The sequence below is a fragment of the Mirounga angustirostris genome, unplaced genomic scaffold, assembly GCF_029215605.1.
Source record: "Mirounga angustirostris isolate CCGP_5_RB_7025 unplaced genomic scaffold, mMirAng1.0.hap1 SCAF_1, whole genome shotgun sequence".
NCBI lineage: Eukaryota > Metazoa > Chordata > Mammalia > Carnivora > Phocidae > Mirounga > Mirounga angustirostris.
This window is the reverse complement of record NW_026991709.1, coordinates 118,826,127-119,114,484: the sequence shown is the minus strand read 5'-3', so window position 1 is coordinate 119,114,484 and position 288,358 is coordinate 118,826,127. Positions and strand designations below refer to the sequence as shown.

The 288,358-nt window shown below is 41.0% G+C and overlaps 2 protein-coding genes and 1 long non-coding RNA gene across 10 annotated transcripts; 2 read left to right on the top strand and 1 right to left on the bottom strand.

Annotated features, from left to right (window-relative positions):
* The first annotated feature begins 40,497 nt into the window (after positions 1-40,497).
* Positions 40,498-120,855, top strand: ZBTB38 (zinc finger and BTB domain containing 38). Of its 6 annotated transcripts, XM_045903655.3 has the most exons (6): positions 40,516-40,955; positions 42,112-42,186; positions 47,592-47,711; positions 59,192-59,257; positions 74,295-74,393; positions 113,591-120,855. In XM_045903655.3, the coding sequence occupies exon 6, from the start codon at positions 113,591-113,593 to the stop codon at positions 117,173-117,175; it is 3,585 nt and encodes a 1,194-aa protein (XP_045759611.1). In that variant the 5' UTR covers positions 40,516-40,955; positions 42,112-42,186; positions 47,592-47,711; positions 59,192-59,257; positions 74,295-74,393; the 3' UTR covers positions 117,176-120,855. The 6 variants fall into 6 exon arrangements, 4 of the variants coding, with proteins under 4 accessions (XP_045759612.1, XP_045759611.1, XP_045759609.1 ...); XR_010410291.1 differs by lacking the exons at positions 47,592-47,711; positions 113,591-120,855 and adding an exon at positions 91,220-105,172 and having other exon boundaries at positions 40,498-40,955; XM_045903653.3 differs by lacking the exon at positions 47,592-47,711.
* LOC123863768 (uncharacterized) lies at positions 107,220-131,841 on the bottom strand. Of its 2 annotated transcripts, none has more exons than XR_006795640.3 (4): positions 131,498-131,841; positions 130,744-130,894; positions 125,845-126,038; positions 107,220-107,431 (listed from the first exon to the last, which is right to left on the bottom strand). It is a non-coding gene; the product is annotated as an uncharacterized LOC123863768 (long non-coding RNA). The 2 variants fall into 2 exon arrangements; XR_010410294.1 differs by lacking the exon at positions 107,220-107,431 and adding an exon at positions 124,383-124,666.
* Positions 131,842-161,012: 29,171 nt separating this feature from the next.
* On the top strand, positions 161,013-286,511 carry RASA2 (RAS p21 protein activator 2). 2 transcript variants are annotated; one of them, XM_045903651.3, is made up of 24 exons: positions 161,013-161,193; positions 184,676-184,793; positions 190,894-190,997; positions 200,595-200,689; positions 210,885-210,961; positions 232,659-232,742; positions 235,061-235,133; positions 238,378-238,454; positions 239,445-239,546; positions 247,968-248,124; positions 248,448-248,596; positions 250,338-250,452; positions 250,887-250,961; positions 251,647-251,770; positions 254,107-254,213; positions 258,559-258,642; positions 259,246-259,323; positions 264,147-264,220; positions 264,762-264,871; positions 280,288-280,370; positions 281,097-281,305; positions 282,005-282,108; positions 282,456-282,645; positions 285,714-286,511. In XM_045903651.3, exons 1-24 carry the CDS (start codon positions 161,061-161,063, stop codon positions 285,742-285,744), a joined length of 2,553 nt encoding a protein of 850 aa, XP_045759607.1. In that variant the 5' UTR covers positions 161,013-161,060; the 3' UTR covers positions 285,745-286,511. The 2 variants fall into 2 exon arrangements, with proteins under 2 accessions (XP_045759607.1, XP_045759608.1); XM_045903652.3 differs by having other exon boundaries at positions 161,014-161,193; positions 264,762-264,868.
* Positions 286,512-288,358: the final 1,847 nt, after the last annotated feature.

The following is a 288,358-nucleotide window of genomic DNA, read 5'->3' as shown; positions in this document are numbered from 1 at the left end:
AGAGTAATAACTTTAATACCTCACTCCTTCCCTTCTCCAAGTCCTCCTCCCAACTTAGTTCATTTCATTTCACTTTGAGCAGCACGAGTTTAGGGACATGTCCGCGTGTTCTTCTCTTTGGGTCTCCACTTGCCTCCGGAGAGGACAGTAATCACACAACTAGAACATGATAAATGCTGGTTGTTTGATTTTAATTTTAAGAACCAAGCCCTAGATGAAGCACAAACAATTCTGTTTCTGGAACAAAACATAAACGTTATGAACCTTGGTGCCATGTAACAGTGACAGGAAGGGGGCCAGGCACTAGGGATGGGACAGAGGGGAGTGGAAGTGGAAGGACACACAAAGTGGGCTAATTTCCTTGCCTACAGAAATAGAAGCCACATGAAGCTGCTTTACACTGATGGGTCAAGTACTAGAAAATTATACTTAAACCTCTGCTGCTTTTCTTTTTACTGGGCAGCCTTTCCTACTGTTTGAATTTTTAAAAAATCAGGTACACGTTATTCTATTTATAAATTTTAGAAAACTAGTTGGATTAGACAATCAATAAAGGGGAGATGGCCTGTTTAGTATGGAAAAGGGACAGTCACTGGGAAGTTAGTTTAAGTCCCCTCCACATGTGTGGGGATGCGCCGGGAGGTGGACGTGTCCAGCGTTGGTGGCAGTGGGTGACCTCAGGGAGGCCTGGCCTTGCCATCAGTGGCGAGTCACTGGCTAAACTGTGGCTGACACGCTCTCCTGACTCTAAGGCCACCACACGTGCCCCCTCGGCTCAGCCCCCAGAGCCTCAGGAACATACCCCCTGGGGATTCAGCACAACCTCCCGGAAAGCCTTCCTCCCCTCACAGGGAATGTGGCTGTCCTCCTTTCTCTCTGTCCCCTTTTCTGATGATGTCATTCTCATCCACCCCATGGAATTGTTGGACAGAACACAGCCTCTGGAACTGGAGGACCAGGATGAGAGGGTGGCCACACACTGCCTTGTCCAGGGTCTGTGTGCAGTACACTCAGATTCTTTATGCCCTATGTCCCTCCCATAACATGCCCTTCCCGTGTCTCTGGATTCTTTATTATGTAGCAGACAGAGACACCTGGATAGCCCAGATGTGTCACCATCAGTCAATGTCTGGTGAGGGACTGTCTTTATACCGCCTTCCCCATGGAAGTCTGTAGCATTGGGCCTTCCTTCAGGGCAGACCAAGTGCAGCCCTCACCTTTACCCACCTTCCCCAAGAGTGACTGTGTTCACACCTTCTTTGATGTTCACATCTTCTCCAAGAGTGACCGTGTGTGCATGTGCGTGTGTGTGTGTGTGTGTGTGTGTGTTGCCCTGTAATGATTTTGGAGAGGTTTCACTCTCAGGCCATGCTTCTCCGCATTCCTTTGGTAAATGTGTTGTGGTAAGCTGAGGCTGGGAGTGACTTGGGGTTTTTCCCTTCCCTGGATTCAGGCAGGAGAAAGGCCTGAGAAGCCCTGAGCTAATTGCAGATCGCTCTCACCAGCCACTGAGCAAGTGTCTCACGATCATGTGTTCTTGCTGGAGAGGATTGTTCTGGGAAGGCCTGTGAGTCAGGACCCCCAGAGTTCTCAGCTGGATGACTTCAAATGAGTCAAGTGCTTCTTGATGCCTGATGAATAAGTGGAAGATAATGCTTGCCTTCCCCAGTCTCAAAGACTTCTGACCCTTTTGGGGGGTGGTCAGCGGTAGGGAAATGTGTCATCTCCGTTTCCCTTTGCTGACTCTTTGTCTTTCCTGCAAACCCATGTCAGACACTGCCTCTGAGCAGCTTGACGTCTGATTTCTGCTCTTATCTTGTTTTTCTTTTTCCTAATGTTTTTTTTTAAATTCTAAATTGAATCACTCAGAGCTCTTGATGGTCTCCAAAATGAGTTGAATTTTCCTAGCCTGTTATTCAAATTCTGGCCCCTTCCCATCTTCCCATTCTGAATGCCCTGTCATCCAACTGAATTCATCAGCTAACCATTTCCTATCACAGACACTTCCACCCTTGTTTGTGCTTCTCCTCTAGTCTGGATGTACCCTGCCACCACCCCCTCCCCTCAGATATTACTTTTTCTTCTTATGTAATCTGTTAAAATCCTGCTGAAGCCCCTCCTGCTGCTCTGTGGTGCCCCCCGCCCCCCCCCCCCCCCCCCCCCCCCGCTGTTCTAGCCCTGGCCACTTCTCCAATCTCTGAGCCCATAGTCCTAACTGTATTGGTGACACCCTTGTACCTGGCACATGCTCTGTTTGATGGCTGTTAGCATCTTATCTGCCCGGTTTCTCCTTTATGTTGGGGATGTGTCTTTCACACCACTGTATTTCTGGAGCATTTCCAGAGCTTGGGACGGGCCCTAGTATGTCTACACTATGTAATGGGTGCTCCTCGATGTTTGCCCAAGATAAGGATGAAACAATCTGCCGCCCTGAGCAGTGCACCGAATGTTTGTTCCCAGAGCCCTTGGGTTCTACAGGAGCCTGCAGCTAAGAGTCGGAGGAAGGGTGCAGAGAGAAGAAACCCAGAGGCGGCTGGGGATATAACTCTTCTCTATGGCTTCGAGTAACATTAATTTGAAAAAGAAAAAAATTCAGTGCTAAAAAGTTGGAAAGCCATTGGGCTCACTGTTATGTCCATGCCTGCCGTGGTAAACAGTAGGGCAAATTCATGCTCACCATTGAAAGGAGCGCCAGTAGCACTGAGGAAACCATCAGAAAAGGGGGAATTTGGCCCAAAGAATGGGCATTTTACATAGTACCAAGAAAAAAATGTCTGTCCTACAGAGAGGGATTTAATTAGACAAATGAACTTGCCAAGACCATCTAAATTCTGGAAGTTTTCATTTTGGGGTTACAAAACGTCACAAGTGATTGAAGCTCTCCAGTGACGTGTCTGAGCGGTTAGAAGACCTGTCTGCTCTGGGCAGGCCTTCAGAGCCCCAAGAGGACAGTATAAAGCACAGGCCAGTAAAGCTTTGTTTGTACGCAAAAGACAGAACCGAGGCCGACCAGCTCAAGAAAAGGGGGGGGCATAAAGGCATAGGCAGAGGACCCCTAGGACAGTGTGTCAGGTGTGGCCAGGCACGGAAAACCTGAAGGGGAAGATTGCTCACCTGGTTGGTTGTTCACTTCAGGCTACCTCGTCCCTTTTTCTCTTGCCTGTCCCTGTGTGCTCGAGATGGCAACGAGCCCCAAATCTACAGGTCCTTCTGGTGCCAGCGACTGCTACCATCTAGCCACAGACTGGCCACCCCTCGGATCATGTTTAGAAGAGGGAGACCCTGGAGTTGACTGGGTCCAGCCCATGCTGAGGGGTCCACTCCCTGCCTAATCGATGGAGAGGTCACAACGGGGCCAAGCAGCACCAACAGTTAGAGGCTGGCTGCAGGAGGCCAAGTATGGGAGCCTCAGCTTTCTAGGACAAGAAAAGTGTGGGTGGGGAAAGAGTAACTCGGGTCTCGGTGACACCTTGCCTAGCACCCTCTCATGGACACAGAAACACCCGGCACTGTACTTTGCCCGGGTGTGAGCGCACATGTCTACTGTTCAAGCCTGGTGATGATGCAGGCAGGTATTCTCACTGACAGATGCCATCAGCGATCGTAATGCTCTTGCTTCCTCTGGAGGCGGCAACCTCATCTCCTCCCCTTAGTGTGGACTTTGCAGCCTAGGATGGGGTCTGGTTAGCCAGTTTCTTTCTCAGTTTTGGCAACAGAGAAAGTCAGAAAATATGAGGCCTTCACACACAGTCCAGTTACATCTTAAGTAAAGGGTAGTGTTTGAAGTCAGCATGAAAATGAAAACATATTTAATCAAAATATCTCTTGAAAATCCTTTAAATCACCCAATAAAGTATGGGACACATACGTCTCTCAGTAAGCCTTACACAGCCAGTTTTTCCTCTAGTGCCAGAGCGGACCATGTGTTTTGGCTAACAAGCGGGCGATGTGGTTGGCTGGCATTCAGGAGCTATGCTTTATGAAAAATCTTTAAATATTAGATCCATTCTCAGCTAGAGAAGCCCATGGTAGCTGAGGACCCCCAGGGAAATGCAGGCTCCCTCTGAGACATCTCATCAGAGGAATATGGGGGGGAATACCCCATAACATTAAATCTTCTCCCTGTCCTGCTCCTTTCTTCCCCTCCCCTTCTTTCCTCCCTCCTTTCATGCCTACCTTCCTTCCTTCCTTCCTTCTTTCCTTCTCTTTCTCTCTCTCTTCCTCTCCCTTCCTCCCTTTCCTTCCCTCCCTCTCTCTTGCTTTCTTTACTTTCTCTCAGAGATGTATAGTTGAATTGATGACTCTTTAGTTGTTTGTGGGATAAGATGTCACTGTAAAAATACATCACCTCTGTCTGTCTGCCCATTTGACATTTATGTATCTTTTCTCCTCATGGAGATAAGGCACTCTTCCAGGCAGGGACAATGTCTTGTAGTTTACAGCTTCTCCACTATACCTTCCCCAATTCCCAGCACCACCAAACCCAGCCCTTTGCACATACTGTGTCCTGCTTTCATGTTGTTTACTGGTTGATTCTAACCCTCCTATGCTTGGTTCCCCTACCTGAGAAGGTTTCCCTCCTTAACTAAGGAGGGAAAAGGGTGCATAAAAACAAAACACTTACCTGATTTTGAAGGATCAGCTAATAGGGAAGGCTCATCCTTCAGATCATCTCCCTAAAAATGAAAAACTGGACTGGATCAGGGGTTTTGAACTTGGCCCTCCATAAGAATCATCTGGAGAGAACAGATTCTGATTCAGTAGCTGGTGGGCAGGTCAAGAATCTGCATTTCTGACCCCGTGGCTGCTGCTGGCTCATCCCCACCCAATGCTGATGTTTCTAGCGGGTAAGACACTGCACATCATGGGGAAGGGCTGTGATTAGAGGAACAGTCCCGCATCTTTGTGAATGAACAGAGGATAGTAATACTCCTCAGCACTTGGTGTGTAGGTTTCTTGTAAGGACAAAATGACTTAACATTTGCAAAGTATTTAGAGCAGTGCCTGACACAAAGTGAGTGCCATGCAAGTGTTTTTAAGTAACAATATCTTTGAAAGCACATGCCAGTTATCCGCCCGTATACTCCTACACCTCTGAAACACATGAAATCAAATTCCTCAGATGCGGATGAAATCTTGGGTGAAGACAGCTGGAAAACAAAATCAGAAGCAGCATGAATGTTACTCGTGATAATTCTACGACAACCCACGGACATGGACCACATCTGCTGTCCCCAAGGGCACGTTGCCCTGGCTGGGCTGGAAGAGACAGGAACAGCTGCACAGGCGTAAGCCTTCCATGGTGGCCCCCAGGACCATCACCATCCTCCTTCCCCAGGCCCAGCCTGCCACCTGAGACAGGCCTCTGCTGAGCTCCGTCGTATGTTGACCCCACTCCTAGTCACTTTTGGCCACATTACTTATGTTCCATCCCAACAGTTACCACTATTTAAAATGATCTGATGGATGTGGATCTGTTTCTTTATTATGTCCTCCCCCACTAGAATGTAAATGCACCGGTCTCATTCTCTGTACACCCCAGCACCAAGCACAGTGCTTGACACATAACGATCGCTCCATAAACATTTGCTGAATGCGTGCACCACGATAGTGTTCAAGAGTGTGGAACTGATGGGGCAAACGATAATACTTTCTTTCTGTTTTGCCTATCATCACTGTCCATTACTGTTCTGTAGGCTGGAAGCTGCTTCCCAAAGGCAGACTGTCCTGTGTGGGAATCATGGGGCCTTCCCAACTTGCCCTTAAGGGCTCTCCGCCCTTGCCTGACTGCTGGCCAATGGGACATTTGTCTTAAAGCCTTAGTACAAAGTACAAGGTGGCTGGTGCCTGGACAAGCATTATTCTCAGAAATATTCTAGATGAGAGGCATAAAATCCAAGACACTTGTGCTTCCCAGACCCAGCAACTGGCATGCTTTTCAACTTACTTCTCTTGACCATTGATTATAAAATTTACTGTCTTATATATCAGATGGAACATGGGCTGGGCATTTCAGTAGCTCAAATCAAAAGACAAAATTCTTTTTTTTTTTTTAAGATTTTATTTATTTGAGAGAGAGAGAATGAGTGAGCATGAGCAGAGGGAGAGGGAGAGGGAGAAGCAGGCTCCCCACTAAGCAGGGAGCTCGATGAAGGGCTCAAACCCAGGATCCTGGAATCATGACCTGAGCCGAAGGCAGCCGCTTAATTGACTGAGCCACCCAGGTGCCCCCAAAGACAGAAAATTCTTTTTTTTTTTTTTTAAGATTTTATTTATTTATTTGACAGAGAGAGACACAGCGAGAGAGGGAACACAAGTAGGGGGAGTGGGAGAGGGAGAAGCAGGCCTCCCACTGAGCGGGAAGCCCGATGCGGGGCTCGATCCCAGGACCCTGGGATCATGACCTGAGCCAAAGGCAGACGCTTAACCGGCTGAGCCACCCAGGCGCCCCAAAGACAGAAAATTCTTAATGGGGGGTCACAGATGAATTCATAAGTACAGTGAACCCCAGCTTTTGGGTAGTGTTTCTCACTAGGACCCCTGTTGGTATCTGGGTTGGAATACTACGTTGTGCCCTGGAGCTCTCTCACACACGCGGGCAGTTAAATCCCTCGTTCCTGGGGAACTAAATGCCAATAGCGCTGAAGTCTTTTGACAACCAAAAAAAATGCCACCAAGCACCCGCTGGGAGTGACTGCCCCCTTGGAGAACTGCTAGTTAGGGCAAAGTAAACTGCTTCATTTTACTTAAATGGGTGTTTTAGCATCATCTTGCCTGGGCAGCTTTAAAAAACAATTTTCAATAACAGAAGTAATACATTCTCTTTGTAAAAATAGATTCTAGATAAAGCTGGTCTCCTTTGATGCCACTTCCAGTTTCAGTCAGCACCTCACCTCCCGGAAGAAATGAACACAACCGATAGGGTTTCCATCCTTCCAGACCCCTTTCTATATGTTTACGTCCTTCTGTAGAAACCTGTATACACGTATAGTGGAGTGTTGCTGGGCACGTGTTGGTGCGGGATATTTCATCTGCAACTGGAGATTTGCACTCGGCAATATGTGTTAAAGACCTTTGCATGTCAGAACAAGGAGCAGTGCCTCGTCCTTTGCAGCGGCTACACGGCATTTTACAATGTGGAAGGGCCTCTTAGCAGAGAGCCACAAGGGAAATAGCTACCCTGAATGAGGCGTTGCCTGCGGTCTGGTCACAGGACCAGATTAGACAAAAGCTGAGGTCATTTTGAATCATCGCCTGCAGCCCTGCTGCTGTCCAGAGAACAAAGCAGTGCCTTGACTTAAGTTTGGAAGCCATATCCCTAAGCCCAGCTATTCTGGCTGGTGTATAAATCCAGCTTTCTGAGTCTTCTGCACTGAAATGGGTTCATTTCCTTTCCTCAGCCTCTAAGTGTGCCATTTTCCATCGATAAGCTCAGGTTCTAGGAGAGCAGGTTTGATGATCTCCTTTGTCCCTCCATGTCCCCCCAAGTCATGCATGAAGAAGGATGTTTGTTTTTATGGGTAATTACAGGTCTATGAAGGGAGCACCTGATATCAGGCACTTTCATCCCTTATCTCTAAGCCTCCTTCACAGTGAGTATTAATAGCTCGTTTTTATAAATGAGGAAACCGAGATCTAAAGAGATTCGATGATTGGCCCAAGGCTCTTCGGTTAGTAAGTGGCAAAGCCAAAGCACAAAGCCAGGGCTTACTCTCTGATGACAAATTATGATATCATCAGCTTATTTATTCATTCCACAGTATCTATTGAATGTTTATAATGCACTGGAAATGGTACCCAGCACTAGGGATGCAGCAGTGAACAAAGCAATAAAGATGAGCTGTCTGCCCTCATAAAGCTTGCATTCTAGTGGGGGAAAGAAGAAGTAAACTAATACAGACTATAATTTAGGAAATGTTAAACACCATGAATGAACATAAAGCAGAATAAAGGGACAGTACGTTCAAAGGGGGCTTCTTTAGAAAGACGGTTGGGTAAGGCCTCTCTGAGGTGGTGACATTCAAGCAGAGACCTGAATGAAGCAATAGAGTAAGCCATGCTGAAACCTCAGGTGAATCAGTGCTACAGGCAAAGAGTAGTACGTGCGAAGGCCCTGAGGTAGAGCATGCTAGCCATGTTCAAGGAACATAAGGTCAGACTGGAGTTAGCAAGACAGAGAGAGAAAGAGAAGGTAAGATCAGAGAGGAAGCCAAGCCCTGATCACCTGAGCTTTCTAGGCCATTGGTGGGACTTCGGATTGATTCTGAGTATGGTTGGAGATTCTTTGGAGAGTTTTGAACAGGAGAGTGGTATGATCTGGCTTCAGTTTTTAGAGAATCATCCTGGCCCCCTTGTGTGAAGAAAACAGTGTAGGCTGGGTAGAGTAGATTCAGGGACATCAATTAGGAGGCTGCTGTAGGAATCCAGGGGAGAGAAGATAGTGGTTCAGTTCAGAGTGGTAAGCTGTGGAGAGGGTAAGAAGCTATTGGATTTGGAATATGTTTTGAAGGTAGAACTGATAAGGCTTTTTAACAAATTGAATAACTTTTATTTAAAAAAAATTTTTATTTATTTATTTGACAGAGCGAGAGAGCACAAACAGGGGGAGCAGCAGAGGGAGAGGAAAAAGCAGGCTCCCTGCTGAGCAGGGAGCCAATTTGGGGCTAAATGCCGGGCTCAATCCCAGATCTCAGGACCCTGGGATCATGACCTGAGCCGAACGCAGACGCTTAACCATCTGAGCCACCCAGGTGCCCCTTGAATAACTTTTAAGGAAGAAGATGAGCAGTTAAGAATGACTACTAATAGTTTTGCCTGAGCATCTCTTTGTTGCCATTTACTGAAATTAGAAAGCCCAGTGGGGCGCCTGGGTGGGTCAGTCTGTTAAGCATCCAACTCTTAATCTCAACTCAGGTCTTGATCTCAGGGTCTTGAGTTCAAGCCCCGCACTTCATGCTGGGCGTGTAGCCTACTTAAAAGGCAAAAAAAAAAAGCCTGTTGTTGGGTGAGAGTCAGAGAGCAAGTTAAGGAGGTGTGGAGAATCACAAGTTCTATTTCTGACACATTACAATTGTGATACCTGTTAGCCCTGCAGATGGATATTGAATCAGCAAAGGGATCCATCAGGAAAAGAGTCCAGGCTAGAGTCACCAATGTATTTGGAGAGGTATGGGCTTACTGGGGATTATTCACTCAATTTATTACCTGCTATGTGTAGATCACAGTGCTCTGTGCTTGTAATAAAGCAGAGAGCAAGATAGACACGGTGATTATTCCAAGTGACTTGCTCTGAGCCCAGCATGCCACCAGGAATGGTCTTGGCTTATTATTATTAAACATATTCAATGTTAGAGTAGAAGCAAGCATCACGATGATCATGTAATCATCCAATTTGCAGCTGAGGAAACAGAGAGATTAAGTGATTTGTTAAAATCTGTTGTTTAAAAACCACTTACATTTTAGATTTTTTAAAAATACATATATCCAGTCCAAATTGTGCATATTCTTCATTTTTATTTGCGTTTTCTTACACTCTAAGAAAGAAAGTTGAAGTTGAGTGGAGAGTAAAACAGATGGTCAAAGACTTTGCCAGAAAAACCTATGAAGAATTCAACTGAATTGAATAAGTATTTATTGAATACGTACTGTGCTGGAGACTAAGTACTGTCCTAAACCTCAAGAAACACACACACACATACATACATACATGCATACTCCACTCCTGTGAGATTTTTATAAAAAGCATCCTAGGACAACCTGTAGAATGTTTGCAAATCATATCTCTGCTAAGGGACTTGTTTCTAGAATATATAAAAACTCCTACAACTCAATAATAAAAACACAAATAACCCAATTTAAAAATTGGCAAAAAATCTCAATAGACATTTCTCAAAAAAAAAAAAAATGTACAAGTGGTTGATAAGCCCATTAAAAGATGCTCAAATTGCTAATCATTAGGGAAATGCAAATTGAAGCCACAATGAGCTATCACTTCACACCTTCTAGGATGACTATAATCAAAAAGACAGACAATAGGGGTGTCTGGGTTGCTCAGTGGGTTGAGCGTCTCCTTCAGCTCGTGATCTCAGGGTCCTGGGATCAAGCCATAGGATGGAGCCCCGCTTCGGGCTCTCTGCTCAGCAGGGAGTCTGCTTCTCCCTCTCCCTTTACCCCTCCCCACCACTCGTGCTCTCTCTCTCTCGCTCGCTTGCTCTCAAATAAATAAATAAATAAATAAATAAAATCTTTAAAAAAAGACAGACAATAACAAGTGTTGACAAGGATGTAGAGAAACTGGAACCCTTGTATGTTGCTAGCGGGATTGTAAAACAGTAAAGGCACTTTGGAAAACATTTGGCAGCTTCTCAAACTGTTAAACATAAGATTACCATATGACCCAGTAATCTCACACCCAGGTATATTCCCAAGAGAAATTAAAACATCTGTCCACACAAAAACTTGTGTACAAATACAAATGATCATATACAAATGCTATTCACAGCAGCATTATTCATAATAGCCAAAAAATAGAAACAACCCAAATGTCCATAAATTGGTAAATGAGTAAACAAAATGTGGTGTAGCCATACAGTGGAATATGGTTCAGAAGAATTGCCTGGGAAGTAAATTTAAGGTGAGAATGGACAGCCAAGGACAGAGTTCTGTGAAGCACCAATACTGAAAAGAAAAGTGGCAAAGGAAGGGTCTGTGATAAAAACAGATGGTCAAGAGTAGGCAATGAAGAGAGAGTTGACGTTATTAAAACCCAAGGAGGACCTCCAAGAAGGAACTGCTTAGTGGAAGCAAATGCTACAGTGAGGTACGTCACTGGTGAAAACTAAGACACAACTGCCATACACAGTGGACATTCATGATTGCAACTTGGTCTGAATGCACTAGCTGTTAAGACATTTCTAGAACAGGTGAGGAAATTGGAATGTGGAAAATGCATGTTACAGAACTATTCTTTATTTTATTAGGTGTGATAGGATCCTATGGGCATGTGGGAAAATGTTCTTATGTTTTAGAAATGCATACTGAATTATTTTAGGGTGAAATGTCAGAATATCTGTAATTTATTATATAATAATTAAACAAAAGGAAACAGTTATGGCAAAATGTTGATAATGGCTAAATCAAAGAAATGGCTGTATGTATTCATTATATAATCCTACTTCTCTGTCTGCTTGAAAACTTCAGAAAATCTAAAATTTATTCACCAAACAAACAAAAACCTGAAAAGAGGCCGCCAGAATAGGCAGTTAGGAGAGCCCTGGTGACCCCTGGAAAAATAGCTGTGAGAAGTGGGCACAATATCCAGATTGTAGGAGGTGAGGCTGGGGGGTGGGCAAAAGAAGGAAGCTGGGTTAGACTGTGTTCAGGTGGGTTGAAAAGATGAGGCACCCATTCTGGATAGAGGTCTGGCCTGGGAAGAAGTTCTGGTGGTTTCAGTGGGAAAAAAAGATGCAGTGTTCCTGGGATGATACAACATTTAAGAAAAAAAAAAGGCTTTGGAAGGGATGGTCAGGGTTGACCAGGGTCAGTCCTCGGGACGTGTGGAATGGCCACAGCACTTGCAGATGAACTCATGGGCCTGGACAGCTGGTATTGGGCTCGTTGTGCTGGGAAAGGTGAACTCTGCCCCACACGGGGCACAGGGATATGAGCATTAAATGGTGGGGTTCTGCTCAGGCTGTCGCACTTTCTGTCCTAAAATATCTAAAGGCAAGCAGACCTCGCTCTGTGAGGATAGGTTTTTCTTTTCCCAACCCCATCTGTCCGCATTCAAGATTCATAGTGCTTCTGTTAACTCAACTTTGACCCTATTTTGTGTGAGCTCATTATCCAGGCTTTATTAGGCAAGGAGAGTATTCTCCCATGTCATCCCTGGGTTCCATCTCTTAGCTTCCTTGCATTGGCACATTTCTTCTCCCTAAACTCAGAAAAGCTGCATAAGGCTATAGTGCGTGGGTGAGTGTGTGCACATGCATGTGTTGGGGGTGGAGAAGTAGGAAGGCAGTGGGGGGAGGAGGCTCGCATCTCTCACAAGGGCCCATCAGAGTGCCTATCACACAGGAGGCTTTCAATGTTAGTTTCCTTCCCCATGCGTCCCTCACCCATTCTAACAGCTCCCTTTCCGCCCAGGCCCTAACCTATTCATCAGTGTGGCATCTGAAAACACCCCCATGGAGTTCCCAAAGGCCACCCAGGAGGCAAGATCACCCCCACTGGGAACTTCTGCTCAGAGCATGTGAGTAGAAGGCAATGTCAGTCCTCAGGAGGGGCTGGGAGCGGCAGTTTCTGGATTACTGAGCTGCTCAGTGAGAAGATTCCCTGGAACAGCCCCCAACTGGGAGCCACTGCTCTAAATGGTGACTGTGATTCCTCTCCAGTCACCTCCAAAACTCCCGCTGTTCACCTTCAGCCATGTTATGCCTGAGGTGGGGCACACCTCTGAGGTTCTCCATCCTGGCTGCACATTGGAATCACAGAGATCTTAAAAATCCTTAAACCTGGGTCTCACCCCAGAGAATCTGATTTAGCTGGCCTGGGGATCCAACTCATTTAATGCCCCCAATAATTAGCCAGGGCTGATAACCAGTTACCAGGAGACTTTGTGAATAACCTTGAGGCTACCGTGGGGGTGAGGGGATCAGCATTGAATAAATGCTTCCATTGACTGGGGAAGGGCCTTCATTCGCTCCTCCCCCTTTATTCTGCTCTTTCTCCGCTTCTCCCTTCTACCCATTTTTATTATAATTATTTAGAACTCATTGTGCAGTTCCCTTTTGTTCGTCCAAGCCATTCTTCTGTGGCCACAAAAGGTAAGAATGGAAAAGGCAGCACAGTCTGTAGCTTCTTAATGTTTTCATTTCCTCTTGGCTTACATTCTGGTGGAGGGAGCAGAGGAGGGTTAGGGAGAGACACTGACACTAAGGGTAAATGGCAAGTGAGTCAGTGCCCAGCCGGGCTCAGCCCAGCCCAGTCCACGGAGCCAGGCATCGGTACAGGCCCAAGGCATCTCTCAAAGCCTCCGAGTTTTCTTTATAGCTTAATGCTCACATCGGAAGGAGACCAAGACCCAAACCGCCTTCTCCACATACCCTGTGGATTTGAGTCTCTCAAAGAAGGCACTGTCTCCTGTGAATGTTTTATTCTGCCATCTGCCAGGAGGAAATTGGTGTGGGAAAACAGCCAGTGCAGCCCTTCCATGACTAGCTTTTATGAAGGAAGAATCAAAGAACTGCTCTTCACTATTTGTGAAGCCTACGTTTCAGAGTATTATTCTTTGATAGTCTCGTGAAATTTACCAAAGAATCTTAAATGTAGGTGTGTCCTTGGTTTAAAAAAAACCCCACACATCCTGTGAGTTCTGCATGGGCAGGTCGCACATCATTCGTGCCATCGTGGGAACTGCAGTGCATCTCAGACTATATGCTCCTAGCGTTAGTATTAGATGTAAAATGAAAGGAGGGAAATGGTTTGCATGTCCAAAGGTGGGTGGTTGATATGTTTCCTAATTTAAAAAATAAAAAGCATCATTTACTCTTTTTTTTTTTTTTAAGTAATCTCTCCACCCAAGATGGGGCTCGAACTCACAACCCCAAGATCAAGAATCACATGCTCTACTAACTGAGCAAGCCAGGTGCCCCAAGAAGGCTCATTTAATTGATAGCTATGTCTGTAATTGTTTGTGGCTCATTGGAACCTGATTTTAATCCCATTAAGATATTCCTAGCTCAACTGGCCAAGACTATGGTTCCAATTTAATCTGAGCACAGATGTAACTACAGAGTTATACATACATATAGTGTACACTAGTACTTGTCATATATTTAAACTAAGGAATGTCTATATGGTCTATAATACTATGTAGATATTGTATAGGTCATGCATCCATTTGCTTTCAGACCCTGCCTCACCTTCATCTGCTCTGCTCCACGCCTCAGAGGACTGACCCCATTGTAGACAGGTTTCCCAGACTGCCTGGTCACTTGGGTTCCAGCTGGGCCCAGCCAATGAGAAGCACTGGGGTGGAAAGAAGGGAAAGACCAGGGTGTTTTTCCCTAAGCCTCCTGCCCTTGGATGGTATCTCTGACAGTAGCTGTAGCAAGGCTCCAGCCCCTGCCAGAAGGGCCTGCTGTGGTTCCAGCTGCTGTTGGTGATCCCAACCCCTGGGCTCTGGTAATACCATCCCTCTGATTATCCCTCCAGCTCAGGGTTGTGAGTGACTTCCCACCGTCACTAACTTAAACTTCCCAGGGTCATCCATTAACTTGTATAATGAGTTCTCTGCATTAAGCTTCCTCTGTTATAAATCTGTATAGTGGTTTCTGTTGTTCTGGTTAGACCCTAACTAATAACATATGTCATGGTTAAAACACATTTTCCTTTAACATGGATTAGCTATTAGTAAATTCCTTAATTAGGGTTGTGGTTACCAATCTATTATTTCTTTAATTATTTGTTTGAAGGGTAGTTCATAACCTATTGAAGTTATTATTACTTAAAGGTAAAATTTTAAGGGCGCCTGGGTGGCTCAGTTGGTTAAGCGACTGCCTTCGGCTCAGGTCATGATCCCGGAGTCCTGGGATCGAGTCCCACATCGGGCTCCCGGCTCAGCGGGGAGCCTGCTTCTCCCTCTGACCCTATCCCCTCTCATGCTGTTTCTCTCTCTCTCTCTCTCTCAAATAAATAAATAAAATCTTTTAAAAAATAAATAAATAAAAGTAAAATTTTAAGATGCTTAGATTTCACACATGATTGTGAATTCCACCAACTTGAGCTTCAAAGCGGTGGCCTAAGTTTACTCAGTATCTACATAAATGTAATGAAAATAGTGAATCATATGCCATTATTATGTTATTCATAATAGAATTACTACTGCATTTTGCAGAAATAGCCCCAAATCTTCTTAAGCTAATATACATACTGATTTCCAGCAATAGCATCATGAAGGAATGATCTGGTAGTAGTTACAGTAAAAGAAATGCTCATAATAACTTTGGAACTTAGAAGCAATTTATATCTCACTCTTTAAGTGATTTATTTTTATTATTACTCATATATCTTTCCTGAAACTTTGCCTAAAACCCTCTCTCCTGCTGACTGCAAATTCAGATCAACCGGATCATTCCAGGAGAGGAATGCATTAGAAGACTATCTTCTAAGGGACTCAACTAAATCAAGTCACTTTGGCTACACTACCACTTCCTTTTTTTCCTTCCTTCCTCATCTCACCCAAGCTTAAATGACCCTACAAGTGCAAGAAAAGTGCATAAAAGAGCCAGGATTTAAACATGGAACCTGGCACTGTATCTGTCAAGAGAATTTATGAATGTCTGATTTAAAGATGGCAGATTAGGCACGCTTGATTTTATGGCCACCAAGATCCCACCAAAATGAAAATAAAGGTATTTAAAAAGTGATAAATACCCAGTAATGGCAGAGGGACTCTCAGCAGATAACAGATTTCAAAGATTTTTCTGGAGTGTAAACAGTGGATGGAAGAGTGGTGGCAGAAGAAAGAGAACAGAGTGGGGTGCCTGGGTGGCTCAGTCAGTTAAGTGTCTGCCTTAGGCTCGGGTCATGATCCCAGGGTCCTGGGATAGAGTCCAACATGGGCTCCCTGCTCAGCGGAGAGCATGCTTCTCCCTCTCCCTCTGCCCCTCTCCCCCGCTCATGTGTGCTCTCTCTCGCTCGCTCACTATCTCAAATAAATAAATAAGAAAAAAAGAAAGAGAACAGAGGAAGCTAAACTCATACTGCATGGGTGGGAGGTTGGAGAAGGATAGAACCAAGAAGGAAATCTTTTGCAGAGAAGAACTTGGGGCACTAAGCAACTCAAATGAGTGAGTGATGGGCTGAAATTGTGGTGATGGATAAAATAATATGAAGGAGCAGTTGGCCTCTCACCCCCCTAGCCAGATAGTTTCTCCCCCCACTGCATTGCCCCCCGCTCCTAATAAAAAACAACAACGATATTCTCTTCTCTACAAAATGTAATGGCCCCACAGATAAGTTCCCTGACATATTGGTATTTAGGAGTTCCCTAGCCAAATAGCTGTGTTTCTGCCAAGTAATCATAGTAAAAGTTATACAAGTAGCAAATAATTATATAACACTATAATGACTATATCATATGTTAATTTATTTAATGCTCACAACAACTCTAGGAAGAAACTGAAGCACAGAGTGGTGAGATAACTTGCCTAAGATCACACAGCAAGTAGCTGGCAAAGCTAGATCACCACAAGTGAAGACTCAATTAATAGGCCCCATCTGGGTGAAAAAAACAAAAAGTATCGAGAAATATCTTATTGCCTCATTCTGAAGTAAAGACGACTGAGGATGATCAGATATTTGAAGAAAGGTCACAACATGAAAGATAGATACATATAAACACAAGAATGACCAGAGGAGCGCCTGGATGTTCAGTCGGTTGAGCGGCAGCCTTGGCTCAGGTCGTGATCCCAGGGTCCTGGGGTCAAGCCCCACATTAGGCTCTCTGCTCGGTGGGGAGCCTGCTTCTCCCTCTCCCTCTGCTGCTCCCCCTGCTTGTGCTCTCTCTCTGTCAAATAGATAAGTAAAATCTTAAAAAAAAAAAAAGATCAGAGGGAAGAGTAAAAATAGGAAACAGAAGGGAAGAAAGAAACCCCCAATTAGTATTCTCAGAGGTATTTGAGAAGATACTGCATCATAAGAGAACAGGATGCAATGAAAGAGGAATGATCAGAGAAGTATGAATAGCCTCTGGAAATTAAAAATACATTTGTAAGGGGCACCTGGGTGGCTCAGTCAATTAAGCATCTGCCTTTGGCTCAGGTCATGATCCCGGGTCCTGGGATTGGCCTGCGTCGTAGTCGTCCTCGAGCTCCCTGCTCAGCAGGGAGTCTGCTTCTCCTGTCCCACTACCCCTCCCCTCTCCCCCTCATGCTTGTGCTCTCTCCCTCTCTCTCTCTCAAATAAATTTTTAAAATCTTTAAAAAATAAACAATCTGTAAAAAATAAAAAATTCAATAGAGGCATTGCAGTATAAATTCAAAGATATATCCCAGAGAAAGGACAAAGAGAGAGAAACCATAAGAGAAAAAGAAATAATCACAGAGGCCTAATCTAGATATCTCACATCTGATTAATTTAAGTTACCAAAAGAAAAAATAGATAATGGGAACTATAAGACATTTCCCAGAGATGAAGGACATGAGTCTCCTAGACATATAATCATTAAATTTATACATTGAGGACACAGAAAAGGTTCTCTATGACATTTTTAATCTGTTCTGTGACCAAACTAAGTCTTTCATGCTCTCTCAATAGTCTTAGGCTAAGACGTTGAAAATGAGCAACAGGGTTTACATTATTGTGTCCATGAAAATATTGTTTGCTGTAGGGCTGTTAATCACTCTGATTGCATTTCTTTTCTTGTATAACTTTTTGGTTTTTTCCCCCTCAAGTTTGTATTTGCCTTTCTGAGAATCTTTGCCATTATTTTATCCTCAAGTCTGTCTAATCTCCTTATCTAATCAGGGATTCTATCATATCCCCTTCTTTGTCCCTGAGATCCCTGAGACCTCCACAGCTCTTGTACAGGAATCACTCAGTCTCTTCACTGGCTTAGATTGCTGCCTGGACCCCACATTTCCTTCTTTTATGGCCTTACTCCCTTAGTTTACTGAGGTACATCCTCAGGTAACTTTTTTAAAAAGGATGTGTGGGTGATAAATTTTCTTCGTCCTTGTCTTTAATTTTCACATTTAATTGATACCTTGACTAGCAGTAGATTTTTACATTAAACATCATTTTTTTCTTGGAATGTTGAAAAATTACTGCAATGCTTTTTCGCCTCCAGTGTTGCTAATGACAAGTCAGATATAATTCAAATTTTTGTTCTGTTGGTAAACTCATTTCTCTCCTGTTCCCCACCCTCTTAAAATGGATACATCATGGGGTGCCTGGGTGGCTCAGTTGGTTGAGCATCTGACTCTTGACTTCAGCTCAGGTCATGATCCCAGGGTCCTGAGGTCAAGCCCGGTGTTGGACTCCCCGCTCAGCAGGAAGTCTGCTTAAGATTCCTTCCCTCTGCCCCTCCCCTCACTCACATGCTCTCTCTCTTTCTCTCTCTCTCTATATATATACACACACAAATAAATCTTTTTTAAAAGATGAATACATCATGCAATCACAATATGAGCATATTGTTCAAAGATACGAAGATACCTACCAGAAGAAATGTCATGGGGGCACCTGGGTGGCTCAGTCAGTTAAGCGGCTGCCTTCAGCTCAGGTCATGATCCCAGGGTCCTGGGATCAAGTCCCCCATCGGGCTCCCTGCTCTGCGGGGAGCCTGCTTCTCCCTCTCCCTCTGCCTGTTTCTCTGCCTACTTGTGTTCTCTCTCTATCTCTGTCAAATAAATAAATAAAATCTTTAAAAAAAAAAATTATCATGGAAGATGAGAAATGGTTGCTTCTGCAGAGTGGTACTGGGGAAGACAGGAAACCATCACTTTTATTTATTTTTTCTTAAAAATGTGCATGATTATTTTGACAAAGCTTTAAAAATTATAAACATGGGTTGCAAAATTATTTTTAAAAGCAGGTGAAAGATGATCATACAAGTCAGGGTTGTGTTACCTCCAAGTGGGGGAGGCTGTGCTTAGGACTCAGAGAGGGGATACTGAGGGCTCCTGGAGAGGTAGCCTTACCATTATTTGACTTGGGAGTCAATTAACCAGTTGCTTGCTTTATACTTTATAAGTGGAAAGCCTTTGTTTACATGTTTCATGAATTCTTCTAATATACAATTCACAATATTTTTAAAAAGGCATATGACATACATTCCTTTCAAATGCCAATTTAAATATGTAGCCCAAGTCCAGCATCACATAACAAAAATTGCCTTACAAAAAAATTATATTACTTCTCCTTAGTATATCAAAATGTATATTATCAATTTTTTCCTTTTTGCTTCTCTTAGATTCAATATTATAAATTGAAAATATTAAATATAATCTTCTCCATCTAATGATTATATGAGTTAACTTATATGAATTAAGCTTATGTTTTTTGAGGTTTTTTTTTTTTAATTCCCATGGAAGAGAAAATAAAGATACTTTTTGAACCTCCGGTTGCTCAAAATTTCAATCCAAACAAAGTTAAACCCTTGTTTTATGAGGTTATATTTAGATACGCACTTCTGATTCTATAATTCAGCTCCACATTGCCTGAGTACCTGATATCTATCTGGAATCCATTTACCAAACGAGTATTTATGCAAGGCACAGTTTCAGGCCTGGAAATGCAGGCAAGGTCCTTGCTTTCATAGAGCTTACATTCTAGGAGAGCAGACAGATATTCAGCAATTTAATAAATAAATATATAATACATCAGGTGATAAAGAAAAATAAAGCAGGAAAGGGAGCTAGGAGTGAGCAGGAGTGTTGCTATTCTATGCAAGACCTGAATGAAATGAGGGAGAGGGCTGTGTGGTTATCTTGAGGAAATATAATCCCAGCACCGTGCCTCTTTTGGGGGGATACAAATATATATATATTTCTATCCTTAAGGTGTGTATAGACTATGAATGAACCAGGTGATAATTTGAACTCTCAGAATCAAAATTTCATAGAATCCTACAATTCAGAATATATTTAAAGTGAAGATATATAGATGAGGAGATGGTCAATGGAAGAGTTTAAGTTTAAAGAGAGATGTGGAAGAAGGCAAGAATGGAAGAAGCATTCCATCAAGGGAGGGCTAGCTAGACAGGGCCAAAGGAGCAGCCAAGAAAATGGTGGAATCGATAGTATACGTGCGTGAGGGAGATTAGAGAAGATTGTAAGGCCATGCAGCAGCCATAAAAATCCTATCTATAGCCATTATAGGCTCACAGGCCAACGAGCTTAGCTATCAAATATGCAAAGACAGAGAAGTCTGAGGAAACCTGACTGCAAAATTGAAGGTAGCAGGAACACCCCCAAATAAGAGTAAGCTGCCTTCAGTCTTACCTCCAGTTTGCACTACTAATATCTCCACCCCACCCAAAAGCCTTGAAAAGTAGCCTAGTACAGGCCATGGTCAAGGCGTTTCACTGCATAACACACAGCAAAACTTCCTCCAGATGGGCAACAGTCCCTTTCTCCCATATCCCTCTGTGCACATGGAGGCTCAGACAGACCCTCTCTCTCTTTTGTCCCTACCAATCTCTGTCTTCACTATCTCTGTTCCTCCAGCCTCCCTCCCCTTCTCATTTTCTCTAAAGCAATCTCTCACCCCTCAACCCAACTCTAATCCTCCCTCCTTTCAGGAAGCCTGGTTCCTTTCCCCTAAGGGTGACTCCTTTTCTCCAGCCTGTTCCATTTGTATCCATTACCTCAGCTCAGACAAATCAAAGAGACTTCCTCCAATTCACACCCCTTAGCAAGAAGGGGAAATTAAAGAATTCTAGAAACTTCTTGATGAATGTCTTCACTCTTGCTATTAAACAAAAAGCAAAAGTTAACATTGAAACTCATGGAGGAAAATTGAGAGCCAGTCAGCTACCAATACAACAGATAGTTTAGTTTTCCAGAGGGAGGGGATGTTGGAGAGGAAAAAAGGTGGGGGGAGGGAGAGAACAACAGCTCTGAACTGCCATCATTCATGTGCATGTTTTTCTCTCCCAATGGATTATAGAGATCATGTCATGCATTGTTGAAGTCTGCACCATCCACAGTGCCGTAGCAGATATAAATACCTGAATGAATGAAAGAATTTGAGTGAATAAGTGAAGGAATGAATGAATATGACAAAATCAGGCAGTGAGTGCAGTGAGGTTGCTCCCAGGTGTCATGTGACTCACCCATCATCTGGGACAGTTTCCTGCCAGCTATCCTGCACTCCAGTATTTGTCTCTAGGGATACTCCAGTCATTCCTCCTGCAAGTGTGCTCTTGCAGAACATGGTCCTCAGCCAACTTCTGCAGTTTCTCATAACCACCTTATGAAGTCAACACCTGAGCATCTAGTCTTATGCTAGATCCCAAATTTCTTCAACCGAGACCCTCCTGATTGTTGATTTCATAAGTCAATAATCCCTTCACTCCCTTACTAATAGTGCAGATTAAGTTGTATCAAAGTGTAAACCCTTCGGAAGCATTATGCACAACACACAATGCTTGCATCTCAAAGTCAACTTTTTTTTAATACTATAAGCATTATTACAAAGAAATCATTACTAACCCAAAGAGTCTCTAATTCTTGGTATCTCCCATGGGCGCTGCCTGCTCATCCTGTGTAAGCCCTGTTCTCATCGTGAAATTTCTGGGCTGGAAACCCAGCTGCCTCATGTCTGAACTCCTCCCCAGCACTGAAAACCATCCACAAGCTGGTCCCACTCCCCAGCTATAGCTCCATGTATTCCCCAATACCCCCAGCATACTTCACTGACTTCACAACCAGGCATTGACCATTCCTACCTCTGTCCCTTTGTCAAGGCTCTGGAGCCTTCTTCTCCTTCCCTTCCACCTTCCTCTTCCAGACAGCTAAAATCAGGGAACTGGATGGGCAAGGTTTCCTCCCAGTGTCCCTCCTCCAGGGAGACTTCCCTGACTCATCAGTCCTTCTGTCTCTCTGGGCTCCGCATGTCCTATCTACCCAGCTCATTGTATATTTCATGGCCCATAGTCTTATCTCTCCAGTGAGCTGGTGCCATCCTCTTGGAAGGACCTACATCTCTTACTTCTCTGTATTTCCAGAGTGCCAAACACACATTGCCTTTTTGCACAGTGGGTGTTACTTTAAAACTCTGAGTCAGAGGAACTAAATTCATTTGTCTCCTTGCTGTTCACCCAGTTGTTCCATGGATTCCTCTTGGGCACCAGAATTTTAGAGTAATCAAGATCCAGGTCTAGGCTGGCGGGCCCCAATTCCAGGCCTCATTTTCATGATTCTCCTTGAAGATCCTGTTTCTATCTTTTTTTAAGTGGGGAGTAGAGCACTTGAGAAGATCCTAAGAACTCATGTTTCCACTAAATTAATAAATGAATGTTATGAATTAAACTATACATTTTGTTTAGACAAGAGAGAATTTCTAATAGGTAAAGATTATGGTGAAAGGAAAGAGTTAAGGAAACTCTGCTCAAAATGCAGGAGCCCTTCTCCTACTAAGGGGGAATTCCATAGATTACAGTATAGAAGAAAATGTTGGCAATAGTAAGAATTGCTGCATAATACTCAGCTGCAAGGAATGCCACATTTCTATATTTCTCTAAAATCAAATTAAACTTGGCTTCAAGTTCCTCGCTCTCTACAGTTGGGGAAGAGTCCAATATCATAATCACTGGATTTCTGTTTCTGTCCCCCAGGCTTTCATAGGCCCAGGGAAGTGGGGGTATCCTGATTTGTAGACCATGGTGGGTGCCCTGGTTTCCACTGTTCCTTCTGCTACCCTGTGTGCTAGTCTGGGAGGATGCCTGGAAGACCATGGAGAGGCTTCTTGGTGCTGTGTCTTTCTCCAATGGCTACAAGTTACCCATGGAGGCCCCCACCCAGGCTCTCAAAGCAGGAGTGGGTAGTGTCCAACCTCCATAGGCTTTCAAGTAGCCTCCCATCTGAGTTCCTGCAGGGGTGGTGGGACACAGACCCCTGCCACCCTGGAAACCTGTACTCACCACCTCTACACAGGCACACCCACACATGCGTGCACACACTTCCCCTTCCTGGGGAGCCACCCTGAGTGGAGCTGGGCCACACTTCCCTCCTTTGATCCTGAATAATTCTTAAGTCTGGCTTCCAAACAAAGATCTGAGTGAAAAGGCTTTATCCTGGGACCTAGAAACATCTCTGTTTTCGACTGTGAAACACAAAGGGCTGTTTCTTTTCCTCTGAGGAAGGGAAGCTCAGAACTTAAAACTCAAGGCCAAGAAGAAAATCACCTTATCATTCTTTTTTGCTGATAAGGCCACAGCAGTAAAAAGGATAAGACAGCAATTAACTTCTCCGTCATTCTCTGTTTCCTGGGTGAACAGGGAGCCTGTAGGGTGTGTGTGGTAGTGGGGAGGGGGGTGGCTAAAAGCATTAACAAAGGAGATTTGGACACCTGATGAAATCTCAAAGGGCAGCTTAGGAGGAGAAGCCAGGGAAAGAAACCTGAGCCGTGTGTCTGCAGCATTAACTGTAGCAGGTGCCTCGTGTCCTCTGACCATTTGAAATGAGGAAATGGCAGTTTGTAAAGATTTCCTGTGCAGCAGTTGGACGAGGACTGGTGTGAGGAGCAGGATGGCTAGTACAGTGGCCCAGGAGACTGGCGGGCCCGAAGGACACCTGCGTGCACTCCCCTCGTAGAGCCATGCAGCCTGGCGTGGAGCTGCACCTGAGGGGACACATTTTCCTAACTCATACAAAAGCATCATAGGACTGTTATGGCCCTGTTTAGGAATGACAGTGAGATGAGGGAATATGCCAGGCTCCGGAGAAGTCTGGGTATTTGGATGACTATAAAGATTGATAAAACTTTATACCAAGACCCAACCATTTATCAAAGCTTAATCAAACAGCAGGAAAGCAAAAAGCATGTATACAACTGAGTGTTGATCAAGGGAAGCCAGGGAGGGGAAATCAGGGCAAAGTAGGCCCCCACCACTCCACCCAGAGTCAGCCAGTCGGTCATGCACCATGTTAAGAAGTAGCCAGGTAACAGGGCTAATATCAGTGCAGGCAAATATGGAGAATTTTAAAAATAAATTCTCACTTAAAGAAAGTAGGGTTTTTAAAGATGATCAGCACTGCCAGGCTTCCTTATTTAGTATTGAAGTCAACCCAAAAATTATCTTTAAAAGTGTGTTCTGTATAAGCCTCCTAGAATGGGGAAACTGGGAAAGCAAGAATTTGAGATTTCCGTCATTACTCATCAAGAATGGATTTTTACAAGTTCTCTTGAGAATTATGAATGTAATACCTGTTTGTTGCAGAAAATAATTAGAGCCTACCAAATTGCTCTTTCAAAATCATGTACATTGTGGTATGTGTGCAACACTGTTATTCATGTTTGATCTTTTCAATTGACAATTATGGATTGTCTCAATCTTTTCCATGTTTGCCCATCTGAGAGGCAAATGACCCTCGTTGTATATTTTTCTACATTTCCCTGATGCTAATGATGTTGAACATCTTTCATATACTGTCGTTTCAGCCTTTTCTCTACATATTACTTCTTCATATGCTTTGGCCTTTTTCTAATGTATTGTTTGTTCAGTTAGTGCTGATACTCATTCTTTAATTATTACATTTCTTAAAAATATTTTCTCAAAGTCTGTTAATTGTCCTTTAACTTTGTTTATGGTATCTTTTGCCATACGAAAGGCTTGGATTTTTATGTAGGGAATTTCATTATTGATTTTCTCGATGGCATTTTGGTATTGAGGAAAGTCTGCTCTATCACAAGATTATAAAAATATTCTCTTGTAGGGGCGCCTGGGTGGCTCAGTCGTTAAGCGTCTGCCTTCGGCTCAGGTCATGATCCCAGAGTCCTGGGATCGAGCCCCGCATCGGGCTCCCTGCTCAGCGGGAAGCCTGCTTCTCCCTTCCCACTCCCCCTGCTTGTGTCCCCTCTCTCACTGTGTCTCTCTCTCTGTCAAATGAATAAATAAAATCTTTAAAAAAAAAATATTCTCTTGTATTTTCTTCTGGTACTTTTATAGCCTTTAAAAATGTTTATATATCATCAGTCTAGCTTTTACTTATTTTGCATACAATGCAGGGATAAGACCATTCATTAAAACCACCTAACTGCATTTTCTGTGCATCCGGGAGAGAGAGGGAGGCTCAGTTCTTTCATCCACCTGAGAGACAGTGATAAAAACTCTGTGAAGGAGGAAAAGACCATCCATTTTAGTGGGAAAACTCTTATGGCAACCATATAATCCGTAATTTCTAAAGGGGTCCATATTTGCAAAATTCTTGCTTACTGACACATAGTTACCATCCAACCTTTGATTTGGAAACTGCAGCTAATATAGCCAATGAGGTGGTGTGAACACAAGCCTGTAAAAGAGGACAAGGCAAATACCACAGGAGATATATTGAATTCTATGAATTCAGAGGAGCAAGATATGTTTCTGCTTGGGAAGACTGGGGAGAACATTTGAATTGGGCCTTGAAGGCAGGTTAAATTTTAAGAGACCAAGATGGTAGAAGAAGTCATTCTAGGCCAAGGGAACACAGGAGCAAGGGCAGAGAAACAGGGAAGCACAGGTTGTGTTTCTGGAACCAATCATGAGCTGTCTGATTGGCTCCTATATAGAGAAGTAGCCAGGGGTTAAATTAGGTGGTAGTTTGAGGCTGGAGGATAGAAAGTCTTGAATGCCAAGGTAATGAATTTGTGCTTTCTTTTCTTCTTTTTTAGATTTTATTTATTTATTTGCGAGAGAGAGCTTGACAGGGGGAGGGGGCAGAGGGCAGAGAGAGAGAGACAAGCAGAATCCCCACCAAGCAGGGAGCCTATGTAGGGCTTGATTCCAGGACCCTGAGTTCAAGACCTGGGCCAAGGTCAGATGCTTAACTGACTGAGCCACCCAGGTGCTCTCTGCTTTATTTTCTAGGTAATGGAATCACCACTGAAGGCTGTATTTTTTTTAAAGATTTATTTATTTATTTGGGAAGGGGCGGGGGGACTTGTGCACAAATGCCTGGGGGAGGGGCAGAGGGAGAGAATCTTTCAAGCAGACTCCCTCCTGGGCTGGGAGCCCTATGCAGGGCTCCATCTCATGACCCATGAGATCATGATCTGAGCCAAAACCAAGAGGTGGGAGCTTAACCAACTGAACCACCCAGGCGCCCCTGAAGGCTGTATTCTTTTAGCAACTTTATTGAGGTATAATTCATATACCACACAATTCACCTATTTAAAGTGCACAATTCAGTGGTTTTTAGTAATTTCACAGATAGGTGCAACCATCACTACAGTCAATTTTAGAACATGATCATCATCTCGAAAAGAAACCTTTTTTTAAAATTTTATTTAAATTCAGTTAATTAACATATAGTGTATTATTAGTTTCAGAGGTAGAGTTTAGTGATTCATCAGTTGCATATAACACCCAGTGCTCATTACATCACATGCCCTCCTTAATGCCCATCCCCAGTTACCCCATACCCCCCCACCTCCCCTCTAGCAATCCTCAGTTTGCTTCCTATAGTTAAGAGTCTCTTATGGTTTGTCTTCGCCTCCGCTTTTGTCTTATTTTATTTTTTCCCTCCCTTCCCCTATGTTCATCTGTTTTGTTTCTTAAACTCCACATATGAATGAAATCATATGGTATTTGTCTTTCTCTGACTGACTTATTTCGCTTAGTATAATCCCCTCTAGTTCCATCCATGTCGTTGCAAATGGTCAGATTTCTTTTTTCTTTTTTCTTTTTTTTTTTTGATGGCTGGGTAATATTCCATCTATATATATACCACATCTTTACCTATTCATCTGTCAGTGGACATCTGGGCTCTTCAAGAAGAAACCTTTATCTGTCACCCCCTCACCCATCTTTGTCCCAAGCCTAAAGCCACTAATCTCTTTTCTTGTCCTTATATATTTCCCTGTTCTGGACATTTCATATAAATGGAGTCATGTAATATGTGGTCTTTTGTGACTAGCTTCTTTAGTTTGGTGTAATGTTACCACTAATGGCTTGAGTGACAGAATTCTCTAATCAAAGTGGCTCTTTAGGAAGAATGTTCTGGATACAGGATGGTGGAAGGAGGCTGGGAGAGCTATTAGGAGACCATAACTGTAAGTAGCTGTTACGGGGTCATATGAATGCTCAATAAGCAAGATTTTGGCTGCAAGTAAGAAAACACTGAACCATAAAGCCTAAATAATAGGGACATAGTATCTTTGTGTGTGTGTCTGTGTTATTTAAAAAAAAAAAAACATTAAAGTTTTTATTTTAATTCCAGTTAAAGTAATATTAGTTTCAGGTGTACAATATAGTGATTCAACAATTCCATACATCACCCAGCGCTCATCACAACAAGGGTACTCCTTAATCCCATCACCTATTTCACCCACCCCCTACCTCCCTATCTTCTGGTAACCATCAGTTTGTTTTCTATAAGTAAGAGTGCTTTTTTGGTTTGTGTCTCTCTCTCTCTCTCTTTTCCCCTTTGCTTATTTATTTTGTTTCTTAAATTCCACATTTGAGTGAAATCATATGGTGTTTGTCTTTCTCTGGCAGACTTATTTCTCTTGGCATTATAATCTCTAGCTCCATCCATGTTGTTGCAAATGGCAAGATTTCATTCTTTTTTATGCTGAATAATATTCCATTGTATATATCTACCACATCATCTTTATCCAGTCATCAATTGATGGACACTTGGAATGCTTCCATGTCTTCGCTATTGTAAATAATGCTGCTATAAACATAGGGGTGCATATATCCCATTGAATTAGTGTTTTTGTATACTTTCAGTAAATACCCAGTAGTGCAATTGCTGGTTCATAGGTAGTTCTATCTTTAACTTTTGGAGGAGACTCCATACTGAATGCACCAGTTTGCATTCCCACCAACAGTGCTCGAGGTTCCTTTTCCTCCATATCCCTGCCAACACTTGTTTTTTGTGTTGTTGACTTTAGCCATTCTGACAGGTGTGAAGTGATATCTCATTGTAGTTTTGATTTGCATTTCCTTGATGGTTAAGTGATGATGAATATCTTTTCATGTGTCTGTTGGCCATCTGTATGTCTTTAGAGAAATGTCTGTTCAGGTCTTCTACCCATTTTTAAATTGAATTATTTGTTTTTGGGGTGTTGAGTTGTATAAGTACTTTATATATTTTGGATATTTGCCCTTTGCCTTTTATTTTGTTGATTTTTTGGATTTAGCAAGATTTTGTTTATTAAATTTATAACTGTTTTATGAGGTAACTGAAATGCCTGAGAGGATTTGACATTAAATTTTGTAAATGTTATTTTAAATGTTTAAGGGTATTTACTTAGTTCTATTTATATAGATAGTTATTTGTTAGAGGAATATAATCTTTTAAATTTATAAGTTAATGGAACATTAGTTCAAGGATGAGAGAAAATAATTCTTATTTTTATACTTTTGAACATATGTATTTTTGAATAGAAAAACTGTGTTTATAGGTGACTTTAAGCTTACATTTTTCTTTCTTTTTTTTTTTTTAATTTTTATTTATTTATTTGAGAGAGAGAATGAGAGACAGAGAGCATGAGAGGGAGGAGGGTCAGAGGGAGAAGCAGACTCCCCGCCGAGCAGGGAGCCCGATGCAGGACTCGATCCTGGGACTCCAGGATCATGACCTGAGCCGAAGGCAGTCGCTTAACCAACTGAGCCACCCAGGCACCCAAGCTTACATTTTTCTAACTTAAACTTAAATGAACTGAATATTGATTCAGATACATGTTAACATGTGTATTTCTTTCCATGCTCCAAAATCTAGTTTGGACGTTAATATTCAATTGGTAGTGAGATACCCAACTCATCTAGGTTTTCTGGGGACTACGTTGGTTTCAAAACTGGGAAACTTGGCAGACTGGGGCAGTAAGTCACCGTTATTGGCAGACAATCCTCTGACCTTTGCAACAGCCCTATGGTAACCTGGTGTGAAATCCGTGTGTAGGGTGATCATTCCCATTAACAGAGGCAGCAGCTGGGCTCAGAGAAGTTAACATGGCTTGGCCAAGGCCATAGTGTGGTTTCTCATTTCTTCACCTTTCTCACGTCCTTTTTCTACTTAATGTGAATTGGTTGATTTATTTCTGAGGTCTTTCCTCCCTCCGAAATAGAGAACTTGGTTTCTTCTTTCTAGAATAAATGAGTTTTATTTTCACCTGAAGGAGCCACAGTCTAGGATTAACTTCAGCAGTAATCCCTACAAATTCCTTTGTAGAGACATTCAGGGAGGTTGCCTTAGCCTTTGCAAGATGGGTAGAAATAAAGTTTATGAAGATGTTCAGAGCATGGGTTTACTGTGCATTTTTAAAATCATTTTGCTGATTATTTAAAATATGTTACTACTTATAATTAAATACTTAATAACAGTTTTATTGGGATATAATTCACACACCGTACAATTCATTCATTTATGCTCTTAACCACTATTCTTAAAGTCAGGGAAATGCAAATTAAAGCAAAAGTGATGTGTTGAGCACTGGGTGTTGTATATGTGTTGAATCACTAAATTGTACACCTGAAACCAATATTACACTGTATGTTAACTTACTGGAATTTAAATAAAAACTAAGCAAAAAATAAATAATATGACATATAATATACTGCTCTTCCAAAAAAAAAAAAAAAGCAAAAGTGAAATAATAATTTTACCCATCAGATTAGTAAAATGTAAAAAATTTAAAAAAAGGGAAAATATCCACTGATGACAAAGATGTGGGAGAATGTTTAGTCTCAGATATCAATGGTTGGAATATCACTTGCTTCAGTTTTTTTGAAAAAGATTTGAAAATATCTATTAAAATTTAAAATAAAAATTGAAATGATAATTTCACCTTGGACAATTTATTTCATAGAAATAAAAGTATGAAAGGATAAGAATAAGGGTATTTATTAGAACATGCTCTAATGACAGAACAAACACACATCTGGAAAAAACTTTGTCCATCAGAAGGGAATGAAAGGGAATGATTGAACAACATATGATTGGCCATACCAAGAAGGAGTTAGATCACTCTTACCCAAACTTCTACCAATCTTATACCATTAAACATTTTTATTTGAGTTGGCTCCAGGGTTCTACAAGAAAACAGAATTACTAGGATACATATTTACATTATATATACATTAATAGGATACATACATATACATAAATTAATAGGATATATACAGAGAGAGAGAATATTTATTATGAGGAATTGGCGTACATGACTGTGGAGGCTGTGCAGTCACCTGCTCTGTCATCTGCAAGCTGTAGACCCAGGAGAGCCTGTGGTGTAGTCCTGAGAACCAGAAGAGACCATGGTGTAAGTCTCAGTCTCAGGGCAGGAGAATGCTAGTGACCCAGCTCATCAGTCAGGCAGAGTGAAGCCAAATGACCCCTGCCTCCACCTTTTTGTTCTATCTAAGCCCTCAACAGATTGTATGAGGCTCACCCACACTGGGGAGGGCCATCTGCTTTACTCAGTCTACAGATTCAAATGCTAGTCTCATCCAGAAACATTCTCACAGATACACCCAGAAATAATGCTTAGCCAAAAATCCAGGTACCCCATGATCTAGTCAAGTTGACACATAAAATCAATTGTACATGTATATTTGTTCTAAAATGAAGTTTCGTAGCACCACAGTCAACAGAAAACCAGTATTATTTGCTATGCCTAGAAAGTATCTGTAAGAATAAATACAAGGACAACAAAAGGATGTTATTCATTCCTAGTTGGATAGCATGGCCTACCAAAGATTCTAATCTTGAGCCCAGCTCTCTACAAAAGAGTGAAATATCAAGTGTCAGATAGATATTAAAGACACATACTACATGATTCAGTGTCATTTAATGTCCTTCAAGGGCCATATTAGCTCCTTGGAGCCCACAGTATTGATCGTTCCAATCTTTTATAAACATATAGGAGATTCTTTATTGGATCTGAAGAGATATTCACAATTTATTAAATAAAAAAGCGAGTTATAAAGTAATATGTGTTAGTCCAACTTTTGTATAATAAGCAAAGTCAAAAGAAACCTCTGTTGATTGTTGCTTGTCTTAGTGTGTGCGTGGAGAAGTGGATGAACATCTTAAGTATAACTAACCATAGGAAATGATAAGTCAAAAATGATCCAAATTTGGATTTTAATATAGTCCTACCTAATAAACTACCAAGGCTGTTAACATTGATTATGGGAAGGAGTGATGGAAAGTCTTTTAAGTCTTTTATTATATTGCTTTTAATTATGAGTATGTATTACTTTTGACTTTTTCACAATTCTAATAAAAGCATTCCAAAAGAAATGAAAAGAAAGAGATCACATAGCCCGAGCCATCAAAAGCTATGAATAAGCTGCAAGTCCTTGGTTGTATGTCAGTTACATCTCAATAAAGCTGGGGGGGAGGAGGAAAGCTGCAAGTTCTTGGGTAGATCACACACCATTTCTCCAATCCACCTTAGCACTATTGACATTTGGGGCCGGATAATTAAGGTGTTTAAATAATTCATAAGAGCATAACAGTAACAGCCCTCCAGCTGGTCTGTCCATTTGAGGCCTTGTCCTCAGTTGTGAGGGGTTGTCCTGTGTATTGTAGGATGTTTAGCAGCATCCATGGTTTTTACCTACTGATGATAGTAGCATCCCCCAACCCCAGTCAAATGATAGCCAGAAATGTCCACAGTTGTCAAAGGTTGCCTGGGGGCAGAATCACCCCTGGTTGAGAACCACTGCCCTAGCTCCCAATTTCTCATTAGCGATGGGACACGCCTTGAACCAAATGTTCCCTAAGCTCCGTTGAAGCTCTAACATTGTCTGATTTCATCAACTTTGAATCTACCAATGTTTTCCAGAAGCTGTTTTCCTCCAGAGCCACTAGAGGGGACACTCTCCAACACTAAGGCGAAAACAGAGCACTTGGGGAACTTTGTTTTCCTCTCCTTGTGGACTTTGTTGTCTCTGATTCAGAGGGCCCAGCCTTTAATAGTCTTTGATGTTGAGAGTGATAGCCCTTATCTACGAGGCATGTAGAGCTGTTTATCTTGTGCTTTGTGCCATAAAAATCAGTGTTTTTAGATATGGTGGAAGAGAGCAGTGTGTTCTTTGCTTTTCAAACATTCTTCATAAGGCAGTCAGGTGAATAATATTACTAAAAAGAAGTTATGTATCTCCACGAGGAGAGCCCATGGGACAACCAGGCTAGGAGGGGAAAGATTTAATTCTCTTCCTGGTCCTGCCACTTCCAGGCTGTGTGATGTTGGCCAAGTCTCTTAACCTTTCTGGGTACATATAGCAGCTGAGGAGATAAGCTGAGATGTTAAGGTCACACGTGGAGTTAAATGGTCAAGCAAGGGTTTGGATCTGACCTGTCAACTTCATGGGATAGCTGTGAGAATCAAAGGAGACGGCATATGCGAAAGAGTTTTGAAAAAGAGAAAACCCTGTACAAGTTAAGAATTTGCAGGTATTAGAAGAGCCAGAGGAGGTGATGACTAAGAGGTAGCATGGGGGGCAGTGTGTGGGGGAATGGGGCAGAGGTAGCTCCATGGAGGTAACAGAAATAATCCTCCACCAAGTGTTATCAATTATAGAAAAAAGCCTCAATGCCCCCAAATCCTTCATTATAGGTGGAACTTTGTCTTAAGGTTTTGATCCCCATCAAAATGGAGAGACCACTTGGAGGAGTGTTACTTTATGCTCTTATGAGTTGCTTAAACACCTTAATGAAAGTGAAAGATCTACTCCAACACTATTTTTTAAACTTTTTTTTTAAACTCTGAACCACAGTATGTTTCACAGAGAGACCCAGCTCACACACATAAAACTGAAACAAAAGTCTTGTACTTGAATTTTTCTGTTCTGTTTTATTTTGTCACTTGAAACTAATGCTACTTCTGACCCAATAACTGTGGGTACTGACCTGCAGTTTTAAAAACACTGTTCTAGAGGTTTGTATGGGAGGATAGAGTCCTAGTGCTGGGCTGAGGAAACAGGAGATATGACCTCCAAACATTATGCAGGGAGCCTCAATGATAAATTTTTTATAGTTTTCTTAGGGCTGATTCTTTGAGGAATGATTCAGGAAGAAGAAAGAAAAGCAGTAATCCCAAATTCATCTAAATGAGTGAGGATGGACCACTGAGCAGTAGCCTCCCAGCTGGATTCTCAGAGGTCATGATCTAAACCTCACTCCATTAACATAAAGTATACATGGGCATAATGTAGCCACCACCATAACAAAAATAAAAACCCAGGGGCTCCTGGGTGGCTCAGTTGGTAAGCGTCTGCCTTTGGCTCTGGTCCTGATCCTGGGGTCCTAGGATTGAGGCCCGTGTCAGGCTCCCTGTTCAATGAGGAGTCTGTTTCTCCCTCTCCCTCTGCTCCTCCCCCCAACTTGTGTTCTCTCTCGCTCGTTCACTCTCTCTCTCAAATAAATAAATAAAATCCTTAAAAACAATTAAAAATAAAATCTTAGTGTTTATTGAGCCTTTATTATATATCAGACATTGTACTAAGCATTTTATGTGAGTGGTGGTATAAATGAAGTTTGACAACTCCCTGGTTTTCTTTTCTTCCTGTACACTGAAAAGAATTCTGGCTTTGCCTGTCCAGTTTCTTCCTCTCACCTATCAGAAGAACGGGACAGAAGTAGAAGAATCAGATTGGTTAGGATGGGAGAAAAAGCTTTCTAGGGAGCTTGGGAGAAAGAAGGGGAGGAGAAATCTATGGGGGATAAGGGGTTTGGATAGGTCAGGAAAAAGGATGTTAAGAAGGATTGCCAGGAAGACATGAACAGACATTTTTCCAAAGAAGACATCCAAATGGCCAACAGACACATGAAAAAGTGCTTAACATCGCTTGGCATCAGGGAAATCCAAATCAAAACCTCAATGAGATAGCACCTCACACCAGTCACAATGGCTAAAATTAAGAGTCAGGAAACAACAGATGTTGGCGAGGATGCAGAGAAAGGGGAACCCTCCTACACTGTTGGTGGGAATGCAAGCTGGTGCAGCCACTCTGGAAAACAGTATGGAGGTTCCTCAAAAAGTTGAAAATAGAGCTACCCTACTGGGTATTTACCCCAAAGATATAAATGTAGTGATCCGAAGGGGTACGTGAACCCCAGTGTTTATAGCAGCAATGTCCACAATAACCAAACTATGGAAAGAGCCAAGATGTCCTTCAACAGATGAATGGATAAAGAAGATGTGGTATATATATATATACAATGGAATATTATGCAGCCATTAAAAAAAAACACAACGAAATCTTGCCATTTGCAACGACATGGACGGAACTGGAGGGTATTATGCTAAGCAAAATAAGTCAATCAGAGAAAGACATGTATCATATGATCTCACTGCTATGAGGAATTCTTAATCTCAGGAAACAAACTGAGGGTTGCTGGAGTGGTGGGGGGTGGGAGGGATGGGGTGGCTGGGTGATAGACATTGGGGAGGGTATGTGCTATGGTGAACGCTGTGAATTGTGTAAGACTGATGAATCACAGACCTGTACCTCTGAAACAAATAATACATTATATGTAAAAAAAAAAAAAAAAAAAAAAAGAAGATAGTAGGAAGGGAAAAATGAAGGGGGGGAATTGGAGGGGGAGACGAACCATGAGAGACTATGGACTCTGAGAAACAAACTGAGGGTTCTAGAGGGGAGGGGAGGTGGGGGGATGGGTTAGCCTGGTGATGGGTATTAAAGAGGGCACGTATTGAATGGAGCACTGGGTGTTATACGCAAACAATGAATCATGGAACACTACATCAAAAGTAAATAAATAAAGAAAAGAAAAGAAAGATTGCCAGGAGCTCTGTATGGTGCTTGAGAAATGCAAGTATTGAATATGAGTTAATTTGAAATTACTTTTTGGTGACTGGACGGGGTTTCTTAGATTGTAACATCACCCTGAGACTGGCCCATACAGGTCATGGTCTCAATAGGGTTACATAAGCATTATCTTATTTAATTTGCATAACAAACCCAGCCAGTGGTATTATTAACTTTTTTTTCAAATTAAAAAAAAAAAATGAGGTTGATATAGGCTAAGTAATCTTAAAGTCATAGAGCTAATAAATAACGGAGCCAGGACTGAAACTTAGGTCTTTCAGCCTCCAAAGTATAAGCTCCTAACAAGTCCATGAGTAAAGATTATTTCCAATATAAGTAATATCAATTAAGAATAAAATATTTAGGATAAGATTTAACAAAAGGAATGTAAGACTTATATACCAAAAGTGATAAAACATTGTTGAAAGAAATTAAAGATGTAAATATATGGAAAGGCTTCCCAGGTTCATGGATCAGAAAATTTAATATTGTTAAAATGGGGATACTCCCCAAACTGGTCTAGAGGTAGAATACAATCTCTGTCAAAATCCAAGCTGGAGGGCGCCTGGGTGGCTCAGATGGTTAAGCATCTGCCTTCAGCTCAGGTCATGATCCCAGGGTCCTGGGATCGAGTCCCACATTGGGGTCCCGGCTCAGCGGGGAGCCTGCTTCTCCCTCTGACCCTCTCCCCTCTCATGCTGTTTCTCTGGCTCGCTCTCTAAAAAATAAATAAAATCTTTAAAAAAAAAAAATCCAAGCTGGAATTTTTTGCATAATTGAGAAGATAACCTAGAAATCAAATAGAAATGCAAGGGATCCAGGGGTGCTTAGGTGGCTCAGGTCATGATCCCAGGGTCCTGGGATCAAACCCCAAGTCGGACTCCCTGCTCGGTGGGGAACCTGCTTCTCCCTCTCCCTCTGCCCCCTGGCTCGTGCCCTCTCTCTCTCACTCTCTCTCTCTCTCAAATAAATAAAATCTTTATTTTTTTAAAGAGTTTATTTATTTATTTGAGGGAGAGAGAGAGAGAGCATGAGTGGGGTGAAGGGGGCAGTGGGGAAGGGGCAGAGGGAGAGGGAGAAGCAGACTCCCCGCTGAGCAGGGAGCCCAATGCAGGGCTCGATCCCAGGACCCTGAGATCATGACCTGAGCCGAAGGCAGATGCCCAACCAACTGAGCCAACCAGGCGCCCCTCAAATAAATAAAATCTTTAAAAAAAAAAAAAAGAATGCAAGGGATCCAGAATGGCCAAAACAAATTTGAAAAAGCATAAGGTTAAAGCTGTAGTAATCACAACAGTGTGGTGCTGGCATAAGAACAGCCATCTAGATCCATGGAATAGAACTAAAAGTCCAGAAATAAACTAATATTTATAGTCAGTTGATTTTTGACAAAGGGGCCAAGACAATTCAATGGGGGAAATAATGGACTATTTTTAAAAATAAGCTTTTTATTTTAGAATAGTTTTAGGTATTCAGAGTTCTTGTGAGAATAGTCTTTTCAACAAATGGTCCTGGGTATCCACATGAAAAGAGTGACTGTGGATCCCTACCTTACACCATAAAAATTAAAGTGGGGGCGCCTGGGTGGCTCAGTCTGTTGAGAGACTGCCTTCGGCTCCGGTCGTGATCGCAGGGCCCTGGGATTGAGCCCCGCATCGGGCTTCCTGCTCAGCAGGAGTCTGCTTCTCCCTCCTACTCTCCCTCTGTTCTCTCTCTCTCTCTCAAATAAATAAATAAAAATCTTATAAAAAAAATTAAAGTGGATCATAGACCTAAATGTCAGAACTGGAACTATAAATCTATTAGAAGAAAACTCAGGTATAAATCTTTATGTCCTTGGGTTAGACAATAGTTTCTCAGATATGATACCAAAAGCACAGTGAGGTAAGAGAAGATTGATAAATTGGACTTCATCAACATTAAAAACCTTTCTCCTTCAAAGAATATCATAAAATGAAATGACAACCCACAGACAAGGCAATAATATTTGTAAAACATATATCTGATAAGGGATTTGTATGTAGATCTATACTCAACAATAAAAAGACAAATAATCCAATCTAAAAATGGACAAAGGATTTGAACAAAGAGTTCTCCAAAGAAGATATACAAATGACCAGTAACTCATGAAAAGATGCTCAACATCATTAGTCACTAGGGGGATGAAAATCAAAAGCAAAACGAGATACTACATCGCACCCACTTGGATGGCTAGAATCAAAAAGATAGACAAGAAGAGTGTTGTAAGGATGTGGAGAAATCAGAACTCTCACACATCGCTGGTGGGAATGTAAAATGGTGCACTTTGGAAAATAGTTTGACAGCTCCTCAAAATGGTAAACATAGAGTGCTTGCTTCGGCAGCACATACATTAAAATGTTAAACATAGAGTCACCTTATGACCCAACCCAGCAGTTCCACTCTTTGGTAGCTACCCAAGAGACATGAAAACATATGTCCACACAAAAACATGTACTTGAATGTTCATGGCAACATAAACAGTCAAAAATGGAGACAGCTCAAATGTTCATCAACTGATGTATGGATAAACAAAATGTGGTACAACCACACAATGGAATATTATTTGGGCATAAAAAGGAATGAAGTACAGGGGCATCTGGCTGGCTCAGTTGGTAGAGCATGTGACTCTTGATCTCAGGATTGTGGGCTCAAGCCTCATGCTGGGCATAGAGCTTACTAAAAAAAATTAAAAATAATAAAATAAATAAACTTAAAAAGAATGAAGTACGGATTGATTCTACAACATGGATAAACTTTGAAAATATTGTGCTAAGTGAAAGAAGTCAGACACAAAGGCCATGTATCATGTGATCCCATTTATATGAAATGGCCAGAAGATTAATGTTTGCCTAGCATTGGGGGAGGGGCGATGCACAAGTGAGGAGTGACTACTAATGGGCACGTAGTTTCTTTTTGGGGTAATAGAAAGCTTCTAAAATTGGATTACAGGGGCGCCTGGGTGGCTCAGTCGTTAAGCGTCTGCCTTCAGCTCAGGTCATGATCCCAGGGTCCTGGGATTGAGCCCCGCATTGGGCTCCCTGCTCCGCAGGAAGCCTGCTTCTCCTCTCCCACTCTCCCTGCTTGTGTTCCCTCTCTCGCTGTGTCTCTCTCTGTCAAATAAATAAATTAAATCTTAAATAAATAAATAAATAAATAAATAAATAATCTTTAAAAAAATAAAATAAAATTGGGTTACAGGTCACACAATTCTGTAAATATACTAAAATCCATTGACTTGTACACTTTAAGTGGGTTAACCTTATGGTATGTAAATTATATCTTAATAAATTGTGTTTCTTTCTTTTTTTTAAGATTTTATTTATTCATTTGACAGAGAGAGAGAGAGAGAGAGAGCACAAGCAGGGAGAGGAGCAGAGGGAGAGGGAGAAGCAGGCTTCCTGCGGAGCAGGGAGCCCGATGCAGGGCTCGATCCCAGGACCCTGGGATCACGACCTGAGCCAAAGGCAGACGCTTAACTGACTGAGCCACCTAGGTGCCCCGTTAATAAATTGTTTCTAAAAAGTGAATGAGATGAGAGAAATTAGAGACAGCAAGTATAGACCAGTCTTCCAAGGAATTCCTTGAACCCATAAAGGTTTAATTAATTTATTTTTTAATTACGAGTATATAACTGCATTTGTTGTAACAAAGGATTCTCCAGATGGGGTAGAGTTTAGGGGGTGTCACTGTATTTACTTTTCTGTGTCCCCCCGTAGATTGTTTAGCCCAATTCTGATTTTATCCTATTAGAAGCAACCTCAGAACACACAGTACAAGGCTCTGCATCTCTCTTAAGCTTACTCATCATTTCTCCTTCTTTCCTTTCCTCTTTACATTATCCTGGCCCCACAATGTAGACTGAAAAAATAATCAGCCTGTCTTCATCTTATTAGAGAAATAACTACCTGTGTACGTGAAGCAAGCAAGGCCACCAAGCCTTTGGGACGCAGAGTGGGGAGGTGCCCAGAGGCATTTTCTGCAGAGAGACAAGGAAAGAATAAACAAGCCTTCTGCCAAAAATGCCTGGAACTTAGAGCACTTTCCTCAGCTCAAGGTCAGGCTGTGTGTGGACGTTGACAGTGACCCTGATCAGTTGTTGCTGCTCCCTTAATTAAAAGCATGTGGCTCTCTCTCTTCTGAAATTCACCTTTGCTAATTCCACCTGCCTGGGGAGTCAGACCCCCACCGCACAAGTGTAATTCCTCAGAGTGGCAACTGGCAGAGCTCCCAGGAACAAGGTAACTACACCATGTCCCTAGCTATCAGAGGCATTGATCTCCTGAGCCCAGGAGAGGGGTCTCATGACCACAGTGGAAGGAAAGCTGTGGAGTGGCATTATTGAGGAGGCCAGCGACGACTCCCTCCCTACTTCCGCAAAGGGACTGGAAATTCCTGGCGTTTGTCTTCCTCTCAGAATGAGACATTTATTCTAGGAGAATCATGGAAAAGTACAAACCACGAAATCATAAACCCCAGAAGGAGAAGATACCTCCAAGGTCATCTCTATCCCGGGCCCAGATATCCCCAGAAGCAGATGTTCTGCTCTTGCCAGCCCTCCTCATCTTAGCTTGAACACAGCCACTGACAAGACTCTCTGTCCCGGAAAGGCTGCTGATGCCTGATAGGGCAGTGCTCAGGGCAGTGACTGCAGCGGGCAGGTCCAGGCACTGTTCCTGTCACCTCCAGGTCCTCCTCGTACTTGAAATACACCATTGTTCTAACTCCTTCTTGGAGTTAGCTCTTGGAGTCTTTGAGAGCTATCTAGTCTTTCTTCTCTGTAGTCTTCTTGCCTGTCCCAGACTTGGGCCTTTAGCTGCACTGACCACCCCCACCCCATGTATGCCCATGAGTCCAGGGGGCAACAAAGACAAGTCTGGGCCTCGCCCCCTCTGAGGTACTCTGTCCACTGTTCACTCACACCCTGCATCCACCACACACCACCAGACCCCCCTGGCTTTGTCTTCCCATCCCAGCTTCTCATCCCCACTTGGACCTGACAATGAACATGCCCTCCTGACCACTCTGTGTGACCCACCAAGACTCAGACCTTGTGTTGACCCATGAGGAGGACATGAGGCCCCCCACTCTGGCAGATCATTCCTAATTGCTCCATTCCTTCCTTGCGCAATTGGTTTCAAGCCCCATCATTACCCGTATCTCTGCTCACCTGAACCAGGCTGCCCTTGGTCATTATTCACACATTCACCTCAGCCACTCACCATGGTGGTTCAGAACACAGGATTTGAGATCAAATGACCCAGGCTCTGCCATTAACCAGGGGTGAGACTTTAGAGAAGTGTCTTCATCTCTCTGAGCATACATTTTCTCATCTACAGAATTGGGAATAATAGTAGTACCTAACCTCATAGCTTTGTCATGATAATAACGATAAATGAAATAATCTTTACAAAGCACTTAGCACAGAGGCTCAAACATTCACTGCAAGTATTCAGTATATGTTTTCTACTATTTTATTTTAGAATTATCATCTAAACATATCAAAATACATTCATTCATCACGCATTTACTGAGTCCCATGCCAGCATGGGGATATAAATACCCCTCTTAAAGTATAGTGCCCTCTTAAATCCAGGTGGTGCAGGCTCACACGGGCACCCAGAGAGCAAGGAGCTGAGGCCCAGGGCCATCGCACAAAGGCACTGACCGCTGGGCACTGACCCGGGAATGTGACAAGAGCACCTTCCGCCTTTCCACATGACTTTTAATACCACCTCTACTCCCTGGTTAAGGCAGCACCACAAGGAAAAAGGGGGATGCCAGAGGGAGAGGTGAGAAATCCCCAGAGAAACACCCTCTTCTGCTTCTCCCTTTGACAGAGAGTGGCCAGGCCTCTGCCATGCAGGAGGGTGACGTCCCTTGGGGAGGCCTAGCTGAATCTGCCTGGGACTGTTCCGGAAGTAGGAAGGGCGGCTGGGGGTGGGGAGACAGCAGGAATGTTCTCCTGGCTTGCTGCTCCGTACAGGCGAGTGTGCTGAGAGGAGGGCCTCTGGACATCAAAGGTTCCTTTTGTCCCCTTCCGAGTGGCAGGGCAGCCAGGCCGCTGGCGATGACTCAGGCCTGGCCCTGACGTCACCCACGCCCGGCCACTGGCCTCCCCCTGCAGCCAGGAAACTGGCTGGGGAGTGGCACTCGCAGCTGCAGCAAATCTCAAAATAAGGAGGCAACTGCCTCTCTCCTCCTCCTCTCCATCTCCTCACAGCACACCTTTCTTTTCTTCTTCATTTTTTTTTTAAGCCTCATGGAAGGTTTTGCTTGTAGATCAACTTTGAAAATGTAGGAAGTCAGAATGGATGACATCATCAGAAAAATATGTGGAGCTGATCTCAACAAGAAGTGAAGAACCCAGAGCAAGAAAGCGGTTATAACTCCTGAGCCCAGGGAGTTGGCAGCGTCTGGGTTTCAGAGGAGCCAGCGTCTCCGAGTAAGTGAAGGCCCACCCCTGGCCCCCCTCACTCAGCGCCCTACACTGTGGGGCGCCATCTTGTTTCCTGACACCTGTGGCTTGGCAGGCCCCAGCCCAGCGGGCGGGAGTGGGGATGCATTTGGGGGACCTTCCAAAGACAGCACCAAAGGGATTTTATCTGATCTCTCTCTTCTCGCAGGACCAGAAAAGAGTGCATTTCCTCTCAAAAAAAAAAAATCTATATGTGTGTGTGTGTGTGTGTGTGTATACACATATGTATAGGCTGAAACCCTGGGGAAAATGGCCCAAGTCATGCCTTCCCCGGTCAACCCTCTTGTTTTGTCTCCTCTTCCTCCTCCTGCCCTAGTGCTCTGTTTGGACTGCCAGAATGTTTGTTCAGAGTTCTGAACTGTTTGCTTCCTGGATCTTAAACCGAGTAATCAGACACAAAAAGAAACCCTGTTCTAGGCAAATATGTGTCCTATGCCGTCAAATAGTATTTTTGCACTTAACCTGGTAAAAGATGGCAGCTCTGGTAAGAAAACATTCACAACCTGCCGCCCTTTACAGAGCGTGTTTCTGGTTGCCTCTGATTGTTCTGGTGCGCGCACCTCCATTGTTTCATCACCGTGTTTATAGAGAGCTTATTTTAATTCCTACTCGTGCCATTGCATCTGGAATGATATTAAACACAAAGACGGATATAATGTATCTCTGATGTCTGTTTTAACATCACCTAAAAAACTTAAGTCTTTGCATAGCCTCGAATTTTACAAGCTCTGAAAGTTCCTAACCAGGAAAGTTAAGTTCCTGAGAGAAAAGTTTAAATGTGTACATAAGAACTTCAGAGTCCATCGGCAGAGAACTCATACCCAGTGTTCCTAGCCTCCAATGTCATCCCCTGAGTCAGCACCTAGTCTTTGTATAGCTTACTTAGCAGAGTAGAATTGTTCTTTATAAATTCTATTTTATAATGATTGGAGGGGGATGTATTAAAAAAATAAATCTTATTTTAAAGGCAATAGGGAAGATTGTCATTTGCTGGGAAACAGTGGCACATTCCGTCGTGATCTGACAATACCCTTTAGAAAGTAACCATATATTTGTTTTGTAATTCTAATGTATTTGCTTTGTACATCTTACATTTATTTTTTGTTCTATTTTAATATACCAGGTTGTCTTGAAGTGAGACTCTGCTAAGTTTCTGCTCTTCTGGATTTAAGATCTGAATGCTGTGACCACTAATTTGGTGAGTGTCATTTGCCCCTAATGGCTGCTTAAATTTGAGTTTACTAATTCTATTCTCTTGGTTTATAGTAAAATTTAAGGAGGGGAGAGGGCATGGGAACTTCCGCACACAAGAAAAACAGCTGTATCCAAAAGGAAGTGTAAGAGTTAGGATAAGCTAATTGCTGTAATGGACTGAAAAATGTATAATGGCTCAAACACAATAAAAGTGTATTTCTTGCTCATGTAACAGGGTGTAGTGGGGCAACTCTCCCACATTCATTCAGAGCTACAGATTGACAGAGTCTCCACCTGTAGCATGTGGTTTTCAAGGTCACCTGGACTGTCTCCACTCCCCAGTGGAAGAGAAAAAGAGTGTGAAAAAGTGCACATGGAAGATTTTTGCAGGCCATGCCTGGAAGGGATGTACAACACTTCTTTTCACAGTTGCTTGACTAAAACTCAGTCACATTACCATGTCTAACTGCAAAGGGGTCTGGGAAATGTAGTCCCTGGGGAGGCAGCCACTTCCCAGTGATGGCTCTGGAGAGTTTCTGGGTATGAGGTAGTCCTCTCTGGCACAGCATAATAAAGAACTTAGAGATGCTCAAGGATAAGAGGGCAGAATGAATCCGTGGGAGAAGCAAAAAGTTAGTATTCCCTGGGGTATTTAGTATTCTCTGACTGACTGTCTTAAGTAACATCTGGCCATATCGGCAAGGAGCAGAGGGTGAGATTTTTCAAGATGCTTCTGTTCTTTCTAACCCTGAGCCTTTATATGAGCACTACCATGCTGCCAGTGACCAGTACACGAGGAAGAACATTCTTCCCCTTATTTTCCCCTCTAGTGTCCTCTTGGTCTAGGACCATTTTGGCTTTGTTTCCTGGTGTTAGGTCTAGTTAAGCTAATGGGAATTGTCCAACAGAATTCTGTCCCCCCTGCCAACTTTGAGCCCTGAGCCTATTGGGAAGCTCATGGTTTCTTTAGCTCATGGTTTTGTCTGCTCCTGGGAGCTTTCAGAAGCTGCCCTGCCTGATCTACTCCAGATCTTGCCCACTTTTTAATCTTGTGTGTGTTGGAGCGGGGGTGGAATCCCTGACTAAGATGGGATCTTCAAACCAAGTTATTAGAGAAACATTTAAAAGTAGATTAAAAAGGCTCAGGCTGGAGAGATTAGTGCAACCCTAAGGATTTGATACATAATTCTAGGTTTTTCTTTTCAGGAAAAGTTTCAAAACATACACTGAAATAATGAGTGGTAAGGCCATAACCCCTGTTTGGAGAACTCTGAACTAATTTTATATTTTATATAGCCTTTTCGCCATTGTTGGTCTTAGCGCAGAATTCCCCTGCTGGTAAATATCAGAAACCATATGGTGGGTGCCTTATGATACCCCTAAAGCATCATAAAGACCTCCAAGAAAAATGGACTACATGTGCTTGCTTCAGCAGCACGTATATTAAAAATGGACTACAGTCTTTGAGCTAGTTCTCTAGTCTTGTTGTCGATATCTGGCTAGACGCTCTGGTTTCTAACTGAATTTTGCCCCTGGACTTGACATTTCTGGCACCCACACCCTGGAGAACACACATTGTCCATTGTGTGGAAAGACCAGCTACTGGCCAATTTGACACAGCCTCTCGGGCTCTCATGGAGCCTGGTGCCTGGCCTAGTCTCCTATTACTGCTGCCTTGCCTCTGCCCAGGGCCTTCACATCAGGAGTGGTCTAAGGAGCAGTGGAATAGAATAAGTTGATTGATTGCAAAAATGCTTTAATCTCGAACAGTTCATTGGCTGTGCCTTGGTTGGTCCTGAAAGTGTCTAGAGAACCGAGAGCTCATAGAGGAAGCTAAAGAGAGGACCAAGTTGAACGGGGGGAATGCAGAGCCTGCTTAGGATGGTGCAGCCAAAGGAGTAAGTTGACAACAAGTGCTAGTTTTCAAAAGCTAGAGCCAAGTGGGGACGATCTGTTGCCCAAAGTCCCAGTCTAACAGCGTCTGCCAGGAAGGGCAAAGCCAAAGGCCACAGTCGAGGAGGAAAGGTGTCGGGGTCCATTCACTTGGGAGACTTGGTAGTCACAGTTTGTTAATTTAAACTGCCATGTGATAATGACTCCTCGAAGCACTAAGTATGTAGGAATTGACATACGAGTATGTGTGTGGAGGCAGTAGGCTGGGGTCAACCTCCTGATTTCTGATGTCTAGCTACATTGTGGAATCGCCAAATCAGAATTTCAATACTGTCAGCAAGATTCCTCCACAGCCTTGGTACAGCATGCTGGGTGATCTCCCAGACGCACCAATAAGGCAGGGGTAACAAGTATACACTTTGTAAATATTTTCATCTTCAACATTTTCAATCAAGTGTCAAAGTAGACATCATGGGAACAATTTGACTTTTCTTGAGCTTCCTTAACTTTAGTCTTATATTTTATTATTTAAAAAATTTTTAATTCCATGTGAGGGGTATAGTTAAAATGTGGGGCACCATAGTTTTTTTGGAGCTTAGGTCACCTAAAGAGTTTAGCCTGGGCCTGTGGATCTGTGATGCGCAGACGTGAACTGAGCACAGCAGGCTGACATAGGCAATGCCTAGACCCATTGCTTATTTTTAATCCCAGGGGTTTTATTGTTTTCACAGCACAGAAGTACAAGCCCCCTTCTTACTCTGGGTCAGCATTTATGAATGTTCTCTCACTCCCTTTAGAGGGTTTTGCAATAAGGCCACGTCATATTCACCAAAGCGAAGAATTCATGGTAATAGGGCTTTGTAATTTCTCGTGCTGAAATCCCCTGATTTCTTGTCAAGAACGAAGTTGGAAAACACCACACTTGAAGACTTCACAGTTTTGTTTTAACTCAAGAAGCCTCTGCTTTTCATCAGAACTTGAAAGCTTCCTCCTGCCTCCAAAATGGTATTTTTAAAGGTTGTAAAACTAAGATTCTGTCAGGATAAATAAAGTAATAAATGTGAAATGGTTTAGGCAACTTAGGACAATGTTTGGCAAGTCAAGGTGTTGATGAAAATAATTATAATTAGGGTCAGCATCGGTGTTTTAGCTTTTGATAGTGGTATTAATATTGTAAGTCTCATCATTTTAGATTTTTTGTCTCTCTCTTTTTTTTTAAAGATTTTATTTATTTGAGAGAGAGAGAGAACACAAGTGGGGGAGAGCACAGCAGGAGAGAGGGAGAAGCAGGTGCCTGCCAAGCAGGGAGCCTGACTCCGGGGAACCTAACTTGGGGCTCGATCCCAAGACCCTGGGATCATGACCGGAGCTGAAGGCAGCCGCTTAACCTACTGAGCCACCCCGGGTGCCCCAATTATTTTTTGTCTTTCTAAATTGACTTTCATCTGAGATCCTTAGTCCCACTCCCTAACTAGCCACAGCATGTGGTGTAAAATTTTCAAGGTCATTTGGAAAGGTTTGACTGTAGGCCAGAGGCCTAACTGGGAGGCTTCTAATCTTATTCTGAGAGAGGTTTGACCTGGGGGTGGGGGGGTGTCACTGAAATCTGTGAGAGAGGATGAATTTGAGCCATCTCTCTGCCAGAACAGAACAAAACAAAACAAAACAAAAGCAAAAACAGTGTTTCCTGGCATTCTAGGGGGCTCCCAGTGCACTGGCCAAAGGAGGCTTTGAAACCACTCCACAGAAGCACTGTGCTTGGGCAGTGTCTCCCAAATGAGAGTGGAGTCCATCGCCTGCCCAAAAAACTCTGATACTGAGTGCAGCTGTCTGCTTGGTGTTATGGGGAGGGGGGTTATACACAGAGTCAACGACCCAAGAGCAGTAAAGAAGGCATCATTTATTTTTTTTTTTTTAAAGATATATTTATTTATTTGAGAGAGCAAGAGTACATGAGAGGTGGGAGGGTTAGAGGGAGAAGCAGGCTCCCCGCCGAGCAGGGAGCCCGATGCGGGACTCGATCCAGGGACTCCAGGATCATGACCTGAGCCGAAGGCAGTCGCTTAACCGACTGAGCCACCCAGGCGCCCCAAGAAGGCATCATTTAAACTGTGAGCTCCCCTCCGTGTCCCAGATCCTGTAGTCTGTTATCTTTGAATGTAATGGGAAAGTAGTATCTAGTGAAAGGACTTTCTCACTGACCCAAATTCCTTGGCATCAACTATACCAAGGTATTTCACAAAAGAGAATATAGCTTGAAATTCACCCCAGACACCAGGGTGAGTCTGAATCATACTAGAGCAGCCAGGTCACAGCTGGCCTGGCCTCCTAAGACACCTCTCTTCCCTCCATTTTCACTCTACATGAGGCAAATTCCTTTTTGTTTCTTTTAAAATATTTATCATTGTTTTTCAAATGTAAAGAGTCATAACTCGCTACTGTACAAAATCTGGAAAATACAGAAAAATATCAAGGAGAAAACAACAGTCTCCAGTAATCCAACAACCAAGTGACAATTCTGTATTAACATTTTGATGCATTTCTTTCCAGTTTTTCATATATATATATACACACAAATTATTTGACATGGTATTTTATATGCTTTTTCTCATCCCACTTACAATGATGTTGTAAACATTTTTCCAAGTCACTAAATGGCCTATGAAAATTTGATTTTGTTTTTGTTTTTTTAAAGATTTTATTTATTTATTTATTTATTTATTTGACAGAGACACAGCGAGAGAGGGAACACAAGCAGGGGAAGTGGGAGAGGGAGAAGCCGGCTTCCCGCTGAGCAGGGAGCCTGATGCGGGGCTCGATCCCAGGACCCTGGGATCATGACCTGAGCCGAAGGCAGACGCTTAACCCACTGAGCCACCCAGGCACCCCTGAAAATTAGATTGTGTTGTGTTTCCATTGCACTGATATGTCTTAATTTATCCAATCTTTTTTTTTTCTTTTTTTGATGGGCATTTTGATTGCAGTGCTCTGCTGTTACCAATCTGTAAACATTCTTATAGATAAATCTTTGTGGACATCTTAGGGAAGATTCCTAGACTTGAATCAGTAGGTCAAATGACCTGTTTTTAAAGTTCCTAATGCACATTGGTAAATTAGCCTCCAGAAAGACACCAGTGTCTATTTCAAAACCTAAATCCCCTTCAGTTTCTCATGTTAAAACGCATGCTCCTAGGCCCCAGTGGCATCAGAAGCTCTGAGGAGGGAACCTAAGAATATGCTTTTTAATATACCCTCCTAATCCTTATGCACATTAAAGCCTGAGAACTGTTGATATGCTGCATTCAATTCAATAAACATTCATTTCAGCAAACAGGGAACCCTGAGATAGTATATCTAAACTAGAATTTAAACTGAAAGGCTCTTTCTTGGTCTCTGAATTTTAGATTTTTCCTTAATCGTGGTATGGTATAGTTGAAAGATTGTCAGCTAAGGAATCAGGAAACCTTACTGTAAATATGAGATAACTGAGACCCAGAATGGTTCATTTACTTCCAGGTGGTTACCCAGAGATTTAGTGGCAGAAGTAAAACTAGAACTTCAGTAGACAGAGGACCCAGATCCACCCAACATTTCAGTAGCAGAGACAAGGCACCAACGAGAAGACAGACTCCCCAGGTGAGACTCTGCCTCAGCCAGGAAACTTTTATCTGCCTTCTCATAAGCAGGGCCATATCGCAGGACACGTGTGGGCAGCCCAGACCCCAGGAGGGGCCCACGTGTCCACCTTGGTCACCTAATGAAGCCAGATCACTGTGTGCCCTAAGCCCTGAGGTGGTAACACTGAAGCTGGACTGAGGAGGACATGGGGCAGCCAGGCAGGTCCATGCACAAGAGCAGAGTAGGAGGTGAGGTCCTGAGTCAGAAGGCAAGAGAGCAGAGACTCATATTGTGATCAGATTTAGGCATGAGCTGAAAAAAAGACAAAGTCAGAGCTAGCGGGGAGCTGAATGATTCAGCCTCTAGGATGGATTCTACATAACTTCATAGTCTGGGGAGGTACCTGCCCCTAGCTGCACCTGCCTCTTTAAATCTGAGAGGCGCTGTGCACTGGGCTGCCTTCTGACAGCAGGTAAGTAGGAGCACCTGGCCGAAGGAGAGGCAATGGATCAGAGAAGAGGCCCCTGAAATTGGGAAATTGGGAAAATTCTGTTACAACAGAGAACATAGTGAACAAACAACAACCAAATATAATTTTCTTTTAAGTATAACCTAAGAGGAAGTATAACCTTCCATCTTGTCTGCATTACTCTGCTCAAGCCAATCAGACTATACCTATTGGTCACTGGATGGCATATGGCTGCCCTTCCTCATTCTATCCCAGCTTCTAGAGGGCCTCTCTCATATCATTTGCTTTCAAGTTCAACCTTCACAAACTTCTCAGCTCCTGATGATCCCTGGTTCATGTTCAGGTTCTATAAGTCACCATTTAGGTTCCTCTCTGCCCAAGCCCACATCTTTCTCCTGTGACTGCACCAGGTGAAGGGCAAGAGTCAGAACCTGAAGGAACACGTCTGCTGCACCCATTATACATGCTTAGGTGCCAGGAAATTTGCCTGTGATCCTCAAGCTTCACTGCTTCTGTGCAGAGTCTTCATTATCTCTTGGCTGTCCCCACATAGGGTCACTGCTCTCCTGATTTTTGGCCTTCTGGTCCAAACTCATAGAGCCAGGGCCAGGATGAGTATGGATTCTGGGAAGGTCCACAACATCCCTTCAATCAGGGGTATAACAGATGGAGGGTGGCTTCCCAGACATGGCTGGGGCAGTTCAAGTCATTGCTATGATGTTGACTCTATGCAAAGCCCATCTCCCTGGGATCCTTTACAATTTCCTTGGCTGAGGCACCTCCTGATACTTAGATAGAGTTCTAATTACTGACAAGACCTGGATCCCTAGGCCAAGAGGGTCCATGTGGTGGTGACAGCAGTGCCTCCCGATCTAACCCCCAGGAGGTAAATGTTGGAGTTCTGTGACACCCAGACAAGGTGTCCACATGCTGCTGGTGAATCCTAGATGATAAACAGAGTAGGGAGTCCAGGGGCAGAAAGTGGTCAGTGGGGCCTGTGATCTGACAAGTGCCACTGGTGATCCCATTCTTCCCCCTCTATGCTGACTCCATGTGCACTCCCCACACACCTTGCTAATGAGTAGCTAACTTTAGGAATAAAAAGCATTCACACAGTCTCTGTCCAAAGCTGCTGAACAACCCTGGCCCAGGCAAATTCTGTCTCTGCTCCATTGCAGTCTTATCATGGCTTTCATATCACCTCCTGAGAGAGTGACACTGGTACCAAGTCTGCCTGTCGGGCCAAGAGGTACTGCCTCAAAGAAGCCCAGCGTCCCCAGATAGTGATGTCCCACTATTGCAGTCAGGAGCAACTGGACAAACCTAAAGACTCACCGAGTATGAAGAGCCCCATTTTCCACCATTGAAATGCCAGACAGCTCAAACTGCTGTGTAGACAAGTATTAAGAAAGCTGGAACAGTGAGAGATATCTGAAGCCACCCCACCCCCTCCTTGACTGCCATCTTGACTGGACCAGCAAAAGGAATCCCTACACATCTATCAGAATGGCTCAAATGACAAATACTGATGTTCCCATATGCTGGCAAAGATATGGAACAATTGGATTGCTTATGCACTGCTGGTGGGAACATAAATGGTGTAGCCACTCTGGAAAAGAGTTTGACACTTTCTTATGAAGTTAAACATACATTTACCATACAGACCTACTCCTGGGTGTTTACACGAGAAATGAAAACTTATGCTCACACAAAAGGCCGTATATCAATATTCATAGCAGTTTTATTTCTTTTTTTTTTTTAAGATTTTATTTATTTATTCATGAGAGACAGAGAGAGAGAAGCAGGCTCCCAAGGAGCAGGGAGCCCGATGCGGGACTCGATCCCAGGACCCTGGGATCATGACCTGAGCCGAAGGCAGACGCTTAACCATCTGAGCCACCCAGGTGCCCAGCAGTTTTATTTCTAGTAGCTTAAACCAGGAAACCAGCGAGACATCCCTCAAGGGGAGAATGGATAACAAAACTGTGGTACATCCATACCATGAAATTCTATTCAGCAATAGAAAGCCGCACACTCTTTACATATACCTTGAATGGATCTAAAGGTATTATGCTGGGTGAAAGAATGCCAATCTCAAAGGCTTACATACTGTATGATTCCATTTATAATATTCTCAAAGAGACAAAATTATAGTGATTGAGACTAGATCAGTACCAGAGGTTAGTGCTGGAGGGAGGTATGACTCTAAGAGGGTTAGCATTGGATTTCTTTGTGGTGATGGAATAGTTCTCTATCTTGGTTGTGATGATGGCTACTCCAGTCTATACATGTGATAAGATTTCATAGAACTGCACACACACACACACACAGCAGGTAAAAACTGGTGAAACCCAAATAAGGGCCACACCTGAGTTAATAATATTGCACCAATGTCAGTTTCTTGCTTTAGACAATGTGCTGCACTGGTGTAAGATACTCTCATTGGGGGAAGCTGGATGAAGTTATATAGTTACTGTCCTATTTTTGCAACTTTTTGTGACTCCTAAACTATTTCCAAAAATGTCATTAAAAGCAACTTCTAAAAACTTCAAGTTTAAAAAAAGAGGGGGGTGTTCTCTACCTCAAGAAAGGGGTATTCAGTGGCTGGCCTCTCTTTTATGAGGAACTCCTATTGTTTATTTTGCCACTTTCTAATTTATGAGTAGGCTTCTACGACCTCGACCTCTGCTTTTCAGAGACAGCCCATCTCAGATGGAATCAAAGCTCAAGTATTCCAGCACTGAGTGTGAATATGCCCCCTTTCCCCTCCCTGAGACTTGTAACTTCAAAGCGAGGTAAAGACTCAGAGATCTAAGAAATGGTCTCACGGTGAAAATCTAGGACAAATCATCCTTCTCACCCCTGCACAGTGATTCCTTTTCTGGAATGGCTCTTTGTCTTCTCTGCTCTTCATACAGATTATTCTCTTCACCTTCGCCAAATGGCCCCTCCTCTAATGGAAGGAGATTAACCCTTCCTTGCCCCCTTTCAATCTCATTCAGCTGAGGGCTTGCTTACAGCCGCACTGCTCTCCCGAGCCTTGTACCACAGCTGAATACTACAGCGGGAGACTGCTGCCTTCCCTCTGAAGCATTTACGCTTCTGTCGAACACCTTTTTGCCAATTTGGGCATTGGAAAGGACAGTTTTGAAATTAAACTTATGGTGAGCCGCCTGGGTTTGCAGTATGGAATTGCACAAGGCCATGTGCTACGTCAAGGGGTCCTCGCTGTGCTCACTACCTTGAGGGCCCCGTCTTCATGAAATTCTAGCATTATTTACTCCCTTGCTTTACGGAGGGGTCCCCAGCATCACCGAAGATGGAAGCTGAGCGTATGGGGCCGATTACGTGGCATCCTGTCCGGATATGACGAGACACTCACACATAAGACACTGTCCCTCAGGACTGGCTTCAGCCCCCAATTTCCTGCCATGTGTTATTGCAGGGATTCATCTCAAGGGCCCGCAGTGAGAAAGGACATAGGTGCACCGTTCTTGGGCCTGGTGGGGGGACTATAGATCAGGACAGTGTGCTAGAAAGGTGACAGTTTGAATTGTTGATTTTCAGTAGGCGTTGATGAATCTCCTAGCTTTGCACCTTTTGGTTTCAAAACCACACTGAACAATGGAAAATGAAACCTGCAACTTATTTTTAGCTGTTCATGCTAACTCATGAGATTTCTTTTTGCAAACCAAATAGGATAAAGCTAGCGACTTCAGCTAGCTAAACTTAATCTGATTGACTTAAATAGCAATCAAGCCTCCTTCTCTGATACTTCTCAAGTGACACTTGGTCTTGGGTGATATTTTGGCCAATATTTACTGTTTTGCTTAAAATTACACTTACTTGAGCTTAAAAAATTTAAACAAGTATACTATAACATTTTCTTCTGAGAGGAATTGAGAAGCAAGTTATGAGCCCTGTTACTGGAATCTATTCATTAATTCGCTTATTCTATAACCATTTATTAAATACCTACTTACATGAAAGCTTGGAATTTTTTTTATTAATTGAGCCAGTCTATTGCATTACGAAGAGCAGAACCCTAGAAATTAATAGGGCTTTTATCCTGGTTGCTCGAGGTCTTCAGATATAATACTGTCTTTGAACCTGATTTTCTTCACCTTCAAGAAAGGGTTGATGGCATCCTGCAAAGTGCCTCCCCATCCTATAGTTCTATGAAACGTACGCTGACACCAAGGGCCAAGGAAATGTTGAGGCCCATTCTGGAGGCAGTGGTGTTGCTGTCAGACCACTCATATTTCTGTCTCCCCTTTCCCTGTTGTAGGAGGGACAGATTTAAATAAAGCCTGTGATCCACTTGCCAGAGAACTTGTGGCCGCCCTTGGTAAACAAATGATTAAGTACTTGAAAGACTTCCATAGGTATTTTCAGTCCCCAGTTCCACTCCTTAGTTCATGGAGCAAGTTCTCCTATTTTAGGAAGTGGCTTCATGAGACAAAGCTAAAGATTCCACTGGTAGTGGGGAGAGCAGAGAACGGACTCCCAGTTTGGTGTTGGTCAGTGAAAAGCAGACCCACATGAGCCCTCTCCATGGCACCAGATGGTGCTCTAGGTGCCGGGGGAGATACACAGATCTTGCAGGAAGCAAGCCAGAGACATGAATAAAGGTAGATAATTCAATACAACAAAAACTTATTCTGCTTTTATCTTCAGTCCAAAGGAAGTGAAGATTCACTGAGGTTTGTTAAGCTGCTCTGGTGAGATGAGGTGCACTGTTATGGCCTCTCTAGAGCTGTGTCATTTATCTGAGAGAAGAGAAAGCCAGTGACTTTGTTCCCAGGTTGAGTCTTGGAGTATTTGTTGCCCAGGATGAAAGACTATCAGGAGAGAATTATGTTCTCTCACATAGGGTAGCTTTTACCAATCTGTAAGAGTTCTTTCTCCTCCACTTTGATTTACATCCCCACCCCACCCCTTCACCCTACTTGCCAATCTCTCTAGAAAGAAGAAACTCCACCATGTTGCTGAATATGTGTTTTGCAAATGCAGGATCTAGTAAAACCTTGTTCTACTTGCTCTCCACTTGGGAAGCGGCAAGCAGTTGTGGCCACAGATGAATGTGTGACTAGGGATGCAGGAATGCTCTTGATCTCCATGTGCTCACGAGGGCTTTATTAGTGCCATATTACAAATGCACTGAGAAATAAAAGCAGGAACGATTCTGTTGCTAAAGTTGAAGTAGTGATACCGAAATGGTGGTGAGACCTGTTGAGGATATTCTCACAGGAGAGTCTGAGTTGGGTTACAGTGGAGCAGACGTGGTCCACCAGAGTCTCCTTGGCAGCCCTAAGTCACTTACCATCTTTTCTCTGTTGAAAAGCACATGGTGCACATTTCCCTTCTTCCTCCAGCTCTTTCCTGGAGGGTAACCTGAGTGTGGTCCCCAAGGTTTGCTGCCTCGTCCTTGCCATCAAATATATAGTCCTTTCCCATTCTTACACAGATGCTAATGGATAGGAGTGAGACAGCTCGTGTCTAATAATTAGAGGCTTCCCAGAGTTCAGATTCCTCAGTCCTGTCCATCCATCAACCATTCACTCTACTGCCTCCTGAGTACCGAGGAACATAATCCTCCTCTCGTATTCCCAGGCAGAGTAGAGCTGATTAGAAAGCCCCGTTTGAGAGCCATCTGGTTGGCATATAAAATTACTGCCAATGAGCAAGATAGTCAGCTGGCCACATAACCAGGAGGCAGGAGACTTGGAGTCCAGCTCTTGGCCTAACCGACCTAAAAAGCAAGCTAGGCTGGATTTTTTAGAATCACAAACTGTTCAGAGCTGGAAGGGATCTTGGGGGCAAAATGTAAGATGCTAACAGAGAGAGTTAATCAGTAAAATGGTACATTTGAAAAATTAACCACGGGTGAGGAAAAATGTCTTACTCAGAAGTTAGGCTTTTAAAAAGTCGGTTTTTTTTTTTTTAAAGATTTTATCTATTTATTTGAGAGAGAGAGAATGAGAGAGAGCACATGAGAGGGGGAGGGCCAGATGGAGAAGCAGACTCCCCGCCGAGCAGGGAGCCCGATGCGGGACTCGATCCAGGGACTCCAGGATCATGACCTGAGCCGAAGGCAGTCGCTTAACCAACTGAGCCACCCAGGCGCCCAAAAAGTCGGTTTTTAATATATGTTGGGGAAGGAACTCATAATACCAACTTAGTTTATCTGTTCAGGACAAAAATGTTATTTGTGAATGGAAACCAGGTCAGTCTTGATTGTTACACTGATTTTTCTTTAACTGATAATTTAGATTAGAATAGTCGGGCTCCTGGGTGGCTCAGTCGTTAAGCGTCTGCCTTTGGCTCAGGTCATGATCCCAGGGTCCTGGGATCGAGCCCCGCATCAGGCTCCCTGCTCAGCTGGGAGTCTGCTTCTCCCTCTCCCTCTCCCCCTGCTTGTGTTTCCTCTTTCGCTGTGTCTCTCTCTGTCAAATAAATAAATTTTAAAAAAAAATTTAGATTAGAATAGTCTAACAACCTGATAAAATTTACTCACAAATTCTGAGTATGTTAGGTATAAAAGGGAACAAGATATACATTTTAATACAGGAAATGGGCAAACTCACTTATTAAATGTGTGATCTTGGGCAAATGACCAGATCCCTCTCAGCCTCAGCTTCCTCACCTGTAACAGGAAAAGACACCTGGTGGAATGTAAGCTTTTCCATTTTGCTCAGATGGAAATGTAAGTTTTCCACTTCTTTCACCTCATAAAACATTTCCAAATTACAACAAATCTCTGATCCAAGTTATTAATCTGCTTTCTACTCTTAACTTTTCAACATAGTCTAATGGATTCCTCCTCTATTATCTTTTCCACCTGCTGGCCCAGCCTGTCTCCAGTTGGTGGCATCCTAGGTACCCACAATGCCCAGGGCCTGCGAGTTTAAGGCTGGTTCATGTGAACCAAGTTAGTCCTAGCTAACTTGGGGAGTGGGGATCCCTTCTACCAGGGCTTCTGCACAAGAAGAAGATTCCTACATCAGGGCAGAATGTGGATGGAGGAGGTTTTATCCTCTGAGGATCGGTGGAAAGATCTAGACTTTGGCATTGGTCAGACTTAGGTTTGAATCCTAACTCTGCTATATACTATGTGATGAGAAATACCAATTAGTTCCTCACCCAAAGTTGACGATAACTAATGCTCACCTTGAAGGATTATTGGGTTAGAATTAAATAATATAACAGCCAAAATATTGAGTATGTAGTAGGGTCTCAATAAATGGTTACTATTATAGCCTTAGCTCTGACCAAGGTAGAAAGCAGAAGTTCCCGCCTAGCTCTCTAGGCAAGATGTAGATGTTCAAAATAGCATTGGACTTTCCAAAAAATTTAAGTTAAAATATCATCCAAAGTCATTTTTAGTCATTGATAAATTAAGTCACCACGTCATTTCCAGGGCTAACTACATTCATTATAGACAGATGTAATAACCACGTAAAATTTTCCAAACATCTCAATTCTAAGAATTTAAACAAAAACGTTATATTTGCCGAAATTTCATTTGTAAAAATTTAGATTAGAATGGCCTAACCTGATAACAAATTTACCCACAACTGTTGAATGTCCATATTAGGTGTAAATGGAAACCAGCTGTAATTTTTAATGCAGTGAATGGAGTAAAGAAATGTGCAAACCAGTCAAAATGTTTATAAACCAACGATTCCTCTGGGACTCAGTGCCCTGACTTTACTCTTTTTTTAAACATACAGAGTCAAGCTTTGTTCATACTTGAATTATGTACCTTGCATAAGCCATGCAATTTAACTTTAACCCACAGGACTGAAAATAAAATGAGCTCAGACTGCAGAGCAACAAGACTGTGAGCAAGGAAGAGTGTTAATCAAAGTGAAAGACACACCCCTCATTGCTGCCTCTGTACTTCTCTAGCCTGCTCCTGTCAGATTATTTAGGTTTCCTTATACTTGACTCCTCAAAGTGGCAGAAACAGGTTACAATTTTTATCATGAAAAAGGGATTTGTCTTTTAAATTAATGTTTGTGTATATGCCCTGAGGAGGTTGATGAGTAGCATGCAATTTTTAAAAATCATAAGCAAATGCATACCCTTGCCACTTGTAATCATGACAAAGCCTAAGTAATTCAGGCATGAGCATGGTTTTTTGTTTTTGTTTTGTTTTTTTTAAGGGCAAAACAGGATTTACTAGTCGAGAATGTCTGCCTAAACAAGCTCATCTATCTGAATGCTTTCAACTGCCGTTTAAATTTAACACAAGCAGGTTTGGTAAACGGGCCAAGTTTGCTCATTGAGCACTTTTAGAACATCACAAAATAAACCGATACATGGCTTTTAGGCTCATTTTGACAGAGGGTGGACAGAGAACCCACTGCGAGGTTTGGAAACCGCTTGCCTTGGCACCAGGTTTAAGAATATCAGTAGGGGACATGACCACATTCACCACTCTGTCCCTCTGAGGACATAACACTGTTCACTCATCTCATGAGTATCTGATATGGATTACTGTCCTTGTCACTGTCATTTATTATCCCAGGCAGAGGAGGCAGCGACTTAGTTCTACGTGGTCAGTGTTGATTCCGCATCGTGTCTATTTAGCCTACATGATAGTAATTTGTGAGTATCTTCACATGATTGTCAGATGTTGTTAGTGGGGAATATCTGAACAGACACTAATAGCCTCAAATGCCTGGGTGTTCACTTCAACCTCCTCTGACCCCACCCTAAGGACCCTTCCCTATAGATGACCGTGTATTAAATTGGAACCTTGTAACTCAGCCTGATAGTCTCTCTAATTTTTGACCCCCATGGTAAAAAGGAGGAATTAGCCTAAGGACACTGCATTCTAATTTTCTGTCGCTGTCAGTGCTAACCAGAGCTCGTAGAGCAATATTGTGGGGGTGGGGGAGATGGTTCCACCATTGGTGTTAGACCAGGAGCTACTGTTTCCGTTAGAGCCACGTTTATTTCTGAAGTAGTTGTGGGGGAGAGATGTGTTCCAAAGAGAGAAGAGGATTCGGCGTGGTTCAGGTATGACTGCCCATCTGGACAACGCAAGCCAGAGACTAAGTACATGGGATAGAGGTGGGCTGGTGCTTCCCACACACTGAGCTGAAAATCACTTGGATTTGGGGGAAGGAGATAGCATGAAAGCTAGAAACAAAAGATCTGGTTGTGAAACCTAGTACCTAAGTTAAGATGTTCGAATACATTTTCTCCCTTAAAAAAATTCTGGGGAAATTGAATGTTTCTGCTAACCTGACTATTTTTAGCCAGTCCTCATGGAAGATGGAGGCGCTGGGAAACTAGCAACCCCAGAAAATATTAATTCATTTTTGCACGTGTTAAAATTAATTAACATTCGTGTATTCAGTGATACAACAAGGCAATTAAAGACTTTGGAGAGGTAAGAAGAAAAATGTAAATATATATTCAAAATCAGGCTCATAGCATTTTATAAAAATGTTGGCTTACATCCAGGATCTAAGGGTCGGGGTGGGTATGGTTTCTTTGTAGCTGAAGAAAGTGGAAAAGAATCTGCTCTATTTCCTTAAAAATAAAAGACTTCTTGTTTTATACAGCATGGTAAATGAAATGCTTTTCTGTTTTTTACCTGCCGGCAGTTTCTGGAGGAAATTTTTCTAGCAAGCTATGCTGTTTTCCTCTCTTCGGGGACATGGTGACACTGGTTCTGTAGCAAAACAGTATTTGCTTATTAGGCATTTCTTCAAAATCCTGAATAAGCAGCTCTTTCCACATTTTTTGTTCCACATGTTAAACATTTCATTGCAATTTGAGCTTCAATTGTGTGTGTGTGTGTGTATTGATAGGAAGGATTGAAAGGGGATGCATAAGAATTCTTGAAGGTTTTTTTGTTTAAAAAAATTAATTCCTACAATTATGTATTGGACTCTCTACAGAAGGCAATTCCAATTTATTACACAGAGCCAAACTAGATCTCATCAATCTTAAGCAGCGGGGGTAGGGAAGTGGTATTGAAGAAGACATGAAATTTGGTGTTTGAGTAGATGAGATTTAATTTTCGGAAAACATTTCACTCATAAAACGGATGGCACCCCAGTGTCAGCCCTGACCTCCATGATGTCAATGTCATCGTGCAAGCATAGCTAAGATAAGCCTCAAAGTAAAACAAAGAAACATTGCATTTCAGCACACACCAGTTCTTCTCTTAAAGCATGTACTATGTATATACATACAGCCTTTTGATATTCCTGTTAATGCCTTGTTACTTTACAATATAGCTTTTGGAGAGGGAGGGAGGAGAAAAATCATTTTGCATGTTCTATGTTCTGAGCAAGTGCGGTAAGTACGCTGCTGCAAGTCGTAACATTATTTAGGTCAGTATCCTAAGGATAGCTTTTGTCGTTCACGATGGTCAGCTATACATCCAAAGGAATTCAGCATAAATTTATTTTTCTGTACTGATTTTATTTGCTTCTAAGTTTAAGCAAATTCATTCACATTTTAATACAATTGCAACTGAGAAGGTATCTGCCATTCTGTACTGCAGATACATTTAGCAGGATACATTTACACGGCTTGTGGTTAGAGGTGATAGCACGGATACAGACAGCCCGATCATGCATTCTTCTACAAGCCTGCCGGCATCATTTAGGATCTGAAAAATAATCTAGAAAAGCTATACCCTATATAATATTATTTTTTACTTTACAATAGCTAACTGTTTTTTGTTTTGTTGTTGTTGTTGTTAGCAATTCTATGAAATTAATCGTCTACAAAATGCATCCCAAACCAGATACATACTGTATTGAAAGCTTTCTTCAAGAAGATATGACAGTATTCATTCCAGCTTATTTTCTTCATTAGCAAAAGGATTGTTTGATTCTCAGAAGCAAAAGGACACATTCATTGTGCAGCAGCTCTGCTTAAGTGTATGAAATGCCTTCTACTGTCTGGTTGCAGAATTTGGAGTTTGCTAAACAGTGTTTAGTGATTGGGCTCATCTTGCATCACCAGTTGATGACATTTTTCTTTGTTCCCTCCTACCCAGTTGAACCAAGACTCTGAGGCTGATATGCAATGTCACTTACAACATTAATCAGATACTGCATTTAAGGTGAGCTGTCCCTTGCCTCCTCCTTCCCCAGTGCTCGTGTGCTGCATGCAGTGCGTATCTTGCTTCTGCGAGCCTAAGATGGCAGGCAGGATTAGCCGTGCTTTTGCTGTGTGTGCATGCTGTGTATAGAATTCATTACACGTTGCCTAGTATTTCAGATGTGAGTATGTAAATGCTCGGTATGCCATATCATCTGGTAGCGAAGACTTGTTTTTGCCTCATTACAGCCTTAGATATTTCAACATCACCTTTCAGTTCCGATTCATTTGCCTCTGGATGTTTGCTTTTCATCACGTTCAAAATAGGATTTTACCTTTTTTTTTTTTTAACAAAGCCAAAAAAAAAAAAACCCTAAAAACAAAAACAACAACAAAACTCTGCTACCAGATGGTGTCTCTCCTTTCTTCTTGCATTTGCTGTCTTTTAAATAATGTATGTTGTATTGTTAATTAATGTGAATATCAAATTAAACACTTGAAACTTACATATTTATTATGCAGGTAGGAGGCAAGGTGGAATCTATTTTTAACTCTTATGCACTCCATGGTGTGCAAACAACTTGGTTCTCAAATTTGTATTTTCAGTGCTGGTATCAGTGGTTTGATTTTCAGCAAATGTGACAGTGGCCTTTGCAGTGGTCAGCTCCGGGCTTTGAACTCTCAGAGGAGGAAGGGAAAAAAAATTCAACACACCACCTCCTTGGTTGCAGCCTCAGAGAAATCTTGGATGAGAAACTTCTTTTTTTCAATCCTGTTTTCCTGTTGATAAATTCAGTTCTCGTGATCACAGTACATTCAAGCTGTTCTGCGTATGATTTTGTGTGTGTGTGACAATTGCATCTAAAACTTGTGAGCAAGAAGACGGAGAAATCAGTTGGTCTCCATCGCTTTACATAAAAATGGCTGAGTGTCTTGTCATGCTAGCACTGCATTAAGTGATACATACAGGTAGGTCGAAATTTGCATGTTTTATAGATTTTTTTGAGCCATGCAGCAAGAATTGTAGATGGATTAAAATATGACTTTTGGAACAAACATTAAATAAGACAGCTGTAATTTTTTGGAGGGAGGGCATTAAATTGGATAGGCTTTCCTATTCAGATACTATATAAATATATAGCTTTGATAAACTCACAAAATGATTCTGCTATAATAGTGAGATGATTCCTTTTTAAAAAATCATATATATGATAGGTGTGGCGCCATTAGACAACAAAAGAATTTTTTGAAAAGTCTGTTGATTCAGCTCCATTTTAGCTTGAAACTAAAAATAAATGGGTTTCTTGAGATAATTTCAAAGAGCGCAAACAAGCTTAATAAGAAACATTTAAAATATTTAAATTTTAAGAAGCGGTCTTTAAACGTGTTGTATGAAAGATGGAAATAAAAACTTACATGCTTCCAAAATCAATTTTAGATAATATAGAAGAATAAATATGCTATTTGTATATCTATTATCCGGAGAGATGAGGAGTTACAATTTTTGAAGGGGGGAGTATTAAATGTAGATGGCCCTATTAGAAGAAAAAGAGCTTCACTGAATGAAAAAGAGTCCCTAGAATGGTTCATTGCAGATCATACAGCTGTGGTTCTGTAAGTACCAAATTCTGGCACTTTTCAAAATAATTTCATGGGCTCTTTCCTTTGAGCTTAACTTCCGAAATATATTTTAGTTTCAAATTAACACTGGGCCAGAACCTGTTTCCTTGGTAACCAAATCTTGCTTAAAAATGCAATAGCAGATATGCAAAGGATTGTCTTAAAAAAAGAAACAAATGGTTAATGAAAATTGTACAGTTCTTTTTCCTCTCATATAGAGTCTGGACTGGTTTTAGACGTTTTTAAATGCGGTCTTCAAGCCTTAAAAATTAAGCCATATTTCTACACTTATAGAGAAAGCTTGCACAGGGAGAGCTTTTTTCTTCCTCATTTGTGCTCAGTACTTTCAAAATTAAGGTTTTCTTTGTAACATGCCCCAGAATGCTGGTCAAGGTTTGTGTACAGAGGTGTAGTTTCATTATCACTGGTTCACCAGCGCCCCTGAAACAAAAGGCATCTCAGAAATTCTGAGAATCAGAAAATGCTTGTGCTCTTGTTTTCCCTGATCCCTCCATCGGTAACCTCAGAGCTCTCGGTAGAGAAGGACCCAAACCCAAGCCCGCCCCCCCAATGAGAAGTGCACATGGAGCCTTTGTGGGAACGTCTTTGTAGATGTGCTCAGAGGAAGATACTGGCAAACCTGAAACCTCTATGAGGTTTGCTCCGATGTGAAGAACATCGAGACTCAGAACCATCTGTGTAAATAGCTGCTTTATTCTAGCAGTTGGTCTAATGTTCCAAAGTACCGTGTGTAAAGTCAAACCTCTTATGGGCTAAAGGTTTGTTGCTGCTGTTGTTGTTGTGTTGTTTTGAGGCCAACTTGAATATTTTGCTTGGAGTCTTTCTCTGGCTCAATGATATCAGAACATGATTCATCCCATAGTGATTTCGTTCTCTGGGCTTGCCATGAAATATCCCTCCTGCAACACCTTTTCTTTTCTTCTTCTTTTTTTTTTTTTTTTTTTTTTTTTTTTTTTTTGGGCTGTTCGGGGGGCCATTTTCCTTCTTGTTTGTGACTAAAAATGACTAAGTACATTTTGAACGTAACATCAATCAGAAGATCGTAAACTGAAGGGGAATGTCGGAAACCTGATTCAGTCTTGCCTGTTTATTTCAGTAACAGTAGCATTAACAGTTGCAGGAGGATCAAGCTAATTGTCATTCACTCTTGAGCAAATAATGAGCCAGGCATTTGTGATTAAGACACTATTGCTATTCAGAAAGATTACAACTACAATGTCTTCTGTTTTGATAGGCCGGTACAAATCAATCATTTTGAACCTATTTGAATCTTAATCACAAGATTAGATGGATACAATGCGATTGTTTTACCACAAAAATGAACGCCCGATAGATTCAACAGTGTATTTCTTCTTTATAAAATGTTGATCCTTTTATTGTTAACTCAAGCATGGTTGCGTCATCTCGTAGATTTTCATACCTAATGATTTTTTTTTTTTTGTGGCATTATTCATTTATGGTGCTCTTGGTCTTGCCTAAAAGAATTTTAAACACAATTCAAGGAGGTTGAAAGCCAAATTAGACCGTTGGGAAGTATATTGTACCGTTGTCATTCTAATAAATAGACCACAGAATGGAAGAATGATTATTATTTATTACTTTGTTGTGTTTCGCCTTAATGCTTTGCCTTCATATTTCACAGAAATATTTACAAGGCACAAGGCTTTTCTAAACGTACCCATTTGCAATTATTATTGGATGTCCTAGTCTAGCTAAAAACACTTCCCGATGATCGCAGAGATGGCACCTACCCCTTCTCATTGTTTAAAAGGCTGTGCTTAACCCATTTACACTTTTTGGCTAAGGTGCTTATACTGGGCAGGCCAGAGCAGGTGCGACAGAAAGAATGTGCAAACAACTGCTTTGTTCTCACCAAAACAAAATGAGCAAATCTCTGGTTTCCTACCTGAATGATTTATAGTCTACAATTCTCAACTCTTTTTCTTTGGAGAATAGGAAATGTTTTTCTGAGCCTTAACTCAGTAAGAATACCAATATAGCATCTCTTGCCACTAGAGTTGCATTGATCTACTTCATTCATTTCCGTGGATCCCCCATAGAGAGACTGGCAGCCAGACCCTGTTTTGGAGCTGGTTGGTAGGGGAAGAAGGATCAGTAAAAAGATCTAGCTCCTCACTGGGTGTTATATGCAAACAATGAATCATGGAACACTACATCAGAAACTAATGATGTAATGTATGGTGATTAACATAACATAATAAAATAAAATTTAAAAAAAAAGAAGATCTAGCTCCTTTATCTTTAATACCAAATCCTGCTAAGCCTTTGAGTTCCTGGAACCATGTGGTTCATTCTAACAGCTCCCTTCCAGGGGAAATGCTGTTCTTAACAGCTTTGTTGGTAATTAAATATTTGACACATTTATTGAGCACCTACTATATGCCAGGCATATTCCAAAGGCTGAAATAGAGTAATGGGCAAGAGAGATCAGGGCCTGCTTCTTAGAGACCTGTCTCTAGTGTAGCGGAGTGGCGGGGATAGGGGAACTCAAAAATAAGTGTGTACACAATTAAGGGAGACAAGTGCAAAGAAGAAAATTAAAATAAAAATTTAAAAGGCAAGAACGATATGTTGGGAGGAGGAAAGCCACCGTAGGATGATTGGCCTTCCTGAGGAGGTGGCATTTAAAAGCGGAGACCTGCATGGTAAGATGGACCCAGCCAGGTGGAGTTCTGAGGGGATCATCACGAGGCAGAGGAGTGCGCGTGCTCAGACTGCAAACACCTTTCTTTGTGTAACTGCCACTATAACAGAGCCAGGTCTGACGACTTGGCAGGTTAAGCCTTTCCTAGGTCAGCTTCCCCTGCAGTGAGAAGGGTGGGCCAGGCCCATGGCTGGTTTTGGTCAAATTGCCAGGACGCAGTGCCAGTGAGGTTACTGCCTTTGACCCAGTCCCACCCTGAAACCAGCTAAGAAGGTGCAGTGGTGCTGATGAAATGCTGGCATAGATTTAGCGCGAACCCCAGAAATCCGCAGAAGACAGGATTCTCAGAGAGTTCTTTTTCGTAAGAACTCCAGAAAGTCAATTCATGACAACACATTGACATGACCGTTTCCTTTATTTTTTTCCAAAAGCAAATGGTGGAAGGCTCTGTCCCACCTTGCCAATGAATTGTCTGTGTCCTCTAACACCTAAAACTCTTCAGTTTTACAGATCTCTTTGCCTGACAGTGGCTTTCTAAAGACCTTACTACTTGGAGTGGTATTTCTCTATTTGAGCAAATAATACCAAAGAAATTCTTTTTAAGAACCAGATCGCTTTTAGGCTTTTTAGGTTAGTCTGCTGATAAAGCTCTGAGAACAAAGGGATATGATAGGTTTGCTATATAAGTTAGAGACTATAAGACCCTTGGGCCGCCTGGGTGGTGTAGTTGGTTAAATGTCCAACTTAGATTCCGCTCAGGTCGTGATCTCAGGGTCCTGAGACTGGCCCCTGCGTTGGGGCCCTCAGTGCGTAGTCTGCTTAAGACTCTCTGTCCCTCTACCTTTGCCCCTTTCCCCCTTCACTCACTCACTCACTCTCAGATAAATAAATAAATCTTTTTTTAAAAAAAGAAAGAAACGATAAAACCCTATGAAGGCTTCAGAATGTGTCAGAAGCATCTTCTAAAACCAATTCATAATTTAGGGGCACCTGGGTGGCTCAGTCGGTTAAGCGTCTGCCTTCGGCTCAGGTCATGATTCCAGGGTCCTGGGATCGAGTCCCACATCGGGCTCCCTGCTCAGTGGGGAGTCTGCTTCTCCCTCTCCCCCATCTTGTGCTCTCTCATAAATAAATAAATAAATAAATAAATAAATAAATAAATAAATAAATAAATAAATAAATCGTAATTTAGTGGGTTTTGCTTATCACAAGTTAGAGGTGGCCTGGCTGACTCCTCACACTTTGGTTTTGACTGACTTATGAACCATTCCCCTGCATGAAACATGTTCTCGCCCTTTGTAGCAGTCTTGCCCACCAGTGGAGGAGTGGGCGTCAATAATTCAGTTCACTTCTTTGACCATCGCTTGTTGAGTAGATAGCAAGTAGCACTCCAACCCAGGCGAAATGGAATATGACATGAAACACCCTATGAAACTTCCATCCAGGTTCCTACACAAGGCAAGACATTGTATGGACAGGCACAGTTGTGTGTCCTCTCTGTTCCAGACAGAAATGAATGGCATGCTGTTCTCTTAGGGGCCTTTTACACTGTTCCCTTGGAGGCCGGCCTTCAGTTTGGGGCCATTTCACTTGATGGCAAGGGTGGTTCTTCCTGGGACTCCATGTCTCATCCTCATCACCTTCCCAAGATGTCTTGGCTCCTAATAAGCCACCGTATGTCTGGCTGTCCTACTCCAAGCTGGTCTGCCTACATTTGCCAGGTGACTTCACTAACAGCTGACACCCTTTTGCATTCATGAGCAGATGTTAAGTTGAGAAGCCCTTGAATATAAAAATTTGAATTTGTGATGCAGGCAAGATGCTTCTGCCTTTTTACCTTCCCTGGCTGACAGTGGGGGTCTCCGTGCTGGCTGTCCTGCAGAAGGCTTGGTGGGTAGCGGGTATATCAAAGACTAGTTGCCAAAGCTCATGTCTCTGTTAGGTGATCCCAGTGTGGCTCTGCTGTGGCCTCAAAGTCTCGTTGACCAGAAAATTGTTCTTTTGATCTGGTAACTCATTTTGCATCTTTTCCCTTAATTCTTTCCTTGCTTCTGCAGCTATCCCTGCTCAGGGTTCAAGACTAGCACTTGGGTCTACACTCACTACATTTGGCCTGCAGAGGGAGTTTGTTTTCCGGTTCTGTTTTGTTTTTAAAAAGCCAGTGTAAATATTATTTCTGTGTTCGTGAAAAGCTGTGAGAGCTTTCGTGATTTTCTTTACATAATACAATAAACCTCTTCCTTCCCCTGTGGTCATTGCTGCCAAATGGACATTTTGAAATTCCTTTTTCATTTTGCCTGCTAAAATCTTCTACCCTGTCTGAGGCCTTGCTCTAATTAAGGCCCAACAGTCCTGCCCATCTTCCCCAGCGCTGAGCATGACGCGCGGAGTGCCTGCCCTGAGGGCCTTACAAGCCAGTGAGCCGAGAAAACAAAAGCCACCAGCTGAGAATGTGGTTAAATCCCAGGAGGGCAGTGCCCTTGTAATTCTCCCCCCTCCCTCGTTTCTTGAGCTGTGGAAGGGAAGAGGGGAACCTTTAGTAGGGAAAGAGAGGGGCTACATCACTGAAGGATTTTCTAGAAACTGCAGGCTATTGAGGAAATGATGTGGAAGAGAAGGGGGTGGTCATCTAGGAGGCGAAATGGGGAGACGGAGGTGACCACAGACTGAGAGGGCTGTGGAGGAGGGGGTGGGGGGGCTCAGAAAATAAGAGGAAACAAAGGGAGCAGTCAGGAGGCCACTGGTGAACAAAAGGAGATGCTGCTGTGCATACCCTGAAGGGAAGGGGGTGCAGGGTACAAGGGAGAAAGGGTGGGGAGGGGGTGCAACTAGGAAAAGAAGTCTTGGGAAAGCCCCTAGAATGCAGACCGCAGGCCTGCTGCATAGGGACTGGTGCCATGATGTTCTGTCTGGCTTCGGTGGTGATGTTGGTCTTGCTGCTTAATTATCCCATGTTGGCTGTTACAAAGAGCCTACAGACTGACATCTTTGAGGGTAATTTATCCCAGAATCTTATGAAGTCCCCATCCCAAGGCTCCTATTCTATATCTGAGGATGCCAGAGAGCCTCTCATCCCCCCACCCATCGCTCTGCTAGATCTGCATTAAACTTTCAATTAAATGAGCAGACTTTTTACATGTGCTGTGGTCTTCTACACAGCAAAGACTAGAAATAAGCCCCAAAATACCTGACTGAAGCTGCAGATTTAAGGAATTCTCTCCCAAAGTCATGTTGCCCACAGCAGGCATGCTGCTCTGCTTTTGGAGCTCCCGAGGCCTCTTCCTTGCTCTTCACCAGCCTATCCAGGCTCTGCTCAGAGTGCCAAAGGTTATTCTCCTTGAATTCCTTGATTGGGCACCTGGGGGACTCAGTTGGTTAAGCGTCTGCCTTCGACTCAGGTCATGATCCCAGGGTCCTGGGATCGAGTCCTGCATCGGGCTCCCTGCTCAGCGGGGAGCCTGCTTCTCCCTCTGCCTCTGCCTGCCGCTCCCCCGCTTGTGTTCTCTCTCTCTCACAAATAAATAAATAAATAAAATCTTTTAAAAAAAAAAGAATTCCTTGATCTTCAGGAGGACCACGCCAGCCCTTGGTGGTGTCATCACCCCTGTACTGCTTGTTGAGCTCTCGCAGAAATGTGAATCACAGACTTCATTTGCCATGTGGACCTTAGACACACTTTATTTTGTCATTAAGGGAACTGTGGCACAAAGAAGTTATGACTTCTCCAGGTCACTAGGAGCATTAAGAGGCCATCCTAGTCCAGTGTAGTTTCTACAATAAGCTGCTTTTAGGTCACAGGGGACGCCCGGTCCTCCACCAGGAGTTTGCATACTTTTTCTGTAAAGAGTCAGATAGTAAATATTTTAGGTTTTGTGGATTGAGGCACAATTGGGGATACTATATAGATATTTATATAATAACTGAGAAAACAAATTTCCGTAAGCTTTTTATTGACAAAATTTAAAATTTAATATGTAATATTCAATATAACAATAATAATGTATGCACTGCACTATCATAGATACAGAAATGAATGATGGTGGCTATGTCCTAATACAAACTTATTTGTGGACACTGAAAGTTGAGTTTCATGTAATTTTCACATCATGAAATATTACTCTCCTTTCAATTTTTTTTTTTTTTTCTGATCATTTAAAATTGTAAGAACCATTCTCAGCTTGCAGGCTATACAAAAATAGGTGGTGGGCCAAATTTGATCCATAGGCCATAGTCTGTGGACCCATTTTCTAAGCCAAAATCAGTAAACCGGGGCCCATTGGTCAGTCCAGACCATATATGTGTTTTATTTGTTAACGATAATTTTAATTGAATCTGTTACAATGTGTTTTTTTCTAATTTTCTAAGTGCTTCTAATTATTCTAATTCTTCTCATTATACTTATAACTAATTATAAAAGTAAGATATAGCTACTGTGAAATAATTTGGAATGTTACTATTTGGGCATGTATTCTTTCAATCTTTTATCTATCATGGTGATTTTTTAAATACTTGAGATAATGTATTTTTTTTAAAAGATTGTATTTATTTACTTGACAGAAAGAGAGAGAGAAAGAGTGAACACAAGCAGGGGGGAGGGGCAGAGAGAGAAGGAGAAGCAGGTTCCCCACTGAGCATGGAGCCCAATGTGGGGCTGGATCCCAGGACCCTGGGATCATGAGCTGAGCTGAGCTGAAGGCAGACGCTTAACGACTGAGCCACCCAGGCGCCCCTTGAGGTATTTTGTAGACAATTTTGTATCTTCCTCTTATTCACTTAATAGCATATCATTTTAAAGCCTTTCATTACATAATCTTTTAAAACTTTATTATGAAAATCTTGAACCTGTACAAAATATGGAAAGGCTAGTTTAATGAACCCCCATGTAGCCATCACCCAACTTCTCTAATTCTCAATGGCTGGCCAACCTTGTTTTATGTAAATCCTCTCCTGTATTATTTTGAAGTAAATCCCAGATATCATATCATTTTATCTCTAAGTATTTTAGTGTGATTCTCTAAAAGACAAGGATATGAAGAGAAAGCCCTTTTACTTAGCAAATAAATGCTGAAGTATTTAGGGGTAAAAGAGAATGATGTCTGCAACTTGCAAATAGTTCAGGAAAAAATAAGTAGGTAGGTAGGTAGATATGAGTAGAATATATGTAGGCGTTTTTTGGTACTATTCTTGAAATTCTTCTATAAGTTTGAAATATTTCTAAAGAAAACATTCTTAAAATGTGAGTTACTAAAAAAATACATTTAAAAAATGTGATTTTCGGGAACCTGGGTAGCTCAGTCGTTAAGCGTCTGCCTTCGGCTCAGGTCATGACCCCAGGGTCCTGGGATCGAGCCCCACATCGGGCTCTCTGCTCAGCGGGAAGCCTGCTTCTCCCTCTCCCGCTCCCCCTGCTTGTGTTTCCTCTCTCGCTGTATCTCTCTCTGTCAAATAAATAAATAAAATCTTTAAAAAATGTGATTTTCTAAGAAAAATAACCACAGTATCATTATCATTACCAACAAATAATAGTTCTTTAATAACATCAAATATCATAGTCAGCATTTCTCCTAATTTGGCCTAATCTGTCCAATTATGTCATTTAAATAAAAACCAATTTACTTGTTCAAAGCACGATTCCGAATAAGGTCCTTATAGTACAATTGATATTCCCTTAAATGTCATTTAATTTATTGGCTTCCTTCCCTCTTTCTTTCATCCTTGCTGTTACTATAAAAAATTTGTTGAAGAAACTGTTTGACCTGTAGAGTTTCCTACAATCTGAAGTCTGATTGATTATACTCCTTGGTGCTGTTTTACATGTTCTTCTGTCTCAGAAATTTCCTGTAAATCGGTAGTTACAGCTAGAGACTTGATCAGATTCAGATGCCTTTGTTTGTTTCGTTTGTGTAAGTAGTCAACATTTCATAGACTTTACATAAAAATGCCGATTTTGGCTTCATTTGAAAATTCTGTAGATCTGCCCCCACCCCCCCACCCCCCACCCTGACCCGGCAGGGGTTGCTCTGGGGCTGGGTAGTGACCACGCCTGTTCCTCACTTATGTGGGACACGAATTATCCTGCAGACCCCAGTTCACACTACTTCCTGCCTGGCTCCCAGGAGCCTTAGAGCCCCTGTTGGAAACACTGCCTCTTCAGGGGCTTTGGTAGACCTCTCAATGCACCGTCACAAGAGGACTTTTCAGGAATGTGGTGGAGAATAGAGACGACTACAGTTCAGACAGACTTTCTTAAATGCTAGAAGGGAAAGAGATAAGCAGCCACATAAAGGGAGGCCAAGGGATACAAATTTGGTGAGTCCCCAGGATAAGGGACAGAGAGAAGTAAAGCAACAAATTAACAAGAGTGCTGCAAACATGGGAGACGGAGCCAGTTCTGGACTCCTAACGCATGGTGGGAAACTAAGGAAGGAAATGGGTTTTAAAAAGAGACAGACTTTAGTCTTTTTATACATTATGATAATATTGAAACCTTAAAAAGGGGGGCTGACAGGAAATGTTACATTGACCAACAGCCCTAAATCAGAAAGTGCAAACATGTAGCTGTAGCCTAGCAGAAATCAAGTGGGGATTAAAGGAAATGAGGGTAGAAAACCTCCTGGGAAAGGCCACTAGGAAAGGACCAGGAGCCACACTGTGGAGATGTGGAAGAACTGGAAGATATTTCAGAAGAAAGGATCTCGAAAGTTGTAGCATTTTTTTTTTTTCCGATTTGCAAATGTATTGAACTGAAAGGTATAAAAATATAGAAAAACAATGTTTTGGAAAGAATAAATCTTTACATAAAAGCATAAAATTATGACACGTTGGGATGTTCCTGGAAATTTCCAGATAGTTTCCCGTACTCAGAAGCATGATTAAGAGAGAATCTGAGACTGGTTATGAGGAAGGGTGGAAAATTTTGAAGGACAGGCTGATTATGTAAGTTTTCGTCTGTGGTGTTTAAAACTGTTGCCATGATATTTCAGTTATTAATAACAATTTGGGGAAATCTACACGCTTCTGGAGAAACATTTGGCTCTAATGGGAAAGAAATGCCACTGTTTGTGAATTCCCAAGTGGATGTAAGGAACCATTCACTTGCTAAGCCTCTTAGGGAAGCCAGAGCCGATTTCACCCTTAACAAGCTGTTGACAGCGTCTGATCAAGGTACCACCTGGAACATGTTAGCAGCACAGAAAGTGGACTGTGGAGACAGACCTGTGTTTAAATCCCTTTATGTCACTCACCATGTGACCCTGGCAGCTTATGCATGGAAAATTTCTAGGGTATAAAGGTTGCTTTACGTTCATAGCTATGATTCTTACTGCTTGGATGGTAGGACCTTAGAGCTCTGAATAATTGCCTTCCACTAGCAGCCACAACAGTTTACACTTATAGAACGCTTACTATGGGCCAGGCACTTTTGTAGATACTTCGCATGTATTATCCCATTAAGTTATTAAGAAGCCCTACAAAGTAAGTGTAATATTAAAATAAGCCTCATTTTATGGATGAGGAAGCTGAGGCTCAGGGAGGTTAAGTAACTTGCCTAAAATTACACAGCGAGTGACTCTGTAAGTGACAAAGCTGGGCTTTAAACCCAGCCAGGCAGAATCCAAACGCCAAACTCCCTTGCTTGACCACTTCCCGCCTTCCAATCTTAGGGAAGCAGAGAGAGTCATGCCTCATACTGGCACTTTCCAACCCGTGGTTCCTAATTTGTGTACCTCAGTTTTCTTGGAGGTCTCCAAATGGTTTTCACAGTTTCCAAAAGCCTCAACGAAAACACATAAACTTGCAATCAGACCACAAGTTCCTTTAGGTTGGAATCTACGATTGACAATGAATTGGCTCAGGTTTTGTAGAAGCTCTGATTGGCGGTTATTTACACAAAAACATTGCAGGTTGTTTTTTAATTGGGAAGATGAATCATTAGTTAATAAACACAATTTAGTGGAATAGAGCTTTCTAAACATGTGGCCTACTGAGAAAGACTAGAGAGTGCTTGGCTTCGAGAAGGTTGGGACTGCTGGCGTACATGTGTGTGCATGCTGCCCAAACCGCCAGCCTTTAAAACCCTGCCTTTATTTTTAAATTACATAATTCTTTAATTTGACTTTAAGTCAATATATTTTTCCTTGATTATTTAAAATGTTTTGCTAGCTGTGTATTTAATATTGTAATCTACTTTAGTTTCAAGATGATAGGGTTCTTAAAATATGGTCGGGAATGGAGATGCAGAATTGGAAACATTGTATTCCAAACTAAAAGCAGGATAACAGGCTTTTTATCCTTTTAAGTTGTAATCTGGGAGTAAATCTTTGCTCAAGAAAATTTTACATCAGACTCATACTACCAAAATGCAGGGAATATGGGTGGTTTTGTTTAAAAACAAACAAACAAACAAAAAAACAACCTGCAAACAAACAAAACCTGCACGTTAGTGCAGGAGGCTGATAGCTCCACAAGGCAACCTTGTGGTGTAAGTAAATACTTTTTCAATGAGCAGTCCCTGAATCTTGGAAGAAAGATCCTAGCGGGCAGTCAGCGCCCTTTATTTGAGGAAGAGGACTGGGTCTTTTGCGTGAAATGTTTTTTTTATACCCGTTGGGAAAATCGATCTAGGCCTCCCCTGACAGCCATGGGAAAGCACAGGTGACACACTATTCCTGAGAATTTGATTACATTAAAACTGCACTTGACTTTCTCCGAATCCTGCCTCTCTGAAGTGTGCAGGGCTTGGATGCCCTCTTGAGATCGGGGTCTGGAACCCAGGGGCCCTTCTGCCGCCCCAGGCCTTGTTCTGATGGTGACAGTGGCCGCTGGCCCCCCAAACTGGGTTGTCCTTGGGCCAGGTTCCTAGCCGTGTTCTCGCTCGGGAACGAGGCGCAGGCCACTGCCCCCCTGGCGCAGTCTGGGGCCCCCGCGGGGCCGTCGGGGGTTCCTACCCCCACCCGCACCCGCCGTCGCACCAGGTTCGGCCTGGGCCTCGCGCGGCCGTCGTGCGTCCCCCGCCCCGGTCCCGCCGCCGCCCTCCCGAGGCCTCGTCCTCCGCGCGGCGGCTCCCCGGGCGCCGGGGCCCGCGGGCTGAGGGTCGGGCCGACCTCTTCCCAGACCCGCCGCGTCCTCTACCCGGCGCCGGGGGCGGGCCGGGCCGGCAGAGCCGAGCCGCCGGCGTCCATTTTCTGGGCGGTGCTGTGTGGCGCAGCGGCCGGACTCGCGGGTCCGGAAGAGACATGGAGCCCCGGGGGAACGCGCTGGCGCTGGAGCGGTCGAGCCCTGTAAGTGCCATTCGCGGGGTCTGTGTGCGGGGCTGGGTGGGCGAGGTGCGGCCTGCGGGCGCGGGGCCCCGGGCGCGACCAGCCTGACCCCCTCCTCTCCCCAGGAAGGAGCCCCGAAACCTGGCTGGCAAAGGCTGGCGCAGGGCTGTGAGCTCCGCGAGCGCTGGAAAGCCGAGCTGCTGCAGGGACCCAGCGGCCGCAGGTGCCAGGAGCCGGGGGCCTGCGCCTCAGGGGGAGAAGGGGGCCAACTGCTGACCCGGGCAGGTGGCGCCGCATCTCGTGGCCCAACCGCGCGACTGGGCGAGAGGGCGGGGGGCGGGGGGAGAAACGCGCACCCAAGGGCTGGGGACCTTAGGGCTCAGGTCCAGCAGGCTCAGGAACTGCGCTGACAGTCACAACTCCCCTGGCTCCGGCCTGCGACTGGGACCCCAGGCCCGACCCAGTGGGAACCTGATGATTTTCTTGGTTCAACACCAAGCCCCTGGAATTGAATGGGACGTGCAAAGGCAGGGCCCTGCCCCCAGGGGTTTGCAATCTCAGCCTCTTACTTCTGCAAGTAGTTAGGTCTGTTCTGTTGGTACAACACAACCGCCCGCTGTAAGCTGCTGCTTTGCAGGGTGTATAATAAATCACCCGAGATTTTAGTGTGTCCGCGATTCCACTTATTAAGTCCTGCTCTGCTGTAGGTAAGTGACTAATTCCATTCTGGACTGTGGCCCTAATTGAATATTCCTTTTAAGGATCCATTACAGATGATATATGTTATGGTGCCTTATACATATTTTAAAGGTTAAAAGACTTTTCTCCCAATTACGAAGCTCAGCTACTCCCGTTAGGTTCGCATGGCTAAAAAGCATAGGAGAATTTAGTCCGTGGTTTCAGAGAAACTTCTGGTGAGGTACCGTATGTAAGTATAGTGTTTTTCCAACAAGAGTAGGGACCCATTAGAAGATTGTGGAATCAGTTTAGTGGGTTACTACAGGAATTTTAAAAAAAGATATAAAATACGTAATCCAATATAGAAAAGAAGAGAATAGAAAATATCAGAGTGCATTGTTGTTGTTTTGAGACTTTGGGGTTTATATAATGTAATTTTTTTAAAACGGTAGGTCACTGCCACAAAGTTTTTAAAACACTTGTTTACAGGTTAATAACCCAAGCTTTGGAGTCAACTGAACCTGAGTTTAAGTCTCAGATCTTACATAAACTACCTGTGTGACCTTGAATAGATTCCGTGACCTTTCAGAGCCTCTTTTTCTGTAGCTCTAAAGTGGGGAATGTCTCCTACATCGGAGGGAGGGGTATTATGAAGACTATATGAGGTCACATATGTCAGTATTTTGCTCAGTGCTTGACTTAGAGTAGGTGTTCAAGACACATGGTAATTGTAATTACTGTTGTTGCTGAAACATCAAATCCTGGCAGCCAGTCATGGGACACTGTGCTATTTCTTCCCTTCTTTCTTTCTTTTTTAGGTCTTGATGTGGAGGAGATGGAGGACTCAGAACCAAGAATTTCCGAGTGATTCCTTCCAAAGCACAAGAAACTGTTAGTGCTGGTGTGTTCTAACTGAGGTAACTGAATTTGTGTTTCTCCTTAGTCTGTATGAAATAAAAAAGGGTTTTTCTGAGGGACTGAAGGACTCCCAAGGGTCATATGATTTGTGCCAGCGATCCACCAGATTGGGGGATTACAGAGTGACAATGACATTTAAGTGAACTGTTATTAAGGAGACAGGAGGCTCCTGTGATGAAGGGGGGACTAAGTGAAACAGGGCTTCAGGACAACTGGCCTCTCATTCCAGTTCTGCCAGTGACTGTCGTGGGACCTTCTTTAAATCTCTTCATAGATCTCTAGCTTGTCCAGACTGGAAGGGACCACAGACATCATTGAGGCCCAGAGAGTTTAAATGGCTCTACGGGGTAACCCAGTGGGCTGGGGCCAAGGCAGGATGACACTTGGATCTCCATTGCTCAGTCATGTAGCCAGCTCAGGGGCTGCCGGAGGGAGAGCACCATGCTAGGCCCTGAGAGTATACATGTGAAGAGCTCACCCCTAGGATGCTTGCAGTTTATGTAGACAAGAACTGACAGCCCAGCAAAATGCTGGGGGTTTTTTTGTTTTTGTTTTTTTTTAACTCCTCACAATACCCCTACAAGGTAAAGAAGAACAGATGTGAAGGAATAAAGTGTGAAAATGCAGGCCATGGAGGGCTTTATATCTCATACCATATGTGTGGTGCACATTCCGTATGCGAAGCACAATGCTAGGACCACAAAGTTCAAGGCAAAGTGCTGGCCCTTGAGGAGTCTGCAGCCTAAACTCCAAAGAGGCAGTCAGTTGGGCAGTGCCTGACGTTCACCCCTCCTTCACCTGCCTCTCCAGCAGTCAGCGTGGGATCTGTTAACAGGAAGAGACCTGAGTAGCTGACATTGTCACAGTTCTTGCCTTTTGATGCAGTTTTTTCAAATTTAACCTATACTTCCATCTGATTACTAAAACTGATACTTTCAACTTATAAACAATAGTAAGGTCTTCTCTGAATTAATTCATTGATTTGTTCACTCAACAAATGTATATTAAACTCCTACAAGGCACTTGGGTATTCAAGACCAAGCATACCGTATTTTTACAATCATGGTATTAATCATGTTCAATCTCTTAGCAAGGAATTATTTGTCCAACTGTTAGAGATTTGCTGTTGTTAACATACTAGAATGTCAGCTCCAAGGAAGTTCGAGATTGACCCATAAAGGATATATAGATCTTTAAAAATCTTGAAATCTTAAGAAAGGAATTTCTTCTCGGGGCGCCTGGGTGGCTCAGTCGGTTAAGCATCCAACTCTTAATTTTCACTTAGGTCCTGATCTCAGGGTTGTGAGATCAAGCCCCGCATTGGGCTCCATACTGGGTGTGGAGCCTGCTTGATTCTCTCTCTCCCTCGGCCCTCCTTCCCCCCAAAAAAGAAAGGAATTTCTTCTCTTTTAAATTTTGATTTTGCCATTACTGTCACCTGCTTATAGAGGTCTTTTGTTTGTACACTTAACCAATAGACACAGAGGAAAGCAGTTTGGCAAGGGGGCTTTCTTTAACTTGAAATGCTCTCCTCTTCTAGCTTCGTAGGCTACCCAGGACTAGAAGTGTTCAAAGGTAAAGCAATTTAAGAGATACTTTAATTTACAGAGTACAAAGTTAGAGAGCTCCAATAATTGCATTAAGCAACAAAATCAGTTTGTAAGTCTTGAATGCTGCTTGTAATAAACTTAACTCCAAATAGAACAAATGAGATGTTGAATGTGAATGTGCTTTGTAAACTTCTAGTTCTATAAATGTTATACAACAAATATTTATTGAGTGCCTACATGAGTACGTCACTGTGCTAGAGAAAACAGAGGATTCAGTAGCAAAAAGATCTGGGTCCTTCCCTCTCAGACCCTGTTATGTATAGATGAGGAAATAGCATATGCAGAACACCGTGTGGTAAATGCCTAAAAAGATAGTTTGGTAAATCAAAAAGGAAGAGGTCTCTTTTACCTCTAGGAGTCAAGGGACTCTTTCTTGAGAAAAGGCATTTAAGCAAGTCCTTGAAGGATGTAGAGTTTCCATAAAAGAGATGTGGAGAAGGGGCACTTGGCTCAATCAGTTAAGCATCCAACTCTTGATTTTGGCTCAGGTCATGATCTCAGGGTCATGAGATCAAGCCCCATATAGGGCTCTGTGCTCAGCAGGGAGTGTGCTTGAGATTCTCTCTCTCCCTCTCCCTCTGCCCCCTGCCTTTAAAGGAAATAAATAGGGGCTCCTGGGTGGCTCAGTTGATTAAGCATCTGCCTTCTGCTCAGGTCATGATCTCAGGGTCCTGGGATCGAGCCCTGCATTTGGCTCTCTGGTGAGCGGGGAGTCTGCTTCTCCCTCTTCCTCTGCCCCTCCTCTCCAACCCCCCATCCCTGCTCATGCACGCACTCGCGCTCTGTCTCAAATAAATAAAATATCTTTTAAAAAGATAAATCTTTTAAAAGAGAGAGATGAGGAGACTGCATTTGAGATAGGAAGAATAGCAGGAGAACAAGAGAGCATGGACCGTATTCAGGGAAAGGTAGTGAGTCCAGCTGAGTTAGAACTGGCCTATACAGGCATCAAGTGGGAAATAAAACTGAGAACGTTCAGTGGCAAACAATAATGGTCTTGTATGTCCAGCTGGGAAATATGAATGTATTAAACCAATAGGAGTCTATTGAGTATATTTGAACAGGGGAGTGTCACAGCTATGCATCAGGGGCAAGCTGTTGTGAGTAGCTCATGGGGAGAGCGATAGGGAGGAAAGGCAGGGCAGAAACCAGAGACAGGGAGACCAGTTAGAAGGCTCCCACAGTCCATCAGGGTAAGGGGGGAGTGTGGGAGGGGAAGACGTGAAATGGGAAAGGAACAGATGCAAAGGAAAGAACACCATCTGACATCTCAATGAAGAAGGAGTAACTAAAGCTGCCGCTGAGGTTTCGCCCAGAGTGCTGCCCGTGAGGGAAACTTCAAAGGTGGGTAAGGAGCTGCATTTGAGAGGTGCTGAGTTGGAGGTGGTGACAGCTCCCTGGGGGCTTTGTGCCACAGAGGAAAGCTAGAGCTAGCTTGGAAGTCGTTAGATATAAGAAAAAGTCAAGAGGTGGGAGAAAAGATTTTCTAGAGAGAGAATATAGGGAGGCAAAGGTTGAGGATGGAGCCTTATGAGAAAAGAAGGAAGGACCTAGGGAGGACCCAGAGAGAAGTCTGGCAAGGGAGAAAGGAAGAACTGCAAGAGAACAGGACTCCAGCAACCAGCCAGCAGAAGGGGTTTCCCAGTGGAGGGAGCCGGAAGTGCCAGACGATGGCAGGGGTGTGGGGGGGTGCTGAGCTCAGGATGCCATTGGATCAACAAGGGCTAGATCATGTTTGTTGGCACTTTTGTTTTTGAGGTAATATGACTTGAAGAATGAATATTAAATGGGTTCATTTCCAAGAATTTGTAGTTTGCACAAATCAAGAACCACTGTTAAATTTGATCCTAGCTAGCCCCCCAAAACACTTTTTTTTTTTAAGATTTTATTTATTTATTTGACAGCGAACACAAGCAGGGGGAGTGGGAGAGGGAGAAGCAGGCTCCCTGCAGAGCAGGAAACCCGATGCGGGGCTCGATCCCAGGACCCTGGGATCATGACCTGAGCCGAAGGCAGACACTTTAATGACTGAGCCACCCAGACACCCCCCCAAAACACTTCTGATTACTAAAAATACAGCTCTTAAATGTGGTTTCGATAGTAGTCATTTGTACACTTTATTCTGTTGTGAGCAGACAGACCAGAGAATATCTGTTGATAGGATAAGTTCTTTAAGAACTACATTTCTGTTGATGCAAGAGGTTTGCTAAAAGTAATTTAATTCCTTTGCCTTTTACTAAATGGCTAATGTATGATGTATGTATGTGTGAGAGAGAAAGAGAAAGAGTGTGTGTATATGTGTGTGTGTTTTCATGGGCATATGAGCTTAATACAATGGAATGAGAAGACTGGGGTCAGATAAATCTAGTTTCACAACCTCACCGGGCCATTTTCCAGGCTTGTGACTTCAGAAACGTTACTCTCTCTGTAAGTGTAACTTTTTCCATCTATAACTCAAATAAGATTATTTTGAAGATTGAGAAATGTGTAATTTGGTCAGGATCTGTACCACAGTAGGAAGTTAATAAATGTTGATTCCCTTCCCCTTACAACCTTGTATAGGTATGTAAATTTCTGTGTAATATGTCTCTATACACAAAGCCTTATCTTTATGACTTATTTTAATGTGTTGATTTTATCATGGAAAGAGCATTCCTCCTGCTGTAGCTAATCTATCCCGTGATAATTCAACTGATTGGCAACTAATACGGATAAGAATCCACCTGGGGAATATATTAAAACGTGGGTTCCCGGGCGCCTGGGTGGCTCAGATGGTTGAGCGTCTGCCTTTGGCTCAGGTCATGATCCCAGGGTCCTGGGATCGAGTCCCGCATCGGGCTCTCTGCTCCTTGGGAGCCTGCTTCTCCCTCTGCCTCTCTCTTTCTGTCTCTCATGAATAAATAAATAAAATCTTTAAAAAAAAAAAACAAAAAACGTGGGTTCCCAGGCCCACAATCCAGAGATTCTGAGGATGTGGATTTGGGGGAGGGCCTGGGAATCTTCATTTTAAACAGGCAGTGCAAGATGAGGATTAACAAGTACCAGTTTCTGGGAAGCAGACGATGGGGAAGACCTGAGCCTTGATATGCTGATTGCAAATCCAGTTTCTTTTTTTTTTTTTTTTTAAAGATTTTATTTACTTGTGAGAGAGCGAGCGAGAAAGCACACACAAGTGGGGGAGCTATAGGCAGAGGGAGAAGCAGGCTCCCCGCTGAGCAAGGAGCCGGATGCGGGACTCGATCTCAGAACCCTGGGATCATGACCTGAGCTGAAGGCAGACACTTAAGCGATTGAGCCACCCAGGTGTCCCTGCAAATCCAGTTTCTATCAGACATAGGTCTATGCCCCGGTGTTTTATATTTGTATCATTAACGTTTGTGGGTTATATCTGTAATAAGATAAAAACAGCCCAGCCCCAGATAGTCAAGGCATGCCAGGATTCTCACCCCTCACCGTCTCCGGCTGCAGCACATCCACAGCAGTACTGGGTGACGTGCAGCCCCCCAGATCAGCTTCTCTTCCTGTAGGATAAATGGTGACACCCTGTCCCTGTGCCCAGAGTTTGCAAAAGCGATGTAACTTTAATTGTTGTGACAAATAATATATTTAATGGCGGCAGCATTGCCCAGTGATGCCATTAAAGTATATTTTGACACATTTTTCTATATGACTCAGTGTCCTCTGGTTGGTAAACATCTCTGCTACGTGATTACATTTCTGTGCCTGTCTGCATCTTGGAGTCGTAGAATTTTTAGGCCAGTTCACATTGCTCATCTGTCCCAACCTCATTTTATAGATGAAAAAAAAATTGATCCTGTTTTTCCTCCTAGCGCTAGCTCTCTTCCTTGCTTATTCACAAGAAAGGATTGAGACATACGTATATTCTTGATATTTAAGCTATGTAAGGAAAATATAAAACATACTTGACTTGTTCTTATTGAATTGTGCTTTATACTCCCTGCACATAATTTAAAAATTAGATAACAGGAATAAATTTTTAAAAATTAGACCAAGTCCTTTTATAATGTTGTTGGCATTCTGTTGATGGTTTGCTTCTTTTGGAGGATGCCAGTAGCCTGGAGCCTTCCTAGAAATACGAATTTCTGTCTGTTCCCATAGAACCCAAGGGGAGAAGACGGAGCAATTTTCATGAAGTGAGTTCTATACCTTATGTGCATTATTTCAGCCATCTTATGAGAATGTCAGAATAACCTGGTGTGGTGGAAATTGAGGCGAAGAGGCTCAGTAATGCAGCTGATGAGATTTTCACACCCTGGGGTCTGACTCCAAAGTCCAGCCTCTTCTCTCCATACCCCATGTTGTTTGCCCAGCTACAGAGAGAGAATATGAAATAGATCACTGTTCCTGATTTTAGCTTAGAGACTCAGAGACCCTTGTCCCTGATATTACTGTAACCTCAGAATTCTTGACAAGAAGCAGGTGAAGCTAACTTGAAATTATTCAACAAATATTAGCTATGTGCCAGGTACCAGATCAGGACCCCCAACTTGTGGGGCCTCCTCATCTCCCCCAGCTGTCCTTATCTATTGTCCATGTGCTACTTCAGGCTTTCCTTTTAAAGTGAAGACACCAGTGGATTTCTACACTGATGAGACCCATCGATTTGTGTCTTGTTATGGCTCTTACTGTCCCTATGCAGGGCTCAGTGTTCCCAGAATCACTGTGCCAGTTGAAAGTTTAGAATAGTTCCTTGGGGGATTGCCCAGAGGTGCTCAGCAAGTGTTTGTTGATGACCCTCTAAGGCCCTCAGGAAGGCTACAGTGGGGGAGAGGGAAAGAGCCCAAAGCCCTGCAGAGGGAGGTTGGGGGAGATACAAAACACCATGGTGTGAGAGACCAGACCAGCCAGGAGGCCTGGGACTTGTCCCAGTGACCCACCGTGCGACCTTGGGAAGGAGAGTCCTGTAACTTTGCTGGCTCGGTTTCCTCATCTGTAACCAAAGAAGGTTTGGCTCAATGATGACCAAGGTTTCTTCTAGCTCTGAGATGCAGTAATTCTGTTCCCTCTCTAGCAGAGAAGCAGAGGTGCTGAGACAAGCAGGTGGAAAGGTGGGGTGAGAGTTAACTCTACATTTGAGGTCTGCCAGGGGTCCTGATTTCAGAGTTCCCTCCGACTCTTCTCATAGATAGACTAGTACCAGCCAGGCTTTGGGTTCTGCTTTTACCTTATATACTTTTGAGGAAAGTGTGTGAATTTAAGGGTGGGAGATGGTTTGTTTTGAAGAAAATTAGGATTCTTACCAAAAGACGGAGACTGGCTGGGAATCAATCAAAAAATGATAAAATGGGAGGGAGGGAATCATGGTTTTCAACTTTTGTGGCTAGAAAGAACCTTAGGAATAAACTAGTCCAACCTCCTTACATTCTAGATAAGGAGACATCAGAAGGATTTACTCAAGATCGCACAGGTAGTAGCAAATTGGGAAGAGAACCCGGTATCCAGTGCCCAGTCCAGTACACTGTCTGCAGAAGCAGGTGGGCCCTGTCTTAAGGCAGGTGATCAGGGGAACAAAAGATGGCAGTCAGCAGGCAGAGCTTAAAGAGGGGCTGAAGCTGTTCTGTTGGAGAGAGGGGACCATAATGCCATTTGGGCTTCTTGTACGCAGTTGGGCACCATGATGCAAAACTTCCATCCTGTTCACCACTTGGATTCTTGTCAATTTTAGTAGTCAAGAGGGGCACCTGGGTGGCTCAGACTGTTAAGCGTCTACCTTCGGCTCAGGTCATGACCCCAGGGTTCTAGGATGGAGCCCCACATCAGGCTCTCTGCCCAGCAGGGAGCCTGCTTCTCCTTCACCCTCTGCCACTCCCCCTGCTTGTGCGCTCTCTCTCTGTCAAATAAATAAATAAAATCTTAAAAAATATATAAAAATAATTAAGCAGTCAAGAAAATGTCTTTTTAAACTGGGCGAGGCAGAAGGCGGTTTCCTATTTTTTAAAGCACTTTTTTCTCTCTTATTTCAATGCAAATTGCTGAGCTATAAAATAATTTAGTTTTGAGAGGAATCAAATATTTTCTGAAGAAGAGGAAGACCCAACTCGCACTGGTCTGCGTGTGTTCTGCTGGCCACTTTTATGCCATGTGTTCATCCCATGCTGCATTTTCATGAGAAATCCAGTGGCCGTTTAAATCCTTGGAGGAACATCCTGGGGTTATTTCAGCAATCCATGAAGGCAGGCTTTGTGCAAGGTGAGGTAGATATGAGCTGTCACTTCCTTCCTGCTTTGTGAGTTGGATATTGTTTCTAGGCCCCATTTTGTTTGTGTTATTCCTGTTCATGTGTTAGAACAACTTCTGATTATTTGTAGAGTTGATTACAATTAATAAGACCACCAATTCAGTACAAACAAAGCTGAATTTATTATCTCGCCAGGCAAGAGAGACCCACCACATTTGGAATCGCAGTCTCCCCAAACTTGTATGCATGTTCATGTAGGCACAGAGATTTCTGATTAGCTCTGTTAGAAGATTGATTCGCTTCTAGACCAAAGAGAGGATTTCCTTTTTAAAAAATCTGCTCAGCGGGGTGCCTGGGTGGCTCAGTCGGTTGGGGCATCCGACTCTTGATTTCGGCTCAGGTCATGGTCTCGGGGTCGTGGGATCGAGCCCTGGGTGGGGAATGTGCTTGGGACGCTCTCTCTCCCTCTGCTCCTCCCCCTGCTCGTGCTCTAAATAAATAAATAAATAAATAAAAATCTTTTAAAAAACCAAAACCAAAACAGAACCCATCTACTCAGCATTCTGGTCCCTCCCTGCTTATACCGGCTTATTCTGGTCTTGAAGGCCCTGACACGAGCTCAGAGAGAAAGGCTCCTCAAGGGCGCGGCGCTGTCTCTGTGCTGGTGGGTGGAAGCAGCTGACAGTCTCCCAGGAGCCAAAGTCACGCCTGCCTCCTGGTGCCTGCTGCAGAACCATACCTTTTGCAGTGTGTTCCGCCCTCCCCTTGGACTAACGGGAGTTCTGCCTTTGCTTTCACGGGAGGACCCCCTTGAGGAAGCAGAAGACACCAGGATAGATGGAAAAAGCCGTGAGTGTCAGAGACATGAAGCCCCGAAGAGGTTTTACTCAGACGTTAGGGAACTGGCCTACACTGAGTGCTGTGCTCAATAGGGTTAAAAAAAGAACCCGACCTTTAAAATTTGTCCTGTCGAGGTCTAGCAAATCTGAAGTTTCTTTAGCCACTGCACACTCTAAGTTGACTTTGTGCACGGAAGCACTGTCGATTACCTGGGAAACATGTTTTCCTAAATGAATGTGCACTGCAGAGTGAGTCTCGTACCCTGTTTTGTTGTATATTTAACATTCTTCATATTTGGTTTTGGTTTTGACATTTTCAGGAAATCACTCAAGAGCTTTTTGCCACTTTTGAATCATCTATTTTAAGACTTTCTTTTCTATTTATTGTTACAAGTTTCTGATAAGGTGATTTGTGCGTCTCTATTTTAGGAAATACTTTTTGAGGACTTTTTTTTTTTAATGAAGTTTAGATGGGAGTCTTCCCTCTGATCCTCGACGCTACCTTACATTAAAAATGACCTATTTCTTCACCCCATGAGGTTCCCTTGCTTAGGATAAAAAAAGTTGGGTGATTAGTCATTGTGGCGCTCAGCAAACAAATCCTTTGGAGGCCCTGATTCATGTTACTGGTCAGACTAAAAGGTTGTATCTGCCTCTAGACAGTTACTGTCATGAAAGGTAAGTGCTGTGTATTCCCAGAAGGTCCCTGGAGTGTCCTGTTTGTTGTGTTCAGGCTTCTAAACCCGGTGGCCATTTTCTGTGAGTTTGAATCCCTGTGAGAAGCTCCTCCCCCTGTGGAGTCTCTGAGCATTTGTTTTCTAAAATGAAAGCACAAGCAGAGACTCGAGCTGTTCTGCAGAACAGCCTGTTCTTCAGATTTTTTTTAGATCAGTATATTTAAAAGCATAAGTTTTAAACAGCCTGTTGTGGGTTTCTATCTGCAGTGGCTTTGGGTTTGTTTGGGGGATTTCACTATTTTTTTTGGTGGAGACGGCTTATCTATTGCTGTGATTGCTCCCTGTCCCTCCCCCACCCCCCAAGATACTTTCGGTCCACCAGGTGAGCAGGGGAACTATTCGGATACCTGACTCCTGCCAGAAACCTTCCTTCAGTTTCAACGCAGTGTCTTTTGGAGTGAAATTGGCAGAAGCTCCCCGGGACTCCGTTCCTTTCATAGTCTTCCCTCCTCCTGCCTTTTCCACCCATCAGTTTTCCCCAGGCAATTTCTTTTGTCTAAACCGCCGCGTGTCCATTTGTGTGACCAGCCAGAGTTTTTGCAGCATTTCCACAGCGCAGAAGCTCCTGTGCCTCTCGCTGTGTGTCCAGCCTACCGATGGGCTTGCCTGACAGCTCTGCCAGTCACCTGTGGCTCCTGGACCCCGGGAGGAGGTGACTGTTTCACAATGCCGTGCTGCCATGCCTGGCCTCGCTCCAGAGAGTGCAGTGTTGCCAGCGGGGCCTTCAAACTGGAAAAATGGGAGGGGGAAGAGAAATGATGGAAAACACGGGAGGAGGAGACGTGTGTGCCAGGAAAGTACGTCCGTGGACTCGAATACATGAGAGCTCAGGTCCGTGAACGTGCTCTCTGTGCATGGGCACCTTACCGGGTGCGGGGAAAGCACTGCGAACCCTGGGCTGTTTACGGACAGTGGGGAGGAAGTGGGGGCAGAACGGGGCAAGAGCATCAGCAGCTTTTCTCCGGAGGCCCCAGACCAGCGCCGCAGGCCAAAACGATCAGCTCTGCATCCCCACCCGCACACCGGGGTCTCTAGAGCAGAATCTGCTTCCTCGGGTTGACCACCATTGTTCTACTGAGTAGTTTGCAAAGATTCCCTGGAGACAGTTGTGCTCTTGGGGGATATGCTTTATTGTGTTGATCCCTTTGTCTGAAGCCCAGACTGCTAGGTTGTCCTGGCTGCATTGCTGTGGTCTGGTTTTTCGAATTGTCATTTGTGTGACGCAGTAGTGAAGCGTGGTATGGTCCAGAATACTCCAACCCAGTAAGGAGCCACTGGTAAAGTCCTGTGCATTCTCAACAATTATTGCTGCCCGCACTACATCATCTGCTAACGATGAGTACGGAGCCTCTTTTGAAAAGGAAAGCCGGGTGCCTCCAAGAGTATGAATCTGATTTTGTGGAGCTCAAGCTGACCTTAGGGTTAAAGTGACTTTTGGAGCAAAGTGAAGAGTTTGTTCTCTGCCACTCTGCCCCCTAGGATTCATATATTAAGAAATTTTCCGCATGGGCGTGAACAAACTGGAGGAATCCTGAAGAAATATTCTGTGACCCAAATATATTCCGTGTCATGGCTTCTCACCACCTGTCTTTAAGATGGAGTACTTCAGTAGTTTCGGAAGCTTGAATACTGATACCTCACCACATAAATTTTAGGAGGACGGTGAATCCCTGTACAGAGACTGGAACCTTGTAGGCAGAAAAAAACTTAGAAGTGGTTTATACTTACGTTATTGTAGATTAGGGTCTAAAGATACATACAGGGGCAGGAAGAGAATATGAACATTCAATGTGGGCTGGGTATAAGAAGATGGAATGGCAAAATGGTGACAAAATGGTGGCATGACATTTTTTTTGAAATACTGTAGCCAGGTGAAACCTCTCTGCAGGCTGAATCCAGCCTCTGGGCTAGCCGCATGCCAGTTAGAGAGCCACACCATCTGGCGCAGCCCACCAGTCTGCATTTCCTCGGTGGCAGCCTGCCCAGTCTTTTCCTGCAGAGCACTGGGCTTGAAGTTCTCCAAGACCCATCCCAAGGAAAAGTCATGGCCATTGAACCTTCTCCATGTCACAGCAAATAAGGGAACCACTTTGGAGATAAACTGTGTCCGTGTCATACAGGCCAAGCGATTTGTCAGTAGAATCAGCAGCAAAACACAGCATGTATGTCCAAGGACATCTGGAGGACATCTGGGGAGGCATCAGACACAGCAGCCTTGATTAAGCTGCTCAGTGCGCCATGTGCCCATCTCAGGATAGAACAGGAAGAACCCACCAAAGGAAGCCGCTCCCTGTTCAGGCATGTTACTCCCAAGGCGGTGGAACAGAGCCAAGACTGCAGAGGCTAACCTGGCTGGCACCGGGCCATGGGGTGACAGTGAAGGACAGCAGGTGTTTTGCCATATACCTAGTCTCTGGTGTTGACTGGCTCGGCCCAAAGATGCTTTCTGAAATACCAAGCAGTTAGCCACTTCCTAACTATTCCCAGACGGGGACAGTGTGAGAATTGGCCTCTGTCTCTGTTGACACTTGATTGACCTTTTGCACGTCCTGGAATTTATAATGCCTTGCCTTTTTTCTCAGTCTCTTTTTACCACTCCTGTTTTCCTTAGCTCTCTTGGAGCTGAGTTATAATGTCTATAAAGCGCTTTAGCACAGGGCCTCGCATGTAGAAAGTGCCCAGTAAATATTAGCTCTTATTGTCATTGGCATCATCATCCTCACCATCATAACAATTATCATTTCACCAGCTGGTAAGGGGACTTGGTTTTCTTTTTTTTTTTAAAGATTTTATTTATTTATTTGAGAGAGAGAGAATGAGAGAGAGCAAGCACATGAGAGGGGGGAGGGTCAAAGGGAGAAGCAGGCTCCCCGCCGAGCAGGGAGCCCGATGCGGGACTCGATCCCAGGACTCCAGGATCATGACCTGAGCCGAAGGCAGTCGCTTAACCAACCGAGCCACCAGGCGCCCCGGGGACTTGGTTTTCTTAAACCTTCAACTCAGCTGTGTACCTCAGCTGTCTCCACCTGATGTAAACGAAGATGGACCACATGTAAGTGGCCCACTGCGTCCGAAAGTGTGCTTCACGAGATGCCCAGCTGACTCGTGCGCATTAATGCGTGGGGAACACTGCTCTAGGTGGCATGGTGAAGCACAGGGAGAGACTTGCAGAGAGACCGGTCCCTATGGGTTTGCTAGCTAGGAGATACTTGGGGACAGTCTTAGCGGGTAAGGGCTGGGAGATGTGCCTTTTACATTCTACCGTTGGAATATATGATGAGGTGGTTTTGACCACACTAGGAATCTGATTCTGAAGGCTAGTGTTCCCTGGCTGTGACTTTAACCTGAACATAGCACCTGGTTCCTTTCCACCCTCCCCACCCCCCACGGCCCTTATGGCCATGCAAACCATGCTGCCAAGAAGGAAGATTCCTGTGGTAAGAGGCCAGAAAACCTTCGTGTGTCAGAGAGGCAACACACATCTTTATAACGTAGGACTGCCGTGCTGGAACGCGTAGCAGTGTGACAATGGGGAGTGATGGGCTCTCAGCAAGGACTGGGGGACTCTGGTAGGCGTGAGAAGGGAGGCATAACTGAACCTTCTTTAATGGTGGTGACTGAGAGTTTTGCCTGCTCCTAAGGAAACATTCTGAAAGATAGAAATAACCAGTCCCAACAACCAGTGCCGCTTCAGTGACGTGTCTGGACTGGAAGCTACTAGGGTGCTGAGAACAAAATGGCCACAGTATCTTAGAGATGAAATCCTAACTGCCTATCGAATTAATTTAGTTTAGAAAGTGAATTAATGGAAAGCCTTTTCAGCCTTTCAAAGCTTTCACCTGTGTTTTGAGGGTGTAACGTGGTCTAGCGTTTTGTTAATTTATGATTGGGGTGATTTTTTCCAGTCTGCATGGTGCTTTCAGATGGCCCTGTGTCCTGCACACTGAGTGGCCTGGGGTCCCTTGGGCAGCATAAGACTTGGAGGTGCAGCTATAGATCTTAGTCCCACAACAGCTCTCTCTCTTCCTCTTTTCTTCCTCCTCTTCCTGCCACTGTCAGGGAACTTAGCTGTGAACTCTGGATCTCAGTTCCCTCTCCTGTTTATCCAGAGGAGTTGTTGCCATGGTGTCTGTGGTAGGTTGAATGGTGGCCCCAAAAGATACGTTCATATCCCTATGGCTGTGAATATGACCTTATTTGGAATCTTTGCAGATGTAAGTTAGTTAAGGATCTTGAGATGAGCTCATCCTAGATTGTGGGGTGGGCCCTAAATCCAAAGACAAGTGGCCTTATAAGAAACACACAGAGGAGCAGCACAGAAGGAGGAGAAGGCCATGTGAAGACGTAGGCAGAGATTAGAGTGACAAAACCACAAACCAAAGACTGCCTGGAACCACCAGAAGCTGGAAAAAGCAAGGAAAGATTGTCCTCCAGAGTCTTCAGTGACACCTTAATCGCAAACTTCCAGCCTCCAGAAATGTAAGAGAATAAATTTCTGTTGTTGTTAAGTCACCACGTTTGTGCTAACTTGTTACAGCATTATTAGGAAGCTGGTAACAGTGCCCAGTCCTAGTCTTGATTCAGAAATGCCTGGGAACTTGTTAAATATCGATTTCTGGGGTTTGACCCCTGACCATTCTGATTCTGTCGGTGTGGGGTGGCATCCAGAAATTAAAGTTGTTTTCTGTTGTTGTTTTATTTTAAGATTTTATTTATTTATTTGACAGAGAGAGTGAGAGAGCACAAGCAGGTGGGGAAGGGGGAGAGGGAGAAGCAGGCTCCCCGTGGAGCAGGGAGCCCGATTCAGGGCTCGATCCCAGGACCCTGGGATCATGACCTGAGCCGAAGGCAGACGCTTAACCATCTGAGCTACCCAGGTGCCCCAAAACTAAAGTTTTTAATAAGGGCCGCCAGGGGATTCTGATCATCTGTTACCCTTCGGTAGTGGTATTCCCCCAGCTCCTTCTGTTCGTCCACTCTGCCTTCCTCGGACCATTTCCCTGCTCGTGTTCTCGACCACCTCTGGTGTGTCAGTGCAGTGCACATCTGAATCTTCAGCCCAGTTTCCTTTCTATTTTGGATGCCTGTTGATTGAGGGCACCACCTGCATTTCCCACAGGCTCCTCAGGGAGCACAGACTTCATTATCCTTCTCATAAACCAGCTCTTTGATCCAGTTCCCTACCTGCCAGTGGCACATCAAGGTACTGGAACTGGGGTGTCAGCCTTCATTCTTCCCTCTCTCTCTCTCCTCTGATTTCCAGTGAGTTGATTCTTCCACCCAAATAGCTTTCAAATCTTTCTCCCGTGTTCATTCCCTACCTTCTCCTTGCCTTCTTTCTAGACTCCCTCCAGACATCCTTCTCACCAAATGGTTCCCAGAATGATCTGTCTGCAAACTTGCCAAATGATTCCCGCTTAAAATCTTTTAAATGACTCACCGGTGTCCAGGCTGCTCAGAATCATCCGGAAATCTTTTTTTTTTTTTTTGAGTCGCCATACCCAGTATTCACCCAAGACCAAACAAATCAGAATCTCCGGTTGGAGCCTAATGTTGGTTCTTTATCCAATTCCCATAGATGATTCCAGTATGCAGTTTAAGGTTGAGAACTTCTGGACTAGAGGATAAAGTCCAAAGTCTTGGTAACATTCAAAACTCTTGACAACTAGATCCCCGCTAATCTCTCTCTCTCCATGAGGCCCTCCCCACAGCCTGTGCACCACCCATCCCCCCCCCCCCTTTGCCATTCCCTCAAGGTGTCATTCAATCTCACACGGCCTTGCCTTTGCTTAGACCTCTGCCTGGAATAGAGGGTTTTCTCTCTCGGATTCCAAAGAAATGCTTCCTGTCTTTCAAGACCTGGTTCCACTTCTCTCTCCCTGACTCTCCTTTCCCAAACTCAGTTTAAGGCTGCATCCTCCAGAGTCCTGGGCACACTTGCTAGAGCACTTTGATCATCACAGAGGAGCTGTTTGTCTGCATGTCTGTCTCTTCATTAGACTGTCGGCTCCAGGAGATTGCTCAGTGAGGGAAGAAATAAAGGATTAAACAAGGCCAAGGGGATGAAATAGTGTTTCTGCTTCTCTGAATTATTGGGCCCATGCTACCTTATACTCTCATTAGACACTTGTTAAGAAAACAGAACTCTACTTGGTTGTAATGAATGTAATTAAGTTGTAATAGTCGTGGTGGTTGTATGTAGGGCCACTAGTTGATACTTAACTAGCCACAGTCTCCATAGTCATTGCTTCATTTAACTGACCCAATAATCATCTCAGACTTCATTCCCATTTTACAGAATGAATCAAACAAAATGCTTTGTAATCGGGTAATGCAAGATGGCAGAGAACACAGTGGAACGCATGGGTGATCACCTGGCCAGCAGTGTTAATGATGTACAGGCTGGTCAGGAGAAACTGGTTCTGTTGGTCAAAATCGCTCTTGATAAATAGTCTTTTGAGTGGCATATTCACATTTGGCACTGAATTTGGCATAAAACAAACACAGCCGGGGCGCCTGGGTGGCTCAGTCGTTAAGCGGCTGCCTTCAGCTCAGGTCATGATCTCAGGGTCCTGGGATCGAGCCTTGCATCGGGCTCCTTGCTCAGCGGGAAGCCTGCTTCTCCCTCTCCCACTCCCCCTGCTTGTGTTCCCTCTCTCGCTGTCTCTCTCTCTCTGTGTCAAATAAATAAATAAAATCTTTAAAAAAACAAACAAACACAGCCACTAAACATGTCACTCAAAAGATGAGGTGGTGGTTTTTATTTGCTAACGTTTGGAATCACATAAATACAGTCTTCCTTTTAAGTATGCTAGAAGGAGTTTGTGACCCAGAGTCACAAGACCAGGGTTGAAAACCCAACCTTGCCAATTACATGATTACAGGTTATGTGGTGGTATGATTTTGGCATAATTTTTCTGAGCCTCAATGTCTTCATCTTTGAAATGGAAATAGTATCTTACAGCCGACAGGGGTGTTCTGAGAAAGAAAATGAAATGGTATGTTTGAAAGTGATTTGTAAGTGGTCTGGACTAAACAGGAGTAAGGCTGTATGTCCTTGTCCTTGTTCTGTGTTTGGGTTCAGAAGGTTGGCCTTTGGGAAGTGTCAGGATGCGGAAGGGTGGTGTTCTGCTGGGTCAGTGAATATGGGCCCTGAAACACTTGCAGGTTGTCTGATTTCCCAGTGGAGCAGAGTACGAGGATGCTCAGCCTCAAAAAAACAAATGGCACGAGCTAGTTAGGGGGGGATGTGGGAATGGAGAGAAGTGGTTAGAAAATTAGAGTCTTATTGTGCTTACTGAAAGAAGAGAGCCGAGAGAATGTAACTGGTCAGGGTTTTGCATTGGTTCACCTGTAACCAAAGGCCAGCCCGGGGACCACAGTTCAATTCCACAGAGCTTGACATCTTGTTCTTTCAAGTAAAAGTTTTATTTTCTGCAGCTCAGAAGTTTTCTGGATCTCCGCGCAAGAGCTCGCTTACCCTGAGGTCTCAGTGTCACGATTCTGAACATACTACTGCATTAACACAGCCAGAGCTGTTCTTCACAGGGTCACTTCCTCATCGTGTAGGTTCAGCCTCCTTCCTCCTCAAAAATGAAACCAAGGCTTTATCTTTTTTATTCTGATAGATTGAAAAATACTTTCCAAGTCCTGATCTTGAAATATGATCTGTGCGGGTGGTGGTGTGTGTGTGAGAAGAATAACCACATTCTGCCACTCTCTGGAGGTGGGCACAGAAAACAGTCGGGCCTTTTTGTCACAGACGTCGCCATCTTGAACTTAACCTATAAGTTTCCGGAGCGCAGATCTGTGTAACATGTAAAAAAAATCGGTAGATCTATTATAAGACAGAATTGACGTTCTAAAAATATCCCAACACACTGGGGATGATGAACAAAATGAACGTGATTAAATTTAGTCAGAATAAATGAGTGAATTTTTGAGCTTCAGTTAAAAAAATTCAGGCTTGGAAGTTTGGAAGCCAAGGAGGAAGAAGAAAACAAGGGAAGAAAGGAGAACTCCGTGCCAAAAACAGAAACACCTGTATATCCTAAATAAAATCAATTATCGAGCACTTATTATTTGCTTACTATTTGCACTTGCCGAGTGCTCAGTTACTCTCATTTAATCCTCCCACACCCTGTGAGGTATGTAGTACTCACTCCATTTTATAGATGAGGAGACTGAGGCTCAGGGAGGTCAAGTCCTTTCTGTGGTCATGCTGTTAGTAAGCAGGTCCCAGCCTCTGCCTTTTGAGCATGGTATAGTGAAGCATGTGGAACCAGAAGTTTAGAAACCAGTTTTGGTCAAACCATGAGCTCTTAGGCAAGTCATTGGACTTCTCCATGCCTCAGTTTTCTCACATCCAAAACGAGAGCCTTGGACCAAAACTAAAGCTCCTTTTGTCTATAAAACCCTCTTTGCAGTGAAATAGCAGAAGCGGCTTGAGATGTTTAGCCCAGGGAGGGGGCCATGCGGAGTAAACCTTCAAAGGGCTGTTGTGAGGCAGAGGTCACAGCTGAGGGCCCCTTCTTTGCTACCGGTGAGGCCTGCTCCTCTGAGGAGGAAATGCCTGCACTGGGTGGAGCCCTCCCCACCCCTGATCTGAGGACTCTCCGCAAGCCATTTGTGGCAAATTCAGAATGAGTTAGAGTGCAGCGTCCTCTAAGAAGCAGACTCTCTTTGCTTTTTGTTACCTAGAACACTCGATGTCTATTTATTTTGGAGCAAGGCCTACTCATCTGCCCGTTTTGAGAAAGATTTGGGGGACTGGATTACCAACCACCCAGGACACAAGAGTATTTCTCGGTGTGGACTCAGCACCATCTTGTGGACACAGCTCTCTGGACTGGGGATGGGCTGTGGTCATCAAATGTATAAAAGAACCTCAAGGGGCGCCTGGGTGGCTCAGTCCTTAAGCGTCTGCCTTCGGCTCAGGTCATGGTCCCAGGGTCCTGGGATCGAGCCCCACGTCGGGCTCCCTGCTCTGTGGGAGGCCTGCTTCTCCCTCTCCCACTCCCTCTGCTTGTGTTCCCTCTCTCCCTGTCTCTCTCTGTCAAATAAATAAATAAAATCTTTTAAAAAAATCTTTAGAAAATAAATAAATAAATAAAAGAACCTCAAAACAACCCTGAAAAAGCTGCAGCCAAGGCAAAGCTCTTTTTAAGAGGGACTGCCTAATCTCGGAGCTAGGAACTGCCTTAAGGAATTTGCTTCTATGACCGTAACCCTGTTGTTAAGCCCATGACACCTGGAAGAGCAGCATGGGCAGGCTCAGTGACACAGTAGCCAGACCTTCCCAGGAGCTGTGTTCACTAGGAAGGGCATCCGTGCAGAGGCCTGCTTGGGAGGGAGCCCCAAGCTCCTTCCTCCACGGCCTCCCTTCCCCTGTATCCTGCATCCAGCCCCAGCTCTTCTGGTGTGGAATACCCTCTGCCTGCGTCCTCTCCTCCCTGCTGCTACTGATTGCCACTCAGGCCATGACTTCTTTATTATGCTTCAAGGCCCCCTTCCCAGTGAGGTGAGGATGGACCAGAATGAAGCTGTGAAGAGAACAGAGCACTCAGGTTGTAAAATGCTTTGCCTTCCCTAACTCTGTCTACAAACACTGATGAGCCTGGCCACTTGGACGTTTTTGCCATTTCCGTGTGTGAAGAAACTGAGTAATAATCTAATCTGGGCTCAGATGACGGTCCAAGGGCAGTCTTGCTCAGTGCCTTTACCCAGAGTGGAAGGAGCAACGTGTGAACCCAAAGAAGCCACTGACCTCTTCTCTGCTTATTCTTCGCAGTAGGGTTGTGTGCGGGCGGCAGGGTATCTTTAATGGGCTTGTAGGACCCCCCTCCCCCCAAAACAACAGTCACTAACTTTGTATTTGGCTTTATGTATCATAATATTAACATCATGATGCATGTACTTATTCTTTTAAAGTAAATGTTCTTTCAATTGCATTACTGTCCTTAGGTCAACATATTCTCCCAAGACCTTAATGTAGGAGCTCTTACTATATTACCCACAGTCCCTTATTTTGCTAAATATTTGTTTTTGCACTTACCTTCCATGAGTATTTTTTAGTTAACTTCTTTTCTTTTGGGGTCAGCCTGACTCCCAGCTGCCCAGCCTGTCAGAACTAGTCTTGCTCACGCTCCCTGGAAGCCCGTGAAGCCTGAGACTCTCCAGGCCACCCGTCTTTCCATTCAGCTTCTGAGAAACCCCTACGTACAAAATGGCCCCTGATTCCAACAACCTCTCAACCGACAAGCAGTAACTTGGTTGCTATTATCAAAATGAGATGGGCTAAAGAAAAGAGTTGTAGGTATTGTTTTCTGGAATTTTCATGGAAAATTAGGGTGAAAAGAGCAATAGAATGAGATACTACATTTTATCTATTTGTCTCATCTAATCCTATTAAGAACTAAGTTGCACTATTATATCCAGGTTTGGGGGCGCCTGGGTGGCACAGTCAGTTAAGCGTCCAACTCTTGATTTTGGCTCAGGTCATGATCTTGGGGTCCATCGAGCTCTGTGTCGGGCTCCATGCTCAGTTGGGGGGGTCTGCTTGAGGAGTCTCTCTGCCAGCTAGATAAATAAATCTTTAAAAAAAAAAAAAACAGGTCTGGAGGTGTTAATTAACTCGTCCAAATTCATACAGCTAATAAGTGGCAGAACTGGAATTTAAACCCAGGAGTGTGTAAGCAGAGGCCCTGCTTTACCCTCTGCGTCTAAAGATAAAACTGTACAGACAGAAAAAGGACAGCCCAATGGTACAAGAGAAGGAGGGCTTAGAACTATTGACCACATCGGACAGTTGTCAAAAATTTTCCTCAAGGACTTCAGTGGAAGCTTGAACTGGAATCCCAAAAAAGTACATAAACATCTTAAACCCCAAATTAACCCAGATTTTTACTTTTTTTTTTTCTGAACAAACCGCAATCTAATGAATCCATTAAACTGAGACATAAACTAAAAAAATTCTAAAATAAAAAAAAACAAAGTGTTCTTTAAAATAAACCATAACCAAACTGACATGGTACTAGATTCCTAGTCTAAAGTAAGAAGGAGGAGGTCCCAAGATGTTGCCCTCTAAAAGTCCCGTGATATGCAGGGAAAGGAGCAAACGTGGTCTGCCTGGAGTCTGTCTACAGGAGAGGTGAAGAAGCAGAGCACAGCGGAGGCTTTATTTTGTTTACTGTTCACTTATTTATTTATTTTAGAGAAGGGGGAGTGGGACAGAGGGAGAAGGAGAGAGACAATCTTAAGCAGGCTGCACGCCCAGCTGATGCGAGGCTCTATCTCATGACCCTGAGATCATGACGTGAGCCTAAATCAAGAGTCGGACCCTTAACCGACTGAGCCACCCAGGCACCCTAGTAGAGGCTTTTTTATGAAGGTAAAATAATTTGCTATCTAAAACATGTAACCCAATAAACTGACAGTACCTTAGCTTTGCCTTATATAGCATAATTTGAGTGATCTGACTTAAGAGAACAAGTACACATCATGGAAATTTATGGATGATTTAGTGTATGTCTTAAACATTATTTTGGTCTCCTTCCTACCAAGCCTTTTACCAGAATTGCTAACAAACACCTAAGTTGAATGATTTTTTTTTTTAAAGATTTTATTTATTTGAGAGAGAGCACGAGCGTGGAGGTGGGGGGGTGGGGAGCAGGGAGCCCGATGCGGGACTTGATCCCAGGACCCCAGGACCATGACCTGAGCCGAAGGCAGACACTCGACCGACTGAGCCACCCAGGCGCCCCAAGTTGAATGATTTTTATTTGAATTTTTTCCTTTTTTTCCACCTGCTAAGAAGACTACTAACAAACAATGCAACTAAAAAAAAAAGAATTTAGGCGATACTTGGAACTAAATGCCCGCATAGGAGCTAAGGCTCAGATGTAACTGCCATCTGCATTAGGGAAGAATGATAACTGCTGAGCCCCTCTGGGGTAGTAAGCACTGGGAGGAGTGGGGGGACCTCTGGGCACACAGTGAACTAGAACATTTGTCCCTGCCATTGAGGAATTTCACATTTCCTATATTTGGGGCCTGGGGCCAAGGCAATATTTGTTCCTACCGACATTTACAACTAATTATTAATTGGTGATAGTAATATTAATAATAATTTTAGTAAGCTTTGTGCCAGATACTACACCAAGCACCTTATAGGTATTATCATTTAATCCTCATGGTAAGCCTGGTAGATTCTATTTTTAGCTCCATTTTGCAGATGAAGAGGCTGAGGTGCAAAGAGCTTAAACATGCCCAAGGTCACAGCCAGAACGTGACAAAGCCAGGTCCACCTGACACCAAAGTTCAGGCTCTCAGCCACTATCCCAGACTGGACGTGGCCTGCCTTATCCTGAATGATCCTTTAGTAGAGCTCTGTTTCATGAATGGACTAATACAGTGCTTTGGGGGTCTCTCAGTTCTCCTGCTTCAGGAGCTTTATTTAATCTCTCCACTCGCTTGCCCTTTCAGTCCCCACGTCTTATGGTAGCCCCTGTGTTGCACTCAGTAACCGGAGAGTGGTAGGCATTTGATAAGTGTTACCTTGAAATAGAAATGGATCAAAAACTAGTAATATTGGGGCACCTAGCTGGCTCATTCAGTAGATTATGCAACTCTTGATCTCGGGGTTGTAAGTTTGAGCCCCATGTTGGATGTAGTAGACATTACTTAAAAATAAAATCTTTAAAATAATAATATTAGTATTTGTGAGCACCATATATTATTTTGAAGTTTACATTTTTCTTGGGAAAACAAAAGTAGAGTGTTATGGAGAATTCTGGATTTCCCTAAAGTATTCACCACAGGGCCACCTGGTGGCCCATATGGCATCTTTGTGCATTTTAAAGAAACGGCCCCCTCCATCTGGCGGGAGGATGCAGCCCTCATCAGTGCACCCGCCTGGCCAAGCAGAGCATGAACTGGCTCTCAGTCTCCCCTTCCTGTGATCACAGCACATCACAGGGCATAACCTGTCCCCCTGCTAATGGCCGCTCTGCTCAGGTCCAGCTGACAATTTGCCAAGCCCTTCCACACTGGTAAGTAGGCTGGGGTCGGGAGCATATGAGCCTTTGATACCAAGAAAGAGGTGGAAAAGCTGAGTTCTTCTTGGCGCTCCTGAACCTGAAATGGAGAGTCTGGTGTTTGAGTCATACTGCCTGGGTCTGAATCCCAACTGTGCCACCCACTAGTTAAATGACCCCAGTCAAATTACATAGCCTCTCCACGTCTCGGTTTTCTCATTTGCAAAATCAGGTTGCTGTGAGCTTAATCGGAATGGTGTATACAGAGTGTGTAGAACAGTACTGGGCACATGGATGTGGCTGGCATATGACGTGAGTTTCCTCCTGTCTGATGAGCAAGTCTTGTTGGGGACATTGATGCGTTTGTGGTGGGATGTTGGTGTCACACTAAAGTAGCCCTCAGAAAGGCTGCCCATGGGGCGCGGGGGGGTGGGGGTGGGGCTCCGACACCGGCAGGAGACAACAGTGATTTGTTTCTTCGTAGCATAGTTAGAAGTCATGGGCCAGTGCGTGCGCACAATTTTTTTTCTACTACACCCACATGTTTATTACTTTGAAGTTTTAGTATTTTTTTAAAAAGTTATTTTAAAAGTTTGTTTCCAATTTAGTCCAAGCACTCAAGGGACAAAGTCCAAATCCCTGGAGTTTAAAATATTTAAGAACAAAATTCATCTGAGTACATTTTAAAGATTTTATTGACTTTATTCAGTGATTTGTGAATTGGACAGCATCCAATGTAGCAGATAAAAAGGAGCACCAAAGGGCTATGCAAGGCAAGAGATTTTATAGGCAGACCGGAGCAGAATAAGGAAGTTTTACTGGGCAAAAAGGCAGATTGGTTATTGCAAGGTTACTTTCCTTATATGGGACAGCAGGGCGTCATCGGGCAGATTACTTACTTAATGCTGATCAGTTGATTCCTGATTGACTGGTTTAAGATTCAATTTCTGGAAGAGTCAAACTAAATTAAGTTTCAGTTTGGTGACATGGGGCTTAGCAGAAGTGACTCCATTTTGGGCCTGTTGTCTTTTTTTAAGATTTTATTTATTTATTTGGCAGAAAGACAGCGAGAGAGGGAACACAAGTAGGGGGAGTGGGAGAGGGAGAAGCAGGCTCCCTGATGCGGGGCTCGATCCCTGGGATCATGACCTGAGCCGAAGGCAGCCGCTTAACCGACTGAGCCACCCAGGCGCCCCTGGGCCTATTGTCTTAAACAGAGCAAAGCATATCAGTAGAGCTTAAATTTTGCTCTTTTCTTTCCTCTGAGCCAAAGCAGTAATAGTAAGCCATTTTTCAGTGTTTTGAAGCTGTGTTTCAATGTTTTAACTTGTTTGAGCAGTGACAACTTTGTGGGCAGTAGATGGCCCTCACTTGTCCTAGTTAGCTCAGCTTTAGGCTGGCAGTGTTGATTTGGTTGTGTGTGTGTGTGTGTGTGTGCGTGTTTCCTTATACCATGGCAGAACAGCCTCTTGACTTCTTTATGTTCAACAAAAGCATTCCCCTCTTTTACCATAGGTGACAAATAGGACAGTTTGCATTGACCTAATGCTGGATCCAGAAAGCTTGGTAACAGTGCCTGGTGGGCTTTAGAAGGCTTCGGGTTTGGGTGCTTTTTGTTTTTGCATTCATTTGATAAAGGTTTATTAGCACCTGTTGTATGCCAAGTAGAGTGCTGGGAGCTAGGGATCCTGGTGAACAGTCTTAGCCCTTATAGAATTTATACTCTTGTGGTAAAGGCTCCCATTTGTCAATATGTAATTACAATTGTATTGAGTACTATGAAAGAAAAGTATGCTGAGAATATATGACAGATGAACCTAATTGAGGGCAGGAGGATTGTTGGATGGAGGTGGCTGCCTCCTGGGCTAGAAGGGCATTCTAGGATGCAGGAGCAACATGTACAGAGGCCCAGAGATAGGAAGATCCTAGGCATATTCAAGGAACAGAAAGAAGGCTGATGCAGGTTAGAGTGCCAGGAAATGGGGTTAAGTCACAGAGGACTTTATAAGCCTTGGTGAAGATACTGGAACTTGGATTTAGGGTTTTAACGAGCGTCACTGGCCATGTCTCCATTCTGTGTTTGTGGGGAGACTCTGCCATCTGTCATGGAGAGAGCTCACACCCAAAGTTGGCCCTCCCCTGGAGATTCTCTTTCTGTAGTGTTCCCCCGAGGCTTCGTACTCATTGCTGTCATGCTGTACCCTGATGGACAGGGCTCCAGCGAGTTTCCTGACCCCTGAAGACTGCATCATCCCCAGTCCAATGATGAGAGGGTAAATCTAAATACTGGTGGGGAGGGGAGGGGAATGAAAACTCTTTTTCCTGATACATGCACTTGAGATTAACAGATCCTCGCTGTGCAAATCCTTGGTCTTTGTCTTCTGAGTGCTTGGACTGAATCGAATTGGTAATAGACTTTTAAAAATCAACTTTTTTTTAATACTAAAATTTTAAGTTGGCAACGTGGCTGTAAAGGCTTGGTGTCGGGTGTTTAGCCAGTTCTGGGCCAGGGGGCAGACACTGTGGCTGACTGTGGTATTTGTTCAGGTGGCACCTAGAGAGTGCCCGAGCTCAGTCTCTAGCAATGCTCGCGTTGCCCTGGGGACAGCTGCCCGGGGCAAGGGGTCTGCTTGCCTTAACTCCCATCCTCAGTGGCCCTTCCTGGGGACCATTCTGACACATTCTGCTTCATGCCAGGCAGCATCTCTCAGTTCCTTCTTGGCATGTGACCCAGGCTGACTGCCCCCAGTGGCTCTAGCTCTTGAATCTCAGCCTGGGTCTGTTCCTGCTGTTTGCACTCCGTGCAGGGCAGTTTTGTGTGGCTAGATCAGGTCACCTGCTCTGTCTTCACTCCTGCTGTGTGTGTACATGCCCGTGAGGCAGCAGAGTGTGGGGGACTGAGCCCTGCACCGCCTTCAGCAATTACAGCTCTCCTGCAAGCAAGCACTTACTTGTCTGGGCGCAGTTTCCACTCGATATTGTGGACCCAATAATATCAGCTTCTGTATACCCAGCACAGACTCTGTTCATTCCCTTAACCCTGTGAGTATATAGTAATATCCCCATTTTACGTGCCTGCCGCACAGGATGGTGAAGGGGATTAAAAGAGTTAATATGTGAAGTCCTTCACAACCGGAAATCCGGAAATACATCAGATAAAAGCAATTTTATTCTAAATTGATTGGGGAAATTCAAACAGATAGATGCAGATTGTAATGGCAATATGTATGGTGCCTACCCATATCTAATACTGCTTTAGAAACATGTATCTATTTACAGGATGGATTGTGTATTTAGTAAATGAATATTGAGGACCTACTATGTGTCAGGCACTGTTCTGGGTGCCTTAGATACGTCAGGGAAGAATATCAAAGATGACTGCCCTTGTGAGACTTCAGTTCTAGTAGGCAGATGGACCGTAAGCAGAAAGGAGTAAATTGTGTAGTATATTGGAATGCTGTGGGTACCGTGGAAAAGAAAAAAGCAGAGCAGGGTACAGGGCACAGGGAACGCGGGGGAGAGGGGCAGGTTGCTCTTTTTTAATCAGGGTGAGCCTCATTTGTGTATTTTGTGCACAGCCACTTCACTAGTCATTCAGCAGATATTTCCCGAGTGCCCACCGTGTGCTGCGTCCTCTAGACGTAGCAGTGAACAAGGTGGACGAGGTCCTTTCCCTCCTGGAGCTTACCTCCTATTGGGCAGAGTGGACAGTGAACAGGTAGGCCGACACATGATAATGGCAGGTTGCGGATAGGTGTACGAAGGAAAACCAGGCATGGTGAGGGCGAGCGAAAGCAGGATCAAAGACAGACAGGGTGGTCCCTCCAGGACGATGTCTGAGCGGGCCCGAAGCATGAGAGTGAGCCAGCCACGGGCAGTTCTGGGTTCAATGTGTTTAAAGACCCCAGGGCTGGAAGAGACTTGGCAGGTGGAGTAAGCAAAAGGAGGCCTATGTGGTGAGCACAGAGAGTGGGATGGAAGGCAGCAGGCAAGTCGAGAGAGAGTGGACAGGACCCGTGGACCACACCGGGCCTCACAGGCCACAGTGAAGGGTCTGGATTTTGTGCCGACTTCAGGGGAAAACCACTGAAGGGTTTTAAGCAGGGCTTGGCTTGATCTCATTTGTGTTTTTTAAAAGATCGTCCCATGTACCGCATGAAGCATGGACTACAATTCAGTTCTCTCCAAAGCCCCCAGCTGAGCAGGACACGGTCAGTCCTCCAGCTGGTTCCAGCCCGCACTCACTGAACCCCACCGTGTGCCAAGCGCTGAGCTTTGCATTGTGTGTGTTGTGGCACTCACTCCTCCCTGCCCAGTTTCTGGCTCATCCAGAAAGAACCAGTGTAAACTCTGATTCCTTGTCGTGCGGCAGTCCCCAGAAAGCTGGGGTGCACAGGGAGCAGGGGCTAGAGAGGGAAGGTGCCATGGGGAGGTGGGTTTAGATAGTATAATGCCCAAGCAGCAGTTGGTGTTCGGTCTGTTTCAGGATGACCCATCCTTATGACTAGCTGGAGGGTCATTCTTGTTCAGTAGCCAGAATATCCGACAGTTCTTCCCTCTGCCCTTTCCAGGAGGAAGCAGTCCACTGAGAGGAACAGGGCCATTAAATCAGTCGGCCCTTTAGGTTCGCAAGAAAACGGTATTTGGTTTTTGAAAGCAGCTCTTGATGATAAGCTCACCCCAAACTGAGACGTTTCCGAGGACAGGAACCCTGTCCCTGATCATTTTGGTAACTCGGTCCCCCCAGCATTCAGATTAAAAAATGCCTTCCACATCAGGGACTCTGAGTGTCAGTGGAGCTTGGCTGAGATGAGAAACGAACACAGCCCTGGAGGGCTTATGAGAGAAACACTTGAAGCCTGTTGGCCGGGTTTCTTAAGTAGGTATGTGGGCAAGCTCCATCCTGAGATGAACCCAAGGGACATGGGCTACCCTGAAATACTGTTGTGTTTGAAAAAGAAAAAGAGAAGCCAAGGACCTTTTCCCCCTTTCATCTTTCCAAACAAGCAGCCTGAAATATTTAACCGAGCCCATTGCATCACTCATGAATCTGATAATACTTGTTCTTACAATCAATATGCACGCAACTACAAGTCTAGAGACCAAATGTTTACCTTTTCAAAGTAATACATTCAGGTAAGGTTGTTCAAGCCAACCTCCCTCTGTCAAATACACCCTAGCAGCTTTCTGATGTCGGCCTTTTGAACGGCTTTAATTCCAGTTGAAAAAGCAAACTTTCCGGGCGCCTGGGTGGCTCAGTTGGTTAAGCAACTGCCTTCAGCTCAGGTCGTGATCCTGGAGTCCCGGGATCGAGTCCCACATCAGGCTCCCCGTTCAGTGGGGAGCCTGCTTCTCCCTCTGACCCTCTCCCCTCTCATGCTCTCTCTCACTCTCTCTCTCTCAAATAAATAAATAAAATCTTAAAAGAAAAAGCAAACTTTCCTTGCCTTACAATGCCTTCTTGAATCTGAGAGTTTAATTGCATTAGAGTCTGATAAATGCAGCTCTTCTCTACCCCTTTTGGACTGCATTTAGAAGAGAATCGAGCATTTTCCTTTTCCTAGACACAGCCATATTCTCTAAAGGGCTTCGGTTTTGTAATCGGTTTTTGAGATCCGATGCGTGTATTTCTGACACCTTGTCATGTGAGGAGGTCTGACGTAGTCCCCCGACGTGACTGAGAAAGCGTGCTGCAAAGATGGGTGCGGGCTGGGGGAGCGGGATCCTGGAAGCGGGTCCTTTGTCAGCACACTTTCTGCGGGGACTCGCAGCTTCCACTCGACATGGGCCCCACACTGCCCCAAAATGGACTGTGCGTTTGACTTTTGCAGGATTCCAGGTCAGTGTCCTAATATAGTGTGTTCTTTTTTTAGTTGGGTTTTATTTCTAAGTTTCTTTTGAGAGAGGAAGACATGCAGTAGAGAGAAGCGAGAGCTGCTCTGTTGATTCAGTTTTGTTGTTATGTACGTTAGGAATTGAGTAGCCAGTGCGCTGCAAGAGGGCGCTTGGCCTCTGCCTCTGATCAGAAGGTTTAGAAAAACGGGCCTCAGCCTGGCCCACGAGAGCGGCCTTACTCAAGGTAGCGTTACTTCGCTCTCCATCGACTCTTAAAGATTTACTAATAAAAGTACACCAAGTTTTATTAGCAAGCCCTATAAAGTTCTACATGATAGGTATGTTGTTGATTAATAAAGAGGTTTTCCAAGATTTTTTTTTTTTGCACTGTGAGAGTTAAAGTTTATATGGAAACTCTCACTTTAAGTTTTTTGACTTCTGTGTATTTCAGTAAAGTTGTCTTGACTGATTGGGAGGGAAGATTTAATTAAGCTGGAAATACAGGGAGTTAGTTGCTCAGATCATTGGTAAGAATTGTTCCCCTTTTTCCAAGTTTAGTTGGAGAACGAGTAGACCAGTGCCTAAAAGCAGTCTCCAGGATCTAATGGGGAGGGAGCTAATTTGATAGATGAAAGGATAGAATCATATGAGCACACAGAATACTGTGACCAAGCTAACCTTTGAGATTTGGAAGGCGGGAATGCAAGCAGTGCTAGATTGTTCAAACAGAAGAGAGGCGGAGGTCCTGCAAATCAAGGAACAATTTTCACCAGAGTACGGAGAGTGTGGAGGGACTGTTGGTCCCCCTGGCTTTTCAGCCATGCTCAGACTGCAGGGACGGTTAGTAACCATTTCAAGCTTGGGCAGTTAAAGACAGCTAGAGAACGTGTATCTGTGTGACGGTGGGCGTGTCTGTGTTTCTCCATCCCTTGGCCTCTCCTCCCGGGGATTTCTGCTTTGTATTTTACCACATTTTTATCCACTGTTTCCCTAGTTCTTTTAAGCCAATATCTGATTTATTTTGAGTAAAATAATTTTTAAATTATATCTTTAACAATCACATTTTCTTATAGGTTAGAATAGCATTTCTCAAACTTGTTGTTCCCAGGACCCCCTTACACTCTTATAAATCGTTGAGGACCCAAAGAGCTTTTGCTGATTATCAGAGTTACAGATCTATCAATATTTGCCATATTCAGAATTTAAAAGGAGAACTTAAAAAACAATTAACTCATGAAAAATGACTACAATAAACCCAATTGCATGATAAAATAACATATTTTTAAAAATAACTGTTTTCTAAGGCAAAAAATATAATGGGAAAAGTGGCAACTATATAACATTTAGCTTGATAGAAAGACAGCTGGATTTTCATTTCAGCTTCTGAATTCAGTGGCAAGTATACTGTTATAGTTGAAGTATGTAAAGAAAACCTCACCTCATACAAATAGGTAGTTGGAAAGGGGAGAAGTTTTCTAATAGCTTTTTCAGTTAATTGTGGATATTCTTTGATAATACACCAAAACTTGACAGGTAGGTGGTTTTTTAAAGATTACTTGCAATATGGAATTTGAAACCATTACAATGAACTTTCCATACTTTGTCACATTTAAATCTACTGATGTTTCTTTCACCTTTTAGCCCGTGCATGGTTTTTTGGTAACAGTATGCATTGGTTATTTGGAAAATATTAGTTCACTGAACTGTGGCTGTCTTCCAGACTCATTGCATGGTATCCAAAAATCACATTCGTTAACATTACCACTAACCTCATTAGAAAAATCATTATGTATTGAGAAACATAGAGCTCATGGTGGTGGGTACCAAAGTTTATGTTAAATACCAAGTTTTCCAATATTGTAATTTTCCTGAAAGACAGATATTATTACTGGCAATAAAATGGCTACTTCCTTGAGGGGCACCTGGGTGGCTCAGTTGGTTAAGCATCCAGACTCTTGATTTCAGCTCAGGTCATGATCTCAGGGTCATGGGATCGCGCTCATTAGGGTGTCTGCTTGAGATTCTCTCTCTCCCTCTCCCTCTGTCCTTCCCTCCACTCTCTCTCTTTCTCTCTCTCTAAAATAAATCTTTAAAAAAAAAAAAAAAGAAATGACAGGCACACTTAGTTCATTTTAAAGTAAATGTTTGCCCAGATATCCATCCACATCTGAATAACCATAATTTATCAGTCGTTTTTTCATGTAAAAACGGTGTTCCATGAAAAAAAAGTTGGCTAATTCAGCTCACAGCACAAAGAACCGCCCAAGCACTTTTCCTTAAGGCAGTCATGGTTTTTTCAGTATGCACTGCAAGTGTTTTGTGTCTGCCTCCCATTTTATCACACAGAATGGTAAAAAGGTGTATATTCAATAGTCAAAAGATTTAATAAAATTAATAGTTTTCACTTTTTCATCTGGGTATTACTGGCTTGATGTTTGCTACAGCATCAGCTCTTTTCCCCATCGTTGCTTCTGTACTGTTCATGCACATGTTAACATGGTGGGGGAAGAAAGGCAAATGACATCTTTGTGTTACTCTGAAAACAGTTTTGCCCTCACGAGCCTGACGAAAGGGTCTTGGGAGACTCCAGGTCCATGAAACACTTTGAGAACGGCCAGATTAGAAGGAAACTAGGGAAAAAATGGACAGGAATTAATTTTTATTTTTCTAATAAGAGAGTTAATTTTGCTCTCTGTAAAGTAGAATTTGGGTTCATCTGGTTCTCATTTTTAAAACTTTAAATCAGGAACTTTTCTAAGCACAATGTGTAATTTAAGCCATTTGCTGCTCAGGGTCTGAAGAGGCAGTTCCTCTCGCTCACTGTCAACATCATCAACAGTGTGCTATATACCCTATATGTATCAGGAGAACAAAGATGAGTTAGATTGACCCTGCACTCAAGGAGCAAGTAGGGAAGGATATAAACATGAACAAATGCATAACACTGCATAATATTATAACACATATTATAATAAAGGTAGGAGCCCAAATCTAGAAATTCTAGAGGACGGACACTGCCCAGATGGGCAGTCACCTGAGATGAGTAAGTTTAAGGAATTGCCAAGCAGAGGAGATAGAATCTAGGGTAGGAGAAACTCAAGAGGAAATAATTTTTCTCCTAGAGCTTTTATACAGATGTCATTTATAAATCTTCCGAAGTTAGGAAAAAGGTATCCGTGGCTAGGGAGTATGCGAGCTGTGCGTGTTAATGGGCGCATTGGTGTGGGGGAAGGGAGGCTAGGATGGAGAAGGGGGTTTCTGCTTTGCACCTTTATACAGTTCTGTACTGTTGGAATATTTTACCATGAGCATAGACTTACTTTTTAAAGATTTATTTATTTTAGAGAGAGAGAGAGAGCGCAGGGTGGAGGGACAGACGAAGAGGGAGAGAAACCCAAACAGACCCCTCACTGAGCACAGAGCCCGACTCAGGGCTCATCTCACAACCCTGAGATCAGGACCTGAGCCAGAACCAAGAGTTGGACGCTTAACCGACTGTGCCACCCAAGCACCCCTATTTTATTTTTTTTAAAGCTAGTTCATTCTAAAAGCTGAAGAAGAGGTAATTTAATCATCAGAAGTATTTTATTTAAGTGCCCACCTTTGCATTAAATATATGTGTATTTATTAGGGAAGGTTGGGGTATGGCAGGAGACAAAAGCAGCAGAAGATCCTAAGTCTATGAATTAACTAGAATTTCCCAATGGCATTTATATAAAGTGTAATTATAAAGTATGTTTATCATATAATTATAAAATTCTTAAAAGCATTTTATATACTTTTAAGTACATTTTACATAAATATACACATATGTACTTATAACTATAATATGGAATTTTATATTTATATAGAGATTTATATTTTGTATATGTATATGTATATATACAGATTTATATATATAGGGGCACCTGGGTGGCTCAGTCATTAAGCGTCTGCCTTCGGCTCACATCGTGATCCTAGGGTCCTGGGATCGAGCCCCATGTTGGGCTCCCTGCTCAGCGGGAAGCCTGCTTCTCCCTCTCCCACTCCCCCTGCTTGTGTTCCCTCTCTCGCTGTCTCTCTGTCTGTCAAATAAATAAATAAAAATTTTAAAAAAATTTATATATGTGTGTATATATATTTATGTATATGTGTATATATATAAATAAATAGAGGATGACCATTCATCCTATTTCCCCAGATACTGGACCAATATATACCTGTTTCTCTGGCATAGTTATTAGTTGCATCTGTTTTCTCTCTCAAGTGTCCTGTTTTAGATGCTGAATTATGTGTTCACCATATATTTTTATATATATATGTATATATATTTATAAATAAGTGTATGACTATGTAAACATTTTTATATAGCATACGCTCATATATTTATAATAAAGTCACACATTTATTTGTACATACATATGAATATATGCATATGTATATTTATGTATTTAGAAGGTATATGTTAAAGGCTATTTATAGCTTAAATACAAACTCAGGAAAATAGTAACATAAGTCAGATGACCACAGTTATCTATTTACAAATTATTTTAAAAGAAATGTAGGCCCACCAAAATTTTTGCATCTGTGACATTTTTATTAGCCTTTTTCATGTTTATCTATTCCATCTTGGTAATATTACTGAGAATAGTGAATTTATTGCATGAAACTTGCTTTTTAGAAAACATTTAGAAAGTTACACATAAATTAAATCTCATCTTCCCGTCTTATATTTATTTTTCTGAGGTCTTCCGTGGGCTTTCCATTGGCAGGAACTCCTAAAGCTTCAGTATTAAGTTATTCTCTGTAAAGAAATCAAGTAGAGGAGGTCACTTTAACTTTTTTAAGTCCAGACTACTATTTTTGCTGAGGATGACTGCCAACACACAAAAGCTCATTTATTAAGTCTTAATTTTAATTTTGGAGATATCTTTAAAGTTAAGTATGTCTGATAAGATCTGTGGGTCTAATGTTATTTCACGGAATGTTCTTATCAGTCGCAACAAAGGAGGCCAGCTGAAGGGGCCAGGCTGGTCATGTGACAGAGAGAAGCCACTTGGTGGTAAGTGCCTGGGCCAGCAGCGTGTGACTATAGGTGACCGTGATGAGGGGGCACAGCTACTAGGCGCCCAGTCCTTCTTGCCAGGCAGGCAGCAACCACTGTTGCCCACTCTTCTTATTGTTCAAGAAAAGATATATTGATTTTTATGTTAAATCTTACTCTTTTCGACATCAGCCCAGTTTTTCAGAAACATGGTTCCAAAGACCAGGTTGGCCAGACAAAACCTGCGGGAACCAGATTTGCCTGTGGTCCTCTGGTCTACAGACTTCAGACTCATTTCTGTGTTGCCCTTTGGACATGTAGGATGTGGCTTATAGTTATAGCAGCTTCTGAACTGATCAGGTGACTACAGCCGGGGGGGGGGGGCAGTCCACGTGGCAGGCACTGGTAAGCTCGAAAGGTGGGTGCTGGAGTCTGAGAGACGTTAAGGTGCACCTTCAGCAACTTTCACTGCTTTTCTAGCCTGCTTGTGCAGATTGGGGCTTGTTGTTTTACACTCTTACACTGACTCTTGGATTCTAAACTTCTTGAGGGCATGAAACTCTGTGCCTCTTTGTGAGTGAAATTCTCTTTCCTCCCTTTGTTTATATCTGCAGAGCTAAATTCTGCCCTCAAGATCCAGTAGACGGCGTTTCCTCCTAAAGAGCTTTGCTGAGCTACTCCCTGTGCCTTCCCTCGCTCCCACTCCCCAGCTGCTCCCCAGAACTCCCACTGTGTTCTCCTGACCAGCCTGCCTGCCTGCCTGCATGATCCTGCACATGTCTTTGTTATGCAGCGTTTCATAAACACGTCTTACTTCCCTTGCTACACCACAAAACTTTGAAGGCAGAATTTTTATTTCTTTTATGGCAATGGGGTTTTATTGTCAGCCGCCCCGGGCCTGGTTCTAGCTGGTTAATAAAAACTACTTGGGGTGCCTGAGTGGCTCAGTTGCTTAAGTGTCTGACTCCTGATCTCAGCTCGGGTCTTGATCTCAGGGTCATGAGTTTAAGCCCTGTGTTGGGCTCCACACTGGGTGTGGGGCCTGCTTAAAAAAAACATTTTGTGTTTGCTTTGCCTACGGTGTTCCTTCTGCTTAGAATGCCTTTCCCAGGGGCGCCTGGGTGGCTCAGTTGGTTAAGCGACTGCCTTCGGCTCAGGTCATGATCCTGGAGTCCTGGGATCAAGTCCCGCATCGGGCTCCCTGCTAGGCGGGGATCCTGCTTCTCCCTCTGACCCTTCCCCCTCTCATGTGCTCTCTGTCTCTCTCATTCTCTCTTTCTCAAATAAATAAAATCTTTAAAAAAATAAATAAATAAAAATTTTAAAAAATTTAAAAAAAAAAGAATGCCTTTCCCACATCCTAGTTTTACTTTTTTTTTTTTTTTTTAAAGATTTTATTTATTTATTTGACAGAGAGATAGCGAGAGAGGGAACATGAGCAGGGGGAGGGGGAGAGGGAGAGGGAAAAGCAGGCTTCCCACGGAGCGGGGAGCCCGATGTGGGACTCGATCCCAGGACCCTGGGATCATGACCTGAGAGGAAGGCAGACGCTTAACGACTGAGCCACCCAGGTGTCCCCCCAGTTGATTGATGTCAAGCTTTCCAGGGCCCCTATAAATAATAAGTTGGCATTTCATCCTTTAACACTTTGTACATACCTTTAGTATAAGGCCTACCATCGTGGATTCCAATTATTAGTTGACAGTTCTCTTTCTTCTCCTAGACTCTGAGCTCCTTGAGGACAAAGACTTGCCTCACATGCTTCAGTATCTCCAGCCCTGAGCCCTGTGTCTGACCATGTTAGGTATTAACGTATGTGCTGGGTAAAATTGACACAAGAACAAAGTTTTTATGTATGTGCCAAGAAGGCAAATCGAAGTGCTGCACAGTCACTATGATTTTAAAAGGATTCCTGCCACACGATGGTAGATAGTCCCCCTTTTGAACAGTGTCATACTTGGATATTCCAAAGTTAGGAGGATGTGTTAATGACATATATAATGATACTTCCTATTATATGTGTTATTCTAACTCCTGTATGATTAAGATATTCTTAGATTTTAACAGTTAGCCTTTTACTAACCATCCTACCTGAGCAATCTAAGTGAAGAATCATGCCATCCTACAGAAGTGGGTGGGGCCTATCATCAAACACCTCGGAGTATCAGCTTGATGGGAAATACCGCATGCCCCATGTGGAGGTGGGGCCTGTGGGAGTTTCAGAGTGCTGTGAACTGGGATGTTTCAGAAGAAGCAGTAGTTTTGAGGTGGAAGGACAAAATAGGTGTCAGCATGGAACTAAGCCAAGATGGAAACCACCGTTTAAAACCATAGTACATGTTTTGCCAGATCTGAGACTACCCAGTCAGGCTGGGTAAAGAATTGGAATAATGTATGGGCTTCAGAAAAGCCAAACAGGATGAGAATAAATGAGTCAGGAGAGAAAGTAGATTCTACAGGGGCTCAGGGCAGAGACCCCAAGGGAGGCAAAAGAAGCATCAGCCAAATATGTCATTGATCTATAACCAGTGAAGGATAGAGTCCCGCTGTCTGCTCAGGGTGGCCCCCTCTCCTTCAGGGGCATAGAGGAAGCCGTAGATTCCAGTTCATTTAATTCCATTTTTATTCATAGACTTAATCCCTCACACTTCTAGGAAAGATTCAAGAACAATTACAATTTAAAGGAAGGGTAAACAAGAGTAGAAGAACTAAGGTTAAATAAAGAAAATGAAACCATAGTCACACCAGAAACCCAGGCTAACTATGGCTACAACAGGCGATGATGACAGTTCTAAGCTTCCTTGTCTTGGGAATAGAAGAATTTGTTAGTAGTAATGTAGTTTTCCTATGGCTAGAAGAGATCAAAGAATTAATCAAATGGATCCTAAAGTATAAAGGACACTAAATAACATAATGGGCACAACTTATAATAGCTTTAGAAAAGGGTAAAAAGAAATTCATAAGTGGCCATCTGGTCTCTCCACAACTGAATGAATGCCATGGGTTAAAGGTGGGACTCCAGGGCTAGGAAGACCTTGCCCCTGGGAGCTAAAGAAGTATCTTCAAGCTCTGCTGCTTTCTGGACATCTAAAGAGAGAGAGAGGCTGGATGAATAGCTAGTCAGTATGGCCTTTAGACCAGAGGGAGGTTTTTGGTTTTAACTGCAGGACTGATCTGTTAGTGTACAGTGACATTAGTTTAGTGAGTTGCTGTTAACATTTTTTAAATGAGAGACAATGGAAGAGGACAAAATACATCGCACGCAGTGCACGCAGTAAGGTTAAGTTTTAATTTTTGTGTCTTAGATCCCTACAGACCATGTATTTTTTATATAATATTCTATCCCTCATTAAAATATTAATTGGTAGGTTCTGGCCATCCCAGGCTTATGGTATAAAATATATAAAAAGAATAACAAGAATTAGGCTCTGGGAAGAACAGAGATAAGATCCTTGAATCAGAACAAGAGCCACTGTGCCTTTAAATTGTGCTAATTTAGGAACCTGTGACTAGACTCAGTATTTTTTTATTGAAATACAACTAACATAGTGTTATATTAGTTTCAGGTATATAATGATTCAACAGTTCTTTTTTTTTTTTTTTTTAAGATTTTATTTATTTGACAGAGAGAGAGACACAGCGAGAGAGGGAACACAAGCAGGGGGAGTGGGAGAAGGGGAAGCAGGCTTCCCGCCCAGCAGGGAGCCCAATGCGGGGCTTGATCCCAGGACCCTGGGACCATGACCTGAGCCGAAGGCAGACGCTTAACGACTGAGCCACCCAGGCGCCCTGATTCAGCAGTTCTGTACATTGCTCAGTGCTCATCACGATAAATGTATGCTTGATCCCCTTTATCTAGTTCACCCCTCCTCCCACCCACCTCCCCCTGGTAACCATCAGTTTCCTCTCTGTACTTAAGAGTCTGGTTTTTTTTGTCTCTTTTTTTTTTTCCTTTGTTCACTTGTTTTATTTCTTAAATTCCACATGTGAGTAAAAATCATATGGCATTTGTTTCCTCTGACTTATTTCACTTGGCATCATACCCTTTAGGTCAATGGCAACATTCTTTTTTATGGCTGAGTAATATTCCTGTGTGTGTGTTTCAGTGTGTATGTGTATCACATCTACTTTATCCATTCATCTATCAGTGGACATGTGGACTGCTTCCATATCTTGGCTATTGTAAATAATGCTGCCATAAACATAGGGGTGCGTATATCTTTCCAAATTAGTGTTTTCATTTTCTTTGGGTAAATACCCAGTAGTGGAATTACTCATGCTGGGAAAACTGGTTGGCTACATGTGAAAGAATGAAGCTGGACCACTTTTTTACACCACACACAAAAATAAACTCAAAATGGATTAAAGACCTAAATGTGAGACCTGACACCATAAAAATCCTAGAAGAGAGCACAAGCAGTAATTTCTTTGCCATCAGCCATAGAAACATTTTTCTAGATATGTCTCAGGCAAGGGAAACAAAAGCAAAACTCAACTGTTGGGACTCACCAAAATAAAAGGCTTTCACACAGCAAAGGAAACCATCAGCAAAACAAAAAGGTAACCTACCAAACGGGAGAAGATATTTGCAAAAGATATATCTAATAAGGGGTTAATATCCAAAATATATAAGAATTTATACAATTCAACACCCAAAAACCACAAATAATCCAATTAACAAATGGGCAGAGGACCTGAATAGACATTTTTCCAAAGAAGACATACAGGTGGTCGACAGACACATGAAAAGATGCTCAACATCACTCATCATCAGGGAAATGCAAATCAAAACCACAATGAGATACCACCTCACACCTGTTAGAATGGCTAAAATCCAAAAAGGTAAGAGATAACGAAGGGTTGGAGAAAAGGGAGCCCTTGTGCACTGTTGGTGGGAATGTAAATTCCCACTATGGAAAACAGTATGGAGATTCCTCCACAGAACTACTGTATGAGCCAGCAACCCCACTTCTGGGTATGTATTCGAAGGAATTGAAATCAAGATCTTGTAGAGATGTCTGCAAATCAAAACCACAGTGAGATAGCACTAGACTCAGAGGCATACTTTCCTGGTTTTGTGTGTTGTTTCTTTTTTGTGTGCCTTCAGTACCTCACAGAGTTGTTTTTGAAAACCCTTAATCTACCTTGGCTATCCTGAAAGGGAAATCAGAGAAAGAACGAGTAAGGGCCAGTAGCGCAGAGAGGCAGGGCACCCCTGGTGGTCAGACTTGGTCATGCAGACTGAGGCTTCCCATCCAGGGACCTTTCAGAGCCACCAATTAGGAACGGCTTCTCCAGTTCTTCTTCTCTGAGCAGGCAATACCTTTATATACAGGTACTGCTTACTTAGGGAAAACTTAAAAAAAAATCTTCTTCCTGCTTCATAAATGATGTTTGGATCAGATCATCAGGATTATCTGTGAAAATAGGAGGTTGTAGCAGGACCATAGCATTACTCAGCTCTAGGAATTCAGTGCAGCAGTCTTGAGTGACGAAGAGACCCTAAACATTTGTGGGGAGAAACCCTCCTCCTCCCAAATTTGGACGTGTATATATAGCTACAGCTTTGGAGAAAGAGTTCTGGGAGGATTTCCAACTATAACAACTATTAGCGATGGTATGAGAAACAGGCTGGGGCGAGATCAAGATTTAGCTTCTAATGTTGACTCCAAGTCTTGCAAGTAACAGCAGAATGAGATAAAAACCTGTATTTTCGTACCAAAAAAAAAGTGTTTCAAAAGTGTTGAAAATTGTCTAGAAATAAAGAAACTACTTGTTGGGGTGCCTGGCTGGCTCAGTCGGTAGGGCACGCAGCTCTTGAGGGGTCGTGAGTTTGAGCCTCACTTTGGGCATAGAGCTTACTTAAGAAAGAAACTACTTGTGGCAGGGTCTCTGATCATCTGTCTCCTCTCGTTTCAGATGACAGTCATGTCCCTTTCCAGGGACCTCAAGGACGACTTGCACAGTGACACAGTGCTCTCCATCTTAAATGAGCAGCGCATTCGGGGCATTTTGTGTGATGTCACAATTATTGTGGAAGACACCAAATTTAAAGCACACAGCAATGTCCTAGCTGCTTCAAGCCTTTATTTCAAAAATATCTTTTGGAGCCATGCGATCTGTATTTCCAGCCATGTCCTGGAACTGGATGATCTCAAAGCTGAAGTGTTTACAGAAATCCTTAATTACATCTACAGCTCCACAGTTGTCGTCAAGAGACAGGAAACAGTCACCGATCTTGCAGCTGCAGGAAAAAAGCTGGGGATATCCTTCTTGGAAGATCTTACTGATCGCAACTTCTCAAATTCCCCTGGTCCCTATGTATTCTGCATTACCGAAAAGGGAGTGGTTAAAGAAGAAAAAAATGAAAAAAGGCACGAAGAGCCTGCTATCACCAACGGGCCAAGGATCACCAATGCATTTTCCATCATTGAGACAGAAAATAGTAATAACATGTTTTCTCCACTGGACTTGAGGGCAAGTTTCAAAAAGGTCTCTGACTCCATGAGAACCGCTAGCCTCTGCCTGGAGAGGGCCGACGTGTGTCACGAGGCGGAGCCCGTCCGCACCCTAGCGGAGCACTCATATGCCGTTTCTTCCGTGGCCGAGGCCTACAGAAATCAGCCTGCCCGTGAACATGACAGCAGCTCCCCTGGTAAGACAGGGAAAGAAAATTGTGAGGCTCTGGCAGCAAAACCGAAAACATGCCGAAAGCCAAAGACAGTGTCCATACCCCCGGATTCTGACTCAGCTACGGACAATATACCACCCCCTCCGGTAACCAGCTTAGAGGTTCATCAGGAAAGAAGCCCACAGCCAGCTGCAGTCCTGCCTCGTTCGAAATCTCCCAACAACGAAGGAGATGTCCGTTTTTCCAAGGAAGATGCAAATAAATCCTCGGACGTTCCTGGGCCACCGGCGGCAGAGGTCCCGCCTCTCGTTTACAATTGTAGCTGTTGTTCCAAATCCTTTGACAGTAGCGCCCTGCTCAGTGCCCACATGCAGCTTCACAAGCCAACCCAGGAGCCTTTGGTGTGCAAGTACTGCAACAAGCAGTTCAGCACTCTGAACAGGCTGGATCGGCACGAGCAGATTTGTATGCGGTCCAGCCACATGCCTGTTCCTGGAGGAAACCAGCGCTTTTTAGAAAACTATCCTACCATTGGACAGAATGGTAGCTCATTCACGGGTCCAGAACCTCTGTTGTCTGAAAACAGGATCGGTGACTTTTCCAGTACCGGAAGCACCTTGCCAGAAACGGACCACATGGTTAAATTTGTGAACGGGCAGATGCTCTACAGCTGTGTTGTATGCAAACGGAGTTATGTGACTTTGTCCAGCCTCCGAAGGCATGCAAATGTTCACTCGTGGAGAAGAACCTATCCTTGCCATTACTGCAACAAAGTATTTGCACTGGCCGAGTACAGGACAAGACATGAAATTTGGCACACAGGAGAAAGGCGCTATCAGTGCATTTTCTGCCTTGAAACTTTCATGACCTACTATATTCTCAAGAACCATCAGAAGTCTTTCCATGCCATAGATCATAGACTTTCCATCAGTAAAAAAACAGCCAATGGAGGCCTGAAGCCTAGCGTCTATCCATATAAACTTTACAGGCTGCTGCCTATGAAATGCAAGAGGGCTCCTTATAAAAGCTACCGAAATTCTTCCTATGAAAATGCCCGAGAGAACAGTCAGATGAATGACTCTGCAGCTGGCCCCTATGTTATTCAGAATCCACACAGCTCTGAGTTACCAACACTGAATTTCCAGGACCGCGTAAACACCTTGACCAACAGTCCCGCCATCCCCTTGGAAACGTCTGCACGTCAGGAGGTACCCACTTCTGCCAACGTACAGAACGCAGAGGGGACCAAATGGGGAGAGGAAACGTTGAAAGTGGACCTCGACAATCACTTTTATTCCGCCGAGGTGTCTGTTTCTTCCACGGAGAATGCCGGCAGCTCTGACCTGCCGGGAGGGGATGTACCTGTTTCATCTCTGAGTAACGGCAGTGAACACGCAGCCTCTGTGATCAGCTACGGTGGCTCAGCACCCTCGGTCATTGTGCACAGTAGCCAGTTCTCATCGGTGATAATGCACAGCACGGCCGTGGCCGCCGTGGCCAGCAGCAACCACCGAGCCCCTTCAGACCCAGCTGTCAGTCAGGCCCTGAAAGACGACAGCAGACCTGAGCCCGATAAAGTGAGCAGAGTGGTCAGCAGGCCTAAGAGCATCAAGGAGAAAAAGAAAACCGTGCTGTGTAACAAGGCAGAGGTAGCAGACGAGTCCAAGTACGTGGCTGATCCTGGAGGGTCGCTGAGCAAAACCACAAATGTCAAAGAAACCAGTAAAATCGAAACCTACATTGCAAAGCCCGCTCTGCCTGGAACCTCTACAAACAGCAACGTCGCGCCCCTGTGCCAGATAACGGTGAAAATCGGAAACGAAGCCATCGTGAAAAGGCACATCCTAGGATCTAAGCTGTTCTATAAAAGAGGAAGAAGACCCAAGTACCCGATGGAGGAGGAGGCTTTGCCACAGGAGAGTGACCCGGAAACCAACAGAGCCAGCCCCCTCGGGCTCTGCCAGTCCGAGTGTGTGGAAATGAACGAAATGTTTGACGACGCCAGTGACCAGGATTCCACCGACAAGCCCTGGCGTCCTTACTACAACTACAAACCCAAAAAGAAATCCAGACAGCTGAGAAAAATGAGGAAGGCCAACTGGAAGAAAGAGCATGAAAACAGGAGCCCAAGCAGTAAGTGCAGATACCCAGCAGAACTGGACTGTGCCGTGGGGAAGGCTCCCCAGGAGAAGGCCTTCGAGGAAGAAGAAAATAAGGAGATGCCCAAGCTGCAGTGTGAACTCTGTGATGGAGACAAAGCCTCGGGGGCGGCGAATCAAGGGAGGCCCCACCGGCATCTCACTGCGAGGCCGTACGCCTGCGAGTTCTGTGCCAAGCAGTTCCAGAGCCCGTCCACCCTCAAGATGCACATGAGGTGTCACACCGGAGAGAAGCCGTACCAGTGCAAGACCTGTGGGCGGTGCTTTTCGGTGCAGGGAAACTTGCAGAAACACGAACGCATCCACCTGGGCGTGAAGGAGTTCATCTGTCAGTACTGCAACAAGGCATTCACGCTGAACGAGACCCTCAAGATCCACGAAAGGATCCACACGGGCGAAAAGCGTTACCACTGTCAGTTCTGCTTTCAGAGCTTTTTGTACCTTTCCACAAAAAGGAATCACGAGCAGAGGCACATTTGGGAGCATGACGGGAAGGGCTATGCCTGCTTCCAGTGCCCCAAAATTTGCAAAACAGCTGCTGCCCTTGGAATGCACCAGAAGAAACACTTATTCAAAAGTCCAAGTCAGCGGGAGAAAGTAGAAGGTGACATGTGCCAGGAGAACTCAAACCCCCTGGAGAACCCACATGTCAATGACTCAGAAGACAGTGACCAAAAGGATAACGTACAAACCATTGTTGAAAATGTCCTTTGAGTGGCGATACTTAGAAAAGTCTTCAAAAATATAAGTTGGTGGGTTTGTTGTTTGGGGGTTTTTTTGTTTTTGTTTTTTTAGTTAGCTGTTTTCTTCTGTGTTTTTTTTTTTTTTTTTAAGTTTTGTTCACGCAACAGTCATGAAGGAGTGAAATGTAAAAAAAGAAAATCTCATTTGTGAAAATTCCAGAAAAAAGGATCCTAATACCTACTTTGGGTTTTAGCATTAACTTCATTACAAAATAGCCGAATCCTCCAGTATCCCAAGTATCTTGTGGAAGTTTATGAAGTTCTTAGCTGTGGTATTTCTGCCAGTGGGGGGGTGGGAGGGGAGGCTAATGTTAGCCTAATTTAAAACTTTCTAGTAAGTGCTGATAGGAACTGGCTGCTGAGCTGTCTTTAGTCCACTGGAGAAAACGAGGGTCAGATATCATGAAAACATCATCTTCATAAATATGTTAGAAGGTAAATGAGCTATGACAGTCATTTTTCCCATCCGGCTTCTGTGCTATTAAAAATTGTTTAAATTAGTGGATATATATAAAATATTTAATATTATAGCTGAAAATATGTGTGAAATTGAGTAACCTAAGTAGGACATTCATTATCTAGAACTACTTTTCTGCAACACAAACCTTGTAAAATACATATATAAATCACTATGACTTTTAACTGTCCATGTCCCCTGTAGAGAATTATGATGATGAGCAATAGATCTGCAAATAATGAGGACTGATGGAAAAATCGGTAGAAAGCATCTTGAATCTGATTTAAGAGCATATTGTATGCTTTTAAATGGAATGCCGTTCCCTTGAAGTTACGGCTGAGCTATTACTAGAACTGGTCTACTCCAGTCACAGAAAACATAGGTCATGCCTTATCTGTGGGGGAGAGCCCTCCCAGAACTTTTCTGTGATTACCTGTGCTGTATATTACTTTGCAGTGGCCTCACCTCAGAAAATAAAGAAGGGTCAAATTCTTCTGAAACTCCCTGCAGTCTTCCATCCATCACAAGGCCATGGATATGGGGGTCTATTTCAGACAGACTTAATCAGTCCCAAGGGTTTACGTAAAACCTGACACCTCCCATTCCACTGAAGGAGTGTCCAGGAGATTTAGTGCAAAGAATGCGTATGGTGGTGAATTCCCAGGCACTTGAACGTGACAGAAAGCCTAATCCCTATGATCGTTAGCCTTCTTGGAGATTATGCAGCCCACAAGTGTACACTAACTAGTATGAAACAAAAGGACATCAGAAACACACCTCCCACCTCACCCATTAATGACTTGAGTGGGCAAGAGGAGGCGATGACCTTCCTTGCCTCAAACAGAAGCTTTGCTTTTTGGGGGTGGGGTGGGGAGATAGAATGTGGAGTGGTAAGATTCCATCACTTACTTACATGACTCAGAAACCTATCCCCAAAGCCAGATGCCTTGTCTTCATGTTTGCAGACATCTAGCTCCCTTGCTAAAAACCCACTTAAGTTTTCTCATTTTCTTTTATGCTGACCCACACCATCAGCATTGCCATCAAAGTCCAGTTGCCCTGTAGGGCATGTGGACTAGGTTCTGGGAAGCTGGAACTCATCATTCTTATATTTAAACTGCCAGGATAGGAGGGAGAGAGAAAACATTCCTACCCTTTGATCAGCAGTGTGAACAGAATCCGGAACCTGGTTTAAGGGTGACCTACAGCCATTCATGTTCATGGGATTTGATAGATGGAAGCCCAAGGTTATCCAAGGTTGCAAGGTCACCATTATGAAGAAGTAGTTCAAAGGACTCCAGTTCCTCTCTCCAAGTATTGTGATACCTCCACGAAGAAGACTTAATGTGGATTTGGGTGGGCAAGAAAACGTTTAAACACCCAGAGAAGGACATGATCAGAGCTGACCTTTTTATATAGTAGTATTTTGCTGTTAAGTAACCCCAGTACTGCATCTGCATTTATCTTTTGTTCATCTACTTTCACTTACATACAGTATTATGTAATAGAGGAAAATGGGAAAATGCAAGCAAATTCAACCTTATTTTAATACATTGTATATATGTATACCTGCATTATTCATTTGGGTTTTGTTCAAAGAGATAGTCACAAAGGGCTTATGAAAATCATTTCTGAATTGATAATTAGAATAATGAATAGGCAATTCTGTGATCTACTAATTTGTTTTATCTCAATTAGGATTATTAATCAAAGAGAATTACTGTGTATTTCAGTCATTTTGATTTGGGGTAACTCTAAATATAAAATTATTACATGTAGTGATGTCTCCCAGCCCTTACATGTGGAAATTTTTTAAGTGGACTTGTATGCTGATAATTCTAGACCAAAGTAAATATGGCAGAATATTTATACATGAAAAAATAATTTTGCAAATATTTTCTATAATTGTATTATTCGTTTAAAATGTTGATAGCTTGTGTTAGTTTCAGGGAGGGGTGTATATTTTGATAAAAAAATACTTGACTTTGTAATTCTGTATATTCTATACAATTTATAGCAGAGCCGTTTTAAGACAGCCTTGTCACATTTTTTTTGTTAATTGTGAAAACTTTATCATGAGTGATGTTTAAGTATGCATTGAGTACATAACGACCAACTAGAATTAAAGTAGGTGTAAACAGTGAACATACTGTATGCTGTACAAGATATATTGTAATTTGCCGTTTTAGCATCTGTATTTTGGTTAGAAGATATTATTAAATGCAGATGTTAAGGGTTGGAAAAGTCTAATTTTATTTTTAGAAATAATGAATACAGATTTGGTTTTGCTTGATTAAAATAGCTTATTCCTATGTTAAGTCTCTTAAATGTTTTAATGTTAATTCTTTTGTGCAGCCAAGCAGCAGTTTCCTCTTTGTGAGTCACAGCCTTGTTTCACATATCATTCACTTAATATATTTCTGTTTCCTTACTTGTTTGCATTCCATGATACCTACTTACATGCTTATTAGGACCCAAACGGAATATACATTTAAAAAAAAAAAAAAAAGGTAGAATAAGAGAGCTGGAAGTCTTCTTATCACTCGGTGCTTTGGATAGGCCTGACCTTGGCGTGTGGAATCCGAGAGCCCTGGAAGTGTCTCTGCCCCAGGAGACAAATTCCACTTGGTACCAGGTGTTTGGCACTGTTCTTCCCCTGGGCCGTTTCATTCGGGTCTTTCCCGACAAGCCTGGGAAGTCATCCTCACTATCCACATTTTATAGCGACTTTGAGAAGATCCCACAGCCAGACAGAGCCAGGATTCCAACCCAGGGCTTCGTGACTTCAGAGCCCATGTCTTCGTTTCTTCTCAGCACCTTAGAGGAAACTGCTTCCTGGAAACTGAGCGGAGAGTAGGAAAAGGGGCGCGAGGAGGGCAGGCAGCTCTAGGACAGTGGCTGCCCCCTGTGCCAACTTTCAGGAGGCTGTACTGGCCTCAGCTCTCCCTGGCACACCCCTGCCTTTTGTCCTCACGCCTCAACACTTGGGGCGTTTGGCTTTCTCCTCGATGTTGGGATATTGCCCTATAAAACCATTTTTTAAAAACCTGTGCACTTTTCCCCAAGAATATGGAGTAAAATTATCATTTAATGCTGTTCTAAGCTAGTAATTTCTCACCCAAAGAAAAAACTGTGTTCCATCATCACAGACCATACCCCTAACCTTGACTCGTCACCTTCAGATGCATGCAGTCGGTCGCAGTAGGTCGCGGTAGGTCACGTGGAAGGGAGTGCCAGTGGCTCACGCCGCGCAATCCATCAGCAACACAGGGAAAATAACTCAGACTTCCGGTCCTCCTCGTGGCTGGCCGGTAGCACCAATTTTGTATTGGAAGGGTAATCCAAACCAGATCCAAACCAAAACTTTGATAACTGCTGGCTGTTGAAACTAACGTCCTTGATCGAGCAAAACAACAGATTCAATATTGAAAAAATTTGTAACAGTTGAGAAAGTAACTGGATTAAAATCATCAAAACAAATCATGCAAGGCAGTCCTATTTGTACGTATTGTATGAATTACTTTGGGTCTTCTTATTCCTGTTGCTCACCTTCCTCTTTTCTCATTGGCTCCCATCAACTGATTTGGTTCCACGCCCTCTGTCTCCATCAGGTGCTCTTTGCAGAGGCAGTTTCCTCCATATGTGAGAACTCTTCACCTTCCTCTTCCCCAAATCCTGGTGGGCTATTGATCTCCCTTCTGGAGAGAGGAACCCCCCCTTGTCCCCACTCTCCCTCCCCAGTATTCGCCCCTTGATGCTGACTCTTCAAGTAAGGTGCTCAGTGGACAGGCAAGTCAGGCCTCAGTGGACTCTCCAAATTTAGACAACTAATGGAAGAACTGGTTATAACAGAAGTATGATTACACTTTTAAAGATTTTTTTTTAATTATTATTTCATTCTTGACATCCAAGACCTCAATTCTGTTTATTTAGAATCTTTTGCTGAGGGGCGCCTGGGTGGCTCAGTTGGTTAAGCGTCTGACTTCAGCTCAGGTCATGATCTCAGGGTCCTGGGATGGAGCCTCATGTCATCAGGGTCTCCCTGCTCAGTGGGGAGTCTCCTTCCCCCTCTGCCTCTGCCTCGCCCCCTGCTCATGCTCACACTCTCTCTCAAATAAAATATACTTTTTTAAAAAAAGAATGTTTTGCTGAGAAGTCAAGAGCACTTTTTTCCCCAACAATTTTAAGAGCTATGACTTCTGTGTAATTATAGGTAGGGGTAAGGATGTTATTCCTGTTACAGGAAACTTTGGTATACAGAGACTTAAAAGATGTAACAATGCTAATTTATGTAGAATTTTCGTTCACTCATTCAAAATATGTTTAATTTTGAGTCTCGGGTGTTGTGCCCAGGGCTATAGAGGTAGAAGAGGTAGCCTGAGCCTTCAAGGAGCTGGATCTGGGGAAGGAGACTGATGAGGCAAGCCATGATGACAAAACAAAACTCTGAGCTCCTGGGAGCTCGGAAGCAGATTGGATTGTGTTGGGTTATGAGAGAGATGGCTCCGAGCTAGGGCTGAGGGAGCCTGGGAGCTTCCTAGTGCGGGCAGGCCCAGGTAGAGTGGCTAAAACAAAGGAGCATGGGTGAGGGCAGATTGCTATGCAAACCTGGGGTTTGGGTGGTGAGCCAGGAGACGCACATAGAGGCCACATCACCAGGGCCTCATGGGCCTTGCCAGAGAATTTGTACTTCTGACACTGACAGATGATGGGGGAGCAGAGGAGCAGCTGAGTGCTAGGAGGGAAGTTCAGAGCTAGGTCCTAGAAGCAACATGAGAGGCCATGGGAAGGCTTCAACAGACAGGACATGATCTAATGTGTTTAAAGGATGACTCGCACTCCAGTGCAGTGCGGAGACTGCAGGTCAGTGAAGAGACTCTCTTTGTTTCCCCCCTTGCAATATATTTCTGAAGACATTATGTTGTTTGTCCTGAAGAGTTTCTCATGGCCTGGGAATTTAGCAAGACAGCTTCCTAAGTTATGTTCTTCCATCAGGAGGCACATGCTGTCTGGCTGACATATTGGATATACTTTGAAGGTAGATCTGATGGGATTTACGGGTGGTTTAGGTCCCAGGAGGTGAGAAAAACAGAGGCATCAAAGACGACTCCACGTCTTGGGCCTGAGCAATGGAAGGATGGAGTCACCAGCAGTTTGCAAGAGGGGACTGACTTCAGGTATGAAGCTGAAAGGCATGTTTCATTCCTTCAAAACCTATTTGAGCTAGATGCTGGGACTACAAGAGCAGGCAAAACAGATTATCCCTGGAGCTTATGATCTAGTGGGGCACACAAAACACATCTACATAAGTGCTACAAAGAGGAGGTGCTAGTCAGGAAGTTCCTTGAGGAAGTACCTTTTGAGTGAGATCGGAACAAGGAATAAGAATTGAAAGAGGAGTGAATTTCCAGGTAGAGGGAACAGCATGTACAAAAGTCTGCTTCTAGAGGGAACACAGTGCACTGGAAGCCAGTGGTGGCCAGAGTGCAAGAGGGATGGGTCTGAGATGAGACTGGAGGCCGGAAGCCAGACCCTGCAGGGTCCCCAGGTCCTGCTAAGGATTGGGATCTTCTACTAAGAGCAACAGAGAGCTGTTGAATTGTTGAGACCAGAAGAAGTATTTTAATCAGTTTTGTACCTGTGAAAAGTCACTGTGGCTGAAATGTAGAGAACGACGTGGAGGACAGTAGTGGCCGGAAATCGAGCAGGTAGGAAGCTACTGCAGTGGTCCAGACTGGAGAGGACAGTGGAGTGGAGTATGTATTGGCAGGGAAGATGAGAGAAGAGGGGAGAGAATGAGAGCTAGTTCGGAGATAAAATCAGCAGCACTTGACGTTGGATAGATAGATATGGGGAAGTGAAGGCTAGGGAGGGGCCAAGGATAACCTTTTGGTTTCAGATTTGTTGAAACTATGGGAATGTAAGATGTCTCCCATCAAGCTTGTATAGCAAAAGAAGACAGAATCCCGGAGAACACAGATATTGGAAAGATGAATTAAATAAAAGCCTGTAAGGGGCTGGCATGGAGAAGAGATGGAGAAATAGGAGGAAAATTGGGGGAGTGGCAGCTAGGGGGCCAGAGATGGAGAACCTCTCAGAAAGGAGAGAATGATCAATGGTGTCAAGTGAAGATAAAGCCGACTAAAGAAAATCTGGAAAGTGCCCTTTTGCACCCAGCAACTAGAAGGTCACTGGCAGTGATGTGCTGGTAAACAGTTAACGACCATCACCTTGGAGAGAGGGAAAGCCGGATTCCTAGTGCTTGCCAATGTCTGTCGTGTAAAGACTCCCGCCACAGATGATTTTAAGCTACCAGCATGATGTCACTGAACGTGGAGTTGGGAAGAGAGACATCAGTCGGTTCACAAGAGCTAGTATGAGCCTGCTCGGTGGCTCACCTGGGGGATCTTGGAGTAGTTTCAGTGTGGTGGTGCTGGTGGAAGCTGGGCGTCAGAGGCAGGAGTGGAGGGGGAGACCGTGAGCGAGGGTTCTGGTTTCAAGAAGCTTAGCTATGAAGGGGGCGCCTGGGTGGCTCAGTCAGTTAAGCATCTGACTTGCACTCAGGGTCCTGGGATTGAATCCTGCATCTGGCTCCTTGCTCAGTGGGAGGCCTGCTTCTCCCTCTCCCTCCTGGTCTGCCCCTTCCCCTGTTTGAGCTCTCTCTGTCTCTCAAATAAATTTAAAAAGAAGGAGGAGGAGAGGAGAAGCAGCAGCTGCTTAGCTATAAAAGGAGAGAAGAAAGAGAAAGGTAGGAGACCAGGATTCCACCATATGCAGTAGAACAAAGGACGAGGAGGCAAGGGAGTTGAGGGTATCAGCAAGAGACTTGGTTGTAGCCAAGGACTATAAAGCCTGGGTTTAATTTAAGGAAATATGGACTTCAGTGTCTGATAGACACACACAAATGGAGGAGGCCTTCAAAGCTCTTCCACAACTATTTTCCTATTTGTCTCTCACCATCGTCGTGTTGTGGTGGCCGTGATTACTGTCTTCTTCATCTAAAAGCTGTGGACACAGAGCATGGAGAAGCCAAGGGGCTCAGAGACTGGACCAACACCGGTCAGTTTTCAGGACACGCTTTTTACCACCACCCGCTGACTCCACATTGACTAAGGGATATTCTGGAAGATGGGGTACTGGGACAACGACAACTGTTGTGCTTTCCTTAAAATGAGTGTGTTTATTAGCCTGAGACCCAAATACCCTCAGAATGCCCTGGGTCATTGTTTTGGACGGTGTGTTCTTATGTGGCAGTTAGCATAGGTAGACCTCACGTTATTGTGCTTCACTTTATTGTGCTTTGCAGATACTGCATTTTTTTCTTTTTTTCTTACAAATTGAAGGTTTGTGGCAACCCTGCATTGAGCAAATCTATTGGTATCTCTGTGGCACATTTTGGTAATTCTTGCAATATTTTAAACTTCCTCATTATTATATTTGTTATAATAATCTGTGATCAGTGATTATAACTCACTGAAAGCTCAGATGAGGGTCAGCATGTTTTTGGCGATGAAGTATTTTTTAAGGAAGGTATGTACATTGGTTTTTTAGACATAATGCTATTGCACACTTAGTAGACTCCAGTCTAGTGTAAACATACTTTTACATGTACTGAAAAACCAAAGAACTCATTTGCCTTGTTTTATTGTGTTATTCATTTTATTGTGGTGGTCTGGAACCAAACCCGCGGTATCTCCAAGGGGTGCCTGTATTACCAGGCACTGTTCTAAGCATCTAATGAATATTACCTCATTTAATCCTCCTCTCAGTGCCATGAGATAGACATTGATATGACCATCCCCATCAACATTTAATGTGGTTATCTTGTGCCGTACAGTGCCACAAAACTCGGCGGCTCAAAACAGCCCTGTACCAGTATTATTATCTCACATGGTTTTGGGGTCTGACTGGGATCAGCTGAGCGTGCCTCTCATGCCGGTGTAGACAGTTGGTAGCCGGGTGGCGTCAACTGAAGCCTTGAACACATGGGGCATCCAGGCAGCCCCAGCCCAGCTTAGAGTCAGGGGTGGAGGAATGGACTACACTTCTCAAGGGGGGGGGGTGGGCAGCAGGCACATCCGGGGAGGGAAGGGATAGATGGTGGCCATCTTTAGGGACAAGCTATTCTACAAGAGATAATCCCCAATGAGAAACCCCAGGCACAGAGGAGCTAGATGACTTACCCAAGGTCAGACAGCCGGGATGTGGAGAAGCAGAGTTCGTCCCAGGCAGCTGAGTTCCAAAGTCTGCTGAGACAGGCAGAAGGGACTGAAGCCCAGTCGCATAGCACACCCTCTCATTGCAAAGCCATGGTGGTTAAGAGCACAGCATTATTCGTGGTAGAACCAGAGCGTTCCTGGAGTGAGCTGTGAAGGAGCTGGGAGAGAGGAAGAAATTCTAAAAATATTTTAAATGGAAGGACGCCTGGGTGGCTCAGTCGGTTAAGTGACTGCCTCTGGCTCAGGTCATGATCCTGGAGTCCCGGGATCGAGTCCCGCATCGGGCTCCTGGCTCAGGGGGGGCCCGCTTCTCCCTCTGACCCTCTCCCCTCTCATGCTGTTTCTCTCTCGCTCGCTCTCTAATAAATAAATAAAATCTTTAAAAACAAGTCAATAAAAATATTTTAAATGAAAATAAATGGGGAGGGTAAATATTGAGTCAAATTTCAAGAACTATCTAAACAAGGCTTTTTTTATGTTGGGGGTGAAAATAGGGTCTTGTGTGGCCTGAGACAAATGGAAGACTTTATACTTTTGCTTGCCTTTACCCAATCAGGAAAGAATAGAAATGTAAGTGTTGGGGGGGGGGGGGTGGCGGGGAGGGCAAGACAAGGGTTGCATTGCTTTTTTTCCTTATAAGTAATCAAAATCTGAAACTTCTACTCAGCTGCTCCAAATGGTCAAATATGGGGGGGAGCCTATGACTGGGACCAGGGAGTTGGAATCTGAGGTGTAGACTGGCCTCAGACAGGATCTTCAGGCTCCTTCTGTGCCCCTTGTATCATGTCATAGCCCTGAAAGTCCGGGTCATCGCTTACTTTGACACGTCATGGCCCCGCTAATGGAAGAACATCTTCCATTAGGAAGGACATCTAAAGGAAATGACATCTCTAATTCAAAAAGTTTACTCACTTCACAGAAGCAATGGGGTATTGCCACAGAGAAGCTGACTCACCTCCAAGTGGCCCTTTTCTCTCCCCAAATCTGACGACCAGAGACACTGTAAGCTTAGGCACTGTTAATTTCTAGCTTCTTGGTTTTACTGGGCTAAAAGGCCAGGTCCCACCCATTGACTGGAACATGCTCACTATGTGGGTAAATGTGGTTAGTGGAAAGAGCAGCAGGCCATTTCCCAGGTCAGACCCCATCATTTCTGACATTTCTCTTCCTAAAGAGAAATTCAGGGCCGCTATTTTCGTCATCATGATGGGAACCCGCCTCCTCCGCTATTGCTCATGTTGCCTGTGGCAACATTCCAGCCACCGGGAACTCCTCACCATCCAGTAGCATCCCCACACCTAAGCAAGAAGGCCCCACCCTGGCCCTCCTGCAGAGGTTCCCCCCCTCCGGCCCCAGGGGTCAGAGTCTGCAGGGCCAATAGTAAGGTGCCCACCCAGAGTCTGTGCCACTCTGAACACTCAGGACCACCCAGAGAATTCTCTACCCACTTGCAGGGTCTGCTCAGGCCTCTTCCCTGCCAGTGTCACTCCCCTTGGTCCCAGGGATGGGCAAGGGGCAGGTGTTTGCAGGTGATGGGGACGGAGTCTGTGACCCGTATGTGCTGAGCCGGAGGCCCCCAGCATAGGGGAGGGAGCAGGGTGGAGAGTAAAAAGGCACAAGGGGAGGACCTGGGCCCAGCTCTTCTTGTGCTTCTCCCTCCGATCTGGAACACCCGAGCCTGGGAATTCTAAATCCAAACCTGGCTTCCCAGATGGTTATGAAGGTGTGTTTACCAAAGAAAGAGAAGAGAGCATATTCAATTTAAGAGCTATTCACCTGATTTCTAGCTTTCAAATGCTTAGACATATGATCTACTACTGTTGACCCTTGAACAGCATAAGTTTGAACTGTGTGGATCCACTTATATGCAGATTTTTAAAAATACAGTACAGTACTGTGAACATATTTTCTCTTTCTTATGGTTTTAACATTTTTCTCATTTACTTTATTATAAGAATACAGTATATAATATGTACACACCATACGTGTTAACTGGCTGTTTCTGTTGTCAGTCAGGATTCTGGTCAACTGTAGGCTATTAGGGGCTAAGTTTCTGGGGAGTCAAAAGTTATACAGATTTCTGACCCTGCAGGGCAATCAGCACCCCGATCCCTGCATTGTTCAAGGGTCAACTGCATAGGCCTCCATCACTTGCCTTCAACCCTATAGAAGTTTGGGGGGCTGGCACCACTCCCCAGAGTGTCTGGCTTTTCATCACACTATGTCTGAGTTCCAGTTCCTGGCAGTATTGAAATGTCCATCCCTTCCCCCCCGCCCCCAACTCCACCCCTATCCACCGTCATGAGCAGGTCTCAATGCGCAGTTCCAAAGCCTCTTCTAAAGCTTCTTCCCAGAGGTGTTTTGTGTTTTGTTTTGTTTTGTTTTGTTTTAAGATTTTGTTTATTTATTTATTTGACAGAGAGAGAGAAGCAGCATGAGAGGGGATAGGGTCAGAGGGAGAAGCAGCCTCCCTGCTGAGCCGGGAGCCCGATGTGGGACTCGATCCCAGGACTCCGGGATCATGACCTGAGCCGAAGGCAGTCGCTTAACCAACTGAGCCACCCAGGCGCCCCCGGAGGTGTTTTGTGAGACAGACCCTCAGACGTCGGCTTGCCTTTGCCTCAGTCCCCCCACAGCTCTCTGGCAACACCCTTTTTCAATCCCACGTCTGCTCTCGGACAGCAAGCTCCTCCTCTTATTTAGCTACACTTCCAGCATCAGCACTGCAGTCCCAAACATGAGTCATCTCCTGAGAGTAGTGATTCTCCATTCCAGGGTCACGAACCATCACAGTGCATCTGGGAAGGAGGGTTTTCCCAAGATGTGCGACTTTCAGTGCTTAAACCAGGTCAGTCTTGGGGAAACCGGGATGACTGGTCACCCTGATGGGGAAGAGGTTCTCCAGGACGGGAAGGGGCATCAGCAGCCACAATAGAAGTAGAACTAAGTGGCCAGTTTTAGTTTGCAACAACTAATGGGATTGTCAGCTTTCTACTGCCTCTGCCTGAGAAGTGAGGAAACATCTAGGCCACACAGGAAGCTGGCCAGGATGTGCAAGTCTGGGCTGAGAGAATGGAGGGGACAACCATGGGGCCCAATCTCCAGAGTCCTACTAAAAGGCTTTAATTATTTCACAGAAACTCCCTCTACTCTCATTTCTCTGAAGAACCTCCTGGGGAGCTTCCCGCTTCCCCCCTCGGAAGCGTTCAGAGTCCACTTTGAGAATTAGTGATGGTCTGTCCCAGGCTTCCCCACCAACCCCCATCTGTCCTGCTAAGTGTGATGGACAGCTCTGGGTTTTCCTGCTGAGTCCTTTTCTATTTTGATGGTGAAAGCACTTGAATTTCTTTTAGAAATCTCCTCTCACTCCCTCTTTCTTCAGCCCCACCTTCAGACCTGACGGATCAGGTTAGGGGTTGCTGGTGGGTGGGAAACACGGGACCTGGTGCTAGTTACTGTATTTCTACATCTCAGCGCAAGAACAAGGAAACTGAGCCAGGACCTTCTCGACTGCCATGGAGAGAACAGTTGGCCTTAAGCAAAGCTGGATGTCAGGGCTCCGTTCTGAGGTTCCTGGTAGTCTGGACTAACATAATTCAAATTCTGAGCTTTCTCAAGCAAAAGTCATGAGAATCACTGTGCTCTGTATTAAATGCAAACTAAGCAGAAGTGCTTCTGTCTTCAGGGTTTTTTGTCGCTTAGACAAAAATGGGATGTGGGAAGGAAACAAGAACCTAAAATGAGTGGATGACAGTTGGAACCAGGAAGCCCCTCACCTCATCTCTAGGTCCCCCTTCATGCTCCTTCTTGCTCCTTTATTCGTCCTCTCTGTGCTCCCAGCCTTCTCTGCCTCTCCCTGGCTGCCGTGCACGATGCTGGCCCGCCCGACAGGACCTCATGGGCAGTGGCCCTCAGATGCCGACTGCCTGCCATCCCTGGGTGCTAATTGCCAATTTCTGGAAAAGGATATCTGATTCCTGCCTTCCCCCCACCCCCCACACCCCCATTGAAGACATCGGTTCCCTTGGTCAGTTTAGTCTGGATTTAATTAGCTCTGATTAAGGGACCGAGCCCTGTTAGGAGATGGCTGCAGAAGCTTCACCCTGGGGGCAAAGCCGGCATTCAGAGGAGGCAGGGCGGGCTGGGAGAGGTCCTCAAGTGCCCACCATGTGGTCCTGCAGGGACTAGAGCTGCTTCATCAGTAACCACACCAGCAGGAGCCTCGAGACCTGTCATGATGGCTTCCAACCTTGCTGTCCCAAATCTCCCATGACAGATATACCTAGGCAGTTGTAAAAAGGTCTGCCTGGCTTTGAGGAGGTCTTAGGCCTTGTCCCACACCAACATTTCACATGGATTTGTGGGTGACATGGCATGTAGCACTGTAAAGGGTGTGATTTGGGTAGGTATTTGTAAAGGATGTCTCACCCCCCTCCACACACACACACACACACACACACACACACACTCTCTCTACACATTAAAAAGTGAACTTGCTTTGACAGTGTTTTCCCCTCACCCTGCCAATTTGCAAACATGTTCTTCAGAAACATTATAAACTTGTTTATGCAAAGCTTGTTTTTGAATGCATTCTTTTTGAAAAAATATGTGTTAAAAAAAAGAAAACCTGTTTATATGTGGAAGGCGAGTAATGTAAACAAGCTGTCAGCGTTTGAGAGCAAGCGGCTGGAGGCTAGGGTAAGATCTCTGCCTACATTGCCGCCTGCTGTAACCTCCAACCCCCTAGTAGAAGTTTTAGCATGAAAACCCAGTCTTCCCTCTGCTCGATAAGCATCAATCTCCCGGCTTCTCTCTCAAGAACACTGAACCAGACTCGCACCCCCACCATGGAGGGACTCCCACCTTTGTGCAGACGAGAGGGAAAGTCTTGCCAGCAGAGGTCACTGATGCTCCAGCTTAGGATTTAGCAGCCGCCAAGGCAGGAAGGCTGTCCCAATAAGGTTGTGCCCACCCCGCTTCTTGCTCCTGTCCATGAACTTGCTCCCTGCTTAGCCTATTGAAGGAAATAACCGTCAGTGTTGCAGTAACAAAGTGTGTGCATGCTAGCAACAGTTTTTCTCAGTAGTACCTACCCTTTCACATCCCCAACCTGTGAGTCTTTAGTTTGACATGAAGGGAATTCTCGGGATAAGACAGGCAATAATCTGAGACACAGAACATCAGGTGCTGCTTCAACCCTGGATTGTACCTGACCAGGTGTAGCCCATTCCATAAACTAGTTATATCTGCTTCTTGCCTGGATTACTGGGAGGTGACCCCCACCACACGTGGAAAGTCGCCTATAACGTAGGGACAGGGGCTGTGGTCTGGCATGGAGTAGTGCAAGCCAGTTGGGGGAGGGGGGAGGGGGGAGAAGGTGCCTGTGGACTGCCCGCAAAGAATGAGAGGCATTTAGGAGCCACCTATGGGCCCAGGGCTTGCCGTGGACCACAGCTGCATAGCTCGGACCGACTTGCCAGCGTTCTGCAGTGGCAAGAGATGCTACGAGGGCGCATCTGTCCACTAAGGGTGGAGGGGAAGAAACTGCATCTGTGGGATGGGGGAGAGAGTAGCAGGGCACCTAAAAACCATCGAATTGCCATATGACAGCGCCCACCTCATATACGAAGATGCTGCCAAACTCAGAGGCCAAGTGAGAATACCAACTTCTCAGGCCACTGGGATGCGTAGCCCGTTCTCCGCCCAGGCAGCCAGGGGATTGCACCTCACAGCCCTGGGCAGCAGAGACGCGACGGTCCTGGAAAACCGGAAGGAGGTACCGGGGCACGGTGGCAGCAGGGAACCCCACGCGAAGGTAAGGAAGCTGCCCGCCGGTCTGGGAAGAGCGCTGAGGAAGAAGCATGTGACCCAGGCCTAAGCCAATCAGTTGCACTTCCGCAGTCACCGCGATTGGCTCAGCAGTGTGCCTGGGACCCACTCAGAGCCAATGAGACTTAAGATTCCCGGGCATGCTCTAAGAGAGGTTTGTTCTGCCCGCTCGACCTGGGGCTGAAAAGCTGGTGCGGGGACTACTGCCTTTTTTTTTTCTTTTTCTTTTAAGATTGTATTTATTTATTTGAGAGAGAGAGAGAATGAGCGGTGGGGAGGGGCAGAGGGAGAAGAAGAGAGAAGCGGACTCTCTGCCAAGCAGGGAGCCTGACCTAGGGCTCCATCCCAGGGCCCAGGTCAAAGGCAGACACTCAACTGACTGAGCCACGTAGGCATCCCTGTACTGCCTTCTTGTTAGCAGGAGGGAAGACCTGAGCTTTGTGGGGCCATCTTGGAGCTCCTGAGTTGATAGCCGATACAGTGGAAGAACCTTGAGGTGGGTGGAGGGAAATGAGTGCGGATGGCACTGTTTGAGCCCCAAATCCAGCCATACCTGAAGTTAATTTTGCTCCTGGGTTTTCCGGGAGCCAACAAATTCCCCCTGTGCTCATTGGAACTGCGCTTCTGTGCATCCTGGGGCGGGAGAGATGAGGTAAGTGTTCTCTGAGCCACTGCTGACATCTGATACTTCTAGGATTCTTTGTATTGAGTTTGACCTTCTTTGAGGTTGAGATAAACCCAAGTGGCCAAGGCAAGCTGTTCCAGCTCAAAAGGTCCCCCCAAAATACTATGAAGCCATCAAAAAAAAAGAGAGAGAGAGAAAGAAATCTTGCCATTTGCAGTGACATGGATGGAACTAGAGGGTATTATGCTAAGCGAAGTAAGTCAATCAGAGAAAGACAATTATCATATGATCTCACTGATAGGTGGAATTTAAGAAACAAAACAGGAGGGCGCCTGGGTGGCTCAGTTGGTTAGGCGACTGCCTTCGGCTCAGGTCATGATCCTGGAGTCCCGGGATCGAGTCCCGCATCGGGCTCCCTGCTCGGCGAGGAGCCTGCTTCTCCCTCTGACCCTCCTCCCTCTCATGCTCTCTGTCTCTCATTCTCTCTCTCAAATAAATAAATAAAATCTTTAAAAAAAAAAAAAAAGAAACAAGATCATAGGGGAAGAGAGGAAAAAAACAAGACGAAACCAGAGACGGAGGCAAACCATAAGAGACTCTTAATCCTAAGAAACAAACTGAGGGTTTCTGGGGGGGAGAGGGGCGAGGGGATGGGGTAACTGGGTGATGGACTTTAAGGAGGGCATGTGATGTAATGAGCATTGGGTGTTATAAGACTGATGAATCACAGGCCTATACCTCTGAAACCAGTAATACATTATGTTAATTAATTGAATTAAAATAACACATGTTTTAGAAAGTCCTCTGAAGCTTGTTCTTTACAAACATCCAGACCATTCTGAATCTTTGTGACCATTCCTGACCCCAGAGTGGGAGCCAACAACTTCAAGGCATGAATCTGAACCCTAAGATCAACACAGAGATACCAGCATTCCTACCGTGTATCACCTACAGAAAGCAACACACTTTCAGAAGATCTCATTGACACTGAAGTTAAAACTTCAACTCTAGATTTAGAAGAGCTTCTAGTAGGAGAGAGATGAGAAACTAATTGAATCGTTCCCATAATTACTAATTTAAATGTGTAAAGTATCACTGGTTTTCCTTTTATTCAAAGTTCTGCCTTTATTCCTTTCTTTAAGTGATGGTAAAAATATCTAGGGGCGGGGCGGGTGCGGGTGCTGACTGGCTTGGTCCGAAGAGGTTGCTGCTCTGGGTCATGAGTTTGAGCCCCACTTTCGGTGCAGAGATTACTTAAATAAATAAACTTTAAAAAGAATTATCCAGGGCGTCTGGGTGGCTCAGTTGGTTAAGCGACTGCCTTCGGCTCAGGTCATGATCCCAGAGTCCTGGGATCGAGTCCCACATCAGGCTCCCTGCTCGGCGGGAAGCCTGCTCTCCCTCTCCTACTCCCGCTGCTTGTGTTCCCTCTCTCGCTCGCTCTCTGTCAAAAAAAATATAAATAAATAAAATCTTTTAAAAAAAAGAAAAATTAGGGCGCCTGGGTGGCTCAGTTGGTTAAGCGACTGCCTTCGGCTCAGGTCGTGATCCTGGAGTACCAGGATCAAGTCCTGCATCGGGCTCCCTGCTCTGCGGGGAGTCTGTTTCTCCCTCTGACCCTCCCCCCTCTCATGCTCTCTCTCTCTCTCTCATTCTCTCTCTCAAAAAAAAATAAATAAATAAATAAATAAAAAGAATTATCCAGGGTCATTTCTGCTTTTGTTCCTTTTTGGATTTTTTTTTTTTAACTGAAGTTAAACATACCCACAGTACAGTGCACAAATCTTAAGTGTACACCTTGATGGATTTAGCATATGGAAAACAAGTGATCTGTTCTCTTTGTGTCTGTGTCCTCATCTGTTAGGTGACTTTTTTTTTTAATCTTTTTTTTTTTTTAAGATTTTATTTATTTATTTGAGAGAGAGAGAATGAGAGACAGAGAGCACGAGAGGGAAGAGGGTCAGAAAGAGAAGCAGACCCCCAGCCGAGCAGGGAGCCCGATGCGGGACTCGATCCAGGGACTCCAGGATCATGACCTGAGCCGAAGGCAGTTGCTTAACCAACTGAGCCACCCAGGCGCCCCTGTTAGGTAACTGTTAGTGAGGCAGCAATTCTCAGAGATTTCTTCCAAGCCAATGACCCTGTTCTGGATGTTGTCATGGAATAGCGCCTTTATCCCTGTTGCGGCGTGTCTTTTTCCACACACCTGATGCCGTGGCTCTGCATGGTTGGCCCCAGATAAATCTTTGTTTCCCAGGACTGCCTCTGACACTACCTCCAGAAGCGCCCAGCTTTGGGAGCAGGAGGCTGTTGACCAAAGAGCCCACGGCCCACAGCACGGCCGCAGTCATCATGGTGAGCACGGCGCCTGGCTCAGGCGAATCAGGGAAGCCATTCCCACCACAGCGGTAAGTGAGCACATGACGGAGGGTTAGTAGATATTTACTGGATGGATGGACGAGTGGATGGATCTCAATTCCAAATCCTTCAGGGAGACAAAAAGAACTGAACAAAGAAGAAAGCTGGTTCTCAGGTAATCAGGCTGTTGTCTTGACAGGAAAGAGGATTCCCTGGCCACCCAGCCTGATGCATATTGTTCAAATCAATCTCCAGTTTCACTGTAGTGTAACCGCACAATCAGACTGCTTGGAAATCCTCTCGAGTCAGCATCTTGCTTTAAGCGGTAAGGAAACCAGAGCATTTATAAATTGTTTGCCGAAGGGTTTGTTTTATGCCTGATAGTGTTAGATCGGCTGGGGAAAAAGCATGTGTATCAGTTAAGATGCTTTGGACAGCAATCCATCTTGTTAAGGCAACTTAACAAGATGTCCCAAAGTAGGCAGTTCCAAAGCTCAGTTGTATCAACAAGGACTTGTGCCTTTATTCACATCTGTCAACTGTTTATAATACCCACGCTCACAGAAGATGGCCAGAGCAGCAGGCCCTCACACGTCCAAAAGCAAGAAGAAAGCACTTTCTCCCTACCTTTCAGCAGCCCAAATCCACAGGTAGTCAGACCAATCCCTGGCAAGCAGGAAAGGCATGGTTGCAGTAACAGTTATCCTCTGGGATTGAGTCATGGTCACCAATTAACTGTCCAAAATCAGGGCTCTTTGATCATGGAAGGAGAAGACATGAATTATGAGTGAGCAACCAGCGCGTTCTCTATAGCATGGCCCCATTGGCCGTCATTGGCGATCATCCAGGCCAATCCAAATTCAAGGAAATAAATTATTTTTTAACTTTAAATAATCTACCTCCACAGTAAAATTGGATGATAGCCATTGACCAGGCAACCAAGGGCTCTGCATAAAAAGCCCTAGTGGCTTCTAGAGGCCGTTGGTGACAATGAAGGCCTTCTTGCTCTGTTTACCACAGATTCTGTCCAGCAAATGTAGAGACTTGATAAGTGTGTCGGCCTCTTCCTGGGTAAAGGTCATGACTCTCGGAGAAAGCAGCTCATTGTGTGGCCTAGCAGAACAGACATCACTTGTTTTTTCTTAGTAAAACTCAGCAGTCTGGGACCAGAACTGAGTACCCTTCAACTTCCCTTGCCAGCTCCACCTCAAGAGCACACCCACATGAGCCTGGATAAATGGCCCTGTGAGGGAGGCATGTGGGGGTGGGCAATGACCCTGGGAGGGCCAGAGGTTGAGGGCAAGGGGTGATTTCCCAGGAAGTCCCAAAAATGTCACCTAAGAGGCTCATGTACTAACAATTAGCCTTTTATTCCCACCCTTTCTCTGCAGTTATGCGGGTAGGACCAAGGCTACCCTGGGACATACTCTGTGTGTGTGTGTGTGTGTGTGTGTGTGTGTGTGAGAGAGAGAGAGAGAGAGAGAGAGAGAGAGAGATCAGGATTGGTGTGTGTGCATGAGTAAGAGGGAAGTGGCAGGGCCAGAGGGCCAGAGAGTGAGTTGTACCTGTTGTGATTAATTCACCCCCAGGGATCACCCTGAGTCCACACAGTGCCACTCTTTTCCCTCCCTCCCAGGTTTGGGAGGAACCCATGGGACCCATTGGTGTATGCTGGATCATTATCACTGTCATAGGCTCTCTTGGCCTCTTTTCTACCTTCTTTGGTGTTCTGCTGTCTCCCTCATCCTTTCTCCTTCTGTCCACGTTTGCCTGCAATACTTTCCCCGAGAACATGATATGTGTTCTACTAGAGGCACTCAAGATCATTTCAGGGACACATAGACAAACATTTTCATAGTGGTTTTTTATAAAGATCTTATTTATTTATTTGACACAGAGAGAGAGATAGAGGGAGAGAGCACAAGCAGGGGGAGCGGCAGGGAGGCAGAGGGAGAGGGAGAAGCAGACTCCCCGCAGAGCAGGGAGCCCAATGTGGGACTCCCTCCCAGGACCCTGGGATCATGAACTGAGCTGAAGGCAGCCGCTTAACCAACTGAGCCACCCAGATGCCCCACATTTTTATAGTTTAATGGATATACGGTTATTTTACTCGTCATTACAAAAAACAATTGTTGTATATTGGCCCTGAGAATTCCATTGGTTCTTGAGTTCTTCCTCCAGGAAAAGAGTGTTGAACTCCCCCTAGAGGCTAGAGGAAAACAAGGCCCCGATGGAAGGAATTTAAATGGCATCTTGGAACCTAAAATCCAGTGATTTCACTATTAAAAAATCGTATCTTTGGTCTCCTAATCCAGTGCTTCTCTCTCCATATTATACTTCCATTAAGTGTATCTGGCTCATCTAGAATACTTTCTTTTTTCCTATTAACAAAAATTTTCTTGTAAATTACTCAGTAGAAATAACTGCTTTCTTAAGGACGATGTAGGGAGCTGGTAATTTCTGGTTCTTCCCTGAATTCTCATTCCACTTTCGTCTAAGTCTCTTAACAAATCTCTAAATATCTTTCTTTTAATTTCCTCATCCAGGAAATTACAGGACATTACCGATACTTTAATGAGTCCTTAGTTAAGAATCTCAAAGGTAATAGCTATCTGTAGCCTGGTTTCAAAGAAAGTTGAATTGAAATTAAATTCCAATGTCCCCAATAAAAAGCTCCATCATATACAAGATTACATAGCTCACATTTCTGTGCCAATCTTTTTTATAAATTCCTCTTTTCTCATTGCAGACCCAATGTAACTGAGACATCTAGTGTCCAGTCCTAAGAAAAACAAATTTCTACTGATTGTGATTTTAAAGAATTCACCAAATCTGTTTTATGGTAATTGTGAGTAAAGCTATGAATTTCTCCCCCCCCCCCCCTTAATTTCAGAAAACTTCTTCATGGTGCTTTCTGGGCTTAACCCTCTTCCAGGTGAAAATTATTTTCATATCACAGATGCTCACAAGAGGTTTCCCAAATTGAATGTTCTTGTTACAACAGTGTTGCCATTCACATGGATAAAATCCATCCCTTGAATCCCATCCCTCCTCCTCCGACTTTTAAAGCAGTTGGCCCAGATAGAAATTGCCTCTTTAACAAACAAACAAACACCCAAAAGCACAGAACTTGGAGGGCTTCCAGGTTGGCAAACGTAGCCGTGCAGGGAGAGTGGTGCGTGCCCAATGAGGACATGCAAGCTTCATGCCCTTTTTTCTGAACCTTGCCTTAAGTATCTCTTCCATTTGGCTGTTCCTTAACTGTACCCTTTTATAATAAATAGTAATCTAGGGGCGCCTGGGTGGCTCAGTTGGTTAAGCAACTGCCTTCGGCTCAGGTCATGATCCTGGAGTCCCTGGATCGAGTCCCGCATCGGGCTCCCTGCTCAGTGGGGAGTCTGCTTCTCCCTCTGACCCTCCCCCCTCTCTCTCATTCTCTCTCTCTCAAATAAATCAATAAAATCTTTTAAAAAAATAAACAAACAGTAATCTAGTTAAGTGAAAAGAAAATGTCTTTCTTCTTCAGTGGCATTTGAGTCTAAGGTCATGCCTTGTTTCTGGATTTCTAGTCACTAAGTATGTACATATAAACAAGATATTTCAATTATTGTGTACCTATACAAAATATATGTATTATATAAAATATAACATGTCTTATGAACTATAAAATCATAAAATATTTTTATAATATAAAATACATAATATATAAATATATATGCAAATAACATACTCATTTTATCACATAATGAATAATATTTTCATACTATACATGATATATATATGATATCATACTATATATGGTATCTTTAAGTGAAATATATCTTAAATATGACACCAAAAGCAAAAGCAACAACAGAAAATAGATAGATTGGACATCATCAAAATTAAAAAATTCTGTGCTTCAAAGGACATTACCAAGAAGATGAAAAGAAAACCCTCAGAATGGTGCAAAATATTTAAAAATCATACATCTGATATACGACATATCTAGAATATATAAAGTGCAATTACAACTCAATAATAAAAAGACCTATAATCCAATTTTTAAATGGGCAAATGATCTATGCGGACATTTTTCCAAAGAAAAGATACAAATGGCTGACAAGCCCATGAAAACATGCTCAACACCACTAGTCATCAGGGAAATGCAAATCAAAACCACAATGAGATACTGCTTCATATCCACTAGAATTGCTATAAATCCAAAAAACATAATAACAAGGTTAGGAGCATGTAGAGAAATTGGAGTCAATTTCAGCAGTGCAGAAATATGCACCGCTGGTGGGAATGTAAAATGGTGCAACTTTTTTGGAAAAAATCTGGCAGTTCCTCAAAATATTAAACATAGAGGGACGCCTGGGTGGCTCAGACGGTTAAGCGTCTGCCTTCAGCTCGGGTCATGATCCCAGGGTCCTGGGATCGAGCCCCACATCCAGCTCCCTGCAGGGAGCCTGCTTCTCTTTCTCCCTCTGCCTGCCGCTCCCTCTGCTTGTGCTCTCTCTCTGTCAAATAAAAAATAAAAAATCTTTTAAAAAAATATTAAACATACAATTACTATAGGACCCAGCAATTCCACTCCTAGGTATATACTCAAGAGAAATGAAAGTATGTGCTTGCACACAGATTTGTACACCAGTGTTCATGGCTGCATAATTCATAATGGCCAAAAAGTATAAACAACCCAAACGACCATCAACTGATGAAAGGATAAATAAAATGTGGTGTAACCACACTGCAGAATATTATTCAGCCATACGAATGAAGTAATGATGCATGCTACAATGTGGATGAACCTTGAAAACATGCCAGGTGAAAGAAGCCAGACACAGATTACATAATGCATGATGCCATTTATATAGTGTCCAGAGTAGGCAAATCTTTAATGATAGAAAGTAAATTAGCGATTGGTTAGGGCTGCTTGGGGGAAAATGGAGAGTGACTCCTAAGAGGTATGGGGTTTCCTTTTGGAGTAAGGAAAATGTTATAAAATTGATGGTCATGGTGGTTGTAGAACTGTGATACTAAAAAGCATTGAATGACACACATTGAGTGAATTGTATGGTGTACAAATTGTATCTCAATAAAACTGTTATAAAGAAGTTAACTAGAAGTAGTAATATGTTTTTAAATAATCAGCAAAATTATTTTTAAAATGCACAGTAACCCATACCCTGAAAATCTTTGTAACCTTTATTTCTACCCGTCTTGCAAAGGCTAAGGCAACCTCCCTGAATGTCTCTACAAAGGAATTTGTAGGGATTACTGCTGAAGTTAATCCTAGACTGTGGCTCCTTCAGGTGAAAATAAAACTCATTTATTCTAGAAAGAAGAAACCAAGTTCTCTACTTCGGAGGGAGGAAAGACCTCAGAAATAAATCAACCAATTCACATTAAGTAGAAAAAGGACATGAGAAAGGTGAAGAAATGAGAAACCACACTATGGCCTTGGCCAAGCCATGTTAACTTCTCTGAGCCCAGCTGCTGCCTCTGTTAATGGGAATGATCACCCTGCACACGGATTTCACACCAGGTTACCACAGGGCTGTTGCAAAGGTCAGAGGATTGTCTGCCAATAACGGTGACTTACTGCCCCAGTCTGCCAAGTTTCCCAGTTTTGAAACCAACGTAGTCCCCAGAAAACCTAGATGAGTTGGGTATCTCACTACCAATTGAATATTAACGTCCAAACTAGATTTTGGAGCATGGAAAGAAATACACATGTTAACAGGTGTCTAAATCAATATTCAGTTCATTTAAGTTAGAAAAATGTAAGCATAAAGTCACCTATAAACACAGTTGTTTTATTCATAAATATATATGTTTAAAAGTATAAAAATAATAATTATTTTCTCCCATCTTTGAACTAATGTTCATTAACATAAATTTAAAAGATTATGTTCCTCTGTCAAGTAACTATTTATATAAATTGACTTAACTAAATACCCATAAACATTTAAAACATTTACAAATTTCATGTCAGATCCTCTCAGACATTTCAGTTATCCCATATAACTGTTATAAATTAACAAACAAGGGGCGCCTGGGTGGCTCAGTCGGTTAAGAATCTGACTCTTGGTTTTGACTCAGGTCTTGATCTCAGGATTGTGAGATGGAGCCCCACATCAGGCTCTGTGCCTAGCTCGTCGTCTGCTTAAGATTCTCTCTCTCCCTCTCCCTCTTCCCCTCCCCTCTGCACACTCCTTCTCTCTCTCTCAAATAAATAAATCTTTTTAAAAAATTCAACAACCAAAATCTTGCTAAATCCAAACAATCATCAAAACTAAAAGGCAACCTACAGAATGGGAAAAGATATTTGCAAATGACATATCAGACAAAGGATTAGTATCCAAAAAATACAGAGAACTTATACAACTCAATAACCCCCAAACAAATAATCCAATTAAAAAATGGGCAGAAGACATGAACAGATATTTCTCCGAAGAAGACATACAGATGGCTAACAGATACATGAAGAGATGTTCATCATCACTTACCATCAGGGAAATGCAAATCAAAACTACAATGAGGTACCACCTCACACCTATCAGAATGGCTAACATCAACAACACAAGAAACGGCGGGTGTTGGTGAGGTTGTGGAGAAAAAGGAACTCTCATGAACTGTTGGTGGGAATGCAAACTGGTACAGCCACTCTGGACAACAGAAGGGAGGTTCCTTAAAAAGTTAGAAATAGAACTACCTTATGCAATTGCACTATTGGGTATTCACCCAAAAAATACAAAAACACTAATTCAAATGCCCTGTTTATAGCAGCATGGTTGACAATAGCAAGATATGGAAGCATTCCAAGTGTCCATCAATTAATGACTGGATAAAGATGATGTTGTAGGTATATACAGTGGAATATTATTCAGCCATAAAAAGAATGAAATCTTGCCATTTGTGATGACATGGGTGGAGCTAGAGAGTATTATGCTAAGTGAAATAAGTCCGAGAAAGACGAATACCATATGACTTCATTCACGTGTGGAATTTAAGAAACAAAACAAATGAGCAAAGGAAGAAAAAAGAAAAATCAAGAAACAGACTCTTAATTATGGAGAACAAACTGATAGTTACCAGAGAGAGGTGGGTGGGGGAGGGGTGAAACAGGTGATAGGGATTAGGCAGTGCACTTGTGATCAACGGATGAGGTATGGAAGTGTTGAATCACTATATTGTTCACCTGAAACTAATATAACACTCTGTTAACTAATTAGAATTAGTTAAAAATAAAAAATTAGTTAAAAAATAAAAAATATTTGCTAGAAAAAAATCTTGCTAAATCCACCAAAAAGTAATAATACATTAAATAAAACTTATTGATGTAGTAAATTAAATTTACTTAACATTCAAATTCTGTTTACAAACTTAATTGTATTATCTTAGTTTCTAATTAAAATCTCTTAATTATCCAATAGAATAAATAACAAACAGATTATAACGATTATACAACTTATATTTTCTTTAAGATTTTATTTATTTATTTGAGAGAGAGAGGGCAAGCACAGAGGTAGAGGGAGAAGCAGACTCCTTGCTGAGCAGGGAGCCCGATGCAGGACTTGATCCCAGGATCCCGAGATCATGACCTGAGCTGAAGGCAGACACTTAACCAACTGAGCCACCCAGGTGCCCCATATAACCACTTATATTTAACTCTAGTGTCTAATAGTATGAACTGTTGGTGGGAATGATTTACTTTATCATGCCCAAACTTTTTTCTCTATCTTCCTGCAAAGGTAGTTTATCCAAACCAGTTGCAGAGCTGCAATCTCAAATAAGAAGATGAACCCAGGACCCGGGATGCCCTCCACTGAGATGCTAACTCAGCACCGTTAATTTTCTGAGTCTCCTTTTAGAGTATGCGACTGTCTAAGCCCATGTGTTCCTTTCCCCAATTTTTACCTTAATCTCTTATGTAACTTTCAATTTTCTGATTTGAATTAAAGAGATACTGAATCCTATTTATAATCAGCCAACCTGTTGGTAAACAATCCTGGTTTACAGTGAAGAGATTTTTTTCCCTTCTCTAGTATCTGCCTTAATTGTCTTGTTTTCAAGTATTTTGAAACTTCTTGATGAACAATATTATAGGAGATACCCTTTAGAACATTTAAAAGCTTTGCAATATAAGGAAATAGAGACTTCTAAATGTTACTGCCATTATTATTTGGTCAACGTTGATTAGCTCCTCTATATCAATTCTTAATAAATACTGACTTGAATAAGATGTAAGGAGGTAGGGGAGCCTGGGTGGCTCAGTAGTTAAGCAGCTGCCTTCAGCTTAGGTCATGATCCCAGGGTCCTGGAATCGAGCCCCGCATCAGGCTCCCTGCTCAGTGGGAAGCCTGCTTCTCCCTCTCCCTCTTCCCCTGCTTGTGTTCCCTCTCTCGCCGTGTCTCTCTCTGTCAAATAAATAAATAAAATCTTAAAAAAAAAAAAGATGTAAGGAGGTAAATCAAAATTCTATTCATTGTATTTTGAGAAATGGCTAGATGATTCTAACAGTTCATCTGGAAGAAAAAACAAACAGGAATAGGTAAGAAAAGTTTCAAAGGGAATAGTAATGAGGAAGACTTAGATATTAAAAGTTATTAAATAGTTATTGTGGTCAAATATATGTGGTATTGGCACAATAATTGACAGGCTGCTTAAGGGAACAGAAATGTGGGGTGCCTGGATGGCTCAGTGGGTTGAGCATCCCACTCTTGGTTTCCACTCAGGTCATGATCTCAGGATGGTGAAATCAAGCCCTGCATTGGGCTCTGCCCTGAATGTGGAGCCTGCTTAACACTCTCTCTCCCTCTCTCTCTGCCCCTCCCGACTGTTTGTGCGTATGCGCTCTCTCTCTAAGAAAAAAATTTTTTAAGTAAAAAAGGGAACAGAAATGAAAGTCATAAAATTGGTAATTACATATAAGATTATGTAGTTTATAACAAAAGAAGGAACACGAACCAATGAACAGTAAATGGTCTATAAAACAAATGGTGTTGAGATTATTGCCTGTCTGGGGGAAATGTGAAGTTTGGTTCCAACAATATGCTAAAGTAAATTTCAAATGAATTAAAGAGTACAATGGAAAAAATAAAATTAGACAAACAAAATAAAAACTAAGTGCATCTGTATCTGATCTTTAAACAGAAAAGATATTTTCAGCCCCAAAATGATGACAACAGTTATCACAAAGGATAAGATTGAGGATGGATCCATAAATATGGACAACTTCTATATGATGAAAAGACTACAAACAAGGCCACACACACACACATACAAAGTAGAAATATCAGTACATCATATATAGACACAAGAAGAAAACATGCTCCCTTTCCCATCTCTCCAAATAAAAGGATCATATAGAGGTTCCATTTCTGTTATGGAACCAGGAGACAGAAAAGGAAAGAAAAGACAAAATATCAAATACCAAAACACAGAACTTTAAAAAAGAGTTTGGGAATCTGTCCACAAGTAGAGCTACACAAGCCAATAATTCCACTTTAACGCTGGCATAATAACCCACTGAGAAGAGACCACAGGTACTCAACATCATTTGAATCAATAAGCCTTTCTCCTAAAATGGACAAATAGGCCAAGGTGTGCATACACATTTGACATAGAGTGTTTAAAAGTATGTGTCCCTATGAAGCATAATTAGTAACATCTTTGGCCAAGATTCTGTTAACCATTATGTTCATGCTTTTCCAGCATAAGAGCAGATGTTTGCAATAATGACTGAGGAACTGCATGTTGTTGAAGTTTCTGTCCAATAATCTTCTATCAATGAAAGCGTTGCCACACCATCACTGTCGAATGTACTTTCTATCACAAATGTTTGTGTCTGCGAGTGACTCGTGCGTAGCACACAAGGTAATTTTATTAATTGTTCCATTCCCTGACTACAGTTTATTACAGAAGATTCCTTTATCTGAAGTGTAGACAGTGGCATTAAACACAGCTACTATTTAAGAGAGAACAGGTAAGAAAACAGTACGTTTGGCCTTGGAAATGCCGCCAGATTTAAAAATGCGCAACACTGGGGCACCTGGGTGGCTCAGTTGGTTGAGCGACTGCCTTCGGCTCAGGTCATGATCCTGGAGTCCCTGGATCGAGTCCCGCATCGGGCTCCCTGCTCGGCAGGGAGTCTGCTTCTCCCTCTGGCCCTAACCCCTCTCATGTGCTCTCTGTCTCTCTCATTCTCTCTGTCTCAGATAAATAAATAAAATCTAAAAAAAAAAAAAAAAAAAGATAAAAATGCGCAACATTGTAAAAGGCCAGAAAAGATCCCGGATCAGCAAACGTTAGCCAGGACGACCATACGTTTACTTGTGAAGAGCTATGTCATTGGGTAAAAAGCCGGATGTTGTGCTTTACCCAACGGGTGGCACGGCGCTAGAACTCGGCCTCGGGACCTCGAGCTGGGGAGAGAGAGAGGCTGCCCCAACCACCGAGACCACTTCCTGGAGCAGTGATCACGGGATCCAGCGTTCGGCTGTGTTTGCTTGTGGCCTTGGAGAACCTCACTCTGTCACAAAACATAACCCAGGAGCCCACACAAAGAGACACTTAGCAAAGTGTACTTGATGAGGATGATTCTAATCATTCTTCCTAGAGGTAAATTCATTTACGCATTCATTCATTTACTCCGTCAGTAAATATTTACTGAGTACCTATCCTAGATCGGGCCCCAGGCTTGGTACTGGAGATATAATAGTGAAGGACACTTCTCTTTTGGACCTTACGGTCTAGCGGAGGAAGCAAACATTACTGAAATGCTGACATGAATGAAATAATTACTTACTATAGTAAGTGAGCCAAAGGAAACGTACAAACCACATAAAGATACAGACATTAGGACAAGGTGAATTAAGACAGAAAGAGTGCGGCGGGCGCCTGGGTGGCTCAGTCGGTTAAGCGTCTGCCTTTGGCTCAGGTCATGATCCTGGAGTCCCAGGATCGAGTCCGCATCGGGCTCCCTGCTCGGCGGGGAGTCTGCTTCTCCCTCTGACCCTCCTCCCTCTCATGCTCTCTGTCTTTCATTCTCTCTCTCGCAAATAAATAAATAAAATCTTTAAAAAAGAAAAAAAAGACAGAAAGAGTGCGTCAATAGGAACTAAGCTCTGTACAGAATAAGATAGGAATTGTCTAAAATGTTAAAACCTACCCTGTGCATATCTATTAAGTTATTGGGAGTATCTGGGACTCTCTTAAAAATCACCCCTGCCATGGTAACCAACAGACACAATAACCAACAAACAGAGAAAAAGTGCCCCATTCAGCTCCCATGAAATGTTACACTGAAGCCAAAGTATGGATGGCCTCCATCCTTTCTCTCCAAAATCCCTTTCCTTCCTCTAGCCCCTCTCCCTCAAAGTGCAGTAATTTCATCAGAGGCTGCACATAACCTATAACTTCAATTTCCCAAATATGGTTTTTCTTCATGGCAGTTCCCTTCTCATGAAGCAGCCAGAAACTCTAACTCTCTCAAAGCTGACATTCTAGTTTCTCACCCTGTTACTCAAGGATCTCCATGACATGCTCTAAATTCCTTTCAGTCCCGCTCCCCACTGGCCCCCGTGCAAATCCAGTGGGCAAAGAAGTATAACCACCACCCCTGGAATAGACATTGCCTATCTCTCTTTCCTGCCTCTGTTCCATGCCTTTCCCTCATGTCATTCCTGGCCACTGAAGTGGCTTTCTCTCTTGTCAATAAATGATGCCTTCCTTAAAACAAAATCACCAACTTTTTAGGTGTTAAAAGTCCTTTTTTTAAAAAAATAAACAACAAAAAAACCCCAAAACATTGATGATATAAATAGTGGCTTGTTTCTAACATTTTGCTTGGCAAAATAAAAAGTCGATAACCTTACATTGGTCCTCACATTAAAAACATTCTATTACATGGATCTTTTGACTTGTAGAGTCAGAGAAACACAACCCTACAAAGAAGTCTCCCTTTGCAAGGCCTGGCCTGACTCCATTTGAGAGAAAATGGGAGGACTGTCCTAGGCCTGAGGGCTCTGTGAGTTCAGGCCAAGAGACACCAAGGATAGCAAAGAGCCCTTTCTCCTCTCTGTTAAGATTTGCCCTCAGAATTCTGGTTTCCTGTCTGAGGACCTACGTCTTCTTCTGGCCATTCACTGGACAGACGCCGTCTACCCACAGGGCTGCGGTCTCAGCCTTGCAGGCCTCAGTGGAACGACCACATTAGAACATGACGTGGTAGGAAGAATTATCAATGTATATAATGGTGATAACAGATTTTTGAAGTACCCAAATATGCCGCTTCCTCTTATATTTCCTTATGCAGACCTCCCTCGGCCCCCATACTTCCCGAGGTTTCCAGTTGCCTCAGGGAGGCTTAGGATTGTTCCAGGAGGAATGGAAAGGAAAAGAAAGGGAAAGTTAAGTATCAGCTTCCAAATAAGATTTTTGAAATGTTCATGATCTTAAAAGCTAGACTTTGTAAAGAGAAAAGATGTTCTAGATTCTTTTCTCTCTCTTGTTAATGTATCAAAAGCCAACTTGATCGTAGAGTTTTACATAGGGAAGTCCTGGAGTAAACAGGAAGAGAAAGAGGAACGCCCACCCTATCAGTTCTAGTGGACTATCTAGGAAAAAAAGGGAGACAGAGGTAGCGGAGGCCTCAGAGGTGAGCCTAATCTCCCTTCTCTTGATTCCAGCCAAAGCAAGGTTTGTGAAGTAGGTGGAGGAAAGGTGGAGAGTTTCTGAAGACTTCATCTTTGGAACTCTGGGAGGGCCTGGCTTCGCAGGTTGGCTGGCGCCACGCTGGGAGTGGCTACCTCAAGTTTTAACTCAACAGCATAGCAAGATCCGGCTGGGAGAGAAGTAGAATAGAATTTCCCAGGCTGTCTCCAGGACCAGCATGGAAGAAATGGGACCAACGAGTTCCCATCTGCTCCAGCGAAGAGGCCTGGAAAATCGCTGAGTTGAGAGCCAATTGGCATCCACAGAGAGGCCAAGGAAAAGGTGAATCAGCAGTAAGACTGGGGGTGGACACCCTAGGCAGGAGCCAGATGGAGGATGTGGGGTCTGCAGCAGCAGCCAGAGCAGAGGCTGAGTCATCAGGGAGCACAAGCAGGCCTTCCAAGGCAGGAGAGACCAGATCGTAGGGACTGTAGTTACAACCTCAATGGTGCTCACAGAACTTCCAGGAATGGGTTGGATATAACCCAGGGAGTGTCCAGACCACCCACCCACAGCAGAAATCAGCAAAGATGTAGAAGATTCTTCATGGACCTGAGGATCCTATCTTTTCTCTGTCCCTGCAGGGTCTTTTAGCCACAGCTCCACCAAAAATCCAGACACCATCTTGAAAAGACAAAAAAGAAGGATGCAGATACCTAAGAGACTAAGCATGTTTTTACCTCAAGAGAAGGACCATTTACCTAAAATGTCTATTTAAATTGTGTGCCAGAATATTTTTCTCTCTCTTCAGTGGTTGGAGGCTCACAAGGAAGACAAGAACTATTTTAGAGAAATGAAAATGCTGTATCTTCTTTGCACATTTGTGAGGAGGGTGAAAAAAATCTGCAACCCTTCACACATATGAGTGTTGCCAGCTTTTCCCGGCCTCCTCCCGTTGCTAAATTTGGTGCTGCTTAGCTGCTCAGTTCCTCCCATCCACCCACACCCAACTGTGGAGAAGAGCTTGGAGGGTCCAGACCAGACCTTTGGGACTTTCACTGCAGAATCAGGGGGATGAAAGGGGGAATAGAAATGGTATAAGCCACACGGGTAGATCACAAAGAGAAAGAATAAAAAGCAAACTCCTCTTGCAAGAGGCCATGGAGAGCAGGGAGCGTGGATGTGTTCAGAGGCATCGTGTAGGACAGGGAGATGGAGGGAGAGGATGGGCGGATGGGAGAGTTCACTGTTCGGTAGAAAAAAGGTGAGGAATGGAATGGTTGGATATTAGAGAAGAGGAAAGGGATTTTGGTAAGAGCTGCTCCGGATTGCATCCTTGGATCTCCTTCATATTCCTTGAGATTAAAGGTAGAACTCGTCTCAGGACTTTGCTTTTTTGAACCCCACCCCCTCAGGGTCTGATCCACATGGCTGGCAGTTTTTTTGTTTCATTTTGTTTTTAAAGATTTTATTTATTTATTTGACAGAGAGAGAGATAGCGAGAGCAGGAACCCAAGCAGGGGGAGTGGGAGAGGGAGAAGCAGTCTCCCCGCTGAGCAGGGAGCCCGATGTGGGGCTCGATCCCAGGACCCTGGGATCATGACCTGAGCCGAAGGCAGACGCTTAACGACTGAGCCACCCAGGCGCCCCAGGGCTGGCAGTTTTGACAGGTTTACAAATACATGAGCCTGCCATTTTACAGGCAGTGTATTCATGTAGAGCAGGGGTTCTCAACTGGGGCTGATGATGCCTCTCGGAGACCATTCAGCAAAGTCTGGAGACAGTTTTGATGATCACAACTGGGGAATGCTGTTGGCCAGACATGATGCCAAACATCCTACGATGCATAGGACAGTCCCCAACAGCAAAGAATGATCCCAGCCAAAATGTCAATAGTACTGCAGGTGAGAAAACCTGACATGGAAAAATGGAGGAAGGGGCAGTTGTTTACCTACATCCTCTCTTCCCAAATACGAATTCTGTTTTTTCATTTTAAACACTTTTTTTCAAGCTTATGATATTAATTCTTCAACAGCACTAAATACATACAGCAATATTAGCCAAATCATAGATTCTGGGTTCCTAAAAACCTTTAAGTTAAGAGAATTCCTATTGAAGAATTCCAGACCCTATGGAAAAATCAAGTTGAATATTTGGAGGTTTCTAGAAAATTCATGAAAAGCCTTAATACATATTTTTATTCTCAATATAAAATACATAAAATTAGGGGTGCCTGGGTGGCTCAGTCGGTTAAGTGTCTGCCTTCGGCTCAGGTCATGATCCCAGGGTCCTGGGATCGAGCCCCACATCGGGCTCCCTGCTCTACGGGGGCCTGCTTCTCCCTCTCCCTCTCCCTGCCACTCCACCTGCTTGTGCTCTCTCTCTCCTCTTTCTGTTAAATAACTAAATAAAGTCTTTTAAAAAAGGAAAAAGAAAAAGAACTCAGAGATAGGACACAGTGCCAAAGGGAGAATGCCACCAGGCCTGGTCCTAGCAGAAATGCCACCTAAAGTAACTGCCTTTAGATACCCCCACCACTTTGGTGGAGACCTGACCCCTTCCTCCAGTAGCAGCAAATGGCACGCAGGGCTAACAAGTGATGAGCAGTGTCCATCAGGTGATTTATGAATGAATAAGTTGGACTATAAGAGATGGTTTCATATTATCAGCACACTTGTAACAGCTAAGATCATGCTTTTGGCTTCACTGACTGACAAATGGTACCTTCAACAAATAGGCATCTTCTTTTTTTTTTTTTTTTCCTTTCACAAGAAACCTGGAGGAATGCAGTTCAAAGCTGGTGCAGAGGCTCAAAGATTTCAGGGATAAGAATTCTCTTGGTCTTTTTGTCATAGTCACAAGACAGCTGTTGCATTTCCGGGCATTGTATCCGTTTTCAATGAAAAAGAAGGCAGAGAGCCACAGGGAGAAGGTGTGGCAACAGGCTCATTTATCCTTCTACCAAGAAAAGCAAAAGTCTTGTGGAACACAAAGAGGACACCCTTTCATGTCTCCTTGGATCCCGTCACCAACCAGGGTGGTCAGAAAGGCATAGTGGGGGCAGCAAAGAAGAAGGAGTTGGGGAGTATCCGTCGAGTTAACCATAATATAAAACTCTCTTCCAGTTTCCAACCTGGCATCTTAGACTAGCTGGAGGCCCAACGGAAAGTGATAAGAACCAGAGCTAAGAATTGATTTTATGAAAGATTCTGAGCCCAAGCGGTGCTACTTTGGGGCCTAGCTGGGGAGATGGCCGTTCTTACCTGCTTTGCTGACACCAGAAGCGTTTTGTGAGATCTGAAGGACAATGTCCTTGGCTTGGGCCTTAACATTGCAGCGCAGGCACTGTAAAGTGGCGAAAGGCCCTCAAGCTACTTCCTGGGTAGACACAGTGACAGAGGGAAGATAGAGCAGGAAAGGAAAACATAACAAACCCAGCAACCTCCACTCTACCCATGGTGAGTCTAACCGACCCCTTGGGCACTCTTGGAAATAAATAACTGGGGAGAAGTGGAATTACTTGGGCAAATGGAAGGTGGAGGCAAGATCAAGAACTTTGAGTTAATGACGTTAATAGGACTTTATGTATAGCCACAAGCTGATATGGCTGCCTGGAGATCAGATCGTAATAGCAAAAATGAAAACAACTTGTGACTTTGAAATCAAAGTTTTGTTGCTTCTACAATAACCCACAAAAAAAATGAAGATGTTTTAGTCTAGCCCACTACTGGACAATAGTTCCTGACCCATGAACTTCTGCTCTCCCGGCTATCTCTGCCAAAAATGAGCTGTTTGTGACATACACAGCCCCAGCCCAGGGGGAGGATTGCAAACCCCAGGCCCTGCCTCCTTCCCTTTCTCCTTCCTCATCTGACTTCTGAGATGGTGCCTTTTCTCTGCACCTAAGTTTTCTGCAAAGCCCAGGCTCAGCCCAGTATGGTTATGTGGTCTACTCTGGTTTCCCTTGTGGCTTTTAGATTCAGAATTCTGAGCTCATTTATTAGCAACTTCTCTGAATAGGCCATCTCATTCATTTGCTCATTCATTCATTCATCATTCATCAAACATTCAGTAAGTGCCTTCTGTGTTCTGTGTTTTATGTGCTCTACAGAGCCGAAGACAAATAAAATATTGTCCAGTCTCTGAGAATCTTAGACTCTCTAGGCACCTCATAAAAGTAGAATCATATGGTATTTATCATTTTGTGACTGGCTTATTTCACATAGTGTAATACCCTCAAGGTTCAGCCATGGTGTACCGTGTGTCAGGATTGCCTTTTGGGGGAGTGGGGCACCTGGACGGCTCAGTTAAGTGTCCAACTCTTGATTTTGGCTCAGGTCCTGATCTCAGGGTCATGAGATTGAGCCCTGCATTGGGCTCCATGCTCAGCAGGGAGACAGCTTGAGATACTCTCTCTCTCCCTATCCCCCTGCACCTCCCCCTACTCATGCGCTCTGTCTCTCAAATAAATAAATAAATAAAATCTTTAAAAAAAAAAAGAATTAGGGGCGCCTGGGTGGCTCAGTCGTTAAGCATCTGCCTTCGGCTCAGGTCATGATCCCAGGGTCCTGGGATTGAGCCCCGCATCGGGCTCCCTGCTCGGCGGGAAGCCTGCTTCTCCCTCTCCCACTCTCCCTGCTTGTGTTCCCTCTCTCGCTGTGTCTCTCTCTGTCAAATAAATAAATAAAATCTTTTAAAAATTTTTTAAAAAATAAATAAATAAAAATTAAAAAAAAAGAATTACCTTCCTTTTTAAGGCTGAATAATATTCCATTATATGTATATACCACATTTTGCTTATCCATTCATCTGTAATAGACACTTGGATTTCTTCCACATTTTGACTATTGTGAATAATGCTACTATGACCATGGGTGTACAAATCTCTTCAAGACCCTGCTTTCAGTTCTTTTGGGGTACATATCTAGAAGCAGAATTGCTGGATCATAGAGTAATTCTGTATTTGATTTTTTTAAAACCCATAAGAACTTCTTTTTTATAGACAAAATAAACTGTAATGGTTTAAGTCATTTTCTGACAGTTTTTCTGTTACTTGCAGCCCAAAGCCTCCTAACTGGTTTGATGGGGTATAGGGTGGAGAGGGAACCTTAGACAAAGGGAGAAGTTGGAGTACTGCAGATCTGCAGAGAACCGCCTGGCACATTTAGGGAACCACAAAGAGCTCAGCACATCAGCACATAAAGTGAAGGAATGTACCCACTGCATCTGTTGTTGAAATGACAGAATGCATCCCAGCTAGTTTAAGCAGGAAAGAAATGCATTAAAGGTACTGAGTAAGTTAGAATCTCTTGGAGGCTGAAAGACTCAAGTTGGAACATTTTTCATCCAAGAACAACACCCAAGTTGCACATCTGGTCAAAACACACAGGCACCGCGGTTTACACAGGATATGGTGGCCCGGACCTTTACCTCTACTGCCTGAGGTCTTTCTGCTGTGCCTTGCCATCTTCACCAGCCAATGTCTTTTTCTTCTTCCTTTTTCTCTCCTCTGAATTTAAGTCTCTCGTGGCTGTAAATCCCTGGGGGAAACTGTGTCACATGCATGCATCCCAGTTTCCAGAGAGACTTTGACCTTGAGAAAGCTGGACACACACACACACACACACACACACACAAAAGACACATTGTTCTGAGGCTTGTTCAAATTCAGTAGGAAAGAGCACTGTGGTTGATTGGCAGCATGTGCCATGGGGATGGGAAAGGGAGATCTGGGAGCTTGTCATGGACTGAATGTCTGTGCCTCCCACCCCCGGTTCTTTTGTTGAAGACCTCACACCCCATCGTGGCTATACGTGGAGACAGGGCCTTAAAGGAAATAATTAAGGTTAAATGAGATCATAAGAATGGGGCCCCGATCATTATAGTGTCCTTATAAGAAGAAATACCAGAGAGTTCATCTCTCTCTCCACATGAACACATCAAAGAGAGGCCATGTGAGGACATAGGGAGAAGAACCATCTGAAAGCCAGGAAAAGAGCTCTTACCAGAAACTGAATCGACCAGAACCTTGATCTCGGACTTGTAGCCTCTAGAACTGTGAGAAAATCTGTGTCTGTTGTTTAAGCCACCCAGCCTGTGGTATTTTGTTATGGCAGGTAAAGCTGCCCACAGAATCATAGCACATGTCTCATGTGGTCCCCATCAATGCCAGAAAACTTCTATTCTGCAACTTCTTCATTAAAGGTTTTTTAGGTAAGAAAATGCTGATTTGCATTCTTGAAAGACAACTCTGGTGGCAAAGTGGGGAGTGCTGGGGAGAGGAATAGACAGGAAGTAGACAGCCCACTTAGGTGTGTCTCAGTAACTCAAGGGAAAGAGGATGAGAAGCTGAGAGTGGCAGTGGAGACGGGGAGGAAGATCAATTTGAAAGACATTCAATGCGCAGAATCTACAGGATTTAGTTATTGAACATGAAAGACAAGGAAGAAGAGGAAAGAGTCATGACTGGCCAGTTGTTGGCTCGGACAGGTAGCACGAGTGACGGTACAACCCATCCAGGTGAAATGTGGAAGGAGGAGCAGATGTGGGGAGGAAAATAAGTTCACCTGGCTGGCTCAGCTGGTTAAGCGTCTGCCTTCGGCTCAGGTCATGATCCCAGGGTCCTGGAATTGAGTCCCACATCAGGCTCCCTGCTCGTTAATGATATGGGAACACAGTGACTTTACAGGGGACAAATCTGACAGATTTGTCCATGCTAACCAAGGGATCAAAGTTAATATCTCCAGTAATGGAATAGGATGTACTGAGAAGAACCTGAGCTTTGCTTATGTAGTTATTCCTGCCCAAAATGCAGGATACAAATTGAGGGACATTCTGCAATATAACTGGCCTGCACTGCTCAAAAATATCAAGTTTGTGAAAGACAAGGAAAAACTGAAGAAGGGTCCCAGATTAAAGGAAAATAAATGCACACAACCACTGAATGCAATAAAGATCATTACTGGGACAATTGGTGAAATTCGAATAAAGGATATAGATGAGCTAACATATTGTATCAGTGTTAATTTCCTAAGCTTGATAACTGAGCTAGTTCTTGTAAAGAACTCTTGTTTTGGGGAAATACACACTGAAGTATTTAGGGGTAGAGGGGCCATGTATTCTCTATGGCGGGGGGGATGGCAAAGCAAAAGAGCAAATATTTTTAAATGTTAACATTTGGAGACTTGGGAAAAGGGTATATATAGCCTAAAATTATATTTAAAGAAAAAGTTTTTTAAAAGAATACATTTTTAGGGACACCTGAGTGGCTCAGTTAAGTGTCTGCCTTTGGCTCAGGTCATGATCCCAGTGTCCTGGTATCGAGTCCGATGTCAGCCTCCTTGCTCAGCGGGAAGCCTGCTTCTCCCTCTTCCCGCCTGCTGTTCCCTCTGCTTGTGCTCTTTCTCTCTCTCTAACAAATAAATAAATAAAATCTTAAAAAAAAAAGACTACATTTTTGGGCTTGACGAATTAGATGTAGGTACTTGTGGTTATTGGGATTCAGTGTATTTTTTTATTGAATAGGGTTAGCATTCCTCCTCCATTCCTAGAGAGTGAGCGCTTGGCCAATTTACCTCTTTCACCTTCAGGCCATCTAACCTTCACTCTCCCTCCCTGGTGCCTTTGTAGGCCTCACCTGCCCACCCCACCTCCCCGGGAGGCATACACCTGGCAGGCCATCACTCTGCTTTCCCCAGGAACAGCCCATCATTCAGCTTCTGAGGCTTCATGAGCCCTGGGGATGAGAGTCCCCTGGACCTAGGGCCTTCCTGGAGGGAGCATCCTTCCCTTGCTGTCTGCAGTTATGATGCCCTTCTGTTCCACTCTCGGGGTTCCAACCTCATCAACTTATCATCCCTTGTGCCTCATGGTCCTAGACTATCCTCCCTTCAGGAAGTCAGAGAGGGTCTCTGGACCACTCCCTTCCAAGAGCTGAAGGCCTTCCCGAGCCAGTCCCCTTTAAGGCCCATTTCTTTCTCATGCAGCCTTAGCCTCTCCCTTCTTACTTCCCTGGTGTGACAGCACAGTACTGTAGATGCCTCCTCACACACCCTAATATGAGCGATCAGACCCCCCTGCGGGATCTGCAAGAGTCTGGGACGCCCGTTCTGTGGGCTAGTTTTACCATCTCCCCACTCTGGCCTATCACATGAAGAGGGTAGAAAAGTCTTCTGCAAAAGGTTGTTACTGTGCTATCAGACTGCATCATTTAGAATCCCCGATATCCTATTTCCCAGCTGACCTGCAGGGGTCTTTCAACCTTTCTGAGCTTAGAGACATTATCGATAAAATAGGAAAAACAACAACAAAAACACCCATAAACAACAATATCAAGCCACATGAAGAGCCTGGCACATGGCACTATTAGTTCCTGTGTTTTGTTGGCTGGGGAGTGGGGGGAGATACTTTTCAGAGAAGTTCCCCTTGGGTATGCCTTGTTGCGTCTCTCTTTTTATTGATGTTTCCCCACCCTGAGCTTTGCTTCAAGAAGGGACTTTGGACCCGCTCTGTAGCCAGCTCCTTGCTAGTTCCACCCAGTTTCCTTTCTTCTTCCTCAGAGTTTAGAAGAACACAAAAGCATCATCTACCCAACCACCACTCCACTGTGCTCCCATGGCCCTGGGGAGGGGGCTGAAAGGTGACATCAGTATCCAACTTGCCATGAGTACAGCCAGGTGGGTATTAGCCCCAGCCTCCTTCGCTAACCACTATGTGCCAGCCAGGGGAGAGAGAGAGAGTTCTTGGCCTCGGGAGACCATAGCTATGTCTTCAGGGCATGAAAAGCAGCTGTGCCATGACCTCAGGTCTTCTGTCTTGGTTCTCACCAACTGGGTGGAGCATGTCTCCAGGGTCCACGGTGAAATACAAATCTGCCCAGACAAATACAGACATTTCTCAGGTGCAGAGTAGCCCATGAAACAAGTACACGATTGCCTGACTTTTGCAATATTCTTCTCAGATCTATTGATTCATGAGTCTAAATTGACAAGACAAGTGCAAGGGACGTGAAATGGGTATGCCATCAAGTTCAAAAGGATGGAGGCTGAGAGTCTGAAGTCAGACTGGCCTAAAGGCATAGACTGTCCCATGTTCCAAAATTCAGGCCTTTAGTATCCTCCTCCAGGAGCTGAGCAAATGTGAAAATATTTTTAATGCAAGAGCTGGAGGCTTTAGGATAAAGACTTGTCCATGTTTTTGGACACATCCTTGTTATAGCCCTGTATGGTCTTTTTTTTTTTTTTAAGATTTTATTTATTTATTTGACAGAGAGAGACACAGCAAGAGAGGGAACACAAGCAGAGGGAGTGGGAGAGGGAGAAGCAGGCTTCCTGCCGAGCAGGGAGCCCAATGTGGGACTCGATCCCAGGACCCCAGGATCATGACCTGAGCCGAAGGCAGATGATTAACGACTGAGGCACCCAGGCACCCCTAGCCCTGTTCGGTCTTAAGGTAAAATGTTAAAGGTACACTTTGAATATTTTGCAAAATACCCTGAATATCTAACTTCTCGCCTCACCTTCCTCTACTCCAACTTTATCCAAAAAAGAAAAGTGCAAATTGGATTGCTTGTACAATGCAGCTGCATGCAGAAAGCTTAATATACAAGCAGTACTCTAACAACAGGAATGAGGAAATCAAGTCATCAATGACCAAAAGAACTTGCCTTCCTACCTGTCCACCAGAAACAGTTATGTCTCATGAGTGTACAGACCTATGAAAATGATCTACATTTAAATATTTAAAAGTAAACATATTTCTCTGCCCTGACTCACCAGAAAGAAGGCAATTAGTAACTCAGGATCAGGAGATACCCCTCACATTGCCATGTTATAGGTTGGAGGGTGCTGATTCAAAACGATGCTGTGTAACTGACAAGTTCTGAAATTAGTTTCTCGCTTCAGGACATACTCTTCTTAAGAGGCAATGCAGTTTCCCTACCTCAGCCACCATGAAGCAAGCCAGCTTATGAGTGAAAATGACAATGGGTTAAAAGCTGGTGAAGAAATAGGAAAAGACATAGTAGTGAATGGTTGCTCATCAGAATGGAGGGGGTAGAGATAGGAGTGATGGCCTTTAAACACATTCATTAATAATTTGGGGAAGGAAGTGAAGTGCAAGTTTGTGTATGATGCAATATTGTTCCAGTTGCAAAACATCATGAAGAAATGAGAGGAACTCTAGATGAATTTAAAACACAGTGTAAGGGCAATAAAGGGAGGGAGATGGGACAGACTTCTTGTAATTGTACTGTGAGTAAATTTCATCGGTCTTTACGAAACTTTATTTCCGAAATATTTTGCATTAAGGAAACACTAATTCTGCTAAAGATTTCTGCAGAGCATGCCAGTATCAGTAAAGGAATATTAACATCCTTAAATGTTTATTCAGAATTAGAATAATTAGGAATGATTTCTGATGGAGGAAAAATGGAGTTTCTGGGTCTTAGTGAAACAGTATGATAATTCTGAAACCTGCAACAGGAAGTCAGAGGCAAAAAAAAAAGTGGAGTGTCACTTCATGTAAAATTGCCTTCATACCTTTATTAACAACTTAGGAACAGAGTTATGGACTTGGGGTTAAGCTAGTGAAAAAGAAGGGAAATGAGTAGAATCTGGTATGGCTATTGATATTTTATTTTAGTTTTTGGATATTGATATTTTATTTTATTTTTTTAAGATTTTATTTATTTGACAGAGAGGGAGGGAGAGAGCACAAGCAGGGGGAGTGGCAGGCAGAGGGAGAAGCAGACTCCCTGTTGAGCAAGGAGCCCCATGAGGGACTCCATCCCAGAACCTTGGGATCATGACCTGAGCTGAAGGCGGATGCCTAACCAACTGAGCCACCTAGGCGTCCCTTGGATATTGATATTTTAGAGAAAGGAACAAACCTTTAAACACCAGCTTTTAATTTCAAATTACAGGCTCCTACTAAAGTTTCCCATTCCTATTTTAATCATCTGGACAGGTATGATAATGAGTAATAGATAGAAAATAGAATTTTCAAAAGAGGAAAGCTTCAAGTCTGCAGAGTGGAGAAAGTAAGTGGACTAATATGACTCAATCCATTCATTCAACAGTTATTTATTGAGGGAGCTAGAAACGAATCTAGGAGAAGAGATAAACAATTATACAGATACATAATGCCATGCAGAAAATGATCAATGCCATGAAAAGGTACAAATAAGAACCTTCATCTGTGACAGAAAGAGACACATGGATGAGGCAACATTTGGAAGGGCAGGAGGAAAGTCACTCCTAGAGGTCTGGTGGGAAAAGTGGCTCCGTGTGGCTGGAGCTACAAGGAGTTAGGTAGCCTGGGCCCAGTCTCAACCCTGAGCACTTGCCTGAGAAATCTGAACTTTATTTCCTGGTTGTTTATAGCATTCTTTGTGACCTGTAGTGTCGCTTGCTTGCTGGGTGAAGGGAATGAATGAAGCCATTGATGTTTTTTTGAGTAGACCAAGTGGCAAACTCGAATTTTTGCTTTAGGAAGATTAATTTAAGTGGTATGTGTAGGAGGAATGAGAGAGATGAGACATCTATTGTAAGAGTTCCAGTCAAGAGCATGAGATAACATTTACTGTGCTAATCCTACTATGTGCCCAGGATTCTACTAGATGCTTCACACACATACTCTCAATAATTTTTTCATCCTGATAGTAAAACTTGGAAGAAGGAAGAAGAAGTATAGCATTCACATTTTATTGTTAAGAAATGGGTTCAGAAAGGTTGAGGAATGGGTTGCCTGGGTGGCTCAGTCGTTAAGCATCTGCCTTCAGCTCAGGTCATGGTCCCAGGGTCCTGGGATCGAGCCCCACATCAGGCTCCCTGCTCAGCGGGAAGCCTGCTTCTCCCTCTCCCACTCCCCCTACTTGTGTTCCCTCTCTTGCTGTGTCTCTCTCTGTCAAATAAATGAATAAAATCTTAAAAAAAAAAAAGAAAGATTGAGGAATTTGCTCAATGCCACACTAGGCTCCAACGTAAGTCCATCTGCCTCATAAGCTCATGCCTTTTTAAAAACAAAAAACAGAGGCGCCTGGGTGGCTCGGTCGTTGGGCGTCTGCCTTTGGCTCAGGGCATAATCCCAGGGTTTTGGAATCGAGTCCCCCAGCAGCATCGGGCTCCCTGCTCAGCAGGAAGCCTGCTTCTCCCTCTCCCGCTCCCCTTGCTTGTGTTCCCTCTCTTGCTGTGTCTCGCTCTGTCAAATAAATAAATAAAATCTTAAAAAAAAAAAAAAAAAAGAGTCAAAGTCTCTAGCCCAGGTAGCAGACCATGGCTGTGAACTCAGATTTGCAAAGGAAGATAGGGAGTTCAGTTTGGGACTTCTTGTTGACATGACAGCAAAACATCCAAATAAGAGGAGGTAGGTTCACTTTCTCCAACAAGTGTAAAAGTCACGCAGCGGTCCCCCACAGCACACATGGGAACAGCAGTGTCACTCCTCAGCGACAGACACAGACTAAGGCCGTTCTTCCTGGCTGTCCAGTCTTTGCACAAGTGACTTCTCCTCCTTGGCACATTCGTGCCTCCCTCCGCTGACCTTCAGTTCACTCCCAGGAAGGCCTTCCCTGACTCTCCAGTTTCCTCATCTTAGGGCTTTTCTCTAGTGCCTCTGTCCTTTTCTGTGTCTCTCCCAAACTGAGCGGCTGGAGGAGGGCTGGGGCTCTCTGAGGCTATCATTAAGTCTCACCCTCAAAAAGTATTTGTTGACAGACTGAATAATTCCTATTGTTGCCCTGGAAAACAACTACCCTGCCCTATTAAGTCACAGTTTCTTTCCTCTTAGGGCAGTGCAGCTAACAACCTCAAGACCAGGAAATCATCTTCCTCATCTCATACCAGGGTATTATTCATGCAGTTTACTCACTGTAAAGAGTTCCCTTGAAATAAAGCTAACAACTAGTCAAAGATTTACGAAGGTCCTAGTGTCAATCAACTTTTTAGCAAGCCCACTGAGGGGGCGGGAGGGGATGGGACCCGATCCTTCTTTGCTCTTTGTTTCCCAAATACACAAGGGGTGGTAAGAGCTTCACAATTTTTCCGTGGGAGGATCTCCCGTGCTGCTCTCATGTTGTAATTGGGGGCTATGATCCTTCTTTTGAACCAGCTTTTGCAGAGCAGTGTTCTTACTTAAAAGTGAAAATTTGTGTGTATGGTGGTGTGCCTTGCGGGTAGGGAGCACGCGGACGTTATTGGGGGAATCTCTAACACACCTCTTGGCTCTTTTTGAATAAGGTAGTTTTGAGGTCCTCTCAACTGTCAAATTCCATTCTGTTTTCTTTCCGCAGGGAGTTCCCTTGAACGTTAGAAGCTGTGAAAGTCGGCTTGTGGTGGGGAGCCTAATTCCCAGAAGGATTTGGGGATCTCGAGAAGGCTGGGGTTTTCCCTCGTGGGGTTTCAGGGCTGCTCAGAGCCACGACTTGGCGCCGCACTTGGCTAGCGCCTGGGCTTTTATGGGGCAAAGAGCAGGAAAGCCAGGACTTGGGTTCGCGCCTGGGCGGCCCGGGTTCGGGGCGGCTGAGGGTGGGGGTGGGGTGGGGGCGGGGGGCGGAGGCGACTGCAGGGACCCGGGTGGGGCGGGGGCGGGACAGGGGCGGGGCCGGGCGAGCCAGGCTGCGGCCCGGGGGCGGGGCCAGGCGCGCCGCTCTCCCCAGCCTAGGCCGCCGCTGGGCTCCGCCTCGCCGGCTACGCAGGCGGCGGGGCTGCGGCACGGGCCGGGCGGCACCATGGCGGCGGCGGCGCCTGCTGCTGCGGCGGCTTCTTCCGAGGCGCCGGTGGCGTCTGCGACGGCTGAGCCCGGGGCCGGGGCCGAGGACAGTCGAGAGGTCCGAGTGCTGCAGAGCCTGCGGGGCAAGATCTGTAAGCGTGGGCCGGGTTGGGGACCCACCCGGCGGCCGACGGGGGCCGCCGCGGGGCTGAGGGGGCGGCGGGCGCGCGGTGGTGGTGGCGCCGAGCCGTGCTGGGATCGCGGGGCGGAGAGGGGACCTGGGCAGACGGGGCCCGGGGCCCGTGCCGGGGCCGGGCGAGGCGCGCGGGGGGTCCGGCACGGGTGAGACTGGAAGGGGGGTGTGTTGGGGGAGGCGTCGCCTCGACGGGGCGGCGTGGGCTGGGGCTGCCCTTGTCCGGAGAGAGTGGAGAGCCGGGAATTTGCGTGGAGGGGGGCGCCCGGAGCAGCGCCTGCCTGAGGGGCTCGGCTTTGGGGCGCGGCCTGGACGTGGGGACGCCCAGCCGGGGGGGCGGGGGCCGGGGGCGTGAGGAGTTTCCGGCCGCCCTGGGACGCAGGCCTCCGGGCGGTGCGGGCGCCGGGGAGCGGCCCCGAGGTGGGAGCCGAGCGGTAATTACGGGAGGCGCGGCCCGAGGAGGAGGAGGAGGGCGGGGAAGTGGGGCTGGCCCGAGGGGAGGGGGCTGCCTGCTTCCTGGGCTCACGAGCCTGTTCGAGGTTGAAAAAGGCGCCCTGAGCTGGAGGAAACAGGCCGCCCTGGGACTCTGGTGATCGCCGCTCGGGGTGTTCGCGAGTGAGCGCGCCGGGAGGGGCTCGGGCGCCGACACCTGTACTTGCCCCACCTCGCTGCGGCGGGGACTTGGATCGAGAGACAGTGTGACTGACAGGGACTTAAGACAGGATGTAGTGGCTTCCTGTGAGCAGGTCTCAAAACACAGTCATCCAGCCCGCCCTTAACCCACTTAATTCCTTTCCTTCTCATGCATTTAATTGTTACTTTTGTGAGCGAGCCATATTAGTTGACTTAATACAAAATTTTTGCTCAGAAGCTCTGAGCGTTACAGTAGACCATTTGAATTCAGTCATTTGGACATTTGTTTTTAAAAAGTGACTCTGGGCGTCAGAGTTACAATTTTTTCACAGTAGTTTATTCAGAGGAAACGCCCTTTTTTTTTTTTTTTTTGCTATTTGTAAGATATATCAATAAAACGTATTTTTGCTTTTGTAAAAAATCATCCTTATTTTCTTTATTCATTATTCTCAGAATGGAAATGTGCTTCATCTTTCAGGTAAATAACCCTTAGTAAGAGGAGTATTTTTTACTTTGTAAGAAGAAAATCTAATTGCAATAAAATGGCTAACAATGATCTTTGTTGCACAGGATGTAAAATTTTTCTCTTCCTGAATAGTGATATTATTAATTGAGCTTGGATTCTCCCCCTTTCCTCTTTTCAAGTTGCTCCCCTCTTCAAGTACTGAGATTTTATTAAATCTCAGAGGCAGACATGTTAAATTTTCTCATCTTTTTGTTCCCAGAAGTAGTCCTAGGCAACTTAAGATCGTGAGTACAGTTCTCAAAACCTGGAAAATGATATCAGAGAAATAGATCTTGTCTATATCTAAGTTCCCAGTATTAAAATTACTTTCTGGGGCGCCTGGGGGGGCTCAAGTCGGTTGAGCGTCTGCCTTCGGCTTGGGTCATGATCCCAGTGTCCTTGAATCGAGCCCCACGTCGGGCTCCCTCCTCAGCGGGAAGCCTGCTTCTCCCTCTCCCCCTGCTTGTGTTCCTGCCCTCGCTCTCTTTCTCTGTCAAATAAATAAAATCTTAAAAAAATAGAATAAAATAAAATTACTTTCTAGGGTATAAAATCTTTTCAAATTTCAGATTAAGTCTTATATTTAATATTTACATATATCTAATTTAACATTTGGGAAAGCTATAAATGGGCCAGAGTTCCCCACCTTGGTCTAATTTTCCAAATTTTACCACTTTTACATTTTAGTGTCATTTGATGCTAGGCACTGTTCAGTGGAGCCTCACTGATTTATAGAGCTGCAGGTTATACCATGGAACTACACACACACATCTTGGAATTGAGAGTTAGGGATAGGCTGTTTCCAGAAGGACTTAGCTGCCCTGCACCTTCACCTGCTCCATAGCAAAGATATCACAAAAAGAGATATCACTGTGAGTGAAACTCATATCTTCAAAATACAAAAACACAACTTTGTTTCTGTGCCTTAGAACAAACCCACTACCCAGATTTGGAGATTGATCGTCCAGTTGCTGGGAATGATATTACCACTTTAACCATAGTTGGGGTATCGTATTTGTTATTTCAGTCAGTTTCTTGCTTTTGGAATTGCTCGGTTTATAGTTCAGGTCACTTATCTGCTTTTTAGAAAAAATGTACTAGGATACTTCTATATGAAGCTTCTCTGCACCTCCCTGTCCATTTCTTTGCCCTTCTTTTTAGCTGGTATAATCCAGAGTTGGTTGACCTTCAGAACCCTGTGAAGAGATGCTGTTTTCTGTTTCCCTGAAACTGACATGTGGGTTTTTACAGGGTGGGGGCTGGAGGGCTGGAGGAGTCATTAGCAGGTGCTGAAGTCACAGAAATGGGATGGTGGTGATTCTGACAATGAAGATACTAAGCAGCTTGAGGGTGTGGGTAACCATGTCAGCTTTCCTTTTCATCATACTGGGAGACCTCAGAGGAAAGCCTGATAGTACCCATTAGACTGGATATGTGCTGGCAGATTTCAGACTGCTGTTTCAGAGTGTCTAATCTGGAGAGTTAGAGCTCCATAGGGCTCAGAGTGAGCCTCAAAGGAGTATCTTTTTTCCTAGACCTGGATAGGACCCTTCAACTCCAAATGCTACCAGCAAAAAGTGAGGATAGATTAGATTTACATATCTTTAAAGTTCTAGAGATAATAGTCTACAGCCTTCTTTAGGGGTTTCATTCCAGTGTTTGTTAATTTTTCTCATATCCTTCACAAGGTGAAATAACCAGATTGACAGATTGGAAACGCATTTTGTGGTCAGTTTCAATCAATTAACATTAGCAAATCCAGTGTTGCTGATAATATTTTGTCTTCTATCCTGATCCTCAATTCCCTGAGGTCGTTTTAGTGCCCTAGGAAACCATGGCCACAAATAGTCAGCTTCCCTAATATTCAAGAGCCAGGCATGGTTATTGAAGTCCTAGAGTTGTCATGTGAACCCTTGATAAAGGAAATTAAGATACTACAGACTCCATCCTTTGGTGTGAACTGCCATGCAGTGAGTGGCAGGTATGCTTAGTACCTGAAGCACTTTTGCATTGCCCCCCCCCCCCCCCCATATACAAGCTAAAGAGAGGGGTTGGAGCTTTCTTCTTTGTACTTTCCAAGCTTCATGCTGTTATTTTATGTCTTTTTGGTTACCGCTTTTTGTTAAGTTTGCTCTCATCTAATTAAATCAGCTTGTAATCAGAATGTAAGAATGTTGCTGAAAGAGTCCATGCCACCTTGTTCCTGGGTTTACCTGCTCAGGGGAGACCAGAATCTGAGGCTTGGTCTCCTCAGATTGGTAAGGGAGCCAAAACTGAGGATTTGTGTGAATATTGAGACGTGCAGTACAGTGTGAGATCTGTGGGATCATGATGTGTCCCAGAACTCACTTGGTCTCCTTGGTATCTCTAGACCGAATGATGTAGGGCTCTTTGGCAAAGTAGAATCTGTGGGGACTGGTGAAGTGCTTGAGTTTAGAGGCTTGGTCAGGTTAGTGACCTGGATTTGAATCTTCTCTTAATTTTTTGTACCTCTGTATTCTTTTTTTTTTTTTAATATTTTATTTATTTATTTTAGAGAGAGAGTGCCCATGTGCAGAAACCAAGAGTCGGATGCTTAACTGAGCCACCCAGGCGTCCCTGTGCCTCTGTATTCCTGTGTGTATAATGGTATAATAAAAGTACTTATCTCACAGGATTGATTTGAGAATTAAATAAATCTCCTTCTCCAGTCATTTCTCCCCTTCCCCCCCCAGAGCTCCATCAGACATGGACCATCTTTTGGGAAGGAATAAATAGGAGATAAAAATTAATCTTTATCTGATGTTCTTGTCAACACTTACCGGCATTTTCTGGTGTACAAAGCTGATTAAAATCAGGACGACTGTGTTCTGTTTCATACATTATTAGTTATTATTCATTTGATTTTACGCAGCTCACTTACCTTTTGAGCTTATCTTACTCATCTTTAAAATGGGAATGATGCTTCATCACTAGCCATTTTGTACATGTTGTTCCCTCTGCCTGGAAGTGTCTTTCTCCTTTCCTCCACCCCATACTTACATCAGGGAACTCCTACACATCCTTCAAAAGTCTGCTGCATGTGATCTCCTGACCAAAGCCTTCTTTGGGGCAGGGCACCACCACCCCCATCCCTGGAGAGAAGGTGTTAGGCCCTTGTACTGCTGGGGAGTTGTAATTCCTTGTCCTTATTCTAGCACATTTTAGAGAAAGTGTTTATTTTCCCCATTAGACTGCAAGCTCTTCCAGGGTAGAATTCTTTTTTTTTTTTTTTTTTCCTTTTAACTATCCCATTGTCAGCATAATGCCTGGGACATAATAGCCCTTTAGAAAATGCCCTACTTCTCCCTATGTTATCCTGAGGAGGATTTGAAATACTAGATGTGAAACTGTTTTGTAAATTTTACAGATAAACTAGAAGATGATAGTATTGTTGAAAGAAAACTACATGGGTCTGTGACAGGAAGTTCATCCCTTTCAAAATCACAGTGCCAATTGAGCTTATGTTTGAACTGATGCCAAAGTTGCCTCATTAGGAAAAGGATTAAATTTTTTGAATGCTGTGAGTGCTTATTATTAGGAGATTTGAATATTGTTACCTGACTGTACTCCATGAATATTGTTACTAATTGGTCCTGAGCCTGGAAAAGAAAAATCTCATAATCATACTTGATACAGTAAATGTTTTTATTTGTCATGGAAGGTTTGAATTTTTTGGTAGTAAGGTATAAATCAAGACATTTTATTGATCACGCAATAGAATTGAGAGGGAGAGATTAAAAGTTTATTCATGCTAAGAATTTATTATTATCAGATATTTGAAATTATATGAGTTATTTAATAAATTAATAGAGGGAAGATTGCTAAAAGGTTTGTTCATACTAAGAATTCATTATTGTTAAAAATTTGAAATGAGATGATGAGTTATTTAGGATGGAGGAAGAATTCATCTTTCAGATGGATAGAAATGAGAGAGAAGGGTTCTTTGTAAAAGTTCGCAGAGCAGTCTGCTAATCATTTGCTCTGAGGAAGACAGGAGGTAAACCTCAATGAGTTCATAGAGTTGTTTTGTTTTTTTTTAACTTAGAAGTCTTTGAATAGCTACTAATGGAGCTGAAATAAAACTATCGTTTTATCCTTTAATCTTAGATGCCAATCCTATTTCCTTTTTAATATGCTTTATGAAATTATTTGACAATAATATCAGATTACATGTTTTATTTACTAATAAAGTTCTCCTCTTTTAAGAGCTGCTAACAGTTTTGTTGTATAATCCTCAAGGTAAATTAGGACACTTCATGTATATTAAGAAATTTTTATGGCTTCTCTTTGGTTTTGTATGTTATTTCAGTCATCAAAAATCAGTAGCTAAAATAATATGCTTGATAACATTATACCAATGTACATGTAAACATCAGTGAACAATAATTGACAAATTTGTTATTGTGGACTTGATGCTAGGAATATCATTAATGACAGAATGACTTTAGGCAAATTCTTTACCTTTGCAGACTCCCTATTTTTTCACTTGTAAAATGAGAGGTTAAGATGTGGTCTTTAACATCCCTTCCAGCATTTAGTGTTAGTTGCTTTTTAAATTGAACCATTTGCTTTAAGACATTACATCAGATGCTTTTATTTTAAAGCCTAAATTTTTTTTCCTATGCCTATTTTGTATAAGATGCACTGCTTGAAATATTTTTCCAAGATTTATTAAAGAAGGTTATTTGAATCTTAAAAAAAATTTTCCTGTGACTATTAATTAATTAATTTATTCAACAGTACATAATATCTGAGTGTCTGCTAGGGCATTAGCTCCTTGGACTGTGAATTGAGCCTAGGCTGTGAATGGGATGAAAAAGCTCTTACTAGTAACCGACCCAGCCACTCAGGTGTCCCTTTTTAAGTACCTTTTAAAGTGGTTAGGATTAGTGATGAAACTGTGCTTATGACCTAGATGGAGATTGAGCCTGCTTGTTTACCTATTTGTGTCATGCTGTAACTCAGCTGTTTTAGTTCTGACTGCCTACCAATGTCACCTGTGAATTTAAAAAAATTCTGCTGCCCAGGCTGTACTCCAGACCTACTGAATCAGAATTTCTGGGGTAATACTTGGACATCTCTCTGGGCGCCTGGGTGGCTCAGTCGTTGGGCGCCTGCCTTCAGCTCAGGTCATGATCCTGGCGTTCTGGGATCGAGCCCCGCATCGGGCTCCCCGCTCAGCGGGAAGCCTGCCTCTCCCCCCTCCACTCCCCCTGCCTGTGCTCCTCTCTCGCTGTGTCTCTCTCTGTCAAATAAAAAAATAAAATCTTTAAAAAAAAAAAATACTTGGACATCTCTGGGTTTGAAACATTCCATAGGGAGTGATAATGGACACTTAGGATGGAGAACCTCTGCTTTTGCCAGTTGAACAGACGAGCCACAAACTACCCAAGTGTTAGCATCCTGCTGTGTATGACCATTTATTTTTCTATTTTTATTTATTTATTTATTTACTTACTTATTCATTCATTCATTCATGAGAGAGACAGAGTGTGCATGAGCATTGTGGGGGGAAGGGTGGGGGTAGAGAGAGAGGGAGAGAGAGAACCTTAAGCAGGCTCCACGCCGGGCTCAATCTCAACAACCCTGAGATCATGACCTGGGCTGAAATCAAGAGTCAGACGCTTAACCAACCTAGCCACCCAGGAGCCACTGTGTGTGACCATTGTAGAAAGTGTGGTGTGATCACAGGGAGGTTTTAATTTATTTGATTTTTTTTTTAAGATTGATTTATTTGTTTGATTAGGTAATACAAATACCTGGTACAAAACTGAAAAGGTACAAAAGAGTATACATTTAAAAGTAAATTTTCTTATTTCTTTTGCCTCTAGCCATTCCCTCTCCACAAGCAAGCATTACCAGTTTCTTGTGTATGCTTTACAGAGGTTATTTAAGCATTTACAAACATAAATGTATGAGTATTAATTTCGCTTTCTCACCAACATACAAACTATAGCAAAATATATACGTTGTTTGCATCTTGTTTTTTTTACACTTAGCAATAATAGCATGAAGATCTGTGGTTCCAGATGTATGGGGAGCTGCCTCTTTTTTTTTTTTTTAACAGTTGCTTAATATTGCATCATCTGGATATACCACAGTTTATTTAACCAGTCCCCTATTGATGGACATATAGGTTGTTTGCAGTTTTTGCTATTACAAACTACAATAAATAACCTTGTTGTTATGTCATTTTTGATATGAGTGCATGTGTCTATCTGTAGGATAAATTCCTAGATGTTAAATTGATGAATTGGTATGTGCATTTTTATTTTGGAAAGACAGTGAGTGCCAAATTGCTTTCCACAGAAACTATAGCAATTTTTGCTCCCACTAGCAATGATTGAATGCCTGTTTCTTTGCTCACAGTGTATATTTTAAAACTTCTTAATCTTTACTGGTCTGATGGAAAGGAACATCTGATTTGTAGTTTTAATTTGCACTTCTTCTAAATGAGTTGAGGATCTCTTCATATTTTTTTTTTTTTAAGATTTTATTTATTTATTTGAGAGAGAGAATGAGAGAGAGAGAGAGCATGAGAGGGGGGAGGGTCAGAGGGAGAAGCAGACTCCCTGCTGAGCAGGGAGCCCGATGCGGGACTCGATCCTGGGACTCCAGGATCATGACCTGAGCTGAAGGCAGTCGCTTAACCAACTGAGCCACCCAGGCGCCCGGGATCTCTTCATATTTTTAAGAGGCATTTTTATTTCCAGTTTTTGGTGAACTTGTTTGTTTGTCCTTTTTTCCTATTGGATTATCAGTCTTCTTACTGATTTGTGGGAATGCTTTATGCAGTAAGGAAGCTAGCTATTTTTTTAGTGGAAAGATGTTTAAAAATTTAGATGGCTTTGGCTGATGCCTGCATTTATTCTTGAGAAGTTGATTGTGAGATCCAGTGAGGACAGTTTGTTGGTTTCGTCTGCTTATATAATTTCTGATGTTAGAAGAGAGATGGAAAAAGAACTTTTTGAGGAAAGATAAGTGAGGATTTATAAACAGGAGTTAAGAGACAAATAGATTGTAAGAGGATATTTACAGTAAATCCTATTGACAAAAAGAAAACACTTGTATAACACTTATTCTGTGTCAGGTATTGTTTTAAAGCCCTTTAGGCATATTAAATTATTTATTTGAGAGAGTAAGAGTGAGAGAGAGAGCGAGCGAGCACAAGCTGGGGAGAGAGGGAGAAGGTGAGGGAGAAGCAGACTCCCCGCTGAGCAGGGAGCCTGATGTGGGGCTGGGATCATGACCTGAGCTGAAGGCAGATGCTTAACCAACTGAGCCACCCAGGTGCACCAGCACATTAAATAATTTAATCCTCATGGTAACCCTATAACATTTATTATCCACATTTTACAGGTGAAATTGAGGTACAGGATAGCTAAACTAAGTAACTTGACGAAGATCAGATAGCTAGTGAGCGGTGGAGCTGTCATTCAAACTGGGCCAACTGGCTCTAGAGTCCATCCTGTTGCTCCTAACCTATATGTCATACTACCTCTGTACTTGTTAGTGTCCAGAATATATAAAAACTTCATACAGATTTTAAAAAGGAAAAGGGCATTAGAAAAATAAGATATGAGTAGACATTTCACAGAAAGAGATAAAAAAGGCCAGTAAACATAAGAAAATACTGGTAAGATTTAATAAAAATTAATCAGAGGAATGAAATTTTTTTTTTTAAAGATTTTATTTATTTTTTAGAGAGCGAGCGAGCGAGAAACAGCATGAGAGGGGAGAGGGTCAGAGGGAGAAGCAGGCTCCCCGCTGAGCCGGGAGCCCGATGTGGGACTCGACCCCAGGACCCTGGGATCATGACCTGAGCCGAAGGCAGATGCTTAACCATTTGAGCCACCCAGGCGCCCAGGAATGAAAATTTTTTTTTTTTTAAGATTTTTAATTTATTTTTATTTGAGAGAGAGAGAATGAGAGAGAGGGAGTACATGAGAGGGGGGAGGGTCAGAGGGAGAAGCAGACTCCCTGCTGAGCAGGGAGCCCGATGCGGGACTCGATCCAGGGACTCCAGGATCATGACCTGAGCCGAAGGCAGTCGCTTAACCGACTGAGCCACCCAGGCGCCCCAGGAATGAAAATTTTTGAAAGCTATCCATTTGTGAAAAAAGAAGAGCTTGTTAATTTCAGTATTTGGTGGGGATTTAGGGAAATAGGTAACTTTTCTCTCTCTTGTTGTGAACCTAAATGGGTAAAGCAATGTTGGAGTGCATTTTGGCAAGATCTGTTAAAAATCTAAATGTATATTCCCTGTGCATTTCTACCCTACAGAAACACTTGGACATTTGCAAAAGAGGCATATATAAAGGTGTTGAATGTTGCCTTATTGGTGAAAGAAACAGACAACTTAAGTGTGCATTGTAGGACAAATGGCTAAATAATATGTTAATATAAATATTCCATAGCAGCTAACAAGGATGAGGTGTGTCCAGAGTATGAAAGGAAAGAACTTAAAGACATATTGTTGAGTTAACGGAGCAAGTTGTTAGAATGGTATGTGTTTTGTCTTTTCTACGTATATGTGGGAAGACGCACAGAAAGAGGTTTGAAAGGAGCCTGAGTGGTGGACAAAGTGAATTAGCCTTGTTTATAATGGTTTAATTTTCTATAGAGTATGTATGTATTAGCTGTGTTATGAAATATGACTTTATATAAAAGGATTTGATAAAATTTTAGTCCAAGCTCTCTTGCTCTACTGTTGAAGACTATTGTATCTACAAAAGTAAGGGTAGCCAAATGTTAGGCTTGGTAACATTTTAAATGACCCCGAAAGTAAAGTCAACTTTTCTGTCAAGTTTTTTGGTAACCTTTTATTTTTATAGAATTTCAACAAAAATTTGTAGGAGCAATATAGTGAAATCCCATATACTTTGCCTGTTTTTACCAGTTGTGTTAAAAAAGTTGACTTTTTAAAAAATTCAGTGTTTTGTTTCAGAAGAATGAGGTAAAAAGAATAATTTTGGGGGCGCCTGGGTGGCTCAGTCGTTAAGCGTCTGCCTTCGGCTCAGGTCATGATCCCAGGGTCCTGGGATCGAGCCCCGCATCGGGCTCCCTGCTCCGCGGGAAGCCTGCTTCTCCCTCTCCCATTTCCCCTGCTTGTATTCCCTCTCTCGCTGTGTCTCTCTCTGTCAAATAAATAAAAAAAAAATTAAAAAAAAAAAAGAATAATTTTGATTCTTTAAAATCTTACATTTGTGTGAGTGGTGCCCAGAGAACCTCTTAGTTTTGAATTTGAACAATTTTATATAAAATTTTCTTATTGATAGGGGAACATGAACTAAATTTTTTGAATATATTCTTTTCCAGGTACTATGTTAGTATATTTTGCAAATTATTTCATTTAATCCAAATTCCTGAAAAAGATTGTATGCGAACAAAAAGGTTTTTTGCTCAGGGTTTAAAAAGGCAGAGCCAGGTTTTATAAGGTCTGTAAGTTACCTAAGTTGTTGTCTGTTTGTCTACCAATTTGCCTGTCAGATGGTATATTTGAAAGAACTGATGAGTATATTTCTGTTGTCAAGAAGTTGATAATTATCCCTAAATTGGTTATGGTCGAATGTAATGGATATTCAGTAACATTAGAATGTTGGGATGCTATAAAAATTTATCTTTAATACTATTTAGGGGATTTACAAAAAATGTTACTCTTCTGTTTGCCTGACTATGCTCATGTGCTTTTGTTTGTGCTTGTAAATGGTTCTCCTAGAATACATAACACGCATATACTTGTACATGCACATTTGTAGGTACGACTTATTTATATCTGGGTGCTACTTTTTTTTTTTTTTTTTAAGGGCTAGATCATAATGAGTCCCATTTTGCATTTGGGCCCCCAGGATGCTATTATCAGAAATAGCTACCATGTCCCATATGTGTCCTATCCATGTAGCCCTCAGTTTTGCCACCATCTCGCTTTTCATTTGCTTGCCATACTGGGTTCTGCTGGTCAGCTTAGGAGACTTGCTAAGCTTCATGTAGCTGTAGGAACCTTTGGCCTATCCTAGGAGAGATTCCTACCATATGTGCTTCAAAGTTTGGTTTGCTACTTGAGAAAGGGGCTGTAGGGAGCTTAGGAATCAGCACACATTCAAAAGTGAAACCTGAAGTGGGCAAGACAAACCACAGGAAGATCCTGCCCGCAACTTGGTGACGTATCTGTATAAGCCATGTACGCTTCCTGGCCATACCTTGCGAAACTTGCCTTTTTATGTACAGTAGTTTCCTAACTTCTTGTTCTGGACTAAACTTCAGTGAGAGGTGATTAATATGATAGCAATATAGATAACTGTATGATTTATGATAATTATCATGCATATGACTTGTGTAAAGCAAGAGGCTCCTAATTATATTCTGTAGACTTTTGCACTGAGGAGTTGCGTCTTACCTACTAGGACATTTTTGAGGAGCTGCCCTGGAGTTTATGCTTTAACCTTGATTTTATGCTTTCTCAAGAATTGTACTTACAGGGGCGCCTGGGTGGCTCAGTCGGTTGAGCGTCCAATTCTTGATTTCGGCTCAGGTCATGATCTCAGGGTCATGGGATCCAGCCCTGCATTGGGCTCCATGCTCAACAGGGAGTCGTCTTGGGATTCTCTCCCTCTTCCCTTCCACCCCACCTCTCTCTCTGTCTCTAAAATAAATAAAATAAATCTTAAAAAAAAAATTGTACTTACATATTGTTGATGTTTTATAGCCCCACAAAATAAGTTCTTTGCTCACTTCATCTAGGGTAACCCTCTAAACTCTGCTGGATTCCTGGAGCCCTTTGCCCACTGAAGTGCTTGTTTAGTGGTATTACCTTGCTTTTAGGCATATTGATGATTACACAGTGCTTTATTTTTACGATGAATTGGAGTTCAGTGCTAATGAAACTATTATTCCTGATTTCTTTAACCTTCCAGGTTCCATGTTAATATTATAGTGCCTGTTGTTAAGCAGAACCAGATTTCTGTTAGGGATTATGCGGTGTGTTGATTTTTTATGATTTATCAGTTGAATGAGATTATAGAATCTCAGGTTATATATTTTAAAGATAATTTATCATTTACTAGGAGTGCGAAAAATTGCTGACAATCTAGTTATCTGATCATGTTAATTTATGTATTGAAAAGCCCTACCCTACTGAGTAGGAGATATTCCAGCAGTCAGTCACCATTGCCTATTGGTATCATTCATTTCTCATCCTGTGCCTGAATAATATCACAAATGTCTAACTTTCCAGTGGTGCTTTCAAGGTGGCAGCTGAGGAGGGAAATAGCAACTTCATAACCTTTTTCTTCTCAGCAGTTTTTAGGCACCTCCCCCACTTTCGTTACCATACACCTAGGGCAATCTAACATACTTTGAAGAGGGTGAATAGGAGACTCCTGGGAAGGTCAGGTGTGATTATGGCAGTTCTTCTCATGTAAGATTTCTTTATCCTGTACAAAGTATTAGATATATAGAAATCAAATGAATTCTAAATTGTAATGTAGCATGTTGAAAGCATAGTTTTCTGCAACTTTTCTGGTAATCACCTAACCTCTCTGAGCCTCAGTTTCCTCTTCTATAAGTTGGGAATGATGATCTTTCTCATCTTTCAAAGGGGTTGTGAAAAGATTGGATGACTTAGTGTACTGCCTGGCACATGGTACTGTTAAGTATGGGCTGTAACATAAGCAGTAAAGTATATTTTCATAGTTTTGTTGATGAACAATTTATTTATGTGCACCTTTTATTGGAGAAATAAAAATTGAACTTTATAAGAAAATTTGAAAGACCTTACGACATGTTAACATATAGGATTGTGTTATTACGCATAATTAAATAGCATAACACATTTTAATTTTGTACTAAACTTGTCAACAGTGAGGCTGTATATATTTTTAAGTGTATATTTGATTCATTCTTCTTCACTGTGTTTTTGTTGTGAATATAAATGATAGTTTGCATATTTTTTTCATTTCCCCATCTCAAGTTCTAATCCTCTGTTCAGCTTGCTGTTCCCATCATTAGAACATCATATCCTGAGTCACTCAGGCCAAATTCTGTCTCTGTTGTATTTCTTCCAGTTTTCTTTTCCTCCCATTGCTCTCTCAGTACCTTAGTTTAGGCCCTATAACTGTCAGAGTAGTTTTCCTGAAGCATAGATCCAACCACACAGAAACTTTTAGTGACCCTCGTTGCCTACTGAAGAAAGTTAAAACTTTTTAGCTTGGCATTTCAGATTCGTTTGATTCCACCCTTTCTTTACAGTCTTACCTCTTCTTATTCCCCTTTCATCTCCCTTTATGCTTTAGCCAGTTTGTACTATTCACTGCATCCTTGGAGGTGCTCCTCTTATTCCCACCTTCAGAACTTGTTTGCATTGTGCCTTACTTCTGGAATGTTATCCCTCTACCCCCAGTTTCTGTATTTTGGAAAAAAAAAAAATCACTCGGAGGAAGTTATTATGAAGATCGTGAAGTAATGTATATGAAGGCCCTTAAAAAACATCTGCCATATATAACGTATATATTAATTTATTCAGTAAATGGTAACTATCATCATGATTCAGCTTTCCTCTCACCCCAAATAATCTTTATTTTAGGATCATCTCCTTCAGGACCCTGGTTTGTAATTTTTCTTAGGGGTTAATCCCACTGGGATCTGTGTTGGTTCTTAACTTTGTATCCTTTGAAATATACTTGAGCTTCAGGGTACCTTAGGATAATTTCAGAAAGGAATAGCTGTCTATTCCTCTCAGTACTGCCGTATTCAGAAAGACATTAAAAGTGAAAAGGAAAGACTAGGCTTTGGAATTTGATTTCTGTCAAATCACCTTACTAGCCATGTAACTGAATTTTTTTTGTTTTTGTTGTTTTAATTTATAAAAGGAAACAGTAATGCTTCTCAAGGTCATTGTACACATTAATTAAGATATTTGAGAAAATATTTAGCACTGTCTTGACTACTTGATAAATATTTGTCTTCTTTTCTCACTCATCCGAGTATTGTCCTCCTCTGGGACACACACAAACACACATACAAACCTACAAGTATAAATGCATGCACACACCACCCCCCAGCATACACATAAGCACATATGTGCAAATTTACATACATGTCTAGAAGCATATACACCAGAATCTCTACCCCCTAGCCTGTTATTTGGAATTCTAGTCCTATGTAAAATTTGTATGGTAGGATCTGCATACTATCTGGTGACCTTTGCATAGCACCATTGATCTTGTACACACAGAGTTGGCCATCTTTTTATTTTTGTTAATCCAAGTTATCTTATCAGTTTTGATTCCCAGTGGTGTTTATCTTCTTGGTTTAAATTGTTTACTTTTTGCCAATGACTGAAAGCACTGTTTTCACTAAAATATTTACTTGTCTCCCTTTTCCTTCAGGTATTTGTGCAGAAGTTACCTTCTCAGTGGAACCTTCTGGCCCGCATCTCCCCCCTCCCGCATTTATGTGATGATTCATTCCTGCCTAACACTTGACTGCTGATACATCATCTTATTTATTCTCTGTCCATTTGTGTTCGCTCAATGAGAACACAGTTTTGTCTATTTTTCTCACAGTTCTCTCTCTAGCATCTTAGTGTAGGTACTCAGTAAATATTTGAATGTGTGAATTTTGGGATTGGTTTGTTTTCGCTATGATATCTCTGTGTTAACACTGTAAAGATTCTTATATTTAGTCCTTTTGATAACTGTATGTAGGAGACTTTTTTAACCTTTGGTGCAGTTGACATAGATCAACTTATATCAACTGGAAAAAAGATACATGCAATTTTATAATTTGTGATGTGATATTAGAACTTCCTTCTTGTCCATGCTAAAATTCTACACACATACACACACTCATACTTAACTCAGTAGATATTTCATTATCTATTATAAGCTAAGCATGGTGCTAAGAATTGGTGCCTTCCCTTAAGAAGTTTGTAATTCATTGGAGAAATGTATAGCAGTCTCCTTTGCTGGTTCCTTCTCATCTCTACTAACTCAAAATGGCTGGAGAGCTTTAAGACTGTCTTTAAATCTCTTTTCTTTCTTATCCATATTTACTCTCCCTTTGATCTTATATAGTCTTGTGGTTCTATAAATATTATGTACTTGCTGATGATTCTCAAATTTTACTCCAGCCAATACTTCTTTGTCCTCTTGACATCTGCACTTGGATGTGTAATTGGCATCTCAGACTTAAGATGCCTAATACAAACTCTTGATCTCCCTCTCCCAGCAAGAGGCTCCTCCTTCTGGAAATGGCATCTCTGTTTATCCAGCTGCTTAGGCTGAACTCTAAGAACTCTTCCTTAACTCCTTTTTCTATCGTACCCACATCCAGAATATCAAAAATCCTGTTGGCTCCATCTTCAAAAATATGCCCAGTTGACCACTTCTCTCCATGCCAGGATTTTTCCCCTGATCTAAGTTCTCTCTAATCAAGATCACTACAGTTGAGAGACTGTGGACTCTGAGAAATAAACTGAGGGTTTTAGAGGGGAGGGGGGGATGGAGGGATGGGTTAGCCCGGTGAGGGGTTAGCCCGGTGATGGGTATTAAGGAGGGCACGTATTGAATGGAGCACTGGGTGTTATACTCAAACAATGAATCATGGAACACTACATCAAAAACTAATGATGTATGGTGACTAACATAACATAATAAAAAAAGAAAAGATCACTACAGTAGTCTTCTATCTACTTTCCTGCTTCCACCCTTTCCCTTCTCCAGTGATTCTTCTAAAATGAAAGTTAGATCATGACATTCTTCTGCTTAAAATCTCTCAACAGAAAAACCCAAGACTTTCCTATTTAACCTGCTTCCTTCCTCACCCCTACCTCATCTCTTACTGTTTCCTACCTCTTCCCACTTTGCTTATTGTTTTACAGCCATACTGACCTCCTTGTTATCCCTTCAGTGTGCCAAACTGTCCTTTCTAGTGCCTTTGCATGTTTTATTCTTTTTGCCTGTTCCTCTCTTTCCCCAGATACCTATCTGCATGGCTCATTCCCTCATTGACATCTTTCAGGTGTCTGCTCGAATATCTTAATAGAAAGGCCTTCCTTGATTCCCTGTATAAAATAACATTGCTCTCCTCCTTCTCTTTACGCTTTGGGTCTGGCACCCCCTAACTCTCTTACCCTACTTTGTTTTCTTCCAAGGCAATAAATATTACATACTTACTGAAGAGTTTATGATGTTTGTCTCCCCTGTCTAGATGGTACCAGGGTTCCATGTGGGCAGAGACCTACTTTTATTCATTGTTATATCCCCTGCATTTAAAAAAGTGCCTGGCATGTTGTAGGCACTTAATTTTATTTGTGAATGAAATGCCACAAGTGCAATACAATATGATCATTGTAGTCAAAGTACATGTAAGATGCAGTAGGAAACAGAGGAAGGAGTGACATGACTACCTAGGAGTTGAGGGAAGAATCTACAAACAAAGATGCCTTTAAGCAGAGCTTTTTGGAGAAAAAAACAGGTAAGAGCATTCCATACAATGAAAATAGCATTGCAGATGTACAGAGGCATGAAAGAACACAGTGTTCAAGGAACCGAAAGTATGGTACTGTTGGAGCATAACTTGTGGGGGTAAAGATTAAATAAGTAGATGAGGCCAAACATGTAGTAGACAGTACCAGACCATGAAGGGTCTTTAGATTTTTATACCGCAAGGTATGTAGTGTGGAATCATTGAAGACTTTTGAGAAAGGGGGATACATGTGTTTACATGTTAAAAAGGTAAGTGGCAACAATGTGAAGGATGGGGATCAAAGCTAAACTCAGCATTTTATTTAACATATATGTGATGTTGCAAGGTACATATGCAGAGGAGCAGTTACTTTCACGTGAATGGGCAAGAGGCTATTTCATTTTGTGGTTGGACAGAACCACTAATGTGTAGTGTGAAAGTTCAGTTCTTGGCATATTTGCAGTATATCTGTGAGGGAGAAGAAATGCCCGGTGGAGGATTAGTTTATCAGTTACAATTTCAACAAGAAACGGCGTTGTTACAGTATAAAAGATATTGTGCTTGAAGGCCAGCCTCCTTTCTTCGTAGAGGAACAATTGTTTCGTCAATAATATACCTCCTGATCTTGATTGATTGTTAAAGGAAATAGTGACAGTTATAAATATAACCAAATCCGTACTATTTGCTGTAGGGCCAATACAGCTACCTTTGTAGGACAAATACCTGCCTTTGCATATTGCAGGACCCTGGCATGCACAGAACTCTTAAAATGAGGGATAAGCTAGAAATATTTCCTTTTTTCATTCAGATGCAAGTAAACCCATTTCCATTATTTCAGTTGCCTTGCTCAAGTATCATATCTTAGCAGTATATTGACCGTCTTGAATACTTGAATCTTACTACTTTAGGGTCAAGATCCGATGTGTAAATTTAAGGATGAGCTGGAGGTATCCAAAATGGGTTACATGGTGTCTATATTGAGAATTTGGCACTCCCAAATTCACGAACGTGTTATTGAGCATATTTTACGTGTATTATTGAGCATATTTTAAAAAACACATCCAAATACTGCAGTAGGAAATGATGAAATGTTTTCAGAGGCAGATACAACAATATAGAGAATTAAGATCCATTTGTCTTCCATTTCCCAAGTCGAAGCATTCGCTTTTTGAGTGTGCTGTGCTATTCAACTCATTATCTAATGGAACAATAAAGGTAGTTTTCGGTGAGGTATTGCTTTATAACTTCTGAGTCCATGTTTGATCCAGATAGCCACATGTAGCTGAAAGATTTACCAAACTGATGACCAGTAATGTGAAATGGGATTTTCTAATTTGTTAGAAATAAAGGGTAAGAAAACAAACGAGTCAGGATTAGGTTACAGAATCAACTCTAGCTAGTTTAAGCAGAAAGAGATTTGGTGAAAGATTTTTAGGGGCGCCTGGGTGGATCAGTTGGTTAAGCGTCCGAATCTTGATCTCAGCTCAGATCTTGATCTCAGGTTTGTGAGTTCAAGCTCCATGTTGGGCAGCACACTGGGTGTGGAGCCTACTTTTTAAAAAGTTTTTTTTTTTTTTTTTAAGTGGTTTATAGAATTGTTAGAAATTCTGACTGAAGAAACAGACTCTAGTGTGAACTTTCATGAATGAAATTCTAAAGCCACATTGCAGCTGAGCTACCAAGGGAGTTACTTCCTCTTTTAGGATCAGAAAGGTACCTGCAGGAATTGGGAAGCTGTCAGTTTTAGCTGCTTGTCTGAGAACCTTGCCCCCTCTGTTGTGATCAGGAGCCTGCACTGTTAGGAACCAGCCATTAGCAAGCAGCCATCTTCATCAGTAAGCTGTTGTCACTGCTTCTGGCTCTAGAGCCAAGTCACACCTGCCACAGCCTGTATGATAGAATGGATGCCTTATGCCCTTCTTCCTGATACCCAGGAAACCTGTGACTGGACAGAAGGACTTCAGAAAACACGGCTGCACAAAACCTGTATATCTCCGTGACAGCATTTAATAGTTGCAGCAGCCTCAGTACAACCTCCCTTCTCTTCTGCTCTCCAAATTTCTAGCGAATGCATCTGATTGGTGGAATTTAAATCATATCCGCAGCCCTAACTGCAAGAAAGACCTGGGAATGTAGTTTTTAGCTTTCTAGTGTCTGCAGTACAGGAGGTCATATACCAAGGGATGTTGAAATGGATGACGACCACTCATCGACCATATCTACCACAGATACAGATCCTGATTCTCCTCAAGGCTAGCCATTATCAAATGGTCTATATAGATAAATTGAGAAAGATTACAAGTAATACTATCAAATAATATTGAGAAACTTTTAAGTATTTGTTTTCAGTATATTTTATTGTTTATAACGACATATTAAAAAAATATCGAAAATTTGTGCTCTACCTATGTGATGAATGTAGTGGTCTGTGGATGCCAGAAGTTTTCTTTACATTTAAAGTGTTGATAGGGGATGAAAAGTCGGAAAGATGGAATAACAAAAATGTTAGAATAGGTTATCTAAACTGAGGAAAGGTTGGTGTTATCAAATACTGAAGCATGGTCACGGGGCGCCTGGGTGGCTCAGTTGGTTAAGCGACTGCCTTCAGCTCAGGTCATGATCCTGGAGTCCCAGGATCGAGTCCCACATCGGGCTCCCTGCTCAGTGGGGAGTCTGCTTCTCCCTCTGACCCTCCTCCCTCTCATGCTCTCTGTCTCTCATTCTCTCTCTCTCAAATAAATAAATAAAAAATCTTAAAAAAAAAAAATACTGAAGCATGGTCAGATAAGGTGGGAACTGACAGCAGTCTTTGATTTGGTGGTACTTAATATTGTTAGCATTTTAGGGGCACCTGGATGACTCAGTCAGTTAAGCATCCAACTCTTGGTTTTGCCCCAGGTCATGACCTTGGGGTAGTGGGATCCAGCCCCACCTCAGGCTCCACGCTTAGCGCAGAGTCTGCTTGAGATTCTCTCTCCCTTTGCCCCTCTCCCTGTGTGCATGTACGCATGCTCTCTCTCAAATAAATAAAATACTAAAAAAAATATTAGTGTTCTTGAAGGTTCTAGTAAAGAACTAGAATCAGAGGCCCAATTGCAGGTTCAGGCTGTGAGTAGGAAGAAAAGGAGCAGAGTTTATAGAATAAGTTTTCAAGGAGCAGTAGTTGTATTTCCTTCCTTCCTTTAATTAGAGCATAGTGGAGGCCCTATACAAATACCACACACGAGACAAGTACAGCCTTTCAAAATTCCTCACTTTTGTCTCTGTGTAGCTTGATATAAAGTGTGTACTATTAAGATAATCTCTTTCTGCTTAGAGATATAATGGATGCAGCATTTTTTATTAGTTCTCTAACCGTTCATTATTTCACTTTCAATTATTTTTGTATAGAGTGGCAGTTAATTATTCTGATTTATGTTTTTTATAAAGTGCCAGTTAATTACTATAGTTTAAAGTATTGGTAGCTGACTTGATCGCATATTTGTATGATTAGTGAACTGGGCATTGATTAGATGAATTCACCTTCAGTGTAGTTTATTAAACATAGCTTAAAAAAAAACCATAGCTTAGTGACATATTCAATGAGTACAGATTATGATAACTGCTTTTATAGGAAATGTTGAGTGTGTTTCGTATATTACATAGACCTTACGTTTTTACTTATTCTAAGTAAATATCTGATAATGGCTAGTTCATTGGATTCTGCACACAAAATAATCCCTGTTATATCCCCCTTAAAAAGGTGGGTGGTAGAATAGGTATACATTTGTACAGTGTGGTTTTCTCACACTGCACTTATGTGAATGAAATGGGAACCTGTTCAAGGGCAGTGATTTAGTGTTCCAAATTCCTTCATTAGATATTAATTCTTAATTTGCTTACATTCTAGGCACCTTATGGTGACCTAGTTGGATTTTGGGTTTAAAAAAAACACAGATTAGGGCGCCTGGGTGGCTCAGTTGGTTAAGCGACTGCCTTCGGCTCAGGTCATGATCCTGGAGTCCTGGGATCGAGTCCCGCATCGGGCTCCCTGCTCGGCGGGGAGTCTGCTTCTCCCTCTTACCCTCTTCCCTCTCGTGCTCTCTGTCTCTCATTCTCTCTCTCAAATAAATAAATAAAATCTTTAAAAAAAAAAAACACAGATTATACGGAGAGGAGACATCAAAGAAGAAGAAAAGACTTAAAGGAGAAGAAGATTGAGAGTAATGAAAACAGAATCGGTGGACAGTGTTGTGGGATGAGAGCGAGGGAATTGGGTAGAGAGAGCTCAGGAAGATGGATGAGATTTGGATAAGAGAAGGGACATCTAGTCTTTAGGAAGAGGAGAATGGATGGATACAAATTCAAATATATATTAGTTTTTCCTGTTTGGAAACTGATATATTTGTAAAGGTCAACCCATATTAGTCAATTTTTGAGTCATTTGAAAGATTCCTGATGCTGACTTGAGTTGAACATAGTATGTTTATTCTGTTTAAGTGGTAACTTGATATTTTTTTAAATCTCCCAATGACAAACTTTATGAGTATCTTGTGCCTTTCCACTGACTTTCTCATTGCAATAAAAAAATGGTTTATTGAGTTTTTCATAGGTGCTTCTTAAGTTTCTGATAGGCTTTGTTAAAATACATTGGTTTAAATGGCCTTTAGTTTTAAACTTGATAAGCAGACAGAGACTCAAGTTTATCTAGCCCAAATTGTCCTCAGGAAAGCTGTGCTTTAGTGATTTGTCTGAAGCCATTTAGCCACTTAGTAATAGAGGTAAAACAGAAACATTAGTTTCATGATTCTTAGGGCAGTGCTATTTCCCTTATGCCAACTGCCTTACTTTCCTAATTGAGTACACTGGTGTCTGATTTCAGCACACTTCTGTGTGCTTTTGGCTCACGAGCATTTCACAAGAACTTCAAAACTAGACTTACTAGCTTCTTTAATATTCATTCAAGTGTCTACTGTATGACAGTCATGGTTTTAGATTTTGGTGATTAACAAGTTCTCAGACCTTGAGAATGAGAGATGCAGAAAAGAAATACGTAAAAATTACTAGTTTCGGATAGTTATAAATGCTATCAAGAAAACAGAGAAATAGATTATGGTAGCAGGATTATCTACTTGAGACAGAATAGTCAGGGAAGGTTTCTCTGAGGAAGCGACATTTAAGCTGAGACCTGAATGATAAGCAGAGCCAGCCATGTGAAGTTGTAGGGGTAGAGCATTCCAAATAGAGGCCTTAAGCTTGAATGAACTTGGCATGGTTGATGAATGGAAAGAGGGTGAACACTGAGGAGAGTGGGAGGAAAAGAGGCCGGAGAGAAGACAGTGGAGCAATGTAGACCATGAAAATGGGAATTTAGAAATGGGATTGGATTCTAAGTAAAATGGAATGGTTTTGGAGCAGGGGAGTCACTGCCCTGAAGAATATGTCTAGATGGGGGCGCCTGGGTGGCTCAGTCGTTAAGTGTCTGCCTTCAGCTCAGGTCATGATCCCAGGGTCCTGGGACTGAGCCCCACATTGGGCTCCCTGCTCAGCGGGGAGTCTGCTTCTTCCTCTCCCTCTCCCCCTGCTTGTGTTCCCTCTCTCTCTGTGTCTCTCTCTGTCAAATAAATAAATACAATCTTAAAAAAAAAAGAATATGTCTAGATGATCACACTGGTGTAAAGTGGGTTGTAGGGGAATACCAGTGAAGGCAAGGAGAAGTGGTTGGATTTGGGATATATTTTAGAGGTTTGCTGGAATTACCGATGGACTGGATGTGGGGGAGGTTTTGGGAGGAAGATGGTGGTAGACTGGGGGAAGAGCATTGTTTTAGGGGAGGAAATCAGATGGTTTGTCTGGGACTTGATAAATTTGAGATGCCTACTGGATATCCAAGGAGGCAGTTGGATATTCACATCTAGTGTTGAGGAGGAGAGATCAGGCCTGGAAATGGAGACCTAAGAGACATCAGCATTAACACCATACTGAAGGAGTTTGCACAGGGAAAGAAGAGAAGATGGTCCAGAACTAAGCCCTGAAGCATTGCAATATTTAGAGGTGAGGAGGGAAAGAGGTAGGCAGAGGGCCAGGGATATAGGAGGAAAGCCAGGAATATTGTATTTTGGGAGCCAAGAAAAGGGCATTTTAAAGGAGGGATGTTAGTGTTCACTTTTACTTAATAGTGCCGCCAGATCAGGTATGATGAGGACAGAGAAATGGCCATTGGATTTGGCAATATGGAAAGCATTGGTATCCCTCACTAGAACAATTGCCATGTCATCATAGAGTTAGAAGCTGACTGGGGAGAGGGTTGAAGAATGGATGGAAGGTGAGAAATTAAAGACAATGTGACTAGAAATCACTGCTTTTGAGAAGATTTGCTATGAAAGGGAGTCTAGAAGTGGAATACCACAAGGGAAGAGGTGGAGTCAAGGGAGAGTTTTTTTCTTTCTGTGCTTTTTTTTTTAATTGGGAAATATTAAAAGCTTGTTTATGTGCTGATGGGAGTGATCCACTAGTAAGGAAAATTAATGATGATGCAGGAAAGGGATTAATTGTGGAGTTAAGTCCTTGAGGTGGCTGGTGATTCGGCTGGAGAGCACAAGTGGGGGGATTGCCCTTTCTAGAAGCAGGGAAACCATGGTATAATATGACCTCACACTCCCCTTTACACACAGCTCTTCTCTTCAGTCTCACTGGACCAAGTTGATCACCTGCTTTCTGTAATCACTAGGGTTTTTTTTTGTGCTATGTCTTACATGTTCTTTTGGATTGATTGTATAAGGTTTAGCATGAAGCAGCTGGTGGTATTTAACACCAATTTCAATTTTTGTGCCAACAGGTGAAGCGAAAAATTTATTGCCATATCTTGGACCCAACAAAATGAGAGATTGTTTCTGCACCATAAATTTGGACCAGGAAGAGGTTTATCGTACCCAAGTTGTTGAAAAGTCTTTAAGGTTTGTTAAAAAAATTGGTAAATTATCTTTCATATGATATATATTGATTAATAAATTTTATACATTTTCCAGACTGTAATCATCAAAAAGACTTTCTTTATCTGAAACTTTTCTTTTACATTCTGGATTTGTTTTTAGAATTACAGAATCTCGGTGTTTGAAGGAGCCTTAATGTTTATTGAGCTGGAGTAATCAACTGTCTTATGCTTGGTTCCTTCTGACAATTATCGTTGACAAGCAGTCATCTGACATTTGCTTAATAATGTTCATTCCAGTGACCAAAGAGTTCATTGCCTCCTAAGCAGCCTATTTGGTCTTAGAACAATTCTGACTCTTAGAAAGTTCTTACATTTAGTCAATTAGTATCTATCAAAAGGAGAACCTACTGTAGGCCAAGAGCTTGCTGGGTGCTATTTATTCAAACATCCAAGAGAGCAAGATAAATGCAGTGCTTGCTTTCATGTGGCTTTTCATTGCTTCAAAATGTATCTTCCTTTTAATTGTTGCTAATTCTATCCCTTGGATTTCTGGAGAACACACCTCAATCCATATTTGACATGACATCTTCCAAGTTTTTGAAAACAACTATCATATACCTCAGTTTGTTCTCTAGGCTAAGTTTTGCCTATTCATTTGAACTTTTCTCAGAGTACATCATTGTTTTATTTCTCTTGAGAATAAATTACTTCTTAAAGTTATACAAGTCACTGAACTAAGTAGGGCATTGTAAGGGAATGAATTCTTGGGTAAATTTCTCATCTTTTGAAAGTGTAATAGCACTCAGAGTATCCTAGTATATTCTAATTCATAAAATTGGAGTGTGCCACCTCTGCCCTGTAATAGTGTTTGTGGACATAATTCTAGCACAGAGCTGTGCTGGCAGGATGCGGTCGTGGTCAGAGATAAGAGTCAAAACAAGGGCATGGGGAGTTGTCGGAATGAACGTGTGGTGGGTGAAGTACTGAATGTCATGACTCCTGTAAATTGCGTTTTGGGTATTTATTTTTTGATGCTCTTTTTTTCATAATCTTTTTTCGTTACGCTCCCCCCCCTCCTTTTTTTTTCCTCTGGAGCTTTTCCCTTTGTGTCTTTATTGTCAGTGTTTATAATTTTGAATGTCTATAGTGTTCTTCATAGGAAAGGCATTGTATAAAGCTGAAAATACTTAGTAGCCCCCCAAAATTTGAAGTAATACACTTCACATCTTTAGTCATAAATCACCTGTCGCTGTTCTTTTAGAATTCTGTTATTTATATGTTATACGTGATGAAACTGAGTCACCAAAAGGCTGAATAATTTGTGCATATAATATAGGAAGTTAGGAGCAAAACGGAGATTGGAACCTGAAACTGTCTCAGTTTCAGTTTGTTACTTAATGTACACTGATTCCATATCGCACAAAAATCAGTGATATACAAAGCTAGTAATTGTCCATAAATTGAATACTTGTGGTAGTTTCTAATATGTAGCTTTGTAAGTTAGTAACTAAAATTAGCTTACTTTTTCTTTCTTAAACCCCTGCCTTTCTAGATATTTGTGTTGGGAAAAGATGATGAAACATTATTTTTATCCATCTTAAATTATTTTCTAGATACTTAGCAACTTGGAAGATATTTTAAGACTTAGGTTATTTCAATAGTTAGACTAGGTGCTTCTTGGATTCTAGGTGACCCCTAGCACTTTTCCTTGCAGAATAAGGTGAAAGAATGTGTAATATAAACCCTTGCTGACCTTGCTTTCATGTCAGTGTTTTCTTCCCTTATTGTGATAAGCTATCAAGTCAAGAGTCAGTAGATACCATTTAGATCTTTATGGGTTCTGGATATTATAGTTTTTATAGGTAGTCTGGATATAGAGTTTTCGTAACGGGTAAGGAAGAGTGACATATAGAATCTATAGCTCATAAGTTTTTACCTCAAATTCTTTTAAAAAGTGAGTGGTATATAAACAGCCATACTGCTTATGCCCAGTGCTTTTCTTCCCCATGCCAGGAATTTCCTTAGGAGTCATGTATGATCATATGTCAGTGATAGCAATAGAATGTTGTTTTTAAAACTATGTCTCATCATGCTCCTTACCAACCCATTGAAAAGTTTTCTTCAGATGGATTGATTAATTAATAATTAAATTAAGTAAAGATGTGGGCGCCCAGATGTGGGGATTGTCGACATTGTGGTGATACAGTGATACAGATGACTTAGTGAATAATTCTGTAGTGTTCTTACTTGGTTTTAGAATGTATTTTAAAAATAATATTTGAGGGACGCCTGGGTGGCAGTCGGTTAGGCGTCGGACTCTTGGTTTTGGCTCACGTTGTGGTCTCAGGGTGGTGAGATCGAGCCCAGTGGCCGGCTCTGCGCTTAGCTTGGAGTCTACTTAAGACCATCTCTCCCTCTCCCTCTGCCCCCCCCCAAATAAATAAATAAGTCTTAAAAAATAAAATAAATGAAAATAATATTTGAATATGTACATGTGATATATAAAGGAAATTCTTCATTTTATAATTGTTTATAAAATGATGCAAAGGAGAAAATACTTAAATATGTCATGTCTTTGCCTAATAGTTTTTTTTTTTTTTTAAGATTTTATTTATTATTTGACAGAGACACAGCGAGAGAGGGAACACAAGCAAGGGGAGTGGGAGAGGGAGAAGCAGGCTTCCCGTGGAGCAGGGAGCCCGATGCGGGGTTGGATCCCAGGACCCTGGGATCATGGCCTGAGCCGAAGGCAGACGCTTAACGACTAAGCCACCCAGGCGCCTCCTAATAGTCGTTTTTGTGTCAATTTTTATGTTGAGATTAATAGAGGACTCTAGTTATTTTGATAGACCAACTTTTTAAAAGATTTTATTTATTTATTTATTTATTTATTTATTTATTTATTTATTTGAGAGAGTGCACATGGGGAGAGAGTGGAGGGAGAGAATCTTAAACAGACTCCACAATGATCGTGGAGCTGGGAGCCCTGTGTTGGGCTCCATCCCATGGCCCTAGATCATGACCTGAGCCCAAACCGAGAGTTGTGGACGCTTAACTCACTGAGCCACCCAGGTGCCCCATTGATAGACCAACTTTTAAAAGTTTATTTTGATTACATTTGAAGTAAAAAATACATTGACGGGTGCCTGGGTGGCTCAGTTGGTTAAGCAACTGCCTTCGGCTCAGGTCATGATCCTGGAGTCCCGGGATCGAGTCCCACATCGGGCTCCCTGCTGAGCAGGGAGTCTGCTTCTCCCTCTGACCCTCTTCTCTCTCGTGCTATCTCTCATTCTCTCTCTCTCAAATAAATAAATAAAATCTTAATAAAAAAAAATACATTGACAAATAAAATCTTAAAAAAAAAAAAACATACATTGACAAAAGTTGACCAGGCATTATAAACAACTAAAAAGCTGAGTCAACTGTTTTCTGGACAAGATTGAAATAACTTCTGTAAGAGTATTTTTCTTTGCATTTCAGCTTCTTTTTAAGTCGTGACATCCTAAAGAGGTTGCGTTTTATGGTGACATTTTCAAAGTATCCTTTAGTTCTTTAAGCATTCTCAGGAAAGAGGTGCTCTTAACAAAAGATATTTACTAGCATTTTAGAGATTCATGTCTCCATAGAATCTAAACATCAAAATAACATTCTTAAACATCTAAAAATGAGCTGTTTCATAGGAAAAAGTCTTAGCAGCTTGGGGATAGGCAAAGATTTCTTAGGATGCAGAAATCACTAGTCATAAAAGAGGAAAATTGATAAACGGGATTTCATCAAAATCAGAGCCTTTTGCTCTTCAACAGACACTGTCAAGAAAATGAAATGGTAAGCCACAGTGGGAGAAAAGATTCTGACAAAGGACTTGCATCTAGAATTTATTTAAAAACAAAAACAAAACCAATAAGAAGAAAGCCCATTTAAAAAAGTGGGGAAAAACTGAACAGCTATTTCCCAAAAGAATATATATACAAATGGCCAGCAAGCACATGAAAAAATATTCATCATCATCAGTCATCAAGGAAATGCAGTTTAAAATCATTTCTGTCACGGGGCGCCTGGGTGGCTCAGATGGTTAAACGTCTGCCTTCGGCTCAGGTCATGATCCCAGGGTCCTGGGATCGAGTCCCACATCAGGCTCCCTGCTCCTTGGGAGCCTGCTTCTCCCTCTGCCTCTCTCTCTCTCTCTGTCTCTCATGAATAAATAAATAAAATCTTTAAAAAAAATGGTGTTTTATGAAAAATGTGGCCATGTCTCCTAACAACTGAGTCTCAAGTACTGTTTCTCGAAACAGCCACGGTACCTCAGTACTCCCGTGGACGTGCTTTCTGCCTACTTCCCATTTCCTCACACAAAGGATTAAAAAGTTGTGTGCTCGAGTATCTAGATTTAATAAAATTAATAATGTTTAAAAAAAATAAATAAATAAAATCATTTCTGTCACTATAGATTCTTGAACATAATGTGTCATGATCGAAATCAGATTACTGGTTCCTGTGACAGTATGGAGAAGGTGATTGCACAAGGGAACTCTCTGGGGAGATAGAAATGTTCTGTATCTTGATTGGGGTAGAGGTTACACAGATGTAAAGATTTATCATATCACATTCAGTAGAATAGCTAATTTTAAAGACTTTCAGTAGCAAAAGTGGACAATGATATGGAATAACTGGAGCTCTCCTGCATTGCTGGTAAAAGTAAATGCTACATATTTGTTTGGGCCACAAATGTGGGAAAACAATTGGACAGTTTCTTATAAATTAAAAATTCACCTACCTTTTTTTTTTTTTTTAAAGATTTTATTTATTTATTTGAGAGAGAGAATGAGATAGAGACAGAGAGAGCATGAGATGGGGGAGCATCAGAGGGAGAAGCAGACTTCCTGCTGAGCAGGGAGCCCGATGTGGGACTCAATCCCGGGACTCCAGGATCATGACCTGAGCTGAAGGCAGTCGCTTAACCAACTGAGCCACTCAGGCGCCCTCACCTACCTTTTAACTTAGCAATTCCACTCTTCTAGTTACCTATCTAAAAATATTGAAAACATATGTTCAGAAAAAGCCTTGTATAAAAATGTTTATAGCAGCTTTATTTTTAATAGCCCAAACTGGAAACAACTCACATGACTACTAGGAGAATAGATTGTGGAATATTCATGAATGGAATATTCAGCAATTAAAGCAAATGAACTACTTATATACACAACAAAATGGAAAAATCTCATAGTTGTTAAACTGAGTGAAGAAGCTAGGCACAAGAGTACATACTATTTAGTTCCATTTATATGAAATTCTTAGATCTATGTAATACTGCAGAGGAGTATAAGGGAACTTTATGGGGAGATAGAAATGTTACTATATCTTGATTGGGACGGAAGCAACACAGGTTTATAAATTTATCAAATCTTTAACCACTGTATTTCATTTTTTTTAAAGATTTTATTTATTTCAGAGAGAGAGCACACATGTGCGTGAGCAATGGGAGAGGCAAAGGGAGAGGGGGAGAGAGAATCTTAAGCAGGCTCCACACCCAGCTCATGAGCCCCATGCAGGGCTGATCTCATGACCCAGAGATCATGACCTGAGCAGAAACCAAGTGACTGAGCCATCCAGGCACCCCAATCATTTAAATTAGATTTTATTACATGTAATTTATACCTTAATAAAGTTGATTTTTTAAAAACCCTGTTTTTTAAAAAAAAAAAACCCATTTTAGTTTCTTAAAATTACTTTAAAATAATGCTTTACATAACATTACCCATTTGTGTTATGTATTATTGTGATTAATATAGCTATACATACTTCTGAGATGATGATGGGTGTGCATGACATTATCCTGAACTCTCATTTGTGTCCACTTTAGGTGAACAAGACCCCAGGCAATAACTGGGTCTTCTGTCCTTAGGACTCCTAAAAAGCTGTTCAGAGCTTAACCTGGCAATTGAGGTCCTCTCAGAGTTCAGCTTGGTTTGTACAGGATTTAGTTGTAATTTAGCATAGAGAATAATTTTGGAGCTTTTGAAACTTTCCCTATGGTGTTTTAGTCTGTAATTTGTTTTATTGAAAATACTATATGAGGACACTGTCAGATTTAAATTTAATGAACTTTCCTCTTTTCTCTCTAGCCCATTTTTCAGTGAAGAATTTTACTTTGAGATTCCAAGAACTTTCCAGTATTTGTCTTTCTATGTTTATGATAAGAATGTTTTACAAAGAGATCTTCGTATAGGTATGTACTATTCATAATTATCTTTAATCACAGCATTAGTGTTTATATTCATTCTTTCACTAAGTATAAAGTGTTGAAAACAACAGAATAACAGAATAATACATGCTCAACATTTCTAATCCTTTTCTTTAGTCTTCAAGTTCATTTGTGAGTCTCATTTTTAATTTGTATGCTCAGCTTCGGTAACACTTTGGAAGTATCTTGACTGATTCCCCCCCGCCCCCAGTCATGGTGTCATATGTTTCCAAAATACCTGATGGGGCATTTTCCATAGTATTCCATAGTATTCATTACACTTGTTCATCAGTTTGTTGTTTAATATCTAGACTCTCTAGTTGAATATGATATTTATGAAGATAGAGATTGTCGCTCCAGAGTGCCTTACATTTAGTAGATGTTTGGTAAGTATTTGCTGAATGGTTCAAAGAATGTTTTTATACAAAGATCACAGTGTTCGATCCCCCAAAGAACATATATTTTTCAAGTTTTTCACTAGAAGTAATAATTTGCTTCTTATTTGACATGTGTTTTTCTTTCTGGCTGTGTTGGTGACCATTAACTCTGTTTCTTAAATAATTGTCTAAGGCTGGGGTGTGATCTATGGGCATGGAGTAGAACAAAGCTAAATGGACACACATGTGTCATCGTGGTCTTTGCTCCAGTGTCTATATTTTAATAACAGGTAGAGGTCTACCATTTACATGTATTATCCTCTCACTTTTTAGTATCATGAATTTTGTCATCCCTTTCTCTCTTTTCTGATTTGAAAAGTCTTCCACAGTTTAAATGATTAAGCTTTATTTGACTTTGTCCTCTTAACTACCACCTAATTTGTTTCCTCCGCTTTTGCTCCTGAACTCCTTAACAAGTGGTTTGTATCCTTCTGCTTACTGCTTCTTTTTTTTAAAATCTTTGTAATCTTGCTTCTACATTTTTCTGACAAACCTTTTTTGAAGTTTGTCAGAATCATTTTAGAGGAAATCAAATAGCCTTTCAATAAACAGTATATATATTTAATTATAAAACTATTACATGTTCTTAGTGACTAGTAGTGACTGTGAACAGGAATAACAACAGTTAATAATTTGTGTGTTTCTTCCCATTCTTTATGCATTTGTATTATTACATTGCACTATTCAGTTTTTTCCTTTTTTTCATCTAATGATCCTTTTCCCCTGTCATAAAGTATTTTCCAAAAATATTTGTTAAATAATACCCTTTGTAAAGAAATGTATTATTTGAGCTACTTCTTTGTTGGTGAACAATTATGTTTTCAGATTTTTGGTGCTCTTAATGGTGTTGCTATGAACATCCTTTTTTTAATTTTTTTAAAGATTTTATTTATTTATTTGACAGAGAGAGAGATAGCGAGAGCAGGAACACAAGCAGGGGGAGTGGGAGAGCGAGAAGCAGACTTCCTGCCGAGCAGGGAGCCTGATGTGGGACTCGATCCCAGGACCCTGGGATCATGACCTGAGCCGAAGGCAGACGCTTAACGACTGAGCCACTCAGGCGCCCTATGAACATCCTTCTTGCATAAACTGTTGCTTGTCTCTTTTTCTTAGAATAAATTCCTAGAAGTGAAAATACTGAATTAAAGGGTATCAATATTTTTAAAATTTCTTCTCTCTCTGTTTTTTACATTTGCCCCCAGAAATACTTTATTAATTTAAATTCCCCCAAACATGGCATGGGCATAATCATTTCACCATGCCCTGGTTATTCTTGGATATTAGCTTTGAAAAATTTTTTTCCCAATTTGACAGGTGAAAAATAATATTTTTTTAACTGTATTTTTCTGATTATCAGTGAATTTGAGGAATTTTTCATGTGTTTATGTCTTTTACATTTTTCTTCTATGAACTAGTTTTTCATTCTTATGCCTATTTTTCATTTGGATGGATTTCGTTGTTCTTATGCATACTTATTTGTTAAATATGTTAACTTTTGTCAGCTGTATACTTAACAAATACTTTTTTCTTTGTCACAAAAGGCATTTTTGGAGTGCTGAATCCTTATCTGCCTCTGTCATATTTGACTCGTTTGATTATTTATTCAACTTGTTGAAAGCCAAGGAAAATACAATTTAATGACTTTGTATTTTCCTAGTTGTCTTTCTTCTTCTGACTTCTTTATTTATATGCGGACTCTTCTCTTTCTAGAAAACCCTCAATTATGAATCACTCCTGAGGCCCCATCCTCAATTCAATTAAACAGCCATTTACAGACACTTCTGTGTGGCATATAAAGGATGGGAATACTAAGATGAGTAAGACTCATGTTATTCCCAGGCTATCAAAGAGGCACACTTATACTCTAATTTGTTATAATTGGATCTTTGCTGGAGGTCTGAACAGAGTACTTGGGAGAACAGGTAATCTTGTTTGGTGGAGGATTAACAGACTACTTAGGAAAAGGAAGAAATTTCCAGGTAATAGGGATTAGCAGAATTAGAGGATAAAAAATAAATCATGTTTGTGGTGTATCTGTTGGAATATATAAATTACTTAGGAAGAGGGCAGTAGAAATAAGCAGGGACTATAAATTGGGGCCAATTTGTGATGGACCCTGAAGGCTGTGCTAAGGATTTTGGACTTTATCCTAAGACAGTAGTGCTGAGCCTTTTAAGAATGAGAAACCTTTTAAAAATTACATGTAACTATATATACATGAATACTTTCGTGGTTTAACAACTTTCTGTGGCAGACAGTGGTACTTCCAAAGTCCAAACTCAGTGTCTATAGATTACATATGTAAAATGTATATGTATGTAATTATATGTAACTGTATATATTCTTTTAAAGTATATATACACACACTTTACATATGTAATCTATAGTTTATGGTTTAGAGAGATTAGAGTCAGGGAGGCTATTATCAGATGAGATGCAAAGGGCAATAGCGGTGGGAATGCGGATGAGGGAATGTACTTCACTGGAGGAGCTGCAGGTAGGATTTGAGGACTTTAAGGGGAGAAAGGGATGTGAGAAAGGAAAGGGTTAAAAAGAATCTTGTTTCTATGGCTGTCATTAACTGAGATAAAGAACACTGCAGGACCATTCAGTTTTGAGTGGGGGATGGGAAGAGGAGAGGATGACTTTGATTTCAAACAAGTTAAACTTGTATTACCTGGGGAACATCTTGGTGGACTGGTGGTTGGTTGGCTGTGGGAAATACAGATCTGAGGCTGAGAGAAGAGCTGGAGAGGTGAATTTGAGAGTCATTAGCATTAAGTGATACTTCATGCCTCTGCTGGAATGAATGAAGTTGTCCTGGGAGCAGATAAGGAAAATGCCAGGAAAATGAGGCTTCAGTGAAGATTGATAAAAGTTTATCAGGAGGGTAGGAAGAGAGGAGAGATTCATATCTCAGAAGGCCAGGGGATCTTTTAATGTCAACAACTAGAGAGAGGTAGGGCAGGATAAGGATTGGATAAAGCTCTTGGTGATTATGAGTGATCCTTGAGAGTGTGTCTCTGATTATCATGTCTTCTTAAGAAAATGTTTTGTAATTTTCATTGTTTGCACATAGTTATAATCATCATACAGTATTTATTGAAAAGGCCTTTTGTTGAGGTTTATTGTTATGATTTCCAAAAGTTCCCCTGTGCTTTGCTTTTTGTTTTTAAAGCAAGTCAATTGTACTTTAAGCAAAAAAAAGTAAGAATCAGTTCTTTTTCTTTTAAGATTGTATTTATTACTTGAGAGAGAGAGAGAGAGAGCACAAGCGGGGAGGTGGGGGGAAGGGGCAGAGGCAGAGAGAGAAGCAGACTCCCTGCTGACCTGAGCTGAAGGCAGACGCTTAACTGACTGAGCCACACAGGTGCCTCTAAGTAAAAATCCGTTTTTTGTGGAGTGGTATCAGAAAGGCATAATTTGGTATGAGAACTTTTGTTTGCAAATAAGCTTATTTTTTTTTAAAGATTTTATTTATTTATTTGACAGAGAGATAGCACAAGTAGGGGGAGCTGCAGGCAGAGGGAGCGGGAGAAGCAGGCTCTGTCCACAGAGCAGGGAGCCTGATGTGGGGCTCGATCCCAGGACCCTGGGATCATGACCTGAGCCGAAGGCAGACACTTAACCAACTGAGCCACCCAGGCGCCCCGCAAATAAATTTATTTTTATTAAGAGAGAAAATTTCTACATTTAGTAGCAGGTTTTTTTTTTTCCTTTTACATATGGGAAACTCAAACTCAATTTGTACGTACCCTTTAATTTAAAGTTGAAAAATGGTTTTCATTTATGAATTTTGATGTTTTTGTAGTTTAACATTTTCTTTTGTCATTAACTCATAAAGTTGGGTTGTTTTTTTTAAAAAAATTTGAGCTATTGAAAATTGGGTTCAGTCAATTATTTTGTAACTCTTAGTTGCCAAGTTATAGATTAAACAGTGCCATAGCATTTTCTAGAAATGAAATTTGAACTAGAGTTGAGAGAACCATCTTTCAAACTTAAGAAGATCTGAGAATGTATACTGGTCAAATACAGTTTTAAGAGCTTGTTTGTTTTTTATTTTTAATTGTATAAGTAATATATGAATTTTTTTCTTTTTGTAGAATTTTAAATTGTGGTATTACAGATAATCCTAATTAATTTTGACTACTGACTCCCTCCCCTTCCTAGAAGTAACAACTGTTATCAATATTGGGCATAATATTTTATATTAGGCATTTTCATATGCCAGGTAGTTAGTGAAAAAACTCGATTATGGATCAGTTAAAAACTTGAGACGTAGGAACTATGCAATAAAAAGATAGGAAGTTGCAAAATTAAGGTTTTAAAAATCTTTTACTGTATGATATATTGTTCTAAGGTACAGTGTCTTCTCTTAAAAGGAAAGAAAAAGAGAAGAGAAAAACTTTATGTAGGAATGTATTTCCATTTCCAGTGAGAATCATAATACAAAAATTAAAACATATATTTTATCTTCTTTTTTTTGAAGATTTTACTTATTTTACAGAAAGAGAGAGAGTTAGCGAGAGCAGAAACACAAGCACTGTAGTCTACCTTCCCATATTTTTTTCCTGTTCTTACATCCTAGAGATTTCCTTTTTCCAAGCCGAAAAAAATGTGGATTCTCCCCAGGGCAGGAGACTTAACTAGGTGTAATTTTTAAAAGATTTTTATTTATTTATTTGAGAGAGAGCGTACAAGCAGGGGGAGAGGCAGGCAGAGGGAGAGGGAGAAGCAGGTTCCCCGCCGAGCAGGGAGCCCAATGCAGGGCTCCATCCCAGGATCCTGGGATCCTGACCTGAGCCGAAGGCAGACGCTTAATGACTGAGCCACCCAGGTGCCCCTATATTTTATCTTATGTGTATTTTCTAGGTATTTTAGTTTGAGAGAGACACGTTCTCTCAAACAACTAAACTGTGGTTATCTTAGTAGACTTTGGCAACTTTTTTTCTTTTCCCTCAGTTCATTACAGTATAAAAGAATTTCACTGGGATGTCAGAGACCTGAATTCCATTCATGACTCTATCATTTACTAGCTGTGTGACCTTAAACACATAATTTTACCTTCTTAGGCCTGGTTTATCTATAAAATAAGGCTGAGTTTAAGTAAGATTCCTTAAGGTCTTTTCCAACTCTTCGATTTGTCATTTCTGCTGGCATTTAGCTCTGAAGTCAAACCTACCGTTTAAAAATTGCCTAAGACTACACTTCTATATCCGTTTGCATAGGGTCTGTATCAGTTATCTATTGCTACATAACAAACCATTCCAGTACTTGGTGGCTTAATACATCAACCATATATTTGGCCATGATCCTGAGGGTTGTCAATTTGGGCTGAGCTCAACTGGGTGGTTCTTCTGCTGGTCTCACCTGGGGTCGCTGATGTGCAGTTATCTGGGAAATTGACTGGACTGAATGGACTGACTCCTCTATCTGATGGCTCGTGCTGGCTATTATCTGGGTCTTCCTTTCCACATGATATTGGGGTTTTAAGAGGCTAAACCCTACTGCACAGATGTTTATTAATTAAGATTCTGCTTGCATCACATTTGCTGATGTCCCATTTGGCAAAAGCAGGTGACATGGTCAAACCCAGAGTCTGGTGGAGGGGACCACACAATGGCATAGATCAAGGAAGTATGATTTATTGTAGACCATTGATACACTGGACTGCTACCACAGAGAGCAAAAGGTGTCTACCTAAACTCTATGTAGTAAGGCAGCATCAGAGTTTTGCTGTTGACTGAACTGCTGTTGTTGACTATCTGCCAGAATTTATTTAGTCTTCTGGTCCTTTTTCATCCTGAATAGGCAGTCACAGTTGTCACTGCTTTTATCTGCTCTTTCAGCCATTTCTACTAGTGTCCATGTAGGAACAGGACTGTCAGGATTTGCCAGTTGGTGATCTGTATCAGGATGAAATTTCCAAGAATAGGTTGTGTCTAAAAATGGGACCCAAATATCACACAGTTTTTATAGATGGCAAGAAAATGCTACTTAGAAGTGGTGCTGGAAAGCTGAGAATACTTTTTTTTTTTTACTTAGAGACCAATAGAGATGGTTTCTGTGCCCACAGTTCCTTCATTTCTTATGGTGTTTCCTCTCCTTGTCTTATTTTAAGGAACTAATACAGCATCTGGTATGTGTATGTGTATGTATTTGTTTGGTCTAAGCTCTTTCTGTCTGTGAGTTTGTCAGGACTGTGGGGAAATGAAATAGTACCTTTAAATTGTTGGATAGTTTGTTCCTGGGAGGTTTTGTTGCTGTTGTTGTGTTTTGTTTTTTGTTTTTGTTTTGTTTTGTTTTGAGGTGGTTGATTTCATGACCACTAAGGTAATGAGTTAAGTTTGTTCAAAATAGTAAACACTAAACTATATTTTGAACTATTAGAGTCACAAAATTTATGCAGCTGATCAGAGAAGGGTTTCCCTTTGAGAAGACAAGAACCATTCAACTCTTTCATGATAGTGAGTACCATGGATGCATGAGATAGGAAATAGGAGGAAGAAGGTACTTGGCTTCTGGGAATTTTTACCTATGAACTAAGAGAGGATTCTCTTTTGGGAAAGGCACCTATGACAGAGAAGATGTATATCCAGTGATCTGAGTTGTGAGTCATAAATGGATTAGGTAGATTCCTACTCTAGTTTTCAGAAGCATTGCTGGTAAAATATACTTTGGTTAGGGGAGCCTGGAAATTACATCAGCATTTAAAGCACAGTGCCATTGTGACTATTTGTTGAAAGAATAAATGAATCAAACCAGTAAACTTCCAAATAAACTTTTTTAAAAACTCTGTTTTTAAGTTGGGGGCTTGCTTTGGTGATACTTGTAAATATCGACATACATATTCATAAATTATGTATAAATCTAAAAATCCTGGAAATTGTAGAATAGGAGTCTTAATGAGGAATCTACCAGTGAGTTTCTGGATGGTGAGTAAACTCTTTTAAGATTATATGCCAGATAATATCTGTGCATTTTTCTGGGGAGAGAACACAAACGATGCATAGATACCAAGATTCTTAAAGGTGGAAATGAGTTGTTCTTGAAATGTAAGACCTTCAGCTATGGGATATATAGATCTATTTCTGTATGTACATGTGTGCATATATATATATCAAACTGTTACACATTGCCTTAATGTTTATACCTGGAGTGGAATCAATGGTAAATGGAACCACTTGAAAGAATTATGATAATCATGATCCTTTGTGACACGCAATATTTAATACTTCGTCATAATTCTATATCCTAAGCCATTCCTGGTATTGTATTGATTTGCCAGGGATTTGATAAAATCTGTAGGTAAAACATATCAAGAAATTTGTATGATTTGACTCTTAGCCTGAACTTCTTCAACAGTATAAAGAATATTTGGGTGTTACAGTTAGTACCTAAATCCTGTACTTGACTTTTAGTCTATGTATTTGGTACTGGAAGAATTTTTGTTTTCCCATCATTTTGTATCTTAAGTTTAACCAAACAAAGGCTGAAATATATTATTTTCCTGGTGCCGTTTCTTAACAAAATTTGAATGAATTATGAATTCCATATACTCACAAGAAGATTTTGACCTTTACATTAGATTTCATCCAGTATACTTTAAAGAAAGTTGGAAGGATTTGTGCTTAATTGTGAGGACCAGTTTATTAATTTTAAAATTTTACATGTTTCAAGCTTTATGTGTTACTGGATATAACTGATGAATTTTCAGTAGTTCTCTTTTGGGTTATATATTAATACAGTTGCCCTTCTAAAGAAAATATTTGTAGCTGTGTATTTTAATATTTTCCTTAAAATTACACATATGTAGATAATGTTTGTAGTTTGAGTTCCAGTTCATGAAAAGGAAGATAAGCTTATCAAAATTTTAATATGGTTAAATTTTTTTAACAATTTTTTATTGAGGTGTAATTTACATGCCATAAAACTCACTATTTTAACATACAATGCACACATTGTATATATTCACAGATTTGTGCAACCATCACCACTGCCTAATTCCAAATAAAATTTTAAAGGTTTTTCTGGGTTTGTTTTCTTGTCCTGTCTTTCCTTTCCACTTGATACACAAAAAATTGGTATATCTTGACAGAAATTTTTTACTGTTTCCTTAAAGTTTTCAAATGTGGAACTAAAAGACCAAGATAGGTCAGAAGAGAAAGGGCATGAAGTATAATTAGGACCCTTAAAGTAAAAATTCTTATTTGATAAAAGAAAGCAAACTTTGTCTTCAGTATATATCTTTTGTTAAAGCTTTTGTGTTGACTCTTGGAATAAATTGCCAGTCATATGCAAAACTGTGTCTGCTTCTTAAAACTTGAATTGAGGAAGGAAATGCTTTGTACCAACATGGCAAATACTATATTATAATAAGAACATTTCTGTTTCTTCCTCTCATACAACTTTGTTCATTGTACTGTATCTTTCTCTGAGAGGTAGAAACTCTTTAGGGAACTGCCCTGAGTGTGTGTGTGTGTATGCATTGAAGCAGCTTAAGCGGTGTTTATAATGTTTTGATAAAAGCAGATTTTAAAATTGTTGTTTTAATCTCCCAGATTTTCAAGTCAGTTTTCAATATTGTTAGTGATGTATGATATTGTTTTTTTTAATAGGATTTTATGAACTCTTACTAAATGGAGATGGGTCTGCCTCGATAGAACATACGGTTTATTCATAGTTTTAACCGCTTGGGAGGATTAGTTTGCACTATCATTGTACATTGCTTTTTACATGGTGGAATGTATTCTGGGTGAAAACGTGAATCTGAATAAGTACTGAAAAATGCAGTTGCATATAATTACAGCTGAGTTTTTATCTAATCATCTGATTCAAAATGACCCAGAAAAGGGTCTGCCAAGGGGCAGGGGGAAATGAGGCACTTTTCATTCTTTAGAATACAGAAAAAAACCTTAAAAAAAAAAAGAAAGAAAGAAAGAAAACACCTTGACCAAAAAGCTGTCACAGAATTTTGAGACCCAATAAAATAAAAGTTTAATGAGGAAAAAAAATACTTTATAAAAATGGATTTTTTAGTATCAATAGGTACAAATTAATTTAAAATATTTTCTGTAAGGTATTATACGTAACAGTGCTAATGATGATACGAAATGTTTCCCTTATATTGTTTTTTTCCCTATAGGAAAAGTAGCCATCAAAAAAGAAGATCTGTGTAACCACAGTGGCAAAGAAACCTGGTTTTCACTACAACCTGTCGATTCCAATTCGGAGGTTCAGGTAAATATTAAGGCTTAGATGATGTGAGAGACTGTCAGCATAGAGAAAGCGAGTGGAAAACAAACTGTACTTGTTTCTGTAGACAGTGCTTATCATACATTACTTTAAATTCTGGGACCAAATATTATAGAGCTTTAGGTAATATATAGCTGCAAAGAAATGTCTTGCCACATGAATTCAAGAATAATGCACATTGTGGGTGTGTGTCTGAGTTTGGGGAGGTTATATTAGGGGGATATTTCCTGCTTTAGTTCTTTTGTTTGAGTCACAGTGGCAAATTATTAATTTTTTTTTAAGATGGGAAAATTTTTTTTTTTTTTAAAGATTTTATTTATTTATTCATGAGAGATAGAGTGGCAGAGGCAGAGGGAGAAGCAGGCTCCCCGCGGAGCAGGGAGCCCGATGCGGGACTCTATCCCAGGACCCTGGGATCATGACCTGAGCTGAAGGCAGACGCTTAACCGACTGAGCCACCCAGGCGTCCCAAGATGGGAAAATTTTTTAAGAGAAAGGTTATGTTTTATTAATTCTGACTTTGAGGAGAATCCTTGAAGTCTGTGATTTCATTTCTTCTGACCAGGATGCTCTGTTTACTCTCTTAATAAACTGGTCTTGGGAAAATGTTATTCATTCAAACCATGCCTGAGCCCACCTTGAAGAGCCTTTTCATTCCCACACCCACCCTCTTCCTGTTGTTCACCTTTCTTTTTATTTGAAAGGGTGTCATTACTCTTTTTAAAGCTCTTCTTTCCTCTTGCCAAAATAAGAGGTCTTACAGATCTATATGTGAGTAAAGATGTATGTTTAGCCCCAAGTAGCTTAGCTTTCTATTTGTTTTTGAAAAGTCTGAGTTGCTCTTAGAAATTGTTATTTCCATCTAAAGGGAATCCTTTTTTTGTAACTCTTTATTTATAAAATATGGTAAGGATTGTGAAACCATTGTGAAACCCGAGGACATACTGCAAGCAGAATTCTTCCTTTCTCAAAGAAGTTATAATTTGCCACTGTGACTCAAACAGAAGTTTAAGACAAGAAAAAAGTGCTGCATATACACCCACAGATATTTGCAAATAAAGTGCCTGTGTCTCTGTTTCCTCATAACCTCTGAAGCGTTCTCTTTGATTAAATTCTCAAAAACTTAAGTATTTGTATATAAAACCCCTTCTTAAGTACAAAATAATTGAAATTTTTCCTATTTTATTCACTCGACCTCATTTCCACTTGGCAATAACTGTCGTTCAGATCCCACTTGGCCACTATCGTGTGTGACCCAGGTGAGAGGCAGTGTGACGAAATGGAAAAGCTTTTACACGAGAAGTCAGAAAATTTAGGTGCTAATTTTCATATGTGGTTACTTCACTGACCTTGAATTTTATTTCTATAAAATGGGCATAAAAGTTGCCATGTTGACTCATAGGATTGCGAGAATTAAGTGAAATGTCTTTTTTTTTTTTTAAGATTTTATTTATTTATTTGACAGAGAAAGACACAGTGAGAGAGGGAACACAAGCAGGGGGAGTGGGAGAGGAAGAAGCAGGCTTCCCGCCGAGCAGGGAGCCTGATGCGGGGCTCGATCCCAGGACTCTGGGATCATGACCTGAAGGCAGACACTTAACGACTGAGCCACCCAGGCGCCCCTAAGTGAAATGTTTTTAACAGTGTTATGAAAGCTGTCAGTTGCTACACAAATGTAAAATACCTGTCTACCGGCAGTCGCTCTGTGGTCCTTTCCATTTCCATAATATAACTTTACCAAAAGGCAGATAGGAAAGAAAGTATGTTTTCCTTTTTAATTATTTTAACAAAAAGCAAGATAAGAAAAGGCTTTGAGAATTTAGTGTAAAATGAAATTTGAGGATTATTTTAAGATGTAGTTTATTGAAGTTCCAATAAAAATGTAAATATAAATATTAACTTGCTAAAGGATTCAAGGCCCCCAACTCTCAAAAAGTAGAAATCTCTCTAGAATACTCTGTGTAATTGTTGGAGATGGTATTAAAGATTAGTATTGGATAACAAGCTTTTATTTAGTGGTATATGTAAAACTCATCTCTGAAACATAAAAATTCTGGAAATAACAATTATTAGAGATAATGTCAGCATTTTTTACTTGTTATAAGTGATTTTCATGACCATGAGTTATTAACCTTTATAGGTCTTTTGCTTAAATGATACTTAATTAGACCTAATTCTTTAAAATACATTTTAGGAGGAAAAGTGCTTTAGTGGGTGGGAGGGATACAGAACCCCTTTCAGGTTAATATAGTACTACTGGAAATGTTGTTTGGCCCCAGAACTAATCTAGGAATACTAAATTAACTCTGTGAGCCTAGAAAAGATAGAAGAAGAAGCCCATGATTCATACAAATCCTATTTTGTTAATAAATTTGTTCACTTGCATAAAGTTTATAAAATTTTACAAAAATATCATGGAAATAATAGCAATTGATGGAGCCATAGGAGAAAGCTATGAGAAGGATTGAGTTCAGTAGGAATTCCACCTAATAATTACTATTAGTGGTTAAACAGTATGTAAGCACAGTATTACGTACTTAATATATATTTTTTCATTTATTCTTCAGAAAAGCATTATGAGGTGTAGGAAGCGTTACCCACATTTTACAAATATAGAAAATGGATTCAGAGAGGTTAAATGACATCTCCAAAATCAGAACTATTAGGTGATGGAGCCCTGGTTCCAGTAGAGATCTAGTCTGATTCTAAAATTCCTAAACATGGTGCTTTACTGCTTTTCAGTCTTCGTAGTTTTGGTCACGAAAAGGCTTCAACAGATTATTAGGCGGGGACATGTGAGTATAGTAAAGTATAAGGAACAGAAGCCTACTCAAATTAGCTCAAAGAAAAAGGGAGGGGCATTTGAAAGTTCCTAGGGAACTTCTTGGAGTATCATTACAGGAACTTCAATAAGAGCTGGAAGTTGTCAGGCATTTACTGAGGAGCTGTCTCTAAAGTGGAGGTCGAGTTCTTACAATAATAAACTAGATACAGTTCACAGAGTCAAAATCGTTCTTGAAAAGTTTTTAATTTCTCATAAAGTATACTAAAATATTGGGTGGTTTGTTTCTACTTGATCACTACATTAAATAGTTGACTTGCATTTGGGACCATGGTGAATAAAAAAATATATATTGTGTTTTTAAACTGTGGACTTACACTCAGTGCAGCCGTAGATACTGCAAGGGGCACTTGGGAACCGAGATCCACTGATTTCATTTCTTCCCACTCGTACACTCACTGTGCTCATTGAGTATAAGTGCTCACTGTTTAAATAGTGTTTTTTCTTTCCCTCTTATTTTGTAAATGAATAGTTAATATTTTCTGTCTTGCTCTCTCATTTTAATACTATTCACTTTGCAAAATGAAAGGAAAAAAACCACTAATGATGAGATTCCCTTGTATTCTTTTTGTACGTCTGATGAGATTACATGTTTCTCACTTCTGCTTCTCTTTAATCTCTTGTTAATGGCTAAAAAAATGCCCACATCAGCCTTTGAGTTTACATGACCATACCACCCCTCACTTTCTGAGATCTGAGTTAGTTCTCTGCCGCAATTTAGAAAATTTGGCCCAACTAGGGCCAGATGTCTACTGCATACTAGTTGGTATGACTGAGGGGATAAAGTCACTGTAGAACAGGCCGTTTTGGGGCTTTGGGTAGGCATGATCCCTAAGAAAGGGGTTTAGATAGAGGAAATGATTGGCATTTCTGCTTCAGAGGGTAAGTTGTTTGTTTTCCTAGCTCTACTACTAATTGCCATTTGTACCCAAAACAGTTGCTAACCTGTTGTTGTCTGAGGGTCTTCATCTTTGAAATGAGAACTTCAGTGTATGGGATTCCCTTCAGTTCTGAAGTTGTAGGGAAGTAACATGCAGAAACGTAATTTAGCCTTGAATTGAAAAGATCCCAACAGTAGTGAGATGGGTTTTATACTAAAACAGTTGAAAATTGCAAAGAACACTAAACCTCTTACCTTAGATTGGTTCCCAGATGCTTTATTATTGCTGTTAATAATGTTAATCATTTTCAGTTTTCTTTTCAAACATTCAAGATATTATTAATATTTCATGAGTGCATTTTTCTACACTTTTTTTTCTGTTCTTTTTGTTTGTTTGTTTTGTAGTTACTCTCTGTGGATTGAAACATTCTCTTCTGAACCCACTCTGATCCGCCTTCATACTCCACAATGAGCTAGAGGGAGAGCACAAAGGGCTCTCACTAACGTTACCCATGACATTGTGTCAATAAGTCTGGTGGACATTTTTCAGTCCTCCTTTTATATGATCTTTCAGTGCTTTTCATAATGTTGACCACTCCTTTTTGAAACATTCTCTTCCTTAGTTTCTGGTTGTGGTTATCATCCTACTTCACTTGGTATTCTTTCTACTACTCTTTGCCACACAAGTGAAGTTAATTTGGATTGTATTGGTGCCTCTCTCTATACATCCTCTTTTGGCTTCAGTGATCTGCAGCCATGCTCTTAGCTATATAGTGCTGGAACTCACAACAAACTTGAAATATTTTTCTTTAGTTCTTAGGTGCTGAGATAAAGAGCATACGTTCACATAAGACCGATTAAACCATTTCTCTTATATGGAGAAGTTGGTACTCTCATTAATTAAGGCTGTTTGTCTCACAGAACTTGTACAAGAGGCAAATCTAGATGTGCTGTCAATCACATCTTCTGATGTAATTACTTAGTTAATAAGTCTTTCTTTACCAGCAAGCTTATCTTGAATTTCTGGATCATGCCATAAGTTATTGATTGTTTTATGGTTGTTGTTGTTATTGTTTTTAATATGGCCTCTGCCCTATCTATTTAAACAAGTGTTAGAAATAACAAATGCAGTGATTATACCTAATAATACATACATCTGTCTTTTTAAACATGCCTGATTAAAACATAATGAATGTAAAGGTATAATTCATTGTTGCAGGAAGAAACTTCATTTGTAAATTTATAAACATGAAATAACAAAGAAAGGAGCTATTCTAGATTGTAATAAATACTTCTTCAAAGAGGAAACGCAGATCTGTCCATAAATAAGAGAGATTAAAACCTTTATTTTGTTTTTCATCTGATAGCCAGTTGTATCCAGAATGATTTATAGTTAATTACTACATATGAAAACATCTGGAAATCAGGAAGTTGGGATTTTTTTCCCCTCATATGAAGAAAACTTTCCACCAGTCGAAATATACTGAGTTCTTTTATGTGGAATGGTTGTTACAATTCAGTGTTTTGTGATAAAAACTAAAAACTGAAAAAAAAAAAAAGACTGAAGAAATTTTGGAGTGTGTGCATTGGGTTTTGCCCAGATACCCATAATACACCTGAGTTTCCCAAACTGTATGCAGAAATTCATATGGTATCTTCTATATGGTACCATTAAAATAATCACAAATTTTTCTATGGGAACTTTTATAAAAGTATTTGAAATAAAGCTAGCATATTATTAAACCTTCAGACAGTCCCAGAGTAATATAAGTTCCTAAATATGCTGTCTAGTACAAATTAATGTGATATAATTGCATATATCAACCTAACGTAATCATTGCTATAAAATGCATATAGAATATCGGCTCCCCAAAATTTGGTTAACTTTAAATAAAACATACAGAATACAGTGCCAGGTATTCGATCTTCCAGTATTTCCTGACATACAAGAAAATTACAGTTTTGTCATTGAACCTCCCTTAGGAGGTTGGATAATAAGAAAGCAGTTGTGGACCAAATCACATTGCATGTTTATCGTCAAACATAGTTTCTTGTCAGAGTCTTGTAGTTGCTTCGTTGTGGCTAATGTCTCTTTTCTCTAGTTGCTTTTAGGATTTTCTTTTGATCTTCTGCTTTTAGCAGTTTTACTATGCTCTGCTTACATATGGTTTTCTTTATGTTTATCCTGTGGGTGTTCCTGGGGGCTCCTAAATCTCTGCCTTGATGTCTTTGGTTTTGGAAAATTCCAGGCAATTATTTCTTTTTTTTTCTCCTTCCCTATTTTTTCTGTCTCTTCTGGGACTCCGATTACATGAATAATAGACCATTTTCCTATGTTTCATATGTCTCTTATGCTCTCTCCCTCTCTGTGCTTCATTGTGGATATTTGCCCCTGACTAATTTATCTCCCATTACACCAATTCTTGTTTTGGCTATGGCTCATTCGCTGTTAAATACATCTTCATTTTGGTTATTTTATTGCCTAATCCTGAACTTTTCATTTGATATACTTTATCAAATTTTTTGCTGGGTTTTTTCATTTTGTTGTCTGCCTTAAAAAATGTAAGCAGTTATTTTAACCTCTGTCAGTTTACTCCAACATCTGCATCTCCTGCTTTTTATTGGTTTTTGTTTTTTGGTGTATGGTCTTGTCTTCTGGCATGCTTCATCATTTTTAATGGAATGCTAGACATTGAAAAATATGAAATATTTTAGAGATAATTTGAAGCTGTGGGTGATATGGTTTTTTTTTTCCTTCAGAGAAGATTTACTTTACTTACTGTCTACAGGTGATCACCTCAATCTAGTTAGGGAGTCAGCTGATTTTAGGCGAGGTTTCCGGTCTTTGTAAAGGCTGGTCAGTGTTGTTCACCCTTACTCCTTAGGCATAGTCTTTCTGCAGAGATTCCAACAGAAAGCCTGCCTGTTTGCCAGCGGCACACTACCTTGGGGGGCCCTGGACTCCAGTTTTTATATGCCCAGCCTCATGAGACTGTAGACTGCTTTGTTTAAGCTCTTCAGCTTCTCAAGCCCCTGCTGAAGTTAGGGAGTCCCATTCAACAAGCTTCTCCAGATGCCCCACCAGCAACATCTACTTTGATCTCATTGGCCAGAATTGTAGCCTATGACTGTCTTTAGCCTGTATCATCTGGCTTCAGAGGAGACTAGGAAATGTTTTTTTTTTTTTTTTTTTTAAGATTTTATTTATTTATTTGACAGAGAGAGAGCGACAGCAGGAACACAAGCAGGGGGAGTGGGAGAGGGAGAAGCAGGCTTCCCGCTGAGCAGGGAGCCCGATGCGGGACTCGATCCCAGGACCCTGGGATCATGACCTGAGCCGAAGACAGACACTTAACGACTGAGCCACCCAGGTGCCCCGAGACTAGGAAATGTTTTGCTGAACTCAAAACTGTCCTCTCCAAAAAATAGAAACAAAAAACCCCCAGAAAAACAAAAAACACCGAACTTGTATTGCTACAATCCAAATCTATAAAATGATAACAGATGTAAATGAAACTAAACTTGTCTGTCAATGTATTAAGGAATACTAAATATTTCTTCTAAAATGTTCATAGATTTGGGTTTCTAACACTAAGAAGTAGCTTTAAATAATTTTTAAAACTTTTTTTTTTGCTAAAAAACAGAACACATTGGTAGTAGAAATTTTAAAATCTAGATGAGCAAAAAAATCTGAAATCCTACCAACCAAAGGTAACTTCCATCAATATTTTAGTAGATGACCTTGTAGTAAATTTATATAGTAATATATATAGTACATTCTATTTTTACAAATTAACATTATATTATACACCCTGATTTGTATCTTGTTTCTTTTACTAAGTATCATGTATATATTCCCATGTTAAAGTATACAATGAGGTAGTGTTTTACAGTTTAGAAATTATAATTTCCTTGGTTTAATTCATAATGCTTTTTTTTTAAGTTTTTTTTTTTTTTTTTTTTTTTTTTTTTTTTTGCGAGAGAGACAATGAGAGACAGAGAGCATGAGAGGGAGGAGGGTCAGAGGGAGAAGCAGACTCCCTGCTGAGCAGGGAGCCCGATGTGGGACTCGATCCCGGGACTCCAGGATCATGACCTGAGCCGAAGGCAGTCACTTAACCAACTGAGCTACCCAGGCGCCCAATTCATAATGCTTTTTAATTTTAGTGTTCCACCCTAATAATAAATGTCTTGTGTCTGTCTGTTCTGTCTCCACTCTTTTCTTGACCAAGTTAAATACGCAATTATGTTATTGTTGACTAATACCAAAGGAATGGTCTTTTTAACAGCCAGTAGGAGTAATGAACATAGTAAGTAGGCTCTGACTCAGGGATAATGATTCCTGGTAGAATCCCATTAAATAGATATTTTTTTTATTTCTAGGCTTTGCTTGATACAGTGCTATGATTTTTAGTTGTGAATGAAATTATTATACTTTTCTTCTCTATTTAACAGTTTCTGTTGTTTTAGAAATAGAGTAGATCCTAGACATTTCCTGAGAGACAGTTGGGAATGCCCTGTTAGCATACAACTTCTACCATAAAATGCATACATGTTAAAATAGTAAAACTGCTTTGAGATGCAAATGTTGATGCAGTTGGCTAGGCCCACTCACTAGGCAAGTGACACACATATGCTGGCTTAACAGCAAAGATGATTCAAAAATCTAACTGAGTAATATTAAAAATTACTACATATCGGGCGCCTGGGTGGCTCAGTTGGTTAAGCGACTGCCTTCGGCTCAGGTCATGATCCTGGAGTCCCAGGATCGAGTCCCGCATCGGGCTCTCTGATCGGCAGGGAGTCTGCTTCTCCCTCTGACCCTCCTCCCTCTCATGCTCTCTGTCTCTCATTCTCTCTCTCTCAAATAAATAAATAAAATCTTTAAAAAAAAAATTACTACATACATTGGACCTCTTCCGGGTCACTCTCAAATGGTAGGGGTAGTGAATATTAAAGCAGGATTAATGAGAGACCTATTTCATAAATTTCATGATTTTATAAATATTTGTGCCTGGATTTTTAGTGGAAAATTTGCTTAATTTAGTTCCAATTCCACCTTACTGCCGATTTTGCTACTACTGTTGCCTTTGTTTCTTTAAAGATTTTATTTATTTATTTGAGACAGAGAGAATGAGAGAGAGAGAGCACATGAGAGGGGGGAGGGTCAGAGGGAGAAGCAGACTCCCCGCCGAGCAGGGAGCCCGATGTGGGACTCGATCCAGGGACTCTGGGATCATGACCTGAGCCGAAGGCAGTCGCTTAACCAACTGAGCCACCCAGGCGCCCCCTTTGTTTCTTTAGAGCTTAGCTTTCTCATGCAGACTTTTGTGCTGAGATCCATCAATGTTTATTGCTCCTCACTCAGTATCCATCTAACCCTGAGCTTTGTAGTTAGTGGACCTCAGATTCACTCTTATAGAGCAAACCCCCATAAAATAGTGAAGCTGATTCAGGTTAGACTCCTGTGAAAGAATGTCTGAGAGGGGTTGTTCCAAAGAGGAACAGTGACTTGATAATGAACTTTCCTACCTCTGATGAAATTACTTATGTCATCAGCCTCTAGACATCACACTCCTGAAATCTCCACTGTGGGAATTTGTCTTGTCAGCTGGGTGGAGGTAATCCAGGACTGATCTTAACCACTTTAGAATTGCTCCTAACCAGTTTAGAATTGCTCATTGCCAGTGGCAGGGTGGAAATATCAAGCTCTAGATTATATTGTTCCTAAACTTTTGTTTCATGAGAAGTTTGTAGTTTGCTTTAAATTTATACTACTGAATTTTAAAAAAATCCATTTATTAATAGTTATTGAAGAAAGTATTTTCAGTATCCCATTTTTTCATCAATGGTATGGGTCATATATTGTTATCTTTATTTATTGTCTCTCCAACTAGACTATGAGCTTCTTATGAGCAGTGATTGTGTCTTATACATCTATTGATTCCTACCCAGTCCTACAGTGCTTACTAAAATATAGTAGATATTCCATAAATCTTTAATTTTCAGAGAAGTGTTGACAAATTGAATCTTACTAGTTTTAACTTAGTTTTATTGTTTTAGAATTGTGTGATTTCTCTTGACCTTTAATGATAGTGCCTCTGTTCTTATTGATGGTTTATCTTTTCTGGAAAAAACATTCTACATTTTATAGTCTGCTTTCATTTCAAAATTTCCTAAAACATAAGTGCCATCTTTTTTTTTTATCCATGGTAACTGAGATTCATAAATACTTTTTGAACTGGGCATTAAATTCTTAGATTGGAGTACCATGTCTGATATAAGCATCTGAGTTCTAGATCTACATTGTTGGTTATTCATCATTTAACAAGTACTTAATGTGGGCAAAGCCATGTGCTAGGGATCGCTAAAATTTAGTTAGTGAACAGCTAAATATTACTGGTTACCTTTAATATTTTGTCAGTAAAATAGACCATTCATTTTTTTTCTCATTATAGGGTAAAGTTCACCTTGAATTAAAACTGAATGAACTGATAACAGAGAATGGAACTGTGTGCCAGCAGCTTGTTGTACAGTAAGCATATTTCTTTTACCAAAATCAGCTGGAAATAATCCTCTGTCATGTATTCTTTGAATCTTAAGACAACACCTTATTTTATATACTTCAGAAACTTTTTTTGAGAAATGAAACTCTGCTGTGTCACTCCTTTATTAAGTTGATTTCCAGTTTGTCTTCTCATATCTCCTCTACTCAGGTTATGATCGGTCATTAATTCATTCAACCTTATGTATTGAATGTGGGTTAAATGACAGAGATAGGCAGTAGGCTGTTACAGGACCCCGACTAAGCATATCTAACTCCCTGGCAGGATGGAGTTGGAAAGGCTTCCTGGTGGAGGGCCTCTAGAGACGCTGATACCACAGAGCTGAGCATTAGGAACCCTGGGACTAAAACTAAATGGCTGCCTTGGGATGTACCAGTATCGATTCTTACCTACTTTAAAATTCCCCTTTGCCCTCAAGTCATTTTTTGTGGCTCAGACTCTAATCTTCTAACTGCTCTGGAAATGCAGATTTCCAAGCCCAATCCTCTGCCTTTTCTCTTCCACCCAGATTTTTCCTGTGTTATCAGCAAACTACTGGATATCCCTGACTTCTTCTGAATGTTTTTTCTTTGTCTTAACTGATAATCTGAATATCCCGAGTTACTGTTTCCTCTACTGCCTTCTCAGTTAGAAGCTGTTTTCTCCCGTACTCACTTACCTTAGAGTGGGGAGTGTTCCTCTGCTAGTGCTGCTCCAGACTATAATTTCTTATCCTTACTATGAACGCCCCAGCTCCTTTGAGGCATTTTCCCTGTCTCTCTCCCTCTCTCTCTACTTATTTATATTTGTTATATATCTAATATTACTTTTTTAACTCTTTTAAAGAAGGTTGCATATATCATGATCCTTATTAATAGAGTGTGTTTCCTAAGAATAAGGATATTCTTTTAAATAACTCTAGTACAGTTATCAAATTTAGGAAGCTTAACATTATTATAATAAAAGTATAATGTATAGTTTTTGCATTCCAGTACTTTAATCTACAGTTATTTTATTTTACTTTTGTCAACTGTCCCAATAATATCCTTTAAGATATTTTTTTCTCTGCAAGAAAGGATCCAGTCCAAGATCATGTATTGCATTTAGTTTATATGTCTCTTTAATCTCCTTAACCAGTAATAATTTTTAGCTTTTCTTTACCTTTCATGTTATTGAGATTTTTGAAGAAGACAGGCCAGTTATTTTTTTTTTTAATGTTTCTCAATTTGGATTTACTTACTGCAGACAGCTCAAGATTTGTTTGTAGTAGTTTTCCCTCAGACTGAGAGCATATAGTGAAAGTGTTTGGATTAGTCCCTTCCACCATTCCCTCCCTTGCTCACTTTGGTTATGTTATAACATTTGAAATAGTTGGTTTGTTTTGGTTTGTTTGCAGTCAGTTTAATGTTTTTTTTCCCCCATCCTTGTTGTTTACTTTTATTTTTTTAATATTTAGAATATTAGCATGACTTCAGAAGTCAAAACTCTACCAAAAGGCATTGCTCAGAGATGTGTTTAGTTCTCTCTCCCTATACTCAGCACCAGGAAACCATGACCTGATTTTGGTCCCTATAGTTTTGCCTTCTTCAAAATGTCGTATGAACAGATTCATGTAATACGTAGGCTTTTGTGAATGGCTTCTTTCACTTAGCATAATGCTTTTGAGATTCATCCACATTGCTGCACATATCAATAGTTATCTGTTTTTAGGTATTACTTAATTTACCTTTTTTTTTTTTAAAGATTTTATTTATTTATTTGACAGAGAGAGAGAGAGACACAGCGAGAGAGGGAACACAAGCAGGGGGAGTGGGAGAGGGAGAAGGAGGCTTCCTGCCGAGCAGAGAGCCCGATGCGGGGCTCCATCCCAGGACCCTGGGATCATGACCTGAGCCAAAGGCAGACGCTTAACGACTGAACCACCCAGGCGCCCCTTAATTTGCTTCTTGTCATAACTTGGTATAGATGCTGTTGTATGACAAAACAATGCGCAGATTGGTTAAATAAGCCCAAATTCATACAGGAGGTAGTAGAGTCTGGGTTTGAACTCTGGCAGTTTGATTTTTTTTTTTAACTTCTTTCTTTTGAGATAATCATAGATTTATTTATAAGAAATTGCAAAGTACGGAGAGGTCCTGTGTACCTTTCACTCAGTATCCCTCAATGGTTACATCTTATAAAACTATAATATAAAATAAAAACGGGAAATTGACATTGTGCAGTCCAGCATATTGTATGTGTTTTATCGTATGTGTAGATTTGTGGTACCACTGCAATCGAGATACAGAACTGTTCTATCACCATAAAGATCTCCCTTATGCTACCGTACTCTTTTAGTCACACCCACTCCTTCCCCCACTACCATCTGTAACCTTTGGCAACCTCTGATCTGTTTCCAGATCTATAATTTTGTCATTTCAAGAATGTTACGTAAATGGAGTCTTACCATATATGACCTTTTGAGATAGGCTTTTTTCAATCACATCCATCCAGTTGTGTGTAATTTCTTACAAATAGAACATAGTTGGGTGTCACTTTTTAAAATCCACTCTGCCAATCTGTCTTTTATTTAGTGAATTTGTAGAATTTGCTTTTAATATAATTACTGCTGTGTTAAGCTTAAATCTGCCATTTTTTGGTTTGTTTTCTGTTCTCTATTTTATTTTTTTCCTGTTTTCTTTTTCCTCTGGGTCTGTCTTTCCCTCTTTCTTTCTTTTTTTCTTTCTTTTCTTTTCTTTTCTTTCTTTCTTTCTTTCTTTCTTTCTTTCTTTCTTTCTTTCTTTCTTTCTTTCTTTCTTTCTTTCTTTCTCCTTCCTTCCTTCCTTCCTTCCTTCCTTCCTTCCTTCCTTCCTTCCTTTCTTTCTTTCTTTCTTTCTTTCTTTCTTTTATTATTTATTTGACAGAGAGAGACACAGCGAGAGAGGGAACATAAGCAGGGGGAGTGGGAGAGGGAGAAGCAGGCTTCCCGCTGAGCAGAGAGCCCGATGCGGGGCTCGATCCCAGGACCCTGGGATCATGACCTGAGCTGAAGGCAGACGCTTAACAGATGAGCCACCCAGGAGCCCCTCCTCTGGGTTTCTTGAACATATTTTTAGAATTCCATTTTGATTTATCTGTACTGTTTTTCTATCTATAGTATATCTCTTTGTATAGTTTTTCTAGGTATGGTTTTTTGGTGGTGGTTTAGGTATGACACTGTACATGTATAACTTATTGTGGTCTACTGGTATTGCCATTTTACTGGTTAGAATAAAGTGTGGAAACCTTACCTTCTTTTAAATCCCTTTACCCTCCACCATTTGTAATATAATTGTCTTAAATATTTTCCCTATGTACATTGAGAACCACACCAGTGTTACAATTTTTGCTTTAGCCATCTAACACAATTTTAGAAAAATTAGAAAAGAAGGGAAGACTAAGTTCGTTGTTTTTGTTTTTTGTTTTTTTGTTTCTTTATTTTTTACATCCTACTTATTGTTTAGCCTTTGTGTTTCAGGCAAAGCACAGAGATGTATTTACCCATATTTTTGCTCTTCCCATATCCTTTTTTCCCTTCCTATTGTTTTAGGATTCCTTCTTTTATCACTGTCTTTATGTTTAGAGAATCTCCTTTTACCGTTCTTTTAGGGTAGGTCTGTGAGTGACACATTCTTTTAGTTTTCCGTTATCTGAGAATGTCTTGATTTCTTTATTCTTGAAGGACATTTTCAATGGATATAGAATTCTTCACTGACAGTTCTTTTTAAGCACATGAAAAATATGTCACTTCCTTGTGGCCTTTATGGTTTTTTAATTCACTGTAATTGTTTTCCTTTGCAGGTAATGTGCTTTTTCTCCCTGGCTGCTTTCAGTAGTTTGTCTTTGGTCTTCTATGTGTTTCAGTTTGACTCTGAGGTATCTTGGCATAGATTTCTTTTTCTTTTTCTTTTTTTAAAATTTTTATTTGACAGAGTACAAGCAGGGGGGAGTGGCAGGCAGAGGCAGAGGGAGAGGGAGAAGCAGGTTCCCCGCTGAGCAGGGAGCCCGATGTGGGGCTCCGTCCCAGGACCCCGGGATCATGACCCGAGCCGAAGGCAGACGCTTAACCGTCTGAGCCACCCAGGCGCCCCTCTTGGCATAGATTTCTTTAGGTTTATTCTGTTTGGTGTTTGATCAGCTTCTTGAATCTGTATGTTTATGTCTTTTGCCAAGTTTGGGAAATTTTCGGCCATTATTTCTTCTACTACTTTATCAGCCCTGCCATCTTTCTCCTCTCCTCTTGAGATTTAGATGGCATTAATGTTAGATCCTCTATTATAGTCCCACAGGTCCCTGAGGCTCTGTTTGTTTGTTTGTTTTCCCCAGTCTGTTTTCTCTGTTCATGTTGGGTAATTTCTGTTGTTCTGTTTTTTAAGAATCACTGATTATTTCCTCTGTCCCTTCCATTCTGCTGTTGAGCCCACCTATCAGGTTTCTTATTTCGGTTCTGAGTGTCAGAATTTCCATTTGGTTCTTCATACCTTTTATATCTTTGACTTTCTATTTTTTTACCGAAACTTTTTTTTCATTTATTTCAGATGTGTTTGTAAATGCTCAATGAATCTTTTTTTTTAAGATTTTATTTATTTGACAGAGAGAGAGAGATGAATCACAAGTGAGCAGAGTGGCAGGCAAAGGGAGAGGGAGAAGCAGGCCTCCCGCTGAGCAAGGAGCCTGATGCGGGACTCGATCCCAGGACCTGGGATCATGACCTGAGCCGAAGGCAGACGCTTAACTGACTGAGCCACCAGGCGCCCCTCACTGAATCATTTTTATGATGGCTGCTTTTACATCTTTGCCAGATAATTCCAACATCCGTGTTATCTCAGTGTTGTCATCTGCTGATTGTTTTGTTTGTTTGTTTGTTTTCCATTTAAAGCTGAAGATTGGTGTTTTGGTATGATGAGTAGTTTCAGACATTTTGGGTATTAAGTTATGAGACTATGGATCTTATTTAAGTGTTCTGTTTTAGCCAGACTCCTTGACATTCTGTGGGTGAATGGAGAGGAGTGCCTATGCATTACTGTCAGGTACAGATAGAAATCCAGGTTCCTGACTCATCCTCTGCTGATAAGCCTGGGGGAAGAGTGAGAAGAGTTCCTTATTATTGCTGAATGGAAGTGGTAGTTTAGGCTCCCTTTAGTCCTCTCATGCGGCCACTCTGGCTGGGATGGGGAGGCCTCATTACTGCTACATTGTGGCCTCCACTGACATGATGGTTGAGAGGATTTGGTAGTTACCCCTGTAGGTGGTAAAGGTCTTGTTTTCCTACTCAGCCTTCTCTGACATCACCCTGGCATGAAGGGGGAGGAGTGCCTCATTGCTACAGGTGGGGATGAAAATCCAGGTTCCTCAGGTGGTCTCTACTGACACCATGCAAAGGAAGAGACTGAGTTCCTTCATACTAGGATTGTTCCAGAGAAATAAGATGGATGAAGAAAAGAGCAAGGAAGTTAAGGAACCTGTAAGAAAAAATGATTATAGTAAGGGGGAAGGGGGCTTGTTACAGCTTGTTAAAGGTGGAAGTCTAGGCTCTCTCCTCAGTCTTTGTTCTTTGTTGATAGGGGTTTGGGTGGAGCCACAGTGTTTTTCATGGTGTTTCATTAGAGTAAGTGGTTTTTTATTGTCTAAAAATGGTTTGTCTTGCTAAGCTGTCCAGTTCCTGGTCCTTTGGCTAGAGAGAGCTGGCTTTTTCTTAGGGCATTTTTTGCCCATGCCCACTGGTGTTGTTCCAGGTTGGTGGCTTCTCTAGCAATCACTCTGAGATAAAGTACAAAAAAGCTCAGGTAATTCACTCTCATGTCTTCCCTTGGGTTCCAAGATCTCTAATTGGTTTGCTTCTCTTCACTTTTCAGAGTTTTCTTATGTTTGTTATATATTTAATGCCCAATATTTTTAGCTATACCTAGTGGGAGGACTAGGGAGGCATGCATCTACTCCATCTTGACTTGGAACTGGAAACCAGTTTTTTTTTCTTCATGAGTAGTATTCCATTTGTTTATCTATTCACCAGTTGACAGATATTTGGATTGTTTCCAGTTTGAGGCTATTATAAAGAGAGCTGCTGGGCGCCTGAGTGGCTCAGTTGTTAAGCATCTGCCTTTGGCTCGGGTCGTGACTGCAGGGTCCTGGGATCGAGCCCCACGTCGGGCTCCTTGCTCAGCAGGAAGCCTGCTTCTCCCTCTCCCACTCCCCCTGCTTGTATTCCCTCTCTCGCTGTGTCTCTCTTTCTGTCAAAAAAAAAATAAAAATAAAAATATTTAAAAAAAAAGAAAGCAAGCTGCTATAAATGTTCACAAGTAGGTCTTTATATGGGTATATGGTGGTCTGTATTCTTTCTTTCTTTCTCTTCTTTCTCACTTAAATCTCCATGGTTCATACTCATTGGCCTGCAGTAGCAGAGCTCCGGTAGCAATTTTGTGGGATTTATTATTGATTTCTCAACTTCTAGAAGTATTTTGAAGTGCATGGTATTCTCTGTTCTTTAGTAATACTGCAGGCATAGTTTTATATGTTGTTTTCTTTGTGCCACTTGCTGAACTTACAGTTAGGGGGTAATGTGTGGAAATGTTCATCTCCTAGCAGTTACTACTATCCTCCAGACCTGGAAGCTCCCCACTGCAGCATTTCTTAAATTTCAGTAAGACTTCTGTCCATCAATCTTTACCACATTCTTACCTGCTTTTATTTTTCAGTTCCCTCTAGGTCGTTTTCCATGATCTGTCACTATAATCATTTTTTCTTGCAGGTTCCTTAACTTCCTTGCTCTTTTCTTCATCCATCTTATTTCTCTGGAACAATCCTAGTATGAAGGAATTCAGTCTCTTCCTTTGCATTCAGTCTGCACCTGATTATTGCTGGAGAAAATCACACAGATGGATTTTACTTTAAATTCATGATCACAGACCTTGTATGGGTACTTAAAACTTCGCTGGAGTTTTACTGTGCTTCTCTGGTAACACCTGTGAGATCCTCCATCACTATAGACTGTAAATTGGTCGCATTTTCCTGAATCTAAATCTGCAAACCTGTGTTGGCATCCATCTTTTTGTCCTTATGTTATTATAGTAGAGGAGGTGCCCTGTCTCTTATTGGGGGTGAATTCTTCTATCTGAACTCTGGATTCTTTCTGTTTCCCCTACTCGAGGACTTTGTTCCTTCAGTTATTCCTTTTTCTGTTTTAGCAGCTTCACCTTCTCTTTTAGATTGTTTTCATCAACATGTAAGACATGTTCTAGGATCTCCTATCCTAAAAGGCATGCCTCCCCAGACCTCATCTCCACCTGACTCTCCCAGCTACCATCCCCATTTCTCTGTTCTCCTTTGAAGGCAGACTTCTCAAAGTAAACTTGTCTTAATAGATACAGGGTTGTTTGAATGTGTGTGTGTGTGTGTGTGTACTAGCTCTATTCACACAGAAGGCCTAGAAGCAATGTCGGCCCAGTAGCAGTGAACATAGCATCCATACCTTGGTTTTTAAATATCATTCTCCAGTCAGTACTGTCCAGTAGATCTTTTTGTGATGATAAAAATGTTTTATAACTTAACTGTCCAATATGGTAGCCACTAGTCATATGTGGTTATTGAAAACTTAAACTATGGCTAGTGCAACTAAAGAATTGAATTTTTAATTTTGTCTAATTTTAATTAAGTTTAAATAGCCACATGTAGCAAATGGGTACAGTATTAGAGCTACTCCAGTAAAAAGAACCTGAATTTTTTTAAGCATTGGTTGATTCAGGACTTGAACATGGGAAAATACAAGATGAGCTCAGAGCATCTGTGGAGTCAGAAAGTAAGAAAGTGCTAATAATAATAATAATAATAATAATAATAACAATGACATGTAGAAAGGACATTGAAGCCAACTTGAAAGAGCTCCAAGTAACCAAACTGGGACAACTTGAGCATCAAAATAAATAATGAAAATTAGAGAATAAATCCATGAGGCAATACTATAGAATAAAATGTCCATGAGCCAATGCTGATATATAAATAAACAAACACATTGGGGAGAAAGGATTACTTTTCCTTTAGTAGAATTCTAATTAATGAGTGTAGGACAAATGGAAATAGAAAATCAACATTGGCATACTACAGTAATAATTAGTGCAGGGATAAATCATCTGTAGATGCTAAATAAGTGGGCCTAAGTATGAAGACATATAGCATATTTGCATAGTCTCAAAGAATCTCACCATGAGATGTCTGATAGATACCAACTTACCTGTGTGACCCAAGTTAGTATCACTGGTAATGAGACATCCAGCCTCCTAGTATGATGCATTGAGAAGGACACCAACATGCATAGCTTCAGTCTGATCATGAGGAAACATCAAATTCAAATGAAGGAATATTTTACAAAAGAACTGGCTAGTACTGGCAAGATCATGGGTCGAAGAAGAAAAACTAAGGAATAGTGTTTTAGGATGAAAGAGACTAAGAAGACATGACAGCTAAATGCAGTGTGAGATCCTGTATTACATCCTGGACCAGAAAAAGGACATTGCAAAATTTGAGTAAAGTCCAGAAGATTAATTAATATTATCATTAACATTGTATCAATGTTATTTTCGTGTTTCTATAATTTTACTTTGGTTAAACAAAATGTGAATACTGGGTAATGGGTATAGAGGAACTGTTGCAAGTTTTTCAAAGTCAGAACTTACTTCAAAATAAGTTAAAAAAAATTGTCTATACCTTGTGCATTTAACTCAGGTCTTTTTTCTGAGCTCTGCACTCATACATCCACCTGTGTTTTTGGCAATTCTGCTTTGATGTCTCACAACATTGCGGATTTAACACATTTGAAACTGAAGCGTTGCCTGTCATATCTGTACAGCTCCTTCCCATAGCCTTAGCAGTTGGAACCACCATGTGCCTAATTACCTAAGCCAGAAATCTGAGAATCATTTAAAATCTTTTCTCCTCTTTGCCCCCATACATTGGATCCCTTTCTTACTGATTATATGAAATATTTCTTGAATTTTCTAATTTTTAATATTTAATGACATCTTACTTCAAACCAGCAACCATTTGTTATCTTGATTGTTTAAATAGTCTTAGCTGGCCTTCTACTCTGCAGTCCATTCTCTCCATAGCAACCCAGAGCAGTCTTTTAAAACATAAATTAGGTCATGTCATTCCCCTGCTGAAATACTTAATGATTCCTGTTGCATTTAGAGTAAGACCCAAGCCCTTTAACTTGGCCCTTAAGATCCCCCATGTTCTGATGCTGCCTGCCTCTCAGATTTCATCTTGTGGTATGCTTCCTCTTGTTCATATGTTCACTGGCCTTCTCTCAATTCCTCAAATGTGACATACTCTTCCTGTTCAGAGATACACATCTGCTGTGCTTTATGCCTGGCATGCCCATTCTTTTAGCTTGTTCCTTGTCCTCCTTGAAGTTTCAGCTTAAATATCACTTATTTTAAAATAGGGCACCCTGTTCTTTTTTTCTTCATAGCACTTGCCACTATTTGTAATTATTATTTTTTTCTTTATTGCTTGTCATCTGTTATTTCAAGTAGACTCTAAGCTCCATGAGAGCAGGAACATATTAGTCTTACTCACCTCATCTTAGGAACATATTAGTCTTACTCACCCCAGAGCCTGGCACTAATAGGCACTACATAACTCTTTGAAACAACTAAATGAAAAAAGAAGGTAACATTTGTCTTCTTAAAGGATGAATAGAAAGTAGCTTGCCTAGAAAAAGTGAGATTTTTTTTCCAGAAGGAAAGAACAATATAGGCAAAAGTATGGAAGAAGAAACAGAGAGGGAGGGAGAATAATTAAAAGCGGTTTGATGTTGCCGAGCATATGAAGCCCAAAGATTGGTCACATACTGGTGACATAGTGACATAGGCTGGAGCCAGATCTTGGAGGCTATTTTGTACCATATGAACTTACAAAACGTATAAGAGCTCATGGAATTCTTGGAGGATTTTAGACAATAGAGTAATATGGACAAATTTGCATTTTAGAAAGATTAGATTTGTGACAGCAGTAAGTGTAGAAACTGGGAGGTGAATTTGAAGGGTGTTAGGGTGATCCAAGTGAGAGATGATGGATTCTGCACCTGAACAGTTGTTACAGAAATGAGAGAAGAGGACAAATGAAGAAATATTTAAAGAGTAGAATCACTAAAACTTACTGAGTAGTTACGGAAAGTGAGGAAGAAGAAGGGATGAATCTGAGTGGGGCTCCTAGATTTCTAGATTGTGTTACTGGGTAGGTGGTAGGGTTTACAATACAGAGAAAATTCTAGAAGAGGAGCTCCTTTAATAGATGATAATGAGTTGTAGCTGTTCTTAAACATCTAGGTAGAGATTTCCATCAGGCATTTGGATATAAAAATCTTAAACTTTGTGGTGAGATCTCATATAGAAGTGTAAAGTTGATGGTAGTTGTAGCCCTAAGAATAGATGTGATAAAAACAACCTTAGATGGGGCGCCTGGGTGGCTCAGTCATTAAGCGTCTGCCTTCGGCTCAGGTCATGATCCCAGGGTCCTGGGATCGAGCCCCGCATCGGGCTCCCTGCTCCACGGGAGGCCTGCTTCTCCCTCTCCTACTCCCCCTGCTTGTGTTCCCTCTCTCGCTGTCTCTCTCTCTCTGTCAAATAAATAAATAAAATCTTTAAAAAAAAAAAAAAAAACAACAACCTTAGAGGGAGGTTATATAGTGCAAAGAGAGCAGCTGACTGAGAAGAACAGATCCAGCAGTAGAAGTAGAATAGCATGAGAGGAAAACTTGAGGGAGACAGGTGATATGAGGAAAATTACTAGAGTGAAGGCCAAGGAAACCAAGAAAGAAAAGGTCTTTAAAGCAGTAGGGAGGGGCTCCTGGGTGGCTCAGTCATTAAGCGTCTGCCTTCGGCTCAGGTCATGATCCCAGGGTCCTGGGATTGAGCCCCACATCGGGCTCCCTGCTCAGTGGGAAGCCTGCTTCTCCCTCTCCCACTTCCCCCTGCTTGTGTTCCCTCTCTTGCTGTGTCTCTCTCTGTCAGATAAATAAATAAAATCTTAAAAAAAAAAATAAAGCAGTAGGGAGTGATCAGAAGTATTGCATGCAGCCAAGAAATCAAGTAAGAGCCTTGAAAAATATGGATAGCATTTAACACTCAGGGGACTTTAATGAGGAGAGTTTCCATAGAATGATGAACGTAGAAAAAGTAGATTTCAGTAGGGTGAGGAGTGAAAGGGAGGTCAAAACATTTGGAAAGGCAAACAGAAAAATTAAATAAGGTACTGGGTGACTTGAAGTCCAGGCAGTGGTTTTTCTATTAGAGAAACAGACTGAGGGGAAAAACCTGGTGGGGAGGGGAGGGTTAAGAGGGAGAAAAACAAGTTGAATATATGGTTGTTTGTTGCTAGTATATAGAAATTAAAAAAAAAATAGTTTGTATTCTGCAACCTTGTTACATTCACTGATTTGTTCTACTAGCTTGTGTATAGATTCCATAGGATTTTGTGTAGATGATTGTGTCATCTGTGAATAGACAGTTTAACTTCTTCCTTTTTAGTCTGGATACCTCTTATTTCTGTTTCTTGCCTGATCGCACAGGCTAGAACCTCCAGTACTATGTTGAATAGAAGATGTGAGAGCAAACGTCTTTGTCTTATTCCTTATTTTAGGGGGAAAGCATTCAGGTTTTTTACCATTAAGTATGATGATAGCTGTTGTTTATCAGGTTGAGAAAGCTCCCCTCTGTTCCTGGTTTGCTAAGAATGTTTATCAAGGAGGGCACCTGGGTGGCTCAGTTGGTTAAGCGACTGCCTTTGGCTCAGGTCATGATCCTGGAGTCCTGGGATCGAGTCCCACATCAGGCTCCCTGCTCGGCAGGGAGTCTGCTTCTCCCTCTGACCCTCTTCCCTCTCATGCTCTCTGTCTCTCATTGTCTCTCTCGCAAATAAATAAAATCTTAAAAAAAAAAATTTAAAAAAAGAATGTTTATCAAGGATGGGTATTCAAATGATCTTATCCTTTTTCTGTTTTCATCTGTTAATATGGTGAATTTTGTTGATTGATTTTTGACGTTAAACCAACCTCCACTTGGTCATGTTGTATTATTGTTATATGTTGTTGGCTTTGATTTGTTAAAATTTTGTTAAGGTTTTTTGTATCCATGTTTATGAAGGATGTTGGTCTGTAGTTTTCTTGTAATGTCTTTGGTTTTGGAATTGGGAATAATGACCTCATTGAATGAATTGGGAAGTATTCTCTTTTTTCCCCCCCAATTTTCTGGGGTGTTTGTATATAATTAATATAATTTATGTTTTACATGAATAGTATAAGAATTCACCAGCAAAGCCTTCTGGGCCTCAAGTGTTTTTGTTTTGTTTGCTTTTTGGTGGGAAGGTTTTTAACCAGGAAATTTAGTTTTTTTAAATAGATATATAACTATTTAGATTTTTTTACAGTCATCTTTGGTAATTTGTATCTTTTAAGAAATTTGACCATTTAATCTGAGTTGTCCAGTTGTTTGGTATAAAGTTGTTCAAGTTACTCCTTTTTATTCTTTGAATATCTGTAGACTTTGTAGTGATGTCATGTCACTCATCCTGATGTTGGTAATATGTGTCTGTACTCTATTTTTCCTAATCAGTCAAGCTAAAGTTTATCAATTTTAATGACCTTTTAAAGAAATGGCTTTCGAGGCACCTGGGTGGCTCAGTCGTTAAGCATCTGCCTTCGGCTCAGGTCATGATACCGGAGTCCAGGGATCGAGTCCCACATTGGGCTCCCTGTTTGGCGGGAAGCCTGTTTCTCCCTCTCCCGCTCCCCCTGCAAGTGTTCCTGCTCTCACTGTCTCTCTCTCTGTCAAATAAATAAATAAAATCTTAAAAAAAAAAAAAAGAAAGAAATGGCTTTTGATTTCACTGATTCTTGGATGTTTTGTTTTCTGTTTTGATTCCCATTCTATTTTTGTTTAGGTTTAATGTGTTTTTATTTTTATTTTTTTTTTAATTTTATTATGCTTTGTTAGTCACCGTACAGTGCATCATTAGTTTTTGATGTAGTGATCCACGATTCATTGTGTTTTTATTTTTTAATTTTCTTGTGATAGAGGCTGAAGACAGTGACTGAAAACCTTTCTTCTTCCCTAATGTAGGTTTTGAGTGCTATCCATTTCCTTCTGAGTACTGTTTTAACAGCATCCTTCAAATATTGATATGCTGGGTTTTCATTTTAATTCAATTCAAAATATTTTATAGTTTTTCTTTTCTTTTATTCTTCAACCTATGGATTATTTATATATATATGGATATATATCATGAGTTATTTTGTTTCCAAGTGTTTGAGGATTTTCCTGATATCTTCTTGCTGTCGATTTCTTTTTCTTTTTTTTTTTTAAAGATTTTATTTATTCATTTGACAGAGGGAGATACAGCGAGAGAGGGAACACAAGCAGGGGGAGTGGGGGAGGGAGAAGCAGGCTTCCCGTGGAGCAGGAAGCCTGATGCGGGGCTCGATCCCAGGACCCTGGGATCATGACCTGAGCCGAAGGCAGACGCTTAACGACTGAGCCACCCAGGTGCCCCGTTGCTGTCGATTTCTAATTTAATTCTGTTGTCAACATATTTTGTATGGTCTGAATACTTTTCAATTTGCCAAGACTGTTTTTTGGCCACAAAGTGTCATTTAATCTTGGTACATGTTCCATGTGCATTTGAAAAGAATGTGTTCTCTGCTTCAGGTGGAGAGAGATTTTTTTTTTTTAAGATTTTATTTATTTGAGAGAGTGTGAGCGAGAGAGAGAGCACTCAAGGAGGGGCAGAAGGAGAGGGAGAAGCAGACTCCCCACTGAGCAGGGAGCCTGATATAGGGCTCGATCCCAGGACCTGGGGATCATGACCTGAGCCAAAGGCAGACACTTAACCGACTGAGCCCCCTAGGTGCCCCTGGATAGAGTATTTTTAATAAATGTTAATTATGTCAGGTTGGTTGACAGTCTTATTTAACTTTCATTCTTAATTGCTTTATCAGTTATTGAGGGGGGGTGTTGCTGTCTAACTATTTGTGAATTTGTCTATTTCTCCTTGTAGTTCTATCAGTTTTTGCTTCATTTGTTTTGTAGCTCTAATGTTAGGAGTTTAACATTTAGGATTGTTATAACTTCCTAATAAATTGAATTCTTCACTATTATAAAATGACCCTCTTTATCCCTGGGAATATATTTTGTTGTGAAATCTACTTTGCTTGATATTAATATAGCCTCTCTGGCTGGCATGCTAACTTGCTTACTTTCTTTTTTTCTTTCTTCCTTTTTTGGCTGCTTTTCTTTCTTTCTGTCTCTTTCCTTCCTTCTTTCATGTTTCTAATTTAAGTTTAATATTATAAGATTTTTGACTTTATACTGTATCTCTTTCCTCTTATATTGGAAATTTTAATCCCTGACAACATTAACATAATTATTATCATTATCTTACGAAATACAGAGAATAGATTCAAAATAAAGCCAGTATTACCACTGGCAGTGAGGTTACTGAATGAAGTTTAAAAGGTCTTACTGTAGGGGCGCCTGGGTGGCTTAGTTGGTTAAGTGACTGCCTTCGGCTCAGGTCATGATCCTGGAGTCCCTGGATCGAGTCCCGCATCAGGCTCCCTGCTCGGCAGGGAGTCTGCTTCTCCCTCTGACCCTCCCCCCTCTCATGTGGTCTCTCTCTCATTCTGTCTCAAATAAATAAATAAAATCTTTTAAAAAATAAATAAATAAAAATAAAAGGTCTTACTGTATTTGTTCTAAGGATGCAGAGTCAAATACTGTGCCCTTGTCTCTTGAAATAATTCTCTTTTATTGGTTTCTCAGAGTTGTTTTTTATTTTTATGTTTAATTTTACTTGAAATATATAAGTTTCTTATGTTCCCAAAGTCAGGACTTATATGAGGTATGTTTGGAGAAGTATCACATTCATTCCCAACTCTCTACCCTCCATATCAGAGTAATTAGAGAATAGAGATTTACCTTATTCTTTTTCACAACTACATAGAATTCCACCATATAGATTTACTATCAGTTATTCAACCAGACGCTTACTGATGGGCATTTTGGGTTGTTATCCACAGAATCAGCTTTCTTTTGATTGGTATTAGTATGTATTTTTCTATTCTTTTAACCAGAACCTCAACATTTTAATTGGTGTGTTTAGACCATTTACATATCAGTTGATGTGTTTATACTCTGTCTTCATGTTTGTTTATCTTTTCTTCTGCCATATCCAATCTTTTGTTAATCCCACTCAGTGTGTTTTTTCATGTCAGACGTGTTTTCATCTTTAGAGTTCCAACTTTTAATGTTTTCTGTATCTCTGTAGAGATATACAATATATGAACATGAATACATGAACATATGAATATAGTTTTTAAAATTTATTATTTTTAAAATTCTAATATAATTAACGTAGTGTCGTATTGGTTTCAGGTGTACAATATAGTGATTCATCAATTCTCTACATTGTTCATTGCTCATTATGATAAATGTACTCTTAATCCCCTTTACCTGTTTCACCCATCCCCCCACCCACCTCCCCTCTGGTAACCATCAGTTTGTTTTCTATAGTTAAGAGTCCTTTTTTTGCTTCTTTGTTTTGTTTCTTAAATTCTTCATGTGAGTGAAATCATATGGTATTTGTCTTCCTCTGATTTGTTTCATGTAGCATAATACCCTCTAGATAGATCCATCCATGTTGTTGCAAATGGCAAGATTTCATACTTTTTTATGGCTTAGTAATATTCTACTGTATATATATACTACCTCTTTATCCATTCATCTATTGATGGACACGTGGGTTACTTCCATAATTTGGCTATTGTAAATAATGCTGCAGTAAACATAAGGAGTGCATATATTTTTTCAAATTAGTGTTTTCATATCCTTTGGGTAAATACCCAGTAGTAGAATTACTGGATCAAATGATAATTCTCTTTTTATATTTTTGAGGAAGCTCCATCCTATTTTTCATAGTGGCTGCACCAGTTTGCATTCTCACCAACAGTACAGGAAGGTTCCTTTTTCTCCACATCCTTGCCAATGCTTCTTGTTTTTTGTGTTTTTTATACTACCCATTCTGACTAATGTGAGGTGATATCTCAGTGTGGTTTTCATTTGTATTTCCCTGATGATGAGTAATGTTGAGCATCTTTTCATGTGTCTGTTGGCCATCTGCATGTCTTCTTTGGAGAAATGTCTGTGCATGTCTTCTGCCCATTTTTAAATTGGATTATTTGTTTTTTGGGTGTTGACTTGTATAAATTCTTTATGTATTTTGGATACTAACCCTTTATTGGATATATCATTTGCAAATATCTTCTATTTAGTAGGTTGTCTTTTTGTTGGTTGCTTCCTTTGCTGTGCTTTTTATTTTGATATAGTCCTAATATTTTATTTTTGCTTTTGTTTCCCTTGCCCAAGGAGACTTACCTAGAAAAACGTGGCTGCAGCCAGTGTCAGAGAAATTACTGCCTATTCTCTCCTATTTTTCAAGGCTTCAGGTGTCACATTTAAGTCCTTAATCCATTTTGAGGGTTGTTTTTTTTGTTTGTTTGTTTTTTTAATATGGTGTAAGAAAAAATGGTCCAGTTTAATTCTTTGGCATGGAGCAGTCCAGTTTTCACAGCACCATTTGTTGAAGAGACTGTCTTTTTTCCCATTTCATATCGTTGCTTCCTTTGTTGAAGATTAATTGATCATGTAATCATGGATTCATTTCTGGGCTCTCTGTTCTGTTCCATTGATCTGTATGTCTTTTTTTGTGCCAGTACTCTATATCTTGAAATCTGGGATTGCAGTACTTTCAGTTTTGTTCCTTGTTTTCAAGATTGATTTGGCTATTTGGAGTCTTTAGTGGTTCCATACAAATTTTAGGATTATTTATTCTAGTTCTGTGAACAAGGCTGTTGTTTGAAAGGGATTGCATTAAATGTGTAGATTGCTTTGGGTAGTCTGGACATTTTAGCAATATTTGTTCTCCCAATCCATGAGCATGGGATATCTTCCCATTTGTTTTTGTCATCTTCAAATTCTTTTTTTATTATTATTATGTTATGTTAATCACCATACATTACATCATTAGTTCTTGACGTAGTGTTCCATGAGTCATTGTTTGCGTATAACACCCAGCGCTCTATGCAGAACGTGCCCTCTTTAATACCCATCACCAGGCTAACCCATCCCCCCACCCCCATTCCCTCTAGAACCCTCAGTTTGTTTTTCAGAGTCCATAGTCTCTCATGGTTCATCTCCCCCTCCGATTTCCCCCCCTTCATTTCAGATTCTTTTATCAGTGTATTATAGTTTTCAGAATACTAGAAGATCTTCTACCTCTTTGACTATGTTTATTACTAGGTATTTTATTGTTTTTGGCACAATTGTAAATGGGATTTTTTAAATTTCTCTTTCTGCTATTTCATTCTTAGTGTATAGAAGTGCAATGAATTTCTGTATATTGATTTTGTATCCTGCAACCTTACTGAATTCATTTAGGAGTTCTGGTTTTTTGGTGGAGTTTTTAGGGTTTTCTGTGTACAGTATCATGTCATCTACAAATAGTGAAAGTTTTACTTCCTTACCAATTTGGATGCCTTTTATTTCTTTTTGTTTTCTGATTGCTGTGGCTAGGACTTCCAGTACTATGTTGAATAAAAGTGATGAGAGTGGACATTCTTGTCTTGTTTCTGATCTTGAGGGGAAGGCTCAGTTTTTCCCCATTAAGGATGATTTTAGCTGTGGGTTTTTCATATAAGACCTTTATTATGTTGAGGTATGTTCCCTCTAAACTTACTTTAATGAGGGTTTTTATCATGAATGGATGTTGTACTTTGTCAGATGCTTTTTCTGCATCTGTTGAAATGACCGTGTGGTTTTCATCCTTTCTCTTGTTGATGTGATATATCATGTAGATTGATTTGTGAATATTGAACCACCCTTGCATTCTGGGAATAAATCCCACTTGATCATGATGAATGATTTTTTTAATATATTGTTGGATTTGATTTGCTAATATTTTGTTGAGGATTTTTGCATCCACTTTCATCAGAGATTCTGACTTGTAGTTGCCTTTCTTTTACAGTGTCTTTATCTGGTTTTGGTATCAGGGTAATACAGGCCTCATAGAATGAATTTGGAAGCCTTCCTATCTCTTGTATTTTTTGGAATAGTTTGAGAATAGATACTAACTCTTTAAATGTTTGATAGAATTCACCTGTGACACCATCTGGTCCTGGACTTCTGTTTCTTGGGAATTTTTTGATTACTGATTCAGTTTCATTGCTGGTAATTGGTCTGTTCATGTTCAAATTTTCTATTTCCTCCTGATTCAGTTTTGGAACATTATATGTGTCTAGGAATTTATCTCTTCTAGGTTGTCCAATTTGTTAGTGTATAATTTTTCATAATATTTTCTTATAATCCTTTGTATATCTGTGATGTCAGTTGTTATTTCTCCTCTTCTAATTTCTGATTTTGTTTTTGAGTCCTCTCTCTCTCTGTCTCCCTCTCTCTCCCTCTGGGGAGTCTGGCTAAAGGTTTGTCAATTTTGTTGATCTTTTCAAAGAACCAGTCCTGGTTTCATTGATATGTTTTATTGTTTTTTAAGTTTCTATTTCATTTATTTCTCCTCTGATCTTTATTATTTCCTTCCTCCTACTGGAGTTTTGCTGTGCTTCTTTTTCTCACTCCTTTATGTGTAGGATTAGGTTGTTTGAGATTTTTATTGTTTATTGAGATATTTTGGCCCCTATTTTTTTTTGATTCTTTGTGTTCCTGGTTATTTTCTGTTTGATTCTAGACATTACGAAGTTTCTGGATATTTTTATATTTTTATCAGTACACTTGACCCAGTTAAGTAACTTGGAAACAGTTTCATTCTTTTGTGGTTTGCTTTTAAACTTTGATGGATGGAATAAGAGCAGCCTTTAGTCTAGGACTTATGTTTTCCCAATCATGAGGCAGCATCTGTGAATTACCAGGTTTCATTATATGGCTGGTAGGATCTTATGCTAGCCATTTGTGGGCTTCAGGAATTGTTCCCTCTGCTCTTTTTTTTTTAAGATTTTATTTATTTACTTGAGAGAGAGAGCAAGCGAGAGAGCATGAGTTGGGGGGGAGGGGCAGGGGGAGAGGGAGAAGCAGACTCCCTGCTGAGAAGGTAGCCCAGTGCGGGACCTGATCCCAGGACCCCAGGATCACAACCCAAGCGGAAGGCCCTCTGCTCTTTTCAAATGATTCTTTGCCTAGCCTCAGTTTCCTCACACGTATATGCTTATCAGCACTCAGCTAATGACTCCAGGGGGATTCTTGTAGCTCTCTGGAGGTTTCTTTCTGTGCAGCTTTTCTTTTCTCTGGTACTCTGCCTTGGGAACTCTAGTTGCCAACTGACAACTCTCCCTCTAGCAGTAAGCTGGGACAGTTAGGGGCTCACTTCATTTCTTCTCCCCTCAGAGATCGGTGTCCTGCACTGCCAATTTTGTTCCTTCTCCCCCCCCCCCCCCCCCCCCCCCGGTTATTTCAGGCAGGAAGGTAACTCTTTTCCCTGTTACTCCATCTTGGCTGTACATAGACATTAACACTTGTCTTCTAGTTTAAAACAACAACAAAACCTCAAGGAAGAGATTTAGGTCATTCTATATTTTAAACAAGTTTGGACTAAATTTATTTTCCTTTGCAATTTCTAGAAAATGTATTAATATCAAATGTCATATTTAAACCAAATGTAAGATGATTTAGTATACCAAGCTCATTTTCAACATTTGTTTTCTGCTTATCCATGGTTTATGATATGAATTTGCTTGATTCACTGATTAGAAGAATAGTTGTATTCTCGGTAATTAGAAAAATATTTCATGACATGCAGTAAATAAAATAATTAGTATTTAATAATACTGAGTTTGTCAGAAAACAATTTTAAAACTATCTTACATTTAAAAGTTAAGACCACTTCTTGGGGCCCCTGGGTGGCTCAGTTGGTTAAGCAACCGCCTTCGGCTCAGGTCATGATCCTGGAGTCCCGGGATCGAGTCCCGCATCGGACTCCCTGCTCAGCAGGGAGTCTGCTTCTCCCTCTGACCCTCCCCTCTCTCATGCTCTCTCTCTCTGTCTCATTCTCTCTCTCAAATAAATAAAATCTTTAAAAAAAAAAAATTAAAAAAAAAATAAAAATAAAAGTTAAGACCACTTCTGATGATTTTTATAGATTCATATTTCTGGCTTATGGACATCATTGTTTTGCGTTGTGAAGTATTCTTATAGAAGTCTTTGTATAATGAACTGCATTTTTCTTAGGTTTTTTTATACTTCATAAAATTATAGTGACTTTCTATAAGATTTCTCATAATTAGTGTTTACATGAGATAAATTTGGTATTACAAGGAGAGTAATACAATAAATTCAGGTGCAGTAGGGAATGTAGAAAGACACTGGACTGTAGAAACAGTTAAGAAAGTAGAAGTTGGGTCTTGGCCCACTTTGTAAAAGTAGCATTACCTCTTTAGCCTTATTTTGTTACTGTCTGTCGCACATAATCTTTTTGGGCCTTTTTTTCTTTAAGGTGTTTTTTCTCAAAGGCAGTTGTGGGAATTAGATACATTTTGTGAAAATACATGGTAAACTACAAATGCTATGTAAAAACCAGGTATCATTTTGAGATTTAGCCTGAGGACTGTAAGTTTCAAACGGTATATAGTTGGAAAATTTGACTGTACCTGAACCTAATATTAATAACCAGAATTATTATCTTGGCCTGTGCTTTCTTTGGTTTCAGAAATTTTTAAATTTGATTTTTGATACTCAATTTAATAGAAATGAGTCATATTATCATTTATTTCTTTACTTGGCAGCACAGCATATGCACTTCACCCACATACATGATCTGTGGGTTGTGGAGAGAAATAAGGATGTTGCTCAATAGCCCACATCTTTCAACAAAGAATACTTTTCAGCAACTCTCATGAGTTTTTTGTAGACATTAGGAAATGCGGACCCTTAGATGTTAAACTAAATTCGTGAACTAAATACTGAGTGAGGAAATGTGGGGAGCAGACCATTAAGTTAGATTCTATGTCCTCTGTAAATACCAGTGACCTTACCTATAGATCGGATTAGAAGACCTTGGTTTTTAAGTTCTGAAACATTTTCTGCAGAATGATATAGGAGCTGTTACTGAGAATCAGAATAAAAGGCTACAGAATTGTGGGAGGCTTGCCCTCTATTTATGAATCAGATTTCAAGTGGAAACCACAGTCGTTTCCTTGTTTCTCATTCATGCTTTAGCAGAGGATGTGATGCCATAGATCTAGCTTGGTTTGTAGTTTCTCCTTTAAGGTTCACACCACATTCTTTTCCTGTTTAGAAGCCACAGCAGTTTTAATATATTGTCAAACCACAGACTGTACCTTGCTGGATATTTAGTGGGGGGATGTGTGCTACATATTATTTGGTAGTCCCAGTACTGATTGTGGCAATCTAGTTGAAGTCCTATTTCAGAAATACAGCATAAATAAATAAGTGCACAGTACAGATAGATGTATTTGGGGTAGGTGGTATATAGGCATACTTCTGCAGACTTGTGGAAAACAGTTTTAACCCTTTGAATATATTAATTTGTATTTAAAAATAATGCTTTATGTTGCTAAACTTGAATATATGTTAACTTTCTTTTATTCTTCCTTAGCATCATGGCATGCCATGGGTTGCCTCTCATAAATGGACAAAGCTGTGACCCTTATGCAACAGTCTCTCTAGTGGGCCCTTCTAGGTAATGTTTATTTTTTTTTAAGTTTTTATTTAAATTCCAGTTAGTTAACATACACTGTAATGTAAGTTTCAGGTGTACGATTCAGTGATCTAACACTTCCATACAACACCCAGTGCTCATCACAAGTGTGCTCCTTAATCCCCATCACTCCCCCTACCCACCTCCCTGCTGGTAACCAACAGTTTGTTCTCTATAGTTAAGAGCCAGTGTTTCTTGATTTGCCTCTCGCTCTTCTTTTTTTTTCCCCTATGCTCATTTGTTTTGTTTCTTAAATTCCACATATGAGTGAAATCATATTATGGTATTTGTCTTTCTCTGACTGACTTATTTCACTTAGCATAATACTCTCTAGCTCCATCCATGTCATTGGTAGGTAATGTTTATTGAATTATTATTAGATTTTTTTTTTTTTTACCTCTAACCAATTTCAAACATGCCTTTATTTACCATAAGTACACTGATTTTAATCCAGAAATGCAAACATCTCTGTATCTGAAGACTCAGTATGTATATGGGCTTAACAAATGGTTTCCTTCTTTGACAGTAGATGCTTCATTACATTGAAATGATCAGTGGTTGGCTTCTATTTGTAACCTGGAGTTCAGAATTCAGAGTAGGAGAGCAAATTATTATTAGATTTTTAAGTTTTAAAATGTGACTTAAGAATTAACAAGTTAAGATTCTAAGAATAAATGCTAAATAGCTATTTATGACACAAAGTAATGAATGCTTTGAAAAAAAGATCTCTAGTGAGTTCTGTTATACACTTGCAAACAACCAAGTCCTGTTTTTATAGAAAGAAAGTGGTTGCCATTTCAAATATGCTGGACTCTTAGACTGTGGGAAACAACATTAGTTTTATAGTAGTTAAAATGTACTTTACAACATAAACTTGACCTTCTTCAGTCATCATTGGCCTTCCTACCTTCAATGTCTTAGATTTTATGTAGGTAAAATCCTGTTTTAAGAAGTGCTAGCCCAGAATCACAAGGCAGTTTCCATATTTTTATCTGGAAAGCGGCTCAGAACTAAAAATGCCTTTTCTACTCACGGCATCTATGCTCTACAGAGAGAATCCCAAGCTGTAGACAGACTGCTGAAGTACCAGAACATGGTAAAGTGCACCATATCGTTGATTTAAATTATTTATGATGATTTATTGAAAAACCTACAGCAATTTGTATATTTCGTATTTTATAACTTCATTATGATTTCTTTCAGAGCCTGACTAGTCTGAAATTTGCCTACAACTTGAAGGTTTAAAATCAGGAAACAAAGAGCAAAATATTCCCTCCATACCAAACACATACATACATACACACACACACAGACACACACCCCTTCTCCCCAACTTCAGGCTCTCTAGGTATTCTCTTTATTATTTATTTTTATTAATTTTTCTTAATTCCAGGATAGTCAGCATACAGTGTTATATTAGTTTCAGGTGTACAGTATAGGTATTTTTATCTTTTAGAAAATCACCAGTAAGTCACTTTTAAAAATGTATTTATATATGTATATAAAATACCTTGTGCCATGCCTAGTACTCACTATGTGCTCAAACAATATTGCACTGTTATTACTATAGGTGGTTTTATATTTGAAAGCAGATACTCAATCCTTTAACATTCATGCTATCAGAGGGATTAGTTCTGTATGTTAAAAATGTTTAGCCTAGTGGAGCTATTTTTTGTTTTTGTTTATAATCTGTAGTTGAAGACAAATTCTTTAGTGTAATCATTTAATAACATACAAATGGAAACTGTTTGGCATACGAATTTGTTAAGAGTCATTATTGGTATTGATAGTGTCCTATCATCACATAAGATGTTAAAATTGGGAGAGGCTGGGGAAAGACTGCATCGGACTTCCCTGTACATTTCTTTGCAACCTTCTCTAATTATTTCAAAATAAAAAGTTTTTTAAAAAGCCATATTGTAGCTGAAGCCCAAGAAGTAAATTTAGTTAAGAATGCTTTTCGTGTTCCTCAGGTATTTTTCAGCATAGATAAAGGTACTCTGAATCTCACTGTCTTACTTTTACCATTCTGATATAAAATAAGCTTGATAGTTGACCTAGTGTAGCCATAAAGAGAAAATACAATCTTGTCATATATTACATATACAAACTTGTATTTTCTTTGATTTGAGTCTTTAGAGACATCTCAAGTTTTTTCCCCAAGTAATATTTAAAACTATAGTTTTCCCTGAGTCATCTTAACAGCTAAAGGGAGGTCAGGCTCCCTGGTTGGAAATAGCATGTTTTATAATTGTGTACTATTAAGTTCTACAAGGTAAAACTCTACCACATTGGAACAGGAATGACCAAAAGAAGACAAAAGTAAAGAAGAAAACGAGCAATCCGCAGTTTAATGAAATCTTTTATTTTGAGGTAACTTTTTATTTTATATAAATGTTGACACTGAATATTTAATATTGAATGCTGGTTTACTTCTTTTTTTGAACTATAGCCACAGTAATCATTTAATCAACTAATGCAACTAAGCATTTGTATTCCAAGAGCAGTGGAACCATGATGTAATGTGGTAGAGGCCTAGTATATAAAAAATAAAGGCAGAGCTATAACTGATTTGGGGATAGGGAGGACTAGGGCCACACCTACTCCTTAGTCATCCCTATTATCACACTGTCCTCCACACACACACCCCCACCTTATCCACCCCCCCCCCCACCTGACACACAGTGGCCACTGGACTCTTCTACAGAGTACTTGAAAATCACTAGTAAAGTAAGTATGACATCACTTGGTTGGAGTTCTTGTCCCAGTTGACGCGGAATAAATCACTAAATGTGAGGTTTAATTTTATCTTGTGAAAGGATAATTTTGTAAGAGAAAACACTAGCCAAACCTGACAGAGTTTTTAGGAGACCCAAATGTGAGAATGCTTTGAGACCATAAAGTACTATATGATTAAGGCCTTATTATTAAGTTCTTTTTAGCTAATTGCCTCTACAGACACATGCTTATTTTCATAGAGATCTTCAGCTGCCTTGAAGTTTCCCCAAAATACAGTGCTTTGGAGTTCTTTACTGTGGAGCATTTGTTAAAGAAATCCTTTTTCATATTATTTGAAAACTACAGAAAAAAAAAAGTTGACCTCTGATTTCTAAAGATTGTGTTCTAACCATAGAACATGTTGCAAGTGAGATTAACAGGTAGGAAAGATTTGGGAGAAAGATACATTATGTGCTTTTTCCTCTTTTGTGTGTGTTTTTCTTGATAATTCAAAGTGGAGACGAGTGAGAGCACATCTAGCCATGCCTGATTACTGTACTTTAATAAAGAAACTTAGGTTGAAGAAAATACCAAATTGAAGTAGGAAGAATTGTGGGGGTGGAGGCAAGGGAGAAAGAAAAACAAAAGAAAAGGTACCAATGTGAGGCTTTTCCATTTCCTGGCTAAGGACTTTGGTTGTTACACATTTATCAATGACTATTACATCCAACCTGCAGAAAACATGGGGCAACTTGCAGCAAGCAGATGGTCCTTTGAAAGGCAAGGCCTGACCTTGCTATATCCAAGTGTACCTATGAAGCCTTAAAACATTTATTCAAAAAGCCCTTTGTTGAGCTGATTATAAAGATAAGATTCAATCTCTGTCCTCGAGCTAAAGCAAGAAACACAGAGCACACATATGCATGCATGCACACAGCAGCAAAATGCAGTAGATGCTGGGAAGGTCGGATAAGTTCTGCTCCAGCCAAGTTAAGTGAGGGAAAAGGAGTATTAGAGAGAAAGAACATTTTGAGCAGAGACAAAGAGACAGAAAAGCAGAAAGTTATGTTCAAAGAATAGCAAATAATGATTTAACTGGAAAGGTTCTATAAGAGAATAATTGGAACAAAGCTTAAAAGCTAGACTAGGACCAACTATGAAAGGCATTGAATACCTGGCTGGTGTGCTTACACGGTAGGTGTTGAATGTTTTTGAGCCTGGAAGTGGTAAGAGTAGTGCAGTGTTTTGGGAAGAATTAACCATGATCTGTGGGCCAGTGGCTGAGAAAGAACAGAGATCAAGAGACTCTTATAGTTTAGGTGTTAAAAAAGAAAAAAAGGTGTGTGGGGGGGTGGTTCTGATCCAAGAGAGTAACATGGAAAAAGAAAGTGACAGATGAGAAAGAAGCTGTAAAGGGCAGGATAACAAATTGATTGTAGAAGAAAAGACACAAAGGGAGGAGTCAGATGTCCTCATGGTTTCAAATCTGGAATAAGGGAAAAGTTAAGGAAAGCAGAAGTGGTTCAGTTTGGGACATAATGAACTTGAGGTCTGACATGAAAACCTTACAATAGGCAGTTCATGACTGAAACTTAAGATGGGTGATGGCTGTAGATAAGGACTCAAGATTTGCCTCCAGAGAGTCAAGAAAGCCAAGGGAATAGAGGTATACAATATAGGAGAAAAGTGAGGAAGCTCAGTTCTGCCACTTACTAGGTATTCAGCTTTGAGCACATCTCTTAATTTCTGTCCTTTAACTTCCTCATTTTCAAGATGAGGATAATAAATCTAGCCCTGCCTGCTTCAGAGCAGCATTCTGATGAACAAAGAAGATAATGGATGTGAAAGCACTTTGTAAACTGTACAGCCCTTTCCAGCTCTTAGAGCAAAATAAAAGTTAAAACCATGGAGAAAACCCATATTTATAGGTTCTGAGGAAGAAGAGGTCTCACAGGAAGAAGAGAGCAGGAGGTTGCCTGGGTAGTGCCTGGGTAAACTCAAAAGAGTGTTTCTGGGCAAGGAGGTATAGTTGTATTCACTTGTTCTGATAGAGGGGTCAAGGAAGACAAGAACTAAGGACTCACCATCAGACTTGGTGACTAAGGAGGTTGGGGAGGGTGATCTGTGAGGAAACCAGATTATAAGGAGTTACTATAGTGAGTGGGTGTGAGGAAGTGGCGGCTGTAAGGATGGATTACAGTTTTGAGATACTTGTCTGTGAAAGGAAGCAGATAGGAAGACCATAATTTAAGTGTAGAATTTTTCTTAGACTTGAGTGAGATGAATAAGCTGGTAATGAAAGCTGTAATTAAAATAGATCAAATGCTTACTGCATGCTTTCTGTATATCATGCGTGGGTGGAATAGTCCTGGAAAAGAGACAGATCATCTCATCTCTTGTTCAGAAGAAATGAGAAAACTCATCAAGTAGAAGGACCTATGTGAGAATGGACATGTTCAGGTGGATGGTAGCTGAGGAAGTCCCTGCCAGTAGCCTTGATATTTTTGGTAAAAATGTGAGAAGGAAGTGTAAGGATAGAATTGATATCTTGAGAAATGTGGGAAAGTCTTCAAACAGTTTTTAGCACGTGCAACTTCACCAAAATAGAACACTTTTACTCTTTGAGCCACTAACAGATTACATGTGAGTCAGAGAACCTAATGTTGCTGTAGATTGAGTTGATAAGGGAGGGCATGGAGGCAAGATTGTTTTTCTTGCCTTATTGTTTCCTCCCTGCTACTTCCATAGCCGTTTTTATCTTTAGCTTTGGGGGAAACTATTACCTAAGCGTTTTCCTCTGTTTATAATAAACACAGTTGAACATTTTGATAGTTTTTTAAGTTCATGTAGGAAAAAAATACTTAAAAATTTGTTGTCAACTAAAATTTTTTGTTCACAGGTAACCAGATCCAGTAGTTACACAAGGAAGTCCCAGTTCCAGGTAGAAGAGGAGGACATTGAAAAGCTAGAAATTAGGTATTTGTCTTGGAGTTTTACACAGTTGGGTTTTTTTGGTGCCAAAAGAAAATCCTAAATCCCAAATAAAAAAAATCCTAGAAAGAAAACAGGTGAACCAAGCTTAATAGATTTCTCTTTAGCAAGTTAGTTGATGAAACTTAGAGGAACATGCATCTAATTTAAATTCATATAATCTTTTCAAAATCTGTTTTCCTTGCAGAAGTAGTCAAGGTGTTTTTATTTAAAACCAAAGATGACCTAATTTTTACCTATTTTATTATATTTTTAATTTTCACAAATTTAATTGCTCTTTAAATTTCTGAATCATAGCATAATGGGTGCAAAGAATATATAGAGAAGTAATTATATTTAAGCCAATTTAGAAATAATTTTTTTATTCTTCTTAACATATCTGCTGTCTAACAGAAATTTCAGTGAGGTAAGAAGTCTTGTAAGATAATTCAACAGGTGCATGTGTTTGAAGTTTGTGCTATTTAGGTCTTAAATCTCTATGCTGTTTGGGAGGGGAAAGTTCTGTAAGTGCATGTACAGGTGTGGTGTTAACAGTGTGTTCATCTAAAGGGTGTGTTAGTCACATGTTTGGAATGATCAGGTAATGTATTTTTCTAAATCACCTATCTTTACATATTAACTGGCTCTAATTGAGAAAGAAACTGTAGTCTTGTGGTTTCTTTTCTCAAATTCAACAAAGTAACTCTAGTTCTTACTGCTACAGGTTAAAATAAAGCCTAGACTTTGAAACTAAGAAAATTAGTGCTTTCTTTTAGATTATTTAAAATAGTTACATTCTGTGCTTATAAATAAAAGCTCCTGCAATATTTTGTTTTCTTAGTTTAGTTAATAAGGTATATGACAGTGCTAACATCTCTTACTTTTAAGCATGTAAAATTAATGCTATAATACAGTCAAAGTGATTTGAAGCTACCTGGTGGTGTGTGTTCTCTTAAACATTGTTTGCAAAAAATAAAGCCAGTTTTAAATTTTCAGGATCGACTTGTGGAACAATGGAAACCTGGTCCAAGATATTTTCCTGGGCGAGATTAAGGTTCCTGTGAACGTGTTAAGAAATGATTCCTTTCATCAAGCCTGGTAAGAAGACAAACATTCTAGTGAACTCCACAGTAGGTTATCTCCTTTAATAAAATGTACATGCAAATAAATGCTTACTATAAGCAGATTTTTATTTTTACTTATTTATTTATTTTTAATAAGCAGATTTTTAAATTTGAGGTAGAATAAGCCAGAAGTCATTAACTTTTATTGATTTGGTTTATTTATTTTTGCAGAAATAGAAGTACATTGGTGGTTTTATAACTTAAGCTCTAGTACTGAGATACAAGAACTGAATTATCTAGGAATATTGTTCTGTTCAAAAACGAAATCTTAACTCTGAGGAGAAAATTAAAATCATTTAAAACATTACATAAGAGTTGCCCAGGTGTAAGATGCTTGGTCACAGATCAGCATCTTCAGTACAGAAGCCTTATTAATGTAATGGGAACTGTGGATATTTGAAAACAGAGGGTTTATGGTAGGGAATCAGCTGTTTATGGGATCTAACCAGTGATTTTCCTTTACCACAGCCCACTGAAATGCACTATGAATGGCCCTGATGTTATTTTCTAAATGTCTAGGGTCAGGGAGCCTGGGTGGCTGAATTAGTTGAGCGTCCAGCTCATGATTTCAACTCAGGTCATCATCTCAAGGTTGTGAAATCAAGCCCCACATTGGGCTCCGTGCCCAGCTGGGAGTCTGCTTGAGATTCTCCTCCCACCCCCACTTGTAATAAATAAATAAGTAAGTAAGTAAGTAAGTGTGTCTAGGGTCCAGATGTGAAACTATCATTTTTTTCTGTCTAGAGCACTTACAAGCATGCCTATCCATGCCTTCCAGTAGGTTGCCCAGCAGCCCTCATGCTAGACTTGGGTTTCTACTGAGCATAAAAAAAAACAGGCCTTTCTCATTTACCTCTAATGCCCGCTATTTAGAACTCAGTTTCAGTGTCTAGAAGAGGAGTTTGAAACTGTTTAGATGTTTCTTACTGTGGGCATCAATCTCATTTGTCTTTAAAAGAACCTGCCTCTACGGGGCGCCTGGGTGGCTCAGTCGTTAAGCGTCTGCCTTCGGCTCAGGTCATGATCCCAGGGTCCTGGGATCGAGCCCCGCATCGGGCTCTCTGCTCAGCAGGGAGCCTGCTTCTCCCTCTCCCACTCTGCCTGCTTGTGTTCCCTCTCTCATTGTCTCTCTCTGTCAAATAAATAAATAAAATCTTTAAAAAAAAAAAAAAAAAAAAAAAAAGAACCTGCCTCTACAGATTGACTGCCAGACATTTTTCACTTTGAACTCTGTTGTAGACGGATTTTTAGACTCTCAAAATTTTTATTTTATTTTTACCTCTTGCTAATACAGACCTAAGATTTATTGGTCTTTCTGGTGGCATTTTTTTTTTTTAAAGATTTTATTTATTTATTTGAGAGAGCGAATGAGAGAGAGAGAGAGCACACATGAGAGGGGGGAGGGTCAGAGGGAGAAGCAGACTCCCTGCTGAGCAGGGAGCCCGATGTGGGACTCGATCCCGGGACTCCAGGATCATGACCTGAGCCGAAGGCAGTCGCTCAACCAACTGAGCCACCCAGGCTCCCTGGCGGCATTTTGTATAATTTCAAAAATGTATCCACCTTTGGGGGGGATTAAGCTTGCTTACTTTGAAAAATTGACAAACAACATTTGAGATCTGTCACACGCCCCACCTCATGTCTTCTTCCACCTTCTGTAAAATAGCATATATTTTAAAATGAAAATCTCTTGGGGTACCTGGGTGGCTCAGTCGGTTAAGTGTCTCTTTGGCTCAGGTCATGATCCCAGGGTCCTGGGATCGAGCCCCACGGCAGGCTCCCTGCTCAGCAGGGAGTCTGCTTCTCCCTCTCTCTACTTCTCCCTGCTGCTCATGCTTTCAAGCTCTCTCTCTCTCAAAAAAATAAAATCTTAAAGAAAAAGAAAATCTCTACACTCACTTTGTTAGGTCTTTAAAATTGTATGGCATGCCACTCGTACAAAATTAAAAAGTGAGTTGTTATGGCTCTCAGGACCCCTCAAAGTGAACCTGAAATGTGCCACCCGGCTTGTATTTTAAGTAAGACTGTTTCCAGACAGGTCCTCCAAATCTGACAAACTTTGTCCACCTTGCCAGGATGTAAGAACACTGACAAACAGAAATTAAGTTTATTCCTATAGATATCATTTTTGCCAATAGTATTTTAAAGCCAAAGTGTAAGTTCTAAAATTTATATAGCACGCAGGGTGCCTTGGTGGCGCAGTTGGTTAAGCATCTGCCTTCAGCTCAGGTCATGGTCCCAAGGTCCTGGGTTCGAAGCCCAAATTCCTGCTCGTTGCTCATCAGGAAGCCTGCTTCTCCCTCTCCCTCTACCCCTCTCCCTGCTTGTTCTCTCTGTCTCTTTCTCTCTCTCTCTCTCCCCCCCTTGCTATCTCTCCCTCTCTCAAATAAATAAATCTTTAAAAAAATTCATACAACATGGAATAGAAACATCTAATTTATTTATACTTCCATAGATATAAGGAAGTATAAAAATGTGAATGCCATTTTAAATCAGAAATTAAACTTAAGGGTCGTTTGTCATTTGTAGAGCTATAGCATCCCCTTGTGGGATTGATGGTAACTGCATGAAAACGCAGGAAAAGTTTTCTTTACCTTCAGAATTTCAGGCTTATTTTTTCTAATCTTGGTAGTAGGAAAAAGAATGATTATCAGTAATGTAATCCTGTTGTTTGAAAAGTTTGAATTTGCTTTCCTTTTTCATATAATTTCCAATTAGTATTTGTCTATTATAGTCTTTTCCTGAAAATGGATTTTAATGGTTCCAATTTAATTTTATTCTCAGATTACATTCCCCCATTCCTTTCTTGGCTTTTCAGTTCCTTAACAATGACATATGTTCTTTATTTTGAAACTTCTGTCAGATGTTAGGAGAGCTTGTTAGTGTTGATAGTAACTCATTTTAACTTTAACCTTATAGATGATAGAATTTTATATGATTTTTTGAATCGGTAATATACTCACACCGTTCACAGTTCAAAAGGTACAAATCTGTATCTTGCCCCAGTCCCTTAGCTAATCATTTCCCCTCTTCTGAGGCAGTCACTGTTTTGAGTTTCTGGAAATATTTTATGGAATATAGTCAAATATGTATGTATTCTTCTTTTCCCTTCTTTACACAAATGGGCACATACTGTATCCTGATCTGCACCTTGCTTTTCTCACTTAACCAGTGTAGTAGAACTTCGGTAAATATTTGTAGAACCTTGGCAGTGGTTAAGAGTATGGGCTCTGGAACCAAATTGCCTTGGTTCAAATCTTAACCTCTGCCATAACTTCCTGTGTGACCTTGGACAGGTTACTCCACTCACTGGCTATAAAATAGGGACAGTACAAAGAGTACCTGCTTCCCAGAGTTGTTAGAGGACGAAATGCATTCATCCTCATAAATGAAACAAGCTGCAAGTGCAATAACTATGGGTATATAGCTCATGCTGTCATCATTATGGTGATTGCTGCTGTCATCACCATTCCTCCAGAGCAATACCTATGGAATTTCTGCATCCTTTTTTGTCATACCAGTATTCTATTGTTTGGAAAATTAGAAAGAGAACCTCAGAGGCAGCCTAAGTTTAATCTCATTTCACCAGTTCCTGTAATGTCAGTGTCTTAATGTGTGCAAAACCTTTGTGTGATTGTACAAATTGGCACAACAATTTCCCCCTAAATGATCCAACATGTAAAAATGGACATTAAGAAAAGACAATAGAGGGGCGCCTGGGTGGCTTAGTTGGTTAAGCGACTGCCTTCGGCTCAGGTCATGATCCCAGGGTCCTGGGATCGAGCCCCACATCAGGCTCTCTGCTCAATGGAAAGCCTGCTTCTCCCTCTCCCACTCCCCCTGCTTGTGTTCCCTCTCTCCCTCTCTCTGTCAAATAAGTAAATAAAATTAAAAAAAAAAATAAATCACATTTATGTAGTTACATTAATAAGTACATTTATCTATAGTTATTTGTATATTTATTTTTTTTTCTTTTTTTTTTTTTATTTATTTATTCATGAGAGACAGAGAGAGAGAGAGAGAGAGAGGCAGAGGGAGAAGCAGGCTCCCAAGGAGCAGGGAGCCCGATGCGGGACTCGATCCCAGGACCCTGAGATCATGACCTGAGCCGAAGGCAGACGCTTAACCATCTGAGCCACCCAGGCGCCCTAGTTATTTGTATATTTAAGTGGTAACATAATTATATATAAATCTTACATAAATAACTGCTGCGTAATGTTTACTGTGTACCAGGCACTATTCTAAGTGCTTTACTTATATAACCTCCTTAGAGTTGTTGTAAGGATTAAATCAGTTAGATTCTATTATTACCCCTTATTTAGAGTAATAATAAGGAAACAAGTGCAGAGAGATTGAGCAGTTTGCCCAAGGTCACACAGCTGAGATTTGGACCAAATATTCTGACTCCAAAGTTTATGCTCTTAACCAATTACTATAATAAATTGTACCTTGGCGTATATTTTTTAAAGATTTTATTTACTTATCTAGAGAGACAGAGCACAAGTGGGGGAAAGGGACACAGAGAGAGAAGCAGACTCCCTGCTGAGCAGGGAGCCCAATTCGGGGCTCAATCCCAGGACCCTGGGATCATGATTTGAGCCAGAGGCAGACGCTTAACCAACTGAGCCATCCAGCTACCCCATAAATATTTTTGAATATGTTTAAAACTCAGAAATATTTGGGGTGCCTGGGTGGCTCAGTCAGTTAAGGGTCCAACTCTTGATTTTGGCTCAGGTCATGATCCTCAGGGTTGTGAGATTGATCCCCATGTCGGATTCTGTGCTCAGTGTGGAGTCTGCTTAAGATTCTCTCTCCCTGTCCCTTTGCCCCTCCCCCACCACTCGTGCACACGTGCTCTCATTCTCAAATAAATTAAAAATGTTTTTTAAAAACCCTCAAAAATATTCTCTGTTTTAAGCTGAAACCAAAGATTTGAATGCCCCTTGCTTTATAAAATATTGTTTAAAAAATTGAAGGGGGAGCGCCTGGGTGGCTCAGTTGGTTAAGCGGCTACCTTCGGCTCAGGCCATGATCCCAGGGTGCTGAGATCAAGCCCCACATTGGGCTCTTTGCTCAGCAGGGAGCCTGCTTCTCTCTGCCTGCAGCTCCCCCCTGCTTGTGTGCACTCTCTCTCTAACAAATAAATAAAATCTTTAAAAAAAAAATTGAAGGGGCATGGGGTAGGTGGTGAGTTGAGGGTATTTTGAAATTTTATGTTTTTTCAAGTAGACACAGATGAGATACTGTGCCCAGAAGGATTTCTTACCCTTCCAAAAGAAACCCAAGGAAACAAGCTTAAAAAAATGAGGCAGGAGTGAGCCCTTCTGGGGTACCTGGGCATTCTAAAGGAGTGCATACATAATAATTAGTAACTGGCGTAGCATTGCCCTAATCCCTCTGCACAGAACAGGCCATGTTAGGATTATATGGATCTGTTTTGCTGGTATTTTGTAGTTTTGTGAGAGTAACAGAGGGACAAGGCGTACTCCTTCCTCCAGTAATTTGGAGATAAAGGAATTAAAGTTGCCTTCTGAGTAAAATTCCTATAGAACAAACCAAAACAGAGTCTGTAAATCTGACTAGAATATGGGTATATTGTTTAAGATTTAAGATGGGTAAGTGCAATCTTAGGGAGGCAAAACCAAGTTGTAACTATAATACAAGTATTTTTATTTTATTTTTATATCCCATATATGGAAAACACTAGTTAAAATGGAAGGGAATATTAGAATAATAAGAAAGGATCCCAAAGAGGCAAACGTGGGTAGGTACTACCCATTTAAATACAATCAAGAAAGAAGGAGATTCTGCTCCAGAAGCATTACTATTTCCTTGGCAAAACTGTTATCTTAGCTGGGAATTCTTAAGACTACCTCAGTCTCTGTGTTGTATCTCTGTACTCACCATAGTCCCTCTGATAATATGGCTCTCCAAATAGTTTATCAGTAGGTAAAAAATGTATTAATCAAACAGATTAAAAAGTATTAACAGGTAAAAAAAAGTATTAGTTGCAGTGAGGAATATAGATGAAGCACCATGGGAAACAGTGATAGTTGTTGAAGCCGAGTGGTAAGTGCGTGGGGGAGGTAGTGAGTTGAGGGTATTCATTATTAATATAACCACTCTTTGCCCTACCTTATTGCTTGCATAATAAAATGTATTGGTCACAGAAAAATGTGCAGGTATTTTTACTGCTTGACTGTTGTTATTTCTTTTCATAAATTTAGAAATTAGCTTTCTACTTTAAATATACCAGTCTCTATGCTCAGTGATTGCAGTTCAGGTTTACTTTTAGATAAAACTAGGTATCTGAATTTGCAGGTCTACAAAACATATATACTTAAAAAATAAGTAGATTGTGGAACTTGACCAAAGTAATGTCCTTTTAGGATGTTTGGTGATCAGCCAACTAGACTTTTCCCTTAGAGGTACTTCTGGGTCACCTTTGCTAATAGGCTTATATGCAGTTATTTCCTCAGGCAAATCTTTAAAACATTATTTCTCAAATCAGAGAATAGAAATTCTGAAGGCTGGTGTTTCAAAATAGAGATTCCTCTTTCGTAGATAGTGATATAATTTCTATATAATTTCTTCTCCCTTTATTGTCATCCTCTCATCTTTTAAATTTTGCTTGGTTGATTCTCTAGTTCCCTTTTATGTCTTTAATTCTGTCTTTCTCAAAACTAATAAATATTCTATTAAACCCTCCCTACCTTCTGTTTTTAAACAAGTTAGTGTAATGGGGAGGCCATAGGTGATAAATATCAAAAGTAAGAATCAAAACTAATGACACTACTTTATAAAAAGTATTCCAGGTAGTAAGTAAAGGAGGAATGATAGAATTCTAAAACTCTCATTTTGGGACGCCTGGGTGGCGTCCGTTGAGCGTCTGCCTTTGGCTCAGGTCATGATCCCAGGGTCCTGGGATTGAGTCCCACATCGGGCTCCCTGCTCAGCAGGAAGCCTGCTTCTCCCTCTGCCTGCCGCTCCCCCTGCTTGTGCTCTCTCTTTCTGACAAAGATAAATAAATAAAATCTTTAAAAAATAAAAAAATAAAACTATCATTTTATAATCTCTGAAAGTTAATGACTCTAGGCAGTGCTCATCAGTGACTGCTAATATCACAAAGAGAGAAACAGACATTAGTGCCTCTTTGTGGAACTACACACTATCAGTGAAATGTTCTTGCCAGCATATCAAATCTGAATCTAACGAAGCCTCTAGATCTAACTGCCAGTATACAGGAAGTACAGAGAGGACAAAGAACATGTTAAGTGACGTCATGGAGATAGATTTAGCGTAATCCCTAATTGTGGAAAATCCTACTCTAACTACCAGATTTCTTAGGGGGTATAGGGAATCTATAGGTTAAAAGAAACTTAAGTAATCTATGGACCTTGGATATGAACAAATTGTAGAAAAGTGTTCATGATAAAGTTTGGGAGAGTTTGAACACAAACTGGATAATAATGATTTTTTAAAGTTATATATAGTTATATATATTGAAATATTTATAGATAAAATTATAAGACGCCTGGAAATTGCTTTAAGATAATGCAGGAATGGGATGGGAGGAGTGAGTAGAGGTATGGCTGAAACAAGAATAGCCTCGAGTTGATGATTACTAAAGCTAGGTGATAGGCGCTTGGGGATTCAATAGATATACTGTCCTCTTTACATGTGTTATGTGTTATTAAATTTCCATGATAAAAAGTCTTTAAAAATAACTATTAGATTTCTGATTTTGGTCCAACAAACTCCTCTTGATTTCTAAACATTTCTCTTCTCTTGGAAAATTTTAAAGCTATCTTTGTACATATATATTTTTTGCCTTCTACTTGCCTAAATAAAAAAAATTCATGTAAATCTGATTTCTGCAAATAAAAATATTTTCAGTGTAGTTACATTGTTTCTCCTTTAATAATAAAAAAATCTATAAACCTTCAGTCACTAACTTTTTAAAAAAATAAGTTCAGATTTTTACAAATTATGTCTTATCTATTTCAGCTAAATATGTCTTAAGTTTAGTTAGATGTTATTTTTGATTATACATTGGATTTTAAATGTTTTACTTTTTATTATCTTTTCCTAAATCTACAAGCTAATCAAACTCATTCAGCCCCTTTGAGATCTTAAGTTTTGTATTACCTGTACTTTTTGTTTCCCGGGTAAAAATCTGTTTATAGCTTTCTATTCAATATACAACCAATGTTAAGGCTCTGAAGATTGATAGTTGGCTACTTATAAAGTGTCCTAACCTCAGATACTAAGTTGACTTTTCTGGTTTGGTGTTTTTTGCTTGTTTGTTTGTTTTTTTACAGCTTAGCTGTTTATTTACCTCACTGACTTCGATGCTCATTATCGTCTCATGAATTCAATTGTATTTTTACTTTAGGTACTTGCTACAACCAAGAGACAATGGAAACAAGTCATCTAAAACTGATGATCTGGGGTCTCTTCGATTAAATATATGTTATACAGAAGACTATGTGCTTCCTTCAGAGTACTATGGTCCTTTGAAAACATTGCTGCTAAAATCACCAGATGTTCAGGTACTTTAAAAATCTTAAGGGTGAGACTTAATGTGAAATGGCTAAAATAATTCTGTAAGTGATGTGGAAAAGATTTCAGAGTATCAAGTTTTATTAAAATAGTCAATATATATACATATATATATTCAATTTATCTGAACCACAGTACTGTGATTCCAGGACATGCTTGAAATTTCATCTCTGAGAAAAGTTTTAGAAAATTAAATATTATTCTATACAACAGTAATAATAAATACGCTTGAATTACTTATACAGGCTAGTGATGGAGCATTTAGTCGTGTTTCCTTGATTTTGTGCTTGTTTTCTGCCTTTTTATATTCTAGCCGATATCTGCCTCAGCTGCTTACATTTTGGGTGAAATTTGTCGAGATAAAAATGATGCTGTTTTGCCCCTTGTACGACTGCTGCTGCACCATGATAAACTTGTTCCTTTTGCCACTGCAGTGGCTGAATTAGACTTGAAGGATACACAGTAAGAGTTATATGAAAATGTTAATTACATGTGTTGAAATTGGATTTTAGTTTGCCAAATTGTTTTTGTAATTTCACTTCTTTTGTATTGACCAGCCTTACTGGATAGGAGTCTGAAAAGAACACTTAGCAAGAAATAAGAGGCAGTTCTTTAAGTTAGCAAACGGTATCCACCAACAGCAACATTAACAGTTAATGAAGGATTTTTTTATTCAGTGTCAGAATTTCCTGTTACTAATCTTGGCGGCTTCTTGCAATGATTCACATGTCACAGATAAAATGCCAGGTCAGAAGTCGGGTTTTTTTTCTCCTTACCCATTATGTATCACCCCTATATACATATGTGTGACATTATGAAAAACAGTCAGGTGGCTTCCCAGTCCTGTCATAGCACTGTCTCATATACACACACCTTCCACTTTTGTAGTTCATTAATATTGTTTGCTTTTTTTTTTTTTTTAAAGTTCTTACTATTTTTGGTAAGTTTGAAAAGCCTAATGGCAGCAAGCTTTTTTAAAAAATTTAAATTCAATTAACATATAATGTTAATTGGTTTCAAAGGTAGAGGTCAGTGATTCATCAGTCTTATATAACACCCAGTGCTCATTACATCTTGTGCCCTTCTTAATGTCCATCACCCAGTTACCCCATCCCCCCCACCCTCTCCCCTCTAGCAACCCTCAGTTAGTTTCCTATGGTTAAGAGTCTCTTATGGTTTGGGCTCCTGGGTGGCTCAGTCGTTAAGCATCTGCCTTCGGCTCAGGTCATGATCCCAGGGTCCTGGGATCAAGTCCCACATCGGGCTCCCTGCTCGGCAGGAAGCCTGCTTCTCCCTCTCCCACTCCCCCTGTTTGTGTTCCTGCTTTCGCTATCTCTCTCTGTGTCAAATAAATAAAATCTTAAAAAAAAAAAAAATTAAAAAAAAAAAAGAGTCTCTTATGGTTTGTCTCCCTCTCTGATTTTGCCTCGTTTTTTCCCCTCTTCCCCTATGATCCTCTGTTTTGTTTACTAAATTCTACATATGAGTGAGATCATAATGATAATTGTCTTTCTCTTATTTTGCTTAGCATAATACCCTCTAGTTCCATCCACGTCATTGCAAATGGCACGATTTCATTCCTTCTGATGACTGAGTAGTATTCCATTGTACATGTATATACCACATCTTTATCCATTCATCTGTCGATGGACATCTGGGCTCTTTCCATAGTTTGGCTGTTGTGGACATTGCTGCTATAAACATCAGGGTGCATGTGCCCCTTCTTTTCACTACATTTGTATCTTTGGAGTAAATACCCAGTAGTATAATTGCTGGGTCATAGGGTAGCTGTATTTTTAACTTTTTGAGGAACCTCCATACTGTTTTCCAGAGTGACTGCACCAGCTTGCATTCCCACCAACGGTGTAAGAGGATTCCCCTTTCTCCGCATCCTTACCAACATCTTTCGTTTCTTGACTTGTTAATTTGAGCCATTCTCAGTGGTGTGAGGTGGTATCTCGTTGTGGTTTTGATTTGTATTTCCCTGATACCAAGTGATGTTGAGCACTTTTTCATGTGTCTCTTGGCCATATGTATGTCTTCTTTGGGGAATGTCTGTTCATGTCATGGCAGCAAGCTTTTTAAGTGGATGGTAAAAATTACTAAAATTGTATATATAGCCAAAGTCTTATATCTCATGCTATTGATTTCACAGCATTTGTTTACTGCTCTTGGTTTCACCTTATTTCTGTTTGTATTGCAGAGATGCAAACACAATTTTTAGAGGAAATTCTTTGGCTACCCGATGTCTGGATGAGATGATGAAAATAGTGGGAGGGCACTACCTGAAAGTCACATTAAAACCTATTCTAGATGAGGTATGGGCTATACCTCTGATAATTGAAGTCTCTGTGGCCTCTCTTTCATCAAGTGACCTAGTGACAGGGATCATACACCCATTCATGTACTACTGAAAGAATAAGGCTGAGCCCTTCAGAAGTACCTTTCCATCAGTGGATTGTTACTTGAAGGGCACATTGAGTATAATCTACATGATTTTTTGTTGTTGTTGTTACTGGATTTCTTTCTTTTTGTTGTTGTTGTTGTTACTAGATTTCGGTTTTAGTTAGAGTTTCAAATATATTAGAAATGAATTTTGACAGTTCTTTTGCAATACATTATCTATGGATGGGGGTTATAAATGTTATGGTTTTAATTTTTATAATTGTATTATCAGAAAAATAATAGTTATTTTCATTTTGCCAAATTATTTAGAAAAGCAAATTAAATGAAAAATTAATCTATCTTCCAGATATGTGAATCCTCAAAATCATGTGAAATCGATCCTATTAAATTGAAAGAGGGAGATAATGTAGAAAATAATAAGGTAAGTCCTTGTTATCTTTATAATTGCATTAAAATGGGCCTTCTCCCAAACATAATCTTCCATAATGCTATGTGGAAGGATGTAGTGCTTTTTATTCTTTACTTAATGCCCACACTATTAGTAGTTCCTGTGTCTAGTTTTTAGAATGTTACTTTGTCATGGGGTTTCACTTTATTTTTGTTCCTGATTATCTCTCTTTGGCTCTAGTAACAATAGTGGAATAAGGCTGTATCTGGTTGCAGTCTAGACCCTTTGGGGTCAGACTGACCAGGCTAAGTGGCACAATGACTTGGTCAACCAACATTTTAGTTGTCTCTGGGAAAACAGTGATTATGTTAGAGTCACAGGTTTTCATTGCACTAAATAAAATTGCCACAGTGTCCGTGTGCCTGCATGTCCGAGTTATTTCCCTGATTTCCCTTTGGATGATTTTATTCTCTGTTGCTTCTTGTGAAGTTTATTCCATACATTCACCAGTTATATTTAGCTAATCTCAATCAAATTTGTTAAATGAGGTCAAGATGTAAATTGTCCTTTAACTGAGTGAGTTTAGAGAAGGGAAGCAGAGCTTCAGTATACTAGATAGTAACTGCCTAATCTCATTTTCACTGCATTGTTTTCCATAAAGACTATGGAAAATGTGTAAAAGTTAAAATCCTGATGTTTACCTTGTTAAATTCTACAGGAGAATCTACGCTACTATGTAGACAAGTTATTCAGTACAATTGTAAAATCAAGTATGAGCTGCCCCACTGTAATGTGTGATACCTTTTATTCTCTAAGGCAAATGGCTACTCAAAGATTTCCTAGTAAGTGCCTTGTTTTACTAAAACATGCCATTTCTTTTTCTGTATTTGATTTTTTTTAATAGATTTACTGTGGATTTGGCTTATGTGAAATGTTTAAGGTTTATAGGTACAGTCTTTGCAAAATAATTACAGCTTTTTTATGAAACATCTAGTTTAATTTCCTTACAATCTCAAAACGTATTGTTTATTTCCATATAATGACAACTTATTACAAAGAGCAAATCAAAAATTATTTTTAAGAAAGGCAAACATTTAGAACTGTAACATAAATAAACATTTATACTCGGTACTTAGGAGATTGTTAAATGTAATAAACAAAAACGCCTTTGTTATTTGTACCTTTTTCACTTCATGCATTTATTTATTTATTTATTGCATTTAAATAATGAGAATTTTTAGTTCAATACAACTGACTAGATTTGACAGTTTGAGAATGCTAAGGTTTTGGTGGTGGGACATTTTTACAGAAATGGGTTTGAGACATTAGAAACATCTCTGTTGCAACAGACGTAGAATTTTGAGGTACATATATCAGTCAATACATGCTTTAATTTGGTAGAATAGCTATGTCAGGGCTTTGTTTAGAAACATATCATAAAAATAAGAGTTGCTATCTCTGATTGTCAATATTTAGAATTATTCTAATTATATGCATCTCTGATAAGTAAATAAACTTGCTATAGCTGTCTTTCCAGATCTGTTTATTGTAATAGGGGGAAGAGGGAGGAGGTAAGGTGGCTACTTAAATTATTGATCTTACCCAGCTGTGTGAGACTCTTAAGTGAGACTTCTGTAACCATCTGAAGAAATGTTGCTATTTTATCTTGTTCTTGTGTGTGTGTGTGTGTGTACGTGCACACGCACGCATGGTGTGTGCATTTATCTGCCCCTCCACTAAATTTACCCAGTGCTAAAGTCGTAGGGCTGAGTTGTCTAACTAATGTGTATAAATTCAGGCGCAGATGCCTTTGCTAATTCTACTAAAGACATAAACAATCAACTTCAAATAAGTATACTAAATCTAGTCTTTACAGCACAAGTAAAGGGAGCAGAGACATTAACATATGGCAAGAAGAACTACTCACTGAAATTATATTTTTAAATAGTTAAATCATGACAGGCACATTGAGTATTTAGTGAGTGAACACACGGTGCTAGCCTGCATTATCTCCTACTCCTCCTACTCTCATGCTCACACCACCACATGAGGCATGACGTACTGCTCCCCTTAGGTAAATAATGAAACTGAGGTTTAGAAACGTTATATAACTCGCTCAAGGTCCAAGACATGGCCAGCAGACAAGAAGGGTCTCCAGCCTGGGCTTGGCCTATTCCAAAGCATATTGCTAGTCATTATACTCTGTACTACCCAGTGAACTTGGCTTTAAAAAATAGGTTTAATTCTGTTTATAGAAATTATCTGAAACATACGGCTTTATATAAATGCAAATGTGTCACCTTTTTTTGTTGGCTTAAATATTAATATGTTTTCATATCCTCAGTAGACTACAGTAGTGATAGTTTTGTTGTCATAAAATATTTTCGTATTTTCTCATTTGTTCTTCTGTTACCCTGGGAAGATGAGTAGAGAGTAGGGAGGAGAGAGTGAGTGGGCAGCAGCAAGTATTATTGAAGAACTACAAGTTAAATGACTTGCCCATGACTACCTGTTGAGTGGCTTATAAGAGTTTAAACTCAAACCAAATCCAGACTTTTTCCCCTCACTACCTGCTTCCCTGTCATGACTGTTGGGTTAGGTATTGACTCCAGTTTGAAACAAAAGCTGTAGGTGAATGACAAAAACCGCAAGTTGTCTTCAGTTCATCTTCATTTTTATATGGCATATTGATTGCTTTTTTAAAAGAAAGATACCTACCCGTTGTTTTTATTGCATTGTCTTTGATATTATCAAGACTTTTGAGGGGAAAATTGAAACAATATTTTAAAACTGAAAATAATCTATCCTAGTCTTAAAGGATTCAGTATTACCACTAGGTGGTGCTAGATACTACTTTTATTTTTGTTGCAATTTCAGAAGTCTTTCTTGCAGATGAGGAAAGAGGTCTTTTTCCAAATTAAAGTATTCCTGAAAACCTGGTAGCTTTGCCTTTCTTTATTTAAATTTTTATATTATTCCTTTGAGATTTTTTTAGTCATAGATTTTTCCTTTAATTTAGTCATAATCATTACTATCATTCATCAACTCAGTCCCCCCCCAACTAGACAAATTATATTGATCTCCTGTTAAGTTTACATGTTTTTTCAATATCTTTTTATTTTGTCATCTTTTGATTCAGTGTTTTTGTGCATGACATTTCACCATTTTTTTCCTGCAGATGACCCTCATGTTCAGTATTCTGCAGTGAGCAGCTTTGTATTTCTTCGTTTCTTTGCTGTAGCCGTAGTATCACCTCATACTTTTCATTTGCGACCTCATCATCCAGTAAGTGTTGTTCTTCTCAAAGCTTTATTCCATGTTTACTTATTTTTACTGAAATTTAAAAAAGATAAAATAACAAGCCAGTTTCACTTGACTGTTTTCTTATAACTGGTACTTAAATTTACTGGACATTTTCCTTGGCCATTTCAGTCTTTCAGAGAAGGCTGAAAATTCCAATTTTTGTTGCTGTTAACAGATACTGTGCAAGAGTAATAAAATGTTGATAGTTGTTGAAGCTTGATGATAGGTACAAAGAGGATCCATTATATTTACCCTCCACTATTGTGTGTGTTTGTAAATTTCCATAGGGTTGTTTTTGTTTTTGTTTTTTCATGAGTTACAGGTTTAGTTTAATCTTGCAGGTATTTTTAAATCTCACAGAAATTTGAAGAGGCTCATTTCTGAAAGGTGTAGAAACTTTGATTGGAACATAATTTGTTTGGTATCTCCACATTTTTTACTTTTTATTCACCTGATACTACAAATCTATGAGATTTAAAACTTTAAAGATGTTCTGAAGTCCTGTTTAATTTATATCTGAATCTGTACTGCATAGATATACATGTTTCTTAACATTTTAAAACTCCTTATTTTTGCTTTTTCTTTCCTTCTCATGTGGAGTATATTTGCTGATTCTTTAACCTTTTATGTTCCAGATATTTTATAATCTTCTCTAATTGCTTTCATTGCTGATTGGTATAACACATAATAATAATAGCCAACATATACTTAGGACTTTGTAGTAGGCCTTGTTCTAAGTACTTTGTGTTTTAACTTACTTGGTCCTCCCTGTAAAGTAAATCCTGTTATCATCCCCATTTGCAGATAAGAATATCACAATTCAGCAATTTCTCCATGGTCACACAACTGATCAAATATGATTTGATCTCACTCAGTTGGAACTGGTTAAACTGGAATGCTGTCTCCTTCAGTCTTCCCAATCTTTGAGCTCACCCCTCTTCTTTCCTGCCTCTTAGGCAGTGAGGTGTTCAAACACCTGTGGTGTTTGCATCACTGTGCTCAGTGCTAGAGATGCAGTGATGAGGAAGACACTCTCTGCCCTTCAGAAACTTACACGGGGTAGAGAAGACACATGAGTTTTAGAGTTAAACCTGGGCTTTGAAGGCCACTCCTCTTCACAGCTGCCTGACGTTGCCCACTCATTTCACTTTGGCAGCTGAACAGAGCCATGCTACTGTTGCAGCGACACACCCTTTCTTGCCAAAGGACAAAGAGTCTGTGAATAGCTGCAGCAGAGAGCGGGCCAGTGTCCTTTTGATCACAGGATTGTCCTTTCTTGTGGCTGTGTTCCTGAAGCTGTGCAGAATTCTGGGTCTGAAAAAGCTTAGTAGCAGCATTCTGGATATAAACAGAACTCCTGCCTCGGAGCTTGGGGCCCTGCCTTGTATTCAGGCCTGGCTTTGCATATTTCTATAACAGATGTTGCAATAAAGTCCTTCTAGCCACAGACTTTGTATTTTACTTCACTTTTCCAATCAGTATGCTAGAAGGACTGGTCCGTACTGTGTCATATAATCATATAACTTTATTGTTCGCTTTTAAGTGTAAACTTACCCCCTCTTTTTAAGAACTTTTCATTCTAATTGGGAAAATAGGACAAATATGTAAGATACATCATCTAAAACGAGTACCTGGTTTTTACCAAGTTAATGCATACTATGGAAGTTAAGAGCAAGAAGTAATCCCAGGAACCTGGGAGTGATGGGATTGTCAAGACCAGTATTGAAAGTAAGAGTGGTTTGGGAGGAGAATCAATTAATGGTTGGATTTCACATTTAGAAGTTCTTCGAAGTTTGAGAAACCAGTTTTAGTAGAATACAAAAAAAATTGGATTTCAGAAGATTAAAAAATAAATAGGTAAATGTAGTTTTTACCCAGGAAATATATCAAAATTGAGCTTGCCCTGTGGCTAGTAAAAGACATAGGCAAAATCAAACATGTACATGTGTGTACATACACACATGAATGAGTAATTTTTTTTAAATGCTAATTTTTAAATATGATAGCTCCTTTCAAGACTCAGCCAAGGCAGACTTCTCTGTCTAGTCTGAGTTTGGTTCCTCTCTTACGTATACCTGTAGCATCCTGTGGCTCTCTCTGTCTTGACGTTTGTCATACTGTTTAATAATCATCTGTTTACAGTCTCTGAATGTGGACTGTCAATACCTAAGAGCAAGGGTTGGATCTTTTTCAAGTTTGTGTATCCTGAGTACATACACAGACAAGTAGACACTTGGATAATGTTTGGTAAGGGAAAGATAGTAGCTCAGAGAGGGAGCTGGTTAAATGATGAGTCTTCTCCAAAATGGGAAAATCTGTATGTGGTTTAAACAGAGGAGAAGAAACCAGCAGAAAAGGAGAAAAGTGAAGAGAGAAGAGGGCTTGCTAATAACCAGGTCAGTATCCTGGAGGATTCAGATTGTCTTGAAAAGAAAAAATGATGGGTGTAAACCTTAGGAAAAGAGTAATTCCTCCTTTGAGGTATGGGAAACCGTATGAAGTTGTTTTGTGTTTTGTAGATCAAAAATAGTCAAATAATAGTAATTTCCTATGGTTCAACCTAATATAAGGAAAAAAGAAAAAGATATGTTGTTTTGAGGTGAGAGATTCAACATTTCAGTTGAATTTAATAAATGTTATAAGGCATCTACTAGATGCCTCTGCCAGGCTGTGTGCTAGGTACCAGATGTCTAAGATACTGGACATGCATAAAAACCTACGATGGCAGATGGTAGCAGGGGAATAATTTAGAACCGCTTGTATGTAGAGTACACCAGGGAATCAGTAGTAGCTAAATGATATGATTGTCACATAGTAGTGAGGGTCATGTTGATGTAAACAAATATCTGATATGCAGAAATTGTATAAATATGCGTTGCTCTTTTTTTTTTAGTTCAGGGAAATCATAACCTAAAACAGTGATTTTAGGGGCACCTGGGTGGCTCAGTTGGTTAAGCGACTGCCTTCGGCTCAGGTCATGATCCCGGAGTCCCGGGATCGAGTCCCACGTCAGGCTCCCTGCTCAGCAGGGAGCCTGCTTCTCCCTCTGACCCTCCTCCCTCTCATGCTCTCTGTCTCTCATTCTCTCTCTCGCAAATAAATAAAATCTTAAAAAAAAATAAAAAAATAAAAATAAATAAAAATTAAAACAGTGATTTTAAAACCACATTTGAACAGGGAAGTCTTGGTGAAATTCAGTTCAAATTCAGTTTATTAGCCATTGTTAAGAATCTTACATTCTTCAAAGGCAGGGAATTGTAGGGACCTTTTATACATATGATGGAATCCTGGATGTTCTAGATAAAATATTTCTGAATAACCTTAATTAAGGTGTGTAACTATTTCATAAATATATCATAATGACTATATCCCAGATATTCCTTTTTTTCCAGATTGCCTTACATCCTGGTCGTTTCTTCTCCTTCACATTCACTGTCATTTTCAATGTGGGGATACTAAGAATGTAACCAAAAACTAAACTAAAGCAATTTCTGTATCTAAGTTTTCTTAAGTCTGTGTTTTGGTGGAAGATATTGTTTATTTGAATCTCCAAAATAAAGAAATTCTATATGTGATAGGAGAATAGATTATACAGATAATATGGATTGGTGGAAACTCAATGGGTTATGTACATTTAAAATCTGTTCAATTCACTGTATGTAAATTATACCTCAATTTAAAAAAGGGAGGAGGGAGCAAGGACTCATCGGGGGAATTGTTTAATCCATTTTATTTATATTTAGTTTTTCTGGTAGGCAGGCCTGAAAAATACCTTGGATAACAGACCCAAATAGTTACCTTCTGCTAAGATCCTACATGAACCGGATAACTTCTCATTTCTAAAGTTTAGTTAGGTTTTCGCTTCCATGATGAAAATGATTGATTGTACAAGCTGTATCAGTTATTGAATTGGGTTGAGTACAGAAAATCTAGAAACTGCGGTTTTAAGTTACAAGGTAGAAAAAGTAGATGTGATTGACATTTCAAAAGTGAATACAATTTGTTAGGTAATTCAAGCTGCCGTACTGTACAAAACAACATATATAGCATTAATTAAAGTATGGCTTTCAGAAGTAACAAATTATTGAATACAATTACTTTGGGAGGAATTATAAATGACATCTGGCTTCTTTAGTCTCTTAATTCCTTAGTCTAGTGAGTTGTGCCCATTGTAAACTAGAGTTTAATGACACCAGTCGTTTGAATGAACATTTTTGAATCCCTGCATTAAAGCACTGATAGCCTGTTCACTCTATTCTACCTCTTAACACAAATTCTGTTTCTTAAAAACTTAACAGGAGTTTTGTGTCTTTTTTACATTCTTTAGGATCCACAGACAATTAGAACATTAACCCTCATCTCAAAAACCATTCAAACTTTGGGAAGCTGGGGGAGTCTGTCCAAAAGCAAGGTAAGTCTTTATATCTTTTGCTTTGTATTCACACTTCTAAATCTTGTTATACCTTATGATCCCTTCTCTCTCACTTATTCCCTTCCAAATTAAAAACAAAGCATAACCAAAAATATGCATATACAGATGCAGTAGCCATCTTTTAGATAGCCGTTGTGTCTTCGTCACCTGTTAACAAAGTTTTATTTAAACTAATATATCTAATTAAAGACATTTGCAAAAAAATATAGTCAATCTTCTAATTTTTTTGTTTTGGAAGATATAGTTGCTTTTCATTTTAAAATGTAATTTACATTAACATGTATTATTATTTTTAAGTGAATTAGTAAATGTTTAAATTTGTAAAAAAAAAAAATAAACTAATATGTCTAAGCAGAGGAGAGAGTCTAGTGAACAGATGCAAGAACCTTCTATGAATCTGTTTGTGCCATAATCATCTAACAGTTGTTGAAAGAAATCCCACTCCAAATCCTATAACTCTCTGGAAATATATGATTGAATCCTTTAAGGCCTTAATCCTCAGCTTAGAAATGCAGTTCATTATATTCTTAGTTCTCTAATATTTAACATATATAAATTCTGTGTGATTTTTTTTTTTCCTAGTCAAGTTTCAAAGAGACGTTCATGTGTGAATTTTTCAAAATGTTTCAAGAAGAAGGGTATATTATAGCAGTTAAAAAGGTATGATTGTTTTACTCTAGAAATATTAACATTTCTTATCATGTAGGTTGGGGAAATGTTAGCATTTCATGTTATTCCTAGAAGTCAACCCCCAGTTTAAAAAAATAACGTTTAGGGCGCCTGAGTGGCTCAGTTGGTTAAGCAACTGCCTTCGGCTCAGGTCATGATCCTGGAGTCCCAGGATCGAGTCCCGCATCGGGCTCCCTGCTCAGCAGAGAGTCTGCTTCTCCCTCTGACCCTCCCCCCTCTCATGTGCTCTCTCTTTCTCACTCTCTCAAATAAATAAATAAAATCTTTAAAAAAAGATAAAAAAATAACATTTAAACTGTACATCAAATGTAAAGAGGCCTGTCTTTTCCTTCCTTTCTTCTCCCGTACAAAACTATGAGATTTTTCACTGTGGAAATACCTAAACGTTTAACAACAGCTGCTGTTGCCACTGTCTTAGTAACACAGATGACAAATAGCTAGAGTTAGGGTTTCTTAACAGCAACACTATGGACAATTGGGTCAGATAATTCTTGATTGTGAGGGGCTGCCTTGTGCATTGCAGGATGTTTAGCAGCATTCTTGGCCTCTACCAATTAGATGCTTCTAGTTTTGACAACGAAAAATGTCTGTTAACATTGCCAGGTGTTCCCTGAGGAACAAAATTGTTTCTGATTGAGAACCTCTGGTCTGGGGGGGTAAAGTCTTAGTATGGTGCCTGATATATAGTGGGTACTTGTCATAGTAAAAAAATACATGAATTATTAAACAGTTTATAAACGATATAAGCTTATGGTAGTAACCTGAGGAAAGTTACTATAAATTAAAATGTATTGTAAATGTACAAAAGACTACAGTGTATAATATCCTAACATGAGGCCTATAACATACAAAAATTGCTGTACTTAGAAATCAAGAATGTTTTGAAAGAATCTTTAATTTCTTGAGTCTTTAGTTCTGAATCATTCTAAACAAAATGTAGCTTTATTGTAAAACCCTAAAATTTGTAAAGTTACTTTGAAGTACATCTAAATTTGGCTTGAAGAAAGTACTGTATTTATCATGATTCTGATTTAATGAATCAAAATTAGTAAGGCCAAATTATAAAGATTTTATTCAATTTCTGTAGCATGATTGATTCGTAGTTGACTGCCAAGAGTGTATTTTATTGAAGTATATGTCTGTACTTTTTTGTGTGTGTGCTTAGAATTCTTACAGGGATTCAGTAAATGAAAATGATGATTTAAAAAAAATAAAGCCAGTTGGAATTTTTTTCATCTAGAATAGTGCAAGTTCAACCAAAATCTTTTTAGGCAACCACTGAAGGCTTTTGAGGAGAAAGACTTTGAAAAGAATATGCAAAGGAGGGGCGGCTGGGTGGCTCAGTCCGTTAAGCGTCTGCTTTCAGCTCAGGACATGATCCCAGAGTCCTGGGACTGAGCCCCACATTGGGCTCCCTGCTCAGTGGGCAGCCTGCTTCTCCCTTTCCCACTCCCCCTGCTCGTGTTCCCTCTCTCGCTGTCAAATAAATAAAATCTTAAAAAAAAAAAAAAATAGGCAAAGGAAAAGCTGCTCTTTTATTTGTAGGACATTGTTGAAACATTTGTGGGACAGTGTAGGCAGACTTTTGTTGGCAAGATTATGATGTATTGTCTTTTATTTTAGGGTTGTTTTGCCATTTTTTATGACCTAGGCTGTGGTAGCAGCTGATTTTTTTTTTCCCCTGGTATAATCAGAATGTGTAGAGTTGATAATGTCAGTGCAGCAAATATTTAAGAGTGCCAGGAGTTGAGCCTGTTCCTGATCTGTCCTGTGTCACCTACTCACATTCTCACGGGCTATCTCCTGTTTTAGATGTGGATCTAGACTCCTAAACTAGGATAGGATATTTTGCCCTAACCTAAGAGTTTTCTTTATTATTTACTAGCTAAGTCTGGATACGTGTATTGCTAGAAATTGCAAAAGCCTATGAGGCCCAGTTTCTCATTTTGTACTGGTGTGCTATTCCCACAGATTTTAGGAAGGGCGGCATGGATAGTTCTATTAACAGAGTGGCCATATAATTTACTGTCCAAACATGGACACTTTAAAGAGTGAAAATGAGGGGCGCCTGGGTGGCTCAGTCGTTGAGTATCTGCCTTCGGCTCATGTCATGATCCCGGGGGTCCTGGGATCGAGCCCGCATTGGGCTCCCCTCCCAGGTGCCTCCCTGCACGGGGAAGCCTGCTTCTCCCTCTCCCACTACCCCTGCTTGTGTTCCCTCTCTTGCTGTGTTTCTGTCAAATAAATAAAATCTTTAAAATTAAAAAAAAAGTGAAAATGAGTACTGTTGATAATGTTGGGACCACAGCTGTAGACAGGGATGGCCCTGAGCAAATTGGGACCTACATTCACCCTCCCCGTAGTTCATCTTAATTATTGTGTTTTCTCTCACTTTATATAATTGTATTTACCCCATACATAGTTCCTTATAAATATAAGAAATAATAAATGTAATAATCATAAATAAATAATATTTTTCAAATAAATAAATCAGTGCTTTCAGGCAAATACTAAAAATATTCAAGTATGTCTCTTACCCTCCATTAGTGGATGGTCCATCTATAAGAACTGAAGATGTGATAGGACACTTGTTTAGTTCCCTTGTATATATGTATTTTTAAGATTTTTATTTATTTGAAAGAGAAAGTGCGCAAGAGAGATTCAGGGGAAGGGCAGAGGAAGAGTGAGAGAATCTTAAGCAGGAGCTCTACCTCATAACCCTGAGATCATGACCTGAGCCAAAATCAAGAGTCGGACGCTTAACCGACTGAGCCACCCAGGTGCCCCATTTTTTTTTTTATTAACATATAATGTATTATTTGTTTCAGGGGTACATACAGGTCTGTGATTCATCAGTTTTACACAATTCACAGTGCTCACCATAGCACATACCCTCCCCAATGTCCCATCACCCAGCCACCCCATCCCTCCCACCCCCCTCCACTCCAGCTACTCTCAGTTTGTTTCCTGAGATGAGTCTTTTATGGTTTGTCTCCCTCTCTGGTTTCATCTTGTTTCATTTTTCCCTCCCTTCCCCTATGATCCTCTGCCTTGTTTCTTCAAATTCCACATATCAGTGAGATCATATGATAATTTTCTTTCTGTGATTGACTTATTTCACTTAGCATAATACCCTCTAGTTCCATCCACATCATTCCATTTAGTTCCCTTATATACCTGTTCTGTATCACCACATATAATGCAAAAGAAGCTCTGTTCTTGTTCCCTCATTTACCAAGATTTCCTTCTTACGTGCTAGAAGTAAACATTGGAAAAAATTATAAGTGTGGCTTCTAGTGGGCAATCTTAAGCCAGTCTTGAGAGAATATGACTCCCCACAAATTCTACTTTAGATTAGGCGCATGTGCCTCAGTGTCATGAATGTACTTTTTTTTTTTAGTTCCAAGTGGGACGACATAGAAAAGTATAAAGGAAAAAGCAAGGACTAGACAAAGAGGTAGCTCATTTAGGGGACAAAATAGAATTCCTCTCTAAGAACAAGAATTGTTCCTTGAAATACTAATTTCTCTTTCCTATGAAGAGACAGCCACATGCCAGGAAGCTCTTAACCAGTCAAGGTAGCATATTGATGAAGCTAACTGCTCTTCTCAAGAGCGGCTTGCCGGGCGCCTAGGTGGCTCAGTTGGATAAGCGACTGCCTTCGGCTTAGGTCATGATCCTGGAGTCCCTGGATTGAGTCCCGCATCGGGCTCCCTGCTCGGCAGGGAGTCTGCTTCTCCCTCTGACCCTCCCGACCCTCCCCCCTCTCATGTGCTCTCTCTCTCAGTCTCTCTCTCTCAAATAAATAAATAAAATCTTAAAAAAAAAAAAAAAAGAGTGGCTTGCCATTGCTAGAGATGGGTACTCCAAACTTTCTTGAGCCACCACATTCCCATTCTCCCTGGGAAGTTTATAAATGGTGATTAGATTTCGACGTTATTCCAGAGAACCCAATTACATTTCATTCATAATTTGTAGAATACTGTCTCTCAGGGCTACAGTCAGTTATACATAATAGAATTCAGCAAAATCTTTTCTGTAAAGGGCCAGTGAGTAAATATTTTAGGCTTTGCTGGCCATATAAGGGCTCTGTCCCATATTCTTTGTTTTTGTAGCCCTTTAAAAAATATAAAAACTGTTCTTAACTCAGAGGCCTTACAAACAACAGGCTACAGGTTGAATTTGGCCACTGAACCATAATTTGGTGATCCTGACATATAATATAGGTTTCACAATCCTAGATCTAAAATCTTTGGGACCAGAAATATTTCAGAATTCGGTTTTTCAGAGTTTTAAAAGATAATAGGTCTGTGCTATGTATTATACCCCCATGGAGCCTGAGGTAGCACCCCATAATCAAATACATTATAGAGCACAATGTATGAATATTCACATTAAGTAAGATAAATACAGACTATAAATAACCTTTGGTAGTTCAAATTAAGTTGTGCCCCCAAATGAGTTTACTGTAAATCAAAAAACAAAAACAACTCTTTTTATTCAGAGCTTTATAGATTTCAGAATGGTAGTTTAAGGATTGTAGCTTGATCTGTTTCTATAGGGAAAAACATATTCTGGGTTTTAAGTAACTTGAGAATAAACTCTTTAGAACACCTATCCATTGTGTAACTTAGGACTTCCTCTACAATTAAATATGTGTTTTGCTTTATAAGGTACAATTATGTGTATTCCTTAAAGAAAAACTTTACAATATTATCCGTGATATTTAAGATAAAATGAATTTTTGATATATGTTATCATAAAGTGTAATTTTTGCCCATTTCCCTATTTAGTTCTTGGATGAAATTTCATCTACTGAAACTAAAGAATCCAGTGGTACGAGTGAGCCTGTGCACCTGAAAGAAGGGTAATTTAATGAATTTAGAGATTAAAGTCATGTGTCAGTATAGATGTTACATAGTACAAAAAGCATGGGTCTGGAAGTGAGGAAATCTGGGTTTTGTTCTGTGTTAGAACTGCTTAAGTAACATCCATCAGGTAAGTCACACTGTCATATAAACTTTATGCCACATGGGCATGATTCCTTGTTCATGCAGTCCTAGAGTAGTTTTGTAAATATAATGAGATTATGGATATTAGAGTACTTTTAAAAAGTAATAGCACTCTTCAGTCTTGAAGTAGTGTTATCATTGGAAGTTAAAGGGGAACTTGAGTTAAAGTTTGGCCCTTTTAGTTCTGAATAGCACAATTATAAATATTAATTTAAAGACTTTATTCCCTTAACATGGCCAAAATAAATGCAGAAGTTATAGATGACAAAGACATTTTCATATACTTAATATGATCTTACACAGCCTTTAATGTCATTTAAAGTTAAAGAACAGTTTTTGTCTTGGATGAACTATTTTAATATTTGTAACTAAATTTTCCTATCGTCGTTTTGGCAGTGAGATGTATAAAAGAGCTCAGGGAAGAACTCGGATCGGGAAAAAGAATTTCAAGAAACGGTGGTTCTGCTTAACAAGCAGAGAGCTCACCTACCACAAACAGCCAGGTAGTTGTGTTTATGCTTTATTTTGGGGCCTTTTCCTGGTTCTCAGTGAAGATAATTTTTTTGCTGCTTAATATAACTCTGGCAAACTTTTTTACTAATATTACTGCAGTGTATAGTTTCTCACAGTGATACACACACATTAAGAATGCAATAAATAAGACACTGGGGAGGGTATGTGCTCTGGTAAGCACTGTGAATTGTGCAAGACTGTTGAATCTCAGATCTGTACCTCTGAAACAAATAATGCAATATATGTTAAGAAAAAAAAAAAAGAAGAAGAAGGTAGCAGGAGGGGAGGAATGAAGCGGGGGAAATCGGAGGGGTAGACGAACCATGAGAGACGATGGACTCTGAAAAACAAACTGAGGGTTCTTAGAGGGGAGGGGGGTGGAAGGATGGGTTAGCCTGGTGGTGGGTATTGAGGAGGGCACGTTCTGCATGGAGCACTGGGCATTATGCACAAACAATGAATCATGGAATACTACATCTAAAACTAATGATGTAATGTAGGGGATTAACATAAGAATAAAAAAAAGAATGCAATAAATATTGGACAAGTGACACCATGTAAATTCCATTTTTTTTCCTCACATGCTCTGTTTTCTAAAAAATCTCTGGTAAATTCCAGTTATCCAGAACTTGGAAGTTTCTTTTAACTCTCAGAGCCAAATTGGTAAGAATCAGTATCTAATAAATGAAAGTATTTCAGTGGTTTGCTGGATAGCATCAGCTAAAAATTTCAACAGTCATACCATAGATTGTGATTCCTTCTACAATTATCAGATTCATTCTAGACTGTTGGCCAAGCTAACTTCAAGATGGAAATTTTAAAGATTTACCTAATGATTTAATGAGAAAGCGCAATGGGCTGTTTGGATAAAGAAAGCCATCTTCCTACAGTGTGATTTGAGGGATTCAGAAAGGCACAGTTTGTCCCTGAATGGACTCACACGGTGCTTAAAATTCCACTTTTTAAGTTCATTCCTTTGGGGTAAATGATCCACAGAAGGCCATTAGCTCCTTCTGGTATCTTAGCAAGAAGAACTTAATAACTAAATCATGGATCACATTTAGTAGAATCCCCCCTTTATTCACGATGATCAGGATACAAAGATGTTCACTTAAAGCAAGAATCATTTAAAAACAGACAAAAAGGTACATACATATCTTAAATATATATATATTTGTTTACCAAATCTTTTGATAGAGAATCAAGATCTTTTCTTTGAATATGGATCTATAGATTGGATTTTCCCTTTGTCTTTCTTGTGCAAATATACCCATAATGCATCAGTTTTCTGGTTGATTTCTCCAAAGTGAATCTTGAAAATGCAATCCAAGTACAGAATCCTATTAGATTTCATGATAGTCACCCCTACTCTTTTATAGGTGTGTCACCCACATATAAATTAACTTTATTTATATGGGTGTGGAGCTCCTTTTTTGAAGCTTCTCAAAGCACTCACCTGATTTTCAAATAAACAGTAAACCTCTTAGTAGGGAGCACTTATTTTGTCACTCTACATATATTTAAGTAAATTATTATAATATGGAAAAATCGCATAAATAGGCTTGGGAACAACCCAGCGGAGTTGATAAACAAAACAGCCTAACCAACAGAAACAGAAGGATGCAGGCTTAACAGATAGTAGCCTAGTTACCCTCAAGCACTCAGCATCCCATGAGCATCGTTTGTTATGTTTTACAGTGTACATGTTAATACACTAGCTCTGTTAGGTAAAGATCTGTTAGGAGAGCTTCTGCTGTAAATTCTGAAACGATAACAAACACCAGCAATTGGGTGCTTTCAAGAGAATGTAGATTCAACTAAGTAGAATGCTTCAGTGGAGATTTTTGAAGAGTAGAGTGATAAGAAAAATTGTTTCATAATTCCTTATTATGGCTCTACCAAAATGATTACATATAGCCAAATGTATTAGTAAGATATAAGAAACCAAAGTCATTTTATTTTTAGGCACCCAGATAATTTGTTATGGCAATGTTTTAGAAGTTATAGCTTATGTTGAATACTATATAAGTGCTCTCACATATATAGCAACTTTAAAAAAGTAGCTGTCATAATATGCTAGTTACGTTTACATTAACAGTACATTGAAATAAAATTTAATTTAGTCATTCTCCATGAATAAATTAGCTGTTTTTTCCTCATTTAAAGTATTTTATAATCTGAACTAGTATTCTAAAGTCTTTCTTGGCTTAGAACTTTTAAGAATCAGGTGATAGCTTTGGCCTTTTTCCTCCAGAAAAATGCACATACGGACTAGACACAAAATTTTGCATATACTTTCAATGAGTTTGTAGATCAAAGTTCATCTACAGTTCTTAAGAACCTCTGTTCTGGGCGCCTGGGTGGCTCAGTTGGTTGAGCGACTGCCTTCGGCTCAGGTCATGATCCTGGAGTCCCTGGATCAAGTCCCGCATCGGGCTCCCTGCTCGGCGAGGAGCCTGCTTCTCCCTCTAACCCTCCCCCCTCTCATGTACTTTCTCGCTCTCTCAAATAAATAAATAAATCTTTAAAAAAAAAAAAAAAAAGAACCTCTGTTCTAACTAGTGGTCTTATGAGGATAAAATTCTATAGAGTGATTAGGCTGCTAAAGGTATAAAATAGACACATTAGAAATTACATTGTTTTCAGGCCTTAAGAAATTTAACCTACTGGAATGACATTGGAGGAATAAGCTCTATTATATGAAGTTTCAAGATTATGTATCAAAGCCTACAGTTTTAAGCATCCATGCCTTTTGTTTTAACTATTTTGATGGATTTTTCCAAAATGTATTACATGCTTCCCTGCCTTCTAAAAAAGAATTCATTGAACGTAAGTTAACATTTTCTAGATGACTTGGGGCTGTCATTGATAATATTACTTATTATGTAGTGCTTTGATTTAGTGGTGTTTTCAGAGCTGCTTATGGGTGTGTGCAGCTGTTTACTCCCCAGCTAAATGCCTTGGACTGCTGTGCTTTTATGTTCCTGTGTTTGCTTTATACAGTTTTTCTCTATCCCCTTTATATTCAGGCTGTTACTTTAAATTTCTTATGCTGTCAGTGAACCATAATGTAACATGTCACTCCCACCTTCATCACCCAGCTCAATTTTTTACCACAGATACACTGAATGAGGATACAGGTACTGTGTTTGTTTATATTATGTTTAAGATTAAAAACCTCTGATGAAAGATTTAAAGACTTTCCTATGTGGAGGAAATGCATGGGCTCCATTGAAGTCTCTGAATGTTCAAGCAAATGTTTCGCTTACTTCCTGTTTCCTTGCTGTTGCTGGATAGCCAAGACTCCTAGTTAAATCTCTTGCTACACTTGCTATGTGACTTTGGTGTCTGAAAGAGTCTCTCCCAGATTTTCTATAAATGGCTCTAAATCATTGGGTCTTTCACTCTGCCTCTTACTGGACACTAGTATTCTGAACCAAGTATTTTTATTACTTAGAATCAAATAGTATGGTCTTTTCCCATTTTACTGGAAAAGGAATTAATAGAATGTTCTCAATTTTAAGGGTTTTTCCTAAGTAAGTTGTTAAGGTTTAGATGCCTGCTTAGGTAATCACTCACAAGTAATAGTATGCAATTTATCTTCAATACAACTAGATTAATGTGTGGCAAATGAGTATTATAGGGCACTCAGCAGTCGGTCATGATTATATTGACAGTTTTTTATGAATGTGTGCTTGTGATTATGGTTTTATATTGCTATATTGGAGTGTAGTCATCTTCTATAAGTAAAAGTTCTTCTAGTTGTATGCTGAAATCAAATGAGTTATTGACTTGCAGCCTCTTTAACATGTGCTCTTTTACCTTCATGCTTTTGCATATGCTATACCTAGAAATTCCTTTCTTTCCTTCTTCACCTGTGTAATTTGTTGTCCTTTTAAGCCTCAGATCAATTATCAGCTGTTTATGGAAGTCAGTTATAAGCCTCTAGCCACTTCAGTTGAGCTATTCCCTTATTCTGTTTCTTTATCACCTTAGGAATAACTCCTGTCACACCATGTAGTCCTTACTTTTGTCTGTCTCTTCCTCTAGTCTGTAAGATCCTCAATGTCAGGGACCATTTTTTACTACCTTCGTTAAACCATGTCGTAAATGTTTTTAATAAATGGTGTTCTTCAAAGAGCACCATGTCTTCCAGATATATTATCATCTGAATTACTTTAAGAACCATTGCTCTAGGTTTCTGAAATTTCCACCAAGAGTACTAATAATAGATTATTAACAGATTCATCTCTGAAATCCATTCTGTGTTCTCCAAACTTGGTTAGGTATTGTCCACTCTTGGGAGACCTGATATACACAGATACAGCGTACACAACTTTTATGTGATATCAAATGTTCCAGTTCATATAGCCTATGGACAATATAAAAGAAACTGTGATGATGTTTGAAACATAAATCTCAATACATTTAGGTTGAATTCGTTTTCACCTGCTCATTTTTTTTTTTTTTTTGAAGAGAGAGACACAGCGAGAGAGGGAACACAAGCAGGGGGAGTGGCAGAGGGAGAAGCAGGCTTCCCGCTGAGCAGGGAGCTCGATGTGGGGCTTGATCTCAGGACCCTGGGATCATGACCTGAGCCGAAGGCAGATGCTTAACGACTGAGCCACCCAGGCGCCCCTCACCTGCTCATATTTTTACACACTGCGTTCTGCAGCATTTTTTTCTTTGGTAGCTAAAGAACACTATTGTTGCAGTCATACATTCATTCAACAAATATTTTATTGAGTGCCTAGTATGTGCCAGATGCTGTCCTAGGCTCTAGAGAAAACAGTAGTAAACAAAACATACCAAAATTTTTGCCCTTGTGAAATTTTAAATGATAGATGATGAACAAAAAAATTATATAGTATATTGGAAATGAGATGGACAAAAATAAAGCAGAGAAAGGGAAGAGAGAAGGATAGGCTTATGAGGAGAGTTGCAGTATTAAAAAGTCTAGCCAGGGAGGGCTTCACTAAGAAAGTGTCATTTGAACAAAGACCTAAAGATGATAAGGGAGTGAGTCATGTGGATATCTGGGGTTAATAGTGATGCATAGTTAACAGCAGCCAGTACAAAGGCCCTGAAACAGAAGCATGCCTAGAGTATTTAAGAGATAAGAGAAAGCTCTTGTGGCTAAGGGGGAAAAAAAGAGTAAAAGGGGTAGTCCTAGGAACTTAGGTCAAAAAGGTCATGGAGAAGCTAGATATTTTTAGGGCTTTGTGGGCCATTCTAAAACTTACTCTGAGTCAAAGATGGAAAGGCATTGGAGAGCTTTAAAGAGAGGAATTTCATCATTTGACTTACTTTATTTATTTATTTATTTATTTGAGAGAGAGAGAGCAGGAGAGTGGGGAGGGTCAGAGGGAGAAGCAGACTCCCTGCCGAGCAGGGAGCCCGATGCGGGACTTGATCCCGGGACTCCAGGATCATGACCTGAGCCGAAGGCAGTCGCTTAACCAACCGAGCCACCCAGGCGCCCCATGACTTACGTTTTAATAGGATCAATCACTCATACCACGTGGAGAATAGAATGAAGGGGGCGAGGAGACCAGTTAAGAGGCATTGTAATAATTCAGGGGAGCAAAGATAATGGCTTGGACCAGTTGGTAGCAATGGAGGCAATAAAAGTGGATCACATTCTGGATCTTTTTTTTTTTTTTTAAGTTTTTATTTATTTATTTACTTGACAGAGAGCACAAGCAGGGGGAGCGGCAGGCAGAGGGAGAGGCAGGCTTCCCACCAAGCAAGGAACCCGATGCGGGGCTCGAACCCACGACCCTGGGATCATGACCTGAGCCAAAGGCAGACACTTAACCGACTGAGCCATCAGGCACCCCTCACATTCTGGATTTTTTGAAAGATAGTACTCAGGTGTTTTGCTAAAGGATCAGCTATCAAGAGTGAGAGAAAGGCAAGACAAGGATAAGTCCCAGGATTTGAGCTTACACAACTACACTGATGAAGTTACTTTTTTAAAAACAGACCCATGAGTTCTCAGTAGTGAAGGGGCTTGTACAGCCGTACCTCAGAGATACGGTGGGTTTGGTTCCAGACCACAACATTATGCTTATTCACAATAAAGTGAGTCAAATGAATTTTTTGGCTTCCCAATGTGTATAAAAGTTACCTTTATGCTCTCCTGTGGTCTATTAAGTGTGCAATAGCATTATGTCTAAAAAAGACAATGTACATACCTTAATTTAAAAATACTTTGCTTAAAAAAATGCTAACCATCTTCTGAGATTTCAGCAAGTTGTAATCTTTTTGCTGGTGGAGGGGTCTTGCCTTGATGTTTGGCTGCTGGCTACTCAGGGTGGTGATTGCTGAAGGTTGGGTAGCTGTGGCAGTTTGAAAAAATGAGACTATGAAATTTGCCACATCAGTTGACTCTTTTTTCATGAATGATTTTTCTGTAGCATGTGATGCTGTTTGATAGCATTTTACCCACAGTAGAACTTCTTTCAAAATCCGAGTCAGGGGTGCCTGGGTGGCTGTCATTAGGCGACTGCCTTCGGCTCAGGTCATGGTCACGGGGTCCTGGGATCGAGCCCCGCATCGGGCTCCCTGCTCCGTGGGGAGCCTGCTTCTCCCTCTCCCACTCCCCCTGCTTGTGTTCCCTCTCTCGCTGTGTCTCTCTCTGTCAAATAAATAAAATCTTAAAAAAAAAAAAAAATCCGAGTCAATCCTCTCAGACTCTTCCACTGCTTTATCAATTAAGTTTAAATAATGCTCTAAGTCCTGTTGTCATTTTACTAGTCTTCACAGCGGCTTCACAAGAATAGATTCCATTTCAAGAACTACTTTTTTTGCTCATCCATAATAAGACTCCTCATCCATTAAAGTTTTACCTTGAAATTACAGCAGGTTAGTCACATTTTCAGGCTCCACTTCTAACTCTAGTTCTCGTGTTCCTTCCAACACATCTGCGGTTACTTCCTCCACTGAAGTCTTAAACCACTCAAAGTTATCAGGGAGGGCTAGAATCAGCTTTCTTCCAAACTCCTGTTAATGTTGATATTTTGACTTCTTACAAATCACAAATGTTCTTAATGGCATCTGGAATGGTAAATCCTTTCCAGAAGGTTTCAGTTTATGTTGCTCAGATCCTTCAGAGGAACCACCATCTGTGGCAGCTATAGCCTTATGAAATGTTAACTATTAAGACTTTAAAGTCAAAATTACTCCTTGATCCATGGGCTACAGAATGGATGTTGTGTTGGCAGGCATGAAAACAACACTAATCTTGTTGTATATCCTCATCAGAGCACTTGGGTGACTGGGTACATTGTCAGGAGCCTTAATTTTTTTTTTTTTTTTAAGATTTTATTTATTTATTTAACAGAGAGAGACACAGCAAGAGAGGGAACACAAGCAGGGGGAGTGGGAGAGGGAGAAGCAGGCTTCCTGCAGAGCGGAGAGCCCGACGCGGGGCTCGATCCCGGGACCCTGGGATCATGACCTGAGCCGAAGGCAGACGCCCAACCATCTGAGCCACCCAGGCGCCCAGGAGCCTTAATATTTTGAAAGGAATATCTTTTTCTGAGCAGTAAGTCTGAACAGTTGGCTTAAAATATATACTACATTATGTTGTAAACAAATGGGCTGTCATCCAGGCTTTGTTCCAATTACAGAGCACAGGCAGAGTAGATTCAGCATAATTTTTAAGGGCCTTAGGATTTTTAGAATGTAAATGAGCATTGGCTTCAACTTAAAGTCAGCTACATTTGTTCCTAACAAGAGAGCCTGTCCTTGAAGGCTTTGAAGCCTTGAAGCCAGGCATTGACTTCTCTCTAGTTGTGAAAGTCCTAGATGGCATCTTTTTCCAATATAAGACTTTTATCTACATGGAGTATCTGTTGTTTAGTATAGCCACCTTTATCAATTATCTTAGCTAGATCTTCTAAATAACTTGCTGCAGCTTCTACATCAGCACTTGCTGCTTCACTCTGTACTTTTGTGCTATGGAGAAGGCTTCTTTCCTTCTTTTTCTGCTAGCTTCAAACTTTTCTTGTGCAGTTTCCTCACTTCTGTTAGCCTTGATAGAATTGAAAAGAGTTAGGGCCTTGCTCTAGATTAGGCTTTGGCTTAAGGAAATGTAGCTGGTGTGATCATCTGTTCTGACTGCTAAAACTCTCCATATCAGCAATGAGGCTGTTTCAGTTTCTTATCATTCATGTGTTCCCTGGAGTAACATTTTAATTTCCTTCAAGAGCTTTTCTGTTGCATTCACAACTTGGCTGTTTGGCACAAGAAGGCCTAGCTTTCGGCCTGTCTTGGCTTTTGACATTCCTTCCTCACTAAGCTTAATAATTTCTAGCTTTTGATTTAAAGTGAGATGTACAACTCTCCCTTCCACTTGAACACTTACTTAGAGGCCATGGTAGGGTTATTAATTGGCCTAATTTCAGTATTGTGTCTCAGAGAATAGGGAGGAGCAAGGAGAGGGAGAGACATGGGAGAATGGCTGGTTGGTGGAACATTCAGAGCACACACAACACTTATCAATTAAGTTTGCTGTCTTATGTGGGCATAATTCATGGTACCCCAGAAGAATTAGAGTAGTAATATCAAAGATCACTGATCACCATAACAAATATAATAATAATGGGAAAGTTTGAAATATTATGATGTGAGAATTACCAAAATGTGACGCAGACACAAAAAGAGCAAGAAAAATGGTACCAATAGGCTTGCTTGATGCAGGGTTACCACAGGCCTTCAGTTTATTAAAAAAACACAGTATCTGTGAAGTGCAATAAAGCAACACACAATAAAATGAAGTGTGTCAGTATTAGACTAATTCTTTCATAGATAACAACTTGGAAGACTATATAAGACAACTCTGAAGGATTTGACCCTCAAAAATGGGAGACATGCTGGAATGTTATATGGCTTTTCTCTCTGAAGGCACTCCTAGCCTGTGCAGTGTGAGATGGCTGAAATTCAAGTAGGAAGCCACAGTTTTATTGGCTTGAGGTATTAAAAGATACAGTTCAAGACTGCCAGAGGAGCTGGAAATTGAGGGAAAAGAGGATGAGCCTTCCAATCTGTATATGAACTCCCTGGAAATCCTTGGCTGACTCTTCAACTGCTTATGCAAGGGGGAAGTTCAAAGAAGCTACTGAAAAGTAGTAACAGGAAAGACTTAAAAAGATGAACAGAAATTTCAATTCCTTTTCTTCCCAGGAGAAACATTTTGGAATTTTAGAAGGGCTTCATGAACACCCTGGGGTTTTCATTTTGAAATAGCAAAAAGGCAGTGGCTCAGCAGTAAAGACTGTCCTAAGATTAAGAATAAGGTATAAAGCCAAGTCTCAGAGTTATTTAACTAATGTAACTGTTCAAGGGAAGGTAACTGAATACGGTCTCTACAGTGTGTCATTCCTTATGTGCAGTATACAGTGAAACATTAACAAGTTTGAGAAGAAACGGTAAAATAGGATATACAGACATGAACTTTAAAGGTATTACAAGTACTTGAAGGACTTGATGTAAAAGATAGTCATGAGTAAAGAAACGAGGGATTTCAGCAAAAGAAACATTAGAAACTATTAAAAGGAATCAGATGGAAATCTAGAAATGCAATATTTCAACTGAAATATTAAAGAAAAGTTCAGGGAACTTGAAGATAGATTAGTAGAAATTATCCAGTCTGGGAACACAGAGAAAAAAGACTAGGAGAGAAAAAAAACAACAAACGATAGAACCTCAGTGGCTTTTGGAACAATATCAGACAGCCTAACTTGTGCCTGGTTGGTGTCAGGAGAGTAAAGAGTAGAGCAGAAAAAATATTTAAAATAATAATGGCCTCAAATGTGGTGAAAAACATTATTTTAAAGATCTAAGAAACTCAGTGACCTCCAGGTGTGATAAATACAAAGAAAATCACACTTAGACATATAGTAATTAAATTAAACCAAAGAGATACAGAAAATCTCAAAAGCAGAAGAACAGAAGACAAATTGCATACAGGAGAACAACAATACGCTTGACAGCTAACTTCTCATAAGAAGCAACCAAAGCAAAAAGACAATAGAATGACCTCTTTAAAATGCTGAAGAAAATAAAACTCTCAACCTAGAATTCTAGTGAAAATTTACTTTAAAAATGAAAATATCCTTTAGGTAAATGAAAGCTGGGAGACTCCATTGCAAACAGGTTTTCACTGTAGGAACGCTAAAGGAAATTCTTCAGGTTGAAGTGAAGTAACACCAGATGGAAACTTAGATCAACAGGAAGGAATGAAGAACACTGGAAATGGTAAATATGTAGGTAAATGTAAGAATGTCTTTTCTCTCATTTTCCTTAAAAAGCAACTGTTTAATAAGCAAAATTTGTAACATTTAATTGCACAGTTTATAACAAATGTAGATGTAAAATATAGGACTGGAGTAAATTATTTGCAAAGCTCTTACATTTTATGTGAAGTGACACAATAATTTTAATTTTTTAATTTTAAGTAGACCATAATGAGGGCTGTATACTATAATTGCTAGAACAAAAACATTTTTAGAAAAAAGTATAGCTCATCCCCTCTCCCTTACCCAAAAAGTAAATAAATAAATGTGGCAGGAGAGGAAGAACAGAGGAGCAAAGATCAGATGCAGTAAATGGGAAACAAAATGAAACAAGAAATAGCAAAACACAGTCATATCAATAAATACAATAAAGAGAACATCATATCCAAGATCAGGAGCAAAGCAAGGATTATCTACTTAGATCATTTCTACTCAACATGGAGGTTGTAATGTAATAAGGCCAAAAAAGGGGGGGGCGGGGAGGCATACATAGAATATCCTAAGGAATCTTCAAAACAAGTACTTGAACCAATAAATGAATTTAGTGAGGCCGTGGGATACATGATTCATACATACAAATCAACTGTATTTCTATACACTGGAGGGAAATGGTTAGAAAATGAAATTTTTAAAATACCATTTATAGTAGCCCCCCCCCCCCAAAAAAAATAATTAGGAATAAATTAACCAGAGAAGTACAAGACTTCTTTTTTTTTTTTTTTTTAAGATTTTATTTATTTATTTGACAAAGAGAGACACAGCAAGAGAGGGAATACAAGCAGGGGGAATGGGAGAGGGAGAAGCAGGCTTCCCGCGGAGCAGGGAGCCCAATGCGGGGCTCGATCCCAGGACCCTGGGATCATGACCTGAGCCGAAGGCAGACGCCTAACGACTGAGCCACCCAGGCGCCCCGAGAAGTACAAGACTTCTGCACTGAAAACTACAGAACATTGCTAAGATAAAATAAAGAAGACGTAAAAGGCGTACATCATGTTTGTGGATTTGAAAATTCAATATTTTTTAAGAAGTCACTTCTCAAACTTCTCAAATTTATCTTGATTTTAACACAGTCCTTCCTACTTTAAATCCCAGAAAGCTTTTTTTGTTATATTCACAAAGTTGTAAGATCACTAGTTCCAGAACATTTTCTCACCCCAGAAAGAAGTCCTATGCCCATTAGCAGTCACTCTCCATACCTCCATTCTCCTAGCTCCCAACAACCATCTATTTACTTTCTGTGTCTATGGATTTGCCTATGCCGGGCATTTCCTATAAATGGACTCATAAAATATATAACCTTTTAAGAGTGGCTTCTTTCTCTTAGCATAATGTCTTCCAAGCTGATCCGTGATATAGCATGAGTCAGTACTTTATTCCTCTTATGGCTGAATAATATTACATTGTATGGATATAGGCCAGATCTTGTTTATCCATTCAAAAGTTGGACAGATTGTTTCCAGTTTTTTCCTATTATGAATGATTCTGCTCTGAATATTCCTGTGTAAGTTTTTGTGTGGATATAATGTTTCTTGGTTCTTTTGGGTATATATGCCTAGGGATGGAATTGGTGAGTCATATGGTAACTTTAGGTTCAACTTTTTGAAGAGGTAATAGAAATTTTAACTGAAACTGGGTTTCATTCATCTTTTTTTTTTTTTTTAAAGATTTTATTTATTTATTTGACACAGAGAGAACATAAGCAGGGGGAGCTGCAGGCAGCGGGGAGGGAGAAGCAGGCTCTCCGCTGAGCAGAGAGCCTGATGCAGGGCTCAAATTCAGTACCCTGGGATCATGACCTGAGCCAAAGGCAGACGCTTAACCAACTGAGCCACCCAGGTGCCCCTTAAGGGGAAATTTAATGCACTCACATTTATTGTGATTACTATGATTACTGCTTTGTTTTGTATTTTCTGTTTACTAGGCTTTTCTGTTTATTAGGTTTATTTTTCCTTTCCTGCCTTTTTATTGGACTAATTAAGCCCTTGATTGCATGCTTTCTCCCCCCCCCCCCCCAGCATCCCCCCCGTGAGAGAATTTGGGCATCCTATTTGTACTCTAAGATTGTTAACAGACAAATTTAAACTTACATGTTTATCTTAATGTCTACAGTTAATCAAAGCCCCCATTCACTTAGGAAAAGAATAATAGGTTGCTTTGAATTTGTTATTTTCCCAAGCATCTCCTTAATGAAGTCATATGGAACTGTAAGACTACGTTCTCTTTTTCTTTTGCCTTCTTAAATTATTCTTGCATGATTTTCTATCCATGTTTGTCAGTTTTGCTAATTTCTTTGCTCAGCACTATTTCTTACATATTTGCCTTTTCCTGCATTTATTATTTATTTTGCAAGAGTGCTTTCTCAAAGAATTATTTCAGTAAGGTTTATGGCTGGTAAATTTTCTGAGTCCATGCATATTTTTTTAAAAGTCTATTTCACCCTTACGCTTAAATGATAGACAATTTAAAATCATTTTCCCTGAGAACTTTGAAGATACTACTCCATGGTTTGCTAATTTCCATTGTTGCTGGTGAGAATTTTGATGTCAGTCTGGTTGTGTCTTGATTCTTTTCCCTAGTAACTCTTAGGAATTTCTTTACAAGTTCTAATATTTTACTCCCCAGTGTGAGGTTATGGACTTTTTCCTTCCGTGCTGCTCAGCACTTGTTGGATCCTTTCAGTCTGGAGATTTCTGGTTTTTTATCTCTGGGACATTTTCATTGGTCGTTTTCTCCTGAACACTCTTTCTGTTCTGTTTCTGGAATTCTTATTAGGTATTAAAATTTATACATCCATCCATCATGGCTCTTAACTTTTTTAACTTTCTCTTTTTTTGTCCTTTTGTACTGTATTTTTGGAGAGTCCTCAGTAAAATCTAATCACCTTGCAATTCATTTCAGTTAACACTAGTAACTGTGAAGTTAACTCTAATAACATCATGATAATATATGTGCCTGGGAGCAATATACTTTCTCTACATATGCTATGTTATAATTTGCCCAGAAATGAACAAATACAACAGTTCTAGGGAATGTGATTGCTTTGTGTGTTCAACAAATCTAAAGATAGAAACTTCCTGCAAAATTACTAAATTCTCTGGAATCTGTGTGGTGCTACTCCATGTAGATCAGTACCCAGAGGTACTTCATTGTATCCTTCATTTCCTCAGATGTTATCCTCTTTGTTGTATCTGTGTCTCTCTTTCAGGGTGCTGATTTCCCTCATCATTTGGTGATCTTTTTGGTGATTTGCTCATCTGTGTGTTTTTACACTCTGTTCACCTGCTTGAGTGTTCGGTAGCTTATTGCCAGTGGTTGTGAGGGAGGTACAGGACAAGCTGCCGAGGGGCAAGCCTGCTGCTTGTCTTCTGGTGTGCGTGCTCTCCTTCCCTCCTGAGGGCCAGCGACTACCTGTGACAGAGCACCGCTCTGCCCCTCTAGTAGGCATCATTACTGCTTGTTAGCCTGGGAAATAAGCCTCTGTTGACTGCCGCTTGGTACAAGCTGAGGGAGGGGGAGCTCTTCCAGACGCAGCTTACCTGTTAATCATCCTGATGTATGTCTGAGTGTGTGTGTGTGTGTGTGTGTGTGTGTGTGTGTCCTTGTGTCCCCAGTCCCCAGCTCTCTGTGTCCAGTGACTGGCTTGAAGCTGTCTTCTCACTACTCCTACTTACGCAGATGTCTTTTCCTACATGTGGTTCGGGCTGTGGCTTCCTTCAGTTTACTCTCCCCTCCCCCCGCTGCCATATATTTGATCTTGTCTGCTTCCAGGATACTGCTGATAGTCTTATTTTCTCATGCACTTAGGATTTGTATTTGTTGAATTTAAATGTTTCCTAAGAAAAGTTTTCCCCAACCATCCAATTTAAAGGAACTTCCCAGCTACTTTCTATTATATCACCTTAGGTTATTTTCATTATAGCATTTATGTCTACCTAATATTTGTCTTTTGTCAGTCTTTCCAGACCTAAATGCACACTTCATTAGGGGCCTTATATGTTCTGTTTACTGCTGTGTCCCAGGTGGTTAGAAGAGTGTCTGGTATATACTAGACATTAAATGTATGATAGTTTAATTAAGTAACTTTATCTTTTCTAAACAATTATACATCAGATCTGCTTGAATTACACAAATTTTAGATTTTATACCAGCAACCGGGCTTAACCTGTCTGTTCAAGACCCAAAACATTTACTAACCAAATAATTGTCTTTGACCAGAAAGGTGTACATTAACCCATGGACCAGCATGAACGTAAAGTTCTTAACTTCCAGCTCTTCAGTATACATGTCATTGAACTCCGCTTTAAACTCTGGGAGAATTAAAGCAAAGCTTCGATTTTTCTAAGAACATTACAAAATGACCAGGAAAAGCCATAATTATATTTGCTTATAGTTTCTATGATATGATAGTCTATTCTCAGGTAAATTGTAAATCAAAATGCGTCATATCATCATGCATATTATAATGGAGCTCCTTTAAAAGGCAAACCCAAATTTCCAAATTCTTAAATTAGGTGTAAAGGATTCACTCTACCAAATAAAATTTTTACTCTTGTTCCCTATATCTCTTAGAGTAAATTTGGTAGTTCTAGTCATCTGATCAGCCAATATATGATAGTAATAAACAACTTTTCAATTTTAAATCATTGTTTTCAGGGTCAATCCCTTAAATATTAGACTGTTAAAACAGAAAAATCCACTTAGCAGTCTGATTCACCCCTTGCATGAGAACTCCCTGAAAGAAAATTACATGTCTGGGCAAGTATTGACCAGGCTTCTACTGCTAAGTATATTATTTTTTCAGTTCCATATAATTGTTACAAAATACAACAACATTCCAATTTTCTATATCAAGATCAAATTTATTCCCATATTTTTCTTTAAAAATGTTTTAAATTTTATATTGAAAAAGGTAAAGAGAAAGTAACTTTCAGAAAACAAGCAAAATTCATCTGTTCCATAAAACAAAGAATACTTATATGTACATCATTAGGAAATCTTTAGGTTACTTATATTCCTACTACGAAGAGGATGAACTTAAACCTTATGTAATTAACCTCTTACAATTCTGATGGAAATCATTTTAATTTTGTTCTTCTTTTATTATTTAGGCAAAGATGCAATTTACACAATTCCAGTGAAAAACATTCTTGCTGTGGAAAAACTGGAAGAGAGCTCTTTCAACAAGAAAAATGTAAGTTACATGAATAATCACTTAAAGCTTTTTAAATTGCACATATTACTTGATCAAAAATTTTCAGGGTTTTGTATTTGCCATTAATCATTACTATTTTAATTAATTGTTGACTAGAACTGTCTTAAAATTGTCCATTATTTTTCCTGAAACTAACATTGTATCTCCACTATACTCAAATAAAAATTTTTTTAAATAAAATGTTTAAAAATTTTTTTAAATAAATAAATTGTCCATTGTGATTGATGCCTTGTATAGTCTGCCTAGCCTATTAAGTTAAAGGTACTTTTCTCAGTACTTCTCTAATCTGACCTTTCAACTTGACATTCAAGTCTTTAATAATATAGTCCCAGCCAGTCTGTGCAATCTTATATACTGTAACTCAAACCAGTGAGGGTGATTTCCTGTTTCTCTGTATTCTCCCACTGCTTTGCCCTTACTCATACTTTTTCCTCCATCTGAAGTTCCCTTCCTTCATTCTTAATTATATGATAGTCCATTCTTTGGACATGTGTGACTTCTAAAAATTATATTCTATTGTACTTAGTACCATGTGACTCAGATTGTCCTTGGAACTAATTTACTTGAAAAGTAACAATTTGTAAGATATCTGAGCAGCAGTTATCTAGCCAAGCAATCTATTTTTCTCTTACATACCTTTTTCTGTTTGTACTGTGTTGGTTTTTAGACTCTCTTACTAACTTTTTATCTTAATTGCCTATGAAGATGTTCCAAGTAATACATATGGAGAAGCCACTCTATGTCCAGGCAAATAATTGTGTAGAAGCTAATGAATGGATAGACGTCCTCTGCAGGGTGAGCCGATGCAATCAGAACAGGCTCAGCTTTTATCACCCGTCTGCATATCTCAATGGAAACTGGCTCTGCTGTCTGGAGACCAGTGAGAACGCTCTCGGCTGCAAGCCATGTACTGCGTAAGTTTCTTTCTGATTTAAAAAAAGCAGTGTGGTATATCAATAGAATGAAATATTATCAGCCGTAAAATGGAATAAAGTATTGATACATGCTGCAACACGGGTGGACCTTGAAAACATGCCAAGTGAAAGAAGCCAGAAACAGAGGCCGTATACTATATGATGACTTTTATGAAAACTATCCAGAATAGGTAAATTTATAGACAGAAAGTAGATTAGTGGTTGTGATGGCCTGGAGGGAGGAAGGTTTGGGGAGTGCTAATGGATACAGGGTTTCTTCTGGGGTGATGAAAATGTTCTCAAATAAGTAGTGGTTGGCACAAGTCAAAAAAAGTGGGGTGGGGGGAGCAATGTCGAAGTAGATGCATAAGCCTGAGCAAGGAGGGACTTTGCATTCTCTTTCTAACTGTATGGAACAGCCATTGTAGCCCCGTGGACTTAAGAAGTAATGTAGTGCTTTTGTGATGAAGCATAGGTATTACGAAAATGATTTCTTTTTAGATTGGATTTTGGATTAGAGTTCTGTAATGACCAAACCTCTCTTGGCCCCATTTTATTAAATTGTCAAATGAGACTAGATCTCTGAGTTTCCTCCTGCAAAGTTCTGAGGTTCTGCTTTTTAATCCCAAGTCACCAAAAATCTTTGGCATGTTAACAAAATGAAATTTTTCAATGTCTTTAATTTCATTTTTATCATAGAGGTGTCCCTGCAGATATCCAAATAGATATTGATGAAGACAGAGAAACAGAAAGAATTTATTCCCTTTTTACCCTCAGTTTGCTTAAGCTGCAGAAAATGGAAGGTAAATATACAATTAAAATATTTTTACATAACCACGATCCTTTGTTACCAATTCCTGAAGTAATTGCTTTGGCATTGTCTTAAAGTTGAAAATACTCAAAGCTTTACCAAAATGTTACTTATGTGGACATTGATAAACTCCCAAAGGGGTGTTTTTCACAGATACTCACAAAGATACTGTTTTTGCATAAATGTGCTGTTCGTAATTAATAAAATGAAAGTATGTGGGTTATCTGTGCATTTCCAGGGGAAGTCTTCCCAGCTTGAGACACTCAAAGTTCTTATGTATACTAAAAATTACATTTATGGAATTAGTTTTCTGATAAGAGATTTTACTGCTCCTTTTAGAGGCTTGTGGAACTATAGCAGTCTACCAAGGACCACAGAAAGAGCCTGATGATTATTCTAACTTTGTAATCGAGGATTCTGTAACAACCTTTAAGACAATTCAGCAAATAAAAAGCATCATAGAGAAGCTGGATGAACCTCATGAAAAGTATAGGAAGAAAAGATCAAGTAGTGCAAAATATGGGAGCAAGTAAGTATTCTTAAGATTCTTTAAACATATTTGTAAACATTGTTTGAGATTCCAACTACTACTCTTTACTCACACCTGACATGCAGGCTTCCTGCTTACCTTCATCTTTCAAGACCCAGCTCAGAAGGTTTCTCTTGTGAAAAAGTTCCCCTGGACACTCACACAGTGGTCTTTGTCTTTGCAGTTCTGCTACTGTTTCATTATGTTGGTGCTGTGGTTGATCACCACTTTTAATGTTCAAATTATTTCATTAAGTCATATACGTAGTAGCTTTTGTTTTTGTTTTGTTTTTACCCTCCCTCTTCCATCTTAGTATCTTCTACAGTGCCTTATACATACTAAGTACTGAAAAAAAACATCACCTGTGAAAATGCTACAAGTACTTCATAGTTGAGTCTTTGGACCCATCTCAGATGTAGGTGACTATTACAGTGGATAACAGCAGCAACATCTAACACTTTATTAGGAGCTTAGTCCACCACCAGGCAGTGTACCTATTATATTACATCATATTATGCAGCGTGTTTTTAGAATCCCCACTGAGGTGGCTAAACCAATAGGAAAAATTTTATTTTAATTTAATTTTTTTTAAGATTTTATTTATTTATTATTTGAGAGAGAGAGCACGAGCTGAGGGGAAGGGCAGAGGGAGAGGGAGAAGCAAACTCACTGAGCACAGAGCCTGATGCGGGGCTCGATCCCAGGACCCTGAGATCATGACCCAAGCTGAAGGCAGACCCTTAACCAGCTGAGCCATCCAAGAGAAATTTTTTAATCTCACAAATTAAGTCCTAACTTCCATAGTTGGTTGGTCCAGCAGCTCTGTATTGTTACCAAGCACCATCCAGCCACTTACCCGTCCTCAACAAGATGATTTCTGTATTCCTAAGGTTTGTCCCTTCATGGTCATGGATGAGCTGCAACAGTTCACTATTTTTATATAATAGTATCCAGAGGCAGAAAGACATTATTTCCTTCTCACTAAGAGAAAAGAACCTTATCTAAAGTTACCCCAGCTTTCCCTGGAACATGGGGCTGCACCGTATCAGCACTAGGATCAGAGTTCTGTTTGCACAAAGGTGAATAGGGAGGGGATAGTTCTTAGACCACAGTGCACACTGTCTCATTCATCCTCACATCAGTCCAACATGGTTATTCCTATTTTACAGCTAGAGAAACTGAGGCTCAGAGATGTTAAGTGCTTTGTCAAAGGTCATACAGCTGATTAGTGAGGGGCTTTGAATCCTGGCCCCACTGTTTTAAGCATTCTTTAAAAATAATGTGATTATTGGGGCACCTAGGTGGCTCAGTCAGTCGAGCATCCCGACTCTTGGTTTCAGCTCATGATCTCAAGATTGTAGATTGAGGGCAACCCCCTCCCCAGGCTCTGCTCTGGGCGAGGAGCCCGCTTGGGATTCTCTCTCCCCCTCACTCTTTGCCTCTCCCCACTCTCTCTCTTTAAAAAAAATGTGATTATTAATTTGTGGTTTATGAACAATAAAAATCAGTTTGACAGATGTGTGTTCTCCCTGGATAGAAAAAGGCTATTGTAACCATCTGAATCCTGTCTTCTCTACATTAGTGTAATTGGTTCTCTTCCAACAGTGCTAATATAGTTTTCTTGGAGTCCCCAGAAATTTCCGTTTGAGGTCCTAGCCAGTGCTTGACCACTCTTCTTTTTTTTTTTTTTTAATAGTTTATTTATTTATTTGAGACAGAGAGAATGAGAGAGAGCACATGAGAGGGGGGAGGGTCAGAGGGAGAAGCAGACTCCCTGCTGAGCAGGAAGCCCGATGCGGGACTCGATCCCGGGACTCCAGGATCATGACCTGAGCCGAAGGCAGTCGCTTAACCAACTGAGCCACCCAGGCGCCCTTGACCACTCTTCTTAAATAGTATCTGTCCCCCACCCCTGACCACCCTACCTTTTCCCACCTTTATTTTTCTCCATTAAAAAATATCAGTCTTGGGATGCCGAGTGGCTCAGTCTGTTGGGTGTCTGCCTTCGGCTGAGGTCATGATATCGGAGTCCTGGGATCGGGCCCCACGTTGGGCTCCCTGCTCAGCAGAGCCTGCTTCTCCCTCCGCCCTTCACCTCACTTGTACTTTCTCTCTCTTGCTCTCTCTCTCTCAAATAAATAAATGAAATCTTTAAAAAATACATATATATGGGCGCCTGGGTGGTTCAGTTGGTTAAGCAACTGCCTTCGGCTCAGGTCATGATCCTGGAGTCCCGGGATCGAGGCCCGCATCGGGCTCCCTGCTCAGCGGGGAGTCTGCTTCTCCCTCTGACCCTCCCCCCTCTCATGCTCTCTCTCTCTCATTCTCTCTCTCAAATAAATAAATAAAATCTTAAAAATAAATAAATAAATAATACATATATATACCAGTCTCTTGGGGTGCCTGGGGTGGCTCGGTAGGTTGAGTGTCCAGCTCTTGATTTCCACTTGAATTGTGGGATCAAGCCCTACCCCTGTCTCCCCACTCAGTGAGAGTCTGCTTCTCTCCTCTGCCCCTCCCTCTAAGCACACAGGTGCTCGTGTTCCCTCTCCCCCCCACACCAAATAAATAAATAAATAAATAAATAAATCTTTAAAAAAAAATCAGTCTATCTTGTACTAAGTAGTTTCCTTGTTCATTTTACTTTCCCTATAACAGAAAGTAAGCTCCGTGAGAGCAAGGTTTTGTCTATTTTATTCACTGCTGTATCCACAGCTTCTAAAATAGTGCCTAACATTTAATAGGTGATCAGTAAATACTTCTTGAGTTAATGAATTAAGAGTTGACATGAGAGAGATGCCTGAATGGTTCAGTCGGTCCTGGTCCTGGGATCGAGTCCCACATCGGGCTCCTTGCTCAGCAGGGAACCTGCTTCTCCCTCTGCCAGTCGCTCCCCCTGCTTGTGCGCTCTCTCTCTGACAAATAAATAAATAAAATCTGTAAAAAAAAAATGACATGAGAGATTATCAAGGGAAAATTACAAATACTTAATGGATACTGTGAGATAATTTGTCACTTTTTAAAATGTTATATATTCTTTTGAAAAATGGTTTTCTTTTATTTTCCAGGGAAAATCCAATTGTAGGAAAAACATCTTAGAATATGACCAACTGATTCAGAAGAACTGGAAAATACTATTTTTGTTGGAGTTTTTCATTTCATTGTTTATTTTGTTCCTGGTATTTAAGAATGAACATTGGCTTCAGTATCACCTATATTCACATTATATTTAATATTTAATAGTTGAAAGTAACTGGGAATCCCACTGTTGATGCATTACTAGAGAATTTGAAACTCAAAGATTCCCTTCATATCTTATATGTCAAAAGCCATGTGTCTGCAGCTTCTTTTTAATAGAAAGAATCTTCCTAAAGAAGCTTTATAACAAAAGGAGAACTCCTCCATAACAAGAAACCATCTCTTGCTGTGACACTCCATGTTCTGTGGACTTCTCACTACCATCAGTGCCTGCTCTATACTGCCAGTGTTGTGTTTTACTAGAAAATCCAGCCCATGACACTTCAGAGCTTTCCCTTTAGTTCATCCAGACCCTCCCTCTTCAAAAAAGAAAAAAAAAAAGGGGTTTTCCTTTCGTCTGTTAGTCATTACAGATTACAGTAGGGACTTTTGAAAACTGCCAGAGCATCCTTGAAGGTTGGTAGCTCCTTTTGCCTATTTAAAGATGTAAACAGAACTCAGACAGGAGGAATCATGGAACATACACTGTTGTGTGCATCTTGTTTACATTTGGGATGAGTGATGGCAGATGAAATACAATGAGACCACTAAATTTTTTTCATTGTTTTAAATATCAGGTACTCATATTCTTGATTTGAAAGTTCAAGTTAACATGACTTGTAAGGACATCTCTTCTGAAAAAGAAGAGACAGTAGTCAGTGAAAGAAGGTGGTGGGAAAATCACTTGACTTCATCTGTTATTATAAGGGCCACCATAAGGACGCCCTCCTCCTAGTGTGAGGGTGAGAGCTAATTCGAGAACAGTCACTTGGCGCACTTTAATAATCTGGGCTGCCCCAGATTATACTTTAGATACTCTGTGGTATCTAATCTTTATGATCAGTTGAATGATCAGTGTTTAAGTCTAGAAATAGTGCTTTCCTGAAAACGTTTATATTTCATTGCTGTTTTCTTATTTCCTGCTAGCCAGATGGAGTTTGGGCAAGCAACTGTTTGAATCCTGTTTTTCCCTAATAATTTACTTTTATCCTAAAAACCATAATTGTAAATAAGCAGTCGAAGCAAGTTGCCTCCTTGAAGTTAAGAGGGATACACATTGCTTCATCAGTATTAAAAACCATGGTACTCTTATTTTGTCTTTTAAAATTTAAAACATTTTCTAAATGTGGTACTTTGAACCTTGGAGTATTTACATATTTCTGTTTAAAACTGTGACTTATTAATGTAAGTCTAGCTAGTAGTGCTTTTTTTGTTTTCCTGAGCATAAGCTATATATCAGGATACACTTTGCCAGTTTTGTTATTGGTAATTGTTTTTAAATTATATTGTTACTAGGGAATTTTTTTAAAGACCATTGGCATACAATCAGAGTTGTTCCAGAAATGATTATAACTGAGCAATGTATTTCTCTAAATGACTCGTGAAAATCAATTGGTTTTATTTAAGAATCGGTCCTAGTCTCCATTATGGTAGGTTTATTCCTGCCCACTTTAAAGACAAGTTTGAAAGACTCCTTTAAATTTTATGAGCTTGTGTATTCCATAAATTACACTGATTTATATAAATGTGAAAAAATTTAACCATTTAATAAATTTCTCATTGCTGAATTTCATTCACATTGAAATTTCCTTTTAAGAGTCTCTGAGATGTCTACCTGAAAAGGACATGTGAGCATTGCCAAGTACCACTTGTTATTCTTTAGTGGCTGTTTTAGCCCTCTGCTCTTTTTCAAGGCAAAAGAAATATTTTTTAAGTATTTCTAATATCAAATCCCCAATCATGATTGCTTTTAAAGATCATGGCATTGTCAAAGGGACCAAGGCTGTGTGAGTACATAACTGAATTTGAATGGAAGAGTTCCGTCATATAGTTATTTTCTTCACATGACACTTTTAAACAGCCTATTTGACTGGAATTAACCAGCTTGGCACAGCCAAAAAGAAGTAATGTGAAATTAAATTAATCTTCTTTGAAAGTCTACTGAAATAAGAGACCATGTCAGTAGGACCCTACAATAACCTAGGTACTTGCTTCCAAGGGCCTCATTCCTCTGCTGTTATGAGTATTTTGATTTTTGCTACCAGATCTGCTTTCTCTGCCTTTTCCACACTTGAAAAAAAATACATGGCAGCTCACTTCACCCTAAAAACCTGAAAATGCCTAGAAGGAGAGAAAAGGATGATTTAAAAACTCTTGCCATAAATGCCAGTTCTGGTTCTTAGTTTAGCCATTTCCATCAGTTGCAGTTGTGGTGATCTATTCTTGTTATTGTTTGTTGTTGTTGTTTTTTAGTTTGGTTTTTTAATATTCATTTACTAAGATGATGGCAATAGCTAAGTTTTTTACCCCCAGGAATATAATTTATCAAATTGAATTATTTTATTTGCCAAAGAAATATGTTTATAATGTCACGGGTAATGGTTAAATGTCAAAACTAGATTTTCCTTATTATTAAAAAAAAAAAAAAGGTGATGAATGATGTGGCTTTTGTTTGTTTCTGAAGCCTGATTTCATT

Bases quoted from the DNA above. Each gene is read 5' to 3' on its own strand.
- RASA2 (XM_045903651.3), top strand. From the start codon at position 161,061: ATGGCGGCGGCGGCGCCTGCTGCTGCGGCGGCTTCTTCCGAGGCGCCG. The intron at 238,455-239,444 runs GTATTTGTCTTG...TTAAATTTTCAG, and splicing joins ATTGAAAAGCTAGAAATTAG to GATCGACTTGTGGAACAATG. The intron at 251,771-254,106 runs GTAAGTGCCTTG...TTTTTCCTGCAG, and splicing joins GGCTACTCAAAGATTTCCTA to ATGACCCTCATGTTCAGTAT.
- ZBTB38 (XM_045903656.3), top strand. From the start codon at position 113,591: ATGACAGTCATGTCCCTTTCCAGGGACCTCAAGGACGACTTGCACAGT.